Below are 273,734 nucleotides of genomic sequence, written 5' to 3' on the forward strand. Positions count from 1 at the left end.
GTTCCGAATGGTGGAGGGTATTCAAAGTTCGGCCCGGCCGAACTTACTGATTTTTTACTTGTTTGTCATTGGTTTTAGACCCATTAGAACCTTTTAATACGAAATTTAAAACAGTTCCCTTCAATAATGTCGCTAATATCATAAAAATACCGAAAAAACGAAGGTACGATTATATGTGGGGTATACGAAGACTTGGACCTGCATGGACAATAATTTCAAAATACCGAATATTGAGAGGTACGGTTGTATGGGACTATAAGAAAACTTGGACTGACATGACCCATTTACGAACTTGGCCTGCCTGCTGGGAAAATACGCATGTGTGCAAAATGCTAGCCTTCTATCGAGATTACAACAACCAGACAGGAGGAGTATGAGTATTTCGAAGAGTTACAAACGAAATGTCAAAGTTAATGTACCCTGCGTAGTATGTTTGAGGGTATAAAGAGGTCTAATACGAACTCTTTGATGGAATTTAAAATTTTTAGGCGGACTTTTCGTTAGATTCGGTTCGTTAAACTACATTTCCTCTAATTTTTAATGACAAGCTAAACCATCCTTTTTAAGGTTCCTTTCCTTTGAATACAAACACAGGGATCCGTCTTTGCAGTCATTTTATCCTTCAAAATCCTACAATGGAATATAACATAGACATTTCTTGTATTCTTAGAATCATGAACACAGAAGAGAAGAACAAACTACACAACATAAATTAGAGTGTAACTTAGTGATGGTATATCTTTTCTTTTTCCTTCACGGCAACCTGGACAATACCTTACGAAGGAAGATAAAACAATTCATATGGGTTTCTTAGAAAACCAAACACACTTCGAATATTGTTGTTTGTGGAAAGAAACTTAACCTCAGACGCATAAAAACAAGAACATATTTTGTACTTACAAAGTGAATGTACATCCATATTATTTATTGTATACTTCTGCGAATAGGACAGTCAGCGTTGGCTCTTATTAAACCTGAAAATTTACGAAAACTTGAAATTCGCCTTCTTTTCTTTTTTCCTTTTCCCTTTTCGTTTTTATACCCTCCATCATCATATGGAGGGTATATTAACTTTGTCATTCCATTTGTAACTCCTCGAAATACTCATGTCAGACCAAAAAAGTATATATATTCTTGATCAGCATAAAATTCTAAGTCGATTTAGCGATGTCCGTCTGTCAGCCCGTCTGTTGTAATCACGCTATCTTTCGAACGAATTGAGATAGAAGTCTAAAATTTTGCACACATGTTTATTTTGCCAGTAGGCAGGTTAAGTTCGTAAATGGGACATCTAGGTCTACGTTTTCATATAGTACCTCCCATTATTCGGTATTTTTTAGCGACATTTTTCACCGATATTGTTTCAAATTTGGTATTTAAAGTTCGAAATGGATACTACAGCCTAAGACAGAAAATTGTCTGTGCCGGTTCACGTCTTCGTATAGCCCCCATAATCCGTAACCTCCCTATATTCGGTATTATGATGATTTTATCGACATTGTTCTCCGCAATTGATTCAAATTTTGTATTTGAAGTTCGTAATAGATACTACAGCCTGTGGTATTTTAACGATTTTAGGTTTACTATTTACCGGAGTAGTTTCAAATTACGTATTTTTAATTCGTAATAGGAACTACAGTATGTGACAGAAAATTGTCTGTATACGTCCATGTCTTCGTATAGGCCTCATAAATCAGTACCTCCCTATATTCCGTATTTTGACTATTTTAGGTACAATACTCAACGAAATTCTTTGAGATGTCGTATTTGAAGTTCGTAATGGATGCTACAGCCTGTGACAGAAAATTGTCTATGCAGGTCCAGGTCTTCACATCGCTCCGATATAACGGTACCTCCCTATATACAGAATTTTGATGACTTTAGCTACATTATTCACCGTTTATTTCAAGTTTCGAATTTGCCTATATTAATGGCTTATGACAAACAAACCCTATGTACGCACGATGTATAGACCCCAATATAACGGCTATATTCGTTATTTTTAAAATTTTAACAGAATTTTTAACGGTTTTTTTTTTTTTTTTGAAAATTGCCGAATTCGTTCCAAATGGTGGGGGAAATTCAAAGTTCAGCCCGGCCGAACTTACTGCTTATTAACTTGTTTTTTTTTTTTTTAATACCCTACAACACTATGTGTTGGGGGTATTATAAGTTTGATTGGGCCAAAAATTATGTAACACCTCGAAATATTGGTTTCCCACATAGGAAAGTATATATGGATCTTCCTATCTCGCCGAGCTGAGTCGATCTAGCTATGTATGTCCGTCTATCCATGTTAATTTGTAACCACTCTACAGGTCGCAATTATGACCCGATCTTCACGAAATTAAAAATGGATGTGGGGATAGGGCCAGAATAGAAACCTATTTCTTTTGGAGATGATCGTATAATATCTAGGGGTTGAAATGGACCAAAAACTGAAAAGTTGTCCTGATTTTGCAGTTGCTCTACAGGATGCAATTATGGATCAATCGAAACGGAAGTTAGCATGGGGCTAGAGCTTCGGGCTGGGCAGAAGTCTTCCAATTTTGGTGGTCATCCGGTAATATTTAGTGGGTGAAATATACCATAACATTTCTGTTAAATAAAAGTCAAATTTTATATTAAACCGCGATTATTTTTAATAACGGAAAAATCACAAATAGGCGAACAGGGCAATTCTGACCGTAACGTAGATGCCGATAGTAAATATATCGGATATAAATAGCGAAATATATACAATGTATATATACAAAGGAAGGGGATGTTAGCTAGAATGCTTATATCTCAAGAATGGCTGGACCGATTTTGACAAATTTTGTCAATTCGGAATGCCCTCTTAGCGTGAAAGTATAAAATCTAAAAAAATCGCATAAAAATATGCCCATAACGATGTTAATATAGATTTTGTTGTATTTTGTAAAATTTTTTTATTTTTTCATATTTTTTATCGCATGCGATTTTTTCAATTTGACTTATAATATTGTAGTGTATATTTTGTAATATTTTTTCACCTTACAACACAGGTTGGGGTTATTATATACCGATTGCAATTATCATCCGATCCTCACGAAAATTTTCATAAGTGCAGGGTTAGACTCAGAATTGCTAGGCCTATTTTTTCAAAGATGTCCGTCATATATTTAGGGGTTGAACTGGACCAACAACTAAAAAGCAGCAGTTATAAAGGTCACAAATAGAAACTAATGGACACGAAATCTCGCATGAAGTTAGAGTTAAGGACAGCGGGTAGAATGGACCACTACTTTTGTGTGGAAAATTACCACCATTACACAAAAGACGAACTTCTGGCTTTTTATGCTGATTTCGTTGATATATCGTAGATAAGCATATCATATAGATGAGTCTACATTTGGAGATACAGAGGGGCTTCTTAATTTCGCAAAATATTAAGGGTTTCAAATGAACGTGATTGATTCGTGAATTGAAGCCAATCGACACGACTGAGAAGAGAGTAAAGGACAGAGAAGAATTCTAGCCTTTTGGATGACCATGGGATTATATTTAGCTGTAAAATGGACCACACATTGGGCACAATATTAGGCAAATGTCCCTGGTCAAAATGCTATGGGTAATATCTGGGCAGTGTTCCGTGACGTAATTTCAAAAGCGAAATTTTCCAAAATGGTTTTGAGCATTATAGCGCTTCTAACATATTGTAGTGTTGTAGGGTATCACATGGTCGGTCCTGCACGTCTATAGCCTTTGCTTACTTGTTTTTACTTTTTACTTTTTTTTTTTTTTGGATTTTGTAAAATTTAAATATAAAAAAATATTCCATGATGTTGCACTCTCTGTTTTGATCGTTAGTATATGTGGACATAGCGCGACCCATCTCTGCTGAATTGTGTTTCATTCTAATGGAATAAGGCCATATGTAAGTTGTAAGAAATAGATTATGTAATAGCAGTATTTATTAAAAAAATATTATAAAAATATGAATCGGTTTTGCCGAGAGATGCATACCCCCAGCCAATGTTCGATTATTAAAATATATTTTGAATTATTTAAATTGTTGAACCTATATGGAGTAGGTTCCAAAGTAATGGGCCAATATTGCCCATTTTGTATCAGACAAATATAATTATATATAAAAATATCATCTTCACAACAGATCTTTTGTTTGCAAAAATATTTACATGTGTGAAATTTGAAGCAGTTGGATGCTTATTCCGCTTTCTTCCAGGGATTTGTTTTTCAACATCTTGAACCCTATGTGGGGGTGGTAGCACAAAAAATAGTACGATCCCAATCATCTTGATAACATATCTTGTGTTGGTGGAAATATTGAGATGTACCAAGTCTAAATAGAATCGGGTGGTAATTTAACGTTTTATGAGATTTGTAGATATTCACAATTTTGACCCGTTGTGGAGGAGGTACAAGAAGGAGTGGACCAGTATATTCCCTTTTCACACCAGACCTTGTGTTAGTAGAAATAATGGGATTTGTGACATATGAAGAGATGCTTATTTCCGATGTTATAATAGTTTTGATTATTCAAAACATTGACGCTTCGTGGGAGAGGTACCAGAAGAAATGCTCCAATCTTGGTAATGGTACCAGATGAAATGCTCCAATCTTGGTAGCGATTGGAGCATTTCTTCTGGTACCTCTCCCTTTATAAAAGATCTAGTGTTGGTTTAAATGAGTTAAGTAAAAATTATTCAAAGTGTTTGTGGGGGGATACATAATGGAGTTAACCGATAATGTCCGTTCTCGCACCTGACTGATACAAGTATTAGGATTTGTAAAGTTTAAGCAAAATCGATAATCTGTGAGTAAAATATTTTTTTTAGCTAATTTCGACCTTTTGTGGGGGAGGTACCAGAAGGAGTGGGCCGATATTGCCCATCTCCGAACTCTATCTAAGTTTGCCAATAATATTACGATGAACCAAGTTTGGATCAAATCGGATACTCCATTGAGATTGACTCCAAATGTCCTGAAACGTATTTGTTCCAAAGAGACCTAGGGTCTAAAACCGTTATTTCGATGAGGCACGTTTTGACCGTATCAAGCTATGTGGTATGTGGCTAAGGGTATGAAAAATATGTGAATGTGAAGTATACGACAGAAGGGGCAACAATTTTCAACATCAGGGGTTCAATTATTTTTCCATGACAATTTTCCATATCACATGAAAAATTTTGTAAGAAAAATATTTTTCACATCATATTTTCAAAGAACAAGGATTTAGCATCAGTATCAAATATCAAGAGAAAACACGTCTCCAAAATAATCCACTCCGTTGTTACTTCGATTACATTGATCTGCCCTTCAATTGTTGTTTTTTTTTTCATATTCGTGCAAAAGTTGTTCATTTTCTTTGCGGTAACACATATACACGGGTGTCGAACTGGAAATTCTATAGAATTTCTCACCTCCGTCTTTCCAAACAAAATGCGACTGCAGCAGAAGAAAATATCCGGAAAAACTTTTTATTTTCTGCATACCAAATTTGTTTTCGTCGGAAAATCTTTTGGTTGATATTGACAACTATGGTTGTTGTTGCTTGAAGTGCAATGGCAGCAGCTGCAGGCAGGCCTTGTTTACCAGCCTATCAGAAATTACAGATTTCATTTTAAAAGGGTGCATAACAATATTTGAGAGAAGGTGTCAAAATAAGTATCGTCCTTGAAATGACAAATGCAAAGACGTACAAGAAGAGACTATTCAAAGATAGGCAATAAACAAAGTATTGATATTATAGAGTTTTATTGACTCTGCTGAAGTTTTAATATAAAATTTGTTTTTTTTTTTTTTTTTTTTGTTTTTCATTTGCCATTTTGTTTCTTCTTTTTATTACTTAATGAGGTCAGTGCTAAAGGAAAATGCAAATATTGCGAGAATGAGTTGATATAAACAAGTTGTGATTTGTTAATGAGTCCAATAACTCCATTTACTGATTTTGAGGAACGTCACAGGTATAAGGGTGTAGGGCAGAGATGGTCAGATTGAAAGTTTTTTTTAAGTTTTCGACTCTCGAAAAGTTACAACCTCATATACCTGCATAAAAGGTGGAAGAATAAAGAAACATCATAAATTTGTAAAATATTGTAATATTCCACATATTACATCCCAAGTTGGTTTAGGTCGTATTATTAAAACCTGATCTGATCATAATAATGACAGTTTTCTTGTGTAAATATTCCAAATCTGGCAAAGTTATTTAGATAATTTAAAACTTGAATTTTTGTTCCATGCATATATGAAATGAAAAGTATTTTTATGCAGCCAGCCATATGGCTAGAGGGTATATATCATTTGATAAGGCTAAACCGATCTTAGACCTTAGGTCTCTTTGGACTTTTGGACATTTGGTTTGGTTTCAGGACATTTGGAGTCGATCTAGCAATGTCCGTTCTTCCGATTATCTGTCTGGCTAGCTGGTGCGCAACTCTCAAATAGAGTGTATCTGATTTTGTCCAAACTTGGTACATCGTAATATTATTATGAAACCTAGATCGAGGTCGGAGATGGGCAATATCGGTTCACTCCTTCTGCTAGCTCCCCCACAAAATATCAAAATGTTGAAAGAAAACAATTTACTGCCCAAAAAGAGATAGGATAATTCGATTTTGCTCCAACTTTGTTAATCCTAATATTTTCATCAGTAAGGTGCGAAAATGGACAATATCGAATCACACCATAGATGTACCTTTCCCACAAAGGGTCAACATTCTGAATAATTACAACTCTTATAAAATGTGATGTAATCGTCTGTTTGTCTTCAAATTACACCCATCTCAATATTTCCATCAACACAAGATCGATTATAAAGATGGTAGTGATCGGACCAGATCTGGTACTTCCCCTACATAGGGTTCAAGATTTTGAAAAACAAAACGCTCAAAGAAAGCAAAATAAGCATCTTCTTCACATTTCACTCATGCATACATTCTAGCTAACACAAGATCTGTTGTGAAGATGATGTATATCTGCGAACCCCTCCTGGTACCTCAACCACGAAGCGAAACAATTTTCAATACATTCATCGGTCATAACTTGCGAAAAAATAAAAATACAAGAATTGCAAGAAAATTCCCAATATGAGCAATTTGCCAATTACTTTCCTCTTACCCCTCTCCTACAAATTAACGGGTTTCTGTCAAAAACTCCTATTGTATGCCTAGGTTTACGATTTTCTCGACGTATGTATGATACCTCAAAGAAGTATGTCATATACGTCACAAATTTTCGGCAGGCCATTTATGGTGTAGGGTATCGAAAAGGAGGCTCATTTAAATTGTTTCAAAAACAATTCCCCATTTTTAATTTTTACACCCTACACCACATAGTGGTAGACGTATAATGTCTTTGTGCATTTGTTTGTAACATCTATGAAAGTTACTTTTAAGAATATTCATAGAATCACTTTCTGAGTGGATTTACGCATGCCAGTCGGTCCGTCTGTCCATGTATTCTGGTGAACAAAATGCAGGTCTCATTTATTATCCGATTGAGATGAAATATTGTAAACAATATTTGTTTGGCCCAAGGACGAACCCTATTGAAATGATAATCGGATCAGATTTAGATATGGCTCCGATATATATCTTCAACCGATTGTGAACTAAATGGCAAATCTGAGTCCAAATGACCTGTATTTTGGTACACCCGACTGAATTCAGTCTAGAAGCTAGTAATTCAAATTTGTAGAAAATCGGTTCAGATATAGCTATAGCTCCCATATATATTTTTTATCCGATTTGGGATTTAAAGTCTCTCACAAGCGTAATATGCATTCCACAAAAATGATCATTTTTAGTACCAGATATCAGATACAGCTCTGAAATAAGTGTTTCAAATTTTGTCAAGATCGGTTCAGATTTGAATATAGCTCCCATATATATCCTCAACCGATTTTGCGTTAATTGTGAGCCAAATATCCAACCGAATTCAGTCTAGAAGCAAGTTCAGATATATCTATAGCTTCAGATATAGCTATAGCTTCAGATATGTTTCATCCGATTTGGTGTTTAATTCCCTCAAATTCGTAATATGCATTCGACAACAATGATATTTGGTACCAGATATCTTAAAGGGCTCGGAAATACCTCTGCCAAATTTTATTAAGATTTGGATATAGCTCCCGTATATATCCTTAACCGGATTTCAGGTTTATTGTGCAAATAATGGCTAATATCAGCCCAAATTAAGTGAATTTCGGGATATAATTTTCCATTTTGTGCAACTCGGCTCCGATATATATTTATACCCTACAACACTATGTGTTGGGGGTATTATAAGTTTGATTGGGCCAAAAATTATGTAACACCACGAAATATTGGTTTCCCACATAGGAAAGTATATATGGATCTTCCTGCCTCGCCGAGCTGAGTCGATCTAGCTATGTATGTCCGTCCATCCGTTTGTCCGTCTGTCCATGTTAATTTGTAATCACTCTACAGGTCGCAATTATGGCCCGATCTTCACGAAATTTAGAATGTAGGTGGGGCTAGGGTCAGAATAGAACCCTATTTCTTTTGGAGATGATCGCATAATATTTAGGGGTTGAAATGGACCAAAAACTGAAAAAAATATGATGTTGCAGTTGCTCTACAGGTCTCAATTATAGACCAATCAAAGCGAAAGTTAGCATGAGGCTAGAGCTTGGGGCCGGGCAGAAGTCTTCCAATTTTGATGGTCATCGGATAATATTTAGTGGGTGAAATTGGCACAACATTTGTGTTAAAAAAAGTCAACTTTTCAATTAAACCGCGAATATTTTTAATCCCGGCGAAATCACAAATAGACGAACAGGTCAATTCTGACCGTTACGTATATGCCGATAGTAAATATATCGGTTATATATAGAGAAATATATACAATGTGTATATACAAAGGAAGGGGATGTTAGTTAGAATGTTTATATCTCAGGAATGGCTGGACCGATTTTGACAAATTTTGTCAGTGCAGAATGCCCTCTTGAGATAAAAGTATAAAATCTAAAAAAATCGCAGAAAAATATGCCAATAATGATGTATATTTATATATATATATATATATATATATATATATATATATATATATATATATATATATATATATATATATATATATATTTATTTATTTATTTTTTTATATATTTTATCGCATGCGTTTTTTTTTTTTTTTTAATTTGACTTTTAATATTTTGTAATATTTTTTCACCTTAAAACACAGGTTGAGGATATTATATAAGTATTGCAAATATCGTCCGATCCTCACGAAAATTTTCACAAGGGTAAGGTTGGGCTAAGAAGGGCTAGGCCTATTGTTTTCAAAGATGCCCGCAATATATTAGGGGGTTGAAATGGACCAACAACTAAAAATGGTCCTGATTTTGCAGCCGTTACAAAGGTCACAAATAGAAACCAAAGGATACGAAATCTCGCATAAAGTTAGAGTTTAGGACAGCGGGTACAATGGACCACTTTGTGTGAAAAAATACCAGCGTTACTTGCAGGCGATATCTGAAATACACAAAAGGCGAACTTTTGGCTTTTTATGATGATTTCGTTGACGAATATAGCCAAATATCGTAGACAAGCAAATCATATAGATGAGTCTAAATTTGGAGATACTAAGGGGCTTCTTGCCTTTGGAGATGATTGCAAAATATTTAGGGGTTCAATGAACCAAATACAGAAAAAAATTTCTTGATCACACAATTGAAGCCAATCGACACGCTTGAGAAGAGAGTTTAGGACAGGGAAGGATTCAAGCATTTTGGATGGAAAATGGACCACAACAACTAACTGCATGAAGGGCTGCTTAAATATTGAGCAAATGTTCCTGGTCAGATCAGTCATAATAATTATGTCAGTCGAGACATAATTTCAAAAGCAAAATCTTACAAAATGGATTTGGTCATAAGGGTGCTTCTAACATATTATAGTGTTGTAGGGTATAACATAGTCGGCCCCGCACGACTATAGCCTTTGCTTACTAGTTTTAATATAATCCTTCTCCAAGTGATATCATGCACTCTATAGCAAACTATAACTGCTCTAAAGCCAAATGTTGATGGGCGGTATGATCTACTTGAAATAAATTCTTTTGTTACGAGAGCTCTACTAAATATGCACAGTGGTCTAGGGTATCATATAGTCGGCCCCGCCCGACTTTGACTTTTCATTACTGGTTACAAGGTGCATTTGTCTAAATCTCATTTGTCATTTAAAATAACTTTAACAGTTCCGCACCTAATCTAAAAGTTTTTCATCAACACTCTTTTATGGAAATCAATCTCCGTGTAACAATAATAAAGCCCAATGTAAGAGTCTAACTTAACTCTTTTGTTAAACGTTCAGAGTAAAATGTTCCATTAAAATTACTCACATAATGTAACTTAAATTAATTTCCTACTTGAATTTCCATGTATTCGATATGTGTAATTGTGTGTGCGTGAGTGTGTGCGTACGTGCATGTGCGAGTGTGCTATATCCACAATTTGCTAATATACATTTTATGGAGCATAATTTTAGGTTAATTTCCTAATGAATTGTCAATGATGATGACGTTATTATTATTAGCCATAAACCTTGACAACGAAGGTAAACGTTTGGTGCGCTGTGCTATGCTATGCATACTCATACACTATTGTATGCAAGGGCTCAGTTCGGTTCGGACTGGCCTCACAACATGTCTTTATCCTAACAACGTAAATGAAATTTAAACCTGCTGTTGGTTGTATGTACTTCCAGTAGTACCCGGTAAGCCATGCTGCCGTACATCATTCGACATTATTATTAGCCCGAGTTCAACAAGCAAAAGCATTAAAATTAACATAAATCATATGAATTTCAATTTCCAAAAGCCAGACAACAAGTTGAGTTTAACAACAACAACAGTAGCAAGCGACGATGTCGAGGACGACGTCGAGAAGGGCGAAGTGAAATTGATGCTCGTCGTTAAGGACATTGCATGTTGCAATCCAGCTGATTTGTTGTAGGTCACACCGAGCTTTGGTAAAGATTTACTGTCTACTATGACAATGTTGGCCAGAAGAGGTGATACAGCATTTGGTCATTAATATGGGGGTTTCGAATAATAAAAGAAAAGTTTTGGAATTTCGATATTCAATACATTATATGTGAAAAAGGTAATTTAAAAAAAATTAAAATTTAAATTTAAAATTTAAGCTTATATCTGTTTTAAATGTCATCGATATTATTTCAATATTCCATGGCTGTAAATTAACTTTTGAAATGTGTTTCAACTATAAATGGTATTGGTATGTGCTAAGTATTAAAATGATAGTCATGTAAATTTTGGGACTCACACGTAGCTGTGTTCAAACTATGCCAAAACTAAATCATTACTAATATACGTAGTAAAATATAAAAATTAAAGGACTTTTTAAGTAATTTTCGCTCTACTCGTTCGGCTTCTGGTACCTTGGAAAAAATTTAAAAAATTATAAAAATTACATTTTACACAGAAAGTGAAGAACATATCCGATTACGTTCAAGAAAATCGAACATTTATATCCAATATTATGCGAATTCATAAATTCTATTTTCATCTCAGTTTTTTGGTTTAGAGAAATATTCAGATAATGCAAGTTGTAAAGAATCGCTGACATGTTTTGCAAGTTATGGCAGATAAAAGTATTGAAAATTGTGACCCTTTGTGGGGGAGGTACGAGAGAGGGTTTCGCAGATGTATCTCATCTTCGCAACAGATCTTGTGTTAGCAAAAATATTTGCATGTGTGAAATTTGAAGAGATTTGGATGCGTATTTCACTCTCTTTGGGCGTTATGTTTTTCAAAATCTTGAACCCTTTGTGGAGGAGGTACGAGCAGAAATAGTCAGATCTCTACCACCTTTATAACATATCTGGTCTTGATGGAAATATTGACATGTACCAAGCCTGAATGGAATTGGATGGTAATTTCGCGATTTATGAGCATCATGAGTATTCAAAATTTCGGCCCTTTATGGGAAAGGCACTAGAAGGAGTGGACCGATATATCCCATCTTCACAGCAGATCTTGTGTTAATGGAAATATTGGTATGTGTGAAATTTGAAAAGAATTTGATGTATTTATAATATGTTTACCCTTTGTCGGGGAGGTGCCAGAAGGAGTGGTCCGACATATTCCACCTTTAAAACAAATCTATTTTTAGTAGAAATACTGTTATGTGAGAAAATTTGAGAGAATCGGGCCTTAGTATGCTTTTTATAAGAGTTATAATTATTTCATATTTTGACCCTTTGTGTGGAGTAGACCGATATTGTCCATTTTCGCACCAGACCTAGAATTGATTCAAATATTGGAATTTGCAAAAGTTACACAAAGTTATACTTTCGAGTTCTATGCAATAAATGATTTTCTGTGAAGTTGTTGACCTTTTGTGAAGGAGGTACGAGAAGAAGTGGAGCGATATTGCCCACATATATTACAATGTACCAAGTATGGATCGAATCGGATACTCCATTCGAAAGTTATCGTGTGCACAAGCCAGCCAGACATCCATCAACTCCAAATATCCTGAAACGGATTTGGTTCAAAGAGGCCTAGGGTCTAAAACCGTTATTTCAATGAGGCACGTTTTGGTCGTATCAAATGATATATACCACCTGCTGAGGGTATTAAAAAGCTGTAAATTCAGCCGGACAGAAACTTTGAATACCCTCCACTATTTAGAACGAATTTGCAAATTTTCAAAAAATTCCGTCGAAAAATGCAAGGAGTTTTATTCATAGAATGTAATGAATTTCAAATTCGGTAGACCTGCATAGACAATTTTCTATCACAGGTTATAGCACCTATTATGAACTTACAATGCGAAATTTGAAACAATTCCGGTGGATAATGTCGCTAAAATCATCGAAATACAGAATATATCGTTAAACGAGACCTTGACCTACATTATCAATTTTACAAAATTGAAACTTTTCCCATAAAAAGTTTGACACAAATCATCAAAATACCGAATAGCTGGAGGTACAATACCAAAACTATACCAAAATGTAGGTCCACATATAGCCCATTCTCAATACCAAAAATCCTGCAGACATAACGCACATCTGAGTAAAATTATATCAATATAATACATTTCGTTCGGAAGCTTGACTGATTTCCACAGACTGGCAGGCAGACAGACGGAACGACATCGGTTAATTGGCATATAATTTTGGGAGGTCTAATGTATATTTCGATAATTATTCCAAATTTTGACCCTTTGTGTGGGAGGTACATTTTGGAGTTGACCGATATTTTCCATTTTCTCACCTGACCTAGAACTGACAAAAATATTGGGATTTGCAAAGTTTGCACAAAATTGGATCATCCTTTTAAGAAAAATAATTTTCTATGAAAATGTTGACCTTTTGTGGGGAAGGTACCAGATGGAGTGGACCGATATTGCCCATCTCCGAACTCGATCTAACTTTGACAATAATATTACGGTGTACCGAGTTTGGACCAAATCGGATACTCCCTCCCAAGAGTTATCATGCGCACCAGCCAATCAAACGGATATCGCTAGATCGATTCTAAATGTCCTGAAATGGATTTGGATCAAACACCGTTATTTCGACTAGGCACGTTTAGACCATATCAAATGATATATTACCTCTCTAGTCATATGATGGAGGGTATAAAAAAATATTCAGTCCGTCAAGAAAACTTTTAAAATTTCATAAGTTTGTCTCAAATTTTGCAAACGAACGGCATTGTTATCTATGTTACTGTGAAGAGATAAACTTACATTAAACCAGTAAAGAAAGACTTAAAGTCGGGCGGGGCCGACTTTATGATACCACTTTGCTAATTAAGTAGAGCTGCGCATAACAATTAAAAGTTTTTTATGGGAGAATTCAATCAGACACGCTATGATTATAATTTAAAGTTCAAAGGACTAAATATGCCGAAGCATTTGTATCTTTTAAATTCGGACTTGTATTGCCCATTTGGTGCACAATTAATTTGAAATCGGATAAAAATATATATGGGAGCTATATCCAAATCGGAACCGATCTCGATAAAATTTGGCAAAGATATTTCTGAGCTGTATTTGATATATTTTCCTGAATATCGTTGTTACGGAGTGCATATTACGGCTGTGGGTAACAAATATGACAAATCGGATAAACAGTATATATGAGAGCTATAGCTATATCTGAACCTATCTTCACCAAATTTGACATACTAGCTTCTAGACTAAATTCGGTCGTAAGTGCCAAATTTCATCCAATTTGGGCAAATATTAGACGTTTGGTGCACAATAAAAAGTAAATCGGACGAAGTTATATATGGGAGTTATATCCAAATCTGAACCGATCTCGATAAAATTTAGCAAAGGTATTTCTGAGCTGCATTTGATATATTTCCCCAAATATTGTTGTTACAGAGTGCATATTACGGCTGCGGAGGACAAAAATAACAAATCGGATGAACAATTTATATGGGAGCTATAGCTATATCTGAACCGATTTCGATCAAATTTGGGATACTTATTTTCAGGCCTAATCTGGTTGTATGTTCAAAATTCCATACTATTCGGACTGATATTACACGTTTGGTGCACAATAAAAGGCAAATCGGACGAAGATATATATGGGAGCTATATCTAAATTTTGACCGATTATATCCAATTTCAATAGAGTTCGTCCTTGGGCCAAAAAAATGATTTGTGCGAAATTTCATCTGGATAGGGCAATAAATGCGAACTGTACTTTGTTTACAAAAATACATGGACAGATGGACGGACGGACAGACGGACGGACGGACGGACGGACATGCATAAATCGACTAAGAATGTGATTCTATGCAGATCATCAAAAGGAACTATGGGTCTATATCGTTTCCTTTTGCCTGTTACAAACAAATGCACAAAGACATAATACCCTGACCACCTTGTGGTGTAGGGTATAATTACTTACTATCACCACTCATAATGTTAAGCTGGTCGTTATTACAAGCTTTCTCAATTTAGCAAAACATGATTTTAAACAATATGTTATTATCGTTTATTTGAAATGAATCCGCCACTTAAACAGAAATTAGCATTCGAATACATACACCGCACTTGCCATCATGACCCACATAAACGTATTCAAGGAAAGCACATCTTTCACGCTGTATTAGCTTCACTTAAATCACACATGTCATTTAATGACATGATACGCAAATCAAAATATTCTAATGACATCCTTGAGGAAACCAACGCACAACGCCAAGAACAAAGCGAAGGCAAACATTTCAAAAAGGAATCAAACGCACGCACACAAATCGAAGCAAACAGTAATCCAAGAAGTTGAAGAGAAATCCAAAAGAGATACTAAAGAAATACCAGAAAGGAAGACACATTGGCGGAAGATGTGTCAATCGTTATGTCAATGTCAAAGCTATAAATCGTTTTTGTTCTACACTCATAGCATCCGGAAACATTTGCCGTAAAGAAAGAAATCGGAAAACAAAAAGAAAAACAACACAAAAACGATTCATGGATGTCATCAATCACGAATACCATGCTCCGTTATGGTATTTGATGTGGAAAAAAGATTTTCTCGAAGTGATGATGGAAGTTCAATAATCAGAAGTAAAGAAGAATAATAACTATCTCTTGGAGTGGGAGTGGGAGCACCATGGCATTCGAAGTAAACGTCTGAGTCTGAAAGTAAGTGAGAGCAAGTGATTATAACCACTTTTTCTTGATTTCTTGTGTTTTACACAAAACGATGATACTTTCGTCTGGTAATCTAGTCGGCGATACTGATACAGAGAAATTGCTGAGTATTAAAATTTGAAAGTAAATATATTATGTACTTAAAATAAGTATGCTATAATCCATTGAAAATTAAAGTTTGCAAATGAACAATAACAAATGAAACTCTGGTGAATACTTTTACGTTAGACCACTTTTAAAGATACATAGCATGGACGGTATATTAAGTTTGTCATTCCGTTTGTAACTCATATTGTGTCGAAATAATCATTTCAGACCCAACAAAGTATATATATATATATATTCTTGATCAGAGTAAAATTTTAAGTCGAACCAACCAACCATATCCGTCCATCAGTCTGAACATCTGTTGTAATCAGGATAGAGTCCAAATGGCATGCGATAGGAACATTTTGCATTGAGTTGTATTTTGTAAGGTCAAGTTCAAAGATGAGCCTTATGGGGCAAACTTTTTTATGGCCCCTATATAGTTCGGAATTTGACGATTTTAGTCACACTTTCTAATGGAATAGTCTAAAAATTGGTATTTAAAGTTCGTAATATAACCTACCTTCTGTGGCAAAACTTTGTCTATATAGATCCACCCTTCCTTATAGCCCCTATATAATTGTACCTACCGATATTCAATATTTTGACGAGTTCAGACACACTTTCAAAAATTCTTTTTTTCAAAATGACTATATCGGTCCCGTATTCCTATATCCTCCATGTAAAAGTACCTCCGATATTTAATTGTTTAAAATTTAGCCATCATTTCTAAAGGAAATTTTTAAAATTCGGTATTTAGAGTTCATAATATGTTCTACCTTCTGTGACAAAACATTGCCTCTATAGGTCCACGTTTTTCTATGGGCCCATATAAATGCACTTCCACATTTTTTAATTGAGTTACTGAAAATTTAGCATTTGGATTCTTCTGTTGTATATTTTTCTATAGCCCCTTTGCTCCCGATATTCGGTGTTTTAATGATTGTAACCAACTTTTTAGAGAATTGTTTGAAATTTGTATTGGATTTTCCTTATAACAGAAGTGATACATGCCCACGAATACTGGAATTTCGGCATTTACAGACATATTTTTGCATGAGTTACTATCCGAATTGTAGAGGATATAAAAAGTTCACCCGGCCGAACTTAACTGCTTTTTTTAAAAATGGTTCGGATTCAATTTTATTCAAAGCTTCATACAGCGTAATAAATCTTCAGACTTTCAAAGTTTTATACATTTTTAAGTTTTTAATTTTTTTCGGAAAAGGTTATTGGAAAATGATTAACATTTAAACCAAAAAGTTTTCGATATATTTTATTTTGAAGTTACCCGAGGAGGATATTAGTAAAACCATTTCACAATGGACCCACATTCAATCTTTCTGTCCAAAACTATATCAACGTCTCCATATATAGACCCTAAAAAAACAAAATCAATATCAAATTTCTGAATTTCAGCACCATACATTCACCCAATACTAAATTTAGTTAAATAAAAAACGTTCTTGAAAAAGTTGGAAACAAGCCAACGAAACGTTGAGCAGAACATGAAATAAATTCGTTTATTTTCATTTAATTAACTTGACCATAAAAGCCCAATAAACCCATACTAAATTTAGTTAAGTTTAGTAGTTTTCGAACAAATCTAGTACACATTTCCAAAATCACACCATATCTTAACCACATATACCAACATTGACATCTTTATAAAATTTCAAAGTTTCAGCTCTATTCCTTTACCTAATTTAGTACTATTTGGTACTACGTAGTACTTTCCAAAAAATTATAGCACATCGGATAATATTTAGCGGGTGGTCATCGGATAATATTTAGCGGGTAAAATAGACCATATCTTTTGTATTGAAAAAATTCAAAATTTTTCATTAAACCGCGAATATTTTAAATCCCGGCGAATTCACAAAGCCATGACAAGGTTACTTCTGATCTTTACATTTATGTTAACATCTAACAAATCGGATATATAGCAAAATATGTACGATATATATGTATATCAAAGAGGATATGCTTGAAAGATCTCTTATATGTCGAGAACGGCTGAACTGATTTCGACAGTTCTCATTAATTCAGAATGGCCTCTTGGCAGGAAAGAAAAAACGTCTAAGAAAATCGCAAAAAAATTTCTCTCTAAAGCTGAAAATATTAATTTTGTAACATTTTCTCATATTTTTTCAATTTTGTCATATTTTTGTGCATATTTTCATTTTGAATTAAACATTTGCTAATATTTCTACAGCTAACAAAACTAAGTAGTTAGGATATCAGGATATCATATACATATCGCATTTATGGCCCGATCCTTACGAAATTTTGCATGGGGATAAGATGAGGGTCAGAATAGAAGCCTACTCTTTTTGGAGATGATCGTCATATATTTAGGGGTTGAAATGGACCAAAAAACTGCAAAATTGTCAGCAGGTCGTAATTATCGCCCGATCCTCACGCACATTTGAATGGGGGTTACCGCACATTGCAAAAGCCAAGCAGTTTCGGATGGCCATCCAAAAATATTCAATGTGTGGATAGTTTGCCAACTTTTGTAGACAAAATACGAAAATGTCCATTCCGGTGACTTTTTGGAGAATTCACAAATACAGAAAAGACGCACTTCTGACTATTTCGTTGAAGAATATTGTCAAATGTCTGTATCTCATATAGATGCGTTTCAGTCAAAAACCAATAATAAATGTTAATATTTGGCCACTTCTGAGAGATTATAGGTCTTTGGGAAATATTGGTTCCAGATCTAGGAAGACCATTTACGTGCAACATCTACCAATAAATTGGAAATAAGCAAATTAATATAAGTTGCTATTATTCGAAAATTAGAGAACGAAACCTGATGGTTTTCTTTTATTATTTGTCACAATATATTGTGGAATTCTTTCGAGTATCTCGCCTATATAATCTGTATCGTTTATTATAGTGTTGTAGGGTATTCAACGGTTGGCCCCGCTCGACTGTAGCCTTTGCTTACTTGTTTTTAATAAATTTTAATAATTTTGAAGCCTTGTTCTGGACTTAACATATACATGATGATTTGCCAAACAATACTGAGTCACTTTAAACTGTCAAACAACTGTCAGACCACAGTGTGATTCATATCAAAAACAAGTAAAACAAGTAAGCAAAGGCTACAGTCGAGCGGGGCCGACCGTTGAATACCCTACAACACTATAATAAGCCATACAGTTTATATATGCGAGATACTCAAAAGAATTCCACAAGATATTGTGACAAATAATAAAAGAAAACCATCAGGTTCCGTTCTCTAATTTTCGAATAATAGCAACTTAAACTAATTTGCTCATTTCCAATTTATTGGTAGATGTTGCACTTAAATGGTCTTCCTAGATCTGGAACCAATATTTCCCAAAGACCTATAATCTCTCAGAAGTGGCAAAAGATTAACATTTATTATTGGTTTTTGACTGAAACGCATCTATATGAGATACAGACATTTGACTATATTCTTCAACGATATCAGCCTTAACGAAATAGTCAGAAGTGCGTCTTTCCAGTATTTGTGTCCAAAAAGTCACTGGAATGGACATTTTCGTATTCTGTCTACAAAAGTTGGCAAACTATTTCAAACATTGAATATTTTTGGATGGCCATCCAAAACTGCTTGGCTTTTGTAATGTCCGGTAACCCCCATTCAAATGTGCGTGAGAATTGGGCGATAATTACGACCTGCAGACAATTTTGCAGTTTTTTGGTCCATTTCAACCCCTAAATATATGGCGATCATCTCCAAAAAGAGTAGGCTTCTATTCTGACCCTCATCTTATCTCCATGCAAAATTTCGTAAGGATCGGGTCATAAATGCGATCATTATATGATATACTGATCTCCTAACCACTTAGTTTTGTTAGCTGTAGAAATATTACCAAATGTTTAATTCAAAATGAAAATATGCCAAAAATATTACAAAATTGAAAAAATATGAGAAAATTTTACAAAATCAATATTTTCATCTTTAGAGAGATATTTTTATGCGATTTTTTAGACGTTTTTTCTTTCCTGCCAAGAGGCCATTCTGAATTAATGAGAACTGTCGAAATCAGTTCAGCCGTTCTCGACATATAAGAGATCTTTCAAGCATATCTTCTTTGATAAACATATATATCGCACATACTTTGCTACACATCCGTTTTGTTGGATAATAACATCAATGTAAAGATCAGAAGTAACCTTGTCATGGCTTAGTGATTTCGCTGGGATTTAAAATATTCGCGGTTTAATGAAAAATTTTGAATTTTTTCAACACAAAAGATATGGTCTATTTTACCCGCTAAATATATTCCGATGACCACCCAAATTGGTAGGCCTCTTCCCCGCCCTAAACTCTAGCTACATGCGAAATTCCGCGTCGATTGATCTATAATTGCGACCTGTATAGCTACTGCAAAATCCGACATTTTTTCAGTATTTGGTCCGTTTCAACCCCTAAACATTTGGCGATCATCTCCAAAAGAAATAGGGTTCTATTCTGACCCCAGACCCACCTCCATTCTAAATTTCGTGAAGATCGGGCCATAATTGCGACCTGTAGAGTGATTACAAATTAACATGGACAGACGGACAGACGGACAGACGGACAGACGGACGGACGGACATACATAGCTAGATCGACTCAGCTCGGCGAGCTAGGAAGATCCATATATACTTTCCTATATGGGAAATTAATATTTTGAGGTGTTACATAATTTTTGGGCCAATCAAACTTATAATACCCCCAACACATAGTGTTGTAGGGTATAAAAACATTAAGTTCGGCCGGGCCAAACTTTTAATACCCTCCACCTTAGGGTAAAAGAAACATTAGAAGAAATGTGGCAAAAACCATTAAATGCCGATTATGGGGAGGTACCGTTATATGGGGGCTATACCAAAACGTGGACCTATAATTACAATGTTTCGCCACCGGAGCTGGAACCCATTATGAACCACAAATACCAATTTTTAGACAAATCAGTGAAAAAATGTGGCAAAAACCATCAAAATACCGAATATCGGGAGGTACCGTTATATGGGGGCTATATCAAATCATGGACCCATGCATGCAATGTTTCGCCACCGAAGCTGGAACCAATTATGACCAACAAATACCAATTTTCGAACAAATCCCTGAAAAAATGTGGCAAAAATCATCAAATTACCGAATATCGGGAGGTACCGTTATATGGGGGCTATACCAAAACGTGGACCTATAATTACAATGTTCCGCCACCGGAGCTGGAAACCATTATGACCCACAAATACCAATTTTAGACAAATCGTTGAAAAAATGTGGTAAAAAAAAAACTAAAATACTAAATATCGGGAGGTACCTTTATATGGGGGCTATACCACAACGTGGACCTATACATGCAATGTTTTGCCACACGCTCAGGGACCCGCTATGACCTACAAATACCAATTTTAAGACAAATCCGTGAAAAAATGTGGCATAAATCATCAAAATACCGAATATCGGGAGGTACCGTTATATGGGGACTATACCAGAACGTGGACCGATATATCTCATTTTCAATACCAACCATCCTAGACACAATGCAAATAGCTCTGCTAAATTTTGGAGCTCTACGTCAAATAATGTGGGCTGTATCGTGATTTCAACAGACAGACAGACAGACGGACAGACAGACGGACAGACAGACAGACGGACATCGTTAAATCGAGTTAGAATTTTATGCTGATTATGAATATATATACTTTATGGGGTCTAAAACGAATATTTAGGGATGTTACAAACGGAATGACAAAGTTAATATACCCTCCTTTCCAAGGTGGAGGGTATAAAAAAAACTCAATACACTGTGTATAGATTATAGCTTTGATTGAAATGGATGTCCAAAAACATCGATTTTGACGAAATAGCAACTCTACTGCAAATGTATTTCTTGTATACAAAAATTTTCCTTTAAAGTTTTCCCAAAACTTTTCCTTATTTTCTTTTCTTATTGAAATTCTTATCTATAGATTACACCATATTATTGTCAATTTGAACACGCAACATTAATTTATATCATGGTACGCCATCCACGTCACATTCGACGCCTTTCGACTATGCTATGGCGTTATAGACGACACCGATGTCATAAAACGCCACCAGCATTGGCGGTAGACATGCAAAGACGATATCTTCATTAAATTGACTACTTTAATTTGCCCTGCAGAATAAAACAGAACAAATATTTATAAAGAGAGAGAGAGAGAGAGAGAGTGAGTCAAAAGAACATTCAGAATTTCGCTAGCTGATTGACTGATGATTATTTGGTAAAGGGTAAATAAATTGTTGGAATAATACGAAAAAGTGGAAATAAACATATTGTCCTTGATTGCGATTGTAATGTTGACTTATTAATTTAATAGCAATCAATATTATAAATCATCTTTATTTGGTGTTCGAAGGGAAGTGGGTTGAGAGAAATGATTGTGTTGCAGATTTAATGATAGGACTAAGAAGTGTTCTATATATAGCAAAAGTTTAGACCAGAGTATATTTCGACCATGAAAGAAAGACAAAAGTTAAGCGGGGCCGATTGCATGGTTCCCTACATCACTATTCATATTTAACAGTTTTTTTTTTGCAAATTTTAGACAACTTCAACAATTGTGACGTGTCACGTACATAGCGTACTACCTACAAGTATTACGTAGATTAACAGTATTTATTGTGCTCAACTAAAATAATTCTCATTCACTTCGTGTCACATGAGCCCCCTTTTTGGCCTCATATTTTTGGTGGCCGTTTACAACGGGTGATGTTAACGACTTTTGGAAAGGCGTCCCATAGTGGAAGCCATTTCAACCAACAGATAACACAGAGACTTCGGTTTCCTGTACCCCACGGAGGTTTCCGTTTCCCAAAGGGACTTCGGATTCCTGTACCCCACGAAGGCCTCGGATTTCCTCTCCACACAGAGTCCTCGAAGACTCAGAGACTTCGGTTTCCTGTACCACACGGTAGCTTCGGCTTTCCGTCACACACTTCGGTTGAATGTACCCCACATAGGCTCTGATTTTCTGTACATATAGTTACGGAGCACGTAGATGTAGTAGTAATAACCGCTTCACATTGCCGTTCCCGATCATCAACCGAATTCCCGAATATCATCACATCGATGTTTTTTACAATAGATAGTTTTTACAATAAGATAGTATCTGTTTTTTCGTGACTTTTAACCGATTTCAAAACTGTAATTATCCTTTTACAGTAATATGATCACGTTAAACTATTTCGACATCATCTATTCAGTTTCGCCACCACATAATTCGGTACAACACTTCAATGTTAAACGCCTACAATTTCCGCTCGCAAAAAATTGAGTCAATTCAATAAAGTTAATTAATTGATTTTATTATTTTTATTTATATCCTTTGTTATTATACCCTACAACACTATGTGTTGGGGGTATTATAAGTTTTATTGGGCCAAAAATTATGTAACACCACGAAATATTGATTTCCCACATAGGAAAGTATATATGGATCTTCCTATCTCGCCGAGCTGAGTCGATCTAGCTATGTATGTCCGTCCGTCCGTCTGTCCGTCTGTCCATGTTAATTTGTAATCACTCTACTCTTATGGCCCGATCTTCACGAAATTAAGAATGGAGGTGGGGATAGTGACAGAATAGAACCCTATTTCTTTTGGAGATGATCGCATAATATCTAGGGGTTGAAATGGACCAAAAACTGAAAAATTTCCTGATTTTGCAGCTGCTCTACAGGTCGCAATTATGGACAATCGAAGCGGAAGTTGGTATGGTTCTAGAGCTTAGGGCTGGGCAGAAGCCTTCCAATTTTGAAGGTCATCGGTTAATATTTAGTTGGTGAAATAGGCCATAACATTTGTGTTAAATAAAAGTCAAATTTCCATTAAACCGCGAATATTTTTAATCCCGGCAAAATCATAAAAAGACGAACAGGTCAATTCTGACCGTTACGTAGATACCGATAGTAAATATATCGGATATATATAGCGGAATATATACAAGAATGGCTGGACCGATTTTGACAAATTTAGTCAATTCAGAATGCCCTCTTGGCGTGAAAGAATAAAATCTAAAAAAATCGCATAAAAAGATGTCAATAATGATGTTAATATGGATTTTGTAGTATTTTGTGACATTTTTTTTATTTTTTCATATTTCTTATCGCATGCGATTTTTTTATTTTGACTTATAATATTGTGTGAAAAAATACCATACAAATATCGTAGACATGCAAATCATGTAGATGAGTCTAAATTTGGAGATACATAGGGGCCTCTTGCTTTTGGAGATGATCGCAAAATTGTTAGGGGTTCAAATGAACCAACAACATAAAAAAATTCCTGATTACACAATTGAAGCCAATCGAGATGCCTGTGAAGAATGTTAAGGACATCGAGGAAGTCTAGTATTTTGGTTGACCATTAGATTAAATTTATCCGTGTCATAATTTCAAAGGCGAAATCTTCCAAAATGGATTTAGTAATAAGGAGGCTTTAAACATATTGTAGTGTTGTAGTGTATCACATAGTCGGCCTCGCACGACTATAGCTTTTGCTATCTTGTTTTTATTTAAATTCGGACTTGTATTGCCCATTTGGTGCACAATTCATTTGAAGTCGGATAAAAATATATATGGAGCTGTACACAAATCGGAACCGATCTCGATAAAATTTGGCAAAGATATTTCGGAGCTGTATTTGATATATTTCCTTGAATATCGTTGTTACGGAGTGTATATTACGGCTGTGGGTAACAAATATGACAAATCGGATGACTAGTATATATAGAACTATAGCTATATCTGAACCGATCTTCACGAAATTTGACATACTAGCTTCTAGACTCAATTTGGTCGTAAGTGCCAAATTTCATTCAATTTGGGCAAATATTAGACGTTTGGTGCAGGAGGACAAAAATAACAAATCGGATGAACAATATATATGGGAGCTATAGCTATATCTGCACCGATTTCAATCAAATTTGGCATAGTTTTTTCAGGTCCAATCTGATCGTACGTGGAAAATTTCATACTATTCGGACTGATATTACACGTTTGGTGCACAATAAAAAGCAAATCGGACGAAGATATATATGGGAGCTATATCTAAATTTTTACCGATTATCTCCAATTTCAATAGGGTTCGTCCTTGGGCCAAACAAATGATTTGTGCAAAATTTCATCTGGATAGGGCAATAAATGCGAACTGTACTTTTTTTTACAAAAATACATGGACAGACGGACTGACGGACATGCATAAATCAACTCAGAATGTGATTCTATGCAGATCATCAAAAGGAACTATGGGTCTATCTCGTTTTCTTTTGCCTGTTACAAACAAATGCACAAAGACATAATACCCTGACCACCTTGTGGTGTAGGGTATAAAAATAATCTTAGGGATATAGGTCCATGATTCTATATTGAATCCATATACCAGATTTAAGGTATTTTCGGAATTCTTGTCACATTTTCTAACCAAATGTGCTGTAAATCCGAAGTTTGTACTCCCATTACCCCTCGATATGCACCATCCGGATCTTAATTACGCCAAAATAACTCGCGTTTGTCGGGGTACCTCTCGCTCTTCAGTTGCGAGGGGAGGAGGATGGTGTCCTACTACGGTATTCATTCTATATTCTCCTATGACTTTTGAGACCGAGTCAGAATAAATACCATCCAGTTCTGTTGTATCCTATCTTTTGATCTGGATTGAATATCTATGAATCAAATAAAACGCGAAATTAACACCCAATTCCATTCAGGCTTGATACATCTCAATATTTCAATCAGTACAAGATCTGTTATAAAGATGGTAGAGATCGGACCATTTCTTCTGGTACCTTCCACACACAGGGTTAAAGATTTTGAAAAACAAAACATTCAAAGAAATCGAAATAAGCATCCAACTCTCTTTAAATTCGACACATATGAGTACAGCTGTAAACAACTATTTTGAAGACCTTGAGGAAAACTATTTTAATCAAAATATAGAATTGCTAGAAAAGTGTTGGACTAAGTGTATTGAAGTTTCAGGAGATTATATTGAATGATAAAAATATTTTTTGAAAAACTAACCATTCTCTTTCATTGAGAGAAGTTTCCGAACCGTCCTCGTATAAAGTGATGGAAGCAGTCGATGTAGTCCAAACCTGGCACGACCATCACAATAGTCACGTTGCCTCTTTCAAAATATAACCAGATTTATTAACTAAATGTAGAAAATTCTCGTCTAACAGTTAAACAAACAAAAATAACCGTTTTTACACAAAATCGGACACAATTAAAGTTAGCCTTTCGCACAATGAGATTAAACGATGGCTTCTGACTCTTTTTCTTTACACAAAAGTTCGAATCGAATAATTCCACATTCGGTGATGTTTTCATAAAAGTTTAATGCATTTTTAGTTGTTTTTATCGAAACCATTAAAATTCTGTTTACCAAAATCCGCCATCATTCATTGACGATTGATGCCATGGTCGGTCGTTTGTCCACGGTGGTCTTCTGTGCTGCCATTAGTTGATGAGAAACCTTTTTTGGTTTTGTAAAAATACAAATTTTATGTTGTGAGTCAGTTTTTGATTGTTTTCATTTGGTTCGCCATTATCCTTCTTAGCGTAGATGAATGGGGGCGCCAGACGCTCGGCGCGTTGCACGTTTGATGGCTTTTTGTTGTACAAAGCATTTGTGTATGGATTCCCGTTTTGTGTATTTGATTTGGTTGGTTTTCTTTTTTGGCCAACGTAATTTTGGTGGAAATTATTCGCTTAATGACCACCAATAGACCTTTGTTGGGGTATTCAGAAGCAAAATGCCATAAAATGTTCTAAACAAGCCCAAAATTCTTTATTACACCATTAATACACCCGCAGACAAACTCACACACAGAAAGTGAAAAAGTTCGTTGGCACATAGAGATCTCTGCCTCATTGTCGGTACTTAAAATTTGTTCGCAAACATGCAATGAAATTTTGTGAATTGTATATCCACACATTTTTATGGAAATTCATGCAAGTTATTCGAAAGAATTAATTCATTGGTTGGCTTAGTTTGGTTGATTTCTGCTGAAAATTCCGATTAGCCACTAGCCACACCCAACAGTCATATATAAAAGTCTCCTATAAAGAGAAAGCCTTCCAATAATTTAGATAAATTACAAACAGAACACGTTGTTATATCTTCTATATCTATAAAAGAGGAAAATGTTTGCATGTTTGTAATTTATGGACTCGAAAACCGTGGACTCCAAGTATACTGCAACATCGCCTGAAAGTATCATAGCCTATATACATTTTTGAAATTCCACTTGGAACTGGGGATATAGCATCAGAAACGGAGGTACCTCCCAAAAATTTAGATTTTATATACTCATATCTATTGATCGATTGCAGATAGAGTCTCCAAATTTGGAATGCGTGACGGAATTAAAATTAAAATGTCTTGATACTAGTTTTTCCAGAAAAAATGAGTTCATATAAAATATGTTTTTTTTGCGCTTCAAATACAACAATGATAATTTTTTAAACATATTATTAACTCAAAAATCAACCACATTTGCATACATTTACATTTCTGCATATGCATTTGTCCAACCCGTATGGCATATTTGGGGTATTTCTTATTCTGCCTTTGTTTTTTATTTTTCAATTGATATCAGACATATAACTTGGGGTTTTAAAATGGTTCTGATTTGTTGGACATAAATTTTGTATTAAAGTACTGAAAAGATTTATTGTTCTCATTTGTGGGCCTGGTCGTAACAATTGCTGTAATTTGAAACAATTTAATGGTTGAATAGAAGTTTATATCTCTGGCTATCTTAATAAATTTTATTTTTTTGGTTATAACTCTGTAGCAATCGTCGGCTACATTTACGAAAACATAAATTACAGCAATAACATTAAGATCAATAAAAAATAATTTTCCACAAAAATTAAGAATTTAGATATTATTGTAAAAGCGAAATGGTTAAATTGTTTGTTTGTGACAAAACAGGAACCACGAGATTTTTGAACATAAGGCCAGAAGGTCTTCGTATAGAAGACCAGAATATCTAAGTTTAGAAGAGCAGATGGTATTCGTATAGAAGACCAAGGAGACCAGAAGGTCTTCGTATAGGTGACCAAAAGGTCTTCGTATAGGAGACCAAAAGGTCTTCGTATAATAGACCAAAAGGTCTTCGTAGAGAAGATCAGAAGGTCATCGGTCTTCGTATAGAAGACCATAAGATTTTCGCGATAGAAGACCAAAAGGTCTTTGCCATAGAAAACTAGAAGGTATTCGCAATATAAGACCAAAGGTATTCCCACCATAAGTGAGAAAACGTTAGTTCTAACACTTGAAAATCCCTTCGCAGATTTAGTCCCCTGACCTAATACCAACATCACTTCAGACCGTGTCTCTGAAATTTGTCAACAGTGTTATCAATTATTTATCTACTTTTTCAATTTTAAGCTATTTTCAAAATTATCATCCACTCTTATATTTTAACATGTGATCATATTTATTGCTATAAAATTGACCGTTGACTTTTGAAAATATTGAAACGATATAAAATAAAAAAAAACATTTTTATGAAAATTTCCCTAAAAATCCATAACATATTAAGTTTGCTTAACAATGAAATTTATTGCATATCATAATCCCCGTAACCTTAAAACTTGCAACATTATTATATTACAAAATGATTGATTTTCTTAGTTTGTGAATGCCACTCATCAAATTTCAGCTGAAAACGTTACATACTTTGTATCAAAATATCAGGGTCGTTCGAATTTAAAATTATAATATTTTAATACATTTCATATATATCGTTATAAATTATCGGTATATCAAAGACCAAGAATTGATCCCTATACCCAACTGTTAATCGGCCACTTTTTAGAAACCCAATTTTTTTAAATTAAAAATACATTATATTACTGGGATTAGAATTAGGGAATTAAGATTAGATTTAGTATAATAGTAATTTCGTACGTTCAGAAAATATGGGTAACTAAATTCTAGAAGATTATAACTTTAATTCACAATTTGCCGTATTGCGTATATCAGGTTGTGTGTGAAGATACGGAAGTAAAAATTTCATAACAAGCATGTTTTTCAAAAATGTTTCAAGTATTAGGTGAGTTTCTTTTATATTGACTTTCGAATTCGATTCATAACAAGTTCTTACGTAAACTTGGGATTTGATTAAAAAAAAAACAATTTATTTTCAATATTATAAAAATGTTTACGAGGATTATGCTTCAGAATTTATAAAATGCAAAAAATACGATATATCAAATAATAAACATTAACTCTGCCCCAAGTTCGCAAACATTTTCGTCACACCCTAATATTCCTTTTTCAGAATACACCACTTCAAGAAAAAAAGTTTACATCATAAATAATGAAACATTTAATATGTCATGTAAAACAATATTTTATGATTTTCTTTTTCATCTTCCAGCTATTGTACTTTAAACAATACATCATAAGGGAAAGTCTGGATAAAATGAGTTTAAGAATTTTCTTCGAGTAAAAAGGCAGAAATTGCATAATATTTCACACAATTCAATAATTTTCTTAAAAAAATCGTTGAAGTAGAAATAATTTTGTTTCAATTCATTCACAATATAAAGATAAAGTAATATGTAATACGTTTAGACACTTTGAGAGCAGCAATCGTGGAATGTAAAAAATATTGTAAAGAATTTGCCTCGCAATGCATTACGCAGTATTTTCGGAATGAAATTTCGGCAGAAAATATATATATTTATTTTTGTCAATTTTTTGATAAAAAACTGCAACAAAGTCAAACGCCATATTTTTTACATATATTTTTATACACTCCACCATACTCCGGAGGGTATATTAACTTTGTCATTCCGTTTGTAACTTCTCGAAATACTCATGTCAGACCCAAAAAAGTATATATATTCTTGACCAGCAATTCTAAGTCGATTTAGCGATGTCCGCGTGTCTGTCCGTCTGTTGTAATCACGCTATCTTTCGAATGAATTGAGAGAGGTGGCTAAAAATTTGCACACATGTTCATTTTTTCCAGTAGGCAGGTTAAGTTCGTAAATTGGCGGTACAACGGTACCTCACGACATTCGGTATTTTGATGATTTTAGCGACATTATTCACCGGAATTATTTCAAATTTGGTATTTGAAGTTCGAAATGGATAATACACCCTAAGACAGAAAATTGTCTGTGCAGGTCCACGTCTTCGTATAGCCCCTATACAACGGTACCTCCCTATATATTCGGAATTTTGATGACGACATTATTCACCAGAATTGTTTCAAATTTGGTATTTGAAGTTCGCAATGGATACTACACTCTAAGACAGAAAATTGTTTGGGCAGGTTCACGTCTTCGAATATGGGGGCTATTCCACGTTTTCATATAGCCCCCATACAACGGTACCTCACGACATTCGGTATTTTGATGATTTTAGCGACATTATTCACCGGAATTATTTCAAATTTGGTATTTGAAGTCCGAAATGGATAATACACCCTAAGACAGAAAATTGTCTGTGCAGGTCCACGTCTTCGTATAGCCCTTATACAACGGTACCTCCCAATATTCGGTATTTTGATGATTTTAGCGTCATTATTCACCAGAATTTTTTCAAATTATGTATTTAGAGTTCGTTTTGGGAACTACAGTCTGTGACAGAAAATTGTCTCTGCAGGTCCAGGTGTTCGTTTAGGCCCCATATATCAGTACCTCCCTATATGGGGTATTTTGACGATTTTAGGTACACTACCCACCAAAATTGAGATGTGGTATTTGAAGTTCGCTACGGCATGTGACAGAAAATTGTCTATGCAGGTCCAGGTCTTCGCACAGCTCCGCTTTGTCGGTACCTCCCAATATACGATATTTTGATGATTTTAGCTACATTAATCACCGTGTTTTTCAAGTTTCGAATTTGAATATGGTAATGGCTTATGACAAACAATGCTTATGTAGGCCCACGTCGTATAGACCCCAATATAACGGCTATATTTGGTATTTTTAAAATTTTAACAGAATGTTTTAAGGATTTAATTTTTTGAAAAATTCCAAATTCCTTCTAAATGGTGGAGGGTATTTAAAGTTCGGCCCGGCCTTACTGCTTTCTAACTTGTTTTTTTTAATTTTATTGGATAAAAGCAAAAACTGTAGAAATAGCATCAAATTCTAGAATAAATTTATAGTTGTTCGAATTGGTTACCTTTGGCACGAATTATGACCTTCAAATGGCCATTAAGACCGTCACACGCTGCCTAAATGTTGCCCTTCGGTATTTTGACCCATTTCCGGCGAAGGGCTTGCTTGAGGATAAACAACACTTTGTTATTTTTTGATGCAAACCTTGCTTTCCAAAATACTCCAGACACAATAGTCTAACGGGTAGGTACCCGGACATGTTGGTTGCCATTGTGCGCTGAAAATGAAGCACGGAACCTCATTTTGTAACCATTCTTGTGTGGGGCGTGCTGAGTGCGGTGGCGCTGAGTCCTGTTGGAATGTCCAAAGTCTGAGTCCTGTTGGAATGTCAAAGCCCAAAATGTTTGCGTGCCCAAGGCTTAAATACACCCTCCAAAATATTGGCGGCCCCTGCCATCACCATGGCCGGCGCTTGGGTTCTGGTGGCCAACTAAAGGTGCATATTTTCAGCTGACCTCTTTGACAAGTAAACACGATCATTTTGTTTGTCTGCTGGACAACGAATTTTTTCTCATCGGAGAAAACCAAATTCGGCAGTTCACCACTTTCGGCCAAGCGAAGCAACTCTTTAGCTCTTTTGACTCTATTTTCTTTCTGGTGTGGTGTAAGTTCTTGCATTTTTTGGAATTTAAATTTTTTTTTAAATTTGGTATTTAAGACTTGCAATAGATAACAATCCTTGTAGTATAAAGTGGTCTAAATGTGTACCCTTTTTTGGTATGGCTCCCCATATAACGGACTCACTTTATGTTTTTAACTGGTTTTTGTAGTTTAAAGTGGAACACGGTTAAATTAAGATACTTCTCAATAAAAATGTTTCGTTGGCGTTTGTTTATTAAAGAATTTTATTAAACCCTACAACACTATGTGTTGGGGGTATTATAAATTTGAGTGGGCCAAAAACTATGTAACACCTCGAAATATTGGTATCCCACTTAGGAAAGTATATATGGATCTTCCTATCTCGCCGAGCTGAGTTGATCTAGCTATGTATGTTCGTCCGTCCGTCCGTCCGTCTGTCCGTGTGAAATCACTCTATAGGTCGCAATTATGGCCCGATCTTCATGAAATTTAGAATGGAGGTGGGGATGGGGCCAGAATAGAACCCTATTTCTTTTGGAGTTAATCGCATAATATCTAAGGGTTGAAATGGACCAAATACTGAAAAATTTCCAGATTTTGCAGCTGCTCTACAGGTCGCAATTATAGACCAATCGAAGCGGAAGTTGGCATGGTTCTAGAGCTTAGGGCTGGGCAGAAGCCTTCCAATTTTGATGTTCATCGGGTAATATTAAGTGGGTGAAATAGGCCATAACATTTGTGTTAAATAAAAGTTAAATTTCCCATTAAACCGCGAATATTTTTAATCCCGGCGAAATCACAAATAGACGAACAGGTCAGTTCTGACCGTTACGTCGATGCCCATAGTAAATATATTGGATATATATATATATAGCGAAATATATACAATGTATATACACAAAGGAAGGGGATGTTAGCTAGAATGCTTATATCTCAAGAATGGCTGGACCGATTTTCACAAATTTTGTCAATTCAGAATGCTTTTGGCATAAAAGTATACAATTTAAAAAATGCCAATAATGATGTTAATATCGATTTTGTAATATTTTGTGACATTTATTTATTTTTTCATATTTTGATCGCATGCGATTTTTTCAATTTGACTTGTATTGTATATTTATATTTATTATGGTTATTATATACAGATTGCAATTATCGTCCGATCTTCACGAAAATTTTCACAAGGGTAGGGTTAGACTGAGAAGGGCTAAGACTTTTGTTTTCAAAGATGTCCGCAATATATTTAGGGGTTGAAATGAACCAACAACTAAAAATATTCCTAATTTTGCAGTCATTATAAATGTCACAAAGGATACGAAATCTCGCATGAAGTTTGAGTTTACGAAATCAAGTAGAATGGACCAATACTTTTGTGTAAAAGAATACCAGCATTATTTACAGGCGATATTCGAAATACACAAAATGCGGACTTCTGGCTTTTTATGCTGATTCCGTTGACGATATAGATGAGTCTAAATTTGGAGATACAGAGGGGCCTCTTGTTTTTGGAGATAATCGCAAAATATTTAGCGGTTCAAATGAACCAAAAACAGAAAAAAATTTCTGATCACATAATTGATGCCAATCGACACGCCTGAGAAAATTATTTTTAGCTGTAAAATGGACCACAACAACTAACAGCACAACGGAGTGCATAAATATTGGACAAATGTACCTGGCCGTGATATAATTTCAAAAGCGAAATCTTCCAAAATGGATTTGGACATAAGGGGACTTCTAACATATTGTAGTGATTGTAGGGTATCACATGGTCGGCCCTGTACGACTATAGCCTTTGCTTACTTGTTTTTTTTTTTTAATATATAGTTTGACATTTGACTCTCATCCTAAATATATAGCGTATTCATCCACAACTGTCCACAAAAATTAAACCCTAGTTGTACAGTCGCTGAAAAGTCTACAAAACTTATAGCGGCTTGAATATGAACTACACCCTACCGACTATCCAAGACACTTACCAGATATTTTAACTCATTCTTAAATAAAAGCGTTTTTTTTGGTCTTTGCGTCTTTCTCAGGTGAAAATCCATGCTACAATACCTGAAATATACGTTTAGTAATGACAAGAACTCCTCCAACTACTAGTAAAGACACACACACCAATGACTGTATCTCCCCAGTGACTATTGTGAATGGCCGCACACCAAAAAACACATGTTCTCTTTTGTATCTCACAGATGCATCTGAAATTCGAGCTAAATGACAAGCCCATAATTCGAAGAAATCACAATGAGAGAGAGAGGGAGAGAGAAATAAACAAATGGATTTGTATGTGATGTCTTCTTGCAGGTCAGTTGCAGAGTAGCGGTGTCTGAAAAAACAACTAAGCGGCACAGTGTAAAAAGCAATATACGAAAAAATAATAAGACAATAAATTAAAATTATGAAAAGATAACAAAGTGTGATTCATGTATTAAGAGAAATATGGAAAGCTGATTAAAAATGTAAAATTATCAGAACATATTTTGGATTTTCAATGTTTTGACTTGTCCCATGCCAAGTGGGTCTATCGGTGTATTTATTCATGTATATTGGAGTGCGTGCGTAAGTGTGTATGTGTAATGGTCAACCAAGTGCATCAAAGTATCTGAGAAATATCAAAACACAAAACAGCTGTCAGTGTCAAGTGTCTCTGTACATATACCAATCACAATAGCAAAGGGAAATGCAAAAATGTCATTTTGACATTTCTCTTTAGCAACACCCAACACCAACGACTAGGTGTCTCTTTCTAGCTCAGAGCAATCAAATGACCACCTTTGCAGAAACAATTTTCCCTCTCTCTGTGTGGGAATTCTTATCTGAGAAGTGCGTTCAAATGAGGCGGCTTTGTATCTGTGAGATAAACTCAACTGGATGGTAGACCTTTTGCTGGTGCCTACTACAGTTTGTCTGTATTGTAAAATGAACAAAGCACGAAAGTAGACGCATCAGCAAAACAACGACGGTACGCGTTCTTGATGAAGAAAATGAAGAGAAAATTTTGGAAATTATTGTGTGAAAAAATACCTAAATGAAAAATCTATTGGAAAATACTAAAGAAAATTCGAATAAAAAATCCGAATGAAAATCCCAAAAGATAGTAGGAAATGTTGTAATTTATTTTTATGAAGCCTCCTTGCGAAAGAAAATTTCCTATCATAATTCTGTGAGAGTGTGTGTGTGCGTGGTTTTTTTTAACATATACCCTCCTAACCGTGTTTGCAACTTCTTCCATTGCCTATCAACGTTGGGTTTTGTACTCGTTTCGTTTGGCTGGCTGCCTGGCTAGCTGATTCTTATGGAGGTCTTGTTAAGAGGCCCTTTACTTTGTCGCCGACCAGAGTTTGAGTGCGTGCCTACATATCTGTGAGTGCTAGTAGCATCTGTATGTGAGAGTGTGTGTATGTTTCTAAATTGTTGGTGTTGTTTTCATTTCTTGTTTCTTTGCATTCAATGCCAAATATCCTTGCGAAAATAAGATAGCCTTATCCGAAGAGAGCACAGTGCAAATGAAATGGCAACATTGTATGTGAAAGATGATTTCAGAAAGTGCACAAACACATACACTTACAAAACACACCAACAACATCGCTCTCACACGCAACAGCAAATAATGTAATTCTATAAAATTTATAGTGAAAATAAATAATAAAAATTGTTATTCTATGTGGCAAAAGAAAATAAAAGTGACGGAGAGAAGAAAGAAGAATCACAGAGAAAATAAAAAATGCAATTATAATTCAAATAAAAAATTCACAAAAAGGGGTGTTTTTTCTGTCATCTGTTCTTTTTAGTTGGCATTTGAAATCATTGATGCTTTAAAGTGTCTGCAGAAAACAGTGAGAATCCGTGCAATGCAGAAGTGAAATACGATAAAAATTAATGAAGAGAAAAAACAACCAACACACCAAATGAAAATATTAAAACAACAATCAGCCCTAACAAATTACCACCACCATTAACAAGGCACTTACAACAACAACAACAGCTTGTTAAGAGAATTAACAACAACAATAGCAACAGCAGTAAATGGTGTAACGTCATACCACTGCCAGACTTTACACCACAACTAATTAATTGCCAACATTAATAAATTACCATTCAACATCTGATTGAATTTCATTTGTGTGGCCCTAAAATTTATATGAAACAGAAATAAGTCGCCATCTTTCCGCAGAGATAAACAAAACAACAGCCACCCTACCACCCACCACCGCCGTCACCATCGACCTCAACACACCACTCAATAGCTGTGGGCGGCAGAGGAGCAGTAGCCACCAACATTGATCGCTTTCCGAACAACCCGAAATACTCTTTTGGTGTGGCAAGTTCACATAATCCCAGCCAGGTATGTTTATATAGCTTCTCTGTGTGTTTGTTTGTGTGTCTTTACCTCCTTCTTTTCTAGTTTGTTTTTTATTTCTGCTTCCATTCCACATTTCGTTTTTAAACTTAATTAACTTACAAACAACATCAATATAAATTTCTTTCAATATCAAAGCTCTTCAATGACCATTTTCGTTTTGTTTGGGATTTTCCAGTTTTAGTTTTTCCCCCCAAAAAGAAAAACCGCACCTTGTTTTCTCTGACTTTTCGTTTTACGCCATGTCCTGTGTAAATATGAATGATGTTTGCTTTTAGGTTCGTTCGTTCGTTCGCTGGCTTGTTTGGTTCACAACTTTTTGTATTATTTTAGTTTTTTGGCAATTCTTCTTTTTCCCAATTAGCGACCAGTCAGACAAACGGCCAGTTAGTCAAACGACCATCCATCGTTTCAGATTTTGTAATTTATTGAAATGTGAAATATAAATTGCAGGAGACGACTTCCAGGCACACCAACTAGATTTAAGGAATACACAAAGGGAAATCATTTTTCTTTTAATTATTTTTTTTTTGTGCTTAGGGTCACCTGGGGAAAACAAACTAATGTAATAAGATTAAATAAAAATACTGATAAAGTTGATTGTACATTTCCTTTGTACACACCACTTCGGAAATATCTAATATGTATTAACAAGTAAGCAAAGGCTACAGTCGAGCGGGGCCGACCGTTGAATACCCTACAACATTATAAAAAACCATACAGTTTACATAGGCGAAATACTCGACAGAATTCCACAATATATGGTTTTTGACTGAAACGCATCTATATGAGATACAGACATTTGACTATATTCTTCAACGAAATAGTCAGAAGTGCGTCTTTCCTGTATTTGTGAATTCTCCAAAAAGTCACTGGAATGGACATTTTCGTATTTTGTCTACAAAAGTTGTACAATAGTTTTTTTTTACATTTTAACTCTATGTGTTGGGGTAGGTCCACGTTTTGGCATAGTCCCGACTTCCGATATTCGGTACTTCCCGATATTCGGTATTGTGATAATTCTCACCAGGTTTTTTTCACGGATTTGTCTAAAAACTGATATTTGTAAGTCATAATAGGTTTTAGCTCGTTTGGCGAAAAATTGTATGTATAGGTCCACGTTTTGGTATATCCCCTATAACGGTACCTCCCGACATTTGGTATTTTGATGAGTTTTGCCACATTTTTCTCGGATTTGTTGTAACTCGTGTGGTGAAACATTGAAGGTATAGGTCCACGTTTTGGCATACAACGGTACCTCCCAACATTCGGCATTTTGATGATTTTTGCCACATTTTTTCGAGGATTAGACTAAAAATTGAAATTTGAATTTGTCATTGTATGTATATGACCACGTTTTGGTATATCCCCCAAAATAACGGTACTTTTCGATATTTGGATAACAATTGGTATTAGTAGTTCATAATGGGTTCTAGCCGGGGGCAGAGCATTGAATATTTAGTATCACGTTTTCCTATAGTGCACATATAACGATACCCTAAGGTGGAGGGTATTGAAAATCCAGCCCGACCGAACTTATTTTTATACCCTCCATCAAAAAAGGTATGGAGGGTATATTAAGTTCGTCATTCCGTTTGTAACTCATCGAAATAATCATTTTAGACCCAACAAAGTATATATATTCTTGACAGCGTAAAATTCTAAGACGATTTAGCCCTGTCCGTCCGTCTGTCCGCCTGTTGTAATCACGCTACAGTCTAAACGAATTAAGATAGGAAGCTAAAATTTTGCACAGATCTCTCTTTTGTCTGCAGGCAGGTCAAGTTCGAAGATGGGCTATATCGGTCCACGATATCGTATAGCCCCCATATAACGGCACCCCCCGATATTCAGTATTTTGATGATTTTACCCACATTTTTCAAGGGAATTGTCTGAAAATCCACACAAGGAGTTCCTTGTGGGTACTTTATACCTCGGCAGAGAATTGTCCATACAGGTCCACGATATCGTATAGCCCCCATGTAATGGTACCCCCGATATTCGGTATTTTGATGATTTTGGCCAAATTTTTCAATGGAATTGTCTGAAATTCCACAAAAGGAGTCCCTTGTGGGCATTTTACCTCCTCAAAAAGAATTGTCTATATAGGTCCACGATATCGTATATCCCCCATATAACGGTACCTCCCCATATTCGGTATTTTATGATTTGACCCACATTTTTCATCAGAATTGTCTGAAAATCCACACAAGGAGTTCCTTGTGGGTACTTTATACCTCGGCAGAGAATTATCTATATAGATCCACGATATTGTATAGCCCTCATATAACGGTACCCCCGATATTCGGTATTTTGATGTTTTTAGCCATATTTTTCAACGGAATTGTCTTAAAATCAACACAAGTAGTTCCTTGTGAGTACTTCACCCCCTGAGAGAGAATTGTCTATACAGGTCCACGATATCGTATATCCCCCATATAACGGTACCTCCCCATATTCGGTATTTTATGATTTGACCCACATTTTTCATCGGAATTGTCTGAAAATCCACACAAGGAGTTCCTTGTGGGTACTTTATACATCGGCAGAGAATTATCTATATAGATCCACGATATTGTATAGCCCTCATGTAACGGTACCCCCGATATTCGGTATTTTGATGTTTTTAGCCATATTTTTCAACGGAATGGTCAAAAGGGGTTCTTTGTACACAATGGGTTCTTTGTGAGCACTTTCCCCCCCCGACAGAGAATTCTCTATATAGGTTAACGATAACGTATAGCTCCCATATAACGGTACCCCGCGATATTCAGTATTTTGATGATTTTAGATACATTTTCCAATCGTATTGTCTGAAAATCCACGCGGACATAGATTTGTCTTTATAGGTCCACAATATCGTATATCCCCCCATATATCGGCACCTTCCTATATTAGATATTTTAAAGATTTTAAAATAATTTTTATTGGATTTTATTTTTTTGAAAATTTTCTAATTCGTTCCAAATGGTGGAGGGTATTCAAAGTTCGGCCCGGCCGAACTTACTGCTTTTTTACTTGTTTTTTTACATGTTTTAAAATTAAGGCTAGCTTACAAAGAATAACATTTGAAATTTCTCCAAACTACTGTGTATAGAAAGAACTGTTAAAAATTGTTTTCCATTTCCATTTCCATACATATCAGTGCTAATCAGATGCTGATAATGTCCCACAAATTTGACAGAATACAACTACTCTCTCGAACATTGAATGTCAATGATGCTATTTTCCAAGTATTTCTTTTGCAGATTACTTACTGTGGATTATTTATATAGCATAATTCTTCACATAATAGCAACATTGAGTACATATTTCCCAAAATTAGTCATTACCAATGATGCTCTATTACACAACCAAACAGACATACAGAACACATAAACCAAGGCAGCCAATTTATTACTTTTGCTAGTGCTTCAATTATTTTCCCTCAAGTTAATTTTCTAATTTATCTTCAATATTGTATCCATTTGGTTTCCCTTAAAATTTGTAATTATTCTTCCAATTAGACGCTCGCAATAAATTGACATTAAATGACACCCACATCAGATAAACAAAAACAAACAACAACAAAAAAAGAAGCAAAAACTTCAGTCTGAACATGCAAGTGCAATAAAATTAGCTTCAAGACTTTAATGTTAACTTGTTTCACTGTTGACTTCATAAAATCTCAGATTTAATATTGCATGGAAACACACACACGCAATTACAACAAATATCATCTGCAACAAAATAAACATTTATTTTTCATTCAACATCTACAAACATATACACATACATGTATATGTATGTATACATGAATAAAAAATCCCTTCAATATTAGTTTATACAAATATATCCGACTTTACAACTCTGGCTGGGTGTTATTAAATGAAATGTAAATACATATGTGCATAATGTACATACATATATATATGTATGTCATGTGTGTTTTTATCGCATAGTTGTAAGAAAGTACTTACGTTTATAAGTGTGTAGTTTATTCAAATATTATATTTGGTTGTCGTTGTTGTTGCTTTTTTCTGTTTTTTTTTTTTACTTTTATTCAAATGGTAGTTGCCTTTTTTAACGTTACTTCCCTTCCTCTACTCCATCTCTCTGAAGTAAATACCAAAACCCAGACACAATCATCAGCCAACAGAACCGGCATTTCGATGCTATGTTTACAACTCAGCAGTTTTATTTTTGTTGTTGATGGTATATGGGAAACTTCAATTTATATGGAAATGATGAGAGGTACAACAACAGGAGCAGCAGCAAAAACAACATGTCCTCAAACTTTTGCGCCGAGGATCCTAAACGTACACATATGAATAGAGAATTTGTGGAAAACGTAGAGGTGTATAGCGAAAAAAAAAATCAATAAAAACCTCCCTACCAAAAAAAAAAAAAAAACAAGGCCGACAGACAGTGCAGACAGTCAATTTTTTTTTTTTGGTAATTTATTTCTTATTATATATCTACCATTATTCTTTATTCCGATGGCGCAATTTGAAGTTACTTTTGGATTTGTTTAAAGCTGATTGGGTGCAGATGAAAAAATTAATGTTAGTAAAACATTAAACCGAATAAAGCATTAAAAGATAATGTAAACAAACTAACTTGTTCATTACCAGTGGATTGAAAATAACGGGCTTTAAAAAAAAACAAGTAAACGGCTGGGCCAAACTTTAAATACCCTCCAATTAATTGGAACGAATTTGCAAATTTTATTAAATTAAATAAAAACAAGTAAGCAAAGGCTATAGTCGTGCGGGGCCGACCATGTGATACCCTACAACACTCATAATGGTAGGAGTCCCCTTATGTCCAAATTCATTTTGGAAGATCTCGCTTTTGAGATTTTGTCATAGACCTTTTTGACTAGGGACATATGCCCAATACTTACGCAAACCGTCGTCCTGTTAGTTACAGTTAAATATAAGCCGATGGTCATCCCTGTCCTTTGCTCTCTTCTCATGCAAAATTTCGTGTAGATTGGTTTCAATTGTGTGATAAGGAAAATTTTTCTGTTTTTGGTACATTTGAACCCCTAAATATTTTTCGATCATCTCCAAAAGCAAAGGCCCCATAACATCTGTAAGTTATTTTCAACGTTTCGGTAAAATGTAAATTTTTGTTTTTTTTTTTTTTTTTTTTTTTTTCACAAAAGTAGTGGTCCTTTCTACCCCCTGTCCTAAACTCAAACTTCATGCGAGATTTCGTGACCTTTCGTTTCTATTTGTGACCTTTATAACGGCTGCAAAATCAGGAAAATTTTTAGTCATTGGTCCATTTAAACCCTAAATATATTGAGGGCATCTTTGAAAACAATAGGCCTAGCCATTCTGAGGCTAAAACTACCCTTATGACAATTTTCGTGAGGATCGGACGATAATTGCAATCTGTATATAACCCCAACCTGTGTTGTAAGGTGAAAAAATATTACAAAATGTACGCTTGAATATTATAAGTAAAATTGAAAAAATCGCATGCGATAAAAAATAGGAAAAAATGAAAAAAATGTCACAAAATACTACAAAATCTATATTAACATGATTTTTGGTATGTTTTTATGCGATTTTTTTTAGATTTTATACTTTTATGTCAAGGGGGCATTCTGAATTGACAAAATTTGTCAAAATCGCTCCATCATTTCTGGAGATATAAGCATTCTAACTAACATCCCCTTCCTTTGTATATAAACATTATATATATTTCGCTATATATAACCGATATATTTACTATCGGCACCTACGTAACGGTCAGAATTGACCTCTTCGTCTATTTGTGATTTCGCCGGCATTAAATATATTCGCGGTTTAATGGAAAATTTGATTTTTATTTATCACAAATGCTTTGGTCTATTTCAACCACTAAATGTTACCAGATGACCATAAAAATTGGAAGGCTTCTGCCCAGCCCAAAGCTCTAGCCCCATGCTAACTTTCGCTTTGATTGGTCTATAATTGCGACCTGAAGAGCAACTGCAAAATCCGACATTTTTTCAGTTTTTGGTCCATTTCAACCCCTAAATATTATGCGATAATCTCCAAAAAAAAATAGGGTTCTATTCTGACCTTAACCCCACCTACATTCTAAATTTCGTGAAGATCTGGCCATAATTGCGACCTGTAGAGTGATTACAAATTAGCATGGACAGACGGACGGACGGACGGACGGACATACATAGCTAGATCGACTCAGCTCGGCGAGCTAGGAAGATCCATATATACTTTCCTATATGGGAAACCAATATTTCGAGGTGTTACATAAATTCTGGCCCAATCAAACTTATAATACCCCAACACATAGTGTTGTAGGGTATAAAAATTAAATCCGTTAAAAATTCTTTTAAAATTTTAAAAATATCGAATGTAGCCGTTATGGTAGGGTATATTCCTCGACGTGGACCTGCATCATAAGCTACTATAATGTTCAAATGCGAGACTGGAAAAAAATCGGTGAATAATGTAGCTAAAATCATCAAAATATCGGGAGGTACCGCTATATGCGGGCCATACGAAAACCTACGTGGACCTGCAGAGACAGTTTTCTGCCATAGGCTGTAATATCCTTTACGCACTTCAAATACCAAATTCGAAACAATTCCGGTAAATAATGTCGCTAAAATCATCAAAATACCGAATATCGGGAGGTATTATTTTATGGGGGCTATACCAACACGTGGGCCTACATGGAAACTCGTGGATTCTTAGGGTTAGAGTAACTAGCTTCACTTAAGGCCCCTCACAGTGCAAATATCTTTAAACTTCAACATAAGAGGCAACATACTGACTCCCTTTGCATTACCTGCAGATGGTACGTTACAGGGTTAGATGAAAGAACTGCAACTAACTTCAGACTGCTGTCATTTCTAAGCCACTCGTCCGACAGCTGTTAAAATTATTCCATTGACAGCTCATTGTGTTGCTTACAAGCGTACAAAAGCATTTTGGTGAGAATTTTCAAAAAAAAAGTTATTCGTGATGGAATTCAAGCGTGATAGTGTGATTTCTTTATATTTGGCTGGAAAACCACAAGTGGTTATCGTTAGAGCACTTCAGCATTTAAATGTGAATAGATCTTTTGTGTTTCGTACCATCGCTCGTTATCGTGATACTGGTAGTGTAGCCCGACGTGAAGGAAGTGGACGGAATAAAACAGCAACATCAGCAGAAATGGTTCGAAAATTAAAAAAAGCGATTGATCGAAACCCGCGTCGCATTGGCCGAAAAAATGACTCGTGAGCTGAACATATCGCAATATTCCATTCGACAAATATTGAAAAATGAGCTTACCCTGATCTCATTGAAATTCCAAAAAGTGCAAGAACTTAAACCACAACAGAAGGAAAATAGACTCAAAACAGCTAAAGAGTTGCTTCGCTTGGCCGAAAGTGGTGAACTGCCGAATTTGGTTTTCTCCGATAAGAAAACATTCGTTGTCCCGCAATTTGTATACAAACAAAATGATAGTGTTTACTTGCCAAAGAGGTCAGCTGAAAATGTGCACCTTCGGTTGGCCACCAGAACTCAAGCGCCGGCCTTGGTGATGCTGTGTGCCACCATAACAGCCAATGGTCGCTCTCCGCTCGTATTAATCGACCGTGGTATCAGAATAAATGCCGAATATTATCTGGAGGGTGTATTAAAGCCTTGTGCACGCAAACATTTTGGCCGCAGACCTTGGACATTCCAACAGTATGCGCCACCCAAGAATGTTTACAAAATGAGGCGCACAATGGCCACCAAAATCTCCGGATACCAATCCCTTGAACTATTGTGTCTGGAGTATTTTGGAAAGCAAGGTTGGCACTAAAAAATATCAAAGTTTCGATCACCTCAAGCAAGCGCTTTGCCGGGTATGTGGTAATATGGAAAATACGCAGAGCAACTTTCGGGCAGCGTGTGACGGTTTCATTGGCCGTTTTAAGGCCATAAATCGTGCCAGAGGTGACCAATTCGAACAAATCTAAACTTATTCTAAAATTTGATGCTATTTCCGACATTTTTTGCTTTCATTCAATAACATTTAAAAAAGAGTAAAAATTATGGCGTTTGACTTTGTTGCAGTTTTCTATCTCACCCTGTGTTAGTTCCAGATTTACACTCATATGCCAGTGTAAAAGACTATACACTACCTAGTCCCAGGTATACAGTTCGTTTAACTTGTTTGTTGGTTGGTTTTTTGTCAATTGGTTCCCTTCGCATTACGTAGGGACCCATTTTGTAGTAGTACGTGTTGGGCTCCGTGTTGGTGGTAGGTTTAAGAATTAAAGTTTCTTTTGGAAATGTGTACATAATAACTAAATGGTACTCTATTTTCGGTATAATTCGGTATTGTGTGAACAGATAGTGCTTGAAATTTGAAATTTGGTATTAGCGTCGGTGTTCATGTGTAACTTGGACATATGGAGGTGGTTTCGCAAATGTATACTTGTACGAAAAGTACTAAATTTAATATTGAGTGAGGGGCAGAGGTACAATTCTGAAATATATTATTTAGATTACTGATAGTATCTGTGTTTAAAATTTGACGGTGGTTTGAAAATGGTCCCTAAAAGTACTAAATAGTACTAAACTTGACATTAAGTGAAGGAATAGGACTGGTTTCATTCTCAAATTTGATATTGAGGTCGCTGTTGGTATCTGGATTTGAGATATGAGAATAGTACCAAATAGTACTAAAATTGGTATTGGTAAAATTGGGTGAAGGAATACAGATGAAATCTTAAAATTTGATATTGAGCTTAATTTTTGAAATTCTAGGGTTTACATTAAGAGACGTTGAAATAGTTTTGGAAAGAAATATTGAATGTTGGTATATTGTCCAGTGGTTTTACTAATTCTTGGTGTAAAAGGTAAACATTTCCCTTTTATTCTTTCTTAAAAGGAAAATTTTGTATCATTTATGAAGTGCATTTTAAGTACTAACAAGTAAAAAACTGTAATTTCGGCCGGGCCGAACTTTTAATACCCTCCACCATTTGGTACAAATTTGACAATTTCTAAAAAAAAATCCGTTAAAATTTCTGTTAAAATCTTAAAAATACCAAATGCCTATACGACGACGTGGACCTGCATAGGCAACTTTTGTCATAAGTTATTACAATATTTAAATGCGAAACTTGAAGAAAACTCTGTTTATAATGTAGCTAAAATCATCAAAACACCGAATATAGGGGGTACGGTTATATGGGGGCTATACGAAGACGTGGACCTGCACAGACAATTTTCTGACATGGGCTGAAGTATCCATTACGAACTTCACATGCGAAATTTAAAACAATCCCGGTAAATAATGTCGCTAAAATCATCAAAATACCGAATATCGGGGGGTACCGTTATATGGGGGCTATATGAAGATGTGGACCTACATAGCTCATTTTTTGACTTAGAATGTAGTATCCATTACGAATTTCAAATACTAAATTTGGAACGATTCCGTTAAATAATGTCGCTAAAATCATCAAAAATACCGAATATCGGGGGGGTACCATTATATGGGGGCTATACGAAGACGTGGACCTACACAGATTATTTTCTGTCTTAGGCTGTAGTATTCATTACAAACTTCAAATGCCAAATTTGAAACAATTCCGGTGAATAATGTCGCAAAAATCATCAAAATACCGAATATCGGGAGGTACCGTTATATGGATGCTATATGATAACTTGGGCCTACATGGCCCATTTACGAACTTAACCTGCCTACTGGCAAAATATACATGTGTGCAAAATTTTAGCCTTCTATCTCAATTTGTTCGAAAGATAGCGTGATTACAACAGACAGACAGACAGACGGACTTGGCTAAATCGTCTTAGAATTTTACGCTGATCAAGAATATATATATTTTGTTGGGTCTGACATGAGTATTTCGAGGAGTTACAAACGGAATGACAAAATTAATATACCCTCCATAGTATGGTGGAGGGTATAAAAAAAGCACGAAATGTTGGAACAAATCTAAAATTTTAAGGTGGACTTTTCGCTAATGAAGTTGAAGTTTGATATTGCATTAAACCACTTTTAACACCCTTTTGAAACACTGTGCATCGCAATCATAATGTATAGGAATGCCTTAGCCTTAGGCGCAGTGGTAATGAAAAATATCAGATGTATAATAAAAAGAACTTTTTTCAATATGTTTTTTTTTTCTCCTTCTTCTTCATTGAATTACAAAAAAAAGAAGCTCACAGAATGGATATGAAAGGAGACCGAGATAAATGTCAAGGGTTAAGGGTACAACTTTGTTGCCGGCTGGCTGTTCTGGGAATACAACTGAGTCTTTCTCCTCTCAAAAATGTTCATAATTTAATTAAATGCATGAATGAACTACGATTTACCAAAGTTCAGATGTAATTTTCTCTCCTTTTTTCATCTTAAGGTTAATGGAAATCAGAAACAAAAAAAAACGAAAGGAAATATAATGATGGTGATGATATTATTTCAATTTTTAATATGTTTTCGTTGCTGCGGATTTTTCATTTTGCATTGAGCTTGGCATTTACTAGTGAATTTTGTCGTTGTTACTTTTTTACGTTTAACAACGGATTTCCTGCTCTTAAAGCTGGTCGTTTGGCACCAAGGCAAACCTGCCTGCAAATCAGCAACTGAGAGCCAGACATATAACAGCCTTGCCAGTCTGGCTTATGTTGGATTTTTTTTTTGTTGCTCTGTTGTTTACCAACGGCAATTCTCTACTGGCTGAACTATGTTTTGGCGATGATGAGGAGGACGGTGGTACTCCAGACGGCAACGGTGCGCCTGGGTCTCTAAAAGTGTATATATGTCTAAATATGGCAATTTGTAATATTTTTATGATTTTCAATGTTGGTTGTTTTTTTTTCTCCATATTTTGTTTTTCTTTCATGTTTTTTTTGCTATTCATTATAATATTTTATGATTTTTCATGTTTGTTGTTGCATTGTCTGATTTTCATTTTGTTTTATCATTTGTTTGTAAAGTTTGTGTTTGCTGCTTCCTTTTTTTTATTTTTTGTGTAACTCCCATTTTTTCACTGCAATTGGTTTTACATTACAATGTATTTTTTTCGTTTGGTTTATTTTTTTCATTGCCTGTCAGTCTGCCGTCTGAGTTTGTAGTATTTGCCACTCCACTATTTTGAGTGTCAACCGCGCAGGCAGTCAGTTAGTCTGCCCAGTCTGACACAAACTCCTCATACTCTTGCAAGCCGCCAATGTTTTTGCTTGGCTTTATAGTTTGTCTGTTAAGCCCGAGGAAGCTCCCTGGCATTGTTGATGATGCTGGTGACAATGCGATGATCTTCTTCTTCTCCGCCCTGGTTATGGTCGTGCATTCTTTGTTGTTGATATTAAAGTTATTTTGTTGTGGCGACACAACTCAACAACAATGAGCTTATGGCGAGCGGTGGTGTTCTTGTTATCATTAAACTGTGAAATTCCTAGAATTCATAATTAGTCAAAACGAGACAAAAACAAGAGCAGAAGCAAAAAACCTGGTAACTGCTTTCAGCGGTCTGAGAAAGTGTTGTTGTCATAACAATGGGGATGTGTTGGCACCCTACACACAAATAAAAAAAGATTTCAGACGTCTTTTTATACCTTCCACCAAAAAATTATGGAGGGTATATTGAGTTCGTCATTCCGTTTGTAACTCATCGAAATAGTCATTTTAGACCCAACAAAGTATATATATTCTTGATCAGCGTAAAATTCTAAGACGATTTAGCCCTGTCCGTCCGTCTGTCCGTCCGTCTGTTGTAATCACGCTACAGTCTAAACGAATTAAGATAGGAAGCTAAAATTTTGCACAGATCTCTCTTTTGTCTGAAGGCAGGTCAAGTTCGAAGATGGGGTATATCGGTCCACGATATCGTATAGCCCCCATGTAACGGTACCCCCGAAATTCGGTATTTTGATGATGTTAGCGACATTTTTTATCGGAATTGTCTGAAAATCCACACAAGGAGTTCCTTGTGTGTACTTTATATCTCGACGGAGAATTATCTATATCGGTCCACGATATCGTATAGCCCCCATGTAACGGTACCCCCGATATTTGGTATTTTGATGATTTTATCCACATTTTTCAATGGAATTGTTTGAAATTCCACAAAAGGAGTCCCTTGTGGGCATTTTACCCCCTCAAAAAGAATTGTCTATATAGGTCCACGATATCGTATATCCCCCATATAACTGTACCCCCCAATATTCGGTATTTTGATGATGTTAGCCACATTTTTCAACGGAATTGTCTGAAATTCCACACAAGGGGTTCTTTGTGAGCACTTTACCCCCTGATATAGAGTCCTCTATATAGGTTAACGATATCGTATAGCCCCCATATAACGGTACCTCCGTTATTCGGTATTTTGATGATTTTAGCTATATATTCCAATGGTATTCCCTGAAAATCCACACAAGGATTTCTTTGTGAGCACTTTAACCCCTGAAAGGTATTCATCTATATAGGTCCACGATAGCGTATATCCCCCATATAACCTTACCCCCGATATTCGGGATTTTGATGATTTTAGCCACATTTCCCAATGGAATTATCTGAAAATCCACACTAGGAATTCCTTGTGAGTACTTTACCCCCAGACATAGATTTGTCTATATAGGTCCACAATAGCGTATATCCCCCCATATATCGGCACCTTCCTATAGAAGACATCTAAACGGTCCTTTTAATTACTTCTCTTCTATAGAAGACCTCTAAACGGTCTCCTATTCCAATGAATACCTCAAAGCGGTCTTCGATTCTATAGAAGAGTTCCCACAGGATAAGACATTTTAAAGGTCTTCTATTCTGTATGATACGTTTTAAAGGACTTATATTCTATTGAAGACCTCTAAACGGTCTTCGATTCTATAGAAGACCTCCCAAAAGTCTTATATTATATAAAAGACCTCCCAAATGTTTTCTATTCTATAGAATACATTCCAAAGGTATTCTATTCTATAGGTTTTCCATTTTATAGGAGACCTCTCAAAGGCCTATAGAAGAACTCTAAACGGTTTTCTATTCTAAAAAGACCTCTAACAGTTCTTTTCCTTAAGAGAAGAAGCCACCTTAGGGGTCTGGTGAGTACCGGTGGAGTCAAAGTTCGCGTCTGCATCTATTGCTGGAATCTGTTGATTTGAGTGGCTAAAGTTAACACTTAATCCTTTTGCCGACTTTGCATTATTTAGAATCCGAAACCGCTGTTTCCGTCAATTTAAACTACTCAAATGCCCGTTAGAACTGTGCTATTGCTATCTGAAGGCCTCTTTGTGGTCTTACCTTGGCAATCAATAATCCCATAATTGGTCTGGCATCGAACGCATTGTCCTTCAGAACTGGTCACCCTTTTTATTTACAATTTCGCAATGTTTATATTTACATTACTTTCCCCTTTCATTTATTTCGGCACTTTATATGAAATCTTTGTTCCAGCGTTCATGTATGAATGATTCTGGGAACAGTGAGGGTTTGTTTGTTGTTGTGTGCTTGGTTGAATAAAAATCTGGATGGTTGACTGACTGGCAGGCTGGATAGGGTGATGATGTATCTGTTTCATACCGAAACTTGCAGATAATAATGATGATGGCGATGATGACACTTAAAACGTCTGTCTTTGTAATAAAATGCGGGAACAGCAAAAAACGTGAACAATAACAAAGAAATCAGAATACAGAAAGCTTTACTCCACTCCTCTCCTGTTTTTTTTTTTTTTTTTTTTTTTTTTTTTTGTGGCTGGCCTATGAAAGGAGATAGAGAGCAATGTGCTACTTTAATGGTTCCACTTCATTAAAAAACTAAGGACAAGTAAATATACTGCGTTTTTTGCATTATTAAAGCATCCATATTCAAAGCCTTTTTTAGTAAATTTAAAAAAACCAACGAAACACAATGGTCCGACGAAACAAAAGAATCCCGACCTTCATAGGGCCATAAGATAGATATCCTTTTGTGTATGTGAACGAATATGCAAAGTTGAACATGAAATGTTATCTCTGCATTTAACAAACTAGTTTGTGTATAGCTTCCATTTTTGGGCATTAAAGCTATTGTCTTATTTTGTTGTTGCTAATATTTGATAAGACCTGACATAATTGAGATTTTTTGGTATCAAGCAATATAACAAACATGAAACAATCTTAAATTTTATTAGGCCAATTTGATGCTATTGTCTCGCCATAAGTTACAGGAACTTGTTTTGGTAATGTTTCACCCAAAACAGCATATAGAGAGATAAAGGCTTAAAATTGGGCTTCAGTTAAGGGTAGTAAAATTTAATTTACATTGAACCCAGCTCTTATCGAGAAAATATTGTCTATTTTTTATACCCTCCACCTTAGTATGGAGGTTATATTAAATTTGTCATTCCGTTTGTAACACCTCGAAATATACATTTTATACCCCACAAAGTATATACATTCTTGATCAGCATAAAATTCTATGTCGATTTAGCGATGTCCGTTCGTCTGTGTGGAAATTACTCTAGCTTTCAATTTCACAATTGTACACTAACAGTGACTCTAATGCCAAATTTCAGATTTCAAGCAATATCAGTATTATTTAGTACCTTTATTACCCTTGCTGAACGAATTTGAAAACCCAACTCGTCATCTTAACCCCACCCAATAACAGAGACGCCAATACCAACATTTCAAATTACCAACTTCTTCCGATCACCCAAACGGAATTGTACCAAATTTAATACCATTTAGTACGGTTCTTACACTTAGTAAACATTTCCAAAACCACCTCCTTACACACCATATCCTAGAATTTACCTCTATCCGTTCATACAAATTCCAAATGGTGCCGAATTTTAGTTGCATTCTCAACCGGGTGCTGTGACCCGAAGAGCAGCGGAGGTGTAAGTTAGTCCTCATCTCTATTACCAAGATTGAAGTGAAGCCTATATATGTGATCTTCGAATTGGTTTCAGCGGAATAGTCCTTGAACTCTGTGAAAGGCTACCACTCCTAAGAGAATTCTGGGTAATTAGGTCTCTATTGGTGTCTGTGATTAAGATGTGGAGGTGGTTTTGGAAATGCGTCCTATAATTGTAAGAAAACTTCTTAATAATACTAGAATTGGTGTTGGGTGAAGGAATAAGGCTGGAATCCCGAAGTTTGTTATTTAGACCTCTGTTGGTGTCTGCGGTTAAGATATGGAAGTGGGTTTGGAAATGCGCCCTATATTTATAAAAAAACTTCTGTGGTTAAAATATGGAAGTGGTTTTGGAAATGCGCCCTATATTGCAAAAAAAAACTAGTTAATAATACTGAAATTGGTATTGGGTGAAGGAATAAGGCAGGATTTTTTTTACTTAGGCCTCTATTGGTGTCTTTGGTTATGATATGGAAGTGGTTTTGGAAATGCGCCCTATATTTGTAAGAAAACTACTTAATAATACTAAAATTGGTATTGGGTGAAGGAATAAGGCTGGAATCCCGAAATTTGTTATTTAGGTCTCTATTGGTGTCTGTGATTAAGATGTGGAGGTTGTTTTGGAAATGCGTCCTATATTTGTACAAAAAATACTATATGATACTAATTTTGGTATTGGGTGAAGGAATTAGAGTGGAATCCCAAAAATTGTCATTTAGTTCTCTGTTCGTGTCTGTGGTTAAGATATGGAAGTGGGTTTGGAAATGCGCCCTATATTTGTAAGAAAACTTCTTAATAATACTATAATTGCTATTGGGTGAAGAAATAAGGCAGCAATCCGGAAATTTTTTATTTAGGCACCTGATGTTGTCAGAATTTAAAATATAGAGGTAGTTTTGGAAAAGCGTCCTATATATGTACGAAAACTACTAAATAATACTAAGTTTGGTATTGGGTGAAGGAATAAGGCTGGAATCATGAAATTTGTTATACAGGTCTCTGTTGGTGTCTGAGGTTAAGATATGGAGGTGATTTTGCAAACGTGTCCTATATTTGTACAAAAAATACTATATGATACTAAATTTGGTATTGGGTGAAGGAATTAGGCTGGAATCCCGAAATTTGTTATTTAGGTCTCTGTTGGTGCCTGTGGTTAAGATATGGAAGTGGTTTTGGAAATGTGCCCTATATTTGTAAGAAAACTACTTAATAATACTAAAATTGGTTTTGGGTGAAGGAATTAGGCTGGAATCCCGAAATTTGTTATTTAGGTCTCTGTTGGCGTCTGTGGTTAATGGTTGGACCCTTCAAGGCAAGAAACCATTCAGTTGGTCGATCCTACACAACATTAAAGGCTCTCAAAGTTATTACTATTTAGTACTTTTAAGTTCGCACAACTCAATACCTTACCTAAATACCAAATTAGTAATTTTTAGTACGTATTTCCAAAACCACCACCAAAGCTCAACCCTACACACTAACAGTGACCTTAATGCCATATTTTTGATTTCAAGCAATATTCGTTTACGCAATACTAAATGTAGCACTTTTTGTACACTTGCTGAATGCATTTCCAAACCCAAGTCTTTATCTTAACCCTACCCACTAGCAGAGACCCCTATATCAACAGTTTAATCTACCTTATATCAGCAGTACTTTCCAAACTTGAATTGTTAAGATTTTACTTATATCCGTTGATAAAATACCAAAAGGTACGAAATCCAGTGCTTATTCCAAATTTTTAAAAACCCAGTCTTATCTCACCCCTGCACATCAATACGGGTCCTCATGCAAAATTTCAAGATTCAGCTTCAGCCGTTTCACTTGGGCGTCGAGGATTTATTTAGTCACTCTTTTTTACTGCTTTATTGTAGGTTTCGTTTTGAACATTACTCTTTCTAATTGAACCATAAAATCTCTATTACAAAATGGCGATTATTTTAAAATTTTGCCGCTCTTGTTGGTCTCCTATAGATGATCTCCCTGTAGCTAATAATGAAATAGAAGGAATGATTCAGGATCCCATTTTTCCCGATCCCGATTATTTTAAAATGTTGCCGCTCTTGTTGGTCTCCTATAGAAGATCTGCCTGTAGCTAATAATGAAATAGAAGGAATGGTTCAGGATCCCAAGTGTCTTTACTGAACAAATAAAAATCTTATCAGTATTATTCATTAAAACGATCCTTCAACAAAAAAATCTTCCAATGTTTTTTGCTTGATGGGGATGTTTCAATTGCGAAAATTTAAACAGTTATAAAACAAACGGTCCCTCGATTTTTGCTTAACTATGCTCATCAGGCTTCTTCCATTAATTTAATTCCTTCGTATACAGAAGTTTTTACACAATTTTCTGAATTTACATGCGAACATATTCTGTTGTTGTTGGCAACAACATTAACCAACATGTTAAATGTCATCCGTCCACACACGCACACATTCATATAATGGTTTATGTTACACCAGATACAGATACACAAAATACAAATTGACATTAATAAACGACATATTTAACAGACCATTAATTATTACTTTTACCCTGTATCCCCCCAAAAAAAAAAGTAACATGTCAGCTTGACAGGCCGAAGCAAGCTTTGAGGGAAGTTACAAAGTAGAAGTCCGCCCATACCAAAACCAAAATAAAAATATATTTATATACTCACATGCATGTCCAAGTTACGACAAAAAAAGAAAGATGAATGTAACAAACAACAATGTAAAAAAAATGGCAAACAAATGGAAAACTCCTGCCCCGGCTTGGCTTTCCTTGTAACTAAAATAGAAACTGCCAAGGAGAGAAAAATGAAACTGAGGAGCCTGAGGAACACAAACAACAACTACAACAAAAAAAAATCCATCAAAGTTACTGGTTTTATTATGGTAATTGTTGGCACTAACAAACCAGCGAGCGAGCATGGCAGCGGATCCTCGAGGGGAACCGGCACTATTTTTTGATGGATTTTGAAAATTGTATGGAAAATCCAGAAAATAAATGACAAAAAATCATAATATGGAAAACAATGAATAGCAACGATAGAAAGCCATTATGAAATATGGCGAAAAAAGTCCGTTTCTTGTAGGCCTTTTGCTATTTCATTTCTGCTATCTCAGACACTAGGGAGTCCAATGAACTCGTTGCTCTGACACTCGGCAGCAAATGGCATTAAAGAAGACGAAGAAAAAAATTGCATTATAATAAGAAAAGTATGAATTTCAGTTATGAAGTGTCTATCCAACATTATTTAGAGTTCGTAAGGAGTTGCTTATGGCATTGACTGTAACGTAATTATTTATGCAGACAAAATTTGATGGAAAGAAATGCCGAGGAAGAAAACAATTTAAAAAAAAAGTATTCGGAAGTTAATATCAACAATTCAGAGAAGAAACAAATAAAAAGTATTTTGTTACCAATGACAATCTATAAAGTCGGTATTTTATATTAGAGCAATAATCGTGGATTGTTCTTAATATTTTTTTCAAACGACGATATCCTACAAAAATTCTTCCAATTTTGGGATATATATATATAGAGTTATAAAACCCCAAAATTTGAAGAATTTTTCTAAGATATCGTCGTTTGAAAAAAAAATATGGCGAAACTGAATAGATGATGTCGATATAATTTAACGCGATCACACCAAAAAATCACAAAAAAAGAGACTATCTCATTTCAAAAATTGTAAAATCGGGAAAAAAAATTTTGATGGAATCTAATTTCAAAATAATAGTACTTTCTATTGACGAACATCGTAAGGACCTTTCAACATTTGTTGTCGAAGTTTTTTATACCCTCCACCAAAAAAAGTATGGAGGGTATATTAAGTTCGTCATTCCGTTTGTAACTCAAAATAAAATAAAATAATCATTTTAGACCCAACAAAGTATGTATATTGTTGATCAGCGTAAAATTCTAAGACGATTTGGCCCTGTCCGTCCGTCTGTCCGTCTGTTGTAATCACGCTACAGTCTAAACGAATTAAGATATGAAGCTAAAATTTTGCACAGATCTCTCTTTTGTCTGCAGGCAGGTCAATTTCGAATATGGGCTATATCGGCCCACGATATCGTATAGCCCCCATATAACGGTACCCCCACGGTATTCGGTATTTTGATGATTTTAGCCACATTTTTCAATGGAATTGTCTGAAAATCCACACAAGGAGTTCCTTGTGGGTACTTTATACCTCGGCAAAGAATTATCTATATAGGTCCACCATATCGTATAGCGCCCATATAACGATATCCCCGATATTTGGTATGTTGATGTTTTAGCCATATTTTTTAACGGAATGGTCACAAGGGGTTCTTTGTGAGCACCTTACCCCCCGACAGAGAATTCTCTATATAGGTTAACGATAACGTATAGCTCCCATATAACGATACCCCGCGATATTCGGTATTTTGAAAATCCACACAAGGAGTTCCTTGTGAGTTCTTAACACGCAGACATGGATTTGTCTTTATAGGTCAACAATATCGTATATCCCCACATATCGGCACCGATATATTACATATTTTAAAGATTTTAAAAGATTTATTTTATTTGGATTTATTTTTTTGAAAATTTTCTAATTCGTTCCAAATGGTGGAGGGTATTCAAAACTTACTGCTTTTTTACTTGTTCTTTTTTCAATTTGGTTTTCCTTTTTACCAATTTTATATAATGTACGTTTTTTCAATTTGGCTTATCATATGGAATTTAATCATTTTTGTGAACAAAATAAAGAGTTATTTTCACCATATATGCTGAGTGCGATGGTTCTAAGTCGTGTTAGAATGTCCAAGGTCTGCGGCCAAAATGTTTGCGTGTCCAAGACTTTAATACACCCTTCAGAATATTTTCGCGATAATATTCGGCATTTATTCTGATGCCACGGTCAAATAATACGAGCGGAGATCGACCATCGGCTGTTATAGCGGCCCACGCCATCACTATAGCCGGCGCTTGATTTCTGGTGGCCAACCGAAGGTGCACATTTGCACAATATAAAGAAATCACACTATCACGCTTGAATTACATCACGAATAACATTTTTTCTCGAAAATTCTCACCAAAATGCTTTTGTACGGTTGTAAACAATATATGAGCTATCACTGGAATAGTTTTAACAGCTGTCGGACGAGTTGCTCGAAAAAGAACGCAAGTCTGCAGTTGGCTGTAGTTTTTTCATCCCACCTCACGGTTTTAACAATTACATTTAAGTATATGGCTGAAGAATAAGATCAGGCTATTCAAATTCCTAAAACAGACGGAAGATGAACATCTATTCTAATTTTCGCCATGATTATTATTTCTGTTTCGAAATTACTGGGCCGGTTAAATAACTCAGATTTGTGATTTATTACGCTTTAAAATATTAGCCTTAAAGACTAAATATAAGCGCCGGCAACGCGGACGGACCAGCTAGTATTTTATAAATAAAGGCGTTTTTTGATAGATTTTTTACAATCGTAGATGTTTTCAACACACTTGTTAATCGTAATTTTGCAATACTAGTAACAATAATAATTGTAAGGCATATCAGGGCAATAGCCGCAAATGCCCAAAACGTATTTTCTAATTTTCGAATGTATTAACTTTTCCAAGAATTGCCAGTTCTATTCTATGGTTTGAAAAATGCCGATCCATTACAATAGATGTGCTTACATTTTTAAAAATATATCTCCTCGACATTTCTTTTTAATGCTTGTCCTAATAATCCTCCCCTGGCTGTTGGCATTTCGATAACATTATGTTTTTCTGTTTAAATCGAATTTAATTTAATTAAATGACAATGTCTGCGATTCTTTAGAAATGTAAATTGTAAGAATCTCTATTAATCGGATTATGTTTTAACAGGGGCTCAAAAAACCAGCTGTAATGCGCAATTTTATAAAAAAAAAACCAAAATCAAGGCGAAATCCCAAAGCATCATAACTGTTTAAATATAGGCCACTCATATTTGGTAGGCAATCACATTATTTTCTTTAATATTTTTCTATACTTCAGAACCCCAAAGAAGCAGAAAGAAAAGAAGAAAATTAAGTTTAAAAGCACGTTAAGCTGTTATGTGAATGCTCATAAGAAAAGTGAACCGCAATTATGGCCACAATTATTTTGAAGTGTTGGCATTTTAATCGACTCTAAGCTTTTTTGGCGCCCCACAACCAAAGAGATAATTTTCGTAAATAAAATTTTTGTTGCATCATTGTTAGCCCAATTTTGAGCAAAGTTGACACGCCGTAAATTAAAGGCTCTTAAAACGGGACAAAAGCCCAACAATTCCAAGATGAACCTTTGGGGGGCTTTCATGCATTTAATGTTAATTGTGTTCTTTACTTTTAATTTTGTTATTATTTCTTCTTCTTCTTTTTTGTCCATTAAATGAAATGCGAACTTAGGTAGATATGTGCTTTTCTGCTAAGCCTAATTTTTTGGCGGTCTACTCACATTAACTGTAAGGCAAAATTTTGTTTAGAGGTATTTAACGTAAGAAAATAATGTCCATTACGTTTTATTATTTATGGGCAAAGTTGCGAAGTGACTTTGGGCAATTAAGAAGGGCTCTTTTTTATATGTATTTTTATTACGAAGTACTGAAAATATTATTAAAAGAAGTTCTATTATTTTTGTCTTTAGAAATATAAATCCAATAAATTCGATGAGTTAAATTAGTTAGTTATTTCTTGTCTTCATACTTTACTGTTGTGCATACTTAAGCTTTATTGGCGATTTGCCTATACGTCCTAAATATTTAAATATGGGGTAGGCGTTTATGCCACTTTCAGTATTGCTGCTAATGACAACTCTATTACCAGTAAGCTAAGAAATAATGAGCTATATCTATAAATTTTTTATATGACCTACCTTTTTTTTGTATCTATGAACTTAAAGTGCCTGTGGTAAAGAAGGTTTCCAAACAGAAAATCCGTTGGAGGTCTTCTTCAGAATAGAACACCATTAATATAAAGTCCGTCTACAATATAAAGTCCGTCTAGAGGATAGAATGAAGGACCTATAAAATTGTCATGTATTCTATAGAAAGACAGACTATTGAGAGAAAGATCTTTAATAGGTATTATACACAGGGCGAGGTAAAAAAAAAAACTACAACAAAGTCAAACGCCATAATTTTTACAATTGTTTTTTTTTTTAATTTTATTGAATGAAAGCAAATAAGGTCGGAAATAGCACAAACTTTTAGTCAAATTGGTCACTTTGGTATTTTTTTTCCAAGATACTGCAGACAAATTGTCCAACGGATTGCTATCCGGAGATGGAATGCTGAGTGCGATAGTACAGAGTCCTGGTGGAATGCCCAACCATCGGCTGTTATGGCGACCCACAACTGATGGCCAACCGAAGGTGCAAATTTTCAGCAGACCTCTTTGGCAAGTAAACGCGATCATTTTGTTTGCATACAAACTGCTGGACAACGATTGTTTTCTCGTCGGAGAAAACCAAATTCGCAGTTCACCACTTTCGGCCAAGCGAAGCAATTCTTTAACTCTTTTGAGTCTATTTTCTTCCTGTTGTGGTGTAATTTCTTTCACTGTTTGGAATTTCAATGGCTTACCCCGAGCTCATTTTTCAATATTTGCTGAATGGAATATTGCGGTATGTTCAGCTCACGAGCCATTTTTCGGCCATTGCGAGGCGGGCTTTGATCAAATCGCTTCTTTAATTTTTGAACCATTTCTGATGATGTTGCTGTTTTCTTCCATCTACTTCCTTGACGTCGGGCTACGCAACCAGTTTTTTTTCCCTGAGAGGGCTTCCTAAAAATTGAAGATTTTCGAGAAGTTTGCTATAGAATATTCCATTTTCATAGAATATAAGTATTCTGTTAAATAAAATATCCATGAAAAGTCGTCTATAGAAAAATGACTTTTGAGAGGTCTTCTATAAAATACAATACCATTAAGGGGTCTGTTCTAGAATATAAGACTTTTGAGATTTCTTTTATAGAGTAGAAGAGCCTTTAGAGATTTTCTGTAGAATAGAATAACCTTGAAAGCACTTCTATAGAATTAAAGACCTTCGAGAGGTCTTCTATAGAATAGAATACCAATCGTCTCAAGAATAGAAGACTTTTGAGAGGTCTTTTATTTTGTATAATATATGAATATATTTAGAAGTCGTTTATAAAAGAGAGAGCCTTTATAAGGTCCTCTATAGAATACAGGTCCTTTATTCTAAAGAAGATTTCCTCTACTACTATAAGGATTTCTATAGAAAAGAAGAGCCTTGAAATGTCTTCTATACACAGAAGAGCTTTAAAAGATCTTCTATAAAAAGGATGACCTGTGAGAGGTCTTCTAGAGAAAAAGGAAACACGTGAGACGTCTTCTACAGAATTGAAGATTCTTCAGATGTAAAAATTCAAGACCTTTGAAATTGATTCTATAAAATAGAGGACTTTTGAGGGATATTTTACAAAACTGGCACCATTGAGATGCCTTCTATAGAATGAGAGACCTCTGAGAGGTCTTCTGTAGTGTTTTCTTTGTGCCTTAGATCAAAAAGACCTTGCAGGTCTTTTCAGGCCTTTGAGATGTCTTCCACAGCACAGTAACCTTTAGTAGATTATCCTTGTAAAGATATGAGTAGCGTTTTGGGGTCTTCTATAGATGAGAGAGCCTTGCGATGTCTCTGCCCAACAAAACTTATCAAAAACTTCATTTGTCTTGGTAACGTTTTTCTACTAAATTGTTTAGTAAAATATGTCAAGGAACTGCTAGGACAGTCAGCAAAAAATCATATAAATCTTTCTCTTGCAAATTCATCTGAAAGCAATACGACTTACTCAAATACTCACGAAAAAAGCAGCCACCTAAACAGACTGAAAATCCTGCAAAATAAATCCTACAGGACACTGTCGCTTTTCCAACACATTGTACAATTTTCACCATAAACCTTTCTTAAAATCCATTTCATTTCCCATTTCTTTAAGAAATCCCCTTTCGAAGTACCCACATTTTAAGATATTTCTCAAGTAGCCTGCTAATATTACTTTTTTCCATTATTTTAAGTCAGCCTTCTATGAATATGTCAACACAATGACCACCATCTTAGCCGCCTAAGTACCTGGCTATCTAAATAAGACCAGGTGTTATGAAAAGTTTGACGATGATGATATTTTCAACCACCATGACCTGGGGGTAGAACGCAGGTAGTCAGTGTTGAGTTATGCGGTTTCTTCTTGTTCTTATTTGTTATTTAAAATGCCACATGCCGCAACAATTTGAGACGGATGGAAGCGACCAAAGATAGCAAGAAATAAACACAACAGCCAGTTTATCCTTTATGAGTCAATACCATTGCCCTTTTGTTGACTTCATCTAAAGGAAGAGCTAACTCATGGCTATTGAAAAGAAAGTGTTTAACACCTTTGGGTTTTTGTTGTTATATGTACATCATAGATTGTTGTTGTTGTTGCCGTTGTTTATTGTCATCTTAAAACAATGACAACATCCGACAAGGAAAAACGTTGTATTAAATATTTTGCAGATAAAAGATTAGTTGCTATGGAGATTAAACAACCACGTTTGAACAAACAACGGAAGACTATGTCATTGAAACCTGGTTCTTATAATCTTTATCTTAAATTGTTTTCTCCACTGGCTTGGAATATATGCATTTTTTTTAATTTTTAGGTAAATTGCAAAATAGATTACAATACCGAACCATTTTGTATTTCTAAAACCTCTTCTCAGTGGAAAATGTGTGAAGTCTGTGTAAGTTTTTACAGCCCAATGACTTTGCATTGCTCACTTTTACTGGATTTGAAGAATTTGCAAACATTTTTTATACCCTTCACCAAAAAAGTATGGAGGGTATATTAAGTTCGTCATTCCGTTTGTAACTCATCGAAATAATCATTTTAGACCCAACAAAGTATATATATTCTTGATCAGCGTAAAATTCTAAGACGATTTAGCCCTGTCCGTCCGTCTGTTGTAATCACGCTACAGTCTAAACGAATTAAGATAGGAAGCTAAAATTTTGCACAGATCTCTCTTTTGTCTGCAGGCAGGTCAAGTTCGAAGATGGGCTATATCGGTCCACGATATCGTATAGCCCCCATATAACGGTACCCCCAATATTCCGTATTTTGATGATTTTACCGACATTTTCAACGAAATTGTCTGAAAATTCACACAAGGAGTTCCTTGTTGGTACTTTATACCTCGAAAGAGAATTGTCTATATAGGTCGACGATATCATAAAGCCCCCATATAACGGTACCCCCTCGATATTCGGTATTTTGATAGTTTTAGCCACATTTTTCAATTGAATTGTCTGAAATTCCACACAAGGAGTTCTTTGTGAGCACTTTACCCCCTGACATAGAATTCTCTATATAGGTTAAAGATATCGTATAGACCCCATATAACGGTACCCCCGATATTCGGTATTTTGATGATCTTAGCTATATTTTCCAATGGTATTGTGAGCACTTTAACCCCTGAAAGAGATTTTTCTATATAGGTCCACAATATGGTATATTCCCCATATAACTGTACTCCCGATATTCGGGATTTTGATGATTTTAGCCACATTTTCCAATGGAATTATCTGAAAATCCACACAAGGAGTTCCATGTAAGTACTTTACCCCCAGACATAGATCTGTCTATATACGTCCACAATATCGTATATTCCCCCATATATCGGCACCTTCCGATATTAGGTATTTTAAAGATTTTAACAAAAATTTTTTTCTTTAAATTTTCTAATTCTTTCAAAATGGTGGAGGGTATTCAAAGTTCGGCCGGCCGAAATTACTGCTTTTTTACTTGTTATTTTTGACTTTTCTATTTCACATCTATATTTTTTCGTCCATTTCTAACCTCTGAGATTTTCCATTAATCATCATAATAATTTATTTGTTTTTTTTTTTTTTTTCAAAAACATATATTCTCACTCTTTTATGCAAGTATAAGCTCTCCAATGACATAATAAATTAAATTAGTTCATTACGTACCTTCGACTGCAGTTCATTATTTGAAATTTAATACACGAAATGAAACACTTCTTGCTGCCAAATGAAAACCTCATTTTTCAATTAGTCCTGGAAAGCAGGAGGAAAGATAGGGAGAGGGAAAGTGAGAGTGAGTGCAAAAGCAACAACCATTGCTCTCTCTCTGCACGTTGAATTTATTTCGTTTTTTTTTTTTGTTTTTGTTATTGTGTTCTTCTGAAAACTAGTTTTAATTGGTTCAATTGTTGTAAAGAACCATATCCTATTGTATGATTTTAATTGTATTTTGAGCAACTCATTCCAACCGGTTTTCAATGGCGGTCACACATGTTAAATGTATGCCATCCTAGGATTCATTGAGGGCAGATTTAGTGAAACAGCCATCGTGTAAGCAAAGCTATATGTAAATGTTGTTGGCCAAGGGAAGAAGTTAAAAGTTCTAGCTAATTCCACAGAATGAGTTTAAACATATTCATTATTGTGGTGGGCTCACACGCAAAAAGGACTAAATGACAGAAATATTGGTTTGCCGGAAACATATTAGTGGCTGTCATATAGATTCATTTAAATGTGAATAGGAAAACGTCGAATATGGTTTTTGTATTCTTTTTTCATCTGAATTATTGTATTTACTTCAGAAAGAACGACATATTAATATATGGACTTGGTAAGTCACTCACATCAAACATGCACGATAGACCTCTTAACGAAAATTCTGGTTTTTTTCTTTTTAATGCAAGTTCCAAGACATAAAGATGAGAACACATAAAACGCTTTATCGGCTGGGTTAAGTCATCGGCTGGCTTATTCGTAAACGAAGAAAGGAGTTTTAGGTTGAAAAAGCGTTTTATGTATTCTCACCTTTAGCTTGAAAGAAGTGCCAACTTTTGTATTCTTTGAACTATTCCAATTTATCCTCTTTTGTATTTTATCGCCTTTTCGTTGGCTTGCTTTTGTACAACTTTTCGAAAACATTTTCGACATGTTTTCCGGGTTTTACTGCTTTTGTATGCAACTGTAGAAGTTCATGGAATATCTATTAGAGGAAATTTGAGAAATTGTGTAAACGAATTTAACAGAATGAACAATGTTTGGTAATTTTATAACAATGACAATACAAACCGAAAAAAAGAATAAAACTTTTGTTTTTTCCATAATTGGCTTTACAAGGATCCTATTTGGGTGTGTGTGTGTGTGTATGGTAAATAAATTGGACTTAAAATTTTAAAATAAATGTTTTTCATGGAACTAAACCGCATTTAAATAATAGCATTACTAAATGAAAATTGTTTAATACAAGGCCACAATAAAATTGAAATAAATATGTAATAAATATCCGGTAGCGTTATCTAATGCTTGGCTAGAAAATATAGAAAAAAATAGAAATGGTAAAATAAAACAAATAAAACGCAAACAATTAAAAGTTTTTAAGAGAGAATTCAATCATACACGCTATGATTATAATTAGAATTTAAAGTTCAAAGGACTAATTATGCCGAAGCATTTGTATCTTTTAAATTCGGACTTGTATTGCCCATTTGGTGCACAATTAATTTGAAATCGGATAAAAATATATATGGGGCCTATATCCAAATCGGAACCGATCTCGATAAAATTTGGCAACGATATTTCTGAGCTCTATTTGATATTTTTCCCTGAATATCGTTGTTACGGAGTGCATATTACGGCTGTGGGTAACAAATATGACAAATCGGATGAACAGTATATATGGGAGCTACAGGGAACCGATCTTCACCAAATTTGACATACTAAATTTCATCCATTTTGGGCAAATATTAGACGTTTGGTGCACAATCCAAGTTAAATCGGACGAAGTTATATATGGGAGCTATATCCAAATCTGATATGATCTCGATAAAATTTAGCAAATGTATTTCTGAGCTGTATTTGATATATTTCCCCAAATATTGTTGTTACATTGTTGTGCATATTACGGCTGCGGAGGACAAAAATAACAAATCGGATGAACAATATATATGGGAGCTATAGCTATATCTGAACCGATTTCGATCAAATTTGGCATACTTATTTTCAGGTCCAATCTGATCGTACGTGCAAAATTCCATACTATTCGGACTGAGGCAAATCGGACAAAAGGCAAATCGGAAAAAAGCAAATCGGAAAGATATATATGGGAGCTATATCTAAATTTTGACCGATTATCTCCAATTTCAATAGGGTTCGTCCTTGGGTCAAACAAATGATTTGTGCAAAATTTCATCTGGATAGGGCAATAAATGCGAACTGTACTTTGTTCACAAAAATACATGGACGGACGGACAGACAGACGGACGGACGGACATGCATAAATCGACTCAGAATGTGATTCTATGCAGATCATCAAAAGGAACTATGGGTCTATCTTGTTTCCTTTTGCCTGTTACAAACAAATGCACAAAGACATAATACCCTGACCACCTTGTGGTGTAGGGTATAAATATATAATTTCAAGAACAATGTGTTCATCCAATACTTAATTGTACCAAACATAGTACAATTTAGTAGTTTTCGTGCACTTTCAGTACACATTTCCAAGACCACTACATTATCACAAACCTACCAAATTCCAGCTTCATCCGTTCAAGCTAACCTAAACTGGAACCATCAAGTACAAATTTGGTATTAATTAGTACAATTCGCACACTTTGTATGCTTTTCCAAAACCACCTTCACATATCAAATGTGCTTTGCATCTTTATTCTCATCCCAAATTTCTCTATCCGTTCACATAATCCCAAATGGTACCATTTTAGAAGTTTAGTACTTTTCGTAACGTTAAAATTCTAAGTTCCCAAAAACGCTTTGGTACAGTTCGCCCATTAGGTACACATTTCCAAAATCAGCTCCATACATAATAATTTCTTTTTAACCTTGATTATGAGACCATCGACCTTATAATTGGTAGTCGGTCACACCATGAATTCAGCAGTTCACACGAACGTTTATTGTAGCTTACCATTTGTGCTTCGGTAAGCTTCGTATTTTCAACATTTTTATCTTTTTTGAATTTCTTCGCAATTCCACAGCCACAAATAACAATAAATCCCTGACATTGAAAACCTACATCAAATTCATTTATTAATTTATTCGCCTTCCATACATGCCCGTGAAGATAAATTGTAAAATATAAATGCAATGTGTTGGTGCGCAAGGGGTTAATTGAAAAATAGTTTTTTTTTAATATTAATGATTTTTACCATTTTTTTGGATAAATCAACGTATTTTTAAATTAATTTAAATTAAATTAACTAATTAAATTAATTTAACAGGAAAATGACACAATTTCCCGACGAGGACGAATAACCAGAGTGGTTTTTGGTGGTAGGGAAACTGCATGGAAAATGCTGAATTGCACAAAAACTATGCTAGCTGCGTCATTGAGGCGGGTCTTAAATGAAAGGTCTCGGGGAGTACTTTCTGGCTATATATGCCTTATATTCCCAACTGATTTCAGATAATCGAATTTTTTCGATTTTCTAACCAAAGTGGCGGTTTCGGTAGGGAAACTCCATGGAAAATGCTGAATTGCACAAAAACTATGCTAGCTGCGTCATTGAGGCGGGTCTTAAATGAAAGGTCTCGAGGAGTACTTTCTGGCTATATATGCCTTATATTCCCAACTGATTTCAGATAATCGAATTTTTTCGATTTTCTAACCAAAGTGGCGGTTTCGGTAGGGAAACTCCATGGAAAATGCTGAATTGCACAAAAACTATGCTAGCTGCGTCATTGAGGAGGGTCTTAAATGAAAGGTCTCGAGGAGTACTTTCTGGCATATATGCCTTATATTCCCAACTGATTTCAGATAATCGAATTTTTTCGATTTTCTAACCAAAGTGGCGGTTTCGGTAGGGAAACTGCATGGAAAATGCTGAATTGCACAAAAACTAGAAAATCGAAAAAATTCGATTATCTGAAATCAGTTGGGAATATAAGGCATATATGCCAGAAAGTACTCCTCGAGACCTTTCATTTAAGACCCTCCTCAATGACGCAGCTAGCATAGTTTTTGTGCAATTCAGCATTTTCCATGGAGTTTCCCTACCGAAACCGCCACTTTGGTTAGAAAATCGAAAAAATTCGATTATCTGAAATCAGTTGGGAATATAAGGCATATATAGCCAGAAAGTACTCCTCGAGACCTTTCATTTAAGACCCGCCTCAATGACGCAGCTAGCATAGTTTTTGTGCAATTCAGCATTTTCCATGGAGTTTCCCTACCGAAACCGCCACTTTGGTTAGAAAATCGAAAAAATTCGATTATCTGAAATCAGTTGGGAATATAAGGCATATATAGCCTGAAAGTACTCCTCGAGACCTTTCATTTAAGACCCGCCTCAATGACGCAGCTAGCATAGTTTTTGTGCAATTCAGCATTTTCCATGCAGTTTCCCTACCGAAACCGCCACTTTGGTTAGAAAATCAAAAAAATTCGACTATCTGAAATCAGTTGGGAATATAAGGCATATATAGCCAGAAAGTACTCCTCGAGACCTTTCATTTAAGACCCGCCTCAATGACGCAGCTAGCATAGTTTTTGTGCAATTCAGCATTTTCCATGCAGTTTCCCTACCGCCAACACCACTCTGGTTATTCGTCCTCGTCGGGAAATTGTGTCATTTTCCTGTTAAATTAATTTAATTAGTTAATTTAATTTAAATTAATTTAAAAATACGTTGATTTATCCAAAAAAAAAAATGGCAAAAATCATTAATATTAAAAAAAATATATTTTTCAATTAACCCCTTGCGCACCAACACATTGCATTTATATTTTACAATTTATCTTCACGGGCATCTTCCATACGATATTCATGTTTATTTTTAAATTCGATTAATGTAATTATTTCAACAATTGATAGATTCATAGAATTCTTTTCATTCATTGGCCATTCATAGACCAAAAAAATTCCGCGAAAAAACAACATTCCTTTGGAATATCGTTCCTCTGACGTCTTTCACTACCTACTTCAATTTCCATTTTGCAACCTCAAAGAAACTGTTCATTTTAATTTGCTCTCTTCCTTTCTCTCCTCTCATTCAAATTGAATTCGTCAATACCATTGTATGGAAATGAAAATAAATAAAGCAACTAAGAAATGGTCGGAAAAAAATCTATCTTTGAAATTAAATGAATTTCATTTTGCACAATGATCTCAATGATTTCGATTTTAATTGAATGGACTTTCTTTATTTGCACGAGTGGCTGGCCGTTTGCTGCTTGCCTGCTTGGTTGCCGGCTATTTAAATAGCTGGAATTTTTCTTCAAATTCTATGTGGCGCTGTTTGGCACCCATTCCAAAGATTGTTTTGTTTGGTTCTGCTGATTCTCTTTGTGGATTTGGACCGGCACAGAAATAGTAGCAACCGCCTTAATGGCTGAGCAGCAAGCAAACTATCATTACCCACTGTAATGCTGCCGCTATAATAAGTACGTTGCGGTCAATGGCTTTGGCATCATGTGTATGCATGGGGAGCGAAGAGCAGTTGTTTAATCCATTTCTTGTCTTCATTAGCTTCCTCTTGAAATTAAAATGGAAATTTTTGTTGTTGTTTTTAGTAAAATGTTGAAGATCTTACATTATTCGATGATATTAACGATAATGACGTTAATGATGGCAATGTTGATGGTATCAAGTGTTTTTATATTTTGGTTTTTGTTATTACTTCTGGTTTGTTTATTATTTATTGTTATTATTTTCTTTTGTTATTAATAGAAAATTTTCCAATTTTATCTATTATTTTCTTATTTTTTTTTTTTTTGCCAGGCTTTAAGACGTCGGCTCTATTTATTTTAGCCAATACTGGGTTGATTTAATTAATTTTTTCCTTGCGACATTTATTTCATATGTGAAACAAAATATTTGCATATACATAGCCAATGAAATGTTTGTATTATGGTAAAATATGCTATGAATAGTCATTTTTTCCCATGCATTACAAATATTTTTTAATGGGTTTAATATTTTTTCAATATTTGTATACAATAAAAAAATGTGTTTATAATGTATAATAAATTAATATTTTATTTATGTTTCAGGTATGAATACTTCAATGATTTAATTATGCCACTAGTACAACATATGTAGGTATGTATTATAGTTAAGAACAAGTAAGCAAAGGTTACAGTCGAGCGGGGCCGATCGTTGAATACCGCGAGATACTCGAAAGAATTCCACAAGATATTGTGACAAATAATAAAAGAAAACCATCAGGTTTCGTTCTCTAATTTTCGAATAATAGCAACATTAACTAAATTGCTCATTTCCAATTTATAGGTAGATGTTGCACTTAAATGGTCTTCCTAGATCTGGAACCAATATTTCCCAAAGACCTATAAGTGGCAAAAGATTAACATTTATTATTGGTTTTTGACTAAAACTCATATATATGAGTTACAGACATTTGACTATATTCTTCAACGAAATCAGCGTTAACGAAGTAGTCAAAAGTACGTCTTTCCTGTATTTGCGAATTCTCCAAAAAGTCACTGGAATGGATATTTTCGTATTTTGTCTACAAAAGTTGGCAAACTATTTCACACATTGAATATTTTTGGATGACCATCCAAAACTATTTGGCTTTTGCAATGTCCGGTAACCTCCATTCAAATGCGTGAGGATCGGGCGATAATTACGACTTGCTGACAATTTTGCAGTTTTTTTGTCCATTTCAACCCCTAAATAAATAAATTTTGCATGGGGATAAGATGAGGGTCAGAATAGAAGCCTACTCTTTTTGGAGATAATCGCCATATATATCTCCCAAAAGGGTAGGCTTCTATTCTGACCCACATCTTATCCCCATGCAAAATTTCATAAGGATCGGACCATAAATGCGATCTGTATATGATATCCTGATATCCTAACTACTTAGTTTTGTTAGCTGTAGAAATATTACCAAATGTTTAATTCAAAATGAAAATATGGCAAAAATATGACAAAATTGAAAAAATATGAGAAAATGTTAGAAAATCAATATTTTCACCTTTAGAGAGATATTTTTATGCTTTTTTTTAGACGTTTTTTCTTTCCTGCCAAGAGGCCATTTTGAATTAATGAGAACTTTCGAAATCAGTTCAGCCGTTCTCGACATATAAGAGATCTTTCAAGCATATCTTCTTTGATAGACATATATATCGCACATATTTTGCTATATATCCGATTTGATGGATGTTAAAATCAATGTAAAGATCAGAAGTAACCTTGTTATGGGTTTGTGATTTCGCCGGGATTTAAAATATTCGCGGTTTAATGAAAAATTTGGAATTTTTTCAACACAAAAGATATGGTCTATTTTACTTGCTAAATATTATCCGATGACCACCCAAATTGGTAGGCTTCCTCCCCGCCCTAAACTCTAGCTACATGCGAAATTCTGCGTCGATTGGTCTATAATTGCGACCTGTATAGCTACTGCAAAATCCGACATATTTTCTCCAAAAGAAATAGGCTCCTATTCTGACCCTAACCCCACCTTCGTACAAAATTTCGTAAGGATCGGACCATAATTGCGACCTGTAGCGTGATTACAAATTAACATGGACAGACGGACGGACAGACATACATAGCTAGATCGACTCAGCTCGGCGAGCTAGGAAGACCCATATATACTTTCCTATGTGGGAAACCAATTTTTCAGGTGTTACATAAATGCTGTCCCAATCAAACTTATAATACCCCAACACATAGTGTTGTAAGGTATAAAAATGTCGAAGGTTTTTAAAGGAATAACACAGTAATTTTTTAATATTGAACACAATATAAAAACAAGAAAAAAAGTAGCTAAGTTCGGCCGAGCCGATCTTTTTATACCCTCCCCCATGTGGAAGAAATTTGAAAATTTTCAAAAAAAAAAATCGTCAGAAAATGCCGTTCAAATGAAAACCGTTATATGGGGGCAATACGAAGACGTGATCCTCCATAAGTAATTTGTGTCATAGGCTGTAGTAACTGTTCCGAACTTTATATATGAAATTTGAAAGATTCCCGGTGAATAATGTCGCAAAAATTATGAAAATACCGAATATCTGGGGGTACCTATTTAGGTAATTCTCTTCTGATGGTAAAGTACTCATTCCATTAAAAAATTTGTCTGAAATCATCAAAATACCGAATATCGGGAGGAACCGTTATATAGGAGATATATGATATCACGGACCTATGAAAACAATTCTCTTCTTAATGTACTCACAAGGAATTCCTTAAAACGTACAAAAGCATTTTGTTTTCCTTATATTTGTCTGGAAAACCACAAGTGGCTATCGTTAGAGCACTCCAGCATTTAAATGTGAATAAATCTTTTGTGTCTCGTACCATCGCTCGTTACCGTGATACTGGTAGTGTAGCCCAATGTCAAGGTAGTGGACGGAAGAAAACACCAACATCAGCAGCGACTTAATCGAAACCCGCGTCGCAGTGGCCAAAATATGGCTCGTGAGCTGAACATATCGCAATATTCCATTCGGCAAATATTGAAAAATGAGCTCGGGATAAAGTCATTGAAATTCCAAAAAGTGCAAGAACTTCCACCGCAGCAAGAAAGAAAATAGACTCAAAAACGCTGAAGAGTTGATTCGCTTGTCCCAAAAGTGGTGAACTGCCGAATTTGGTTTTCTCCGATGAGAAAACATTCGTGGCCCAGCAGTTTGTAAACAAACAAAATGATCGCGTTTACTTACCAAAGAGGTCAGCTGAAAATGTGCACCTTCGGTTGGACAACAGAACTCATGCGCCGGCCATGGTAATGGTAAATGTGGGCGCCAAAACATCCGATGGTCGCTCTCCGCTCGAAATAATCGACCGTGGCATCAGAATAAATGTCGAATATTATCGCCAAAAATATTCTGGAGGGCGTATTAAAGCCTTGGGCACTCAAACATTTTGGCGCAGAGCTTAGACATTCCAACAGGACTCAGCACCATCGCGCACTCAGCACGCGCCACCTAAGAATGGTTACAAAATGAGGTCCCTCGCTTCATTTCCAGCGCATAATTGTTAACAAAATCTTCGGATACCAATCCGTTGGACCATTGTGTCTGGAGTATTTTGGAAAGCAAAGTTGGCACTAAAAAATACCAAAGTGTCCATCACCTCAAGTAAGCGCTTCGCCAGGAATGGGCCAAAATACCGCAGAGCAACATTCAGACAGCGTGTAACGGTTTCATTTACCGTTTGAAGGTCATAATTCGTATCAGAGTTGACCAATTCGAAGAAATCTAAACTTATTCTAAAATCTGATGCTATTTCCGACATTTTTTGCTTTCATTCAATAAAATTTAATTTTTATTCCACACATTACAATATCAAAGAGAGTACTTATTCCTTTTTTTGTGCATACTACTTATTGATGATGGCTTTCTTTCAATTGTAGAGCTATAAATGAAATGACATTAAAATATATAAAATTGTATATTACGCCCACAAATGGTATTCATTTATTACGTTTTATTATACCATGGTGCAGACACATATACATACACCGAGTGTGTATTTATATGAGTGTGACAAATTATGTCATTCGTGAAGTAATAAAGTGCCGGATTTCATTCACACCAAATCTATTGCATTTCCTTTGGGACTGGAAAGATTTACAGCCAAATTAAAATTCGTGGAAAATGATGGAAAACTTCCAAATGTTTATCTATTTCTCTTGAGTGGTATTTTCGTAAAGTATTCTCCACCCAAAAGTGCGCTGCACTATTAGCTATGTTTTTCCTCTCCAACTATTTTAAAATAGATTTTCTTCTATGGCATCACAAGGCAATGCCTTTTTTATGACACTGTCTTATTTGTTGATATTTTTATTTTGGTTAATTTTATGGTTTGATGCTGCGGCATGCATGATCATCCATCCGACCAAGAGTGAGTCTCTTTATGGTTTAGATGCTGTTGTCATCATCATCAGTTGGATTCCTGCACATAGCTTTGGCTTATGCAATTTCGTTGATTCTACTCCCCACTAGCATTACTAATGCCGGAGGAGGAGGAGGAGGCTCATTACATTGAAGTGGTTGTTGAATAACTGTGTGTGTGTGTGTGTGCGTTTCCATCACACCGACAATGCCCCCCCAAGCAATACAACTCAGCACAAGTTGCACTTGTTTGGTTTTTCCTCTATTTTAAGAAATACAAGACATTTTCTTTTTTCGTTTTATTTTTGTTTGTTTTGTTGTTAAGTTTCTTAGTCAAAGAAAAAAGCTTTGTGGTACCATCATGTCTAAACTGTTGTTTTGTATTTTTAAACAACAACAAAAAACATTTAATTCTTTTGGGGAGAATTTTTTTTTTAATATAAGCTTGCATAGAGAAACTCATTAAGAAATATGTTTCACAAAGTTTTTTTTATAGTTAATATTTCTTATTTTAATTACTCTTTGTTTTTATTCGTAAGTTTTTTTTTGTTTTTTTTTTTTTGAAACTTTGAGGAGGTAGAAATAAAAAAAAACTTTGAGAAAATATAAGCTAATAATATGCAGAATTTAAAATAGAAAATTATAGAAATTATTATGTGATATTTAAAATTGAAGATACGAGGAGACATTTTACGAAAGTGAATAGATAATTTAATTTTGGAAATCAAATCTAAAAAGAAGTTTAAAATAAGTGAATGGCAGGGAATATTATTAAAAAAACACTTTTCTTTGTAAGGAAGCCCTTGAAAAATAGTTTTGATAAAAAAGCCCACATTTTGGACAGGAAGTTTCTAAAAAGTCAGACTCACGATTTTCTTCTACAATTTAAGACAAAAAGTCCTCTTGAAAACGATTTCCCATGTTTTAAGGCAGAGAAAAGATTTTGAAAATATCCTCCATTTTCGGCCTGGGAATTTTATTCATCGAGACACGCTTAGAAAAATGTAACCCAAAAATATTGAAGTTTTATTTTAAAATTTCTAATTTTTGGTCAGAAGATTAGTCTGGAGGTTCTTCCTTTTGTTTCCAATCCACGATTTTGTATCAGGATGTCCTATATAAATTATTCTTTGAAATCCACAGTTTTTAATCTGGATGTCCTTTAGGAAAAATTAAAAAATTCTAATTGTCGGTGAGGAGTTTGTTGAAAATTTTTTCTTAAACACCCCATTTTTAGTCAGTAGATCGTTTCAATTTTTTCAACTCACTATTTTTAGTCAAGAGTTCCAGATTTTGGTCACGAAGTCCTTTTAAAACAATTAAAAATCATTGATTTTTAGATATACCCATTTTTGACTAAGGTACTCTTTCTTAAAAATCCACTTTTTTGGCCAGGAATAATATTTTCTTTTCAATTTTCGAGTCAAAAGGTCTTTTTTTTTTGGTAGAACATAAAAGCTTTAAAAATTTCGTTTTTTCGAGAGATCGGTACAACTTTGGGTTGTAACCACTATTATTGTTAAATTTTCTATTGATGTTTTTAAAATCCACGATTTTTGTCCATAAAATCGTTCAGAAATTGTCGATTCAGGGAATTTTCAAATACTCATAAAAAATACTAATATATTTTGGTTAGGAGCTTCTTTGAATTTTTTTATCCACGATTTTTGGCTTGGTCTACGGGAAAACCTTAAAAAAATAAAGTTGTTATTATCAGTAGATCATTTTATTATTTTTTTAATTCCACATATTTTGTTCCCGAGATCCTAGGGATAATTTATATCAATAACCCACTTGTTTAGCCATGAGCTTCTTGGAACCGTTTTGGTTCTTTAAAAATGATATTTTCTTCCACAATTTTTTGGTCAAGAGGTCCTTGTAAAACTCACAATTTAAAAAAAAATTAAAAAATCCACGATTTTTAATAGCCAGGTCCTTGAAAACCCCAAATTCCACAAATGTTGGAAAGATTTGCCCGAGAACGAAAAGATAGTTTTCATTCCTGCTTTTCGTTTTTTGATTAGAAAGTCCTTTGAAAATTGGAAATTTTGGTAATGAAGTCCTAAAAACTTACTCAATTTTTGGCCCAGGAAATGTTTTTCGTCAAAAAATGAACCATTACTTTAGTCTGAAGATCATATGAACATTTTTGGACAGGACGTACGTGGTGAGATAAAAAACTACAATATTCAAAATTTTTACATCTTTTTTTTTTAAATTTCATTGAATGAAAGCAAAAATGTCGGAAATAGCATCAAATTTTAAAATAAGTTTAGATTGTTTCGAATTGGTCACCTTTGGCACGAATTATGACCTTTAAACGGCCAATGAAAAAGTCACACACTGCCCGAATGTTGCTCTGCGTTATTTTGGCCCATTCCCGGCAAAGCGCTTGCTTGAGGTGATCGACATTTTGGTATTTTTTAGTGCCAACCTTGCTTTCCAAAATACTTTAGATACAATAGTCTGGATTGGTATCCGGAAATTTAGATGGCCACTGTGCGCTAGAAACGAAGCGAGGAACCTCATTGTGTAACCATTCCTGGGTGGCGCGTGCTGATTGCGATGGTGCTGAGTCCCGTTGGAATGTCCAAGGTCCGTGGCCAAAATGTTTGCGTGCCCAAGGCTTTAATACAACCTCCCGAATATTTCCGCGATAATATTCGGCATTTATTCTGATGCCACGGTCGATTAATACGAGATGAAAGCGACCTTCCGCTGTTATGGCGGCCCACACCATCACCATGGCCGACGCTTGAGTTCTGGTGGCCAACCGAAGGTGCACATTTTCAGCTGACCTCTTTGGCAAGTAAACACGATCATTTTGTTTATTTACAATCTGCTGGACAACGAATGTTTTCTCATCGCAGAAAACCAAATTCGACAGTTCACCACTTTCAGCAAAGCGAAGCAACTCTTTAACTGTTTTGAGTCTATTTTGTTTCTGTCGTGGTGTGAGTTCTTGCACTTTTTGGAATTTCAATGGCTTTACCCCGATCTCATTTTTCAATATTTACCGAATGGAATATTGGGTTATATTCAGTTCACAGGCCATTTTTCGGCCTCTGCGACGCAGGTTTCGATCAAATCGCTTCTTAACTTTTCGAACCATTTCTGTTCTTCCGTCTACTTTCTTGAACCGGGCTACGCGATGGTACGAGACAAAAGGTTTCACATTTAAATGCTTCTGGAAAATTCTCACTAAAATGCTTTTGTACGCTTGTAAACAATATAATGAATTGTCACTGGAATAAATTTAACAGCTGTCAAACATGTGGCTTAGAAATGATAGCAGCCTGAAATTGGTTGCAGTTTTTTTTCATATCACCCTGTATGTATGTATTTGCACAATTAGCATTTCACTGAATAAACATGTATATGAAACCAAAAAGAAAAACTATTAGTTTTCCAGGTAATGAATCAAAAAATCCAGGTAATGATTCAAAAAAATTTTTTTTAAATCCACAGCAAATTGCTTTATTTGAACTTCATTTAAATTTGGTACATTTGCGGCTCTTCGGAGCATACATATTTGGTTCAATATTTTTTTTTTTTTTTTTTTTTTTTTTTTTTTTTTTTGCAAAGAATAAATTGTCATTGTTGCATATTTTTGTGTTTTAACAATTTTTGCAAATAAATCCTTTATTCACATTCGATTGCTTGTTCAGCAAAAATCTGCTGGCAAAACAATAAAATAGAGAGACGAAAAGAAAAAGCCAAAGCAGCCATCAAAAATAATCCAAAATTCCACGAAAATTGACATTTTGACGAATTTATTTGCAAAAAGCGAGGAAAAGCTCAAACAAAAATATCCAACTTTGGGAGAGAAGGGGAAAACGCGAGCTCAGTGTGTGTGTGCAAGAATTGTAAATCGCCTGCTGTTTTGCAAACAAACCCTACACTCTTTTCCTTTTTTTTTTGTATTTCTCACAATGCAATGGATGAGGGAAAAAGTTCAAAACGGAGGGAGGGTGGCACTTTACAATATATAGCCAATATTCTGTAACAATGTTTTTTTCTCGTTTTGCAATGATGCTTATTTGTACGAGATCGGGAAAAAAAACTTATCAGTTAGCGAACACATTGAGTGTGTGATTTGTAGTTTTTCCCCACTTTGTGTGTGTGTGTGTGTACGTTTTTATGCTTTTGCTACTTCTCCAGCACACCTGACAGCTAGACACGTTTCCAGGTAAAATGTAAAAGTTTCTACTTCTACTACCGTTCTAATCGACAATAGCACCATTATGACATAGAAGGGTGTTTCCACTAAGTTGAATATTGGCTTTATGCTATGCAAAGTTTGTTAGTTAAATGGAAAAAAAGTTTACTTAGGAAAGAAAATATGATTATGATTATAATTTGACATTTGCCAAGGATGAAGTTGAGTTTATTTGGTTCAATGAGCGAGAAGATAGGCGGGGCAGAGGACCAAATGTTCCCTTTGCATGATTCGTGCTTCATATGTTGCAGACTAAGTGAATTAGGAGGTTTTTATATTTTTCTTTTACTTTACGGATTGAATCGAAGAATCGCCTTTTTGTCTAAGTGTGGATAACATGAAAATATACGCACATGCAAAAAAGAAAATATAGTATTTTAGTTTATGCATGGAGTCTACGATGTCGGAAAAATTTTCTGTAGCCGAGATATAGCAACCAAGTCGACTAGGATTTCGAATAAGAATTATTTTGTTTAAATTAAACTAAATAACACGAAAAAGTACCTAAATTAACCAAATATTGATATTGAACCAAATATTGATATTGAATTGGTCACTTTTGGCACGAATTATGGCCTTCAAACGGCCGAATGTTGCTCTGCCGTATTTTGGCCCATTCCGGGCCAAGCGCTTGCTTGATGTGATCGACACTTTGGTATTTTTTAGTGTCAACCTTGCTTTCCAAAATACTCCAGACACAATAGTCTGGATTCGTATCCGGAGATTTAGGTGGCCATTGTGCGCTGGAAATGAACCATTGCTGAGTCCTGTTGGAATGTTCAAGGTCTGCGGCCAAAATGTTTGCGTGCTCAAGGCTTTAATACAGGGTTGCCCATATTCGACGGACCCATCTGGCAACGCCATAACTTTTGACAGAGATGTCACATCGCTTAATGACATACCGCGTTTGAAGCGTCAGTCCAAGCAGATTTTTACCAATTGTGAAAACTCAACGTGCTTTTAAAACATTAAAAAATGTGAGAAGTGCGCCTTCTAAGAACACCATTAAGCGTTTATACGAAAAATTTTCGACTGGTAAGGCTCTTTCTAATCCGAAGAGGCCATATAAAAGTCGACCAAGGCGATCGGCCGAGAATATCACTGCCGTACGAGCCAGTGTTGAGAGGTCCCCAAGAACATCCCAAAAACGCCGTTCTCAGCAGTTGGGCATGGCTCGGTCCACTTTACAACGGATTATTCGCATTGATTTGCATTTTTTCCCATACAAAATTAAATTGACGCAAAGAATGTTGCCTGCGGACAAGCCTCGTCGATTGGAATGGGCCCAAAGAGTCATCGAAATGGCCGAAGATGACGAGCAATTTTGACACCAAATTATCATGTTCGATGAAGCCCATTTCACATTGAATGGGACCGTAAATAAGCAAAATTGCCGTTTTTACGCCACTGAAAATCCTCAGGAGATTCAAGAAGTACCTCTTCCTGACGAAAAAGTCACAGTTTGGTGCGGCGTTAGTGCGAAAACGGTCATTGGGCCGTTTTTCTTCCAAAATGAAAATGGCCATGCTGTTACCATCAATCAGGAGCGTTATCGCGACATGGTGACCAATTTTGTGATACCAATTTTGTGATACCAAGCGTATGAGGCAGTTCTGGTTTCAACAAGACGGCGCTCCACCGCATACAAGTCACATGACAAACGATTTTCTGAAGAATTTGTTTCCGGGCCGTTTGATGTCGAAAAGTGGTGATTTGGACTGGCCACCGCGTTTGCCCGATTTGACGCCGCCTGACTTCTTCTTGTGGGGATATTTGAAGTCAAAGGTTTACGTTAACAAACCAAGGACCGTAGAAGAGCTCAAGGACAACATTCGTGAAGAAATAGCCGCTATTCCTGCCGAAATTTTGGCAAAACGATGGAAAATGCAGCAAAAAGGGCACAATACGTCATCAACGCCAGAGGCGGCCATTTGAGAGATATCATATTCAAAAATTGATATAAACAAATCTACTTGGAACAAATTAAATGATTAACATTGCCAACCGCCAAATTTTTATTTTTTTCTTTGATTTAAAAAAAAAAAAAACATGGGTCCGTCGAATATGGACAACCTTGTACACACTCCAGAATATTTTCGCGATAACATTCGGCATTTATTCTGATGCCACGGTCGAATAAGAGCTACCATCGGCTGTTATGGGTGGGGGTTAAGTTTTTGCACTTTTTTGAAATTTCAATGGCTTTACCCCGAGCTCATTTTTTACTATTTATCGAAATATGTTCAGCTCACGAACCATTTTTCGGCAACTGCGACGTGGGTTTCGATCAAATCGCTTGTTAAATTTCGAACCATTTCTACTGATGTTGCTGTTTCTTCTTCCGTCGACTTCCTTAACGTCGGGCTGTGCTACCAGTATCACGGTAACGAGCGATGGTATGAGACACAAAAGATTTATTTACATTTAAATGCTGGAGTGCTCTAACGATAGCCGCTTGCGGCTTTCCAGCCAAATATAAAGAAATCACACTATCACGCTTGAATTCCATCACAAATAACCTTTTTTCTTGAAAATTCTCACCAAAATGCTTTTGTACGTTTGTAAACAATATAGTGAGCTGTCACTGGAATAATTTTAACAGTTGTTGGACGAGTAGCTTAGAAATGACAACAGTCTGAAGTTGGTTGCAGTTTTTCCATCTCACCCTGTATATAAAAGAGTTGTGAAAAAACTTGCCGATTGAGAATCAACTAGACGAAACGGCTGCAGCTAGAGTTAGGATTAATTTCGAGGATTCCGAAGTTTTGGTATATTGGTGATAGGTTTGTGATAAAGAGGTGGTTTAGTAAATATCTACTACAAGTGCACAAAAAGTACTAAATGGTACTATATTTGTTAAAATTTGGTATTGGGTGAACAGATAGTTATTGCAATTTGAAATTTTGTATTGAGGTCACTGTTCACGTGTAGCCTGGACATATGGTTTTGGATGTGTGTATTATAATTGTAAGAAAAGTACTAATTGGTACTATTTTTGGTACTTGGTGAAAAAATTAAGCTGTATTCCCGAAATTTGATACGGATGGTACTGTTGTTGTCTATGGTTAAGATATTGAAGTGGTTTGGAAAATTTGTAAAATAATTGTACGAAAAGTACGGAATGATTTTATATTTGGGTAAGAGATAAAATTTTGAAATTTAATATTTGGATTGCTGATGGAATTTGTTTGTGAGATTTGGCGGTTCCTTGGGAAATAAATTTACACTAAAGTACTAGATTCGTACTAAAAGTACGCAATTTGGTATTGAGTGAAGCTGGAACCCTGAAATTCGAAATAGATACCACAGTTGGTGTCTGTGGTTAAGATATAGATGTTGTTTTGGTAATGTGCGCTATAATTGTACGAAGAGTACTAAATAGTACCAAATTTGATATTGGGTGATGGAATGGTGTAGGAAATCCGTTTTGTTTTGGAAATGAGTGCTGTGCGAAAATCATTAAAGGGTACTGTATAAGTTCGATACGTTCCACCACAACTTTCCAATGCTCGATCAATCACGGATGCTGATTGGCGCACAGGCATCTCCTCTACAACTCCCCTGGCGGAGACCGTAGTGAGCGGATCGTCGCTGGGCATTGGTTGTTGTCGGTAGGCTCACCTTGCTCTCATTGGAAGTAGTTGTAGTTGTATTAGTAAACAGACATGGGACCCTCAGCGGTCACTCAGAACCATTGCGTTCACTTGTCTTTAGTCTTTGAAACGAAACGCAACACGGCCACTGTCGCCAACACCATATTTGAAAAGAGGTAATTTTGTTGTTTGAAAAGAAAGAAACCTAATAAAGCATAAATTATATTAAGAATTAATACTAATTTATCTTTGTTTTATTTCTTGTCATATTTCTTTCTTTACACCACACACGCGTATCACCCGCACCGCACCAAACCTCTCACCTACACATCACATCTCTCATCAAAATAACTCTGGGGAGTTTTGTTGTCATTGCCGCTCTCGAAGCCTTACCCCCACTCCCCTGAGTTAAACATTTGGTCGCATCGAGCCGGATAGAAGCCATCCCCTTGTCGTTGCTCCCTGTATTGCATGAAGAAATCACTGGATTCTCTTTCATCACTATAATCAACACTAAGAAACAGGTACGTAAATTCAGATTACCATTTGAAGTGAGCTCCCCGCGGTTTCTTAGTAAATATTTAAATTGTTTCGGTTTGGTCGAATCTCAATTGCTTTACGCGCGTGCTACATATGAAATACAGTCCACTCTCGTCTTTGCAAAAAATATTACTCGTTGTACTGATCATCCAACATCGCGGTGATCATACATTTGCTTTTCGTTTAAGAACAAGTCAGTTGGTCGACTCGTATTAACACTTCTTGTGTTAATTAAGGGCATTCCCCTACACCAAGTAGCTTTATTGTTGTGAAAATACTCGTAATTAGCTTCTCTTGTACTGATCATCCGTCGTCGCGTTGATCATACAAAAAATATTTGGTGTTCTTCTATTCTATTTCGTTTTGTAATCTCTTTGTTACGGACAGAGTTTTCTCAACAACCTCCTTCCATCGAGTTGTTGATGTTGCTTTATTCCCCCTCGTTCTTTCTCTATCCCCTCAATTTAGTTGGAGAAGAATTTTGCATCATCGCTTTGTCCATAACATAAATACATATTACACATTTGGTCGCTGTTGTTATCCCCCTTCACGTTTCAAAGGTTGAGCCCTTTAACGAGCAACACTCATTAGCAAAAACAACATCCAATAATCTCTTTTTGCTTCGCTCACAATTCAAGTGGATCTTTAAAGAGTTGTTGACAACAAGTGGATCTTTAAAGAGTTGTTGATGTTGTTTTATTCCCCTCGTTGTTTCTCTACTCCCTCGCCTTAGCTGAAGAAGAATTTGCATCACCACATTTGTTATTGCAGCACACATACATATTTCATCACTTTCGGTCGTTTTGCTTATTTGTTTTTGCAATCCTCACCAACCAAATTGTGCTGTAATTCTAACTCCAACATTTCTTTTCCCCTCTAAAGGCTGAGCCCTGTAATGAGAATTTGTTGTTCTACTTTTGCAAAAACAAAACACTTGTTATAACAGTCGTTGGTTATTTTGTCGTTCCACTTTGTTGTAAATCACCTTCGTTTTTCTAAACGTCGATCGATACTCAGTTTAGAATTTACATTGCAAAACATTACAACAACAGTAGCCCATCATTCCACGCGCCCTTTTTAAGCGTCGGTTTGATATTTAGTTAAAACACCAACAAATTGTTTTGATCTCCAACTCTCACTGTTGGATCGTTTGTAGCGTCGGTTCTTGTGTGGGTGCGTAGCTGCTTACGCATAGTAATTTCTCTGCCGACGTCGCTTGTGTTTTATTCCTCTTTGTGCGATATCCGTTGTTGGTTCGGCACAGTGGGATAAAACAGCACAAATTGTGAATTTTTTGTAATTAATTTTAGAAATAATTTTTAGATAATTTTCTGAAATATTTTTGATTAGTAGTAGGGTTTTTGGAATTTTTGGACAAATTCACCCTACATTCGGCATTCTCTGCAGAAACATTTGGCTACATATATTGGTGAAAATTAATCGATTTTTCTGGCTAGATTTGAAAAATTTGTAAATATTATTTAACATTTGGCTGAATAATTGCAACCTAATAGGATTTTTGAAAGTTTTGGACAAACTCACCCTATATTAGGCATTATTTGTAGATATTTTCAAAACAGACATTAGTTGAAAATATTCGTTTTTGTGACTATTTTCGTACATTTTGGTCAATTATTTAATTGTTGTTTGTAAAATTGGTGGCTCTTCGGGGGGTTTTGGTATTTTTGGAATAATACCCCCTACTTTTGGCATACACTAAAAATTCTTGTAAAAAAAAAATCTTTGTTTGTTAGCCTTTTGGAGCATATTTAGTCTTTTAAATTTCGTTTTTGTCACATAGGAAAAGTTTTTATTAAACTTTCTCCTATTTAACTTTGTTGTAGCATTTATCACATATTTTGAAGTATTTGGTTTTTTTATTTGTGGAAATTTCTTATTTCCTTTGGATCACAGAAACATTTGTTCGAATTTTATTTTCTTTGCATACTGCTTGTTTTTGTTATAAATTTAGTAACACAATGCCGATCACTCCTCTCACGCGTTTTACTAGAGCCGCTGACATTGTTCTGAGGAGTGTTGAATATTTCGAACAAATTGATGCCACACAGTTCACGATTTACAGCCTCGAAATTCGTCTTTCTGAAATTCGAGAATTATGGGAAAAGGTTCAGAACACTTACACTGAGTGTAAAAACTACCTCACGGCATCCGAGACTACACAGCCTGACCATTTTGATGTCGTTGAGGATAAATACAATAATGCATTTATTGCATACCATTGGTGTTTGACCACAATAAACAAGCAACTTGATCGCCTTAAATCTTCAATCAATGATAATGGTTCTCCTGTCGTGGCTCCTCAGTCCTCACCTGCTTCAAGCCCTAATGTAGAAAACCGAACTACGCCTGCTGTCTCTAAAGTTACATCCTTCCTTCCTTCCGAGCTGCTTTTGGACAGTCTCGTTGAACCGGTTTCTGTGCAGTCAGCTATTCCAACCGTTAATGCTTGCTCCAAATCTTCTGTCAATAAAAGTTGCTCCAATCCACCCTTCCATAGTCATTCTCTTGTATTGCCACTTATTGATATTGAAATCTTTGCTGGTGATTTTATGTCTTGGCCCACTTTTCGTGATCTGTTCACCACTCTGTATGTTAATAATGCCCGCCTTTCAAACATAGAACGTCTCTGCTATCTTAGGCAGAAGACTTCCGGTGAGGCTCGCGAAATCGTTTGCAGATTTCCACTCACAAATTGTAGTTTTACTTTGGCATGGAAAGCTTTGACGGATGCGTACGATAATAAGCGCATTCTAGTAAATAGCCACATCAAAACCTTGTTTGATATTCCTCCACTAAATATTGAAACTTGTTCGGGCTTAAAAAATATTCAAAGTGGTATAAATAGTTGTCTTGCTGCATTGGCCGTCTGTGACGTCGCCACGGATCAGTGGGATCCAATTATTGTATATATTTGTTTGCAGCGCTTGCCCTTAAATACCTTGACTTTGTGGGAGCAAAGTATCAAAAATAAGTCGTTGTTGCCTTCCTGGCCAGACTTAAATGCTTTCCTCACTGAAAGAATACAAACTTTGCAATATATTCAACATATACGTAGAAATCTGCCCAATAACATTGTTTCTCCTAGTTTCTTGCCTAAATCGTTGTCATCCAAGAGTGTTTCACCTCATCACTCCTCCACTATGTCGTTAGCATCCAAGCATGCTAGCACATCTAATGCCATCATTAAAAAGTCATTGGTACATGAGTCAAAATGTGTTACTCCTCCTCCTCCTCGGCCAAACGCTTATTGCTCAATTTGTCCTAACCAAAGTCATATTCTCCGACTTTGTCCACAGTTTATACAACTTTCGTTTGAGGACAAATTCTTAATTGTGAAAAAGAATAAGTGCTGTATAAATTGTCTTTCTCGTGGCCATGTAGTCAAACATTGTCGAAGTACCAATAGTTGCAAATCTTGCAATCAAAGGCATCACAGCCTCCTTCACCGGCCACAAATTAGTAGAGTTATTTCAACATCGCAAAAAGTAGTTTTGAAATCTAAGAAGGTACCTCCGGCTTTTACCAAAGTCAAAAGTCGAGGTCCAAATCCCCCTCCGACTTTTACGAAGGTCAAAAGTCGAGTTCCAAAGCCCTCTAAAACGCACCCTCTCTCTGCAAAAAATAATTCGAACAGCCAGTCTCCCAACACCATTGAAGATAATGTGCTCTTGGGAACTGCACTAGTTAATATGGTTCATAATGAAAAAAGTCATACTGCTCGTGCTATAGTAGACCCTTCTTCTAAGGTATCAATTGTTAGCAAGAAATTCAAGAATGCACTTGGCATTACAACTCGTGTTTTAGAAAAATCTAAAAAGGAAATTTGCTCTCTGAAGTTGTCCTCCCCTAAAAATGCATCTAAGACTGTAGAAACGAATGCATTAGTCTTACCAAACGTTAAGGGGAAGTTGTTTTCGTCACCATCTATTAGCAATTTGAAGACTCGGATTCCTAACTTAGATTTAGCGGATTCTTTCGATAATAGCTCAATAGATTTGCTACTTGGCGCTGACTTGTATCCCAAAATTCTAGAAGCTGAACCTCCAAAAATTGTTTTGGATTCGTTGCTGGCCCAAAAATCTATTTTCGGGTACATCCTTACCGGTTCAGTACCTCCCGCGACTGTAACCTAATCTTGCATCACGAATTGAAATCGTCCAATTTAGAAAAGAATCGTATCATATATAATCAAGAACTGTTGAAATAGTCACTTGCGCTAAACATGTAATAGTAAATCACATCTATTTATAATTCGTCATATCGCTTTGATAATTTGAAAATCTGCAACTATAGCTCACTTAGGAATCTGAATTTACGTTCTCTCGTAACTTATAACACTTGCTAAACTCTTAGTTCTAGCAAGGGGGCCGGAATGTATAAGTTCGATACGTTCCACCACAACTTTCCAATGCTCGATCAATCACGGATGCTGATTGGCGCACAGGCATCTCCTCTACAACTCCCCTGGCGGAGACCGTAGTGAGCGGATCGTCGCTGGGCATTGGTTGTTGTCGGTAGGCTCACCTTGCTCTCATTGGAAGTAGTTGTAGTTGTATTAGTAAACAGACATGGGACCCTCAGCGGTCACTCAGAACCATTGCGTTCACTTGTCTTTAGTCTTTGAAACGAAACGCAACACGGCCACTGTCGCCAACACCATATTTGAAAAGAGGTAATTTTGTTGTTTGAAAAGAAAGAAACCTAATAAAGCATAAATTATATTAAGAATTAATACTAATTTATCTTTGTTTTATTTCTTGTCATATTTCTTTCTTTACACCACACACGCGTATCACCCGCACCGCACCAAACCTCTCACCTACACATCACATCTCTCATCAAAATAACTCTGGGGAGTTTTGTTGTCATTGCCGCTCTCGAAGCCTTACCCCCACTCCCCTGAGTTAAACAGGTACTATTGGATGAAAGGACATGGCTGCAATCCTTACATTTAGTACTGTGGCCTCTGTTGGTATCTGAAATTGTGATATGGAGGGGGTTTTGGAAATGAGTACTATAATTGTACGAGAAGTACTAAATAGTACTAAATTTGGTATTGGGTGAAGGAATAAAGCTAAAATAATGAAATTTGATATAAATGTCACTGTTGGTGTCTGTGGTTAAAATATGGCGTTGGTATTACAAATTTGTACCATAATTGTTCGGAAAGTACTAAGTAGTACTAAATTAGATATTGGTAGAAATCTTAAACTTTTATATGGATGTCCCAATATTCGTTATTTTTATGATTTTATTTAAAATTTTTAACGGAATTGTTTCAAAGGTGGTGCTTAGAATTTGCAATTGGTTGCACCTCCTATGACAAAATGGTACCTCCAAATTTCCGATATTTTGATGATCTTAGCCGCCGAACTAATCCGAAGTTGGTATTTGGATTTCACAATAGATATGACAGAAAATTATCTACACATGAATTCATTTTTGTATAGACTCTAGAAGATAGTACTATAAATTTGGTGAAAATCGGTTCAGGTATACCTATAGCGCTGATATATATGTTATAATCGATTTGGTGTTTAAGTCCCTCAGATTCTAATATACTTATCTCATGTTTTACCAAGATTGTTTCAAATTTAGATATAGCTCCCAAATATATTTTTATCCAAATCTAGGTTTATTGAGCACCAAATTCTTGATTCAGCTTATAATCAAGTAATTCAAAACTGGTTCAGATATAGCGATAGTCCCGCGTATATCTTCTTCATGGTTAATGTGGATATGTAATATCAGCCCAATTTGAATGGATTTTTGCACGTTCAACTTGAAACATTTCAAAGAAAATCCGTAGAAAAATGCCTCTCAAATGAAACCCCTTATATGGAGGCTATTCGGAGATATGTTCCCTCATAAGTAATTTTTTGTCATAGGCTGTAGTTATATAATGTTACCTCCGAATATTAGGAGGTAACATTATATGGGGACTATACGAAGACGTGGACGTGCATAAACACTTTTTATACCCTACACCACAAGGTGGTCAGGGTATTATGTCTTTGTGCATTTGTTTGTAACAGGCAAAAGGAAACGATATTGACCCATAGTTACTTTTGAGGATCTCCATAGAATCACATTCTGAGTCGATTTATGCATGTCCGTCCGTCCGTCTGTCCATATATTTTTGTAAACAAAGTACAGTTCGCAATTATTGTCCTATCCAGATGAAATTTCGCACAAATCATTTGTTTGGCCCAAGGACGAACCCTATTGAAATTGGAGATAATCGGTTAATTTAGATATAGCTCCCATATATGTCTTCGTCCGATCTGCCCTTTATTGTGCACCAAACGTGTAATATTAGCCCGAATTGTATGAAATTTTGCACATACAACCAATTTAGGCCTGAAAATAAGTATGCCAAATATGATCGAAATCGGTTCAGATATAGCTATGGCTCCCATATATATTGTTCATCCGATTTGTTATTTTTGTCCTTCGCAGCCGTAATATGCACTCTGTTACAACAATATTTGGGGAAATATATCAAATACAGCTCAGAAATACACTTGCTAAATTTTATCGAGATCGATTCAGATTTGCATATATCTCCCATATATAACTTCGTCCGATCTACCTTTTATTGTGCACCAAACGTCTATTATTTGTCCAAATGGGATGGAATTTGGCACTTAGGACCGAATTTAGTCTAGAAGCTAGTATGTCAAATTTGGTAAAGATTGGTTTAGATATAGCTATAGCTCCCATAAATACTGTTCATCCGATTTGTTATATTTCTTACCCACAGCCGTAATATGCACTCCGTAACAACGATATTCAGGGAAATATATCAAATACAGCTCAGAAATATCTTTGCGAAATTTTATGGAGATCGGTTCCAATTTGGATATAGCTCCCATATATATCTTTTTCCGATTTCAAATTAATTGTGCACCAAATTGGCAATACAAGTCCGAATTTAAAAGATACAAATGCTTCGGCATATTTAGAGCTTTGAAATTTAAATTATAATTATAATCATAGCGTGTATGATTAAATTCTCCCATAAAAACTTTTAATTTTTATGCGGAGCTCTACTAAATTAGCAAAATGGTGTAGGGTATCATAAAGTCGGCCCGCCCGACTTTAAGACTTTCTTTACAGGTTTGTCATATATTGTAGTACCCATTACGAACTTCAACTACAAAATTTGAAACAATTCCGGTTAATAATGTAGCTAAAATCATCAAAATATCGAATATTGGGTTCCGTTATATGGTGGCTGTATGAAAACGTGGACCAACATAAACCATTTACGAACTTAACCTGCCCACTGGCAAAATACACGCAAAATTTTAGCATTCTATCTAATTTTGTTGGAAAGATAGCGTGATTATAACAGACAGATGGACAGACATACAAATCGACCTAGAATTGTACTCTTATCAAAAATATATTTACTTTACTGGGTCTGACATGAATATTCCGAGGAGTTACAAAACGAAAGACAAAGTTAATATACCCTCCACGGTGTAGCTACTCTTTGAAAACACTCTTACTTTTTTTTAAAAAAAAGCATACATAACAAAGTTGCATGCACTTAATATAACAACAGGCGCCGTATAATAAATGCTTATCAAAAGCATTTCAAATGACATAATAAATTTTAAAAATAATATGCAATCTGTCAGTTACACGAAAAAAAGGATTGATGTATATAACAAATTAACACATCAGCAGCCATCAATGTCCTTTTTTCGTACTTTTCTACAGGCTCTGTGTGATATCTTCTGACCATTAAACGAAAAGGGTTACATTTTTTTTTTTTTGGTTTTATTGCGCAATTCATACATTGATGGACATGTTGGGTAATTTGAAACCACATGTGGCACCCCCATGTTGTTCGAACATCAGCACATTGTATGAATGTGTTGTTGTACGTACAATCATCATAAAAATTTGTCTGGAAATGTGTGTCAATTTGCCGCGTCGAAAGTGACAATGAAAACAAAAACAACAAAAACTTGGTTTGTGAATTTGTTTTAAGTTTTCCGGGGTATTAATTAAACAAATTGCTATACGAATTTATTAAAAAAGCAAGTACTTGAAATTAAAAACGTTACATATTTTATTGACTGACATTTGTTATGCGCTACAATTAAGATTCTATGTTTGGCATATGTGGAAAGCAGGATGGTAGACTAATTTTGAGCGAATATGTTGAATATACCACTAATACTTTTTAATCGTGGATGGACATTTCGCAAAGAAATTCAAATTCCGAATCTCTTTGACACTTTTTTAATTGCTAAATATATACAGGGTGAGATAAAAAAATTGCAACAAATTCAAACTTCATAATTTTTACATTTTTTATACCCTCCACCATACTATGGAGGCTATATTAACTTTGTCATTCCGTTTGTAACTCCTCGAAATACTCATGTCAGACCCAACAAAGTATATATATTCTTGATCAGCGTAAAATTCTAAGTCGATTTAGCGATGTCCGTCTGTCTGTCTGTCCGTCTGTCTGTTGTAATCACGCTATCTTTCGAATGAATTGAGTAGATGGCTAAAATTTTGCACACATGTTTAGTTTTCCAGTAGGCAGGTTAAGTTCGTGAATGGGCCATGTAGGTCCACGTTTTCATATAGCCCCCATATAACGTTACCTCCCGATATTTGATTTTAGCGACATTATTCACCGGAATTGTTTCAAATTTGGTATTTGTAGTTCGAATTAGATACTACACCCTAAGACAGAAAATTGTCTGTGGAGGTCCACGTCTTCGTATATCCTCCATATAACGGTACCTCCCGATATTCGGCATTTTGATGATTTTAGCGACATTATTCACCGGAATTGTTTCAAGTTTGGTATTTGAAGTTCGTAATGGATACTACATCCTAAGACAAAAAATTATCTGTGCAAGTCCACGTCTTCGTATAGCCTCCATATAATGGTACCTCCCGATATTCGGTATTTTGATGATTTTAGCGGCATTATTCACCGGAATTGTTTCAAATTTGGTATATGAAGTTCGAATTGGATACTACACCCTAAGGCAAAAATTGTCTATGCTGGTCCAGGTCTTCGTATAGGCCCCATATATCAGTACATCCCTATATTTGGTATTTTGACGATTTTAGGTACAATACCCACCGAAATTGTTTGAGATGTGGTATTTTAAGTTCGTAATGGATGCTACAGCCTGTGACAGAAAATTGTCTATGCAGGTCCAGGTCTTCGCACAGCTCCGATATAACGGTACCTCCCGATATTCGGTATTTTGATGATATTAGCTACATTATTCACCATTTATTTCAAGTTTCGAATTTGAATATGGTAATGGCTTATGACAAACAATGCCTATGTAGGCCCACGTCGTAAACACCTCGGTATAACGGCTATATTTGGTATTTTTAAAATTTTAACAGAATGTTTTAATGATTTTATTTTCTGAAAATTTCCAAATTCGTTCCAAATGGTGGAGGGTATTCAAAGTTCGGCCCGGCCGAACTTATTACTTTTTAACTTGTTTAATTTTATTGAATGAAAGCAAAAAATGTCGGAAATAGTACCAAATTTTAGAATAAGTTTAGATATGTTGTAAAGGACTTGCTTAAGGTGATCGACACTTTGGTATTTTGTTTAAAAACTGCGGGACAACGAATGTTTTCTAAAAACCAAAAAAAAAAAAAAAAAACGGAGAAAACCAACTGTTCACTACTGTTTAGCTCTTTTGAGTCCATTTTCTTTCTGTTGCGGTGTAGGTTCTTGCACTTTTTGGAATTTCAATGGCTTTACCCCGAGGTCACTTTTCAATATTTGCCAAATGGAATTTAGCGATATCTTCAGCTTACGAGCCTTTTCCGGCCACTGCGACGATCAAGCTGCTGCTGATGTTGCTGTTTTCTTTCGTCCACTTCATTGACGTCGGGAAAATTCTCACCAAAATGCTTTTGTACGATTGTAAACAATATAATGAGCGGTTACGGGAATAATTTTAACAGCTTTCGGACGAGTTGGTTGCAGTTTTTTCATCTCACCCTGTATAGATAAAGATAAATAAATTGTATTGCTCTTAGGTGTAAATCTTGCTCATTAAACATAATTGCCCCCCAATTATGCTGCAATTGTTTCCATTATAAAATAATTGGTCTGATCATAAAACGTACCTTGTGGCAGTTATCGTTTTATTTTCCCAACAATTAAAAACATCATTGCGATAATGAAAAAAAAAAAACTTGAAAACTGTAATAAAAATGTCATAGCCCATAAAAATAGCTGCAACATGGTTTGCAAATAAAAGTATTATTGACATTTGATTGATGAATTCAAATTGCTTAACTTTACAGCATCACAAAAAGGATAATAAAATAATCATAAGATTTGATTATTCAGAGTTTATCAATGTTTATCTACATTTTGTATTTCAATCAAGAAGAAGTGGTCATAACAAGATTACCTACATACACATGTATGGATGTGGAAAATCTCGTATTATGTGCAAAAACCACAAAAGCCATTGCTAGCTTTAAAGATTCACTCAGAGGGAAAAATTAGAAGAAAACTACAAAAAGAAATAACAAGATTTATACATGCATAAACATATATGTTTGTTACTGACGTCCCCACCCATCTGTCTGACAGTAACAGAAGCAGAAGCAGCAGCAGCGGCAGCATAAAAACCAGATTAAAACATTTGACTGATTGTCTTGTCTTGGATGTGTGAATGTTGCAAATGCTATATGCATGTACATACATATCCATACGTCTGTCATTGTAAGTGTGTGAGTTTTTTTTTCTCCACATGAGGCGCTACGTCGTCATCGCCTTCATGAACGGTGGCGTAAGCCAGTCAGTCAGTCAGTCAAATGATATACAAATCTAAAGTGTAATGCCTCGTGCGGCCATTGACCATGAGTTGGAACATCATAACCGACACAAATGTTTGGCTGTGGCAGGGCAGAGACAACGGCACTAATGCCAAACCACTATGTTTTAATTCAAACTTACTCACATGCTATGAGCTTATGGCTCAGCATTAGTTTTTCCGGATTTTTTTTTCAACCAAGTTTTTCTTTTTTTCTTTTTTTTTTTTTGTTGAAAAAGAACAAAAGTTGAGTGGCATAACAAAGTAATTATGAAAGTAAAACAAGTTGAAACAATATTAAGTTCGGTCGAACTGAACTTGTTAGACCCTCCACAAAGGGAAAACTTAAAGCAACATGTGATAGTTATTAAATCTCTTAAATTTGAGATTCTTCTGATATTTGCCAAAATCGAATTATTTTGAAATTTGTTTGAGATTTTATAATTCACTCATGGAAAATGGTTGTAAAAGTAAACCCTTTAATCGGACCGCTCCGCTGAAGTTATGTCGAAATAGCATTCGATTTTATAAAAATTTTACCATAGCGATGTTTTATGCAATTTAACCCAAAATTCATACAGGCTTAGCAACGATTTTAGCTTATTCCAGGCTGAATTTTACCATAGACCTGTTGGTAACGAGGAACAACGAGGTTATCAGTCCGGTGACTATATTCGTCGATAGTCAAGCGGCACTGAAAGCCTTAAACTCCTCTACTATCAAGTCTAAGTTTGTTTTGGACTGCAGGAGATCCTTGGAAAACGCTGGGTTGTCTGCCCATCATGCTCTGTTGGGTTCCTAATCGACTACCACTGAAGTTGAAAACTCGGTTATGCCACTTGCCTTAGGTTGTTCATAATCACTACTCGGAGAGAACTCCACAAAAATGGCTGGACGAAAGGGGATGCAACATCTCCCAACATCTCAAATCTGGCCCACACTCTCGGAGAAGAGAACAAAGTCGCTATTGTCATTGTCTAAACCTGAGTTAAAACTTGTTGTGGGTATCACCACCGGTCACTGCAAGGTGAGGACAATGACCTCGAAGTGGGAAAGCGATGACATTGATTACGTGGAATATTTTCCGAATACATAGGAAAAATTAATGTTCCAAATTATCATAAAATGTATCGCTCAACTTCAGGGAAATGATCCCCACTGTACAGAAACTAAGAATGAAGTGGGGTTGAGACTGGGCTAAACTTAATGTTCTTGGGGAATACTTTCTGAATGCATGGAACTTAGAGGCAAAAACTGCATAGAAACTAGGAATGCAGTAGTTTGGAGCTCAAATAAAAGGTCTCTGGGAGTACTCTCTAACTACATGGTCCATATGTACAAACATTTTGGATTAAGTAATTTTCGACATTTCTAAACATTTTTTGCCGAACTTTACGTAAATTGCAGAAAAAAGCCCCAATGTTTAAAAACTAAGAATGAAGTGGGGTTAAGGAAGTGCTCAAATATGTAACCTTATATATAAACAAGTAAGCAAAGGCTACAGTCGAGCGGGGCCGACCGTTGAATACCCTACAACACTATAATAAACGATACAGTTTATATAGGCGAGATACTCGAAAGAATTCCACAAGATATTATGACAAATAATAAAAGAAAACCATCAGGTTTCATTCTCTAATTTTCGAATAATAGCAACTTCAACTAATTTGCTCATTTCCAGTTTATTGGAAGATGTTGCACGTAAATGGTCTTCCTAGATCTGGAACCAATACTTCCCAAAGACCTATAATCTCTCAGAAGTGGCAAAAGATTAACATTTATTATTGATTTTTGACTGAATTTGACTATATTCTTCAACGAAATCAGTGTTAACGAAATAGTCAGAAGTGCGTCTTTCCTGTACTTGTGAATTCTCCAAAAAGTCTCTGGAATGGACATTTTCGTATTTTGTCTACAAAAGTTGGCAAACTATTTCACACATTGAATATTTTTGGATAACCATCCAAAACTGCTTGGCTTTTGCAATGTCCGGTAACCCCCATTCAAATCGTGAGTATCCGGCGATAATTACGACCTGCTGATAATTTTGCAGTTTTTTGGTCCATTTCAACCCCTAAATATATGGCGATCATCTCCAAAAAGAGTAGGCTTCTATTCTGACCCTCATCTTATCCCCATGCAAAATTTCGTAAGGATCGGACCATAAATGCGACCTGTATATAATATCCTGAAATCCTAACTACTTAGTTTTGTTAGCTGTAGAAATAATACCAAATGTTTAATTCAAAATGAAAATATGCCAAAAATATTACAAAATTGAAAAAATATGAGAAAATGTTACAAAATAAATATTTTCATCTTTAGAGAGATATTTTTATGCGATTTTTTTAGACGTTTTTTCTTTCCTGCCAAGAGGCCATTCTGAATTAATGAGAACTGACGAAATCAGTTCAGCATATCTTCAATGATAGGCATATATATAGCACATATTTTGCTATATATCCGATTTGTTGGATGTTAACATTAATGTAAAGATCAGAAGTAACCTTGTCATGGCTTTGTGATTTCGACGGGATTTAAAATATTCACGTTTTAATGAAAAATTTTGAATTTTTTCAACACAAAAGATATGGTCTATTTTATCCGCTAAATATTATCCGATGACCACCCAAATTGGTAGGCTTCTTCCCCGCCCTAAACTCCAGCTACATTGCGACCTGTATAGCTAATGCAAAATCCGACAATTTTTCAGTTTTTGGTCCATTTCAACCCCTAAAAATTTGGCGATCATCTACAAAAGAAATAGGCTTCTATTCTGACCCTAACCCCACCTTCGTGCAAAATTTCGTAAGGATCGGGCCATTATTGCGACCTGTAGAGTGATTACAAATTAACATGGACAAACGAACGGACGGACATACATAGCTAGATCGACTCATCTCGGCGAGCTAGGAAGATCCATAAATACTTTCCTATATGGGAAACCAATATTTCGAGATGTTACATAAATTCTGGCCCAATCAAATTTATATTACCCCCAACACATAGTGTTGTAGGGTATAAAAATTTCGGACTAATTTTGGGATTAGGAATTAGGAAAATTAAAGATAACAGTTCACCATACAGAAACTATGATAGCGGGGCTAAGACGGTCTGTAGAAGAACTTTCTGAATATAAAGAGGATTTGAATAGCTCTTCTAGTTTTTGTAGTCCAATATGCAATGTTTGCCCCGTCATTGCTCATTACTTAGTAAGATCCGAGTAATTTATTTTTAATTCACTAACAATGGAAGAAATGTATTTATTTTTGCAACGCCATTTCTCATTATTTGGTAAGATAAAGATAAGTCATTTTTTTCTTTTGGGATAAGTCATTATATTTTGGCCTTCGGGTAATTAGGATGTTATATAGATGACTTTATTTTAAGTAAGTTTCAAAAATATCTTACAGAGTATTCCAGAGAATCGGTGGTCAACTTACAAATTAAGTTTATCAAAAGTTGGTGGGTGTAAAAGAATCGACTCCACCAAACTGAACACCCTGTTACCTGTTTTAATTGACTTGACAGTAAAAGCCTACTTTGTCTGAAATGGATACATTACGAAATTACGTTTTTTGTAAACTAAAGCTTTCTTCCTTTACAAGTTTTTCACTTTTTACAACTTTTTATTGGAAAACAATTCCCGTCCTCGAAAACACAATAAAATTTGTAACCAAATGTAAGAAAACTCAAACAAACATAGCGTTTTTTCTTGACAAATTTAGCAGAGACGAAAATATTTTTGCCACTGATTGTCAGTTATTTTGACTAAAAAGATTTTGACATTTTTACTAGTTGTCTGTTCCATTACTTCCTAAGTACAATAGTTCGCCAATACGCTCTTTTGCTACATTTTCGATTAAAAAAACCTGAAACAACAAAGATTACATTTTTCAACTGCCTTCCATTACCCTTCTTTTCTGAGAAAATTCTGAAACTCCCATCTTCCCGAGATTAGTCAGGGTAATATCTCTTCAAAACCGACTTATCTTTTTTGTAGTACGCTTGAAATCCCTCAATACAAAATATATAGTTAAGTTTCGATTTTTTATCTTTTAAATTTGCATAAAAATAAGAACAGACATTCAATTTTATTCAATTTCATTTCAAATAATGTTTGACATCGTAAGGCATTGTTAGCCCGAGAATTGAGTGTTGAGACTGCGAACATACGACGAGTACATAGTTGACTGGTTGGCTGGTTGTTGTCGGTGTTTCGTTTTATTCATTTTATTTTATTATTGTAAAAATGAATTTCAATAAAAAAAATATAATAAGAAGAGGAAATCTACATTTCATTGTGGTAGGTACTTTCATTGATGTGTTTTTTTATATTCAGTTGTGTTTTTTTTTTTTGCATTGTTATCAGCAACGATGACAACAGAAACTACAATCTTTTTGTTTTATAACAAACACATGTGAATGTTTTGTTGGATTTTTTTTTTTTTTTTTTTTTTTTGGAATGGCATACTTTTATGGCAATACACAGAGCAAAAAAGAAGAGAAATATTGAAATATATATATAAAATCGGTGCAGAGGAAACAATGCCCATACTAGATAAGTAAGGACTTCAATGTATTTTTTATACCCTCCACCATACAAAGTATGGAGGGTATATTAAGTTCGTCATTCCGTTTGTAACTCATCGAAATAATTATTTTAGACCCAACAAAGTGTATATATTCTTGTTCAGCGTAAAATTCGAAGACGATTTAGCCCTGTCCGTCTGTCCGTCTGTCCGTCTGTTGTAATCACGCTACAGTCTAAACGAATTAAGACAGGAAGCTAAAATTTTGCACAGATCTCTCTTTTGTCTGCAGGCAGGTCAAGTTCGAAGATGGGCTATATCGGTCCACGATCTCGTATAGCCCCCATATAACGGTACCCCCGATATTCGCTATTTTGATGTTTTTACCCACATTTTTCAACGGAATGGTCAAAAGGGGTTCTTTGTACACAAGGGGTTCTTTGTGAGCACTTTACCTCCCGACAGAGAATTCTCTATATAGGTTAACGATAACGTATAGCTCCCATTTAACGATACCCCGCGATATTCGGTATTTTAATGATTTTAGCCACATTTTCCAATCGTATTGTCTGAAAATCCACACACGGAGTTCTTTGTGAGAACTTTATCCCCTGAAACGGAATTGTCGATATAGGTCCACAATATCGTTTAGTTGAAAAATATATCGGTTAGTTGAAAAATTATCACTATTAATTTTCGGGACTCCAGTCCTATCTCTTCACCCACTACCACTTAGTACTTTTCAAACAATCATAGAGCACATTTCCGAAACCAACTTCTGTACTATAATTTCGATTCTAATCCATCAGCCAATATCAAATTGTATGCTATTTCATACTTTTCGTTTAATTATCCTATTTTCAAAATTCCCTCCATATCGTGATTCCATGTACCATACAAGACCATATACCATCAATTAAGATTCCAGCCAATTATTTACCAAAATAAATATCATTTAGTACATTTCGTACCAAAACCACAGCTAAATCTCAAACACAAATACCTTCTATAATCTAAATATAAAATTTAAGAATTTTATCTCTATTCCTTCACCCAATACCAAACAGGAACCCCAATGCAATAATTCAAAATTCCAGCTTCACCTGTTCACCCCAAACTATACCAAATTTAGCACCATTTAGTACAGTTCGCACACTTACTGGGTGAGATGAAAAAACTGCAACAAAGTCAAACCCCATAATTATACCCTCAGCCATATGGCTACAGAGGGTATATATCATTTGATACGGTCAAAACGTGCCTAGTCGAAATATCGGTTTTAGACCCTAGGTCTCTCAAATAATAATATTTGTGTCAGTCCTAGGACAGTTGCTAAAATAAACAGTATCGGTCCACTCCATCAAGTACCTCCACCACAAAGGGTCAACATTTTGAATAATTATAACTCTTATAAAATGTGATGTAAGGATCCGAACGTCTTCAAATTTCACACATTCCAATATTTTTATAAACCCAAGATCTGGTGTTGACATGGAATGTATCGGTCCAATCCTTCTGGTACCTCCCCCACAAAGTGTCGAAATTTTGAATATCCATGAAGCTCATAAAACGCTAAATTAACATCCGATTCCATTTAGACTTGGCACATCTCAATATTTCCATCAACACAAGATCTGTTATAAAGGTGGTATAGATCGAACCATTTCTTCTGGTACCTCCCCCATACATAGGGATCAAGATTTTGAAAAACAAACCACTCAAATAAAGCGAAATAAGCATCCAACTCATTTCAAATTTCACACATACAAATATTTTTGCCACCACAAGATCTGTTATGAAGTTGATATATAACTGCGAACCCCTTCCGGTACCTCACCCACAAAGGTGCCAAACGTTTGAATAATTGTAACACTAGTCAAATATATTTTGATATTTTGATAATCGAACATAGGCTGAGGGTATATATCTGTCGGCAATACCGACTGATACTTTTTAACTTGTTTTTACAATTTTTCAATATTTTATTGAATGAAAGCAAAAAATGTCAGAAATAGCATCAAATTTTAGAATAAGTTTAGATTTGTTCGAATTGGTCACCTTTGGCACGAATTATGGCCTTCAAACGTCCAATGAAACCGTTACACGCTGCCCGAATGTTGCTCTGCGGTATTTTGGCCCATTCCCGGCGAAGCGCTTGCTTGGGGTGATCGAAATTTTAGTATTTTTTAGTGCCAACTTTCCAAATTACTCCAGACACAATAGTCCAACGGTTTGGTATCCGGAGATTTTGGTGACCATTGTGCGCTGGAAATGAAGCGAAGAACCTTATTTTGTAGCCGTTCTTGGATAGCACGTGCTGAGTGCCATGGTGCTGAGTCCTATTGGAATGCCCGAGGTCTGCGGCCACAATGTTTGCGTGCCCAAGGCTTTAATACACCCTCCAGAATATTTTCGTGATAATATTCGGCATTTATTCCGATGCCACGGTCGATTAATACGAGCGGAGAGTGACCATCGGCTGTTATGGCGTTCCACACCATCACCATGGCCGGAGCTTGAGTTCTGGTGGCCAACCGAAGGTGCACATTTTCAGCTGAGCTCTTTGGCAAGTAAACACGATCATTTTGTTTGTTTACAAACTGCTGGACAACGAATGTTTTCTTATCGGAGAACACCAAATTCGCCAGTTCACCACTTATGGGCCAAGCGATGCAACTCTTCAGCTTTTTTGAGTCTATTTTCTTTCTGTTGCGGTGTAAGTTCTTGGACTTTTTGGAATTTTGCTGAATGGAATATTGCGATATATTCAGCTCACGAGCCATTTTTCGGCCACTTCGACGCGGGTTAGTATCAAGTCGCTTCTTTACTTTTCGAACCATTTCAGCTAATGTTGCTGTTTTTTTTCGTCCAGGATCAAATCGCTACTTTACTTTTCGAACCTTTTCTGCTGATGTAAAGAAATCACACTATCACGTTTGAATTCCATCACGAATAACTTTTTTCTGGAAAATTCTCACCAAAATGCTTTTGTACGCTTGTAAACAATATAATGAACATAGAAATGACAGCAGTCTGAGGTTTGTTGCAGTTTTTTATCTCACCCTGTATTGCACATGTCCTTCATATATCAAACTCGATTTTCCCTTTGCTACATCTATCCTGCACCTCATCAGTGACTGCCATTTCATATTACAGAATTCTGGTTCATTCCGTCTGTCCAATACAATCTATTCTATGTTATCCTGCACTCCATCAGTGACTCTCATTCTAAATTTCAGAATAATAGGTTATTCCGTTCGTCCACTACCAGTCATTAATTTTTTAATACTGTTTGTACCCTTTCAGTACGTATTTCCAAAAACGCTGCTGTAACACGTCTACGCACCAAGACCGACCCTCATGCCAAATTTTAACATTAGCCGTTTTGTCTGGGCGTTGATTCTGACTGACTGCTAGTTATTTCACTACACTTTTATGTATTGGTTCGTAAATGACTATTTTATTGGGCGAATTACAAACGGAATAACAAACTTATTATTGAAAGGTATAAAAATAAAAATAATGTACGATTGCCTTACATTGCCATACTCAAAAGTTCACATTTTTTACATTCATAGGAGGATTATTTTTTACCTTTGTTCTTCATAAAGTATTCTTTTAACCTAATTTCTTTAAGTGCAGAAGATTACCATAAATCCGTATAACAAATAATCCACACATACGTTTGTATGTTAGGCAAACACTTACGGGCTTATGAAAACACACATGAATATCCTCATGTCAGATATGATTGTAGTAGTATAGAAATCCACAAAAAAAAAGAACCTGGCATATATTGACCCATATAATTGAAGAGTTTTAGATATATATATGAAAATATACCCTATTCAATAACCTAATGTATGTGTATAGAATATTTCCAATATTCATAGAAAAAGAAAAACTTCCTTGTCTATAGCAGAAAAAAAAAGGATTTTTTTTTCTATAGAAAGAATGAATGAATGAGTGTAGAATTTCTCTTTACACGGAAGATCTATATTAATATCCCAAGTAGTGAAAAGTTTGGACCCTACTAAAAGGTTCATATATATTTATCATTTAAAGATTTATGGAGTATTCGTGAAAATAACATTTCAATGAACAATTTCTGTGAAGAAAACTCTGAAATTTCCTTAAAAACTTTGATACTTTCTCAGTTAAAAAATGCTAAAACAATGCAATTAGTTTTAAAAAGTTTTTTTTCGGTTATTTTCTCCTTTCGTTCCCCGAGTTAATTGCGTATAACAAAATAAAAAAAAAAATATTAAAAAGAAAAAAAAATCAACCAGAAATTCTAACAATTTCATTTGTACAGTTCGCTGAGCACCAAAGTTCACTCGCCAAATTGGCAACAGCAGCAGGCAGGCAGGCAGGGCAATGGAAAAGAGTTCATTGTATTAGTTTTTGTATGTGTGTTCTTCTAATTCCACGTTGCAAGAAATTGCGCATGGAAATGTGGAGCAAAGTGGCGGAGTAACTTACTTATGTCATCAAATGACTTTCCATAACGTAATATAACAACAACAACAATACAAACCTCAAAAGCAAACGACAATAACGTAGCGCTGGTGTGCTGTGTTTCGGATTTGGGGATAGGGTGCTTCATACGTCTATGATGGGGTGGGCGTTGGTTGTTGCGGTTCTCAGCCATATTTCCGCCCGATTGCATTTATGACGAATGTTGCTGTTTTCTTTTTCTTCTGCTTCTGGTCGTTTGCTGTGTTGCAGTATTTCTGCTGAATGCAGCAACAACCGCAATAACAATTCCAAAGCCTTTTTTTGTATTCGATGTGCTATTACACAATTGTTTTCTTTTCATTCTTTCTTGTTTTTTATATATTTGCACATTCATTCCAACCCAACATAAGCCTCCACCATCCGCCCACCTTTGTGGAGACTCGAAAAGACTTAAAGGTGGTACCATGAATGAAATGTTATCAGAAATGCCGGAGAAAAAACAACAAAAGCCCAAACAAATGATAGATAGTCTCAAACAGGATGTAGGTGTACTCTTTTTTAATTCCGCTTTCCAGGTTGGTTGGCATGTTTGCTAAAAAAAATCCTTTTTCAAATGTATGCACATGCGATTTGAGATGGTACGGTGGCGAACAATTTGTAATACTTGAATGTTTGAAGAATAGCTTCGCCAAAATTTTAATATCCATGGCATGAAGAAAAAGGCATTTCGAATTCACGAGGAATGCAAAAATATGTTTGAATCAAACTAAAACAAGCAACTAAATTTTCAGGTAAAACAGGGTGAGATGAAATAACTGCAACCAACTTTAGACTGCTGTCATTTGTAAGCCACTCGTCCGATAGCTGTTGAAATTATTCCAGTGACAGCTCAGCGACGAAGCGACTTGATCGACACCCGCGTCGCTGTGGCCGAAAAATGGGTCGTGAGCTGAACATATCGCCATATTCCATTCGGCAAATATTGAAAAATGAGCTCGGAGTAAAGCCATTGAAATTTCAAAAAGTGCAAGAACATACACCGCAACAGAAAGAAAATAGACTCAAAAGAGTTAAGGAGTTACTTCGCTTGCCCGAGAGTGGTGAACTGCCGAATTTGGTTTTCTTCGATGAGAAAACATTCGTTGTCCAGCAGTTTGTAAACAAACAAAATGATCGTGTTTACTTGCCAAAGAGGGCAACTGAAAATGTGCACCTTCGGTTGGCCACCAGAACTCAAGCGCCGGCCATGGTGATGATGTGGGCCCCCATAAAAGCCGATTGTCGCTCTTCGCTCGTATTAATCGACCGTGGCATCAGAATAAATGCCGAATATTATCGCGAAAATATTCTGAAGGCGCGCCACCCAAGAATGGTTACAAAATGAGGTACCTCCTCGCTTCATTTCCAGTGCACAACGGCCACCAAAATCTCCGGATACCAATCCGATGAGCTATTGTGTCTGGAGTATTTTGGGAAGCAAGGTTGGCAACAAAAAATACCGCAGTGTCGATCACCTCAAGCAAGCGCTTCGTCGGGAATGGGCCATAATACCGCAGAGCAACATTCGTGTAAAGGTTTCATTGGCCGTTTGAAGGTCATTTCTTAGTAATGGTTTCTTATGTCCGTCAAGATAAATTTAAATTTAATTAGCAAAGCCACAAACCAAGGTGATTTTTTCTCCGGGTTGCAAAGGGTTAATAAAGAGAGAGAGAGAGAGAGAAAGAGAGAGGGAGTAGTAATCTTTGAAACCCTTAACTCTACTTTTAAACCGAGAATAAAATGTTTAAAAATGAAGCGGTGTCAAGGCTGGGCACAAATGAAAGGTCTCGAGCAGTTTCCCTAAAATTGAGCGATAATTCTTCAGAAAATGCAAAAAATTCCTAAGTCTGAAATTCTTTTTGACTATAAGGTCCATATATTCGGAAAGTACTCCTCGAGACCTTTCATTTGTGCCCAGCCTTGACACCGCTTCATTTTTAAATATTTTATTCTCGGTTTAAATGTAAAGTTAAGGGTTTCAAAGTTTTTCAACGTAAATTTTATTTAGGTTTTTACTTATCGATTTCAGTGTAAATTTGAAATTTGTACGGAAATTATGAAATTTGATGAAAACTAATATAATTTAATTTACCTTTAATTTTTCTCTGGTTTACTACTCCCTCTCTCTATCTCTCCCTCTCTCTCTTTCTCTCTCTCTCTCTTTATTAACCCTTTGCGAACCGGAGAAAAAATCACATTGGTTTGTGTCTTTGCTAATTAAATTTAAATTTATCTTGACGGACATTGGTTTCTTCACTAATTTATGGAAATCATAACTTAATTACCCATCAGCTCATTTGTCAATGGTATGTCACATGTCAAAAATAGTTTTTTATTGGCCACTCAAAGTCAACCAAGTCAAGCTCACCTTGACCTTTGTAATATCCCTAGATATTCGTCGTAGACCCCATAAAGTATATATATTCATATTCAGTATAATTTTGTAAGTAGATTTAACCATGTCCGTCTGCCTGTCTGTTCAGCACAACAATGTGTTTTGGGTCTAGGATGGTTGGTATTGAAACTGAGATATATCGGTTCACGTTTTCGCATATCCCCCATATAACTGTACCTCCCGATGTTCGGTATTTTGATGATTTTTACCACATTTTTCAACGGATTTTTCTTAAAATTAGTATTTGTAGTTAGTTATGGCTTCCGGTAGCAGCAATATTGAATACCTAGGTCCACGTTTTCGTGTAGCCCCATATAACGGTACCTCCCGATTTTTAATATTTGGTTGATTTTTACTACCTTTTGCCACGGAGTAACATCAAAACTATTTTATCAAAAAGTATGTGTACAAATTTGTGAATTATTTCTTAGTGGGAGTGTGGTTCCCATGAACTCCCTATGTACGTTGCTGGGCCGGGATATACGTCAATCTGATAAATTGTTTATTTATTTATTTATTTTTTTTTTTTTTGTATGTTCTTTCTAATTTGACCTTGATTACCATGACCCTAATTTGAAATTTCATTTTAAGGCAATATCAATGCTGAATTTTGTAATTAATAAATATTACTAATTTTTAAAAAATTTCAAAGAATTTTTTTTCCACCAACCCTTCTAAAAATGGGTATACCACAATATTTTTAGAATATTTATTTGCAAACTGCTTTAAATTATACTATTTATTTAAGTAATTCTATAGCATGTTTAGCAAAATATAATCCTCTTAAAAATATCTTGGTAATTTAATAATAATTCGTGTTGTTTTCATTCTCAATATTTTTGTTTCTTTCTTTACAGCTCTTCGAGTAACAATAACAACAACGTTGATGATCTGCGAAGCACAAATGAGGAATATTGAATTTTGCATGTAAGTACTGACTGAATATTGAAATGAGGAATATTGAAATTTGCATCTAAGTACTGACTGAATGTGAGAGTGACTGATTGTTTCTAGATTACAGGTCTGTGTATGTCGATATGTAACTTTCATTCAACTCACATTCCAAAAAAAAAAACCCGAATCAATTGTCATCACCATCATCATCCTTTTGCTGACCAGACCCAGGCTCTTCAGCATGGCAAGCGTCAGTGGACGCCTTTGTTTTCTCTTTAAGCCGCTTAACATGACTTAAAGTGCTTCGACCAAAAAAAGTAACTGTTATTTTAATGTCAATGACGAGTGTTGGTCGGTCGATCGGTTGGTTGGAATGCTATGTCATCCCTGCATTAAATGCAGCCTTCCTCTTCATTATTTGATGTGGTTTTGTGGTGGGTTCAATGAGCTCCGATAATGTAGCAAAACTGGAGATATCCATAAAAAAAACCAAAGCCCAATACAAAAGAGTAAGTGAGAGAAATGAGAAATTTTCAAAAAGGCTTTTGGTATTTAAGCAAACACACACACACAATTAAAATAATAAAATCCTTATTCAGGGAATGGAAATGTTTTCCTGGAAATGGATGTGTGCTTTTCCCACTTCCAATATGAATTTTTCTGTAAAATGTTGTCTCTTATTTCGAAAATAAATGCAGAAATATTTCTACATTTAAACGACCAACCAATCTATCAACCTGGCGCCCCATATCAGTTGTTGTTAATTACAACTCATGTAATTATTTGTTGTTGTTGTTGTCGATACTGTTTTCTACTTTTGTTTTCTTTTGCGTAACGACAAACAATCAAAATAATAATCATACCTTTTTCAGTTCAATAATCCGCAATGCATTTACTTTAATTTAACCAAATTCGACATGCAGACAAACTGACAGACAACCAGACCAGCAGACGACCATATAAACCGCACACACTCTAGCTTGGCGAAGAGCTTTTCAAATATGGTTATGCCAACTGCCATAAAATAGTAAGCATTGCGCCAGGAAAGGCTTGTGGCAAAACTGCAACCAACCAACGAGCCAGCCAACCAACCAACAACGTCAACAATGACTAATTGAGTGTTGCAAAAAAAAAAAAATGTCGAAAAGAAAAAACAACAACTACTAAGGAGAGTTGCATTTAAAGTTAGGTTTAGGTGGCATATTTCATCAGAGGTGATGAATTACATCAGAGCTAAGTAAAGAAGATAGGTGTGTGAAGAGAGATTTTGCTTGTTCTTCGATATATTTGTTCACACATTATACGATAATGTGTGAGTACAATTAGTACTCACATATATTTTTTGGTCATAAAAATCAAATAGATGAGTACGTATTAATAGGGCTTTCGCGGCTAACAACTACTTATTTCGTGGGAAATGCTCATTTAAAAAAAGGGTTAGTAAAATTATCTGTAATGAGTGTTTGAGCTGGGTATCAGTAAAGCCAAAATGGGCTCCATCTAAATAATAAATTCTGATATATTAAATGTATTAAATTCGTCATTCCATTTCTAATACATCGAAATAATAATTTTAGACCTAACAAAGTATTTACAGGGTGAGATAAAAAAACTGCAACAAAGTCAAACGTCACAATTTTTATTTTGGGCCATTCCCGGCAATGCGCTTGCTTGCTTGAGGTGATCGACACTTTGGTATTTTTTAGTGCTAACCTTGCATTTTGTTTGTTTACAAACTGCTGGACAACGAATGTTTTCTCATCGGAGAAAACCAAATTCGGCAGTTCACCACTTTCGGCCAAGCGAAGCAACTCTTTAGCTCTTTCGAGTCTATTTTCTTTCTGTGGCAGTGTACGTTCTTGCACTTTTTTTTATACCCTCCACCATACTATGGAGGGTATATTAATTTTGTCATTCCGTTTGTTACTCCTCGAAATACTCATGTCAGACCCAACAAAGTATATATATTCTTGATCAGCGTAAAATTCTAAGACGATTTAGCCATGTCCGTCTGTCTGTCTGTTGTAATCACGCTATCTTTCGAACAAATTGAGATAGAAGGCTAAAATTTTGCTCACATGTATATTTTGCCAGTAGGCAGGTTAAGTTCGTAAATGGGCCATGTAGGTCTAAGTTATCATATAGCCCCCATATAACTGTACCTCCCGATATTCGGTATTTTGATGATTTTAGCGACATTATTCACCAGAATTGTTTCAAATTTGGCATTTGAAGTTCGTAATGGATACTACAGCCTAAGACAGGAAATAATCTGTGTAGGTCCACGTCTTCGTATAGCCCCCATATAACGGTACCCCCCGATATTCGGTATTTTGATGATTTTAGCGACATTATTTACCGGAATCGTTTCAAAGTTGGCATTTGAAGTTCGTAATAGATCCTGCACGTCTTCGTATAGCCCCCATATACCGTACCCCCCGATATTCGGTATTTTGATGATTTTAGCGACATTATTTACCAGGATTTTTTCAAATTTCGCATGTGAAGTTCGTAATGGATACTTCAGCCCATGCCAGAAAATTGTCTGTGCAGGTCCACGTCTTCGTATAGCCCCCATATAACGGTACCCCCTATATTCGGTGTTTTGATGATTTTAGCTACATTATAAACAGATTTTTCTTCAAGTTTCGCATTAAAATATTGTAATAACTTATGACAAAAGTTGCCTATGCAGGTCCACGTCGTCGTATAGGCATTCGGTATTTTTAAGATTTTACAGAATTTTTAACGGATTTTATGTTTTTTTTTTTTTTTTGGATATTTGTCAAATTTGTACCTAATGGTGGAGGGGTATTAAAAGTTCGGCCCGGCCGAACTTACAGCTTTTTTACTTGTTGTTTATTTGCCGAATGGAATATTGCGTTATGTTCAGCTCACGAGCCATTTTTCGGCCATTTCGATGCGGGTTTCGATCAAGTCTCTTCTTTATTTTTCAAACCATTTCTGCTGATGTTGCTGTTTTCTTCCGTCCACTTCCTTGACGTCGGGCTACGCTACCTGTATCACAGTAACGAGCGAACGAGCACAGATCAGTCTTTTGTCTGCAGGCAGGTCATGTTCGAAGAGTCATATCAGTCCACGATATAGCCCCCATATAACGGTACCTCCCCATATTCGGTATTTTGATCATTTTAGCCACATCTTTCAATGGTATTATATGAACTTCTACACAAGGAGCTCCTTCCGAGTAATTTACCTCCTGGAATATAAGTGTCTATATAGGTCCATGATATCAATATCCCTCATACAACGGTATTAGGTATCGGTATCACTATACCCATATTCGGTATTTTCAAATTTCATATTTGAAGTTCGTAAGGGGTACTTCAACCTATGACGGAAAATTCTCAATGCAGATCCACGTTTTCGTATAGCCACCATATAACGATATTCGGTATTTTGATGAATTTAGCGACATTCTGAATCGGAATTGTTTCAAATTTCGTATTTAAGAATCATAATGGGTACTACAAACTATGACGGAAAATTGTCTATGCAACCCACCAACAACGGTTTTCATTTGAATTTGGTTCAAACTTGGAAAACCCTAATATTTGTTTTAGTGCTAGGTCAGGTTCGAACATGGATAACATCAGCCTAATCCTTCTATTACAAAGCCAACAAAGGATTCACATTTTGAAGAGTCCGAATATTTTTATATTTGGCACACCCCAACGTTTCTATAAACCCTAGATCTGGTATGAAGATAGGCCGAAACGGACAACAACGTCTGGGGGTGAACATTTTAAAAACCTAACACGCATAAAATGCGATTCTTTTCACACTGGACACTTTCTAATATTTCAAACACAATATCTAGGCTCATTGGAAAAGCTAAGAAAACAAAAAAACAGAAAATATGAAAATACAACTAGCTTGCCGATGCACATATACTTTGTAAACGAAATTTGATGTTCGTAATAGCCCATCGAAAAAATCGAATTACTAAATAATGTGTGTATTGATAAGTACTTACCAAACTGCCGCCAAGACCTCACGTGTACTTTACACGAATTGTATGGGCAACCTGCGAAACCTAAACATTATATTCAGGGTTTCCGACGAAGTTACTGCGATGTCCACAAAAATACTTATGGACAATTGGAAATCCTCACAAAAACCTGGAAGTTGTATGAGCAGATGATGATGATGATTATGAGGAATGTAAAGAACCTACATTCTGCTCTATCTGTTGCTTAAAAATATTGATCTATTCCAAAAAAAAAAATTAAAAAATAACTTACACTTGTCATTACTATGTAATGAGTGACTTTGCCCAATAGAGAGAGACTAAAATAATTCTTTATATGTTTTATAATACATTATAAGGTTGAGAGTTCTGTCGCAATAGCGGTCAATAGAAAAAGAGTGGAAATTGTGGTTTCTAACAATAAAAGGAAGAAATATATTTTTCTACTTTTTCTACCAGTTATTTCGGGCCACAAGTCTTGGTATAAATAATGCGTTGGTATTTTTGAATCGTAGATAGCAACAATTGCCGAAAATTGGCTGGGTGACATATTATTCTGTAATGGAAGTTTTTGCTGGGTAGGAGTTCTGTATGAGGTTTATTGTCTATGGAAAATATATAGAAGGTTTATACTCATAGAAAACAAGAGAAGATTTTCTGTTCATATAAGATCTGTATAAGGTATTGTGCCCATGGAAGACTTGTTTAAGACATATTATTCATAGTAGTCCTGTGAAGGGATTGCTGAGCATATGTCTTTTGTCCATGCAAGATCTTTTCTTCTACCTATAGAAGGGTAAGCGGTTTTAAGGAAATATATTAGGTGGTAATGAACATTTTTACTAGGATTTTTGTTGATTCCAAGGAATAGAATCCATAAAGTGTGGTGAATATTCATAAAGGTGGTAAACGGCGAATAAATATACGAAACGATGACATTACACCTGGCACATCCCGATGTTTTCACCAACATAAGGTCTGGTGTGATATCGGCCCACTTCGTACTCTCTCCTAAATGGACAAATGTAAGTTCGAAACATATGAAAATGGAAATATCAGTAGTTTTCTTCTGACAGTTCCCTCCTAAGGGACCAAAAATTAAATATAGTCATAGCCCCCAGTTTTGACGATAGTGGTCATAAATTACGTTCCCACATAATGGAACGTAACGGATTTTCACTGATTAATAATTATAACTCACTCTTAAAATGCCAAATTATTGTCCGAGTTTCTACATCTGTATTAAACGTAGGCGAGGTTCCATAAAACGCCGTGTCGACCAACTCCTTTTGCATCTCTCCCAAAAAGAATGGGAATTTGAAATTATTCTGAATATCGAAGGCAAAATAGAATTTCGAGTCGTTGAACGTCGTATTGTTTGGTATATCGGTGTACTTCGTCTCAAAATATTTATAGAAAATCTTTATCTAATTGTTCTGGACGACCTTTAGATTTGCATAAGAAGTCGGTAGCACAATGGAAAATCCTTTTGTGGAATTTTTATAGATCTCCTTTTATATTATCCAATATAAATTAAATATTTAAATGTATGCCAACATTTTTGAAAATCAAACACGATGCAAACAACGCCGCAAAGAACCCAAACAAATTGATGACTACAATAACATTAAACATTATCATGCCCGCAGTACACTTTTTTGTTGTTCACAACAAATCAAGTGAGATATCACATTAATCAGTATGCGTGGCGTGGCAGCCGGCAACACTTTATTTTATAATTGGAGTTTTGTGTGCGCTAAATGTCTGTCCCATTGCCATTTGTTCGCCCAACGAACCAGCTATACATCCGTCTGTCCGTTTATCGTCCACAAACCTTTAATGGAGTCGGACTTCCATGAATGGAAGTACAATTCGCATAAACACATTTCGTATAAAAAGAATCCAGCCAACCAACCATCCATTCATCCATTCTTTTCATCTATTCATCCGCTCATTCATACGTCAGTTCAGAGACAGTATTACGTTGTAGAGCTTTTTTTTTCATTCAATGGATATTATATAATCATTGGGAAGGGAAACATAGGGTTTTTTTTTTTTGTTTGCCTGACGTAAGAATAATTTTTTGGATTATACAGGTGACTAAAAAAAGTGAAGTAAAATTTTGTGGAGATTTAAATATGTTTTCGACAACTTATGTTCATATTACTACAATACTTCTGTAACCTCTCATGATCTACTGTGGAAATATATTTTTCAGTCTCCTCTGTGGTAAAAATTCGGCAGATCTGTTAATCTTCTAAGGCCTTAATCCAATCTTCTTTCAATGGAAGAGCTCCAGGTTAAAGTTTTCTTCTATCTGCAAAAGACCTGCAAAAGATGTTTTACTGGCAAAAAAACATACAAAGGTCTTCCATCTACAGAAGAACAGTAAAAAGCCTTTCATGACTAGAAGACCTGTGTTTATATCCTCCATTATTTTATGAAGGGTATATTAGCTTTGTCATTCCTTTTGTGACTCCTCGAAATATTCATAATAGGCCCTACAAAGTATATATATTCTGGAGCATATTCTGGAGCAGCGCAAAGACGACCTAGCAATGTCCGTCTGTCTATCTATCTGTCCGTCCGTCCGTCTGTCTGTCCATCCGTCTGTTTTAATCATCCTATCTTTCAAACGAATTGAGATAGAAGGCTAAAGTTTTGTATACATTCAGAGTTTACTGGTTGGCAGGTTAAGTTCGCAAATGGGCCACGTCGGTCCACGTTTTCGTATAGCCCCCATATAACGGTACCTCCCGATATTCAGTATTTTTATGATTTTAGCGAAATTATTTACCGGGATTTATTTTAAATTTCATATTTATGGATTGAAAACCTCCCGCAGGTCTTTCAGAGATAAAAGACCTTCTACTGCCAGAAGACCTTTCCCAAGTCGTATATGGACAAAAGATCTTCCACTAGGTTCATATGCGTAAAAGATCAAGATAACTTATATATACGGAAGGATAGATTACTTTGATTTTTTCTTAATAGATCTTCAAAGGACAGAAGGCCTTCAACAGGTCTTGGTGGACTTTCCAAAGATTTTCTACGTAGAAAAGACTTTTGACGGGATCTTCAAAGGACAGAAAGAATTCAACAGGTTTTGTTGGACTTTCCATAGATTTTCAGCGTAGAAAAGACTTTAGACGGGTTTTCTATGGCCAGAAAAACTTTCATAGGTATTCTATGGATATAAGACCTTTCAAAGGCATTTCATCGATTGTATGTCTCCGCAGGACCTCATATACCTTACTCCAGCCTTTCATGAACAAGGAACCTTAAATATATTTTGTATGAACAGAATACCTTCACCGATCTTCTGTTTATAAAAAACCCTTTAATTGAATAAGGTCCTTCCAATGGTCTCCTTTTCCATGGACAATAGGCCTTAAACGGTGGAAATATTTTACAGGAAGATAACTGAGATGTCCACTTTAAGTCCATTTTTAACCGACCTGGCTTAGCTAACATTTTCTAGTGGCATTTTGTGAAATTAATTAATTAGAGTTTGTAAAAAGTACTACTCATAATCCTACTTCCCGATATTCAGTAGTTTAATAATTTATACGACATTTTTCATTGAAATTGTTTAAAATTTGCTATTGCAAGTTCGCAACCCTCAAGCGAGTCACTAAAGGAGTCTTATTTATCCTTTTTTTTATATTATAGCTAAAGATTCCCTTTTACGAAATCCTAGCTAGTCAAAATGTTCTACAAAATTATTTGTAGAAATTTCTTAGGCATTTATATAGACTTTAGCAACATTCTTACTTTCAGTACAGTTTGGTTTAAAAAAAATTTATGTCTCTCCACTTTTTCGTATAGTCCTTATCCCCATGAGTCTTATTCCAAACATTTCAAGAAGTGTGGAAAATAGGGGACTTGCAACTCGATTTAGGTGCCTTTGCAATGTAAAATTTCCAAACGACGATACACGTGTCATATATTTTATACCCTCCACCATAGTATGGAGGGTATATTAAGTTTGTCATTCCGTTTGTAACACCTCCAAATATACATTTTAGACGCCACAAAGTATATATATTCTTGATCAACATAAAATTCTCTAGCTTCCGAACGAAATGAAGTAGGTTGATAAAATTTTACTCAAATGTGTATCGTGTCTGCAGTACTCTTGGTACTGAAAATGGGTATTTTGGTGATTTAAGCGACATTATTCATCGGAAATTTGAAGTTCGTAATTGGTACTACAGCCTATGAAAATTGTCCCCTATAACGGTACCTCCCTATATTCGGTATTTTGATCAATTTAGCGACATTATTCACCGACATTTTTTAAAATTTGGTATTTTAAGTTCGTAATGGATGCTACAGCTTTTGACAGAAAATTGTCTGTGCAAGTCCACGTCTTTATATAGCCCCCATATAACGGTACCTTCCGATATTCAGTATTTTGATGATTTTAGCTACATTATTCCAGTTATTCAAGTTTTTTTCATGTCCAGCATTAGAATATTGTAATGGTTTATGACATTCGGTATTTTTAAGATTTTAACAGAATTTAAACGTATTTTTTTTTTTTAATTGCCAAAATCGTTGCAAATGGTGGAGGGTATCGGCCCGGCCACACTTACAGCTTTTTTACCTGTTTTTGTTTCACTTTCATAATCTGTTAAAAGCACCAGATAGTGGTAAAGGTGTTATGTATTTGTAAATTTGTTTGTAAAATGGAGAAGGAAGCGGGATAGACCCATAGTTATTTTTGAGGATCTTCATAGAATCGTTTTCTGAGTCGATTTGTCAGTCCGTCTGTCCATCCGTCCGTCCATGTATTCAGAATCCATGTTCATGTGAATAGAATGCAGGCCCCATTTATTATCCGATTGAGATGAAATTTTGCAAACGATAATTATATATACCTAATACTATAAAAATTGGTGATTTAGTTATAGCTCCCATATATCTTCAAACCTATTTCAGATTAATTGTGCACGAAATATTAGTCCAAATTACCTGTATTTTGGTACATCACACCGAATTCAGTGTAGAAGAAGTAAGCAAATTCGTTTCAGATATAGCTATATATATATATATATATATATATATATATATATATATATATATATATATATATATATATATATATATATATATATATATATATATATATATATATATATATATATATATATATATATATATATATATATATATATATATATATATATATATATATATATATATATATTGGGACTTAAAACCCCAAATCGGATGAAACATATATATATATATATATATTAAATCGATATGGATATATATAAAGATACAGCTCTGAAATAAATGTATAAAATGTTGCTAAGATCGGTTCAAATTTTAATATAGCTCTCATATATAGATATATATATATTTAACCGATTTCCGGTTAATAGTGCACCAAATTGCCAATTTCAGTTCTGAATTTTGGTACATCCGACCGAATTCACTCTAGAAGCAAGTACATCGAATTCGGAGAAAATATATATTTCATCCGATTTAGTGTTTAAGTCCCTCACAATCGTAATGTGCATTCGATAACAATAATATTTGGTACCAGATATCTTGTAAAACTCGGAAATACCTTTGCCAAATTTTTCGAGAACGGCTAAGATTTCAATATAGCTCCCATATATATCCTAAATCCGATTTTAGATTCATTGCGCAAATAATGGCTAATATCAGCACGAATAGAGTGAATTTCGGGACGTTCGTTTCCATTTTGTGCAACTCGGCTCCGATATATATTTTTATATAGTCGGCCCCGCCCGTCCTTTGGACTTATTCTACTACGTTTCATTTCCACCTTTGAAAACAACATTATTCTATAATCCACAACATTTATTATACCACCCTCGTAATGACATTACAATAATTTGCATACTAACAAATAATACTGATGATGATTATGTCGCTTTAGATATGGATACATATATCTGACTAATTTGTCAGCAGAACGCAGAACGCTTATAGAAAAAACAAAAGCAAAGAACGTGATGTTGTTGTTTATTGTGCCCAAATTGTTTATGAAAAAATACGTTTATTTGCATTGCACACACACACACACACACACACATTTATACAAAGAATGAAAATAAATTTAGAAAATTTTGTGTGCCACGAGTTCTACATGAAAATTTAATTATTTATGCGGTAATCCGAATCCAAAACTAGGCACTCATTCATTCATTCATAAAAGGTAGGTAGGCCCGAATTGAAATTGTGGCAAGGTGCGCTGTTTCTTTTTTTTGTTGTTGTTGGTTATTAATGTCATGGTTGTTGACTGTTCCCATTTGAATTTGTTTTCTGTTTGCCTTTTTTGGGCTAAGATTTTTTTTATTTGTTTGTTGTCTAAAAATGCGGAAATGCATTGAATGCAATTTGGTTGGCCGTGGTGGCGACAATTAGACAAACAGATAACCTAATACACACCTTTTCCGTGTGACATGATTTTTTTTTTTTTGGCATTTTCACCTTCAAGGAATTACTGAACAGAATGGAAACACGCCTTTTGGTATGTCTTTTATTAATACCAAATTTACCAAAAAAATAAAACTCCATTAAACTTATGGTTATAAAAGAGAGTTGTTTCTGGTCTCTTTGTTGCTCATTAAATATACATAAATTTCCAAATAAAAACACAGTTGGAACAATAATGGCAGAGTTATAATGGTATTTTCCTTCATGCTCAAGATTTTCATTTCGCCATAATTTTTTTCTTTATAAAATAAATAATTGATGTTCCGCCGTAAATTTCCTGAGTCTGCCTTTCACTTCAACCTTGATGGAATATTTCGCATCATGGTTCTCTTCATCTCATATCTTTCCCTGTCTGTTTACAATCATTCGCATGTACCACCATTCTTCTCTTGGCCATGTTTGTAATTTGTTAACATTAAATGTTATTACGACCGTTACGGTTTGTTTGTAGTCTCAATCAAAAAGAAAAAATACAGACACAAAATTACACCCAGAACAGGAGCACAGTGTCTAGACATGAATTGGGGTATTCTTTAGACATTTAATAATGATAGCTACTCCACATCGTCTTTAAATGTAGAGAAGAATTGTTGAAAAATCCAAAGATGCTAGGTTGGTCCGAGAAAACGAGAAGTTTGTTTTTTTTTTTTTTTAAACCACTGTGTAACTTTTGTCGTCATGTTGACATTTTTAATAATTTTAATGGACAACTTTTGTTTACAATACAAGGATAAACGGAATAAACAAATATTATGGCATACAGAATATTGCAAATGTTTTAAGTCAAGTGCAAAAGAGTCTAACTAATAGCAATAAAATATTTGAAAATAACTTTTTACCTAAGGGGGGCTTGTAGTAGAGAGAAGAGCACTCAGAGATTATTATAGATAGAAGACTGTTCAAAATCTTGGATAGAAAGGGACCGTTTTTATACATTCCCCCATACATAGTATGTAGGGTATATTAAGTTCGTCATTCCGTTTGTAACTCATCGAAATAATAATTTAAGACCCAAAAATATTTAATATATTTTTGTTCAGCGTAAAATTCTAAGATGATTTAGCCCTGTCCGTCTGTTGTAATCACGCTACAGTCAAAACGAATAAAGATAGGAAGCTAAAATTTTGCACAGATCTATCTTTTGTCTGCAGGCAGGTCAAGTTCGAAGATGGACTATATTGGTCCTTATAAAATGTGAAGTAAGAGTCCAATTGTCTTAAAATTACACACATTCCAACATTTTTATTAAACCAAGGTCTGGTGTTAAGATGGAATATATAGGCCCACTCGTTCTGGTACTTCACAAAGGATCAAAATTGTGAATATCCATGAAGCTCATAAAACGGGAAATTAACATCCGATTCCATTCAGACTTGGCACATTTGAATATTTCTATCAACACAGTATCTGTTATAAAGATGGTAGAGATCGAACACTCCTTCTGGTACCTTCGCCGCAAAGGGTCAAAGTTTTGAGTAACCAAAAATAAGCATCGGGTCTTCTTCATATTTCACATAACCCATTATTTACACTAACTAAAGATTTGCTAATCTGATCACTTATAAATATGGTAGAGACCGGACCATTTCTTCTAATACCTCCCCCACATAAGGTTCAAGATATTGGAAAACAAAACGCTGAAATTTCACAAATACAATAACTTTTGCTTACGCAAGGGCTGTTGTGAAGGTGATATATATCTGCGAACCCCTTCTGGTACCTCACCACAAAGGGTCACAATTTTCAAGACATTTATCTGTCATAACTTGCGAAACAAACCAGCGATTGTTTACAACGTGCTATATTTAAATATTTCTCTCAACCAGAATCCTGAGATCAATATGGAATTTATGATTTCGTATAAAATTGGTTATAAGTGCCCCCATTTTGTTGTAATTTGGCCCATACCAATATTTTTATTTGTATTAGATGAAGTATGAATAGTTGATCGAACTATATCTCATATAAAATGAAGAAAGTAGTAGATATAGTCCAAACCTGGAACGTCGCAATATTTATATTATATTGATTTAGGTACGATACGAAATGGACAATATGACCAAGATTTGGAACCTATTCCATAGAGGGTCAACAATTTGAATACTCGTAATAGAATTTAAGATAAATTTGAATAATCGAACATTGGCTGAGGGTATACATCTCTCGGCAAAACCGACTAATACTTTTTAACTTCTTTACTTTGATACCTTTCTAAATATGCAGTATTATTAGAGCATTTTGACTTAGAATGGAAATTGTTGTTGTTGAAATTGGAAGGGTATACATCTCTCGGCAAAACGACTGACATTTTTTAACTTCTTTACTTTGATACCTTTCTAATGCCATGTTTACGTTAGAACTTTTTGTAGGGTTAACCTACTTTGAGAGGATTTATTTGAAGTAAAAGTAATGGATATGACAATTTAAATCCTAATCCAGTGGGTTAACCCTCATATATATAAACGTACTTTAAATATACAGTATTATTAGAGCATTTTGACATAGAATGGAAATTGTTAAATCAACAGTAAAAATCGTAAACACAACAATTTTACTTGTTTTATAAAAAAAACAAATATTCAATTTTATAAAAATACTAGCTGGCCCGGTCCGCGTTGCCGGCCCGTACTTTTAGTCTTTAATGCATATTTTTTAAAGCATAATAAATCACACATCTGACTTATGTAATCGACACAATTTTGATTATAAGTAATGACTCCATTATAATGGCTCCAATTTTGATTATAAGTAATGACTACATGACTAAATAGAAATTAATATTCATGGCAAAAATTATAATTGCCATCGGTTTTAGATATTTTGAATAGCCTGATTTTTAGCCATAGGCTTCAATTTCAGTGAATACCTATATAATAAAGAAGATCTATAATAGCCCAATGTGAAAATTCAGCTCAATTTTTGGTATTGTAAAAAGCTTAATATTTCCATTCAAATGAGCTATAATTTGGAATTTGTATTTCCAACGTTTAAAATCCCGTACTGCGTGGTATTTAGTTTTGTCCACCTCATACTTGAAGGCAGAATGTTGTCAGAATAGCCAAAAAAAAAATTACTCTTTTGCTCCCATTACCATAAGATTGGCATTAATTTTTTGTCATTTAAATTGTGCGGTGGAGCTCCAATAAAGTCCACATTTTTCATCATAGTATAATTCAATGACGATTAAACAAATATTCGGTCCCGTGTTACTTTCTAATATATTTTCATGTTTCTGCCACAATTTCCGACTGAATCAGTCCCAGATTGACATTTTGGAGTTTATTTCATGTAGACGTACATCCCCAATCTACATTCCCAAACAATATTCTCTTGGGGGTTACAAATTCAATAGAATACCAAATTTTCTTTTTATACCCTCCACCATTCTATGGAGGGTAGTTAATATACCCTTGTCATTCCGTTTGTAACTCCTCGACATACTCATGTCAGACCCAACAAAGTATATACATTCTTGATCAGCGTAAAATTCTAAGACGATTTAACCATGCCCGTCTGTCTGTCCGTCTGTCTGTCTGTCTGTCCGTCTGTCTGTCTGTCTGTTGTAATCACGCTATCTTTCGAATGAATTGAGATAGATGGCTAAAATTTTGCACACATGTTTAGTTTTTCAGTAGGCAGGTTAAGTTTGTAAATGGGCCATGTAGGTCCACGTTTTCATATAGCCCCCATATAACGGTACCTCCCGATTTTCGGTATTTTAATGATTTTAACGACATTATTCACCGGAATTGTTTCAAATTTGGTATTTAAAGTTCGAAATGGATACTACACCCTAAGACAGAAAATTGTCTGTGCAAGTCCACGTCTTCAAATAGCCTCCAAATAACGGTACCTCCCGATATTCAGTATTTTAATGAATTTAGCGACATTATTCACCGGAATTGTTTCAAATTTTGTATGTGAAGTTCGAATTGGATACTTTACCCTAAGACAGAAAATTGTCTGCGCAGGTCCACATCTTCGTATAGCCCCTATATAACGGTACCCCCCTATATTCGGTATTTTGATGATTTTTGCGACATTATTCACCGGAATTGTTTCAAATTTGGTATTTGAAGTTCGAATTGAATACTACACCCTAAGACAGAAAATTATCTATGCTGGTTCAGGTCTTCGTATAGGGCCCATATATTAGTACATCCCTATATTCGGTATTTTGACGATTATAGGTACAATACCCACCGAAATTATTTGAGGTATGGTATTTGAAGTTCGTAATGGATGCTACAGCCTGTGACAGAAAATTGTCTATGCAGGTCCAGGTCTTCGTACAGCTCCGATATAACGGTACCTCCCTATATACGATATTTTGATGATTTTAGCAACATTATTAACCGTTTATTTCAAGTTACGAATTTGAATATGGTAATAGCTTATGACAAACAATGCCTATGTAGGCCTACATCGTATACACCTCAATATAATGCCTATATTTGGTATTTTTAAAATTTTAACAGAATGTTTTAATGATTTTATTTTCTGAAAATTTCCAAATTCGTTCCGAATAGTGGAGGGTATTCAAAGTTCGGCCCGGCCGAACTTACTACTTCTTGACTTGTTTGACCATACATTGGTTGGGAAAGTGGACTTGGGGGTATACTAATGTGAGGACTTTAAGATGGTTTTTTTATCCCAGGTAGCCTCAAGACTAAGATGGGTCCTTTTTCGAAAAAAAAAAAAAATTATGAGAAGAGGTTTTCTTCCCCCTTAGAAACAAATATGTTTGTACCTTAAATCATATGATGGTGATACCAAAACGTGATCATTTTTTGCAAGTATGGTTTCTTTTTAAATTATCAACATAAGCCAAAATTAGTACGAAAAATATGTTTAATATTTGAAATATACTTGAAATGTTCCGTTATCGGGGGTTATGACCCATATCATGACCTGCCAAGGCGATTAAAGGTATCTTGAATGTTTAGGAAGAATTTCTGGAAGGAATTCCATCTACTATTTTGCGTCCTTTATAGTCGGTATTTCACTGATTGCATTTTGAGTTCTCATTGGACGAGTTATTGTCATATGAAGGAAGCATATGATTTTAGAATTTTCATATCTTATTCTCTTCTGAAATTATATTATTCGGATTACTAAATAAATACATAAAGTCTATAAATAACAATTTTATCCATTGTCGTTTTATACTACCAAAAAAAACTACAAATCATATTAGAATTCCAAAAAAAAAAAAAAAAAACTACAAATGTACATTCGAAAATAGTAAGTCAAAATGGAAACAAATCATGCAAAATAAAACATTACTATTGTACATTTTAAAAGTCAAAATGAAAATGTCCAAATTTCACATTTTTAAGCGATTTTTTGGATTTTATTCTTTTCTGCCAAGAGGCAATACCGAATTTGTTTGAATCGTTAAAATCAGACCAGCGGTCTTTAACATATAGAGAGGTAGATTTAAAAGAAGGCGCGTTCCTCAGCCCCTAAAAAAATGCTTAGGGTTGGATGGAAAGCCAACAGTATCTCGTGTAATAATTCTCAAACCGATATCTTCATTATTTTGGCAAATATATGGATTTTAGATGAATCGAAATAGTGGGCGTAAAAGTAGGCGTGGTAAATATTTTTTTCTTTAAAAACCTAACTCGGGGTATGACGAATGTTTTTATAAAAAAATTATTCAAATCGGTCCACCCGTTCTATTATATATATAGAAGAAGATTTTAAACTGGATATGTTGTTTATTCCAATTTTAAAGGAACATTGTATATAGGATATTTCTCCGTTTGGCACTTTTTGCATAAAATGAAATGTTATATTTTTTCATTAATCAAGTCGAAAAAAAGCAAAGAGAAATTTTATTATAAAATTTCAACATGTATTTCACATTTTTCGGTAAGATTGATGTAAATATATTTAGGTACATAAGAAAAAATTGAATTTTCTTTTCTTTGGAAACTTATAATGAAATTTGTTAAGAATTATTTTGTCTTTGACGTCAACCTTATAAAATGGTGCTTGGTTGGGACATTTTTTATAATCTTTAGAGAAGTACGCCTATGCCCTAAAATGTTTTTTTATTTATGAATAAACTGTATTCTGGGGCCTATAGTAAAATTTTATGAAAACACATTTTGAGGAATATGTTGACTTACTACGATCTCGGTTAACAAGGGTTTATAATTTTTTTATCGGTGCAAAAAGTCGCTCTAGATGACTACTTGATTGATAACCAGTAATATTGTCAAAGACATTATGTACCAAAAATTAATGGATTCCAAGGAATCTTAATCGAAAAATTTCAATTGATTTCAATATTAATAAAAACAAACTTTCCAAACGCCAACAAGTGTCTTCTATTTTATCTCAACTTTCATAATATGATAAGGTTTCCTGTAATTATTTAAAAAATCCATATTGTAGTTATTCGGTTTTAATAGTTATGTCATTTTACTTTTCACTTGATTATTTAAAAATTCTTATTTTGCTATTTACTTATGCTTTATATGAACGTCATTTTTTTCTTTTGTTTTGACTTTTATTTTCGTCATAGTCATAAAGTTAATTCTGGTTTACGGGTTAGCATTGTGTGTGTCCGTTTTTTTTTTTTTTTTTTTTTTTTTTTTTTTTTTGTGTAATGTCTTAAAGTTAACTGTTGTAGTTGTCGACTATTTGTTTCCCGTTTCTGTTGGGTATGAAACGTGACGAAGTCAAACAGCTTGACTGAGAGTGTATGACAAACTGACAATATGAGCCCTCTCGCCCCCAAATTGCTGGGAGGAGAATGGGAAATGTGTGGCAAAGGCAATGAAGAAAACAAGAAAACATTGTTGGGATTATAAGGCCGGCCTTAAGCCAACCCAGACGCCCACGCTCACATACAAACGAAAATGGACAGATTCTGTTGTAACAAATGGATTACATTGTCAGTCTCGAAATGTTGACAAAAAGAAAATTAAGAAACAAAAGTGCTGGTGGTGGAGGCGGTGTTAGTCTCCACTCTAAAGCTTTTCTGCGCAAAATGTTTAAATAAATGACACTTTGGTGTAGAGTGCTGTTTTTGTTACTGCTGGTAGTGACCTAGGTCGAAATTTGGGCTATACACAATTTGCATTCCCCCAGACGAGAGGCCAAGTGCGAACAGAGGTCACATTCAAATTATAATAATTGCATGTAATTTACAAAACAAATTATTTTTCCATAATCATTTTGATGTAATGACGACTCGTGGAAAAAATGAGAACATTTATGTTGGATTTAATTGAATTGGACATCTGTTTTTTTTTTCATAAGCAATTTTCGACTGCATTACCATTACCGATGATATGTTACCAATCATTTACATTGGCGATCTTAATTATGATTAATTAATTGAATTAAATAAGTTGTGATTAATTAAAATGGGTCAAATTGGGTCACTTTCGTACGAGCTGTCAGCATTCAGTCAATCAACTGGACAGTGCTACACGGCTTTTAATAGATTACAAAACGCACAAAAATCGTTCTTTTGAGCTTTTGGAATGGTCTCAATAATTGCTGGTACAAATGGACTGGCGCTCGAACAACAAAGACATAAATAATTAAAATAAATACAAGCAATTGATTGTACAACCCAAACATGTTGATAACATTTCCATGGAAACCACCACCATGGAATGAACATGAAAAGGCCTTTCAATCACTTGTATTGGAATTCCAATGAAATATATTTGCAAAAAAATATGGGGCGTAAAAAGTGTTGTTTTATAAAATTAATTATATGTATTTATAATTAGTTCATGTCCATAACCAAAGAGAGTGCTTACATACATAAATTATTATTCGATATTGATGTGATGATGGAGCAAAACAAGAAAAGAATATGTTAACTTCTGGCACGCTCATGGATTATCCTCAAAATCTCTAAAATGTGAGAGTGCTGCTTTAGAGGAATTAAACCTATATTGGCTATTTTATGAGTGAAGTTAAACTACCTACAAATTCAAATTTTAGAAATGGACAAAAGGGCATCTTTACTACGACTTAGAATTTTAGCTGTTCACGAATATATAGTTCACTTATTGAAAGAGTATAATATTTAGTTTCTGAATTGGAATCTAACTTCCCGACATAAATAAAAATTATAACTCAAAAATTAATATGAATATATAGACAATAATTAGGAAAGAGATCACGTTACATTAGGGATACATTTTTGTGCAAGATTAAGTGTCGTTTAAAATAATCATGTTTTGTATCTTTATGTCAAACTGAAAGTAAAAAAAGCAGTAACTACTTAAGTTACACAGATATTAAATGGAAATATAACTATAACAAAAACAATTCTTTAAAGCTTTTTAAAACATAAATAGGACCAACATGGTTCCAAAAACTGGACCGACCACTGATTTTTGGAGTAATTCAAAGCTCTCTATAAAGTTGTAAAGCCCTATATTATATGTTGTGAAACATAGGGTTAACCTTCGTTATGAAGATTTATTTGTGAAACATAGGGTTAACCTTCGTTATGAAGATTTATTTGGGGTATATACAATAAAATTGCATTTTAAACTTACTGGGTTTTCTAAATCCTGTACAACCTAAACGTACTATTAGACTATATCTGGTACCTTACGCACAATTTTAACAATTTCTAAAAAAATCTCATATAAAGTGAAGGAAAGATTCGATATAGTCCATACCTGGCACTTCACAATATTTATATCATATAATAATCGAACATAGACTGAGGGTATACATCTGTTGGCAAAACCGACTGATACTTTTTAACTTGTAAATATAAAAGTTATGGTATTTTTCAAACTCTAAATATTGTTCGATGTCCATCCAATTTGGTGGACTTCTGCCAAACTTATGCCAGATACAAAATTCCAAATCGTATAGATCAACTGCAAAATCAAGAAATTTTCTTGTTTTTGGTCCATTTCAAGACCTAAGTATTTTTCGATCATTAGCTTAAATTCTGACCCTAGCCCCAACGCCATGGAAAATTTCATGAGAATCTTGGTATAATTGTGACCTGTGGCTTGATTACAATTTAAAATTAACAGACGGACGGAGATCCATAGCTAGATCAGCTCGGCGAGATACGAAGATCCATATATAACATCCTAAACCTTGAACCAATATTCCGAGGTGTTATATAATGTTTAGCCCAATCAAACTTACAATACCTCCACCATATGGTGTTGTAAGGTATAAATAAAATAAATGTTTTTTTACTATGGAGGGTATATTTATTTTGTCATTCCGTTTGTAACACCTCGAAATACTCATGTCAGACCCAACAAAGTATATATATTCTTGATCAGCGTGAAATTCTAAGACGATTTAGCCATGTCCGTCTGTCTGTCCGTCTGTCTGTTGTAATCACGCTATCTTTCGAACGAATTGAGATATAAGGCTAAAATTTTGCACACACGTATATTTTGCCAGTAGGCAAAATTTAAGTCCTACATGGTCCATTTAAGTTCGTAAATATATAGCCTCCATATAGCGGTAATTCCCGATATTCGGTATTTTGATGATTTTAGCAACATTATTTACCGGAATTGTTTCAAATTTGGCATTTGAAGCTCGAAATGGATACTACAGCCTAAGACAGAAAATTATCTGTGCAGGTCCACGTCTTCGTATAGCCCCCATATAACGGTACCCCCCCGATATTCGGTATTTTCATGATTTTAGCGACATTATTTACCGGAATTGTTTCAAATTTCGCATGTGAAGTTCGTAATGGATACTTCAGCCCACGTCTTCGTGTGCAGGTCCACGTCTTCGTATAGCCCCCATATAACGGTACCCCCCCGATATTCGGTATTTTCATGATTTTAGCGACATTATTTACCGGAATTGTTTCAAATTTCGCATGTGAAGTTCGTAATGGATACTTCAGCCCACGTCTTCGTATAGCCCCCATATAACGGTACCCCCCGATATTCGGTATTTTGATGATTTTAGCGACATTATTTACCGGAATTGTTTCAAATTTGGTATTTGAAGTTCGTAATGGATACTACATCCTAAGTCAAAAAATGAGCCATGTAGGTCCACGTCTTCATATAGCCCCCAAATAACGGTACCCCCCGATATTCGGTATTTTGATGATTTTAGCGACATTATTTAACGGAATCGTTCCAAATGTGGTATTTTAAGTTCGTAATAGATACTGCAGCATAAAACAGAAAATGGGTCATGTAGGTCCATGTTTTCGTAAAGCCCCCATATACCGTACCCCCCGGTATTCGGTATTTTGATGATTTTTGCGAATTATTTTCCGGGATTGTTTCAAATTTCGCATGTGAAGTTCGTAATGGATACTTCAGCCTATGTCAGAAAATTGTCTGTGCAGGTCCACGTCTTCGTATAGCCCCAAATATAACGGTACCCCCTATATTCGTTATTTTGATGATTTTACTTACATTATAAACAGATTTTTTTCAAGTTTCGCATTTAAATATTGTAATAACTTATGACAAAAGTTGCCTATGCAGGTCCAGGTCGTCGTATAGGCATTCGGTGTTTTTAAGATTTTAACGGATATTTAACGGATTTTATTATTATTATTATTATTTTTTTATTTTTTTTTTTTTTTTTTTTTTTTTGAAAATTGCCAAATTTGTACCAAATGGTCCGGCCGAACTTACAACTTTTTTGGCAACTTGAACTAATCTCCTTTGCGCATATGGACTGAATCGATGCAATCGTCTGATACCTCCAGTTTAAGACCAATATTCTAAGAATAATAACAAGATTATGATGTCAAATGTATTTCGACAAGTCGGCTAGTTTTTCTTGAATTTCTTTCAAATAATATAAAATTTCCATTCGGGCCAAAACCTAAGGTCGATTTCTAATATGTACTTGATTTTCCCCAGCTAAATAGTACCGCAAGCCATTAATAATGTTATCGATTTGAAATATATATTTTTCTGACTCATCTACTCACTTCTAGTTCTAATCACGATAAAGAAGAAATAGTTTCCTATCAGTAATGATTTCCTACAAATGATTGTGCAATTTTCACTCAAATATTATTCATTTCTGAAAGAACTGCTTATTTACTATCTATCGTATATATTCTAAAAATTTCTATATATTATTTTATGACTAATATTTGATTTCTTTTCCTTTTTTCCAGGTATGTATCACCAACTCAGACAAAATTTAATATGGATTTGGGATAAAAATTTATTTTGTGTCGTTGACAAAAATTCTTAAAAATCACTATTGTCTATCTTTCCCTATCAAAAAACGTAAATAGTGCCTTCTAGTATTTCACTGACTAAAATACCTATTAAGAAAATTGAAATTCAAATTATTCTAAAACTGAATAATTAATCTTAATCTTGATAACATTTTTGGAGACTGTAAAAAATGTATTTAAAATTAAGTAGAAATTTTACCTACATTATTCGCTCTTTAATTCAAATTAAAAACAAAATCCCCCGTTTTTTGCAATGCAGCAAATACCTATTGTCCATATTTTTAGCATCGACATTACCCAGCTTTGCAAACCTAATTAAAGATAAAAATGTATAATTTCGAAACTTAATGGCCTTACAGAATCCACTTGGGCTTATTATCATAATTATAAATAAATTGTGCCACAAAGGAATACGCCAAATACAAACATAATAAACGCCAACGTCAGACCAAGCTTTGCTGCTAACTTTTATATGCAAATACGTCTGTCTCTTTCCTTCTCTTACAGTATTTCTAATTAATTTACAAAAAATGAACTGAGTTCAAAGGATTTTTTTTTTTTTTTGTAATTTACAAAAAGTCAGTCAGTTAGTTGGTTCTTTATTTCCTGCAGTAACTGATATAATCCATTGTGGATAAGAGAGAAGGTTGTGGCAAAGAGTAAAATAATTGAATGCAGTGCTTGAACATTCAATTATTTTGAGTTTATTTTGTGTTCTTTATTAGGGTTGGTATGACGTATTAAAGTAAATTTTCTACAAAGGATTTATATCAAATGATTAAAAAAATCTTCAAAAAATTGGTGATGTACTTAAATATTGATTTCAGAGAATATGTGGTAATTGCCTCTATGATCATCTACAGTAGAATATAAGACCCCCATGGTCACAATATGTAGAGTAGATGACCTTTGTGGTCATATACTAGAAAGTAGGTAGAACTTGCTCCGCAACAAAAAGAAAATAGACTCCAAAAAGCTAAAGAGTTGCTTCGCTTAGCCGAAAGTGATGAACTGCCGAATTTTGATTTCTCCGATGAGAAAACAAACAAAATGATCGTGTTTACTTGCCAAAGAGGTCAACTGAAAATGTGCACCTTCGGTTGGCCACCAGAACTCAAGCGCCGGCCATGGTGATGGTGTGGGCCGCCATAACAGCCGATGATCGCTCTCCGCTCGTATTAATAGACCGTGGCATCAGAATAAATGTCGAAAATATTCTAGAGGGTGTATTGAAGCCTTGGGCACGCAAACATTGTGGCTGCAGACCTTGGACATTCCAACAGGACTCAGCACCATCGCACTCAGCCCGTGCCACCCAAGAATGATTACAAAATGAGGTTCCTCGCTTTATTTACAGTGCACAATTTCCACCAAAATATGCGGATACCAATCCGTTGGATTATTGTGTCTGGAGTATTTTGAAAAAAAAAAAAAAAATACCAATGTGTCGATCACTTCAAGCAAGCGCTTCGCCGGGAATGGGCCAAAATACCGCAGATCAACATTCGGGCAGCGTGTAACGGTTTCATTGGCCGTTTAAAGACCATAATTCGTGCCAATGGTGACCAATTCGAACAAATCTAAATTTATTCTAAAATTTGATGCTATTTCCGACATTTTTTGCTTTCATTTAATAAAATTTAAAAAAAAAATAAAAATTATGGCGTTTGACTTTGTTGCAGTTTTTTATCTCACCCTGTACTATAGAGTAGACATCCTGCATGGTCAGCTAAAAACACACCACCTTCTACGGTTGTGCCTCATGGTAATCTTCTATAAAGTAAATGACCTCCATAGTGGTCCACTGTGGAATATATGGTTCCCTTGATTATCTCCTGTGGAGTAGGTGGTCCCATGGTTATCAAGTGTAGAGTATATGACCTCCAGGGACAACTACTGTAGAGTAGTTGTCCTTCACGTTCATTTTATATAGAGAATATTTCCTCCATGTACATATGGACACGGTCATCTACAGTAAAGTAGGTGACATCCATTGCCGTCTACCGGGGTGTAGATGACCTCCTTTGTCATGAACTCTAGTGTTAATGATCCCCTTGGTCATCAACTGCAGACTACATGACCTTCATCTATTGTGAATTACCTATATGAGCATCCATCTACTCTAGAGAGACAATAAATAATATTTTTCATACAAAATGTTCTGAGCACATCTAAGTATTGCCCTTTTCGGATGGGACCCGGTTCGCACCCCTTGCTACGTCACGGTGATTTCTTATAAAGGATGTGACTTCCATTGTTATTTCTTATAAAGTAGATGCCTTTTATTGTAATCTACTATAAATTAGAAGCCCTTCATAATGTCTGTACTGTGGAATAGATGGTCCCATGGTGTCCCATGGTTATCAAGTGTAGTTTAGATGACCTCCATGTTCATCTACTGTGGAGTAGATGACATCCATTGTCATCTACTGTTGAGTAGATTACCTGCATGGTCATCCTCCATGGTCATCGACTTTAGAATGGATGACCTCCATGATCATCTTCTCTGTAGACGCTAAAACATCTTCTAAAGAATAAATTCCAATAAAAAAACCTATGTCAATTTTTTCACCACAACCCATTAAATTCTACTACAGCAATATGAAAACATATACCCAGGATGCCCTAAGCCTTTGATGACACATCCTTGTAATGTCGTCTACTATTATAGATGCTGACAACTTTTCGGAAAGAAATAATTGGTAAAATAGCAACGGCAAAAACTCACAACGGATGACCTCAGGTAACACGCTGGCCTGTTACTGTTCGTCCAAAATGCCAACTCACCCATATTGAACCGTAATCGAATACTCTAACCCATACCCAGGGATTACACATATGTTTGTCATATTGAAGGGTATTACGTTTGTATGGACAACAGGAAGAGACAAAAGACATGCAATACAGCAAAAACAACACACAGATACGCGTCGACACAAAACACCGAGAAACACAAGAATCCATATAAAAACACTCTACTTTTCAATTTCAATTTGACAAAAAAAAAACCAAAAATAACCGGCAACAAAACCAACAAGCCGGTAGCGAGTGACAAACTAAGAAATAAATGCAATTTCAATTTTTTGTCATCGCCATTGTTGTTGTTGTTCTCATTTCATTTCAATTCGTTTGACAATAATGCATTGTTGACATGATTAAACATTTTAAGTGACATCTGTGTGAAAATGAGAAATGACACAAAAAAGAAAAAAACAAACTAAACAGAAAAACGATCAAATTGAATGCGAATTCGATGATAACAGCTGGGATGCTGGTGTTTGAATGGAATGGAATATTGTCCATTTCCCGCAACACCCACTGCAGCCTTTGGATTGTTAAGCCATCGACACTTCTGTCAAAGTGCTGTCTAAATTTATTGCTCGGCGAGTGAAGTGTTTTCTATTTTGGTCAAACGTTTTCAAATGCAACTCGAACAACGCCATCAATTGAAATTGGTGATAATTTGCATTTTAAATTTATCAGTTTTTTTTTTTTTTTTTGGTATAAAATGCAAATGTGTGAAGTTTTTTTTTTTTAGTTTTGTGTGATAAATATTTAAAATTTTATTCAATTCCGCAACAATAATCTGAGTTTTTCTGATGGGTGAATAGAAAAAAGACGGCAAATGGTGTAGATTAGATTTTTATGATTCTATGAATAATGAATTAAGCTTTGTTTTAATTACACTTTGCGGCAGAAATCATTTTTTCAATAATTTCAGGAAAAATCCGCTAGATTTTTGAAACAGAACTAAACATAGAAAACACGTGTATCGGTGTTCTGAAAATTTTAGACCCTCTGGAGTATCAGATCAGCATTAAATTCTATGTCGATCTAGCGATGTCCGTCCGTCTGTGGAAGTCACTCTGACTGCGAACGAAATGAAGTAGTTTGATAAAATTTTACTCAGATACGTTTAAGGTCTGCAAGACTTTTGGTATTTGGAAAATAGTCTATATAGGAGCATGTTTTGGTATAGCTCCCATAAAACTGTACTTCCAGATCTATAGTCCTTTGGTCTATTAAGTCATAATTTTAAGCCGACAATTGACAGTTTCTATCCAAGTTTTGGTACAGGTCTAAGTCCAAGTTTGGTATAATCCCGATGTTTCGATATTTTGATGATCTGGACCAAACTTATCAACGGTATTATTCACAATTTGGTACTTGGAGTTTGTAATGGGTACTACCTCCTATGACAGAAAACTGCCTTACAGATCCAAGTTTTCGTACAGCTTCCATATGTTACCTCCCAACAGATTTAATGATTTTACCTACATATTTTTCGCCGAATTATCTCAGACTTGGTATTTAGAGATCGTAATAAGTGCCGCTTTCTTTGACAGATAACTGGCTATAGGGGTCCAGGTTTTTGTATACTCCCCATAAACAGTATCTTCCTATATTCGGTATTTTTATAATCTTAGCTGGACTTTTTATCGAACCCCAATTCCTTCAACCATTTTATTTCTTTACAGTTGGGAACTCCGATGTACGTTACCTAATTATCCTTTAATTGTGTACGTTTGTGCATATAGTATTGTGATGTGATTTTCTTCAACAAAAAACATTTTTTTCCAAAACATGTTTATTTTCCCATAAAAGAGCACAGGAAACAATAACCTGCCTCGCTTTCCAATCACACACACTTAAATTCCAGTCTATATTTTTACAAAATTGCTCCAATTGTGTGCTTCTGTACTTGGACCCCAACATTTACTTATTACTCATAACATGATTGAAGATTTATTATCTATGTTATTAAACCATTTATTTAAATTAATTGAAAAGCAAAATTGAACATTTGTCGTTTCCATGATTAGTATTAATTATAGACATCTTAAGAGTAGCCATGGTAGATCTGTGTCCACTTGCCTATGACTATATGATATTGGCTCCCAATGGCAAGAAATAGTAAAAGAAAAGAAAACGAAAAGAAAAATTAGATTTAATTGAACGGGCGGTCAATAATCGAGTGCACTACAACAATATCCACTTATTGTTGTTGTTGTTGCTGCTCTTAAGATTCGATGTTTGGTTGGTATGGGTGTTGGAGACACAACTTACTTACTACAGTTATTATTAGGTTGCACATAACGAACTATGAAATATACTTTCTGCAGCTCTATAATTTGAATAAAGCTCCATGGTTGTGCCAATGACAACAATAACAACAGACGAATAGTAAACAAGAAATTAATGACAATCAATGGAAAATTGTCTCCACGTTTGTTATATGACTAATAAACTCTGATTATTATTACAAACTTTAGCTACTACTATGTATTATTACTTTTTAATTTTGAATATAATACCCACTCTTTGGTTTACATGAATGAATAGAGATTTATATATTTTCGTGTGTGTGTGGCCATGCCAGGGAGACAATTTATTGTATTACGTCATTTGTTACTATCGCTTTTTCCACTATTTAATAATTGTTATTATTTATTAATACTTTCAACGGTAATTTGCTTTCAAGAAACAATAATTAGTATTTGGAAATGCATTTGTTGACAGTAGACTACGTTTTGAGAATATTACAATTGTTTATATTAGTAAAAAAACAAGTAAGCAAATACTATAGTCGTGCGGGGCCTACCATGTGATACCCTACAACACTACAATATGTTAGAAGCTCCCTTATATCCCATTGATTTTGGAAGATTTAGCTTTTGAAATTATGTCAAAGGGCACTGACCTGACCAGGAACATTTGCCCAATATTTAAGCACTCCGTCATGCTGTTAGTTGTTGTGGTACACTTTCCATCCAAAATGCTTGAATTCTTCCTTGTCCTTAACTCTGTCCTCAGGCGTGTCGATTGGCTTCAATTGTGTGATCAGGAATTTTATTTCTGTTTTTGGTTCATTTGAACTCCTATTATATTATGATAATATTTTGCGATCATCTCCAAAAGCAAGAGGCCCCTCCGTATCTCCAAATTTAGACTCATCTATATGATTTGCTTGTCTACGATATTTGGCTATATTCGTCAACGAAATCACCATAAAAAACGGAAGTTCGGCTTTTGTGTATTTCGGATATCATCTGTAAGTAATGTTGGTATTTTTTCACACAAAAGTAGCGGCTCATTCTACTGAAAATATCGCATGCGATAAAAAATATGAAAAAATAAAAATATGTCACAAAATACTACAAAACCTATATTAACACCATTATTGACATCTTTTTATGAGATTTTTTTAGACTTTATACTTTTATGACAAGAGGGCATTCTGAATTGACAAAATTTGTCAAAATCGGTCCAGCCATTCTTGAGATATAAGCATTCTAACTAACATACCCTTCCTTTGTATATACATATTGTATATAGTTCGCTATATAACCGATATATTTACTATCGGCATCTACGTAACGGTCAGAATTGACCTTTTCGTCTATTTGTGATTTCGCCGGGATTAAAAATATTCGCTGTTTAATGGAAATTTTGACTTTTATTTAAAACAAATGTTAAATATTACCCGATGACCATCAAAATCGGAAGGCTTCTGCCCAGCCCGAAGCCTTAGTTCCATGCTAATTTCCGCGTCGATTGGTCCATAATTGCGACCTGAAAAGCAACTGCAAAATCAGGATTTTTTTCAGTTTTTGGTCCATTTCGACCCCTAAATATTGTGCGATCATCTCCAGAAGAAATAGGCTTCTATTCTGATCCTAACCCCACCTTCGTGCAAAATTTCGTTAGGATCGGGCCATAATTGCGACCTGTAGCGTGATTACAAATTAACATGGACAGACGGACGGACGGACATACATAGCTAGATCGACTCAGCTCGGCGAGATAGGAAGATCCATATATACTTTACTAAGTGGGAAATGAATATTTCGTGGTGTTACATAATTTTTGGCCCAATCAAACTTATAATACCCCCAACACAAAGTGTTGTAGGGTATAAAAAGTACAAAATTTAGACAAAAGCGGATACGCCTCTGCTTTCTACAAGGTAATCTATTTTCATAACAGTTTTAACAATTCCAATATCCAATTTTTATAGAAAACACCTTCTCCCAAAAGATAATTCTAATAATAAATGTCAAAGTGTTCACGTAAAACGAAATTAGGTGTTTTTAGTACTTTTAGTACACTTTTAGCTCTAATTAAAAAAAAAAACTTGATATATGCTATCCTCATTCCAAATCTCTATTAATTTCTTGGCTATCCCTTCACCAAATACACTTACCAGTTTTCAAATCAAATACAAATATCATATATCAACCGCAGTGAACAAAAAGTGATTCTAATACCAACTTTTAAATGTTCAACTCCACTCTTTCCCCCAATACCAAATATAATACTATTTAGTATTTTTCATACTATTTTATTATGTATTTGCAAAACCACCTCTTTATTTCAACCCCATCCACCACCAGACCAACATTTCAAGATTCCAGCTTTACAACCTTACCCAACCCTACTTCCCAAACTTATTTTTTATTCAAAATGTAAAGATTTTAGCTCAACCCGTTCACACAATAACAAATGTTACATATTTTATTGTTTTACTTTTAGTAAACTTTTAGTAAACCTTATCTCACCCCTTCACATCACTTTATCTGTTTCACCTGGGCGTTCAATTATTTATCACTAACTGAAATATTTTCATATTTCGAAATGAATGCAGTGTTCCCTAAAATAGCTCTAGCGCTCACAATTATTCACACAGGTAGTAATACATAAATATAAGCCTTAGTATTGACGTCACCTTTTATATTATGTTTGCAGAAACAAAATCGATTCACTCATTCCAGAGAATATCAACTCAATGCAACTTTATTATATATAGAGGTATTTTATTGTAAATAAAAAGGCTTAATAATAATTACAAATGTTAAGAAGAAAAAAAAATACCCCCAGTACCATCACCATATCCGACAAGATTCTTCGGGTGGACTCATCTTCGATTTAGGCGAACAATTAAAGGCCAACGAAAATTCCCCATATTTTGACCAGTTCTGTTGCACCCTCTTGTCGTGCATGTCATGCGCCAAATCTGAGGTAGTATTCAAACCCAATGCTGCAATTTTATATATATCAGCGCAGAGAAATTGCACAGAGTTAACAAAGAAATATTGTTCTTTGGTGAGGCGGAGAAAAGGAAAAGCAATCTCATCTTTAGAATCGTCCATTATTGTTTGATAGTAGTTAAAGGCCACTCGCAGACCTGAGACATCGGCTATGTTTTCCGAGGCAATATCTGAACGGGCACTGTGCGAATAGCATTTTAGATGGGGTGTAAAATGATGGGCCACCTTAGATCCAAGATAATCGTAATTACTCTCATGATCATAGATAATGTGAAATAAGTCGTAGGCGTGGATTATTTCATGGGCCATGATGAAGCCCAGCAGGGAATATTGATGAAGTTGATGGAGGCGAGTATCATAGAGTGGCAACTGCAGATAGCCATGTGGCACTAATATGGCATTTTCAAATATTTTCACTGGCGATGAGGAGCTTAACGAGGCGGTGTCCAAGTGATAGACTTTATCGGCAATGGTTGTGGGCTTTGCTTCTAAGTTGCGGTAATGCAGCTCATTCATAAATCTCAAAACATTCAAATGGGTCTGAATAAAATCACTGCTATTTACGTTTAATTTTTCATAGAACTTTTCAACAAATTCCTCGCTACAATTACGTGGTAGGTTACCAATTTTCAACTGCATATGGTGCAGTTCTTTTAGGATGAAATTTTGTTCTTGTGTATTTAATTTTAAATGGTTATCCTTGACCAGGGATTCAAACGACTTCTTAAGATTATCGAACATTCGACCCAGACTTTTTTCCACTTCCAAACGTTTGCTTTTGAAAAATTGTTCTTCGTATAGGTAATTCATAAAAACGGGCATATAGCTTCGTATATATTTCACACAATTCCTTTGCCGGCCATAGGGTAAATTATCATTTATATAATACATAAATTTCAGCATTATATAATAGGCAATGGTCTCGTTGGAATAGCCCTCCAGCAACTCCTTGAGGTTGGAGAAAAATTCAGGAGTTAAAGCAAATGTTTGTATTGTTAAATTGCTCAAATCCTCCGGCTTGGTGGTGGTGGTGGTGTTCAAAACAATTTGGAAATATTTCATCCAATCAATTTCGGGTATGCTCTCTTGCAGCTCTTTCAGATGCATTTGTTGGAAATTATCAGCATAGTTTCTGCTCTCAGTTTCATTGACAAACACAATTTTCGACAAATTACTGAGAGTCGTTTCGAATTCAATTATCTCCTTGGTCAGACTATGACTTGCATTGTGATCCATTCCGAAATTTATGAAAATGTTCTCAACATCGTCGGGCTCCAGCACAGAAGCGCCCTCATAATGTTGGGAAATTTCCAAAAAGTATTGAGAACTATTACGTGGATTAACATTTACATTTTGGGTTAGAAATATGCCATTCAAGCCATATCTTCTCAATACCGCCAAAACTCGCTGCCAATCAAAATTACTGGCATTTAGCCATTTATCTTCATTGTCCAGAGTAAATATGGGCCATTCCATTTCCACTTCGCTTTCCACTGCAGCCAGAAATTGATTCAACACCAATTGCTCCACATTTTCACAACCTTCATATAAATGCTTGGCTTTTTGATACACTCCAGTTTTCCATTTCATATCATTTCCCCCGGCCATTAGCTCCTTAAATTGTTGATTCACCTTATAATCCATATAGCCCGGCATATCAATATATTCCGCTTTACCACCATCATAATTGCGATACCAATTTCCACAGGCATATTCATAGAAATTTTCACATGGATCCACCGATTCATTCAGATTTGCCTTGATTAATTTCTCATAGAATTTATTCACATTTATGGCGGAACCCGTAGCAAAATCCACCGCCAAAAGTTTAATTAAAAACACTATTAAAATCCAATGACAAACCATATTTATGTGTTCTTTTTTTCTGTGTCCAGAAGATGACACTCCCAATGCCGTACTAATCTGAAAATAGTTCTGTAAGAGAAATCTACTTCATTTCATCTTCATGGGCTGTGGATTTTATGTTCGCTCGTTATTAATCTTTTTTCATTTTGAGTTTATCAAAATTCTCTTTGTTGTTGTTATTGTGTTTGTCTGTTTCGTGTTTGTTTTAATTTGTATTTACTACAAATGTCCATTGTTGTTATTATTGTACTTTCATTTCATTATTATCATCAACTCATTTATAGTTCTTCTTCCGTATCTCTAAAAATTGAAATTGAAACAAAGATCTATCTCGAGCTCGAGTGCTGGCAGTGAAACTATGGCACAAATCAATGTTGACCCTTGTAAAACGCATAAACAAATGATAATTCAAACAAATATGAAACAGAAATACAGTGGGTATGGTATGCACTGTGCAAAATTACAATTTAATAAAAAGTATCAGTCGGTTTTGCCGACAGATGTATACCCACAGTCAATGTTCGATTATTTTAACATATTTTTGACTACTGTTTTGTTTATTCAAATTGGCCAATATGGTCCATTTCTTATTGGACCTAAATAAATATGATGATAAATATATGCGACGTGTCGGGTTTGGAGTATATTGGTTACTTCCTTCACTTTATGTATATATCAAAATATTTAGAGCTTTTAAAGAAAGCTTTAGTTAACTTTAAGAAAAAACGCTTTAAAACTGGGTCGTGAGCGTCATTATTTTTTTACGTTTGATTTCTAGTATTTTTTACAATTTTTCATATTTTCATGAATAAAGGAATAATACATCCCTAAGATTGGCTAAATTCTTTTTTTTTTCTTTATATAAAAAGTCCTCGCCAAAAATCCTAGACTCGCGTTTAGTAAGGTATAGAAAATATGAAAAATAATATTTTTGTCTCTGACGTCATCCGTATAAAATGATATTTTGTAGGAGAATTTTGCACAAACTCACATGAGGTACGGCTTCAACTCTAAAATGTGTTTTTAATAAAGGGTATTTTTTTTAAGCTCAATAGAACTTGAAATTATAAAAACTAGTACAAAAAATTAAATTTTAATCAATCTTTTTTTATTCGAACGATTAACACGTGACATTAACATTTGAAAATGATTTCGTGCATATGGGCACCGCGGCTGTTTTTGACGAAGTGCATTCTGTTCAATTTTTTTTCGAGCACTGCTGGCCGTATGTCACGAATAACACGAAGAATGCTGGCCTCCAAGGAGTCAATTGTTGCTGGTTTATCAGCATAAACAAGGGACTTCACGTAGACCCACAGGGTCAATTAATATTGCTATAGAAAGCATGATATAACTTCGAGAAGGTTTAAATTAAACAAGTAAAAAAGCTTTAAGCTGAATACCCTCCACCATTTGGAACGAATTTGCCAATTTTCGAAAAAATAAAAATTCTGTTAAAATCTTAAAAATTCTGAATGTAGCCATTGTATTAGGGACTATACGACGAGGTGAAACTGCATAGGAAACTTTTTGTCAAAAGCCACTGCAATATTCAAATGCAAAACTTGAAAAAACACACCCTTGAATAATGTAGCTAAAATCATCAAAATACCGAATATAGGGAGGTACTGATATATGGGGGCTATACCAAAAACGTGAACCTCCGGTGAATAATGTAGCTAAAATCATCAAAATACTGAATATAGGAAAGAACCATTATATAGGAGCTACACCAAAACGTGAGCCTGCACAGACAATACTCTAGCCTAGGCTGTAGTATCCATTACGAACTTCAAATACTAAATTTGAAACAATTTTGGTGAATAATATCGCTAAAATCATCAAAACACCGACTATCGGGAGGTACCATTATATGAGAGCTATACGAAGACGTGGACCTGCACAGACAATTTTCTGTCTTAGGCTGTAGTATATATTACGAACTTCAAATACCAAATTTAAAACATTTCCGGTGAATAATGTCGCTTAAATCAACAAAATACGGCAAATAGGTGCTATAGGCAAGAGGTACCATTATATGGGGGCTATACCAAAACGTGGCCCATTTTCAATACCAAAAGTCCTGCAGACATGATATACAGTTGAGTAAAATTTTATTAACCTACTTCATTTCGTTTGGAAGCTAGAGTGATTTCCATAACCGATCAGACGGCGACATCGGTCGACATAGAATTTCATGCTGATCAGGAATATATATACTTTGTGGGGTCTAAAAAGTATATTTCGAGGTGTTACAAACAGAATGACAAACTTAATATACCCCCATACTATGGTGGAAGGTATAAAAATATACATCGGAGCTATAGATGTATGACAACCGAGTTTAACCAAATGTCTTACTTGTTTCCAGGATAGATTTTTTCCAAACTTGAAGTACTTGCTTTAGGCTGAACACGGTCAGATGTGTTTATACCCTACACCACAAGGTGGTCAGGGTATTATGTCTTTGTGCATTTGTTTGTAACAGGCAGAAGGAAACGAGATAGACCCATAGTTCCTTTTGATGATCTGCATAGAATCACATTCTGAGTCGATTTATGCATGTCCGTCCGTCCGTCTGTCCATGTATTTTTGTAAACAAAGTACAGGTCGCATTTATTGCCCGATCCAGATGAAATTTTGCAAAGATCTTTTGTTTGGCCCAAGGACGAACCCCATTGAAATTGGGGATAATCGGTAAAAATTTAGATATAGCTCCCATATATATCTTCGTCCTATTTTCCTTTTATTGTGCACCAAACGTGTAATATCAGCCCGAATTGTATGGAATTTTGCATATACACCCAAATTAGGCCTGATGTATGCCAAATTTGATCGAAATCGGTTCAGATATAGCTATAGCTCCCATATATATTGTTCATCCGATTTGTTATTTTTGTATGCAACAACAATATTTGGGGAAATATATCAAATACAGCTCAGAAATACCTTTGCTAAATTTTATCGAGATCGGTTCAGATTTGGATATAGCTCCCATATATAACTTCGTCCGATTTACATTTTATTGTGCACCAAGCGTCTAATATTTGTCCAAATGGGATGGAATTTGGCACTTACGACCGAATTGAGTCTAGAAGCTAGTATGTCAAATTTGGTGAAGATCGGTTCAGATATAGCTATAGCTTCCATATATATTATTCATCCGATTTGTTATATTTGTTACCCCCAACCGTAATATGCACTCCGTAACAACGATATTCAGGGAAATATATCAAATACAGCTCAGAAATATATTTGCCAAATTTTATCGAGATCGGTTCAGATTTGGATAAAGCTCCCATATATATCTTTATCCGATTTCAAATTAATTGTGCACCAAATGGGCAATACAATTCCGAATTTAAAAGATACAAATGCTTCGGCATATTTAGTCCTTTGAACTTTAAATTATAATTATAATCATATCGTGTATGATTGAATTCTCCCATAAAAACTTTTAATTGTTATATGGAGCTCTACTAAATTAGCAAAGTGGTGTTACTGGTTTTCAGATGTCCTTGAGCCAAAAAAATGATTTGTGAAAAAATTCAATTGGACAATAAAGGTGGCCCTACATGAACAGGCGGACATGCATAAGTCGACCCGGAATATGATTTATGGAGATCAACAAAATGAACTATGGGTATATTTCGAGTCCTTCTGCATGTTACAAACAAATCCACAAAGCCATAATTCCATCCCAATTTCCAACTACATTTACATTAGTAAGAATATTTTTAAAGTTAGTGCAATATGAAATTATGAATACTATAATTGCCATTGCAGAACATTTTTGAATATTCTAGCTATTCAGTTTGATCCTCATCAACATTCCTTCACACCAAGATCCTGTTTAAAAATCATTGAAATTCTTAAACTTATTAAAAATAACTTTGTAGGCCTCCATAGCTCCTGCAATCGAATTTCTATGTATTCGGTAAATGTACATACCAATGTCCCAAATTTCACTTAAACTAACTTTACTATGTCAGCTTAAAATATATCTGTCACTCTTTTATTAACCATAAAATCTTCATTTTCTTTTTCCCCCTTTACAGAAACTCGAAACAAACGATGTGAAGCCGCAGCCAACTAAACCAAGTGCTCAGGTAAATTTATGCAAATTTCAGTTAATTTGACATATAAATTAGAACAATTTCACAGCGACCCACTAAAAAGCTCGTAGCCTAAAAAAGAACTACAAAACACACATAAAGTAGACTATCCTACTAGAACTAGGTTTAACAATTGCGTTAGTGGCCTCATAAAGTATTCTACGTTACTATGTTACAGCTCCAGCTGGGTATTCAACTGGACCAACTGCTGTTCGTTTGGTTGGTTACAAATCCCAAAGAAGCAACAACAAAAACGACGACGGCAACATTACAAAACAACTTTTAGCCACTTTAGCTCTAATTAAGGGCATTCAGATCATAATTACCCCTCCTACTCTAGACTTATTCTCTTGTCTCTCAATTTAAAAAAAAAAAACGAAAATAACGAGAAAGTGCTAATAAACAAATGCCGATGCTGTACTTAGTTCACCACGAACGGGTATTCGGTTGGGTTTCTTGTTTCCAATTTTTTGTCTAATAGATATTTTGAGACTAGTAAATTTGGTGGGAAGTTGTCTAGGCAATTATTGAAAATAACACTATGTAACACAAAAAATAATTACAGGAAAATTTAGTAGTTAAGTTAAGTAGAGCTTATGTAGCAAATATCGCAAAGAAACCTAAAAATTAGTGTCTCCGGTATTATTACAAGATACAATCCCAGGATCATTTTGGCAGAAAATTTTAACGCTCATGCGACTGAAGTGGTCTTTCTGGTTCTTTTTTAAATTATGATTAAAATCGGCCCTTAAACGAGATATTAGTATGCGTTAAAACCGTATCTTATGTATTTTTATACAAAATACTCCTACAAAGCATCATTTGAAATTTGAGCGAAAAATTAGAAAAGATTTTCTTGTTTTTTTTTTTTTTTTTTTTTTTTTTTGCAACCTGATGCATATTTTTTCCTCATACATAATGGAAATAGAGATTTCTGTTCTATGATGACTTGAAGTGAAATTTAATGAAGAAAATGTTTGCCTTTGACATAATTTTTTTAAAATTATGTTTTGTGGAACAATAAAATAACCCAAATGAAGATGAAAGGATAAATTAGAAATAGCAAGTTATGAATCGGATGTTAATTCCAAGTTTTATAAGCTACAAAGTTATTCAAAATTTTGATCCATTGTGGGGAAGGTACCAGAAGGAGTGGACCGGTATATTCCATATTCACAGCAGATCTTGTGTTAGTAGAAATAATGAGATGTATAAAGAGAATTAGTACCAATTTCTTTAATCGTTTTGGTTATTAGAAAACGTTGACCTTTTGTGGGGAAGGTACCAGAAGGAATAGTTCGATCTCTACCAAGTCTGAATGATGTTGGATATTAATTTCGCGTTTTGTAAGCTTCATGGATATTGAAAATGTTAAAACTTTTGTGGGGGAAGTACCAGAAAGAGTGGACCGATATTGCCCATTTCCGAACTCAATGTAAGTTTGATAATAATTTTACGATGTACCAAGTTTGCACAAAATCGGATAACCCCTTCAAGAGTTATAGTACCAGCCAAACAGACAGACGGACGGACACTGCTAGAAGAAAATGTTTGCCTTTGACATAATTTTTTTAAAATTATGTTTTGTGGAACAATAAAATAACCCAAATGAAGATGAAAGGATAAATTAGAGATAGCAAGTTATGAATCGGATGTTAATTCCAAGTTTTATAAGCTACAAAGTTATTCAAAATTTTGATCCATTGTGGGGAAGGTACCAGAAGGAGTGGACCGGTATATTCCATATTCACAGCAGATCTTGTGTTAGTAGAAATAATGAGATGTATAAAGAGAATTAGTACCAATTTCTTTAATCGTTTTGGTTATTAGAAAACGTTGACCTTTTGTGGGGAAGGTACCAGAAGGAATAGTTCGATCTCTACCAAGTCTGAATGATGTTGGATATTAATTTCGCGTTTTGTAAGCTTCATGGATATTGAAAATGTTAAAACTTTTGTGGGGGAAGTACCAGAAAGAGTGGACCGATATTGCCCATTTCCGAACTCAATGTAAGTTTGATAATAATTTTACGATGTACCAAGTTTGCACAAAATCGGATAACCCCTTCAAGAGTTATAGTACCAGCCAAACAGACAGACGGACGGACACTGCTAGATCGACTCAAAATGTCCTGAAACGGATTTGGTACAGATCGTTATTCCGATGAGGCACGTTTTGGCCGTATCAAATGATATTATATCCTCTCTAGCCATATGACTGATGGTATACAAATGTGGAAGAGGTAGGGCCTTATCCACTTTATTTTGATTACTTTGTTACTGATGTAAATTTTTTTCCGACACACATACCGTCTATTTTTTGCTCTTTTACTTGCATAAAAAACTGAGCTGCTCCTCGGACTGTTGAAAAAAATGCATGTTGTCGCACAATGTAATTTTTTAACCGCCTAGTTGGGAATTTTTATACCCTACCATTATAAGTTTGATTGGGCCAAAAATTATGTAACATCTCGAAATATTGGTTTCCCACATAGGAAAGTATATATATATATATCTTCCCATCTCGTCGAGCTGAGTCGATCTAGCTATGTATGTCCGTCCGTCTGTCCATGTTAATTTGTAATCACTCTACAGGTCGAAATTATGGCCCGATGCTTACGAATTTGAATAGAAGCCTATTGTTTTTAGGAATGATCGTACACTATTTAGGGGTTGAAATGGACCAAAAACAGAAAAATTTCCGGATTTTACAGTTGCTCTACAGATATGCAATTATAGACCAATCGACGCGAAATTCAGCATGGGGCTAGAGTATAAGGTTGGTCAGAGGCCTACCGTTTTGTTCGGTCATAGTAAAAATATGAAGATTTCCACCATACCGTGAATATTTTTAAATCTGGCGAAATCACTAATTCATGAAAATGTCACTTCTGACCGTTACATTGATACTCATATCCAAGAGATCGCATATATAGGAAAATATGTACAATCTCCTATATCAATGATGGGGAATGTAGTTAGAACGTTTATAACTCAAGAACGGCTTGACGGATTTTTTTTTTAATTTATTGTCATATTTTTTATCGCATACCATTTTTTTATATTTGTCTTACAATATCGAATTTTGTCTTTAATAATATTTTTTCACCTTGCAACACTATGTTTTGGGAGTATTATGTTGAAGTCACAATTATCATCCGATTCTCAAGAAATTTTGCATTGCAGAATTAAAGCCTATTGGTTTTCAAGATGTATATGTATAGGTTCAAATGGACAATGAATTTAAACTTCCCTGATCTTGCAGTGGCTCTACAGGCTACAATTAAAAACCAATCCACACATAATTTTGTATGAGGTTAGGGTTTAGGACAGCGCAAAAGTCTAGCATTTTGGAAGACACTTGAATTACATTTAGCGGGACCTCAACTTTTGAATTACATTTAGCGGGTAAAATGGACCTCAACTTTTGTGTGAAATTGTTTTGGATACCTATCAGCACGACATAGAGTATAAATATAAGGAAAATAAACCCGGTAAAAACCCGAAGGTAACATTTGTGCAGGACAGTATGGCATTATTTCAAATAATCGACTAAAATGTGCTTGGACCTAAGGAGGTTTTCCAATATATTATAGTGTTGTCGGGTATCACGTTGTCCTATCTATTAAATCTTAACTTTGGATTAAAATAAAAAACTCCTGCAAAGTATTGGGACATAGTTTAATTCTCTCATGGTGCAGGGAATCAAAACGTTTTTATATTACCTAGTTCATGTTGTTATTTTTCTTTGTCCAGTTATTTGTTATTCTTTTCCCCCATTTATCTTCATTACTCAAATTCAATAAATATGTACTTATACATACTCGTAAATTTTGTTAAGTATCCGTCCGGTAGTAATAAACATTATTGTCATAATGAGACCTTATTTATATTCGAACATAAACGTGAGTTCTGCGAGTCACACTTAACGTTAGTAATCAGTGGTACGTAGAAGTAGGTGCTGATGACGAGACAAAACTTACTTAAAACCCATTTGTGCTGGTCTGTAAGTGGTGGTATTAACTCTTATGTGTATGAGAGTGCGTTTGCGGTCTACAGCAAAAATACCCAATGAATAGAATGGTAACGAATTATAATTTTCATTCTATTCATTGTTTAAATGACAAACATCGATTATGGCCATCACATAGTTTGTTGGGTTATGCACCAATTGCAATCGACAATTAAGTGCTCACTTCAACTATGTTTAAGTGCTTGACATAATGGCAAAGAGCAAAAAAACAAACTATAAACGACAATTTGAATACCTTTGGGCCAAATATGCAAACGCAATACCAAGAGTACTTAATGAAAATAAAATTGACCTCAAATTGGATCCCGTTTTGACTTGTACCCAACATTGCTTTGTGCATTACAGGGGGTTAGTGATCTTAAAGAGGGAAGGGTAAATTAGTTGGATTTACAATGTAACCCGTCTTTATTATACACTGTTACACTAAATTTTCGCGTATTCCATTCGGGCGTCATGTAAATATTAAACAAGTAAATAAAAGCTATAGTCGTGCGGGGCCGACCATGTGATACCCTACAACACTGCAATAAGTTAGAAGGCCTCCTTATGTCGTTATCTGCCTATATTTATCAACGAAATCAGCATAAAAAACCCGAAGTTCGCCTTTTGTATATTTCGGATATCGCCTTTAAGTAATATTGGCTGCACAATCAGGAACATTTTTAATTGCTGTTCCATTTCAACCCCTAAATATATTGCGGATATCTTTGAAAATAATAGGTCTCGCCCTTCTGAGCCTAACCCTACCCTTGCGAAAATTTTCTTGAGGATCGGACTATAATTGCAATCTGTATATAATAACCCCAACCTGTGTTGTAAGGTGAAAAATATTACAAAATATACACTTCAATATTATAAGTCAAATTGAAAAAATCGCATGCTATAAAAAATATGAAAAAATAAAAAATGTCACCAAATACTTCAAAATTAATCTATATATATAAAAATCAATTGTTGTTTGTTGGTAACGGAATCAGTTGAAGACGGCTGGACCGATTTGCATAATTTTTTGTACAAACGTTCGTCATACCCCGAGTTAGGTTTTTAAAGAAAAAAATATTGAACACGCCTCCTTTTACGCCCACTATTACGATTTATCTAAAATCTTTATATTTGCGAAAATAGTGAAGATATCGGTTTAAGAATTATTACACGAGATGCTGTTGACTTTCCAACCAATCCTAATTATTTAGGGGCTGAGGAACGCGCCTACTTTTAAATCTATCTCTCTATATGTGAAAGAAAGCTGTTTTAGTTACTACTCTTATAACATAAAGACCGCCGGTCTGATTTTAACGATTTAGACAAATTCGGAATTGCCTCTTGGCAGAAAAGAATAAAGTCCAAAAAAATCGCGTAAAAATTTGAACATTTTCATTTTGACTTTTGAAATATACAATAGTAATGTTTTATATAGCATATTTTTTCCATTTTGACTTACTATTTTCGAATATACATTTGTAGTGTTTTTTTTTTTTTTTTTTTTTTTTTTTTTTTTTTTGGATTCTTATATGATGTGTAGGTTTTTTGGGTAATATAAAGCCACAACGGATAAAACTGTTATTTATAGATTTTATGTATTTATTCGTAATACCCAATAAATACATAAAATCTATAAATAACAATTTTATCCGTTGTCGCTTTATATGAAAATTCTAGAATCGGGAAAATCGAAAATTTTTCAATGGAATCGAATTTTAAAATAATAGTACATTCTACCGACAAACTTCGTAATCACCTTTAAAAATTTGCCGCAAAAAAATCAGCGAACCAGTTGAAGATTCTTTTTCTTTTTTTCTATATTGAAGTGTACATTTTTTTATTGGTTTGAATTCTGAATGAATAATATTAAAAATGAAATGGGGGCGTAATACGATGTTAAATGCTTTCTACTCCAGGACCTACATTGTGCTTCAGCTGGAAGATGCGAACACTTTTAAACAAACAAAAATGACCGAAGAAGCGTTATGGGGTTAATTTCAAAAAGTGGACCTGCTTCTTTCATATGACAATAGATTGTCAAATGAGAACACAAAATGCAAAATACATTGGGACTGCAATCAGTCAAATACCGACTATAAAGAACGCAAAATAGAAATTCTACCTAAACATTCAAGATACCTTTAATCGCTTTGGCAGGTCATAATATGAATCATAACCCCTGATAACGGAACAACCCGATTTCAAGTATATTCTACATTTGAACCATATTTTTCGTACTAATTTTAGCTTATGTTGATAATTCAAGAAGAAACCATCTTTACAAAAAATTATCACGTTTTGATATCGCCATCATATGATTTAAGGTATTTTCGGGGTCTTGGCCACTTTTTTCATTTTTTGGCCCTTATTTGACATCTCTGTTTCTAAGAGGGAAGAAAACCTCTCTATTCTAAAATTTTTTATTTTTCGGAAAAGTGCGCATCTTAGTCTTGAGGCTACCTGGGGTAAAAAACCCTGGAGTAGAAAATCATCTTACAGATAATTATCCTCACAGGAATTTATTTAAGTATAGTCTCCACATTAGTATACCCCAAGTCCACTTTCCTAACCAATATGTGGTCAAAAAAGAAAATTTGGTATTCTATTGAATTTGTAACCCCCAAGAGAATATTGGTTGGGAACGTAGATTTGGGATGTACGTCTATATGAAATAAACTCCGAAATGTAAATCTGGGACTCATTCAGTCGGAAATTGTGGCAGAAACATGACAAAAATACGAAATTATAAAGTAACTTTATTGGATCTCCGCCGCACAATTTAAATGACAAACAATTAATGCCCATCTTACGGTAATCGGAGCAAAAGAGTAATTCTTTTGGCTATTCTGACAACATTCTGTCTTCAAGTATGAGGTGAACAAAACTGAATACCACGCGGTACGGGATGTTAAACGTTGGAAATACAAATTTCAAATTATAGCTCATTTGAAGGCTTTTTACAATATCAAAAATTGAGCTGAATTTTCACATGGGGCTATTATAGATGTTCTTTATCATATAGGTATTTAACACTCAAATTAAAGCCTATAGCTGAAAAATAAGATCAGGCTATTCAAAATATCTAAAACCGACGGTAATTATAATTTTTGTCATGAATATTAATTTATATTTAGTCATGGAGTCATTACTCATAATCAAGTCATTACTTATAATCAAAATTGTGCCGCCTACATAAGTCAGATCTGTGATTTATTATGCTTTAAAGACTAAAAGTACGGGCCGGCAACGCGGACTGGGCCATGTAGTACTAACATATTTTTATGTGATTTTTTTTTTAGATTTTATTCTTTTATGCTAAGAGGGCATTCTGAATTGACAAAATCTGTCAAAATGGAACATGTGACTTTTATTTAACACAAATGTTATGGTCTATTTCACCTACTAAATAGTACCCGATGGCCATCAAAATTGCAAGGCTTCTGCCCAGTCCTAAGCTCAAGCCCCATGCTCCGCTTCGATTGGTCTATTATTGCGACCTGTAGCGCTACTGCAAAATCAGGAAATTTGTCAGTTTTTGGTCCACTTCAACCCCTAAATATTATGCGACCATCTCCAAAAGCAATAGGCTTCTATTCTGACCATAACCCCACCTCCATTTTCAATTTCATGAGAATCGGGCCATAATTTCGACCAGTAGATTGATTACAAATTAACATGGACAGACGGACGGACGGACATACATAGCTAGATCGACTCAGCTCGGCGAGATAGGAAGATCCATACATACTTTCCTATGTGGGAAACCAATATTGTTGATATTGTTTCGTTTGTAGCTGTGGAACGAGAAAATATACATGTTTTATAAAACATCGGTAAAAAATATTTTAAAGTGCTTTCAGCAAGAGTATGATCTGCTCGATTTTGAGCAAGTAGGTCCGTTTGAAAACGAGCAAGGCCTACTCTCTCTTATTTGACTGGAATTGAAAAATACAGTAAACTTGATTCATCTTTTACTCAGAGGATTACTTCCGCTCGAATTCAAGCGAATTTTGATCCTGGCACCATAGACCTGGCTAAATGGTCGAATCCCTCACGTAGATGGTAAATGTTTTTGGTGGATACTTGGTAGTTCTACTCTCTACTAACGGACTCTTCAATGAGATATCTTATTTAGTACTCACTTGAGGCTACAAAAGGATTCTATTTCTAAATATATAATTTAATACTCAAACAAGGATACGAAGGGACTCTACTGTAAGAGGGGAATTTATAAATACCTAAGAATTCTAGGGTGGGAGACTTTCGAAGTGGAAATAACGATTTTACGTCGAGAGGCCTGTTCAAGCAAGGTCATGCAAGAATTCTGCCCCGAGAAACCTTAAAAAATATACTGGCTTCTAAGGAGAAATACCTCAATAAGATATACCATGCAGGCATATACAAGGATTGTAAGGCGAACCAGCCTTACCAGAAGATATAACAAATACTCAAGCAAGGATACGGGAGAAACCTAAGGATATAAAAGTATTACTCAACAAGATGTTATAATAAATGCTCAAGCCCTGATTTTGATAGTAGAATAGAGAGAATTCTAAATGGATTCCAATGCGAGATCATATAGTAACCTTAAACAAGGATATTCCAAGATCCTACTGTGACACCCCTTATTAAAAACTGAAGCGTTCATATTCAAGGATTTTAATTTAGGATTTCACTGTAAGAGATACCTTAAGAAGCACTCACGCCAGAATACACAAGATTATATTGTGAGCTCCTTTAATGAATATTCAAGCCAGGATACGGGAAAATACTAAAGATATAAAAGGATTCTACTTATAAGGAAAATTTTACGCCAATATACCTAGAAAAGTAACCACCCAGGATATGCAATGATTTAGCGTCGAGAGAATTTTAAAAGTGTACAGAAGTATTGTAAGGATAAATCAGGATTTTACTGCGAGAGAACTTATTGATTACTGAAACTGGGATATGCAAGGATCTAAGCTAAGGGTAAGTTAATTATTTTACTGCAAGAGACACCCACAAGTATTACAGTCAGGACACTCAAGCATTCTACCCTGAAAGGTCTTAAAAAGCTTTCAAATCAGCATAGAAAGTATTCTAAAGATAAGTCAGGATTCTACTGCGAGATTCTACCGATAGAGCTGGATAAGTACTCAAAGATAGGATGCTTCAAGCTAATATAAATTGATTACGTTCAGGCTCTTGCATTGACTGTTCCATTTCTACAGATTTCCATCCTTTTATACTGATTCCAACCATGTGTTTTGTAGTGAGGATTCCAAGGATATTAATAGACACTTCAAACAGGATACGTAAAATTTCTGCGAGGAGCAAGGACTTAAAGATATGTATAAATACTAACCAATTAAAGCCCTGAATAAGTACTGTAAGACAGAATTATTATAAATATAAATTATTAACTTACCCTAGGAGATGTTAGGTCATTCCTGGTTTTATACTGGCTGTTTCATTCGAAAAGTGTTCCAACTCTATAAGTGTTCGTAATTTTATATTGGCTCCACTGCCAAAGATTTTGGAACTAATCATGGAAGGATTTACACGAATTTTATGTCACGGTAAGTACTTAGCCCAGGACACGAAAGAATTTTTGGATATATACGAAGATTTTGGTTTTATATAAAAAGATCTAGGACATAGAGATTTGGATAAGGACATGAACTTTTGGGATTCTAAATATACGGTTTATTTTTTCTGAGATAATTTGTTGATTTACTGTGGAAATGGTAACACCTCGCTTGCGACCTTACGTTGATTATCCATTTTCAAAAGGTATTCGTTCTTTTATATTGCAACCAATAACGTGTTTTGAAATGAGGTAGCGGAAACTCATTTGCTTATATGCATCACTTGTGGTTATCACTACCAATGGTAGAGCTGTGTTGATGCTGTTTTGTTGGGAAGTGACGCACATCTAATGTGTATTTATCCCCAGCAGGACAGGGTACATTCATTGAAGTAAACAGTGAAATTTTACGTAGGCGCAGTACTAAAACGCATTCGCTTCCTTCCAAAATGCTCTATTCCCTTGTTTCAAAATATATTCCATAGTTAGTTTATATACATATTATATACATATCATTATATACATATAAACCCCTTTCGAAATGATTAAAATCAATAATGTTTATTTTTATCTATCATTATTTTTTCTTCCATCTAACCAACCTGAGTTAAAAACGGCGGATCGCCTACGTGTTTTTCATAATTTGAATGCCACCGCATTGAAACTAAAAATGACGCCACAAATTCAGAATATGGACCTACACACAAACACGCAATCAAACCCATATTCTAAACGTGGTTTCTGCGGTACAACCCATTGCGGTTGGTATGCATTTCACAAAGCTTTTACATCAATTAACCCCAATGTGAAATGCTTTGAAAAACTTAAATGTGGCAATTTTCATGGGAAACTTTAAAAAGGGCTACACCCACATACGTGCATGCATGTGTAGGTATTTGTGTGATATTGGCATAGAAAATTATCATCAAAATGTGGTTGCGGCGGACTCAATTAGAAATATGGCAAAAACATTTTAGAATTTTTATTTTTAAAGATTTTCTATTAAGAAATTAATAGACAGGTAAATTTTCTCAAACTTGAGGCCAACAGCAGCAGCAACAGCTTCAATATCCATTTGCATTTGTCAACAGTTTTAATATGTAATCAAAACTACAAGGTCATAACACGTGAATGTGTGTGTGCTCTGCTCTGCTCTTGTACTCAAATCACTAAAGGATAAGAGTATCTTTTTTGTACAGAGCGTTGTCATCAAATGTCGATAGAATAGCGACGACAACAAACTAACGGTGAAACCATTTGTAGGTAAATGGGTACTTCGGGTGCACCATAAAAACCCAACAAATTTTCCTTGCGTATGAAAATTCCTCCACTCCTCCCCTCAAAACCCTAAAGAGCTAAAGAGAATAAACACCTTGTGCTAAATTTTATATCAAGTTTTCTTGTAGTCTGCTCTGTTGCATTGCTCTATCTCGCATTTTCACAAAAGCCCAGCAGGTAAATAACATAGAACGTAATACGATACAAACAAGTACATAAGGTTGTATATAAATTTGTACACTAAGCACCATTAGTTTAGGTGAGTGTAGTGTTTATAGTAACAGATAAGATGAGTTGAAAGCAGTCTCTCAAATGTTATTATTTTGGACTTAGTGAGTCCTTCTGGACTCCCTTGAGATGCCGCCTTAACGAAAGACTATATAGCCGTATTTAAGGGAATCTCTATGAAACCGAAACCTTTTATATACATATCCTGAAAGGTGTCTCTAACGAAGTATCTATAGACGACTTGCAAATTTCTTAAAAATTGGCCTTCACATTGTATTTTTTCGAAGAGAGTCTCCTTAATGAGTGATTATAGACTCCCTTAAGAGAATCTTTATGAAAGGATGATTAATGTCTGCATATGCTATCTGGAACGAGTCCCTCTATAGATGGACAGAAGTGAGTTTATACAGACGAAACGCAGGTAGTCTCTATAGACAGGCGGAATCGTTTCCCTTTAGATGAGGCGAAATGAGTGTGCATAGACTAGTGGTCTCAGAGCCTTTTTTATTGGTATACTAGCAACTTCGGTGTTTTGTTATTTCGTCAGCGAAAAGTCCACTTTATAATTTATATTCATTCCACCAGTTCCTTTTAATACTCAAAATGAACAATGTACATTTCCCTTTACCCAATAAAAACTTTAGTAGCATTTAACTCTTTACATACAATTAAAATACGCATTTTCAAAACCAAATATCCAAATCTCAACCCCAGATACCAACAGTGGCCGTTATATCAAATTTCACGATTTCAGCTCTGTAATTTCCCCCATTGCTAAATTTAGTTCCATTTAGTACAATTTTAGTTCCCATATCCAAAACCAACTCATTTCACAACTACAGACGCCAACAGTGGCATCTATATCAAATTTCAGCTGTCCCTTCACTCAATACCAAATTAAGTACTACTTTCGTACTTTTCGAACAATTTTCGTACACATTTTCAAAACCACCTCCATATGTGAATTCCAGAAACCAACAGAGACGCCAATATTACATTTGAGGATTTCAAACCTACCCCTTCACCTAATATTAAATCTAGTACTATTTCGTACTTTTCTGACAAATATAGGACGCACTTTCAAACCACCGCTAAATTTCAAACACAGATACCATCAGTAATCTAGATGCCAAATTTCAAACACAGATACCATTAGTAATCTAGATGTCAAATTTCAATTTTTTATCTCTATCCCAATACTAGATGTAGTACCATTCAGTACTTTTCGTACAATTAAAGTTAATGTTTCCGTGTTATCGTATGCTAAGGCTATATACCACATTTTAGATTTCAAACACAATCTGTTCCGCCAATATCTAATTGTACCAAATTTAATATTATTTAGTGCAACACACATTTTCAACACCTGTTTATTAAAAAACTACCACCAACAGGGACTCCAATACAAAATTTCATAATTCCGGCTTCATCCGTTCACCCTAAACCAAACTCTTCTAAATTTAGTATCATTTAGTACTGTTTGCACACTTATTTTCCAACCTTGCTTCTCATACCAAATTTAATTTTCACCAAGATTGGCCCTTGTGGAAAAGATTCTATATATATAAAGATTGGTTGTATTATATATATATATATATATATATATATATATATATATATATATATATATATATATATATATATATATATATATATATATATATATATATATATATATAACAGATTGGTTCTTGAAAATATTTTTTTTTTCATTGACGTTTAATGCTCTGTTGGTTCTCAAAGGGTCTGTTAATTGCTGTTTATTACATCCATTTAATCCTTCGATTCGCCTCTTTTGATCCTTTGATAATTCTGTTGAAATTTTTAAATCCACGCTTGTTGGTCTGCTAGCCCGTGAAAAATATTCTTTAAAAACCAAAGTTTATTCTTCTGTAATTTCTCAAAAAAAAAACTTTCTTAAAAAATTCATATCTTTTACCAAAAAACCATATTCAGACAACAGTCTTAGTCTTTGATTTATAATGTCCTGATATTGATTTCTGCGAAACGACACATTCTAAAGAAATTATGTACCTATTAATTCCACTAACACTGTATTAAAAGATACACCGTTTCTGTATTTTTCTTCTTCATTTTTTCCAATTTGCCATCAAATATTGCATTCTTTATATAGTATATTACTCAAGGACCTGAAAGCAATTTTGGGGAAAAAATATGAACAAAACTTTTCTTTTCATTTTTTCATCAAGGGTTCAACAACAACAGCAACAAGAAAATTGCAAATAATTTGATTTCCGACAGTTATATTCTGTACTTTTGCAGAGTGCTGGAGCCTGAGGAGGTAACTATAACAGGTTTGTGTACTTGAAATCAGTTTATTTCTTAAAGGCATTTCTTTAAATTAGATGAGAATTGGGTAATGCAAAATGATAAATGTTTTAAAGGCGTATCACAAGGATTTTTAATATACAAAAGGGTTCAATCAGTGCTTTCAAACTAAAAAAAAATAAGCGGCAACTGCTTGTGGGTTTTGACAAGTTTTTTTTTTATTTTTGAAATTTTTAAATATATTTTCTTCTTGACTTCTTCGAACAGTTTTCTGTAACGAATTTCTTAAACCACATAGCATTACATAAATATGTAAATAGTAGCAGTGACATAAATATGTAATGTCAAATATAAATCCTTTTTGTTACGTATATTTTGGCTCCTGATTTGGATTATTTGAGACGGTACTATGACCAAAGATTAAATGTTATCAAATATTTAAATAGGTCTTTTTTGGTGTAGGTAAATAAATAAACTTGTAATCCTTCAAATAAGAGTCCTTACATTTGCATAGTTCAGTGCAAGGGGTCATGTGCACACACCCAAATATGCTATGTATGTGTGCACATTATAGTCGAATATCAAATTGTTATTGTAACCAAGATAAATATGCTTATGTGTGTGTGTGTGTGTGCGTATTTTTGAGTGCGGTTTATATATTCTATAAATGTGATGTAAAATTCTTTTAACCGCAACGTATCACACACACGCACATTTATGTATTTTAAGTTGTGTAACATTCACTTAGCATTGGGCGGAACTATAAAGGCCATTAACAGAGGGTTCTCATTCATTTGTAATAACAATTTCCGCCAGAAACCCCATTACGGATTTGGTTTAATGTAACATAGATGTAACAGGTCTTACGAGGGTAGTATGTAAATTGGAAATAGAATTACTATGGAATATTTGCAAATAAGCGCTAATGTATTGAAGGCACTTATCGAATCTTCCAGCCAAAGTGACTGCAATTGAATATTTCGAAAACTTTGTGTACGCATAGCCCACGTTTTCATGGGGTTAACATTGACAGAGATTTTCAATGTTTGTCCTCCTTTTGTAGTATCCCCGGATTAGCCAACGGTTTAATATTTGGGGTTCTTATTTGTTCAAACAAACTGAAATTAGTTAATAATGGGTCCAAATTTTGAACACTCCTCCCTAAATATTCGTCGTACACCCCATTAAGTATACTCCCACTAACATTCATATCAGCATTAAAGTCTATGTCAATTTAACAAAGTTCGTCTGTCTGTCCGTCTGTGTGTTGAAATCATGATACAGTCCACATTATTTGACGTAGAGCTTCAACATTTGGAACATTTGTGTCTAGGATGGTATTGAAAATTAGACCTTTTGGTATAGTCGGCATATAACGGTACCTCCCGATATTCAGCATTTTGATGATTTTTGCCATATTTTTCCATGGATTGTTCAATGGCATTTGTAGTTCGTAATAGTTTGTAGCTCCGATGGCGAATCATAGTATATATAGGTCCACGTTTTGGTATAGCCGCCATATAACCGTTTCTCCCGACATTCGGTATCTTGATGGTTGCAATTTTTTTACAGATTCGTACAAAACATGGCATTTGTAATGCGTGATGGGTTCTAGCTCCGGTGGCGTAACATTGTACATATATGTCCACGTTTTCGTATAGCCCACATATAACGGCACCTCCCGATTATTAGCATTTTGATGATTTTCGCCACATTTTTTCATAGATTTGTCAAAAAATGGTATTTGTAGTTGGTTATGGATTCTAGCTCCGGTGGTGGAACACTGTATATATAGGTTGACGTTTTCGTATAGCCCCCATATATCGGTACCTACCGATATTCAGCATTTTGATGATTTTTGCCATATTTTTCCATGGATTTTTCAATGGCATTTGTCGTTCGTTATAGTTTGTAGCTCCGGTTGCGAATCATAGTATATATAGGTCCACGTTTTGGTGGCGTAACATTGTACATATATGTCCACGTTTTCGTATAGCCCCCATATAACGGTACCTCCCAAAATTCGATTTTTTGATGATTATCCCCACATTTTTCCACGGAATTGTACATATAAGTCCACGTTTTTGTCCAGCCCCATATAACGGTATCTCCCGATATTCGATATTTGGATGATTTTTGCCACATGGATACTAGCTTCGTTGACAGAACATTGATATTCGGTATTTTTATGGTTTTACTGACATTATTCACAGGAATTGTTTTACATTTGGTATTTCAAGTTCGTAATAGTTACTACAGCCTATGACAGGAAATTGTCTGTGCAGGTCCACGTCTTCGTATAGCCCCCATATAACGGTATCTCCCTATATTCGGTATTTTGATATTATTAGCGACATTATTCAAGGGAATTGTTTCAAATTTGGTATTCGAAGTTCGTAATGAATACTACAGCATATGACAGAAAATTGTCTGTACAGGTCCACGTCTTCGTATATTCCTGTATTCGGTATTATTACCTTCCTATATTCGGTATTAAGATGATTTTATCGACATTATTCATCGGAAATATTTGAAATTTGGTATTTGAATTTCGTAATGAATACTGCAGCCTAAGGCAGAGAATTGTCTGTGCAGCTCCACATTTTGGTATAGCCCCCATAAATTATTCACCGATTTTTTTCAAGTTTCACATTTGAATATTTTAATGGCTTATGACAAAAATGTTAAATTCCTGGTTCCCCCTAAACACATTGTCATTTCTCAATGTTCGAGTTTCAACAACTTAGTTCTCTCATTAACACTCTATACAATATTACCAAGTATATCACATAATTTCTCTATTAAATATTTTAATTAATGAATGTATGTTATTGTCTAATTTGTCAAAATTATCATTTTACGGAAAATTAATATTTCACTAAATCCCTCAATAACCATATAGGTGTGTAATTTATGTCAAGAGAATATCCATTTCTCAAACATAAATGACAACAGATGCAAATTGTAGACCAAATGCAAATATCTAATGAAATAATATGCCCATACAGACGCACACAAGGCCAATAAAGCCACAAATGTCCTTTGCAAATTACACATTCGAAATGCCTAAGATGCCATTCATTGTCCATCTATTTTAGATTCTGTGAAATATGAAATTTATTCAAAGCTCCCCATCCATTATTGACAACACCTTAAGAGGTCAATAATCGATTGATTTCCTGATGGTATCCTTCTCATTTTCAACTTTGACAGAAAAGTAACAATCACATTCAACATGAAAAGAAAATCGAGATTTATGGAGATAGGAAAACAATTTAAAATGTCATTACGGTTACAAATTGATACAATGTGACAACAAAAGTGAAAGTCGGAAAACTCATTATACCCTATAACACATAGTGGTAAGGGTATTATGTCTTTGTGCATTGGTTATAACTTTTGAGGATCTTCATAGAATCTCTTCTGAGTCAATTCCCTGAGTCCCTCCATGTATTCTTGTGAACGAAATGCAGGTCGCATTTATTATCCGATTGAGATGAAATTATGCAAACTATATTTGTTTGGCCCAAGGACGAACTCTATTAGATTAAGATATAGCTCTCATATATCTTCAACCGATTTCGGGTTAATTGGGCACCATTCGTTTCAGATTTGGATATAGCTCCCACATATATCTTGAAGAGATTTCGGGTTATTTGTGCACCAAATAGCCAATATCAGTTCAAAAATCCTGAATTATGGTACATTCGACCGAATTCAGTCCATTTGCAAGTACATCGAATTCGGAGAATATGGGTTCAGATATAGCTATAGCTTCCATTATGTTTCATCCGATTTGGTGTTTAAGTCTCTCAAATTCTTAATATGCATTCGACAACAATGATTTTGGTACCAGATATTTGGTACCAGATATCTTATAAAGCTTGGAAATTCCTTGTTTTAATATAATCCTTGTTTTAATATAATCCTTCTCCAAGTGATATATATTTGGCTGGAACACCGCAAGTGGCTATCGTAAGAGCACTACAGTATTTAAATGTGAATAAATCTTTTATGTCTCGTACCATCGTTACGATACCGTGATACTGGTAGCGAAGTCCGACGTCAAGGAAGTGGACGGAAGAAATGGTTCGAAAAGTAAAGAAGCGACTTGATCCAGACCCGCGTCGCAGTGACCGAAAAATAGCTCGTAAGCTGAACATATCGCAATCTACCATTCGGCAAATATTGAAAAATGAGCTCGGGGTAAAGCCACTGAAATTTCAAAAATTGCAAGAACTTACACCGCAACAGAAAGAAAATAGACTCAAAAAAGCTGAAGAGTTGCTTCGCTTGGCCCATAAGTGGTGAACTGCCGAATTTGCTTTTCTCCGATAAAAAAAACATTCTATTCTAAAATTTGATGCTATTTCCGACATTTTTTACTTTCATTCAATAAAATATAAAAAAAAATGTAAAAATTATGGCGTTTGACTTCGTTGCATTTTTTTATCTCACCCTGTACACATTTAAATCCATAATATCTTATATTTATTTGACTGAAAAAAAAAAACTTTTATACCTCTTTGGGTATGTATACACCAACTTAACTTTTCCAATTATATATGCATGGATACTTTATATATTTTATTATAAAATAAATTCATTTTATTGGTATGTTTTTTTCCTGTTTCGACTTCTGGCTAATAAATTCAAAATATATACTTTTACAAAAATACCCATTCACACGTCACTGATTCAAATGAATTGATTTCAGCCACAATTTTTAATATTTCCATTTCTCAATTTAAGTGGTGGTGTATATCATAATTTCTGCCAATATATATTTCAATTGGCATGCTTTTAAATACAAACCACTTATTGAAAAGAGTTTCCCTTCAACCACACATCGATATTTCGATAAAAGCCATAAAATAATTTTATTCTCAACTCACAGTAAAAATGCGGTGGTTGGGACATAATTGAATTATTGGTTAGGTGAAAAGCTATGAGGGAGTTTGTAGAAAAATTCAAAATAATTTTATTCATCATATACTTAATTGTATTGTGAGTTTTAAATTCAGAGTAATTCAATCAAATTGAATTGCGAGTTTTAAATATTTTAATTACGACACATTGTTCACTTACTCAAAAAGTTTTTTAGAGGAACATGTTGAAGTTTTTAGTTAATAAAGCATCTTATGATATGTTCAGGCATTCGGTTTTCCTAAATTGGGCCATATTTGAAGAGTTTTAAAAACTTTTTTCTCAAAATTCTCGATATGAAAAAAATGAAATAATGACTTGCATTATTTCATATTTGATTTATTTATTTTTATTTTATTTATTTATTTCATATTTAATTATTTTCTTCTCAAAATTCGCAAAAAGACAGAAAATGAACCCCTACGAACCATCTGGGAGAAATTTAATATACAGTTTTTAATTTACTTTTTGAAAAAAAAAAAAAAAACAATTTGAATATTTGTCTTTCTACCTTTACAACTTTCTCCAAGTCGCTATATTTTTCAGACTCTATTATAGATTTCTCCAATACATCTCTCACATTCCAATAGATTGTTAAATAAATTGGTAACCCAAACAATTGGAAATTGCACTCCATCAAATTCAAATGCCATATTTAATTCCCTGATCACTCAACACATACCCAAACACACACACACGCCCACTTTTAAACACACACACACCTTCTAAACGAGCATTAATTATATAATCCGATTTAAATGCCCACAAGAGAATATCGCATAACATCCGTATCAAACAAATCGCTTAAGATTATTCTGTTAACTAATATTTACCGTTGTGTGCCATTTAAGTTTACATAATGCTGATGATATAAGCCTCATGTATTTACCTACCAATTTAAATATAAATGAATAATTCCTTTTATCAATTATTAAAGTCAATCTAGAAATTGTGCTCAGTTTTGTAATTTGGCAAATCACAAAAAGAGAAATTTTAAGGGAAAATATTGCCAACCAGTACGACGCTAGACTAATAATCCACATTATTCTAAAAAGATTACGTCGAAGACAAATATGTTCTTCATAAAACTTCACTATAGGTCAATAGAGAAATGAAATCACTTTTTATACCCTCCGCCATAGTATGGAGGGTATATTAGGTTTGTCATTCCGTTTGTAACACGTCGAAATATACATTTTAGATATAATTCTATGTCGACATAGCGATGTCCGCCCGTCTGTCAGTCTGTGGAAATCCCTCTAGCTTCCAAAAGAAATGGAGTGGGTTGATAAATTTTACTCAAATGTACTGGGTGAGATGAAAAAACTGCAACCAACTTCAGACTGCTGTCATTTCCCAGGCACTCGTCCTACAGTTACAGCTCATTATATTGTTTACAAGCGTACAAAAGCATTTTGGTGAGAATTTTCCAGAAAAAAGTTATTCGTGATGGAATTCAAGCGTGATAGTGTGATTTCTTTATATTTGGATGGAAAACCACAAGTGGCTATCGTTAGAGTACTCCAGGATTTAAATGTGAATAAATCTTTTGTATCTCGTACTATTGCTCGTTATCATGGTACTGATAGCGTAGCCCGACGTCATGGAAGTAGACGGAAGAAAACAGAAACATTAGCAGACATTGTTCGACAAGTAAAGAAGCGACTTGATCGAAACCCGCGTCGCAGTGGCGAAAAAATAGATAGTGAACTGAACATAGACTTAGATTTTGGACATTCCAACAGGACTCAGTACCATCGCATTCAGCGTGCGCCGCCCAAGAATGGTTACAAAATGAGGTTTCCCGCTTCATTTTCAGCGTACAATGGGCAGCAAAATCTCCGGATACCAATCCGTTGATCTATTATGTCTGGAGTATTTTGGAAAGCAAGGTTGGCACAAAAACATACCAAAGTGTCGATCACCTCACAGCAATATTCGGGCAGCCTGTGACGCTTTCATTTGCCGTTTGAAGGCCGTAATTCGTGCCAAAGGTGACCAATTCGAACAAATCTAAACTTATTCTACAATTTGTAGCTATTCTCAATATTTTTTGCTTGCATTCAAGAACATTTAAAAAAAATTTAAAAGTATAGCGTTTGACTTTGTTGCAGTTTTTTTATCTCACCCTGTATATTATTTCTGCAGTACTTTTGGTATTGAAACTGGGCCACGTTGTTCAATAGCCCCCATATAATGGGTAATACCTATTTTCGATATTTTGGTGATTTAAACGACATTATTCACCCGAAATGTTTCGAATTTGGTATTTGTAGTTCGTAAATGATACTTCAGTCTATGACAGAAAATTGTCTGTGCAGGTTCACGTTTTCGTATATACCCCATGTAAAGGTTTTTATTTAAGGATATGCACATTTTGGACATTTCAACAGGACTCAGCACCATCGCACTCAGCGTGCGCCGCCCAAGTATGGTTACAAAATGAGGTTTTTCGCTTCATTTTTAGCGCCCAATGGCCACCAAAATCTCCGGAATGGTAGGACCCTTGTGTTTGGAGTATTTTGGAAAGCAAGGTTGGTACTAAAAAATACCAAAGTTTCGATCACCTCAACCGCTTCGCAGGGAATGGGTCTAAATACCGCAGAGCAACATTCGGGCAGAGTGTGACGGTTTCATTGGCCGTTTGAAGGCCATAATTCGTGCCAAAGGTGACCAATTCGAACAAATCTAAACTTTTTCCAAAATCTGATGCTATTTCCAAAATTTTTGCTTTCATTCAATAAAATTTAAAAAAATGTAAAAAGGGTTGCGTTTGACTTTGTTGCAGTTTTTTATCTCACCCTATATGGACAATTTTCTGTCGAACTTCAAACACCTGTTATATGCGTATATAATAATACCTGGACCTATATGTAAAGTTTTCTGCAAGGACCTTCCCTACCTACTGGGAACACAAACTGCAAATTTATAGTAAAAGTGTGACTTAAACACTAAAAATACATTAAATGTGCCAGTATAGTTATATGGGGGCTATACCAAAACGTGGATATATTAAACCCATTTTTAATTTTGTCCACATACTTCAGTCCGTCCGGCCTCTAGACTGATTTCCACATGGACGGACATGGCTAAATTGAAATGGAATCTTATGCTGATCAAGAATATATATAATGGCAAACTTAACATATTCTTAATATTATGTATGGTGAAGGATATAAAAATATATGGCCATTCGATGTTCTGTTGTTCTAACAAGTAAGAAAGCCGACTTTGGACAACAGATACACCAAATATCAAACTTCAGTATATGACAATTTGTATACCATCCACCATTGTGCTGAGGACATTTTAGGTTAGTAATTCCTCGAAATATCTCTTTTAGTTCAACATAAAATGTAGCCATTTCCGCTTGCCTGTCTGTACGTCTGTGGATATCAATCTAGCTTCAGAACAAAATAAATAAGGTTAATAAAATTTCGTTCAGATGTATTCTAAATCGGCCAAATGTTTGGCAAAAAAATTTGGTAATATAGGTCCATGTTTTGATATAGCCTCATATAACGGTACAGCCAAATGTCGTATTTCGGTGTTTTAGTCATAGTAGTAGTATTTTCCATAAACTCACATAATCCCTGGCGTTTAGGTAAGGTTAAGACTTATGATGTCTCATAGTAGAATTTTAATGACAAGTAAATGTGTACGAAATATTGACTTGTTACTATACCGTTAAAAATAGTTTTGAACCATGTTTTTTTTTAGAATCGGCATCGTGGGGAAAAGGAGAAAAATTATTGAAAAAAAATTTTACATTGGAATTGATGCGATCAGGATCAGGAAGTTTAGGTACTTATCCCCCAATTTCTTTAGCATATGATTATACCCAATAACACTATGTGTTGGGGGTATTATAAGTTTGATTGGGCCAAAAATTATGTAACACCTCGAAATATTGGTTTCCCATATAGGAAAGTATATATGGATCTTCCTATCTCGCCGAACTGAGTCGATCTAGCTATGTATGTCCGTCCGTCCGTCCGTCTGACCATGTTAATTTGTAATCACTCTACAGGTCGCAATTATGGCCCGATCTTCACGAAATTTAGAATGGAGGTGGGGCTAGGGTCAGAATAGAACCCTATTTCTTTTCGCATAATATTTAGTTGAAATGGACCAAAAACTGAAAAAATTCATGATTTTGCAGTTGCTCTACAGGTCGCAATTATAGACCAATCAAAGCGGAAGTTACCATGGGGCTTGGGCTTAGAGCTGGGCCTGAGCCTTCCAATTTTGATGGTAATCGGGTAATATTTAGTGGGTGAAATAGGCCGCAACATTTGTGTTAAATAAAAGTCAATTTTTCCATTAAATCGCGAATATTTTTAATCCTGGCGAAATCACAAATAGACGAACAGGTCAATTCTGACCGTTACGTTGATGCCGACAGTAAGTATATCGGTTATATATAGCAAAATATATACAATGTATATATAGAAGGAAGGGGATGTTAGCTACAATGCTTATATCTCAAGAATGGCTAGACCGATTTTGACAAATTTTGTCAATTCAGAATGCCCTCTTGACATAAAAGTATAAAATCTAAAAAAAATCGCATAAAAATATGCCAATAAAGATGTTAAATAAATTTTGTAGTATTTGTGACATTTTTTTATTTTTTCATATTTTTTATCGCATGCGATTTTTTTCAATTTGACTTATAATATTTTGTAATATTTTTTCAGCTTACAACACAGGTGGGGGTTATTATATATAGATTGCAAATATCGTCCGATACTCACGAAAATTTTCACATGATTCGGGTTGGGCTCAGAATTGTTTTCAAAGACGTCCGCAATATATTAGGAGGTTGAAATGGACCAAAAACTAAAAATGTTCCTGATTTTACAGCCATTATAAAGGTCACAAATAGAAACCAAAGGACACGAAATCTCGCATAAAGTTAGAGTTTAGGACAGCGAGTAGAATGGAAATAGAATGAAATACACAAAAGGCGAACTTCTGGCTTTTTATGCTGATTTCGTTGACAAATGTAGCAAAATATCGTAGACAAGCAAAACATATAGATGAGTCTAAATTTAGAGATATAGAGGGGCCTCTTGCTTTTGAAGATGATCGCAAAATATTTAGGGGTTCAAATGAACCAAAAACAGAAAAAAAATCCTGATCACACATATGAAGCCAATCAACACGCCTGAGAAGAGAGTTAAGGACAGGGAAGGATTCTAGTATTTTGGATGGAAAATGGACCACAACAACTAACAGTATGACGGAGTGGTTAAATATTGGGCAAATGTCCCTGGTCAATGTCTCTTGACATAATTTCAAAAGCGAAATCTTCCAAAATCGATCTGGATATAAGGGGTCTTCTAACATGTTGTAGTGTTGTAGGGTATCACATGGTCGGCCCCGCACGACTTTAGCCTTTGCTTACTTGTTTTTTTATAAATAAGTTTAAATATTTAGTATTAATTAAAATTCATAGCTATTTGGTTTGTTATTGACTCTATTCTTGCCTTTCTTGTTTGCATTCGCATACGACTATAAGCTCAAGGATATGCACAATATGGATGTGTTTTTGCTAAAACACCACAAAGATGTGGGATTGTTAATTTACATACTATTTTTTACCTTGATTCCAGACTCTCGAAATAAAACCTTTAGTATAAATAACAACTATTACAGTCTTCAGAAGACATTACATAAAATCGTTTTGAACCTCGAAGACCTCAAACAGTCTAAGCTATTTTCGAAATCATGAAAGTCTTTATTTTAATTGTATTCTTCGCTGTCGTCCATGAGATAAATTCTTTAAACATACGTGCATGTGGTTCGGGATTAACAGAAATTTTGAATGCGGTCTGTGTTGATGGCTTTAATGGAATGAATCTTACCAAAAAGTCGATTAGAAAACAATGTAAGTTACTTACTGCCTAAATAACAACTAATTAGATTAATTAATGAATTAATTGATTTATTTGACTTCCATTTTGACTTCCACTTTTTGATATTATAGATATTTTCGAAGAAGACGATTCGAACTCTTTGCTAGGAGATATATTGTATGGCGAGCATATAAACGATTTGGGTAAAATTCGTAAACAACGACACCGAGTGGGCATTTATGATGAATGCTGCCTAAAATCTTGTCGGACAGAAGAAATGATGGGCTATTGCTTGTAGAGCTTATTAGCGGACTAAGGTGTTTCATAATATTTAAGAAAAAACATATTGTGTTTATGTATTTTATACAATTATAAAAAATCATAAATAAATATATTTTATCAATTTATGGAAGCTATACCTACCTAGAAAGCCACCTACTGACTCATTAGTATAAGGACATATCACAAGAAATGAGAAGTTTTTCTTCGGTCACTCAAATTTGCCAAATACGTAGAATATACAATTTGTTAAATACAACAGTTTGTGTATTATCCATTACTGGTATTTAACTAGCTTTCCTCTGATATGAGTATAGAAGGTTGTTCAAAGTCTAGAATCTGCATCGACAACTCATATTAGGCTTTTCTTCATTTGGCTGCAAGTCCCCCATCTGTTGGGTTGTTTATTTCCATTACCATGTAATGTGTTATTCTGCATAATTGACTTCAAAAATTGTGCTGTGCATCATCATCATGTGATAGTCCAAAATATGCCTTGTAGACACTAAATCTCTTTTGTCCAAATACTTATCAGAAAATTCGCAATGGATCAAGCGATATCTCTGCGTCCGTCTGTGTGGTTGGGCGCACAATAAATCACGAAGGGAGTATCCAATTTCATCCAAGTAAAGGTACGACTCTTTGTATTTTTTATACCCTCCACCAAAAAAGGTATGGAGGGTATATTAAGTTCGTAATTCCGTTTGTAACTCATCGAAATAATCATTTTAGACCCAACAAAGTATATATATTCTTGATCAGCGTAAAATTTTAAGACGATTTAGCCCTGTCCGTCCATCTGTACGTCTGTTGTAATCACGCTACAGTTTAAACGAATTAAGATAGGAAGCTAAAATTTTGCACAGATCTCTCTTTTGTCTGCAGGCAGGTCAAGTTCGAAGATGGGGTATATCGGTCCACGATATCGTATAGCCCCCATATAACGGTACCCCCGATATTCGGTATTTTGATGATTTTAGTCACATTTTTCAACGGAATTGTCTGATAATCCACACAAGGAGTTCTTTGTGAGTACTTTACTCCCTGAAAGAGAGTTGTCTGTATAGGTCCCCGATATCGTATATCCCCCATATATCGGTACCCCTGATATTTGGTATTTTGATTATTTTAACCACTTTTTTCAATGAAATTGTCTGAAATTCCACAAAAGGAGTCCCTTGTAGGCATTTTACCCCCTCTAAAAGAATTGTCTATATAGGTCCACGATATCGTATATCCACGGTCCACGATATCGGTATTTTGATGATTTTACCCACATTTTTCAACGGAATTGTCTGATAATCCACACAAGGAGTTCTTTGTGAGTACTTTACTCCCTGAAAGAGAGTTGTCTGTATAGGTCCCCGATATCGTATATCCCCCATATATCGGTACCCTCTGATATTCGGTATTTTGATGATTTCATCCACATTTTTCAACGGAATTGTCTGAAATTCCACACAAGGCGTTTTTGAATATTTTCTAATTCGTTCCAAATAGTGGAGGGCACTCAAAGTTCGGCCCGGCCGAACTTACTGCTTTTTTACTTGTTTGAAACATAGATCGAGTGTGGCAAATCCAACCACTTCTTCTGTTAGCTCCTCCACATAGGGAAGGTGCAATCTTTATGACATAACAAAAATGGTTGAACATAAATAAATGCTTGAAGCCTTCTAATATCGTTTTTTTTTTTGCTTGTTTACGGTTTTAGAGTCGACATGGTATAATCCTTGTAAGAATATCTCATTATTGGTCAACCCACTGGTAATGCTAAACTATGTTTGTTTATATTACATTGTAATGAGTTATTTTCCCCTGTGGCTAATTTCTAGCAAGCATTTTGTAACAACACGCCATTGCTTAATGCAATATGAAACAAGTAAAAAAGCAGCTATGCTCTCCACCATTGGAAGGAACTTGAAAATTTTCAAATAAAATTCCGAAAACTACCACTTAAATAAAAACCTTTACATGGGGGATATACGAAAACGTCAACCTACATACGAAATCCATTACGAACTTTAAATACCAAATTTGAAACAATTCTGGTGAATAATGTAGCTAAAATCATCAAAATACCGAATATAGGGAGGTACTGATATACGGGGGCTATACCAAAAACGTGAACCTGCACAGACAATTTTCTGTCATAGACTGAAGTATCCTTTACGAACTACAAATACCAAATTTGAAACATTTCGAGTGAATAATGTCGCTTAAATCACCAAAATATCGAAAATAGGTAGGTACCATTATATGGGGGCTATGGAACAACGTGGCCCATTTTCAATACCAAAAGTACTGCAGAAATAATATACAGGTTGAGATAAAAAAAAACTGCAACAAAGTCAAACGCCATACTTTTTACATTTTTTTTAAATTTTCTTGAATGAAAGCAAAAAATACTGGGAATAACTACAAATTGTAGAATAAGTTTAGATTTGTTCGAATTGGTCACCTTTGGCACGAATTACGGCCTTCAAACGGCCAATGAAAGCGTCACAGGCTGCCCGAATGTTGCTGTGAGGTGATCGACACTTTGGTATTTTTTGTGCCAACCTTGCTTTCCAAAATATTCCAGACATAATAGATCAACGGATTGGTGTCCGGAGATTTTGCTGGCCATTGGGCGCTGGAAATGAAGCGAGGAACCTCATTTTGTAACCATGCTTGGCTGGCGCGTGCTGAGTCCTGTTGGAATGTCCAAGGTCTGCGGCCAAAATGTTTGAGTACCCAAGGCTTTAATACACCCTCCAGACTATTTTCACGATAATATTCGGCATTTATTCTGATGCCACGGTCGATTAATACGAGCGGAGAACGACTATCGGCTGTTATGGCGGCCCACCGAAGGTGCACATTTTTAGCTGATCTCTTTGGCAAGTAAACACGATCATTTTGATTGTTTACAAACTGCTGGACAACGAATGCTTTCCCATCGGAGAAAACCAAATTCTGCAGTTCACCACTTTCGGCCAAGCGAAGTAACTCTTTAGCTCTTTTGAGTCTATTTTGTTTCTGTTGCGGTGTAAGTTCTAGCACTTTTTGAAATTTCAATGGCTTTACTCCGAGCTCTTTTTTCAAAATTTGCCGAATTGAATATTGCGATATGTTCAGCACACGAGTCATTTTTCGGCCACTGCGACGCGGGTTTCGATCAAGTCGCTTCTTTACTTTTAGATGATGTTGCTGTTTTCTTCCGTCCACTTCCTTGACGCCGAGCTACGCTACCAGTATCACGGTAACGAACGATGGTGCGAGACACAAAAGATTTATTCACATTTAAATGCTGGAGTGCTCTAACGAGCACTTGTGGTTTTTCAGCCAAATATAAGGAAATCACACTTGAAATCCATCACGAATAACGCTTGAAATCAATCACGCTTGAAACCCATCACGAATAACTTTTTTCTGGAAAATTCTCACCAAAACGGTTCCAGTTTTTTCATCTCATCTTGTATACCCATATAACTGTAAATCACAATCTTCGTCACACTTTTTGTTTAAAATTTGATTTTTGAAGATAGATAGAAAATTGCCCAAACAGGCCCATGCTCTTGTATGGCCCCATATAACGGTTCTTCCCGATATTCGGTATTTGACAATTTTAGCGAGTTATTTTATGTTGGTATTTGGTGTTGCCTTTGCAATTTCTTAAAAAAAATATTAATTAAAATTTGATTATTTTTATTATCTTGCAGAAACTTCACACAATGAATAATAGAAAAACATTCGCTACAGATTAAGGTAAGAACAGATTAAAAGATCATTGAAATATTATTATTTTTGTCGCTATATACATATGGCGACATCTATTGATATTGATATAAATACTGGACTACTGTTGTTTAAATGAATTTCTTAAGCTAAAATTTACGCTTTTGATATTGTACTATGTATATCGACTATATAGCGATGTCTATTGACAAATGGATAGGCAATTGAAACTATAACATTTATAATCATTTTTTCGGAGAAATATTTGAATTGTAAAAAATAGCTGACCTATTCTATTTAGCAAATTTCCCCAAGCTAAGGCTTGCGCTCCATGATCTTGGAAAATGTACGACTATGTGTATGATTATGGACAAATGAATAAATTATGGAAACATTTAACAGTTTTTTTTACATATTTTTAGGATGATTATTTGGATTGTAATATATATGGGACTACCACTATATAGCATAACTTCCTTACCTGAAATTGGTGGAATTGGGTACATGGGAATTGGGTACATGGGAATAGGGTACCTGGGAATTGGGTACATGAATAGGCGATTCAATTGAATATTTTTCGAATGATTACAGAGATTTAGATATATGGGAATACATTGATCAAAACGTTTTAAACGAAGATTTTTGTTCCTTGATTCAAGTTATAGTTCTATATACAAGGGGCACAAAAGTAAACTTCCGATGGTTCTTGGCTGTAATTAAAAAAAAGAAAAACGTTGGTTCTTCTTGTGGATTATTTTTATTTGGCCTTTTAGTTTTATTTTTTACATTATGTCGAGAACATGATGTCATGTAAATGGCCTAGACACACTTTGTTGGCATTTGAACCCTTCTTGTGGCATTTTCCATCACTTAGGCCAAAACTTCCGGCGATAGGTCCTCACATTCTTGACGGATATTGTCTTTAAGAGAAGTCTGGAGCGGTCGAATCAGGCGATCTTGCTGGCCAGTCTAAATCGCCAAGAGATTAGCCTGGGAAATGCATACTTCAGCATATCGAATGTGGCACGTGTAGTGTGTGCCGTTGCACCGTCCTGTTGGATCCACATGTTTTCTAATCCCAACTCATCAAGTTGCGGCAAAAAGAAGTGGTTGACCATTGCTTTGTAGCGCTAACTATTCATAGGAACCGTATGACCCACATCATTTTCGAAGGAAAAAGGTTCGATAACTACTCTAGCGAAAACATTACACCATACACTGACTTTGAGAGGGTGCAATGGCTCTTCGTGGGTCACACGCGGATTTTCAGTACACCAGAAGCACAAATTTTGATATATTTTCCAATTTTTTCCATGAAAAATCATCATCTTCTTCATCGATATAGACGACATCTGCTGATCCGATTTTTTCGAAGATAAACGGTGAGAGCATTTCGTTGTCTATATCTTCATTTGTGTATTGCTACAGCGCCAATATTCTATGCAGAAAGAGTATGCCACGCCGAGCAGCATCTTTTTTGTGCCAGTCTCTTCGGGACGAGCGGCTAAACGACGCAGTGTAGGCGTTGGACGGCCAGGAAATCTGCGACGAAATAACACAAATAAATAGTCACCAATATACCACGTTCTGGAGCAATGTAGCGTAACATTGTTTATTAACGTGTATTTTGCATGTGTTTACCACAAAAATTTCAAAACAGAACTCACATTAAGGGCCAATCGTAAAATTTATAGCATTTTCTGATAGGATTACTTTTGCGCCACGATGTTGTACCATTTTGTGTTGACTATATATAGGACCATTGATATAGGGCAAATGGAGGTAGTTGCTACAGTTTCATTTTGGGATTATTACTCGAATATTAAGAAATATGGGACTACATATCTTCGACTAAGTTTTACCCTTTTTGATCCCGATATTAGACTACTTACATATGGACCCATCTTTTGATTTTTTTGTAAGAAATACATAGAACTATTAACGCCTTAGTTCTTAAAAGGGACTAAATAATAAGGACGTTTCACAAACTAAGCATTTCTGATGCGTTAATAGCAAAAATTGCGTTCTACCTAAATATTTGTGCCAATTCGAAATACAAACCAAATATTAAAATTGACATAAACCCTATTACATGGAGAAAACTATACAATTTCCCATATTTAATATTACTCCTATGTTTCCCTATCATTATAAAGCCATTAACATACATATTTTGTTTTGCATGTTTTTTTCTTCTGGCGTTATGCACAGCAATTTGACGTCATTATTATTCAAAATGATCCTAAGTGCTATCCTGGTGTGACAATGTTTGATTATCTAAATGTCATTTGCAACGATTTTCTATTTTGAACATTTATAAATCGACCCGAATATAACCTCTAACCCTCTTTACCGACCTGCATTCACACACACATAAATCCTATGGTATTCATATACGCACACATACACACATTTCCAAGAGGCATTTAAGGCACCCATCTAGACTAAAATGTGTGTCAATACTGTTGTTAGATAAACGTCAGTATTGTTTGAAAATGTTCTACATGTTTAGATTTTCATCGAACTCGCACCCAACACAAACACATGTTTGGTATGTGTATTTGTTATACATAGATATGTATATTTGTATAAACATAGAACTTTTGAACTCATCGTCAACATCAGCCTCATCAATGTTTTGGCATATTTGACCAGTGTCTCTACATCGGCCAGGCTAGAGCTCTAAGCTTTTGGCAAACCATTATGCAAAACATCATAAAGAGCTATAAATGGGACAGATGCAAACAGATACGGATAGAGAAAGCCCAATAGACAGACATAGCCACATACGTACGTATATGTAAATGTCGAAAAGATGTGAAAGCTTTGTCACCTAAGGCTGATGTCATGGACATGCATGTATAATTTCTCCTTTATACACGCTGGAAAAAGATTATTCAACTAGTCGCTGTTGCTGTCTCCGTATTTTTGCAACCATATTTAAATACGAACTATTAAGTCCAATATTAGTCGATTATAAATATTACCTCGTGGTCTATAAATATTACCTCCGTGTCTTTGAAGATGACCTCCGTGTCGTCTATAAGGACGAACTCCGAATCGTCTATAAGGACGACCTCCGTATCTTCTATATCTATAAAAGAGGAAAATGTTTGTATGTTTGTTTTTATGGACTCGAAAACCGCTGAACAGATTTTCCTGAAAATTTGCATGTATACTGCAACATCGCCTGAAAGTAACATAGGCTATATACATTTTTGAAATTACACTTGGAAGTGGATATATAGCATCAGAATCGGTGGTACCTCCCAAAAATTTAGATTTTGTAGGCACATATCTTTTGATCGATTACAGATACAGTCTCCAAATTCGGAATGCGTAACGGAATTTGGAACAAAAATAAATTTGACAAATTATATTGAAATCGGTTCAGATTTGGATATAGCTCCCATATATATTTTCGACCGATTTCAAGCATTTGATGCACCAAAAAGGTGAAACGTGTGATGGATTTTATCTAAAAAATAAATTTGCCAAATTATCTTGAAATCGGTTCAGATTTGGATATAGCTCCAATATATATTTTCGACCGATTTCAAGCATTTGATGCACCAAACACGTTATGTATACCAAATTTCAATGAAATTTGAAACGTGTGATGGATTTTATCTAAAAAATAAATTTGCCAAATTATATTGAAATCGGTTCAGATGGGGATATAGCTTCCATATATATTTTCGACCGATTTCATGTATTTGATGCACCAAAAACGCTATGTATCTCTAATTTCCATGAAATTTGGAATGTGTAACGGAAATTAAAACGAATATACATTTGCCAAATTATATTAAAATCGGTTCAGATTTGGATATAGCTCCCATATATATCTTCAGCCGATTTCTCTCATACATATTTTCGACCGATTTCATGTATTTTATGCACCATACACGATATGTATGTTCGATTCCAAAAAAATGTGGAATATGTGACGGGATTTTGATTAGAAATTAAATTAGTAAAATTATATTAAAATCGTTTCACATTTGGATATAGCTCACATATTTGACGCACCAATTTCAATGAAATATGAAAGTTGTGGCGGAATTTAGTGTAAAAGTAAATTTTTTAAAATTATATTTAAATCGGATCAGATTGGAATATGATTTTAATAAGAACCATTAACCCACAACGCCTTCGGCTAACACTAAAAAACAACACAACAATTTATTTGAAATACGCTTATTACGGGGAAGTATGTTGCTACCTCGAATTCACTAATTGGAATAGAAATGCCACTCAACTTCAAAAAATTGCAGTTTCCTGCACGCTTGGTATTTGCTATGAAATAAATAAATCCAAAGGACAAAACCTTCGTGTATGCATGCCATGTTACTGCTTTTCTAATGGGTTTGTACATTAACGCATTAAAGTAGTGCAATATTTTTTTTTTCATTTTTATATTTGTTTTTTTTTTTATCCAACATTTATTCTTAAATAAAATTTTGAATGCATATAAAATCAAAAGGGATAGCGAAGCGCAGCTAGTCGTCTATAAAAACGACCTCCGTGTCATCTATAAAAACGAACTTCGTGTCGTCAATAAGGACAACCCCCTCGTTGTCCAAAAATATGACCGTGTCCGTGTCGTTTATTAAAAATTTCAGTTGTTTTTTTTTTAGACGAAATTGTCCGTCTTTTCAATTTTTCTCAGTGTTTTCCAAAGCAAACATTCAAAACACCCAATAGAAAGACGCCACTATGACATGTCACAGTAGTATTACGTCGTACATTTGTGACGCCTCTTTTCTGTGTGTGTCTATATGTCGTCCTATGTGCGATTGTATGTTTTTATGACAGCTTTAGGCCTTTTGCCTGGTAGTATGTATACGTCATGCTGGTACGGAAGCCCAACACAAAAGTCCTGTTTGACAATACAACAACAGACATCAACAATGAAAATGAAACGTTTTAATGTATATTTGGGGAAATACCAATGACAGACAACGACTACGACTACAGTGGCTGGCTGGTTAGTTGTCGGTTCGAAGGACCTGTATGGCGACATAAACATGAATGAGTGAAGGAAACATGTTGGCAGGTACAATATAACACCGACACCACATTGATGTAGGTCCTGTAATGAAAATATTGAAATAAGAATTGTTGGAGAACCAGAACAAAAAATTGAGAATAGGAATATAATTTTATTATGTTTACCATTTAATTTAAACGTATAAATTTACATGAAGAATGGGGATCAAGATAACAACATTTTTGGAACATAAAAATAAATTATCGATACTTCCGCGTAGTTGGAACTATGGAGTCTGTACCAAAATATTTTAGTATCATCCTTTCAAAATTAAATGTTAGGTTAAATTTTCAAAATCTTTGCTTTGCCTTGATTATCATATATGAAGAATGGGGATCAGGATAATCAAATTTTTGGAACATAAAAATAAATTGTCGATCTTGGATCTTTGGGAACTTTACCAAAACATTTTAGCATTACTTATCAAAATTAAATGTTAACTTAAATTTTCAAAATCCTTGTATTGGACAGCAGTGAAAGACTAACATACATGACCAATATTTACACATTCAACAAGAAAAACGCTTGCATTACCCAAATGGTATAAAATTCAAAAGCCATATGACTGACTAACTTTCTATCATAATCTTACAATCTTACATACATGCATATATTCATTATGGCCTACCTAATTCAACAAAGGCCAGTAGCTGAACAAAGCAAGGCAAAAAAAGAGATGAAAAACGTAAAACCATAAAACGGAAGCCATCAATGAACAAATAATCCTTGTATGTCACAGACAGAAAGACAAACTTTGGCTAAGCTAACAGCCTCTTGAGAGTCCAAACACACACACACACAAATGAACTGGTCTAAAGGCATGCCACATAAAACGGATGTCTGCTACAAAAGCTCGGCAACTAGGTAGACAAAGAGCCAGAAAAAGTGTTGTAACATTATGACATAACAAGCGCATTCATGTAAGTGTGAGTATGTGTGTGAGTATATATGTCGTTAGGATAACCCATTATGGCCGCCAAATAAAAGCCCATCATAAAGAACAAATTTTCGTAATGTGTTGTTGTTTGAACGTGATATCTTTCTAATTTTGTTCTTTGTTTACCTTTCGATGCTGACGTAGCTCGCTTGAAAATGGAAATGGCCGCAGAGGCACATGAGAAGAAGAAAAGAGACTCAAAGATCCTAATTTTGGAAATATAAAATGTTCTTAGCAGCTATACAATTAGGGGAGATTTTTTGAAGAAGAATAGAAAAAAAGGAAAATCTGGTTCAGAATTTATTGAGCTTTTATTCTTTATCAATATACTTTCAAGCTTATATTTCAATAGCACACTCTTAAATTTGTCAATCTGAAACAGCTAAATAGGTTCCAACAATTAACCTGTCTTAAAAATTACCAGCTACTTCGATAAAGTTAAGTCATCAAGGAAATAGAAAACTTCTACTTGATTCATCAAAATATAGATCCTAGACCCACCTGTACGAATCTGTAACTTTGAGGTATACCGTATTCCTGTTTTCGAAATTGGGATATAAGCAAGGACACGTACAAAAATCAGAACTCAGGATCTTGCCAATAACATTGGTAAAACGTTTGGCACCTTTTGGTACTTTATGCCCTTTTTTGTTCCAGTTTTCCGAAAACGGCTTCTTTTCAAAAAACATTTTGCACCAAAAGCGACTCTAGCTCCTAATTCCAGATTACCTAACTTTTTTTGTGGATCACCTCTCACTTCCAAATACTTTCTACGATTTGCTTTACAAACTTAACATAAATTAAAATAAATCGTAGTCCGTACTTATCATCAACATTATCAGCCTTCTAGTCCTCACATTGTTGAGGCTTCACTCTACAAAAGGGACATTTTTGTGAAGTGTTATACACCATCTCATTTTATGAGCTTGTCATGTCACCTGCTCACCCCTTCTCCCTCCCTCTATCTCTCTCTCTCTCTCTGACAATATTAAAAACCTGTTTAAGGACAAGAAAAAAATGAACACATTTCCTCTTCCATTAACGCCTTCGGAACAGGTGTAGTTGGCAATTTTTTTTAGTTGATTCATTTAATGGACGATTTTTTTTATTTTTATGATGACGATGTTAATGTTAAAAAAACTGTAATCGAGATGGGCTGCTACCAATGGAGAACTTTATATGTATATGTAAACATATTTTATTTAATACAGGAAATTTGTTTTTGACCTTTAATAGATAGCAGACATTCTACAGGTCCTGGAAGACATATTAAAGTTCATCTTTAAAGTGAACACTTTGTACAGGTCTTTTATAGCAAGTAGAAGTTCTCAAAGTCTTTGGTAGCAAGTAGGAGACCTCAAGGTCTTCTATAGCAAATAAAGAACCTCAAGCTCTTGTATAGCAAGTATAAGACCTGAAGGCATTTTATAACAAGTATAAGACCTCAAGGTCTTCTATAAGCAAGTAGAAGACCACAAGGTATTTTATAGCAAGTGGAGATCTCTAGGTCTTCTATTGCAAGTAGGTGACCTCTAGGTGTTCTATAGCAACTAGAAGGTCTTCTATAGCAAGTAGGTGAACTCTAGGGGTTCTATAGCAAGTTAAAGGTCGTCTACAGAAAGTAGAAGACCTGAAGGTCTTCTATAGCAAGTAGGCGACCTCTAGGTCTTCTATAGCTAGTAGAAAACCTGAAGGTTTTCTTTAGCAAGTAGAAGCCTTGTTTCATATAGCAAGTAGAAGACCTAAAGGTATTTTATAACAAATGTAAGATCTCAAGGTAGCAAGTGGAAGACCTCAATGTATTTTATAACAAGTAGAAGACCTCAAGGTCTTCTATAGCGAATAGAATACCTCTTGATATCCTACTGCAAAAGGCTTGATTAGATATCACTTCCGAAACATTCAAAATATTTTAAATCGGAGGATCCTGTTAAATGTGGGAGGAAATGGATGAATTTATCTAGTCTCTTCTGTTTTTTAGCGGAATGTATTGAAAGTCCACTTTTCACCCAATACCCTTTTTTATTATTTTGTACACAATTTTATGTTCACAACTGTTAACCAAGTAATTTCCCAAAGCCTCCCCTCGCTATTTAACTCTGGCTATAATCAAAAACTTTATCAACTAAACTTGAAACGGAGGATAACACTAACTAACACAAACACTTGTGACCCACTTATTATGTTCATTTTTCACAATTTTGTAAATTGTTTACTTTTATTGAAGAAGATTCTTTTTTTTGTTATCCTCATTGCTCTGCCTCTGGTGTTGTCGTCGTCCTCATAAATCCAATAATAATACAATCTATATATTTTTTATGTCACACATCCTTCACAACAACTGGGTGAACGGATAAAATACGACAACAACAACTAAACTCTAATAAGATTCCAGTTGGGAAAAATGATTTATAGCCATAATTTTTAGTTGAACACCCGGTGTGTCATAAAAACCTCCACTCATTTCTTCTTCTTTCGTGTGATATATTATAGGTGTGGGTGGTTTAGGTATGTTTGTTGTTGTTGTTTTTTGTAACAAATGTGTGGGTCCACAATTTTAAGGGATACAACATAAATTGTTGTGACATGGATAGAAGAAGAAGAAAAAAAAGAAAAATAATGAAAACACTCTCATATATGTCGTTTAGCATGAATGATGATATTCGAAATTATGCTATGCATTATAATATGGTCGCAGAGTGTTTCATATATCAATATGTTTATGGTGTGGAATTTGAAAACGTTTGAGGTCTGAATAGGATTTTACTAAAAATATTTGTTATTTTAAAATTTCGTGGTGAATTTCTTGGTAAACATTTACTGCGCACTTGTCGATCATGTCATTGGTTAGATACCATTTAATATGCCATATATCCCATTTTTAGGAAATGTTGCATATAATCAATGGTTTAAATGAACAATAACTTTTTTAAAGAAAAATATATTTGGTCAGTTTCTTTACGACGAGACAAAAGTCAAATATATTACCAAATTTTTGATTTAACTTAAAAAATTTTAAAATTTAAAAAATAATTTGGAATCGAGCATTTACTTCGTATCATCATAGAAACCCCAGCTTATTGTTCTTTATTTGAAAAAAATAACAATTTCAAATCTTTACGGATGACAAGCAATGTTTTGCATTCCAAACTTTCAATTGCCAAGGCTTGTGTGCATATAAATTCAAATTTCATCTCTTCATATGCAGCAACATAATCTTCTTAAAAATAGGCGAGTATAGGAGTATAGTATAATAGGAATGCATTATAAAGATCAGAATGTAAAATATGTATAATGCAAGAACAAAACTAGTTCATATCTTTTAAACTTTAATGCTCGTGTATATATATGAGTTATTCGATAATATATTCGAACTTTCGAATATAAGAAGTCATTCTAAATTTCGTGAATATCGGACCATAATTGCGACCTGTAGAGTGATTACAAATTAACATGGACAGACGGACAGACGGACGGACGGACATACATAGCTAGATCGACTCAGCTCGGCGAGATAGGAAGATCCATATATATTTTCCTATGTGGGAAACCAATATTTCGAGGTGTTACATAATTTTTGGCCCAATCAAACTTATAATACCCCCAACACATAGTGTTGTAGGGTATAAAAATGAAAATGAGAAATCGGGCAGAAGCTCCTCCACGTGACAAATAAAGGAAAACATTTTAACTATGAATTAAAAATGATAAAAAAAATACTACAAACTTAAATATATTTTCAATTGAAGGTCTTTCACATTCGAACTACACAAAAATTTGAGCCTATTAATTAATCGGTTTGCGTCTATAAGGATCCAAACTGAGATATATAAACCTAGGCTGTTTGAAAGTATTTTTTCCGAAAATTTTCGAAACAAACACACGAAATTAGACCATATATTATGTAAGACGAATCGACTGAACTTAGAATCTTACACTTTGAGATTATTAAAAACTCATAATTTGAGGGTATTAAAAGTACTAAAGACTACACAATGGCATTGGACGATTTGTTAAAATATCACGCTTCGAACAGAAGAAAGAGATTACGCGGATGTTTTTTAATTAAAATTACTAAAACGTACATAATGGTATGGCTTTTTTAATAAGAAAGCGTCAAGAGTTGGAATTTGAAAATATCGCATATAGGTTACCCGTCGTATTGAGTTTTTTTGGAACTTCGTAGTACTAAGAGTAATAGAAGGTACAAAATGGTACAGCTGGCCAGCAAGAAATCAAATTACCAAATATTGGGTTTCTTGAGTACATTTTGACATAAGTAACTACTTACAAAACAGTATCCTACCCCTTACTTTAACATGGAAATGTCATACGAAGTATATACCTACCAAGTTGACACCAATAGTCTATAAACAAGTAAAAAAGCAGTAAGTTCGGCCGGGCCGAACGGATTGGAACGAATTAGAAAATTTTCAAAAAAAATAAAATCCATTAAAAGTTCTGTTAAAATCTTTAAAATACTTAATATCTGATGGTGCCGATATATGGGGGATATACGATATTGTGGACCTATATAGACAAATCTATGTCTGTGGGTAGAGTACTCACAAGGAACTCCTTGTGTGGATTTTCAGACCACTCCATTAGAAAATGTGGGTAAAATAATCAAAATACCGAATATCGGGGGGTACCGTTATATAGGGGATATACGATATCGTGGACCTATATAGACAATTCTCTCTCAGGGGTAAAGTACTCACAAGGGACTCCTATGGTGGAATTTCAGATAATTCCATTGAAAATGTGGCTAAAATCATCAAAATACCGGATATCGGTGGGTACCGTTATATGGGGGCTATACGATATCGTGGACCGATATAGCCCATCTCGAACTTGACCTGCCCGCAGATAAAAGAGAGATCTGTGCAAAATTTTAGCCTTCTATCTTTATTCGTTTAGACTGTAGCGTAATTACAACAGACGGACGGACAGGGCTAAATCGTCTTAGAATTTTACGCTGATCATTAATATATACTTTGTTGGGTCTTAAATGATTATTTCGATGAGTTACAAACGGAATTACGTACTTAATATACCCTCCATACTATGTATGGTGAATTGGATTCAAATGAATGTTGTTCCGCGGTATTTTGGCCCATTCCCGGCGAAGCGCATGCTTGAGAGGATCGGCACTTTGGTATTTTTTAGTGCCAACCTTGCTTTCCAAAATACTCCAAATACAATAGTCCAACGGATTGGTATCCAGAGATTTTTGTTGGCCATTGGGCGCTGGAAATGAAGCGAGCAACCTCATTTTGTAACCATTCTTGGATGGGGCGTGCGGAGTTTTTCTACCTATGTTTTCTCCGTGAAATATTTTTTCCTTGTGTCGCCATTAATTTTCTTCATCCTTATCAATGTGCTTTATCAAGGCTTTTTTTACTAAATTATATTAATATTCTACGTCCGGCTTCTAGCAAGTACAAAATATTCTGCCGATACCAAAATTCACATGAAGTAACTCATACAAGCGTTGCGACTATATATGCCGACTGAGAAGCCGATTTGAAATGTTTTTGCCCTCAGTTCTTATTTGCATTTTTGCCTTGAAAATACCTACATGCACATTTTTAAATATTGAAATATTAGAAAAAATATTTAGAAACCTTCCGTCTAAAAAAACATACAAATAAAAAACAAAACTTTGCCCAGTTGCCAAATTGATATTTATTTGGTTCCAATGGAAATTGAAAACAAATCGATTGTCGAGTCTTAACTTGTCAACCGAATTGAATTTATTTTGGTATTTTGCACTGCATGCACACAAAAACAACAGGAACAACAAGAACAATTGATATAGCTGATACTATACGCTATCCACATTTCTTTTTTTAGTTTGTTTTCATGTCATTCTTGTTCGGTTCCCATATTCATCTCCGGGCAGAATGGTCTATTTTGAACATCCTGTGTTTCCATATTCTATTTAACGTTTATTGACATTTTCTTTTCTATGTTTTTGTTGCTGTGGCGACAAACAAGAGACACGCGTCATGTTTGTCATTATTATATAAGTTTTTCAGACCCCATGTACCCGCTTCACTGAAGCGCCAGCCAACCAGAGGAATGTTGTCACTTGCGAATTGTTGTGGTGTAATTTTGTGGAAGGATAGTCCTTTTTTGTTTGTTTCTCTTCTTTCTTGCTACAGTTTGGCAGTCAGTTAGTCAGCCGGCTCTCTCTCTCTGTGTGTGTTGTTGTGACAGGTTGTGTTCCATTCCATTATTGATTATTTTTTAAAGTATGATGGACAGTGAAAAATATTCGCTCGTTTTATTTTACTTTGCATTAAGGAATCGAGGAAATGCCGCTCAATCAACCCAATACATAACCATTTGGAATGTCAACGCCAGCATTATTGATATTGACGTTCGAAACCATTTTTTGTTCATTTTAATGGAAAAATAAGCAAATTGTTAGCAAACGGTTTGATTCCGGAAATAGTATGAAAAATGTTATGGGTAACTTTATGGGTTCACTCTGCGGAACTGAGACTATTATTAAATTTTTTTCTTGTTTCAGCTACTAAGGCCTGATTTATTTCTAAACAAAAAATGACTCAGCAAATAAACCAGATTTTTTTCGATAAAAAAATACCTCAGCCAACTGAGACCTGATTTTTTTCTACAGAAAAAATGCCTCAGCCAGTTGAGACCTGATTTTTTTCTACAGAAAAAAATGCCTCAGCCAGTTGAGGCCTGATTTTTTTCTACAGAAAAAAATGCCTCAGCCAACTGAGGCCTGATTTTTTTTTTCTACAGAAAAAAATGCCTCAGCCAACTGAGGCCTGATTTTTTTTCTATAGAAAAATCTCAGCAACTTTTATAGAAAAAAAATTATCATGAGATGATCAGAGACTCAGGCTGGGCTTTTTCTATAGATAAATGACTCATTGGGACCCAATAGTTATCCTCCATGAAAAGATCCAACATATTTTAAAAACATACTTATTTTCAGGAAAACCACCTCTAAGCTTTTAAAAGTAATGCATTCTCCACTTTCCGCTAAACTCCATTTGAAAATATAATTACATTTAATGTGCCACAAATCACTGCATCATTTACTATCTACGCTAGGTGGGGGACGGTAGAAGAGGCTGTGCATCATCGATGCTCAAAACCTGAATCATGATGTCTCCCTTAACGACAAAACATCGTCCTGCTGTTTTCCACAAGAATTTGCAGTGAAATAAAAATCCTTGCAGTCATAAACTTTAGCACGTTCCTCGAACGTGTTCTATCTTTACTTACAACAGAATGAAACGTGTTGTATGTTGCAGCAACATTAACGTCTTCTTCAAAATCTTTTCACAACGAAATTGCGACGAAATCCCCCATAAATTTCCCAGAATTGGGGGGAATATGGTGAGCAAGTAAAATAGGTTAAAATATTAGAAACTTAAAGGAAAAAAGCTTGAGAAAGAACAGCCAAAAACGTAAAGTTTTGACAAATTGAGAGAATTTTCGTTTGAAGTTGCATCAAAACATGTCATGACTTAAACGAGAGTTTGCTGAGTAAAACTTTGTTAAAGAATCGTTATCTATTGCATATTGGCTGTTAGCATTGGTTGGCAACGATTGCCCTGGATTTAGATTTTTTCTCGTGGAGAATTTAAAGAACATCCTGCCATATATCCTTCCACGTAAACATTGTAATTAACAATTCCTCGGAAATTACACACTCTCACATATGTGGTTACATTGTTTGCTTACACCCCCTACGTCACAGCTACCAACTGAATTTTCCATTTTACCCCCATATCAACATCTACAATTTTCTTAATGTTGACTTTGCAATTTTTCCCACTTCTCCTGCCTTTCTTTTCTTCCATCATCATCCTTGTGTATAGAAGGAATTAAATAGTTTTTTCATGAATGTGAAATGAGGATTCATGAATCATAACTACGTCATGGTTGTTTGCATCCCCAGCCGTTTGCTTGATTTCCTTTTCTACCCAGCTTATAAAATCATAAGAAGGAGTAACAAAAAAATCTGACGTTTGAATTAAGTAAACTGGCATGTTGATGACTAAGACTATATTTCTGACACGGCAGGCGGAGAGAGCATTGCACCAAGGCGTGTAAATTACATAACTTTTTACTTAACAACAAGTAGTGTTACAATCAACCTGCAATCAACCAAGCAGGTAAATATGATGAAAAAATTAGAAAATGTGAAAAAGAGTAAAAAGAAAGAAGAATGTTGTTTAAAGGATAACCTAAGTCCAGGTGAGATTGCAGAAGCTAAGGTCTTAAGTGTTACATTGACAAGTGATCAAATTGAAAAAAGGATCTCTCAAATTTAAATAAAAATGGTTGCACATGTTGTAATCAGTCAATCCCTCATAGGGGAACTTCAGCTAAACATGGGCAAAAATATTTCCGAATGCCAAATCCTCCGTCTAGACATGCTGGTAGGATCTTCGAAACTACTAATTACTAAGTACATTTTGGCACCAGTAACTACTTACAAAACAGAATCATATCCCCTTATTGAAACATACAGGGTGAGATAAAAAACTGCAAAAAAAGTCAAACGCCATAATGTTTACATTTTTTTACATTTTATTGAATGAAAGCAAAAAATGTCGGAAATAGCATCAAATTTTGGAATAAGGTTAGATTTGTTCGAAGTGGTTACCTTTGGCACGAATTATGGCTTTCAAACAGCCAATGAAACCGTCATACGCTACCCGAATGTTGCTTTGCGGTATTTTGGCCCATTACCGGCGAAGCGCTTGCTTGCGATGATCGAAACTTTGGTATTTTTTGGTTCCAACCTTGCTTTCCAAAATACTCCAGACACAATAGTCCAACGGATTGGTATCCGGATATTTTGATGGCCATTGTGCGTTGGAAATTAAGCGAGGAACCTCATATGAAACCATAATTGGGCGTGCTTAGTACAAGGTCTGCGGTCAAAATGTTTGCCTGCCCAAGGCTTTAATACACCCTCAAGAATGTTTTCGCGATAATATTCGGCATTTATTCTGATGCCACGGTCGTTTAATACGAGCGGAGAGCGACCATCGGCTGTTATGGCGGTCCACACCATCACCATGGCCGGCGCTTGAGTTCTGGTGGCCAACCGAAGGTGCACATTTTCAGCTGACCTCTTTGGCAAGTAAACACCATCATTTGGTTTGTTTACCATCTGCTGGACAACGAATGTTTTCTCATCGGAGAAAACCACTTTCGGCCAAGCGAAGCAACTCTTTAGCTTTTTCTATAGCGGTGTAAGTTCTTGCACTTTTTTGGAATTGCAATGGCTTTACTCCGAGCCTTATTATTCAATATTTGCCGAATGGAATATTGCGTTATGTTCAGTTCACGTCCTTTTTCGGCCACTGCGACGCGGGTTTCGGTCAAGTCGCTTGTTTACTTTTCAAATCACAATATCACGCTTGAATTCCACCAGTAATAACTTTTTTTTTCTGGAAAAATCTCACCAAAATGCTTTTGTAGGCTTGTTGTTTTTTCGCTTGCTGTTTTCTTCCGTCCACTTCCTTAACGTTGGGCTACGCTACCAGTATCACGGTAACGAGCGATGGTATGAGACACAAAAGATTTATTCACATTTAAATGCTGGAGTGCTCTAACGATTGTGGTTTTCCAGACAAATATAAAGAAATCACACTATCACGCTTGAATTCCATCACGAATAACTTTCTTTCTGGAAAAATCTCACCAAAATACTTTTGTACGTTTGTAAAAAATATAATGAGCTGTCACTGGAATAATTTTAACAGATGTCGGACAAGTGGCTTAGAAATGACAGAAGTCTGTAGTTTGCTGCAGTTTTTTCATCTCGCCCTGTAGGTATGATATAGGAAGTAAGTACTTACCTAACAGCTATCAAGAACCAATAAATATAGCTCATTTTGTCAAAGCGTATGTGGTAGTCACTACTAGCAATGCTTAAAGTGGCACAAAAGGTTACCAATATTGTTGGATGTAAATATGATATTTTCATCTTCAATTAATTCATCCAAAAATATTTTTTACTCACCTATGTGGAAATAAATTTTCCTTTGAAACAAATCTTCTCAAGAAATAAATCTCACTACTTCCAGTACAAATAAAGACATTTTATAATAAAATGTACATACTTTATTATTTTCATAAAAAAACAACTTGTAATAATATTTATAATATACATAAATAAATAGTCCAAGGGCATATTTTCGACATTGTTAGTATTCTTGGAAAACATCAACACACACAAGCTAACTTACCTTCATTTATTATTCCAATACAAATATTAACATCAGCAGGAGAAGGAACATCGTTATCATCACCTGAGTATACACTCGTGTATATGTGTATGTAGAAGACTGTGATTTAAATCTTTTCTCTGATTGCCTGATTCCAACCGACGACACGCATACACGCCAACTGTATCTGGGGGCGACGAACATAATTTCAAACAAATAAACACCAAATCAAACATTGTTATATGTTCTCGATGATGGTTATGGTGTTCTTGGTGGTGGTCATGATGATACTCACCATCTTGATGAGCAGCTTTTGCCCTGAATGCAGCAGCATTGTTTTTGCTCTTGGCCCCACTTTTGTTTCCAATTGCGCACCCTATCTTGGTCAGGATATTGCCATTGAAAAACAAAACACACACACACGCAGAAACAATGGAATTCATGTGATATTTAAAGATGAACATCTATCCGACGTACGTGAAAAATGTGAAATTTTGCTTTTCTATATAGAAATAAAAAAAAGGTTTTATTCACATAGCCAGCAGACACAACAAATGAACATTGTAAAGTTTTGTTTTCCCTTTTTTATTTAATATAAAAAGAAATGTATCAAGTTTCAAACAAAAAAGAAGCACACTCTAAATTTAAAGGAATAAATTTCTTTCAATGAAATTACTCATGAATGGATAGATTGTGAGAGTAGTATGGATGATGTAGCTTCACGCTTTACACACATACCAATTTTTATATACTCACCCACATACATTCATACTTTTTGTCGATGGCTGCGTGTATGCGTTTTATTTCACATGAACCACACAGAGATTGATGCTGGCATTTTAAATTGCCCTGAAATGAAACGACGTCTGTTAAGAATCGTTGCTGAATTGTGTTCGAGTTGCCGGAAACGGATGTTGCCAATAAAATATTAAATTCCAATGATCATTAATGGGGCTTTTGGTTTGCAATATCCGCCATATATATTGTCGAAGGACAGCAAGGAGTGGTTCACGCGTTGAACACACATGAGATGCCTAGGGAATGTGATGTATGGCTATAAGTAAATGTAGTAGTAGAGTCCAGGGACTATTTCTCACTGAGTTGATGTGACAAGGCTTCCATAAAACAGATAAAACAATGGGTCACCTACCACTGATAAGATTAACCCAGGTATCACCGGTACTATAGAGGGTGAGATGAAAAAACTGCAACCAACCAACTGCTGTCATTTCTAAGCAACTCGTCCGACAACTGTTAAAATTATTCCAGTGACAGCTCACTATGTTGTTTACAAACGTACAAAAGCATTTTGGTGAGAATTTTCCCAGAAAAAAAGTTATTCGTGATGGAATTCAAGCGTGATAGTGTGACAATTGGGTATCTCTAGAGCACTCCAGCATTTAAATATGAATAAATCTTTTGTGGCTCGTACCATCGCTCGTTACCGTGTACTGGTAGCATAGCCCGACGTCAAGGAAGTGGACGGAGGAAAACCGCAACATCAGCAGAAATGGTTCAAAATGTAAAGAAGCGACTTTATCGAATCCCTTGTCGCAGTGGCTGAAAAATGGCTTGTGCGCTGAGCATATCGCAATATTCCATTCGGCAAATATTGAGAAATGAGCTCGGGGTAAAGCCATTGAAATTCCAACTAGTACAAGAACTTACACCGCAACAGAAAGAAAATAGACTCCAAATAGCTAAAAAGTTGCTTCGCTTGGCCGAAAGTGGTGAACTGCCGAATTTGGTTTTCTCCGATGAAAAAACATTCGTTTTCTAGCAGTTTGTAAATAAACAAAATAATCGTGTTTACTTGCCAAAGAAGTCATCTGACAATGTGCACCTTCGGTTGGCCACCAGAACTCAAGCGCCGGCCATGATAATGGTGTGGGCCGCCATAACAGCCGATGGTCGCTCTCCGCTCTTATTAATCGACCGTGGCATCAGAATAAATGCCGAATATTATCGCGAAAATATTCTGGAGGGTGTATTAAAGCCTTGGTCACGCAAACATTTTGGCCGCAAACCTTGGACATCAGCACGCGCCACCAAAGTGTCGATCACCTCAAGCAAGCGCTTCGCCGAGAATGGGCCAAAATACCACAGGCCAATTCGTGCCAAAGGTGACCAATTCGAACAAATCTAAATTTTGATGCTATTTCCGACATTTTTTGCTTTCATTCAATAAAATTAAAAAAAATGTAAAAATTATTTTATCTCAGATGGCCTCAGAAATCATCTTCAGTAGACTAGGTTAGCTGAGGAACTATCTATTGTAGAGTAGATGAGATAGGTGATCTTCTTCTACTGAGCTCCTTTGTAAAGTAAATAAACCCATGGATTATCTACTTCAGAGTTCATGAGTTTAAGGACCATCTACTGAAGAGTAAATATGCTCGGGAATCATCAATTAGATGAGCTTAGGAATCCTCTACTATCAAGTAGATGAACTCTAGAATTATGTGCTATTGAATAACTTAGCTCTGGGTTCATTTACTACAGAGTACATGAGCTCAAAAATCATCTACTGTAGAGTAGGGCCCAGGGATCATCTGCATAAATCATTCTGCACAATATATGAACCTTAGACTCCTCTACAATTAACGCTGGTCACATTTTTAATTTTTAAAGTTTTCTTTCCACGATATCTAATATTATCCGAAACATTCTCCTCTGTTAGCTTTTCAGCCACCTGTTCACTTGCAGTAAATGGATACCATCAATCTGGCTTGGATAATACTTTACTAACCCTGTAATTCATTTAATTAAAACTCCTTAAGAAACACGATGGAAGCATACGAGCAAAAACATTGCTCTTTCAAATGTGAACGTTCGTCCGTACTCTTCTATACTCATCAACAGCATCCTTGTTTCCAATGTGTGGAAAATGGGAAAATATAAATGAAGAATCATCTAATATTAAATGTACTTTTGGCTTCTCTCGTTCAGTCAGTCATTGTGTTCAGTCAGTCATTCAGTCAGGTCGATAATTACGTTAATATCCGACAACTGGCACTTACACAACTCTTTGCAGTTGTGTGCAATTGTGTTTGAGTTTTGATTTTACATATGTTGGCGAAAGCTTTACTTACGAATGTGTGAAGGATTTTTTCTTTCGCAATAAAAAATGAAGACTTTTTCAAATACTTTGAAAGCTGTAAGTTTTTTACCCTACACCACATAGTGGTAGGGGTATTATATATTTGTGCATTTGTTTGTAACAGGTAGAAATAAGCGAGACAGACCCATAGTTACTTTTGAGGATCTTCATAGAATTACTTTTTTAGTCGATTTATGCATCTAATCAATCCATCCGTTCGTTCATGTATTCTTGTGAACAAAATGCAGGTCGCATTTATTATTCGTTTGAAATGAAATTTTGCAAACAATGTTTGTTTGGCCCAAGGACGAATGGGATCAGATTTAGATATAACTCCCATATATCTTCAACAGATTTCGGGTATATAGCAAAGCTAATGGTATATTAGCCATCCAAATGACCTGTATTTTAGATCCCATATATATGTTTCAATCGATTTGAGGTTTTCAGTCCCTCATATGCGTAATATGCACTGCAGAAGAATGATATTTGGTACCGGGTATCAGATACTACTTAAAAATACCTCTGTCAAATTTTATTGTGATCGGTTCAGATTAGAATATAGCTCCCATATATATCTTTATCCGATATTGTGCACCAAATGGATAATATCAGCCCAAATAGGCCGAGTTTTGGCAATTACTACTGAATTCATTCTATAAACCAGTATTTCAAATTTGGTGTAAATCGATTCAAATATAGCTATAGCTCCCATATCTATGTTTCATCCGAATTGGGGTTTGAGTCCCACACAAGCGTAATATGCATTCCACGACAATGATCTTTGGTACCAAATATCAGATACAGCTCCGAAATAAGTGTATCAAATTTTGTAAAGATCGGTTCAGATTTGGATATAGCTCCCATATATATGCCCAACCGATTTCGGGTTAATTGTGGACCAAATGGCCAATATTAGTCCTAATGACTGAATTTTGGTGTATCCGAACGAATTCAGACTAGAAGCAAGTACATTAGAACATCGGTTCAGATAAATCTATGCTCCCATATATATGTTTCATCCGATTTAGTGTTTAAGTCCCTCATATCTGTAATATGCATTCGACTACAATGATATTTGGTTCCAGATATCTTATTAAGCTCGGAAATACCTTTGCCAAATTTTATCGAGAACGGCAAAGATGTAGATATATCTTCCATATATATCCTTAATCCGATTTCAGGTTTATTGTGCAAATAATGGCTAATATCAGCCCAATTGGAGTAAATTTCGGAACGTACTTTCCCATTTTGTTCAACTCGGATCCGTTATATATATATTTTTTAATATAATCCTCCTCCAAGTGATATCATGCACTATGTAGCATACTATAACTTCTCTAAAGCTAATTGTTGATAGATGGTATGATCTACCTGAAATAATGATTTTGTTACGGGAGCTGTACTAAATTTGCATAATGGTGTAGGGTACCATATAGTCGGCCTCGTCCGATTTTTGACTTTTCCTTACTGGTTTTCTTTGTGTAACCTATCAAACTCATCCAGTTAGCACATAAGGGTTACAAAACAATTTTTTCATGCAAGTTATAGTTTACAAAACCATTGCATCCAGATATCTGGACAAAATAGATTTCATATTGACGAGGTCACAATGAATCCAAAGAGACTGATATACATTTTTTAAGGTGATACGATCTATTCTTTGTTATACTGTGATCGCATTAAGAGTTTGCCTACATCCCACGACAAAGCTAAAACAAAATTGTATTTTCCCATAGTTCTCCATAATATATGAAGTTTCAAATAAAAAATTCCAATGTTTTTTTCAAAAAAAAAAAAAAAAACAAATATTTACAAGCACTTTGCAACTGTTTTTAAACATGTTTATATGTAGTCACATATGTATGTATGTATGTATGTATGCATCTTGCTTGTGTGGTTTGCAGAAGAGCTTTTTTTGCATTACTTAAAACCATTGATTGCTCTCCAGATGCTTGACAGCTGATAGTGTAACTTCCTCCCTATAGACGAAATCGATTGTGGCAAGTACCGTAACATAGTTACCTATGGCAATCGTTAAAAATCTTGTTGCACATTCTCATGTATGTGTTGAGGTTCATACGTGTGTATGCAAGTAACATCGTATGTATGGAGGTGGTTTTTGGTTAATGTAAATGATGTCGCTCGTTGTCTTGTCAATTGTAGTTTGCTGCAATCTTCTGGGGTACGAATGGTCGTTTTTCGTTTCGTTTTTAATGTTTGTGGTTAGTCGAATTGCTATCGTAATGATGTCTTCTTGGTTTACGATTTCATTTCTTTCAGATTTTTGATGGTTTTATTTTGTCGTCCATTTTCGCATCGTTTATTTATTATTGTTTGTCTTTTTTTGGAACATTTTAACTAACCAAAGCAATTTACATGTGACTTGTGTTTTTTTGAAAGTGCTTGGAATTTAATGGATTATTAATGGGAAATAATATTTTATTACCCTACACCACTTTAAGCATATTTTGAGTTTGATTGAGCCAAAAATGTTGTGACATCTCAAAATATTTATATGTGACTGGAACGTAAAAAATCTTGAAATCGGGTTTTATCCTTATATGGGAACTAAAGCAACAAGTGGCCTGACATAACCCATTTTTATACCCTCCACCTTGAAAGGAAGGGTATATTAACTTTGTCATTCCGTTTGTAACATCCTTAAATATTCGTCGTAGCAGCATAAAATTCTAAGTCGATTCAACGATGTCCATCTGTCTGTTGAAATCACGATACAGCCCACATTATTTGACGTAGAGCGCAAAAATTTAGCAGAGCAATTTGCATTGTGTCTAGGATGGTTGGTATTGAAAATGAGATATATCGGTCCACGTTCTGGTATAGTTGCCATATAACAGTTCCTTCTGATATTCGGTATTTTGATGATTTATGCCACATTTTTTCACGGATTTGTCTAAAAATTGGTATTTGTTGGTCATAATGGGTTCCAGCTCCGGTGGCGAAACATTGCATGTATAGGTCCACGTTTTGGTATAGCCCCCATATAAAAGTACCTCCCGATATTCGGTATTTTGATGGTTTTTGCCACATTTTTTCACTGATTTGTCTAAAAATTGGTATTTGTGGGTCATAATTGGTCCTAGTTCGTATGGCGAAACATTGTATGTGTAGGTCCACGATTTGGTATAGCCCCCATATAACGGTACCACCCGATATATGGCATTTTAATGGTTTTTACCACATTGCTTCTAATGTTTTCTTTACCCTAAGGTGGAGGATATTAAAAGTTTGGCCCGGCCGAACTTAATGTTTTTTACTTGTTTCAATAAATAATGTTCTACGTAATCCAAAGCTCCCTATAAATTTTTAAAGTTGAATATTAAATGTTGCGCAATATTTTTCATAATATTGAGATCCTTTTGTAAGTTTTGCCTAAGGGCCCGAATCTCTTCTGGGGTTTTGATCTACAAGCCGAGTGGTGTCAAAGGTGGTAAATTTTGCGAAAAATATAAACTAAAATTTATTATATATTTTCACCTTACATATTTCTTTTGTTCGGGGACTAATAATGAGATTTGATGTAAAATACTACCCCCAAAACAAGAAGAATTGTGTATAGATTTGGACTTAATCTGACAAAGTGTTAAATTATCAGAAGAAACGTCAAAACATAATTTTCTTTTTATGCCCTACAACACTATGTGTTGGTGGTATTATTAGTTTGATTGGGCCAAAAATTATGTAACCCCTCGAAATATTGGTTTTCCACATAGGAAAGTATATATGGATCTTCCTAACTCGCCGAGCTGAGTCAATCTAGCTATGTATGTCCGTCCGTCTGTCCATGTTAATTTGAAGTCACTCTACTGGTCGCCATTACGTCCCGATCTTCACGAAATTTAGAATGAATTTGGGGCTAGGGCCAGAATGGAAGCCTATTGCTTTTGAAGATAATCGCATAATATTTAGGTGTTGAAATGGACCAAAAACTGAAAAATTTCCTAATTTTGCATTTGCTCTGCAATTTGCAATTATAGACCAATAGAAGAGGAAGTTAGCATGGGGCTAGACTTAGGGCTGTGCAGAAACCTTCGTATTTTGATGATAACATTTGTGTTAAATAAAAGTCAATTAATCCGCGAATATTTTTAATCCCGACGAAATCATAAATAGACGAACAGGTCAATCCTTACCGTTACGTAGATACCGATAGTAAATATATCGGATATATATAGCGAAATATATACAATGTATATATACAAAGGAATGGGATGTTAGCTAGAATGTTTACAACCCAAGAATGGCTGGACAAAATTCACAAATTTTGTCAATTTAGAATGCTCTCTTGCCATAAAAGTATAAAATCTAAAAAAAATCGCATAAAAAGATGCCAATAATGATGTTAATATAGATTTTGTAGTATTTTGTGATTTTTTTTTTTTCATATTTTTTATCGCATGCGATTTTTTCAATATGTCTTAAAATATGGAAGTGTATATTTTGTAATATTTTTTCACCTTACAACACAGGTTGGGATTATTATATACAGATTGCAATTATCGTCCAATTCCCACGAAAATTTTCGCAAGGGTAGGGTTAGGCTTACAAGGTCTAGGCCTATTGTTTTCAAAGATGTCCGCAATATATTAGGGGTTGAAGTAGACCAACTACTAAAAATGTTCCTGTTTTTGTAGCCGTAATAAAGATCACAAATAGAAACCAAAGGACACAAAATCTCGCATGAAGTCAGAGTTTGGGACAGCGGGTACAATGGACCACTAATTATATGTGTTTTATGCTGATTTCGTTGACGAATATAGCCAAATATCGTAGACAAGCAAATCATATAGATGAGTCTACATTTTGAGATTAAGAGAGGCTTCTTGCTTTTGGAGACGCCTGTGAAAAGAGTTAAGGACAGGGAGGAATTCTAGCAGTTTGGATGATCATTGGATTATATATAGCTGTAAGATGGACTACAACAACTAACAGCCCGACGGAGTGAAGAAATGTCCCTAGTCAAAATCCTAATTTCAAAAGCGAAATCTTCCAAAATGGATTTGGGCATAAGGGGGCTTCTAACATATTATAGTATTGTAGGGTATCACATGGTCGGCCCCGCACGTCTATAGCCTTTGCTTACTTGTTTAAAATATAAATTTCAAATGTAATTTTCTTAAGATGACGAATATAACTAGACATATGGTTTATTTCGAGATTTATAGTGAAATTTTGTGTAGAATATATCTTTGTTTGACACTTTCTGCCCAAAACCGGCATTTTATGTTACTTTTATGCATCAACTCGATAAAAGAAGAATGATAAAATTATAGAAAAATTAGGAAATTGATACAAATATTTTCTTAATATATAATGAAAATAGAGTTTTATTTTCTTTGGTGACTTATGATGAAATATTTATTAAAAATATTTTGTCTTCTTTTGGCATAAATTCACATGAAAAGTTTTTATACCCTCCATACTATGGTAGACTCTTTGGTGGCGTATGATGAAATTTTATTAAAAAAGATTTTATCTTTTTTTGGCATAAATTCACATGAAGTGTTTTTATACCCTCCACCATAGTATGGAGGGTATATTAATAGGTCCACGTCTTCGTATAACCCCATATAACGGTATCTCAATATATTCGGTGTTTTGATGATTTAAGGTTCATTTTTCAAACGGAATTGTATCAAACTTGGTACTTGAAGTTCGTAATAAGCACCACCCTCGCTGGCAGATAATTTGATGTGAAGGCCCACGTTTTTGTATAGCCCTGTATTGCTGAAATTGAGAATTACTATATATACAGGGTGAAATGAAAAAACTGCAACCAACTTCAAACTGCTGTCATTTTAAGCCACTCGTCCGACATTTTGGTGAGAATTTTCAAAAAAAAAAAAGTTATTCGTGATGGAATTCAAACGTGATAGTGTGATTTCTTTATATTTGGCTGGAAATCCAAAGTTGGCTATCGTTAAAGCACTCCAGAATTCAAATGTGAATAAATCTTTTGTGTCTCGTACCATCTCGTATTGTACATTTCATACGTTTCTAATCTGAGTCAAAATCATCTAGAAGATTTTCCGGGGAAATTTAAATAAAAATATCATCTATTTTGGTTTATAAAAGAAATAAGGTACATTTTCCCAATTCACTTCAAACATGATTCTTTCACAGTGCAACATTTCCCTGATGCATTTCTTATGCATATGGCCTCGGTTTTAGATGGATTGATTTTAATGCCCCAGCTATCATAAAAACGGGAAACCTTATCTAAGTGATGCTTAACTTTGCACATTGCCATAAGTGGTGATTCGTCATGAGCATATAGTAGGGCAAAGGAGCTAAAGAGTTGCTTCTCATGGCCAAAAGTGGTGAACTGCCGAATTTGGTTTTCTCCGATGAGAAAACATTCGTTGTCCAGCAGTTTGTAAGCAAAAAAAATGATCGTGTTTACTTGCCAAAGAGGTCAGCCGATAATGTGCACCTTCCGTTGGCCACCAGAACTCAAGCAACGGCCATGGTGATGGTGTGGGCCGCCGATGGTCGCTCTCCGCTCGTATTAATCGACCGTGGCATCAGAATAAATGCCGAATATTATCGCGAAAATATTCTGGAGAGGGTATTAAAGCCTTGGGCATGCAAACATTTTGGCCGCAGACCTTGGACATTCCAACAGGCACTCAGCACTCGCCACCCATGGTTACAAAATGAGGTTCTTAGCTTCATTTCCAGTACATAATGGCCACCAAAATCTCCAGATACCAATTCGTTGGACTATTGGGTCTGGAAAGCAAGGATTTGGAAAGCAAGGTTGGCACTAAAAATACCAAAGTGTCGATCACCTCAAGCAAGCGCTTCGCCGTGTGACGGTTTCATTGTCCGTTTGAAAGGTGGCCAATTCGAACAAATCTGAACTTCTAAAATTTTCCAAAATTTTAAAATTTGATGCTATTTCCGACATTTTTTGATTTCATTCAATATAATTTAAAAAAATGTAAAAATTATGGCTTTTGACTTTGTTGCAGATTTTTATCTACACCATATGTCTCATGGATGTGCGACAAATCCCCATAAAATATCTTTGGATATTAAATTTATTACCTGCCTTTTGAAAGTAACCCTAGTCACTGTACTCTATAGGTCTTTACATAAACTCTATGGCTTAATTTTAATATTAACATCAAGTATATATTAAATTGTTACATCAACCAGTGATATTTATCTGATATTCTTAAATTACAAAAGTGCAACTTCACACACGTAAGGTTTAACTTAAAAAAAATAATAATGATAGAACTAAAGAACAGAATAGTTGCAATATAAAATATAAAAATATATAAAAGAAAATAGAGGAAAAGGAGAAGCTAAAGCAAACAAATATGGTTAAAAATATAACACATGTACATTAGGGAATGTTTTATTTAAAAGAAAACAAGATGAACTCGTTGTATTATGGTATTATCAACTTATTTGAGTTAACTTATTTAAAATAAAATAAAGAATTTTCCGTAGAACTAAACAAAATCTCATGTTCATGTGGGCGTATAAGTAACGACAATACCAATATCGACAACACCAATGTAAATGATTAAAAAATGATTTTGGAAATAGAATAAAGTGTGTACAATTATTTCAAAAATATTTGTTGTTGGATTTTGCACCTAATAAACATGCCCCTTGTTTTAAGATAACTGTAGTTAAACTGAAGTTTATATAGGGTTTACGTTGTTGTTGTTTAAAAAACAACTAGCAAAGGAGGCCAGGGCTGAGGCAAACATAGCCAGGGGATATTAAATATATTAGCCATGGAACGGGGCAACGTTATTGCAATCGTGTAGTTTTTACGCTAAAAAATTAAAAATAAGAAGGTTATTTTGGAACAAGCCAAACTCCTTAGAAGATTTCTATATTTAGAAAATCCTTAAAAGGTTGTCTATCCATAGAAGCTCCATAAAAATTATCCTATCCACAGAAGGCCTTTAGAGGACCTTCTATCTCCTTTTCTTCTATCCATAAAAGTCCTTTAGGTGGACTTCAGTCCATAGAAGATCTTATGGAGGTGTTCTATCCATGGAACACCTTTAGGTGGTCTTCTTTCTACAAGGTATTTTTTGATAACTTTCTGCTCATAGAATACTCTTTAAAGGCTGATCTATCCATCGAAGACCTTTATAAGAAGGTCAAAAACTATCAGAAGATTTCCTATCTGTAGAAGAATATTAGAATACACGTAGCAGATATTTTATCCATAGAATATCCACAGCAGATCTTCTATACATAGAACCCCCCGTATGAGTTCTTCTATCCATAGAAGGCCTTAAGGGGGTTTTCTGTAGAAGTTTTTTTTTTTTTTCTGCAAATAAAAAAAAACAAGTAAGCAAAGGCTACAGTCGAGCGGGGCCGACCGTTGAATACCCTACAACACTTTAATAAACGATACAGTTTATATAGGCGAGATACTCGAAAGAATTCCACAAGATATTGTGACAAATAATAAAAGAAAACCATCAGGTTTCGTTCTCTAATTTTCGAATAATTTGCTCATTTCCAATTTGTTGGAAGATGTTGCACGTAAATGGTCTTCCTAGATCTGGAACCAATATTTCCCAAAGACCTATAATCTCTCAGAAGTGGCAAAAGATTAACATTTATTATTGGTTTTTGACTGAAACGCATCTATATGAGATACAGACATTTGACTATATTCTTTAACGAAACCAGCGTTAACGAAATAGTCAGAAGTGTGTCTTTCCTGTATTTGCGAATTCTCCAAAAAGTCACTGGAATGGACCTTTTCGTATTTTGTCTACAAAAGTTGGCAAACTATTTCACACATTGAATATTTTTGGATGGCCATCCAAAACTGCTTGGCTTTTTGCAATGCCCATAACCCCCATTCAAATGTGCGTGAGGATCGGGCAATGATTACGACCTGCTGAAAATGTTGCAGTTTTTTTGGTCCATTTCAACCCCTAAATATATGGCGATCATCTCCAAAAAGAGTAGGGTTCTATTCTGACCCTCATCTGATCCCCATGCAAAATTTCGTTAGGATCGGGCCATAAATGCGATATGTATATGATATCCTAACTACTTAGTTTTGTTAGCTTTAGAAATATTACCAAATGTTTAATTCAAAATGAAAATATGCCAAAAATGTGACAAAATCGAAAAAATATGAGAAAATGTTACAATATCAATATTTTCACCTTTAGAGAGATATTTTTATGCGATTTTTTAGACGTTTTTTCTTTCCTGCCAAGAGGCCATTCTCGACATATAAGAGATCTTTCAAGCATATCTCCTTTGATAGACATATATATCGCATATATTTTGCTATATATCCGTTTTGTTGGATGTTAACATCAATGTAAAGATCAGGAGTAACCTTGTCATGGTTTAATGAAAAATTTTGAATTTTTTCAACACAAAAGATATGGTCTATTTTACCCGCTAAATATTATCCGATGACCACCCAAATTGGTAGGCTTCTTCCCCGCTCTAAACTCTAACTACATGGGAAGTTCCGCGTCGATTGGTCTATAATAGCGACCTGTATAGCTACTGCAAAATCCGACATTTTTTCAGTTTTTGGTCCATTTCGACCCCTAAATATTATGCGATCATCTCCAAAAAAAAATGGGTTCTATTCTGACCCTAGCTCCACCTCCATTCTAAATTTCGTGAAGATCGGGTCATAATTGCGACCTGTAGAGTGATTACAAACTAACATGGATAGACGGATAGACGGACAGACGAACGGACGGACATACATAGCTAGATCGAGTCAACTCGGCGAGATAGGAAGATCCATATATACTTTCCTATGTGGGAAATCAATATTTCGAGGTGTTACATAAATGCTGTCCCAATCAAACTTATAATACCCCCAACACATAGTGTTGTAGGGTATAAATATTCTCAATGTTCCTATTTTTTAGAAGACATGTAAAATTGGTTTTCACAATTTTTCTAACCTTAAGACATGTAAAAGGTCTTTATGTTCCATTAACACATTGAACTCGAGTAATTTAATTGAAATAAATTAATATATATGTAAAAGAGACTAGTACGGACAAGAACAAAAGAGCATGACGAGGATGCTTTGAACTGCCATCCTGTAAAATTTGTTGTTTTGACTTTGGATATGTTTACTATCAAATCCCATCATCAATAGAGGTTTAAACAAAAATTTCAATCACGGTACTTTGTATATTTGTAATTTATAATTGAGATTGAAAATATTAAAATAATATCATCCATTAAACTTGTTGTCTTTATTAATAACATTTCTCTATTTGCCTTATCTTTTCAGATCTACTCTCTTCACATGACTGACTGTTTAATGTGAAATCCAGAGGAATTATTATGTAAAAATCGACTCAAAACTGAACTTGGCAGCAAAACTGCAAAGAATAAACTAACTCATAAGAAATCCGCAAGACTAGTTGAAACTGAAGAGATTGTAACAATTCAACAAACTTACTCACTCACCTACACACACACACACAAACCAAAGATTTACTTAACGCTAAGACTTCGAAATAGAACAAAAAACAACTCCTTTACAATGTCCAAACATACGGATAATGAACATTTGCGTAATGACATTTACGAAAATCTACCCTGCCAGGCCATGTTCAATGAGTCTGTGCGAAAGATACAACAACAAAAATCGGCTCAGGCCGCCGCGCACAGTCCCAATAACATCAATCTGAATAAGGCTTTGTCACAGCAATTACTATTGAACAATATTAGCAATCAGGGTTCACATTTGGTCAATGTTAATTTAGCTAATTCGAATTCGAATTCGGCGCCCAATAACAAGCATCAAAGTTCGGTGGGTCGGCATAATTTGGTTGCCGGCACCAGCAGTCCAGGACAAATGCCAAAAGAAATGATTTATGCCACGCCGCTGCGTAAATCAGATCGTTATAAAAGTGGTGATCGTAGTCGTTTAACTTCAGCTGCCGTAGGCAATGCAACGGCTGGTATTCCACGCCCCCTAAATGCAAAAGAGGTGACCAACACAGATGTAAAATTAACCAATATTATTGATTATAAACAACTGAATGCGCCACGTGATAGCAACCGGGTAAATACTTCAGCGGCAGCTGCTGCGGTGGCGGCTACTAATCGCAATGGTAACACGGTGGTACCTGTTACAGATCTGGATGATGAACCCGATTCGGGTTGTACTTCAAGTAATATGTATGCAAATCGTGGAGTGCCCTTAAATTGTGGTAATAACGGAGGAGGTAGTTCCACACCCAATCATCAACTGGAAGATCGCCGTATTTTGAATTTCCTCAAGGACACGACCCAACTGCAAAAGAAAATGGAAATTTCCGGAAAAGATTGTCCCAACTCAAGTTTTTCCAATTTGGCCCGCGAGGAACACTTCGCCAATTTGGTGCAACAAAATTTCCCCCTGGAGGTGGCACGTAAAAGTTTTGATCCAGAAAATGAAATGGAAGCTGCCTTAGAGGGGGCTGCAAATGGTGGCGGTGGTGACATAGAAGAAACTTCTGATAATTTAGAAGTTCTTATGCAGAAAAAACTGTCGCCGGACAAGGAGGTGAATGGGTTTGGTGGCGCCCAACGCGAATATGGCCATCAGCACCATCACCATCAGCATCGTTATGGTTCTAAGGTGTACATAAATCGTGAATGGGTCTTAAAGAAAATAGCCATGTGTTTGGAGCAGAGAACCGCCGGAAAAAAAACCATGCCGGGTCTGCTGGGACCAACCCCATCAAATGGAGCAAAGAATGAAGCCTTTGCTGGCAGCTCTTCTGCAGCTGGCTTTATGTCATCGCGGGCCAAGGCAGCTGCCATTTCGGCTTCCACCTATAATGGTTGTTTGGTTTTGGGCTCAAACGGTTCAGGCAAGACAAGCATTTGTCAGGCCATAATGAATGGCAATTCCGGTACACGAGGATTGCTGAATCGCAAACTATTGGCCTCGTACCTCATCGAATCACAAAATCCCGAGTGCCATAGCCTATCACTGTTCATACGGAAAATGGTATTACAAATCCTAAGCCATTCGTCACTAATAGCCAAAGATGAAAGCCAGCGTATCATCGATGAAGGCTTCTCGTTTCTGCATGATGAGGTCCAACAGCAAGAATCCAAATTGGATGAGGCCATGAACAATATATCTTTGGACGAAAATGCCGAAGATATTCTGATAGCCGAACTCAAACGTGGCGCCAAAGAATGTGATATTGCCGAATTGGAAAATTTCCATGAACGACGTACTTCCACATCCAAGAAAGCGGAAAACTTACAGTTGATGAGACAAAAATCTGAACCGGTGCCTCCACAACAAATGGGCGGAGAGGATGAAGAGCAAGAAAAAAAATGCTATGGTACCCATCCACCAAAGGGCCAGAAGAAAAAACCAAATAAAGATTATGATGAGAATAAGGATAACGATACGGAAAAGGTTAAGCGGCGGGAAGAATCCGATAGGGATTTACCCTCATCGAGTAAAACTAGTCCCGGACGCAAATCGAAGATTCCAGTGAAATTAACACGACCCAGTAACGTGGCATCCCCGGTCAAACATATTAACAGCAATTTGAGTTTGCCCAGCAACAATAACAACCATGCACCTCAACAGGGTGGGGGAGAAGACATTGCAGCGGTGGGTAATGAGGATTTAAAGCAAGAAATTCAAGCAGCTATACGCGAGGAGCAGGACAGGGATAGTAACAACGATGAGAAACAAAACAACGAAGACAGGCCTGAGGCTGATAAAGATATGGAGCAATTTCTAAAGGAAAACAAGGATAAAGAGGAAGAAGAAGAAGACGAACGAAAATTACGGGAAGAAAGCGCAGAACTGCGGGATGAAAATGATCTTATCGATTTTGAAACAAAATCCAAAAACAAAACCGATGAGCAGGAAGACGATATGGAGGAGAAACAAACCAGTTGCTTCAATACTCTACCTCCTCCCTTGCCCAAGACTAAAAGTTGCCGAACCATCATTGCCGATGGCTACTATGAAATGCTACTTACCAATCCGGAAATTTTTGAATGCCTAACTGTGGACAATATTGAGAAGAACCCCGATGAGTGTTTCAAGAAGGCCATATTGTTTCCGCTGCTGGAGCTAACTCCACCCAAGACAGCTTTGCTGTTGCTTATCGATTCCATCGATGAGAATTACATTAATGAGGGAAATCTAATTTCTACACTTAAGGGTGGCCGTGGCGGCGGTACCACCCACAAAAGTCGCAATGTCGCCGAACTGCTTTCCAATCACATTCACCTCTTCCCAAAATGGCTGTTCCTGGTGTGTACAACGAAGAAACAAACCAAACAGATTACACGCATGTTCTCTGGTTTCAAGAAGATCACCTTGGATGACTTGCGTAAGTCGCATGTGGTCAAAGATGTCCAGGAGTATATCATCAATCGATTGAACTCAGATTTCAAGGATAGCATAATGTTGACAAAGGAAATCATAGAATCTCTGCATCAGCTCTACATCAAATCCAATGGTTGTATTCTTTACCTGGAAAAAGTTCTGAATGGTATCAAGGAGAATTTCTTCAGTTTTCGTGAAATAAAACTTATACCCTGTACCCTGAATGGCTTGTATTTGTATATATGTCAGAAGTCGTTCAACAAGAAGCAATACATGAAAATAAGGCCAGTGCTGAATGTGCTGCTGGCCTCCTCAGGCTATGTCGACAAATTGTTCCTGTTCAATTGCCTCAGGACCCACAACTATACCATCGACAACGAGGAGTTTGAAAAACGTCTACACCTGATGAAGAACATACTGCTATACGACAGCGATCAGAGGCGTTTAAAAATTTTCCATAATTCCTTTTCGGATTGGTTGGTGGATGTGAAATTTGCCACTAAGAAATTCATATGTGATGTCAATGAGGGCCATGTCATGATTTCGCTGTACTACTTGTTGGTGGCCGAGACTCTGTGTGCCAACACGGTGCGGAAATTCATCTACCATCTAATCAAGTCCGGAGAATATCTAACCAATCGTAACATCGACTTGGACATGATTCTAATGCTGCTCGAGTCACGGGTGAATTTAAATGATTGCTTCTACACCAACCACCTAAACTGCTGTTCCATGTGCGAACTGGACTTTAAAAATGACCCGAATTTTCTACCCAAAACCCGTAACATGATTGAAAAGTTTTTGAACAACGAATTGTGTGATGAGTTCTCGCAATTGCTATGCGATTTCTTCAAGCCCAGTTTACCCACAGATGCAAAAATACTGAAACTACTCATTGAGACGGGCATTAATAATGCCGACAATCAAACGTCTTGTGAGTCATCGCTAATGTCGCCCGAGCTGTCAGAAAAATCTCAAAATATTGATTTTGAATTGGCCGATTTGTTAATATCCAGTGAGCGTTCGTGCATTCTGGAAACCCAGAGGCCATCGAGTCCTTCGGAAAAAAGTGAGCCACATCATGAGAGTCAGGATGACAACGCCTCATCTACGCTACATCAACTTTCCGACTCCAATCGCATAGAACTACACAAAGGCAAGGCTTTGATACACATTCTGGCCAATGATGGCAATCATTTGTTGCTCGAGAGGGCTCTCAATGCCTGCAAAGGACCCATTGATCTGGAAATTGAAGATTACAATGGGCAGACTGCCCTCAACATTGCGGCACGCAATGGCCACTTGGAGGTGGTAAAGCTGCTGTTGAATTTTGCACAACCCTGCAACGATGGCACGGGACGCATGAAACGTGTCGATGTCAACCATGCCGATCGGGATGGTTGGACACCATTACGTTCCGCCTCCTGGGGTGGTCACACTGAAGTTGTCAAATTGCTCATAGCCCACCCGGCTTGTAAAATTGATTTAGCCGACAAGGAAGGGCGTACAGCTCTCCGGGCCGCCGCCTGGAGTGGCCACGAAGATATACTCAAGATACTCATAGAACATGGAGCAGATGTTAATTCTGTAGATCGTCAGGGGCGCACCTCCCTCATAGCTGCCTCCTATATGGGACATTATGATATTGTGGAAATTCTCTTGGAAAACGGAGCCAATGTCAATCATTTAGATCTGGACGGACGCAGTGCTCTGTGTGTTGCTGCGCTTTGTGGCTCTTCGGGTTATAGCAAAGTTATTTCCACACTATTGGAACATGGTGCCAACACAGATCAATTGGACAATGACGGCATGTCACCTTTGCTGGTTAGCTCGTTTGAAGGCAATGCCGAGGTCTGTGAACTTTTGCTGGAAAATGGTGCTGATCCCGACTTGGCCGATTTTATGGGTCGTACCCCGCTATGGGCCGCCTGTACTGCCGGTCATGCAAATGTTGTCAAACTTCTACTATTCTGGGGCTGTGGCATTGATTGCATGGATTCCGAGGGCCGAACTGTCCTCAGCATAGCTGCTGCTCAGGGAAATATTGAAACGGTACGTCAACTATTGGATCGTGGTTTAGATGAGACCCATCGTGATAATGCCGGCTGGACACCATTACACTACGCGGCCTTCGAGGGTTTCCATGAAGTTTGCCTTCAGCTATTAGAGTCGGGCGCCAAAATTGACGAGTGTGATAATGAGGGTAAGACCGCTTTACACTTGGCGGCCCAGGAAGGACGCACCCAGTGTGTACAGGTACTGCTCGAGTGCCTCTCAACGTTTGTGGATCAAAAAGCCCATGATGGCAAGACCGCTTTTCGTCTAGCCTGCATTGAGGGTCACTTGGAGACGGTGCAATATCTCTTAAAATACAACTGCGATGTCAATTCCAAAGATGCCGATTCACGGACCACGCTATACATATTGGCATTGGAGAATAAATTGGAGATGGTTAAATATTTGTTGGAATTCACTGATGTCGACGTGAATATCTCCGATAGTGAGGGTCGAACTGCTTTGCATGTGGCTGCCTGGCAAGGGCATGCGGAAATGGTGAAAATGCTAATCACTTTGGGTAAGTAGGAGAGAAGAAAGAAGAAAACATAAAGAAATCCTTTTTGGTCGAGACGAACCTATTTTTAAAAACTATTATGCCTATATACAATTTAGTGTAGATTGTGCCTCTTTAAACACTTTCTTCCTAAAAAGAAGTTTTACAGTTTAGAAATATTGTCTCGTTTTTACGACCAAATTTTTGGATGAAATCAGTTTCAAGACATTTAGACACGATAACTCTCTAGGAGGGGTACCTGATTGGGTCCGAACTGAGTACATCGTATACACATAGAAGAAGTTCGGAAGTGGGCAATATGGATCTGTTTTTCCTTTTTATGAAATAGGATTACTCTATCATTGTCTGGTCATTCTTTCAAAATATCATAATTTCAACAAACGTTTCGTGTGTCCTCTATCTTATTACATATAAGAGATGGAGAAAGAGGGAAAGTGTTCTCATTATTTTTGTGCTTACAGGTAATGCTGATGTCAATGCCATGGATTTGGAGGCTCGTACACCGCTACATTCCTGTGCCTGGCAGGGCAATCACGATGTCATGAATATCCTTTTATATTTTGGTGCTTTGGCCGATCATGCCTGCAAACAGGGAGCTACAGCCTTGGGTATTTCGGCCCAGGAGGGACATGAGAAATGTGTTGTGGCTTTGCTAAAGTATGGTGCTAATCCCTACAAATTCGACCACTGTGGTCGTACACCCATCAAATTGGCCGCTAAATCAAATCGCACAAATATTCTCAAAATCTTTGACAACTATACCAAAAGTGAGTAATTGCTTAATTCTCTTATTCATATTTTGAATAAGAATAATGCTATTTTTTTTTTTTTTTTTGGGAATTTTCTTGCAGATGAAGCGAATCAAGCCATGGATGCTGCTGCTAAATTTCATCATGGCAACATGTTACGTTCACCTGATCAACAAGCACCCTCAATTCCGGCTCATGCCAATTTGGGTATGAACATTTTACCTTCAACCTCGCCCTATCCACCACATGCCTCAGCCTCATCAGTTTGTTCGGCAGCCACCACGGCTACCGTTAATAATAATATGGCAGCACCCAGTATTCTAAATGCCTCCAGCTCAACACACAGTTCGAATAATTTCTATCAGAATACAATGCAATCGGATACCAGTAGCTTGCACAAACGTAAAAGTGTTATATCTAGTCAATCAACCGGTAGCAGTAATGATGTAAGTACATATTTGTACATTGATCTTGAAAGGCGAATCTAATCAACATATGTTTTTATGCCTTTTTAGCAGGCACCTCTCACATTTACCCAACAATTACAACGACAAACCAAGCTTAGCTCACGCAATAATCCATTTATGCAAAATGCTCCAATTGTTAATTCCAAGCACAGCAATTCAGCTTCATCATCATCGTTGGGTCACAAAGCCGGTGGAGGTGGTGGCGGTGGTCATCATCGTCATTCCCAAATATTACCCGATCTCAGTGAACATCAAATGGGTAAGTGGCGGAAAGCAATTTTACATTTGACTTTTTTAACTTGCGTCACTATTTTTTTATGATTTCAGCTACCCACATGGCCAGCAATGAGGCTGATCTGTACGACATGGAGTGTATGTCGCCGTTGTATGCAACACCACCCCATTCGCCAAGCAGCGAACTAAGTTCACCGGGACAATTGCCTTCGATCAATAACATTGATGATTGTGCTGGCGGTGCATCTGCATTGAATGGCGGCTGCGGCAATGGACCGAGCAGCAGCAGCTCTGGTGGTAAATCTGTTTTGCCAGACAATCATTTTGCCCGTGATACCCATATGCGTATCATATTGGGAAATTTAAAAGAAAATCAAGCCAGTTCGTCTAGGTGAGTTAAAAATTGAATAATTTTTAGTTAGTTGTAAGGGATATGTGTGGCATTTAGGGAATTGTTAAGGAAATTATACCATTTTCAACTACTACTATTGGTGTATTTCGGCTGTTTGAAATTATCTAGAAATAACAATCATCTTTCATGGCATTAATTCTTGGCACCAGAGAGGTGCACTGAAATGAATTTCGAAACCATTTTGAGTCGGCCAAACTAGCAATAATTAACTTTTCTATTTAAGATTTATAACAAATGTCAGAAAAAATACCAAATCGGTATAAATCGACAAAATAACGTAGCCAAATAGTATGTCGATTTCATCCTGCAACGGCGATAAGCAAAACAATTAATCTTGTTGTTTTGTTCTCATTTTAGAATTGAACTTTTCCCACAATAGCTACATAAGAGATTTTGGGAAAAAAGTCTCTACATCCAATGTATACACATGTTTTCATATTGCCTTAGGAAAGTGATATGATTGCGTTAAAACTAGTTGGTTGCACACTTGAAGTTTCTGGTCAAATTCCGGCCGTTTGGTTTTAGTAAAAGATATTTAGTCATTACATTTTTTTTAATTTTATTTAATAAAAGCAAAAAAATGTAGGAAATAACATCAAAGTTTAGATTTGTTTAAGTTGGTCACCTTTGACACGAGTTATGGCCTCCACTTCCTTGACGTCCGGCTACGCTACCAGTATCATGGTAACCATCGATGGTACGAGATACAAATATTTATTCACATTTAAATGCTTGCCTTAGGAAAGTAATATGATTGCGTTAAAACAAACTTCTGGTTGGTTGCACACTTGAATTTTCAGGTCAAATTCCGGCCGTTTGGTTTCAGTCAGAGTTGCGAAATGCAAATTCGAGTTGGGCAAAATTAAACTGGCTCGATCAATTATCAGTACTCCTGCGAATTAAAAAAAAAAGAAATCGAGTATACTCTATTTTTCATTACATTTTTTTTTAAATTTTATTGAATAAAAGCAAAAAATGTCGGAAATAACATCAAATTTTAGAATAAGTTTAGTTTTATTCAAGTTGGTCACCTTTGACACGAATTATGGTCTCCACTTCCTTGACGTCTGGCTACGCTACCAGTATCACGGTACCGAGCGATGGTACGAGATACAAAAGATTTATTCACATTTAAATGCTGGAGTGCTCTAGAGGTGGAAACTTGTGGTTTTCCAGCCAAATATAAAGAAATCACACTATCACGCTTGAATTCCATCACGAATAACTTTTTTTCTGGAAAATTCTCACCAAAATGCTTTTGTACGCTTGTGAACAATATAATGAGCTGATACTGAAATAATTTAACAGCTGTCAGAATAGTGGCTTTGAAATGACAGGAGTCTGATGTTGGTTGCAGTTTTTTCATCTCACCCTGTACTTGTTCAACAGGGTTTAATTATCAAAATTATCATTCCAAGCGCTCTCGGGACTTGAGGACTGTCTAAAATTTATTTGATTTCATTGTATATATTGTGTCGCATTAATTTTTAACAAATAAAACATTTTTTATTTTATATTACAGCAAAAGTAAACGCAGTGGTATCACAACAAACCCCGCAATGCGTCTCATACGCAGCCGTTTCGATTCGGCAGCCCAGCTAATACGGAGAACCAACAATATACTATCGAGCAATAGCCAAGGATCCTCAAGTATTGGTGTTAAATCGGGAACTTTCCAATGGCGTAAAGAAAGTCAAATGTAAATGTTCACAAACAGAACAAGAACAACAACATCGTTAAAAATAAATAAAGTAAAATAGAAACCTTTTCCGTTTGTTGATATGTTTATTATTTGTTTATTATTCTCTTTTAAGTATTTGATTTGTGATAGTTTAACGAATAAGTTATAGCGATATTTATTTAATACATATTTTATTATCAACAAGGTGTCCGTGAAAATTAAAAACTCCCACTTTCTTAACATTAAGCGAAACTAAATTACATGTAGATGAAAATTTAGAAACAAAGACATAAATAAAAATTAATAAAAAATCGAAAAATAAATATAAAATTACGAAACAACTGTAATCAGACAATTTCGAACATAAAAATTAGTAATGATGAAAAAATAAATTTATGATATATATAGATACCTTACATGAAATTAGTAATAACCCTGACTCAAACAAAACACACAATTCCAATGCAAAAATCCGACATGCAGTGAGGGTTTATAGAATATAGAATTCATTACAAAACATCAGGGGTTCTCTAAATCCAACAAAAAAATATTTAAATTGAATAAAAATATGTGTGTATGTTTTTTTTTTTTTTGAAACTTAAATGTTTTCGAGATGTTTATATCTGCATTTTATTCATATTTTTGGAAACAAGTTGCGTGAACTGTGTAAAAGATCTTGTAATAAATACTCTATGTATATTCATCGCACTGCATTTAATATAAAACATATAATTACTTACATACATATATTGCAAATTTTACAAAATAAAACATTAAGCAATATTTGCCATTATTTACAATACATATATTGTAAATTTAAGTTAACATATTATATTAATTTGGAAATAATTTAGTAGACATTTTAATTATTTAAATAATTTTCACAATCTCCAGATACATATATTTATTAGAAAATACTGATATATTGAGGAAAAAAAAACAATTAATGAAGCGAAATTAAACAAAACAAACCAGCAAAACAATGATGTTATTCTACATATTAATGAAAAAGAGCAACCACAAGAAACACATTAAATATACATATATTGTTTTTAGTTTAACGAAAAAACAAATGTACTGACACTAATTATAATTAGTTTACACAATGAAACAAATAAAAAAAATAAAATTTATTTAATTATAAATACAACAAGAAAATAAAATACACGAAGTCAAAATGCGAATGCGTGCATAATACCATACATATATACTTAAATAATTTAGTCATTAAACAAAACGAAAAACACCCTTAAATAAATTATTTTCAAACTAAAAACACCCTGTTTATTATATTCATACAAACAAACTTTTGTTGTTTTTGTTAATCTTTTTTCTCCTTTTTTTATTAAAAAAGAAGAGTGGCAGGGTCGAACTTCATAGAAGGAAATGAATTTATATCGATAATTTTAATGTAACAAATAGATCAAACTGACGACCGACCCGGTCTCATTAAAATTAAACTATTTAAGGCTAACGTCAGGCGAACCATAAGCAAATTTCCATGCACCAACGCAATGTTTCTAAACATATGTAAAGTATGCTTAAACCTAGGTAACTACACTTTTTCCAGATGTAATTCGGAACATTTTAATTTTTTATTCCTTTGGAAATTTGTAATATTTAAATTGTAATTTCAGATTTCGTTATTCGTATGATTTCTATTTTTTGTTTGTAGCACTCCATGATATAATTATTACATGTAACAGCAAGTCCCAGCTGATTTGACTCTATAGTAATACTAGTGTCAAACTCGATATTACGTTTTGTCATTTAATTCCATTTCTTCATATACAATAGGTATACCCTTTTTTGGTATGAAATTTCACTGCAGGGCAATATGAATATAGTTTTTGCCTAATAATAGAAAAAATCGTCGTTATACTTAATAAAACGCCAAAGGCGATGGTTCGGATTTTTTTTTTTTTTGGTTAAGGAACAGCGACACCACGTTCGATAATATATTCGTATATTTCATGTTTCCTAAAATTGCAAAATGTAGTATACTTTATGTATGTATGCTGTTTAGTTTCAACTTGAAAGGGATGTTGCCTTTTCCACGATTTTCTGACGATTGCTCGAAGTATTGAGAGATTAGGACCAACAGCTAACATCTATACATTCAGAGGAATGATGTGAACGCATTAAAATTTGAAAATTATTGAATTTTTGAAAATTATTTACTGAAAATTAATTATTTTGTTTACATTTTTGGGCACAGAACTCTGACACTTGTATTACGTACAACAACAAATTTGTATGTGGTTGTTGTTACGATTGTTGTACTTCAACACTTGCTGTTACCTGTATTTTTCTACCATGATAGCACTCCATTTAATTTCAAATTATTTCGTTTGAAATTCGAATTCCGAATTAAATAATTAGAATAAAAAATCGAATTACAAATGAAAAGTTTCGAATTTCAAATGGAAATGAAATTCTCAAATTACAATTGAAATATTCAAATTACAAATGGAATTCTCGAAGGTAATTCAAATATTCTCATAAAGAAAAAAGACTACACATTTTAGGCTAAATGATAATTTAAAAGGATTGTTTTTTTTTTTAATTTATTGTTACCGTGTTTTATGGACGATTAAAAAAGAACGGCAACTCAACAAAATATTAAACATAACAAGTAAGGAAAGAAAGTAGGACATTGCCGACTTTATGATACCCAACATCACTATGAATATTTAGTAGTCATCTGTAAGAAATAAAATTAAATGAAATTTAAATCAGTTGCAATTAACCTCAAAGCTATATCTCACAAAGGAGTTTCTAGCATGTATCTGATATCTTGTGCAGAGAATCTTTATCGTGGAGAGTGTATTACAGTTTAGTATGTCAAAATGCTTTTTATTTGGGTCAATATTACACATTCGGTGAAAAATAGACACAGATGAAAAAAAATAAAAAATGTAAGATACAAAATTTTAAACGCAATCGAACAATAAAATCGACCTGTAATTTGGGTAAAAGTATATTGACAGTCGGACGAAAGTATAAATCGAGTCAGAATCTGCTTCTACGAAGATCATCAAAAGGAACAATGGGTTTATCTCGTTTCTTTTTGCATGTTACAAACAAATGCCCAAAAGTATTAATACCCTGTAGCACAGTGTGGTATCGGGTATACCATTACAGTCAAACGCGCTACCCTCAGCCAAAGATTTAAACTCTTAAATGAGAGGAATTCAGAAACCAGAAAAAGAAGAACTATACTGAAACAGAAAGTTTCCCTTTTAAATTTTACGGACCTGATTAATTTCTACATTTATGTTAATATCGACACATTGCGTACATCAGATACCTTCAATAAGATTGGAAGTGGGAACAGTCTCTTGTCTCTTGTCATCTTGGAGGTGAGCTCTGTGACACCATTGTAATCTGCCAACACAAGTGCTGCACAATTCAGAAATATACATCTTCATGGGAAGTCAAAGGTCTTATTAATGCATCATCACAAGAATATTTACAAACACCCTAAAATTTCCTGCTTAAAGAAACTCTATTATAGTGAGAAGGAAGGGTCTATATAACAGAGGATCTATCATATAGGACTGAATAGCATTTACACTAATCCACCATCACCTGCCATCCATCGATTGGCTGGAATTATTGATGGATGGGTAGATGTCCTGATCTTAGTAAATCAATAATTGATCAGAGTAAGAGCAATGATATAGGAAACATTTCTTCATGTCTTTTGAAGTTTATGCAATACAAATACATTTTGGATGACGCTCAACGAAAAAATGTCGGAAATTAGTTTAGACGAAATAACACAATGACAGCTTTCAAGTGCTCCAAACACATGTTATTTGGGCCAGATCAGCGTCTAGGTGCCGCTCCGTTATCAATTATATTACAACACCCAGGATTGGCCGATTAGCACACATCCAGATCGTTTCTGCATTTCAAAACTGCCATAGGTCTCCAATGCTTTTAGAGTCGCTTGACTATCAACGTAGAAAGTCACCTGATTTTCATGGAATATGATTCTATAAGACGAAAGGGCACCGTCATTACAATCATTGTTTAGCTTCAATGGTTATGGGTATATTATTAAAAATATTGAGTACTCCTAATTGTACATTGGATCAAAATTGGAACAGCGTTTTGAACTCCATTTTATCTTGTACCAGTAAGCCTATCTGACGTCTAAGTTTCCAGTCAAAAGATTTATTGTGACTTAAAATTTAAAGAGAGTCAAATAAACACATTGCAAAATGCACTACGTTTATTGTTAAATTGATGTCAAAATTAGTCTTCATGTTGGACCATATTTGGTATAAGTATACTTCATTGTACATTGTTGCTTCCAAACAATTACATTCTTTTCCAAAACAGTCAGAAAAATATTTTTAAATGACTAACAAAACTACAACTTGATTTTATTAGAAATTTAAAAAGATTAAAAATTAGTTTTTATGCATTCTTAATAGGTAGTATGGTATATCAAAATTTTTCTGTTGACATTTCTTTTTTGGCTTACAATACAACATAGTCAGGTCACATAAAAATGTTTATTAGCCACTTCGCTTGTAAAACTGCAGAACACATACTGACAACTCTCAAAGTATTTATATTATTTTCGACCAACATTACAACAAACTAAGGTATAAAATACTCATACAATTTAAACAGACAAAATTATATTTTGTGAAGCACTTTTATATGATAAAGATATTATTTTTCTTTTATAAGAACCATCCAACAGACTCATTATTAATACCAAACATAATAGAATTATTTTATAGAATATTTCTTCTTATTCTATAGCATGAACAAAACAAATATATATTTATGTGGATAACTGAACACACAAACAAATCTCAAATAAATATTTAAAAAAATACGTAAAGAGATGAGTGAAATTTATCACATCATTTCTGTTCCAAAAAGTAGATTGAAATTAAAAAAATGTATAAATTGAATATTATTATTGTTAAAAACTACAACAATTAAAGATATATATTGAAATTTAATTATGTTTACCTGTGAATCAGTGACAACACGAAAATAAAGTTAAATAAATTTGGTATTATTCATTGAATAGTAACGTATGTATATTTAACAGCAAAAGAACAGAGCATAATTTAGTTATATTCATTAATTATTAAAAATGACTACATATAATGAACGAATGAAATTTACAGGAATTTTTGATTGTGAATGTGTTGAAAAGTGTTTACTTCTTTTTGAAGGATTAAACATAATATTTGATGACAAAAGCAAGATGCTATAAAAACCTAAACGAAATATAAACACCCATATATATATAAACATTTTCGAGTTTAAATAAACGAACATTAAAAAATTACAATTTTCTTGATTTATTTGGAATTATCAACTAGTATTTTAGGATTCGCCACGCGAAATACATTGGGAACCATACTTGCTAATGTGTTGAATAGCTCTTCGGATATATCGTGAGGCAATAACAACTGGAGGGTGCTGAAAAAAGGAATTGTTAACCATGAGTAGTTTTTATTAACAAGTAATATTTTGCGTCTGGTTTTGATGCTAATTTAAAAAGACAGCAAAAAGTTGTGGGGCATTCCATATTTTGGGATAAACCAAATACTTTAAAAATACAGTCACAAAAATTTAAACAAAACAATGATGCCGCATTTTTTCAAGAGGTTGCAGACAACAGGTGCGCTGCTCGGATGAGCATAAACACTTCTGAGGTAGCCTTCGATGGAGAAAACCCACAGATAATAACCGTTATATACTAGGTGACAGTAGCGATGCTGCTGATACTTAAAATACATTCGCAAAATATATAATATACGAATAGACAGTCTTATTAGAACAAATAAACCGTAATTAGGGGGAATTGTGAGAGCAAGACGTTCCATATGGTTTAATATCTGTGGTTTTTTTCTCCCCTTTTCCTCTCCACACTTTTGAGAAAACTTTACCGAATACACGGAAACATTGTTTTTTATCTTGGTACCAGCGTTCTAAAATAAACAGTACACAAACATAGTGTACTGTACCGGTACAGTATCCCTAAAAATATTTTTAGCGGTAGTATACCGATACACTACCACTAAAAAATATTTTAGTGATACTGTACCGGAACACAACGATGATCGTAGTGTACCGCAGTCGGAACACTAAAAAATCGTAGTGTTCCGGAGTTGCACCACTAAAAAGCGTAGTCTTCCGGAATCGGAGCATTAAAATAGTAGTGTACCACATGCACAACATTAAAAAAATCGAAATCATAAAACTGATTTTAAACACTCAGCCATGCTTTTATTATTTTGTTTTTACACCTATATTCATTGACTTTTCGGTACCATAAAATAACAGGTAAATTATTTGCAAAATAACCCATTACAACGGAACCACTAAAATAAACTTTTTCGCGGAAAATTAAAATTTTCAATGTACAAATTATACAAAATATTATCCCTTCAGATTTGCTCCTTTTTTATTCTTTCTACCTGTTCCCATATTTTTCTACTTTCTTCAATGTCGCAACTAATCTAAACATATATGACGAAAAAAGTAAATACAGCTTTTATTTTCATAATATTGAATTGTATTAGTAAGTTTTGCACTATCAAGAACATCAAACATCAAATTTTTCTCGCAAATCATAAACGACAAATATGTGGTACACTACCGGTACATAATTTTTTTAATGTTCCCCCATGTGATACACAACGATTTTACGATTTCGTAGTGCTACGACTGCGGTACACTACGTTTTTCAGTGCTCCGACTGCGGTACAGTACGATTCTCGTTGTGCTCCGGTACAGTATCACTAAAATATTTTTTAAGGGTTGTGCTCCGGTACGGGACATTATCTTAGTGTAACACTCCACCTCGGAACGGTACAGAACACTACGGTACAATACCATACTGTTTATTTTCGAACGCTGCTTGCTACAAGGCCCAAAAGTGTAGGAAGGCGATTTCAATATGGATTTTGGTGTCGTTTTAGATATTTTTTAGCAGAACTAAACATACCAGCTGCAGCTTAACTCGCCGAGCCTACAGCGTTTTCTACCCCAAAGTACCAAAAGCTATATGTATATTTGTAAATCAAATAAGAAAAACTGATTTAATTAGGGCATCTAGAGGATGTGATTCTCCACAAAAACTAATAAAACAGGATGCTTTCATGCAAAGATTTCCCTCAGTCTTAGTCGTTAAATAAAAATAAAATGTCAAGATATATCATATCACGTGGCCACCGAGCAACGTCCCTAATCAACCTATTAACTGTCAGTAGATTTAACGCTGTATGTCGCCGAATTGATAGAAATGGGTTTAAGTGACCTTAAAAATTTTCTCAAAATATCCGAAGGCTAAAAAAATTCCTGCCTTTATGCTATAGTGAGTATTTATAGCTAAAGGTCTATCAAAAAATGCATCGGTTTTCAGCTACTGATACCCCCCCAACACCCAAAAAATGTGTACTAAATACGCTGTAGTTTAATATATATTTACTATCATATGCATATGATTACTTACCTCAGTTCAGCGCCACCCCAAGATGCCGATTCTATCATAAAACCCTTAGCACATTTAAATACCAATTCAGCACGACGCATGCACCATTGCACCGTCATATCTTCAGACATTTCATGTCGCAATAAAGCCGGTATTGTTAGAGTTGTAACATCATGGCGACTTGCTGTCTTGAGGATGTTGCGTAAACCCAATATCACAGGATGTCTTGAGTTAATTTCACTTGGAGAATTTATTGGTTCATCTGAGATTAAGTGGAAGATAACATGCGACTGCGATAGATTGGAATGTTTAGTAATGAAAAAGTCGCCAGTTTTTAATTTTGCACTAGTCTTAACGGGTGAGTTAGTAGCACTACTTTGAACCGATGGATTTATGACACCAGAGACGATGCCATCATTCTCACCACCCTCTGTACTGCCTATACTAACATCAGTACTAACTGTACTTAAACTTTTAGTACTGGGAGTAGATGAAGAGTTGAGGAGATTCAATTGGCGAATTTGCTGTTCAATTTTTTCAAGTTGGTCATCAATCTAAAAAAATAAAATAAGTTTTAGTTTTTTAGTTATTTTTAAGAAAGTTATTGATTTTCCATATTACCTGATTAAAATGAAATTCTGTTGACATATTAGCATTTTTTATTATGTCTTTATTAGCTTGTGCCTGCACTGATGGCGTTAAAACAACAACACCGCATAGGGAACTAGAGTAGAGACCCAAAGCCATATTGAGGCCATTTAAACTGAAATGGATTAGTTAATATTTTAATTTAAATAAAATTGATAGTGTAACCTGCATCGTAATCAAGCAGGAAATGCGTATATATTCATATAATATATATTCATATTCAATAAATAGTTTTTTCCTGTTGAAGCTTCAATATATACGAGAAATACATCTGAACATTAACAGATCTTATAAAGAAGATAAAGCAAAAAGGGTTAATTCATTTGAATTTATTTTCATAATCCTGCACATTGGCCATAATAGTTATAATCAATGTCCCTATTTACTGGTCAATTTACCTTTCATCTGCATGCAATGGACTACACAAATCATTGACGTTAGCACTCAATATACGAATATTATGCATATGCTTCAGTTGGGATCCCAAATGTATGGTAAAACTTTCCTCCATTGATGGTTGTTGGGAAATGAACATAGACGAACGATTGCCCAGTGGCGTTGAAACTGGACTGGATTGAAATAATTCACTAACTTGACTTGTAATCCACTGACGATATTCATTCTTTTGATGCCCAATTTTCGCCTCCAATTCTGATTCATAGCGTTTACGAACAAAATTCTGTGTAGAATATTGTTGGGCCAATAGATTGTTTATGTCCTCCGGCGTGGTGGTTATATCTAGTTGATTAATTTTCGATTCCATTTCTTCTTGTTGTGAATTGTTCAGCGTTTCAACCTCTTTATCCATTTCTTTGGTGATACTTGCAATAACTTTAGCATATGCTCGCTCTTTCTTCAGGATCTCTTCCAGTTGGGAAGAGTGTACCAGACGATGAAAACTTTGGGCAAATATATCTTCATCTGTTGGCCCAATACGGTCTGCAAATTGTATGAGCTCCTCCTTGTAGTGACGTTCGGTATCCCGTATGATTTCCTCAACATCGATGTCATTATTTCGAACTTTTTCCAGTAGCTCATCAGCATATTCATCCCGAAATTTTTGGTTTTCAACATCAATAAACTCCTTCAGACCGCGTTTAATGGCTTTAATTTTGATTGTGCAAAATTATTTACTTAAATAAAATTATTTAAATGATTAAAAAAATTATTTATACTAACCAGCATTTTCGTCCAAGAACCTCATCATCGGATCCATTTTGGACAAGACCTGAGTCACCAATTCATCCAAACAATCATCGTATGGTATACGAATATCTAACGACACATTCTTGCAAGAACCTTCTTGGTCCTTGTAATTATAAATGAATGGCTTGGTTGTCGACTTTCCAATATCCAACATATTTTTCAATACGCCCCCAAAAAATTGAGCGATGTCTGTCCGTCTAGTTCAAAAGAACTGCAGCGTGAAAGGAACAACCAGAACTATCCTTTAGTTTACATTGAACTTTCAGTAAATCTTCTTCTTTCGCCTGCTTTGAGATTTCTCCCTTTTGTCATTTTTTAGTAAATAAAAGAAAAAATGTTTCTATTGGCATGAAGAAAAAAATAAATATTTCCAAATTACAAATGCCAATGAATATAAAGTTTTATTGTTTATAATTGAATAATATTTATTATTGATATGAACGCCAAAACCGAAACGGACGATTGAACTCGATGGAACTGAACTAAAACGATCCGTTTTGAGAACTAGATTGTTCAACTAATGGTAAAAGAACTCAGGTAGATCCATCAAACTTGTTAAAAAGTTTTGTAAAAACTAAGTAGATTTTTTAATATTTTCTTATACGACGTCAGTCGCTAATTTTTCATTCAATTTTTCAATCCCAAATTTGGTTTGACAGTTCACTGTCACAGAAGCTGTGTCGATGCGGTAGAAGAATACAGGCTGTCGCATCGACGCAGCTGCTGGAGACTACCAAACCAATTTTGGAATTGACATTTTTGAATGAAAAACTATTAAAATTTCCTAATTTTTTTAATGCATATCATTACAACCTCCAATAGGAAAACATATACAAATCTACTTATTTTTGAAGAAACATTTAAAAAGTTTTGACATATCAATGTTTCCAAGTGTTGATGCATCTACCTGCATCCCTCAATCATTGACTACCTGCTTTTACCACGATTTTCTAGCATTTGGGTGAGGTGTTTAGAGATTTGGACCTACAGCTAACAACTTTACATACAGGGGTATGATATGAAAGCGTTAAAATCAAATATTTTAAGAGCTATTCTTCTGCATTTTAAATTTAATAATCCGAATTAAAAATTGAAATTTTTTAAATAAAAATAATTTATTGAAAATTAATTGTTTTGTTTACATTTTTGGAAATATTACTCTGACACTTGTATTACATAAAAAACAACAACACTTGCTGTTACCTGAATTAATCTACCGTAGTGTACATGGTACTGTACCGTAGTGTTCTGCACCGTTCCGAGGTGAAGTGGTACACTAAGATAATGTAGCGTACCGGAGCACAACCCTTAAAAAAATATTTTAGTGATACTGTACCGGAGCATAACGAGAATCGTACTGTACCGTAGTCGGAGCACTACAAAATCGTTGTGTTCCAGATGGCGGAACATTAAAAAAATAATGTACCGGTAGCATGGTAGAAGAATATAGGTAGACGCGTCGACACAGCTGCTGGTACAATGAACTGTCAAACAACTTTTGAAATTGAAAATGTTGAATGAAAAATTATTTAAATTTGTTAAAATTGTTAAAAAAAACGCGCTCCCAAGCGTTGATGCATCTACCTGTATTCTTCTGCCATGACCGGTAGTGTACCACACATGGTAGAAGAATATAGGTAGACGCGTCGACACAGCTGCTTGGACAATGAACTGTCAAACCAATTTTGGAATTGAAAATGTTGAATGAAAAATTATTTAAATTTGTAAATAATGTTGAAAAACGCTAATTATAAAAGCTTCCGAATGACGTAGTATAAGAAAGTATATAAAAATCTACTTATATTTGAAAAACCATTTAAATTTTTTTTGACATATCAATGCTCCCTAGCATTGACGCATCTACCTGTATTCTTCTGCCATGGTACCACACATGGTACAATGAATTCAAGGTAGGGCAGAACTACCATATGATTTAATTTTTTTATTTTTCTGGCTTAATATGTCAACTTCATTTGTTTATGTATGTGTTTTCTTTTCAATAACAAAAAAAATGGTCAGAAAATATTCAAATTCGGGTGTTTTCAAAATGCTTATTGCAACGAATGCATCGACAAAATCTACAATTTTTGTCGCGAAATAAACCATAAGAGATATATAGAACATGATTTTGAAATGAAACTTTGACCATTCATTCAGTTTTCGCGGTTTTAAATTATTTATTCAAAATCAATGCAACAAGTTGTTTGCTTTTTTATTTTTTTGATAGTAATTCTGACATTACAAACCAAACAGGTAGACCTCTATACTTGCAATTTTTTCAAAGTTGACCTACCTTCTCTTCATTGTACCATGGTACCACATATGTGTCGTTTACGATTTGTGAGAAAAATTAGATGTTTAATGTTTCTTTGATAATGCAAAAACTACTTATAAAATTCAATATTATGAAAATAAAAGCAGAATTTATTTTATTTGCCATGTGTGTTTAGATTGGTTGCGAAATTGAAGAAAGTAGAAAAATATGGAAATAGGTAGAAAGAATAAAAAAGGAGCAAATCTGAAGTGATAATATTTTGTATTTAACCAATGAAAATTGTAATGTTTAGTTTTCTACGAAAATAATTTACCTGTTATTTTGTGGTACCAAAAAAAATCAATGAATGTAGGCGTAAAAAACTAAATATCTTACAAAGTATGGCTGAGTGTTTTAAATCAGTTTTATGATTTCGATTTTTTAATGTGGTGCATGTGGTACACTACGATTTTTTAATGCTCCGATTGCGAAACACTACGGTACAATACGATTTTTTAGTGTCCCGACTACGATTTTTAGCGCTCCGACTGTGGTACACTACGATCATCGTTGTGTTGCGGTACAGTATCACTAAAATATTTTTTAGTGGTAGTGTACCGGTCATGATAGAAGAATATAGGTAGATGCATCAACGCTTGGGAACATGTATTTTTCTACGACGGTGCCGGTACACTGCCGCTAAAATTTTTTTAATGATACTGTACCGGTACAGTACACTATGTGTACTGTTTTTTTTTCGATCACTGATGTATTGTTTTAAACAAGGTGTATTAAATGTTGTAAGGTGTTAAATGTAAATGGACCATGACGGTCCACGTTTTCGTATAGCCCCCATGTAACGGCATCTCTCGATATTCGGTATTTTCATGATTTTAGCAACATTATTTACCGAAATTATTTAAAATTTCTTACAGCCTATGACAAAAATTGTTGTATGCAGGTCCATGTCTTCGTATAGCCCCCATTTAACGGTACCTCCCGATACTCGATACCGGAATTGTAACATATTTCGTATTTAAATATCGTACTGGATACTACAGCCTATGACAAAAAATTTGTATGTAGGTTTACGTTTTCGTATATCCCTCATATAACAGTATATCTCGATATTCGGTATTTTTATGGTTTTAGCGGCATTATTCACCGGAATTGTTTCAAATTTGGTATTTGAAGTTCGTGATAGGTACTACAGCCTATGACCAAAACTTTCGTAAGCAGGGCCACGTGTTCGTATAGTCTCCATATAACAGTTTTCATTTAAGTGGTACTTTTTTTAAATTTTGTTCACCAAATGGTGGAGGGTATTAGAAGTTCGGCCGGGCGAACTTAGCTGCTTTTTTATTTGTCCATGTTTGTTTGTGAGTAAATTTGGGGTTTGAGAGTAAACTTTTTTTATCACAAAATTGTGCAATTTGTTACACATTTCATTTATTTTGAAACCAAATTTGAAATAATTTCAAATTATTGTATTTTTTATTCAAAACAATACACACATATACACAAAATGTGTTTATGTTTTGACAGAATAAGGACACAAAAAGAAAAAAATTGTATTTAGGGAGTACCTTCTGTAATTATGCCATGGAGATACCGTTTTTGGCGGTAATATGATCTAAGTTAAAATCGGGCTAAAGGCTATTTCTTCACATTGATGTCAAAAGATAATGGCTGAGTATTGCTACTGCCGATGCCGCCAGTCGGAACTTAAGGACTTTTTGCCTGATGTCGCTGCTGTTGTGTTCACAGCAGCCTGTTTTCATAGAAAGGGGAAATTACCAGAAAGAGGACCAACATATCACATATTCATTGGAGACGTAAAGTTGGTAGAAAATATTGAATGCTCGAAGTTTGAAGAATATCGAACATTGATTTCACACCTTCCCAGAGATATTATTCAAAATGGTGACCATTCGTGAGGAAGATACGCTGACGAGTGAGCCAATAATGTCCACAGTCGCACATGACCTAAGTTCTTTATATATTAAAATGTGTAAAGTTTGAACTACTTAGGGCATTTTTATTTAGCAACATTTTGAATGTTAATTTTTTTTGAAGGGGGGAGATAGCAGAAGAAGTAGACAATAACGGCCACCTCCCAACTTCATCTAATTTTGACATAAATATTACGATGTTCCAAATCGTACTCTTTTTTCTCGAGAACTATCGTGTGGACCAGCCGGACGAATATTTCTAGATCGACTCTAAATGTTCATGTGTGGTACAACAAAATCAAGATAGGACTACGATACTCATGGTAAAATTAATGAAGTCAAGTCATTTCAATTAATAATTATACCCATCTCTGCGTTTTCTGTAAATTATCTTGTCAAATTTCACTGAATACAATAAAATGTTACCATCTTCGATTTGTGTATATACAATGGATTTAAAAATATGCATTTTGACAATGAGATGTTGTCAAATTAATAATTTTGAAAAAATTGCAAACATATTAGAGCACGATACCATATGATTTTCATTTTTTATTTTCTTGGCTAAATAAAAAATGGATAACTAAAAAACGTTAATTTTATATTGAAGAACTTAATTGAAGTTTTATTTTACAATTGTAGAAGGTTTAAAAGTATATTTGACACTATAAAACTCGGGCGCAGAGTTGCATTTTCCTAGTATATTTGAAGTTCTTCAACCTTTCTTATTGTACCGTGGATGCCACTGTGAAAATAAATGCAATGACTACCAGTTTCACCTCTGAAAAAATGAATTTATTCTAAAGAAAGATGTAATAGATGGTAATGCGAAAATATAGCACCATTTTCGGCTGGTTATTCTGGTTTTGTAATCTATAAAGACAGGCATTTTATTTTAATGAAATGTCATTCCTTGACATCACAAGAACAACAGCACCGATAAAGATTAATTTAAAATGAATGGTATAAAATGTCCATTTAATAGATTTATGCCCAAAAAAAGATAAATAAAATGTTTCTCCCTGTTTTTAGGTGCCAAAGAAGACGGAAATAATACATTTGTGAGTTATCGTTACTATTATTTTTTCATAAAACAACAAATCGCGCAAAATTAATGAGGGCCTAGCAACATTTTGGGCTGGATTCTTGTCTTATGAGAATATGAAACGAAAATTTTTTTCTTATAAAACGTTTATTTGACATTTCTTTCCTTTATAAAAGAATTCATTATTTTTCCGCTGTTCCAGAACTTTTTTCTGCGACAGCGGCTTTTTTCCTCTATAACATTGAAAAAAATTGCAAAATTTTTTAATTGCAAAAATGACAGTTTGTACCGTCAGTTGTGTTGTTGCGGCTACCTGCATTACCATATAACTGTTACATTAAGGTAGCAGCAAAAGCAAGCTGGTTTGATTGTACTATTTGTAACAGGAAACAATTGGTTATCGTAGGAACTTGTTTTTATTTTAGTACAAGCTTTCAGCTTTCTACTAAATTTAATGTCAAAATACATTATTGTGATTGAAATCATAAAACGAAAAATAAACTTGTAAAAAAGTAGCATAGGTGGAAATACATAAGGCGCTTTTTTTGGCTGGCTTATGTCATCGGCTGGCTTCTTCGTAGAATAAAAATCGTGTTAATAATGTAGCTAATGTAGGCAACATTATATCGGGGCTATACAAAGACCTGGACTTGAATGGACAATTTTCTGTCACAGGCTGTAGCATGGTACAATGAAGAGAAGGTAGGCCAACTTGTAATGTCAGAATTAGTATCAAAACAATAAAAAATCAAACAACTTGTTGCATTTATTTTGAATAAATAATTGAAATCCGCGATAACTGAATGAAAGGTCAACACTTCTTTTCAAAATCATGTACTATATATCTCTAAAGTATTATTTCGCTACAAAAACTCTGGATTTTGTCGATGCATACGTTGAAATAAACATTTTGAAAACACCCGAATTTGAATGTTTTCTGAACAATTTTATTGTCATTGAAAAGAAAACACACACATAAACAAATAAAGATGACATATTAAGCCAAGAAAATAAAAAAACTAAAACCATATGGTTTCATAGCCCTACCTTGATATCATTGTACCATGGGCTGCAGTACCTATTACGAATTTCAAATACGAAATTTCAGACAATTTCGGTGAATATTGTACCTAAAATCGTAAAAATACCGCATACAGGGAGGTACTGATATATGGGGCCCTTATGCGACGTAAATCGGTGGTTGTTAAAATATGAATTTTTCAACAATGTTTACAAATTTCAATAATTTTTCATTCAACTTTTTCAATTCCAAAATCGATTTGACAGTTCATTGTCCCAGCAGCTGTGAGACTATACCATGATTTGAGACTATAAGACTCCAACACAGAGCTGAATTTCTCTAGTTTCTTTGAAGTTGAGCAACAGTTCTTATTAAACCATGCTCCATACTAGGTATAGTGGAGGGTATAAAAATCAGTTTTGTTTTTTTAACGTTAAATCCTATTTTTTTTTTTTATATGATGATAGTTATAGCTGACAGTTATACATAAGCAGCTTGCCGTTATGGCTAGGCATTCTAATGTCAAATTTTAAAGAACAACGACGAAGACTAGGAATTTTTCATGGTACAATGAAATAAAGGTAACCTCATTTCAAATTAGCATTCCCAACTCAGCATTTTCTGTAATTTACCTTGTCAAAATTTATGGCATAAAAAACAGTTCCCATCTCCAATTTTGTGTGTATACAATGGATTTATGAAAACAGATTTTGATAATGAGATGTCAAATGTTTAAATTTAAAAAAATAGTAAATATATGACTACATGACTTTACCTTCCTAATTCTTCCATGGAATTTTTATTCAATTTAATAATTGAAATAGCAATCGACACTAGCATTACGTTGTTCAATTGTACTTGTTGTAGATTCAGGTAGTCGCAGCGACACAGCTGCTGGAACAATGAAGTGAAAGCTGTTAATATGAATTAAGTTTCAACAAAATTTGAAAATTTTCAAAGTTATTTTCTTTTTTACTCAAAATAATATGTATACATACAAAATGTGTACATATGTATATGCCTTTACATTACAAGACTACCGAAAGAAACAATTTTATTCAGGCAATTAAATGCCAGAACCTGCAAGAATCTACTAGTTTTGCAATTTTTTCCGATATCATAAAGAGAAATCGGTTATTTTTGTTAAAACTTTTACATTTTTGCAGCTCTAAAACAGATGAATTAATTCAACTAAACCAAAAAGATGTTTTTAATAAAAATGAAGGTAAAAAATAAATCTACCTATATTCTTCTACCATGGTACTCTCCTTATTTTCAGTTAGCAATCCTCGTGGATGGTGTTCTTGTTAATTTCAACAAAATTTAAAACAGGCGCGCTTCAATATAGCTGTCAGCAAAAACAGCTGAAGGCCACCTAATCAAAAGTGTTTTGCACTAAATGGTTGCGTCTGTTTAGTCTTGCGTGCACACTTATACAAAAACATTAAACAGATTTATCGTACAACACATAAAACACAACACATTAATCACAAATATATTTTAAAACCATAAGGTATCCTTTTACATGTGATAGGTTTAATTGTCATATGTTTCTGGCTTAATATTTTAAAGAATCGGTGGAGAATTTGGAATACGAAATTTGAAATAGTTTGATATCTTATGCTACATTTAAATTGTCTATACTTGACAATTATTTATTTATTCCCACTATTAAGTTGACAGTGCAATTCGTTGTTATCCAGTTTTCTCACACGTTCGTCGGATTGCAGGTTTTCCATGTTATTGTTTGTTAGCATGTTGATGTTTTTTTCTGCTGCTGCTATCGTGCAAATACAATACACAAGAGAAATTCCGAACCCTGCCACATAGAAAAAATCAAGAACCCCAACAAACGCTGGCTGCATCAAGTTCTGAAAAACGCAAAGAAAAACTAAATACCTAACTTAAAAAGTGAAAAAGAGGAAAATTGCGTGACGGATATTATAAAACGGACGAAAAACTGAGCACTATACAAATGGAAGTTAACTTAGAGGCAGTCAAAGATGATGGGAATACACAGAAAGGTAGCAAAAACGAAGTGGATAAATCATTGGCCGAAATGCAAGTTTTACCAACTAGTGCTGCGGTGACGGCAATAAATCAAGGCGATTCAACGGCAACGACAGTTACAACTGTGCTATCTTCAAAAGCTCTCAAGAGATGTTTAAGCGTACCAATACCGCGATCGCAACCCCCTTCTAGGGAAGTTTCACCTGTTCCAGTATTCAATATATTTGCTCCTCGAGGACGAAGGTATTCAGCAAGTTACAGCCCAGCCAGATGTGCTGGATCTGGAGGAGCAGCAACAAGCGCTGGCAACAATAATGGAGGTGGACAATCAACACGATGTGTTACACCTCGCATATCACAACTGAGACAGGAAGAATGCGTGGATGGCTTGAATTCAAGGGAAGTTAATCATGAACGAGAGGTACATAGTGCCATACAAATATCACAAAGCTGGGAAGATCTTTCTTTGGTTGCGGAGAACTGGTCATGCAAGTCATCAGATGAGTTAACCAATTCTTTACAAGTTGTTGTTGGGGGTACATTACCTAATAACGGCAGTGGAGGTTGCTCCAGCCCAAGTCCTACAAACAATCGTGCCAATTTACGTCTTCCATATGGCTTATCGCCATCTCCAACTCGACGTAGTACCTTTGCCACACGACGCTCAATGTCTCCCATAGCTATCAGACCATCACAGTTAGGTCCAGTCAAACGAAAATTTGAATTGGATGAACAGCCATCATCCATTGGTAGTACTTGGAATTCCCTTTACTCTCAGCCTCCAAGCAAGAAAATGTTTTGCGAAAGTCGGGGGTCGTCTCCAATATGCCAATCGCCTTCAAGTTCGGTGTGCCCAAGTCCTGACTCGGGCACTGGTACATATGATGGACGCATCACACCGAAATTATTGATTTCAAAATTATATACACACAATCAAAATTCCTGCATGAACCAAAACAACTCTGCCTGTTCGTCGCCAATGTCGTCTTCATCGTTCGGTGGAGATGTAATCGAATCCGGCTCGACATTAGCTAGCAATTCATGCTCTTCGTCATCATCCTCTTCATCGAATGCCCTATCAGGAGCATCTAATAACAGTGAACCCATGTCTGTGGGTAACAGCAACAGTTTAGACGAAGGCATTTCTATTAATGAAAAACTTCTACGCGAATCCTTGCCACCCGTCATACAGGATGAATCTACCCTAATGGATATTATAAAACCACATGCAACTGCATTAGATGAATGTTGCAACAAAATGATAATTGAAACCACAACAAATGCATTGGAAGATAAAATGTAAGCTTTCTCCCTGTGGATCGTACCTACCAACCAACATGGAATATTTGAAATGACACAAAATCAGAAATACTAGATATTAGTTAGTTATTTACTTATTAAACCATTTTTTGAAATGCTTTTTAGGAAATATTCAAGTGAAACTTTACCGTATAAGCAGTAGTAACCATGCTTAAACGTCCCCTTACACGTGTCTGTCTGTAGAAACTTGTTAACAAAATTGTCTTTAACATGGTAAATTTATTATTTGTTTACGGACGGATGTTTGAAACCAAGGTTCAAACTATTGCGCTATAAGCCTTACTTAATCCCTTTTCTGCTTATCTACAGATTTGCAAAATTCACCATACATTAAAGAATGTTCGAATAACTTTTTGATTTGAAATTTCAGTCTGTGTACATTACTCTAGTATTCTATAAAAAATTGTACCTATTTGAAATTTGTTCGAAATTTTCAGCAGATTGCATTCTTTATTTGTACAACATCAAATCAAAGATGATTCATTTAATATTCCGTTGCCATTATTCATCCGTATTTAAATAAAAAATATATATATATATATATATATATATATATATATATATATATATATATATATATATATATATATATCATATGTATAAATTATGTATAACTCTTTTTAGTTGTATTTAACCATATGTTTAAAATTTGATGTAGTTTTCAGATGTATTAAACGCGAATACGCATCGTTCTCATCTCATCCCTCCTTTCCTTCCTATCATCAAATTATTATAATTATTTTTGCACATCAAGCTTATGTTTTGTGTAACGTTTGTTCTAATCGATAAATTTTACTCTTATCTAAGATAATTAAAAAAAACAATTTGTTTTTCTTTGTATAATAATGCCTATTATTTAGATGTTTTAATGTCCCCCGTGCGCTTTAATAATATTGATAATGGTTAAGTTTATGGTCCCTATATTTAGAAACTATTTCGAATTAGTAAAAAAATAAAATTTGTGAAAATATTCAAAACAATAAAACGATGTTGGTTTATGTTTGATATTTTAAGATATTGTATTTAAATTATCCTAGGTCTTACATTTTCGCAGTAAATGATATGGGTAAATTAAAGTGTACGCAAAAGTAAGTCCGCAACAGACTTTGACCCATGGTACAATGAAGAGAAGGTAGGTCAACTTTGAAAAAATTGCAAGTATAGAGGTCTACCTGTTTGGCTTGTAATGTCAGAATTGCTATGAAAACAATAAAAAAGCAAACAACTTGTTGCATTGATTTTGAATAAATAATTTAAAACCGCGAAAACTGAATAAAAGGTCAACATTTCTTTTCAAAATCATGTTCTATATATCTCTTATGGTTTATTTCGCGACAAAAACTGTAGACTTTGTCGATGCATACGTTGCAATAAGCATTTTAAAAACACCCGAATTTAAATATTTTGTGAACAATTTTTTTATTATTGAAAAGAAGACACACACATAAGCAAATGAAGTTGACATATTAAGCCAGAAAAATAAAAAAATTGAAATCATATGGTAGTTCTGCCCTACCTTGAAATCATTGTACCATGCTTTGACCATTAGACCTATCCGGGACTTACATCGACCGGGAACTTTTATTAGAAATTTTTTACAGATTCAATCAGTAATAAAGAAGCCTTGGATACCAATAATACATTACAAAGTTCTCTAGTTTATTAAATACTAGCTGGCCCGGTCCGCGTTGCCGGCCCGTACTTTTAGTCAATAATGCTAATTTTTTAAAGCCAAATTGAACACAGATCTGAATTATGTAAGCGGCACATTTTTTTCTTATAAGTAATTTCTAAATAGAAATAAACATTCATTGCAAAAATTATAATAGATAATCAACCACCATAGGTTTTAGATATTTTGAATAGGCTGATCTTATTTTTCAGCCTATTAAAAACCTATATGATACAGAACATCTATAATAGCCCCATGTGGAAACTCGGCTCAATTTGTGGTATTGTAAAGAGCCTAGCAACATTTTCCATTCAAATGAGATGTGATTTGGGATTTGTTTTTACAACGTTTAGAATATCGAGAAATTAATAATCGTAATTTTTTCATGTTTCTGCCACAATTTCCGACTGAAAGCGTTTGAGATTTCCGAGTTTATGTCATATAGACGTACATACCAAATCTACGTTCCCAACCAATATTCTCATGGGTGTTACAAATTGAATAGAATACAAAATTTTATATTCTGACAACACATTGTTTGGGAAAGTGGACTTGGAGGTACACTAATATTGGAACTATACTCAAAAAAAAAAAAAATGCCTATAAGGACATTTATCTGTAAGATGATTCTCCACCCTAGAGTAGCCTAAATACAATTTTTTTAGCCAAATCAATTGATGAATGTGGTCAAGACCAAGATGGACCCTACTCCTTAGAAACAAACATGCCAAATAAAAATGAAAAAAATGTCCAAGACCCCGAAAATTGCTTAAATCATTTGATGGTTATACCAAAACGTGATCATTTTTGCGAGGATGGTTTCTTCTCAAATTACCAACCTTTATTGAAATGAGCATGCAAAATATGGTTAAAATGTAAACTATACTTAACCTATGATCCTCGGTTAAGTATTACATTATTATCATTACCTGCAAAAGCGATTTAAGATATCCTGAAAGTTTAGGAAAAATTTCTGGAAGGATATAAATCATTTTTTTACTAAATGTTCCACTCGCTCTACCATTTTGCGCCCTTCATATACGATATTTCACTGATTGCAGTCCCAATGAATTGCATTTTTTGTGTTCTCATTGGACGGTTTATTGTCATATGAAATAAGCAGGATGTACGTAGGTCACTCGTTTCATTATTAATATTATTCATTCAGAAGCCAAAATAATAAAAAATGTTCGCTTCAATATAGTATGTCAAATTTGAAAAAAAACCACATCAAAGAGATTTTTTTCATTCGCACTTTTTTGGCATATTTTACTGCGATTTTTTTGCCAGGATACCATTCCAAAATTGTATGAATTGTCAAAATCCGTCAAGCCGTTCCTTAGTTATAAGCGTAGTACCAAACATAACTTTCTTTTACATTGTGAAAATAATTCCTTATTTTGTTTACAAAAAATCGAATTGACAAAAATAAAATTGACAATGATGTAACACACCTTCAATTTCAGTTCTCAAGAAGTCAAGTCAATTAAATAAATTGGTATTAGTATTCCAATTCAAAAATAAAATATAAAAAACACTACAAATGTACATTAGAAAAAAATAAGTCAAAATGGAAAAAAAGTCATGCAAAATATTGCTATTGTACATTTCAAAAGTCAAAATGAAAATATATCACATTTTTACGCGATTTTTTCGGATTTTGTCCTTTTTGGCCAAAAATTCTGAATTTGTATGAATCGTTAAAATCGGTCCAGCGGTTCTTATGTGGCGTTTCCACTGCACTTGATTCGCTCTCTATTCGTTGTTTGACCCTTAACTATGAAAAAACTACTTAATTCTTCACACAAAATTTCCTGAGCGAACACTCATATTTGTACATTGTTCAAATCGAATCATTCTCAGAACAACGAAAAAATATGTTCCATCCCTAACAAATGAGAGCATTTATCGAAAAAATAAATTTTGAAAAATTTTGGGAAGACTGAAAATTATGAATGAAAACTACAATGTTGAATAGCGTATTTACATTCAAACGAAAGTAAATTTTGTTTTCTCTCTCATCCGAGGTACGCATTTTGTCCACGAGTTGAAATTTTCACAGAAAACTGCAAACAAAAGAGGCAATATTTTCAAAATGTTTGTATTGACAGAAAAAATGTTTGACAAGTGTCTCTCCAGCTGAATTTAAAAATAGAAAAATACAAAAATATATTCAAAATGTCAACATTTACACAAAAAGTTGAAAACGTGAATGAAAATTATAAAATTATTGATATAATAAATCTTTGGGAGAAAAACAATCATTTATTCTATTCATATTATTGAGAATTTAATGTAATTTATTAAAATTCCCATTAAAATCAACAAACAAAATTTTTGAAAAAAGGAATTATTTTACTATGAATTATGAATCGTGCCGTATGAACGGGTTAATTCGTGTACCTAATTCTGAGAGTGAACAACGTTGTTCGGTTTCCAATGGAAACATACTATAGCACACCTTTCTTTTATATATATAGATAATTGCATATAACTTGACATAAAATAGTCATGGCGGTGGTAATAATCACATACCTTTACATATATTATTATTGCTACAACATGCCTTTAAATTAAAACTATCGTTAGTACAATGTAAGTCCAATAAGTTTTTTTTTTTTCATATCCTTTTTTTGTATATTGTGATATGCGAATTCTTCTTAGGTTTTCGACTAATAGCGATAGTAATAGATAGTATGTCTATTGATATTGACGAGATGTCTTTCACGTACGTACAAAAAAACCTTATTGGTGACTTATGGAGTTAGGACGTGGAAAGGACTATGAAAAGAAATAATATAGAAAAAGAAAGACGCCCCCTTTTATGCGTAGCAAATCATTCCTTAAGCGAATTTACAGAACAGTGGCATAATAATCCTTACTCTATTTTTCGATATCGGCGTTTGTTGCGAATCGGTGTTTTTTTGTATTCTGTAAGAAAATGTGACGACGACGTAGGCTTGTATTGGCTCTGATTTTGTCGTTATAATTTTGGATGTCGACTTGTATTTGTTTAGTGTTTTTATTTTACAATATAAAATAAATATGGAAAATCCCAAAATAAAAATAACAAATCCAAATCAATTTAATAAAATAGTTAGAGTTGCAAAAAACTTAATAAACAGTCGCCGCAGTTACGGAATACAAAATTAGGGTTGACGCCGACAAGTGGTATAATCCTTGCAGTCTCCTATCTGCCTATCGCCCTGACTGCAGTAGTCAACCTAATGACTACTCTTATGAATTTTTAATTGTGGATAACTTTAAAAGCCTCTTTTCACAAAGATAGTCATTGGACGAGCGATCTCAATCTTGAAAGTTTTATTCAATTCCATCATGTATGTTTTCCAACATAAAGATTCAATTCCATTCCATAAGTTTTAATGAGTTCCAACATGCAGGTTTTAGTTGTGCTTTATTTAGTCTTTTCTGAACAATTAAAGAGCTCGAAATATTACAATGAAGAACTTAAAACTTGTACTATCGCAATTACAAAATTTTCAGTTAACTATAATCTACTCGCTGCAGTGCATTCTTCCATTTTGGATCCTTCTAAAAATATATAGACCAACAGCAGATTGACTTCAGTATTCATTTTGAAAAAGCTTAATGCCAGCATATAGTCCGGGACGACTTTGTGAGCCCACACTTTATAATTTATAATGCAAAAGTCAGGAAATACTAGTTAACCATTTTATCATCGTTTAATTTTGAAAAATTGTTATCACGAGTAAGATCACGAGGAGATTTTTTATTTTTTTCTAATAAGTCTAGAACTTAAAGGGTAACCATCGGTAATATTGATTTGCAGGTGTTGTTCGTTTGTAAGACGATTCACGGTTAAATAAACCTGTGTTGATTAAAAGATAATAGCAAAAAGACAACCTTTAATAAAGTAGAAATATACTAGGGGCAAGGGAATACCGCAGTTTTTGAAAGAGCCATAACTCCCCATAATTCTAGCTGGATTTTTCCTGTGAATATTCTACCAAAGAGTTATTGAAAAACAACTCCTATAAAGAATAAAAATAGCGTCTATGGGTCTTTCAGCAATATATCATTTTGTCTATTACAAATAACACATTTGATATAGTTATTATCAAGATAAAACAGATAATTTAAGGAATAACATTAAACATTTCAAAAGACTTAAATCAAGGTAAATTTTCATTATACAGTAAGAAAAACGGATTCATGAAATTTTTTTCAAAACGCCGAAAATAGTTTCTTATATATTAAATACATTCGTATAAGAAAAATAAAAAAATGGCAGTATTTAATGGCTTGCCTAAATACGTGGTCCACTGTTTTAGAATTATAGCCATTCTACGATTGGCGTTGACGTATTGAAATCGGCATGCGCTGAATTAATGTGATAAACCAAGCCACCATTTAGAATGGCGTTACACTTTGAGAAAATGTTGTTTTAGATTTTTTTAACGAAAATGTACTACAATCTATTAAAACATGTTGTTAAATGCTGTAGTGGGATAAAGTACAATGATACCAAAAAACACTAACTACGGCAACATCAATCGTTATAATAGTTATGTCCGTGTACTTTTATATGTAGTAACATGCAAGGGAATATATAGAGACCGCAAGGGAATATATAGAGACCGATAGTTCACTTCATGACATTTTGAGTGGGTTCGCCTATGTACGTCAGTCTATAAATCTTTCCCAGCATTCTTAAAAAATAAAGATCACATTTTATTTAGATGTATATGAAATTTTACAAAGTCAATTTGTTTGGCGTAGAATGAATATTGCCCAATGTTCAGAATATATTGGCACTTTGAATGGGTTTGCCTATGTCCGTTAATTCAATAATGTTTCTATGCATTTAAAAAAAATATTGGTCACATTTTATGTCGTAGTGATATGAAATGAATGTTGCAGTCAATTTTTTTGGTGCAAGGACGAACCATGAACTCAGCTCTGTTTCAGGTCAATATTTTCGACGCATATAGAATTTATGTATTCTTGGGCCCTTGTGTTTCATCATTCCAAATAAAGAAAACACATTAATTTTGTATAGTTTTTGGTGGTCTTTGTTATCAATTTAGAACCTTTTATTAATCTTCAATATTTTCTTACGTTTGTATAACTTCTTTTTTGTTCAAAGTTTGCTTGTTCTATTACATTATATAAAGTGTTGTGAATATTACAATACATTTCTTAAAAGTAATAAAAAAATAGTATAAATTGTATATCATCAAGGGTACTTAATATTGCCAAAGGAAAATAAAGTGGAAAAAATGAGAACAACTTATATAAAAATCAAAGTCTGGTTGATTTAGTAATGAAGAAAAAAAATATTTATTAAGTATTATGTGGTAAATAGATACGATGATGTAAAGGTAGGTTTGTATGATGGATCAATATATATATAAATATATATTTAGAGAAAACGTGGTAAGAAATGAATAAACCCATAAATGAAGTAAAGTTTTGGTTTTATTTTTGTTTGTTTTGTTATATATGTATCTATGTTTTATATAGTATATGTATATATGAGGTGGGTTCCTTCAATACGTTTTTAAAAATAAAAAAAACTTATTTTGAAGCACACTCTGCAATAGTAATAGAGAATTAGTAAACCGAGAAACTGGCTTTATAATTAGGGTATTGTTTTGTTTTATTAAATTTAATATTACAAACATTTTTAAACTAGACTGTAGCAAAAAAAATAAAATAGTAATGTTGTGAAAAAGGAAATTAAGCCTGAATATATAGATGTGTGTTTGCGGGGTAATATGATGAAAAACAGTGTGTGGTTGAAAATGAAGTCTGTGGCTTGATGTACGTACTGCTGCTTTTAAAGTAAACGCAATGAGTTTGTTTTCTGGAATGGTAGTTGTTGTGTCTGTTGTTATTTGTCAATTTCAGAATATATAGACTACGGCGATAGAGCGGGATTTCCATAAAAAACTATATGAAATCCACGTATTTTGATAGTTCAATATATTAGTTTTATACATTTAGAATTTCCCTGTGTCTTTGAAGAACTATATTTTACATATGGATTTAATAGAGATGTATGAATGACTGATCTTTTGTTTAAGAATATATGATTGAATAACTTGTAGAAAAAAGAACGCTGAAAAAGAAAAGAAAATGGGTTAAAATAGCTGTAAATAAAATTTCTAACATAATGAATACAATTCTGTTTCAATTGACACAAGCGATGCTTTTTATAAATAGAAATTTGGAAGCTATTGATTGTTACTTATATACCACAGCTTTGAGAGAGTTGGTTATAATTTCATACGGATTGATTACAAAAACTGTATTGTGAATCCATGTCAGCATATTTTAAATCGATGTGTCAGTAGCAAAGTAAAATTAGAAATACACCATTACATTGGAACATAACTATTGATGTTGACCCATAAAAATAAAATTACTTGAGAGAAAAATCATGCAGTTCTCATAATCAAACAAAATGACTTGATTTAGTAATTTTGAAAAATTATAATTTTACTTTGTTCTAAAAAGCTGTGTCTGATTTGTCCAAATTGTCCAGACTCTGCCCAATAATTTTTTTCAGTCACAATAAATGTCGATTTGGAATATACGGTCCACTAGTTATCGCACAATAGCCAGAAAGGGTCATCACTTCAAAAAATCTCTACTATCATGATACAGAACCAAATTTTCCGATCCACAGATCACATCATAAATCAGGAAACCCTTATTTGGACATTATAATAGATAAATTTTTTTCTTAAGAAATTCGGTTTTATCAAATCAAACGTCGCCGAGATCGTAATGAACAAAAGCTATTATTTCAGCCCTTTAAGCACTAAAGAAGTCTTCATGCTCCAGACTTAGACCGCTAGAAGATGTGTCACCTCGTCAATGTTTCGCAAAGGACATTCTATTGAAAAATCATATATATTTATTAATGTTTTTAAATATTTAGACTTACCACAACGAACTAAACTATGATATCTTTTGCTTTAATTATTATGCTGCTCAATAGCATAATGCCGTTTATAATTCTAGAAAGACTTTCGGTTGCTTAGGTTTGTTGTTTGTGTTTTGTTTATAATTAAAAAATATTTTTTAATCTTTGCTTATGTTTTGTAGTTATGGAGTAAGGAAGTTGAATTAAAATTAATATGGTTGATGTCTGGGCTGACGTCCTGTCCCTCTTTGTTTGCCCGATTGATAACCGCCGCCGACACCTATAATTTAAAGATAAAAAAAATGAAATAGAAAAAATACATAATTAAGTTATGGGTACATATACAAACAATATATTATTAAACTAAATTTACACACATACATATTCCTAACAGAAGTGCACAGATATTCACAATTTTGAACCAAAAATATATTACTAATTTTTGTTTTTAATTTTGACCGTTTTTTGTTAGAGTTTATTCTTTGCCAATTGAATTCAATTGTTACATTATTTTTATATTGATTTTAATTGTTTATACTACCTCCTTTGGGACCTCCTCTAGGTCCACCGGTACCACGACCACCACCACCTCCTGCACCATAACCGCCGCTACCACCATAGCCATCATAACCTCCAGCATAGCCATAGTCTTTTATTTGATTGTTTTTTATGTGGAAGGTGTTGTAAATAATTGTAATTACATTTTTTTGCAATTCGTTTATATATTATTTGTTTTTTTTTTTTAACAGTTATGTTTGGTATATATTTTTAATCGTTCATTTGCGTATTTTTGGTGAAATGACACAAGAAAAAAGCAAGAATAAAACAAATCATAAATAACTTGTGTATAGAATAAACACTCAACTACTTTATGGATTAAAATCTACATTCATCTGTTAATGTATGTATGTTTTTGTGTAAACAGTGTGTGCAAATAAATTCGGTCAAAATTATTGTTTATTTAATATTATATATTCTATGCGCCTGTATATATGGTGAATGGTGAGATATCATTAAAACACAAATTTGTTGTTTAAAACCAATTACAGGAAATAAGTTTACGTATTGTATATAATTTATTTTTAAGCTAGAAAGAAGTGCATTTTGATACTCCAAATTATAAATAATTAGCTGCAAACTTTGTAACACCATAACCGTTTGTTTACTTACCGATTAATAATTTCAAATTATTAAAAAATATTTTTTTTAATTAGTATACAGAATTCTAGGCAAAAATCATATGCAATTCAAGAGTTTATCATTTTTAGCATATAAAGTTTTATAATTTTAAGTTAAGCGCTGTTATTTGTATGTAACAAATAAATACAGGGCGAAGAAATTGAATGAGAAAGTATACACTTGATTGTGTTTTCCAAAACAGTTATACAAAATGTATTTTTGGGCAGTATGAAAGAAAAATTGCCAATAGTTTTCAAACGCCACACACTATGCGTCGGGATTTTCTGAAATCTTTGCAGTCATAAAAATTTTGAATTTGGTGAATGGCGAATAACGGAATAAAAGTCATAATGGGTAGGAAAGAAGTAACTTTTGACAGGTGAAACCACACCTTAAGAAATTATTCAAGACGGTTTCTTGGGTCTAGTATGACATTCATATAATGACACCTTCTTATTTTCTGTGTTTTGAAGATTTAAGCAATACTTAATTGCAATTGATATGCGCAGCTGTTGTTTTTTGTTTTTTTATCAATATTTATTTTTTTTCTTCCAGTGGATGCCTTTTAATTTTTTGATAACACTTTGAAAGACCGTCAATCAAATTGGTATAACTATCAATTATTTTTCACATATGCATTTGTAAGTTATTTAACACACATATATTGTTATGAGGAAAATAAAGATGAAAATCGCCGCCAAGTATCGTTTTTTTTTTCTCTAAAGAAAACACATGAGAAACCAGAGATAATGGTGTTTTAAAAATGTTTTTTTTTACTTTTATTTGCTCTTTTAGTTTGTAAATACATACATATATATGACTAATTATAATAATTATAAAGGCATAGTTGTTTTGATGCGGTATAATATAAAAAACAATAAAAGATGGAAGTTAAAAAAACCTGTTGGTCTTGATATAATTTTCTCTGTAGTTTTTTTTTTAACATTTGTAGTGTCAAATTTAAACAATGTTTAAAATGGGGGGGCGCAAAGCGACGCTGCTCTTCAAGAAAAACTAGTGTTGTTTCCTTCTGTTATAATAATTGCATATCTCTCTCTCTTTTAAAATTTTATTTAAAGAATATTATGTTGCAATTAATTGTTCTCATGCTTTCTCAATGTATTCAACAAAATTAACTTGTGATTTTTTACCTTATTTTCCCACACAACAATTTTAGCGTATTGTCTTTCACAATTTTGATTTTCATGGAAAACAATGTATAGCCCTTTAATGGTAGGACTCAATTATTTTCCATTGACATGCTAATTCTTTGTGTGTTTTAATGTCTCACCTCACCATATATATGTGTAATAATTTATTGATTCATTCAACAAAGAGTAGTTTTGGATATATTTGAATACAATTCAGAATTGCATATTATGATTATTCAGATTTCCGATTTTGTTATAAAATTAAAGGTGTGTATTATTATTAAAAATCTTCATTTATTTGATTTCAGAAAAACAAAAACAAATTACCTTTAAAAGTTGAATAGAGTATTAAAAATTAAAATTAGAAATTTCTTGTATTATGATTTGTTCGCAAAATTCGGAAAAACAACTAAATCTAGTTTGGGTTTTAATAAAAAAAAAGAGAAAAATAGTTCAAGACAAAAATTAATTTTTAAAACTACAACATAACAAAGTAAAACTAAAAATTACTATTAAAAATTAATTACCAAAAAAAATTAACCACAAAACCAGGTTAAATGTATTAAAAATTTAAAAAAATTGAACTTATTTTTATATAAAAACAAAACGTTGTGGATATTGTCCAAGGGGAAATATATAATAAAATGGTGTATTGTGAGGCGAAACATTTGAAAATTCGGCATTACAATATTTTTTATATTTTTTTAAATAAAGGTATGATAAAATGTTACAATATATTATTAAAATAAAGCAAAAAACAAAAACTACGACAGAATATCCAACTGTTTTTCTTTTCTGCGAAACTATCAAGTTTTTGCTTAAAACTTTTAACTTAAATTTAAAAAAAGGATTAATTTTTTGAATAGTAAAACAGTGAGAGAAACATGCAAGAGGGATTATGGTTAAAATGACTTTACTTTTTTCAAATATATAATATAAAATAGTGTTACATAATAATATAAACATAAAATTTTAAAATTTAATTAAAACAAATTGTTATTATCAAATCATTCTATGTGATCAAATATATAAAAAGAACAATTTTTTATGAAAAATTACACATATTTATGTTATGCTACAAAAACAACAATCCATAAACACAAAAGTATAAATGTTTTTTTATATTGCTTCATTGTTTTTTTTTTTTTTTCCTGTTTTGTGTTTTTGGACTGTTAGCAAAAAAAATGTAATTTTTATAAAAAAAGTTTATTAAATATATTTGTTAAAAATATGTTTCAAATCTTATTAAAATGTATTTAATAAATAAATATTTTATTGGTGTTTGTTTCAAAATTGACGAAGTGTGTATTTTTAGCTTTAAACAATAGAAAACGTAAACGCCGCATTTACGCATATTAAAAAAGGTATTATTTGCTGGACCATAAAAATATTTGCTTTAATTGAATTTATATGTTTAGTGGAAAAAGTTCTCATAATATATGTGTTTTTTCGTATAATTTTCGTCCTTTAGCAAATAAAAGGTTACTATTTACTATGTTTTTCCTTTAGAAACTCCTGTCTGTTAATTCCCTATGGTAGAGACCTGAAAGACTTTTGTTAGAAAAAAATGTAGGATATTTGTTGAGATCGTAATGCTATAACAATAATTATACACACGTATTGCACTAAAAAGCGGTAACATCATACAATAGATCCTTGCACTTTCTAAACAAACGTTTATTTATTATATAGCAGCCTCAAAACGGGAATGAAAAACTCTGGTGTCTTCTATGGAAAATGATAAAAATGTATAATTGTGTGTGTGTGTAAAGTGGAATTGGGGAAATATTCACCTAATCTTGTGGAAGTTGTAATGCTTGGCCTAGATGCACTCAGAGGCCTTCAAAATGCTAAAAACAATTTTGCAAAAAGCCAATCCCACGTTACAATGATAATGGTAAAACGACAACGCTTCTCATGTGTATAAATTTCCTCTCTGAATGCATATTAAAAACATATGCATCATTTATCCAATCAATCATCTACTAAGATTATAAATATGTCCTATTAAAAATAGAAATTGTTATAAAAAATTATAACACTTTTTCTATACAATATATAATAGTGACCACAAAAAGTGATACACAAAAAGGCTTGATTTTTGATTTGGCTTAAAGCCAAACATATGTTGTTAATAAATATATATTCATAAAAATAAATAAACTCTATGTATATTAGGGGTTTTTTGGGTAGATACATATGTTAGAACTTTCAAGAGACATAATTATTGAATACAAAAATATATTCAAATGGAATTCAAATTCACCACAAAACTAATAGTGGTCGACACTGTAATCTACCCATCTAATTTTTGCAGTAGCCATGGTCTGATTGAGACACCGCATCGGTCTATGCATCTCTTGAGTGTCGAAAAATCATCATAACTTTTATGTTCAGTGGTTTTTGATATAATTCCAAATTTTCCCTCAATACAAAATATTTACGGAAGAAAATATGCGAAACGTAGAATAAAAATGCATTTATTTAGAGACCTGTTACAAATTTGTCCTTTGCTTGTCTTTTCTATGTGTAGCCATAACGAGAAACAGGCCTATAATACATTTGTCATTCCCACCTATCACAAATGCACATTCTATTTGTATGTATCGGTTTGGTATTTTCGTCCAACATAAAAAGAACCCGGCGTTATTGTTTCCTTGTAATTTTGGCTTGGCCCTGAAAAATCAGTTCATTATTTATGAAGCCCTATTCATAGTATCTAACAAATTTGTAATGTTTCATATATCTAGGTGAGTGTATGTTGTATATATACATATATACTTAATAAAAAGGCAACATATAAGCATCTACGGAAATATGTTTGGCACTATGAGGTATATGATGTTTATAATCTTTTGTACACCACCATAAAGTGTAAATACATTATGAATGTTTGATCAAAATTTCTATTTATATCCTTTTTCTCTCTGCCATTCCGACAATTGGCCTTCTCATTACTTTCTTGGGCATGTGGATGTAGGATATATCCCATCCTCAATCGATTTTCTTAATTTAGGATATGGTATTTCTTTTTTGCGTTTGTGTTTATTTTTAAGTTATATTCTTTGTTGATTAATACATCCGTTTGGTTCGTATAAATCAACATTAATGGTAAGTTTTTCTTTATTATTATGTAACACACTATCTTCGTCAGTTTTTGGTTGATGTTCAAATTTTCTTGTTTATCTTTTACGTTAATGTTGGAAATTACGTTCAAGTGATTAGAATTTTTACCAATATTGAAACAAATTTGTTATTTTAAATATTTAAAACAATCAAAAAAAAAAAAAAATAATTAAAAAATATAAGAAGTAAAAAGTATATAGGTAGTACGAATATTTATTATATGAAAAAAATGTGTTAAAAATTTTATAATTGCAAAAATAATAATTACGTTTAACTTGTCTAAGATTTGTTTTTGTTTTTCTTGTAAAATCAAACAAATTGTATTAAGAATATAATATTTTATATATAAGGCTTTTATATATATATATATGTATATATATAGATGAACTGTCCTAATCAAATATCAATGAAAATAATAGTAATCATCAGTAGTAGTTCACATAATTTGAACCAGTTCGTATGTAACTATTTCTTAAAAATGTCATATTTTTTTTGCTTTTGTGTGTTTTTTTCTTCGGCTTGTCCATTACTATTTTGTGTATTGTTTGAATTTGTGTTAAATTTTTCTTTGTAGGTGGCATGGTTTGGATAATATTAAAATTTGCTTTTAGGGTTGACGTTTTTATTCTTCATTCATTTCTTGTTTATTCTGTACACACTCTCTTTCTTCGTTTTGTTTGTTGATATTATATGCCTAATTTACTTGAATTGCTGATAATTACTATTATTTTTATGATAAGAGGCATTGGGATTGTTATTGTAATAATTAGGATTGGTCTGTGTGTTACTATTATAAGGTGTTTGGTATTTACCGTAGCCATAATCGCTGCCATAGCCATTGTAATAGTAATCGGGATAACCGGCATCATAGCCGTAGTTACCATAAGAAGGGTATGCACCAGGACCACCGGACCATTGGTGGGTATAACCTTTTATGAAAAAAAGAAAAAAATCAAGATTCGTTTGTTAAAATTTAAAATGAGAAAGAGTTGATAAAAATAAATAAAAACCAAATTGATTTTTTAAATATTAGAAGTGAAAATTTTAGAAAGGCATTGTTTAAAGTTAGACAACTAAGATTTCCCCGCAAGATTGCAACGCCTTATTAAATTTTCAGAAAAATGTTTTCATGCAGCGAGTTTCTTTCGTTTACTTCGATAACTTCCACGAACTTTTATCTTCTTTTTAATGTGATATTTCCCAATAATATTTCTTAATAAGAATAATAACTTATTTTTATATAAATTATTTGATATTTGAAATTGTCATGAATAAAGGCATTTAAAAACAGGATATTGAGAAAATGACAAAATATATATCAAATTTGTCTTAAAAACTTCTCATAAAAGTTCTCCTGTTGTAAAACAGTTAGAATAGTCATATTGCTTAACAAAACTGTCGTTTATAGGTACATAGCAGTTACAAATATCTATGTTGGTAATAAGTAACAAGTGCAAAGAGAAATCTCGTGATTCAAAATGATTTGAACAAATTAAAATGATTTAACAAATTAGGGCCTTTGAGCTATTAAGATTCTGATATACCCATATACAATGTTCGATGTTTACTCACCTCCACGTCCATAACCGCCGCGTCCACCACGGATGCCACCTCGACCGCCACGACCTCCCATCATGATCATTTGATTCTCTGGTTTGGGTGTAGCACGTTTAACATCAACTTCCTTGCCGGAAATTTTTTGTTTTGGTGTCTTCAACAATTCAGTAACAACTTGTTCCGAATCAAAAGTAATAAAACAAAATCCTTTACGTTGTGACTTTTGCTTGTCGAATGGCATCTCAACGTCCACAATCTGCAAAAAAATCACATATAATGATAAGAAAAATTTAATACATGTAAGGCCAATATGATAAAATACTTACATTGCCAAACTGACTGAAGTATGTTTTAATTTCATCGTCACTGATTTCGGTCGTCAAACCACCAACAAAGATTTTGCCATGACGAGCCTTAGCCTTTTTAGGATCAACCTTTTTGTTGTTAATAACATGTTCACCGGCTTCATTAACCTTGTCAATGGCATCGGTAGATGCAAAGACAATGAAAGCAAAACCACGAGAACGACCAGTTTGTGGATCGGTCTTAACGTTAATACTTTCAATTTCACCAAATTTGCTGAAATGTTCACGTAGTTCCTCTGTGAAAATTAAAAAGTAAAATCTGAGAATGAAAATTGATGAATAGATTGATGATTTTCACTTACTTTCTGATGTCTCCCAGCTCAAACCGCCAACAAACAATTTTCTGAAAATTAAAAGTAAAACAGGAAACAAATTTATTAAACACATATGAAAAAGCAAGAATGTAAAATGGATATAATTTAATAATGTGTATAAAAATCACATGTTTTTTCAAAATGTATTTTTTGAAAAATTTACGTTATAACATATTTTTGTATTTAAATTTGTTTACAAAGCACGACAAATTTTCAGCAGAAAACTTACAAAGTTATGAAATTTTAATTAAAATTCATCATTACCAAAAATGTTTTATTTTCAAATAATTTTATTGTTTTACAAGGCGATCAAGAGGAAGAATTGTGACGAGTAACAATTAAATTTATATCAATAATTAATGAGAGATATAATACGAGATTTCTTACGTTATTTTTTATTTACACTAGACGCAAACGGGAGAGAAAGTGAGAAGGCCAAAATTTGATAAAATCAATATCTAAGATATTCAGTATTTATTGTGTGACGACAAATTACTTGAAATCGTTAAAACACCGCTAATTTATGATTTGTAGATGACTTAATTTTTTGTGTAGAGTTGTTGGTTGAGAGACAAGGCAAGACGACTTTGCGATCAATCGATTCTAATAGAATTTAAGTATCGGCAAAACAACAAGAACATGAAAAATATACAATATTTTTATTTTAGATAAAACTTTAATCCAATCTTTTATGCATTTCGACAAAATAGAGTTTTGGTGTATTTTATGTATGCTTTACTATGATAAATACCATCGTCTTTCGTGAAGTGGCGTATGATGAAAGCAAGCATTCGTTCGTTGTACCGTTGTTTGTATCCTCTCGCATTGTTGTGCACGCAACTGCCTTCCAGGTATTACTTTTCGATTGTTGGCACACTATCATCAACATCTCTCATTCTCTTATCTTCATCAAAGTCCACTTGTTGCTGTAAGTTTTAAACAAGTCTCCTCACTTAGAAGCTAGAGTAGGTTTGTTATTGGCATATAGTACCTGCCGGAGAGGAACAAGATTAGTTCGCTCAAACAACAGGAAAATAATTTAGTAGTTTATAAATGAGTGTCTGTGTGTGTAATTATAATTGTTGATATAGGTATGGGGGTGGTAGGTAGGATAAGTACTGAGTATTGGGGATAAAGAACCAGGCTGTGTCAATTTTGTGTATTTTAAATAAATCCTTCTTTTTTGATCGACAAAACGTCTCCTCTGAACAAAATTAATTTTTTTCTGTTCTAATTTTTTTTTTAATTATTGCTTATCTTAATTCTAAACAATGATTGGACATCTTTCTTAAATAGTAACTTTATATGCTTCAAGAAATAGGTAAATTTTATGTTTTGGAAACTACAAAATAAAAAAAACAACAATAATGTTTTGAAAATATTGCTTTATTTGTTAGCATTTTTAATTGCACAGTCAATAAATTAAATACGTAGTTTTATATGCTTAATTACGTTTTATAATAATTTTTATATGCTTATACTGTAAGAATCCATCCAATCACGTATACTTTATTTGAAAAGGGAAAGCTGAACTCAGTATTATAAAATAATATAGAATAAATTAGATTTAAAATTGTAATATAACATTGAGGTGTGGATAAAGGGAAGTGAATATAATACATAGGGCAACAATACAGATAGGCATTTTAGGCAAACCTAGTCGTGTAAACAAAACCATGTTAAGTAATGAATTCCAAATCGACAATACGACAAGGGGTCAATAAATGTCTGGTAATATTGTATATTGCATTTCAAATGCAAATATTTGTTAACAAAAGACTATCTGAGAAATATTTTGGGGTTTATATCAAACATAAAAATATTATGCCTATGAGGAAACCAAACATGTTTTGAATTTCGACATAATATAATTTTTGGTAATTGTAAATATACTTCGTATAATAATTCGAAATTAAAAAAGCATTGCAGATAATAAATATTTCTCTCTGTACTGATTTAGACTAGACAAGTTTAATTGCGGCTATTTCTATTTTCCCTTTTGAACTTGACTCTCGCATTTGTGCAAGGCAATTTGTTTTCAGAAATTTAGCTTTTTCTGTAGTTGCTGATTACATATTTTATTAAAAAATTACTACAAAAAGGATTTGCCAGTACAAGCTATTTTTTACATTTCCTCTCTGCTAAGCTTGCCTAATGTAAAATCGGAATTGGCATTGAACATAGCAACGTTTCGAATTTGTTCAAGGTTAGGCCACTATTTCAATTATTGTCATACCCACATTTCATACGGCCGAGTTACCAATGTACCCAAGGACCCTAGGTATATCTATTATAAACATTTTTTATTATGTGCAGATGTGTTAACTTTTTTTCGGCACAACTTAGTTTCGCATTTGAGTTTTAAGGCGATTTAAGGGAATACAGTATTTTGCTTAACTTTTACACCCCAATCTCATCCTAACGTCAGCACAAGTTCTGAATACACATTTTTATCCAAATGCTACCCCGAAATGCATCGAACGTTTAAATTTTAAAAGTTGAACAAATTCAAAATAAACAGTACTACTTTATGTCAAATTTGTATGTTAACAACAAACAATAATAAAAATGTGAAGGTGTGCAATTGAAAAAATAACATTTGAAAGATTTTTTTATTTTGCTGTGGTTTTATTGGTTTCCTTGAAGATATGGACCTTGCATATTTGGGTAATAGGAAGTACAAAACATTTTACCCTAGTGGAGAAGGTGAGTACATTGTATGTCACGTCGGGTATTAGATAGGCGTGTTGCGGTAATTTTTAAATGTGTGTTCACTTATCTTTACAGCAATGTCCATTGACTTAATTGGTAGACCTTGACTAAATGTTGCATGATAAATCTTCAAGTTTATATATTCTCCTTTTCACATCTTTTGTACTTTTCTTTATATCTTTTGATATTAACACACAGACCTATGTCTCGGAGTGAAATAGCCGCTCCCTCAACAATAACTAGCTGCATCGCCCACTAAAACTAAGGGATAAGCTAAAGTAGAGTTGTCGGAAATAAAATCATAAAAATAACAAAATAAATTAAAATTTACGGAGATGATTGTTAGATTGATTCAATATCAGTGTATCGAACATTCAGGATGTTAACTATTGAAATCAAGTTGGGATGCAATGCGTAATGGAACCACAGTATCACATGTTTGAGTAAATGTGCTTGAAAATTAAACCAAAATTTCATAGTAAATTATCTATGCTGATTAATTGAATCTACTGACAACAATTTTAATATTATAGCTTGTTGAAAAAATCGATACTTGTAAACAAAAAAAAAAAAAAAACTAAATCATTGGCTGTCCTCGTTTTATTATATAAATTGTTCTTTATTTCATAACCATTTTCTAACTCTCTATCAATTTGCTAAAACGAACTATTGTTTAGAAAATATGTCTTTAATATTTTGTTGTCCTTGCTAAATTATATAAATTGTGTTTTATTAAATAAACATTCTCTAATTCGCTATCAATTTGCTAAAACACTGGGAAAATATGTATCTTTAATATTTTTGGTAACAAAACATGAACGCTGTAAAACAATGTTATTTGGTGTATTTTTATATTGACACCACATACATACAAAACAAAAAAGTACAGGGGCCGGTGAAAATTAATACACAAACGAAAATGAACACAAAACAAAATTTATGATGGCAAAAGTAAATAACAACAGCAGTGCAAACTAACGAACCGCCATTTTGAGAATCGAACAAATGAATAAAAAAATATACGAAAGAGCGTAGAAAAGGGAATAACACAAAAAAATTGCCAAGAAACCAAAGCACGCGTTTCAAAATGAAAGGAATTCTTAACCTCACTTTCTCTATAACACAAACAGCAGCTTTCAGCTAAAAATTCTCTCAAGATAAAAAAAAGGAAAATACAAAACAATATTCATTAATATTAGACTATTTTTCGACGTCAGAAAATGGCGCGATTCCTTTCCATGTTATTCTATTTCTCCCAATTTTTGAAGTACAGTTGTACATTCACGCGCCCACTAAGGGACTGACTCTTCGCTAGAAAAATCACATGAAACCGCAAGTATACATCTATCGAGAGTTCGTACAAATAATGTAATACGACCCTCAATTTTCCATTGTTCTTCTGCGTGGTATCATGTGTACCAATCAAAAAAAATTACTGCTAAAAGCTCCCACCGATATTTCTTTACGTAACATATTCGTTTTGGAAGAAAATCAGAAACGCTTTATTACTCAGCGGTATAAACCCGATATATTAGACGTTTTAGTAAATACCTGTCGTCATCGCGTGTAGTATTAGTTGATTCCGTGTTTCCATTAGTGGTACCGGCAGTACCTCCATTTTCTTTTTCGTTATTTGAAGCGCTGACGTCTTGAGAAAAATCTTCGCCATTCATTTCACAATCTTGATTCTTGTTGTCGGCCATTTTTTGTGTGGTACGTGAAAGGTTAATTTAATTTAAAAACAATTTCACTTTATTCTTTAAAAAAAAAAAAACAATATTTCTCTTCCCCAGATTACTTTTTCTTTTACCAACGACACTAGCTAGCCGTATAGCTGATAATTACAATATGGCCGGAAAAGACAGAATAGGAATGCGTAGGTCGACTCTACGCTAATCGTCTTTTATCGATTTTTAAAGAAATCCAAACTATGCCTAGAGTACATACTATCGTTAAGCTGAATGCTTAACAAGCGTTTACACTTGAAAGTTCGAAAAACAATACATTCACACAAGCTACTTGAAAAAAACTAACTTACTTCACAAAAATATTATGGTAGAAGAATACAGGCGGTCGCATCAACACAACTGCTGGGACAATGAACTGGCAAACCAATTTTGAAAATGAAAAAATAAAAATAAAAAAAATGAAATTAAAAAATATGTCAAAATCGTTAAAATTTTTGAAAAATACATATCATAACAATCTCTGATTAGGGTCGTATAACAAAACTTATAAAAATCTACTTGTTTCTCAAAAAAAAAAAAAAAAAAAAAAAAAAAACATTTTAAAAATATTGACATAGCGTCGATGCAACTTCCTGTATTTTTCTACCATGAACTTATGTTCCAGAACTGCAAGTACCTGCAAGAATCTACTATGTTTTTGTGTTTTTCTTTTTATAGTTATTTCTAAAAGTAAATATTACCAATTTTGGCACAGACTACAAAAGTACATTTTTAGGAGCAAAAGGCATTGTTTTAATGCAAAATATTTCGATTAAACATTTGATTTAAAACAAAACCAAGTTTTGAGTTCATTTAGAATCAAGCAGATAAATCAAGACAATATCCTTGAACATCGTATAAGGGAATAGTATAAATGGGCTTTTAGAAAGTAGAAGCAAAATAACAACAAATACACAATTCAACAACAACATAAAAAATTGTTATTGTAAGTAATCCTAATTTCAGAGTTTTGCAACGAAAAAAGGTAAATTGAAAGTTTTTTGGAATTTGGATTTTTAAATATTCCTAAAATTTTTAATTTTAATGCTTTCATATTCTTATTCTTCATGTTTTCTTGTGAGCTGCTAATCAGCTGCTCCAGCTCTTGCACACATCTACTAGTTTTGCAATTTTCTTTAATATCATAATGGGAAAATCGGTTATCTAGTAAAGACTTTTAAATTCTTGCAGTTCTGGGGCTATATTCTTGTTCTATGAAAATGTGAAATGAAAAATAACATTTATAACATTTTTCATTTGACATTTCTTTCCTTTATAAAAGTTTTCATTTCACATTTTCATAGAACAAGAATTGAGGCCCTGGGGCAGACCAAATTTTAAATCAAAATTTACAATTTCACGAGGTATACTAAATTTTGCAGTTTTAGAAAAGAAAACATGAAAAACACGACTATTTTAACAAATGCGATGTCGCTTTTTCTTTGGCGGTAAAAAATTCTGCTTTTTAATACATAACAACTTTATTTTCTATCATCAGCCAAAAATTCTGAACACTGCAATGACGTAAAATTTTATATTAAAAATGTATATACCTGATATACTTATATCAAAATGAAATAATAATAATAATTTGACACTAACATTACAGTCGAGTCGAATCACTTAGGTTTTGCTGCTTCCTTCTAACAATCACCATGAACATTCACATAAATGAATGTGCTTTTGATTCGATAACATAAGACGAATTTTATGTCACGATGTTATATTCCTTTTTTCCCTTTGAAGTTTGCTTCAAAAATTGAGATATTGCCATGTCTTTAAATGTTTTGTCTCGCAGCTAACATCATTAATTTCCGCCCCGTCAATACGCTTCTCTCATTCGATTTAATATATTCATCCTTTTCTAACAACATCAAAGAAAAAGAAAAAGAGAAAAAGAGTTCATTTTCAACACTTCAATTTCAACGCTAAACTTGCAATTATTTTTCGCATATAAAAACAAAAAAGCACTGCACTTACACATAAAATAATAAAAAAAATTGAACAAAACTGTGATTTCCAAAAGAATAGCATAAATTGTGTATAAACACAATTCCTAGAAGACAAAATTGAAATTGAACAGCCGACAGAGGAGTACATAAATACAAAGCGCGAATAAAATTCTTTTCTTTTGCCACAAAGAGAAAAAACGTAGAATTGCAAAAAATACACAAAAAAGAAGAAGAGTAGTAGCAGAAGCAGCAGACGAAGGCGAAACCACACTACATTGGATGGACGCAAAGAAGTGAAGGGGAAATAAAAGAAAAAAGTAACGCCAAAAATAAAAATAATTTCTATTTTTTTAATAAGATTACAAAATTCGTTTGAAAACAATTAACGAAACTAAAACATAGCTTTTAAATTATCTTGCAAAAGAAACAAAATCAAGTAAACGACGGGGGCATTTATCATCACTTTGGTTAGCTAGCTGTGTGTGTCGAAAGGGCGAAATAAAAAGCAACTGGAAAAATCTTTGGACACAACATCCTTTAACTATCTACCATCCAAATATAAAAAATTGCAGCCTTAGCATTTCTCCCCCAACAAAACGAAGAATCTTAAAAAAACAAGCAATAATACAACAAAGTGCTTTATTTAACTGGATATTGGTAAGAAAGTATTTTGTGTGTTTCTTTTTCCACCATATGTATTTACGGGACTGGCCGCTTAAGAAAGCCATGCGGCACTTGTTTCCTTTGTTGTAATTGTGTGATTTTCATACATTTTGCAGAAATTTAAAGTAAATTTTTTCCGGCTAAACCTAACCTAAAATCGGTAATTCAACTGTTTGTTGTAGTTAACAAAAACGTATTTTGGATTTCTCTTTGTCTTCATTCGTTATATTTTTATCTTATATTCCCTTTAACTTATAAAAGTTTAAAAAAAAACTACAAAAAATTTGGTGGGAGCCATTTGCGTGATTTTTCTTTCTGTTTTTTTGGCTTGTCTTTTGTTGTTGTTTCATATGTGTGTTTCAATTTCAATTTTTGTAGCCAATTATATCAACCGGTGCGCCGTCGCCTTTTGAGGTTGAACAGTGACCTTCTAAGGCGTGCTTTTGAAACTAGAAATTTGTTTAAAAGTTGGATCTATTACATCTCTTTTGGATTTGTTATGTATGGGAAAATCAAGAGTCCGTCCCTGGTAATTTTGTGAAGTTTACCAGAAATGGTAAAGGACCATACTTGCCATCATAAATTAATTTGAAATTAGATAGGAATATTTTTTCTCAGTTTTTTAGCACAAAGAAAAGCAATATCAGTATAATATCGAATCCCTTGAGAAAGGCTTATTCTTTCTCGTACAACGTAAACATGAGTTTAAGTTTGATTTAGGCAGAAATGTCTTTCCCTCTTGAATAAACAAACTTATCTGTTTATTGCATACCTTAATTGCCCAAATATGTATATACGAACTTTCCTGAAATCACTTTTTTTTTCTCAGTTTTTTAGCACAAAGAAAAGCAATATCAGTATAATATCGAATCCCTTGAGAAAGGCTTATTCTTTCTCGTACAACGTAAACATGAGTTTAAGTTTGATTTAGGCAGAAATGTCTTTCCCTCTTGAATAAACAAACTTATCTGTTTATTGCATACCTTAATTGCCCAAATATGTATATACGATCTTTCCTGAAATCACTTTTTCTTTGATTTCTTTCTACTTTTGATGACCACAGCGAAAATATAATAAAGTGAACGACTCTGGTATGTTCTGAATAAAATAAGATTTATTATTGCATTATCCCTTTGGAACTATACATTGGGCTGCAATAATATATTCCTTATTAATAATGTAAAGTGAGGTTAAATATTACTTTTACCCTTGTTTGGACAAGGAAATTGTAGAATCAAACAAAACCATAAATTGGTTTTCTCAGCATTTTTTTATGTTCGTACCAATAAGGTATGCAATAAACTGATTAGTTTGTTTGTAGGATTAAAGTACAGTGAATTCTGACTGAATTCTCCCTATTTCACAAAATTAAATTGAGTGTGAAATGCTCTGAAAAATATTAAGTTACACATTACTAAGTGTTATAATCAATAAAGTATTTTTTAAAATCCAGTCAAAATCCATTTCCTTTTTTATTAATGATCCATACCATACCAAACCTTTTTTTTTTTTTGAAGAACTAAATATGTATTACATGTCTTATTTTATATTTTCAGTATAGCTTATGATCCCAATATAATAGGGGAAAAACATTAATCTCTTTCATATACTTATTCGCTTTACAATAATATTACTTTTTTACTTTTTTAGTGTCAAAAAATTGAATCGTCAACGGATGATCAAGTAATTTTTAAACAATTGTAATAGAAAAAGTACACGTTATCACCAAGTTCTTCATTGAAAAGTTGCTATTTGGCGCTATTTTTTAATCAATTTTCACAATAAGCAAAAACAAAAATACACTTACTACCACCAAAAATTAAGACTGTAGTACAAGTCTGTGTAAGCGAGAAACAACAAAACGAAATGGTAATGGATGCAACTCAACCCCAACAACCATCGCCACAATCGGTTGGACGTGAATTTGTCCGTCAGTACTATACATTGTTGAATAAGGCTCCAAATCATTTACACCGTTTCTACACTAACAATTCTTCGTTTATACATGGAGAATCAACTCTTGTTGTTGGTCAGAAGAATATTCACAATCGAATCCAACAATTAAACTTTCACGATTGTCATGCTAAAATCAGTCAAGTAGATGCTCAGGCTACGCTGGGCAATGGTGTTGTTGTTCAAGTTACCGGAGAATTGTCTAATGATGGCCAGCCAATGCGTCGTTTCACCCAAACTTTTGTTTTGGCAGCCCAGTCACCTAAGAATTATTATGTGCACAACGATATCTTCCGTTATCAAGACATGTACTCGGATGAAGAGGCCGATGGTGAATCTCGTTCTGAAAATGACGAAGAACATGACCAACAGCAACAGTTGCCCCCGCAAGTGCAAACCGTTGTTGCAACAAACGCTACTAACGACCAGTCTGGTCAAGCTGTGAATACTACAAACGAACAGCAACCACTGGCGGGCCAGGTTTTGTCTGGCGGCACTGGAGGAGGCGTATTGCCACAGCAACCAACACCTCCTGTTTACTACTCGTTGCCAACTGCAAGTGGTCGCCCTATTACAGTTTTGCAACCTGCTACCGGTGTAGCTCCTGTTCCAATGGCTGCGACAAATTTCACTAATGCTACCGGCGTTCCACCACAACAACAGACTGTGCAAACTAATGCTGGTGGAGTTGCTCAGCAGTTAAATGGAGTTGTTTCCCATGATGAAATAATATCAACCATGCCACAGGCAGTTGCTGCAGCCCAGCCGCAATTAGCCAATCAAACACCTTCGCCTGTTGTACCACAAGCTACAGGTGTAGTTTCAGTGGGAAATACACCCGTTCTTAATGCTCAAACTCCTGTTGGTGTCGCTGGTGTGCCTGTAGCAAGTGGTACAACTACTACCGCTTTGCAACAAACAACTGGAAGTGCCGCTATGCAAAACTACCAACAGTCACCTATCATTCAATCACATATCCTTCCGCAACAACAGCAATCACAACCGCCACAACAGCAACAGCAGATACCAACACCAATGCAACAACAGACTCCACTACAAAACACACCCTCTCAACCTCCACAACAGCAATCTATACAACATCAGCAACAGCAAACTCAAACGCCTCTTTCCTCTGTTACAAATCTAACTGATGCGGACGAATCATTGACAGCTAATCAAGCAAACACTGTTTCTGCTTCGCCTGCGACGGTGTCTGAGCTACAAACTCGCCCTAACACGGCCGCTAATGTTGTTGCCAGTGGCCAAACTGTTTCATCATCACCAAACACAGTGCTTGAACCTCCCACACCAGCTCCAGTAGTTGAAGACTTTAAGACTATCAACGAACAGCAGCAACAAGAGAAATATGAAGCTGCTAAACAACAACAGCAACAGCAAAACGAACCCAAAACGTATGCCAATCTATTTAAATCGTCATCTTCCTCGCCCAGTAGTTTTGTTAATGCTGCCATGCAACAGCAACAGCAAATTCAACAGCAGCAACAACAATCTGTTGGTGGCAGTAGTATGTATGGAAATAATGCGTCATCCATTAATTCTAGTTCATATTCTCAGTCGGCTAATTCCACCACTTCGATGTCAGTTTACAGCAATCGCAATAGTGATAATGGACCTTCTATTCGCCAAGATAATAATAATGGACAAATTGCTGGACCATTGCCCCAACGAGGAAATACAAAAGGATTCAATAAAGGTAGATAAAATATATAACCTGGATCACATTTTCCAAACCTAATTCTATTACAGTTTGATTCCAATATAAAATTTTTAAGTATTTAGTTATGGTAAAATATGTATTTTTTCCCCAGATTTTGATCAACGTCGTACTAGCAATTCCCAACAATTTGGCGATAACCAACAACTGTTCTTGGGCAACATTCCCCATCACGCATCCGAGGAAGAACTGAAGTCTTTATTCAGTCAGTTTGGTTCTGTAGTTGATCTAAGAATTTTGTCTAAGAGTAGCGGCAAAATCCTCCCTGGTGGTAGAAATCCATTAAATTATGGTTTTATTACATACAGCGATCCCGAAGCGGTACAAAATTGCCTGGCTAATTGTGTAAGTAAATAAATATATATTCATATGTATATATATTAATCAACTTTCACACTATTGAAGCAACTTACAATGAGGAATTAGAGGGTACCAGTTGTACAACATATAATCGAAGCCTAGTATTCATGTTTAAACCTATATTTATTAAAATCTTAATGTTGTTATAGATAAGCATTCAATCTAGTGTCGGTATATTGATATTATTAATATTATATTTTTAACATATTTATAGTAAAAATAAGCTTGATCATTGGATTTTAACTTGTTCAACCGAATCATTTTCTTTTTAAATTGAAATATGGTTTTGGTTTGGTTTAAAAGATTTTTTTAGACAATGATTTGGTTCACGGTTTGGTTCATATAGCAAATTACGGGTCGGTTCGACTCCGATTCGTTTAGGAACCGGTTTGCAGACCTGGTATTGACAATTCCTTTCTTAAATTTCTAACATCCAAAAGTCCGCGTTTAATTGCCCATTAAAATTTAGAATTGTTTTTAAATATATGTTAATTCCACCATATTAATATCCATGGACTATTTCATAAATAATATAGGTGCTTAAAATACAAATAAAATGATCATGATGATTTGCTTTTTGAACTCAAAACGGTATGTTGTCGCACTAATGAAGCAAATTACCATTACGAATGGTGTTCCAATACGAGAAAAGGTCGTTGTAAATTTTGTGAAAACGATTTTTTTATTTAAAACCACTTTTGATTTTGCAAGTTATGTTTTTAGGAAAACTTATAATTTTTAAACACTTTTAAAATACTTTCAAGTAATAAAAAAGTTGTGTAAATAACAAATTCGCTTTAAATTTACATTTCTTATCTTTATATTTGAAATATTTAGAAAAATTTTCATTGTTTCTCAATTGACGAAAAAGTGTTGCCACATAATTTTTCTTGAAAACCAGTTTTTTTCTCCCATCCAAAATTATCTAAACTCCCAGCATTGGGCTTTACAGAATTAACTCTCTTTTCGCACAAAAAAAAAAAAAAAACTCTTTAAACAGAATATTTTTCGGAATTTCCACTACTATTCAAACGTTCCGATTCGATTTTGAGACATACCTGATAATTATAATTGAACTATAATTCTTCATAAGATTAACCCATTAACGCCGACCAAAAATAGAGGTGTTTTTTAGCATGCATAGAAAGGGTTTCATATTTGATATCGCTTTTCTGTTTCTTGGTATAGATATTAGATGGATTACCCATCCATATTTGACTTTGGCTGTTATTTCATCAGACGTCACCTACATGATGATAAACGCATCGCCAAGTACAGGTTTTCCCACAAAATAACCAAGCAAAAAATAACCCTATTATACAAAGAAAACACATAGAAAAATAATATATTTTAAATATGCATTGGTATGGATCGGTAGCCCTTTGCCCTTTATTTAACTCATAACATTTTCAAAATTGTGCATATAAACGTCTTTGCGTATATACGTGTTGTGCGTTTTCGCACCCGTCGGCGCTAATGGGTACTTTTTTTTACTAAGAAAAGTATTTTCGGTTAACCATATGTGCGAACGCTAATGAAGCGCTCCCAATCAAAATAGCCGTCACACCGTCTGCTCTCTGTCACGATCTCTTTAATGTATCATTTCGCTTAAAAAATAAAGAGATTGTATATATATATATATATATATATATATATATATATATATATATATATATATATATATATATATATATATATATATATATATATATATATATATATATATATATATATATATATATATATATATATATATATATATATATATATATATATATATATATATATACAGATATACTTCTAGACTGAACCTGGCTGCATGTACCTGCACTACTTACACTGGTGGCCAAAACTAAAGCAACTTAAATCGCAAAGACAATAAATGTCCTGTAACTTTTACAAAAATAAACAAATCGTAATTATTTTTCCAGTTTTAAATCAGGGGTTTAATTCACTTTTAAGAAACTAAAAATAAAAATACAAAAATGATTTTGAACGAAAAATAATATGTGGAAAACTAAAATGACCTAGTTTTTGCTTGGTCAAAACTAAAGCAACTTTTGATTTTTATTTTAAAATAATTAAATTTTGGCTAGTAGTCGATAGCATAACCATTATTTTTGATAGCAGCTGCACACCGAATTCTTTAGAAAATGTTGTGCTTATTTATTTCCGAATCTCTCTTGATCTTCCTATCTACGATACTCCAAAGGTTTTCTAAGGAGTTTAGGTCAGGTGATTGTGCAGGCCATAACAAAACATGTATTTTTGACTCCCGCAACCAATATTTGACAAGTTTTGATACAAGTTTGGGATCCTTGTCATGCTGAAACACCCAAATCAGCCGAATATTTTACTCAGCGTAAGGGAACAACGTGATGTCCAACACATCTTTGTAAACAAACCGATCCACAACTTCCTTTATTTTATGGATAGGCCCAAGTCCATAGAAAGAAAAACAGCGCCACGCCATTTTTGACCCTCCCTCATGCTTCACTGTACCTTTGCAATACTGCGGCTTGAGTCCTTCATTTTTTGGCCTTCTCACCGTAAAATTTTTCACGTCTGAGCCTTTAATATTAAACGTAGACTCATCCCAGAAATAATGTTTTTTTCCATTGAGCTTGATTCCACTTTATATTATCGTTTCCGAAAGCCTTTTTGATTTTTCAGATATAAATGGTTTTTTGATGTCTTACGGGCATGCAGACCAGCTGGCACTACTCGTCTACCCACTGATCTCGAGCTTATATCCAATGATTGCTCTGTCACCAATTCAGTTGAACTCTTAAATAGTTGTTTTTTATTTCTCTCACAATTTGTGGATCAGTACGGGCTGAAGTTTTTCACGGCCTTCATCCGTTATAGACTGTTACTACTGATCCAGTTTCAAGAAACTGACATAGTATACAGAAATAATTATGAAATCACATAAATATTTATGAAATATTTCTCGGAAATCATTTTCTGTGATATGTTGTTTTGATAGTCACTGATAATTTGCTGTTTTATTCAGGTAATGTATTTGCTTCTAGCCATTTTAAATTTTTTTTGGGCTGTACTTAAAAAACGAAAAGAAAAACACATACTGTTGTAAAAACTTCTCAAAAAGGATTTATGACAAGCGAAATTGTCGAAGGAAGCAAAAAGCGATAAATATCACAGTAAAAACAACTGAAATTGCAGCGGTTATATGAATGCACAACAGAGTTGCTTTTGTTTTGTCCAAGCCAAAATCGGTTTAATTGACTTTACCAAACATTATTTTTTATATAAAAATGAATTTTGGTTTTATGTTTTAGGTTTTTAAAAAGTGAATAAGTACCTAATTTTAAACTAGAAAAACTTTCTCATTTTCTTAATTGTTGAAAAAGTTACAGGGCATTCATTCTCATTGTAATTTCAGTTGCTTTAGTTTTGGCCACCAGTGTATGTATTGTGCACTACTTATGAAATCGGACGACACTATGTATTGGAGCTATATTCAAATCTGATCCGTTAAATACAATTTCCATAGATTTGCAATAGGATAATATTCTCTTTTTATAAGGTAAAATATTTTCTTTGTATCAAATGACATTACCCTCTTAGTCATAAGACTGACGTTGCAGAAAAGCGAAAAAGAGACATAAATAATTGGTCGTTTAGGTCGTTTATAAATAATTTTATGTTACTCTTCAGACTTATCAACATCCAGCACGTATATTCGAATCCCTATATTGTAAAGTATAGTATAATAATTAAAAGTATAGTATAATAATAAAAAATAGGGTGCAAAAGGCACGTGAAATCCCATTAGTGTTGCTATATTATCAAACAAATTTTCTCCAATATTCATAATTAGAAAAATTAAAGAAGCAGTAAGTTCGGCCGGACCGAACTTTGAATACCCTCCACCATAGGAAACGAATTAGGAAATTTTCAAAAAAATAAAAATACCGAATATCGAGAGGTGCCGATATATTTGGCGATATACGATATTGTGTACCTATAAAGACAATTCTCTTTCAGAGGGTACTCACAAGGAACTCCTTGTGTTGAATTTCAGACAATTCCATCGGAATTCCATCAAAATACCCAATATCGGCGGGTACCGTTGTATGGGGACTATATCAAAACGTGGACGGATATATATCATTTTCAATACCAACCATCCTAGACACAATACAAATTGTTCTGCTAAATTTTGATGCTCTACGTCAATAATGGGGCAGATAGACAGACGGATGGACATCGTTAATTCGACTTAGAATTTTGTGCTAATTATGAATATATATACTTTATGGGGTCTTCAACGAATATTTAGGGATGTTACAAACGAAATGTCAAAGTTAATATACCCTATAATATTATCGTCTAATTTTTGAGTAATTTTATAAAAATTCCAACTTAATTCATGTATTTTCCTTTACAATGCTATTAATTTATTAAAACATTTTCTAGTACTAAAATTGTACTCAGTTACGCCCACGGGTGCGAAAACGCACCACACCCTGCACGAGCAAGGGGTAGAGATAGGGGGCTGAATTTTTGTGCGCGGAATATGAGTGACATTATGGCATTCTCCACTAAGTTTCAACATTTTTTCCCACAAATAAGGGAGCCGGCGTTAATGGGTTAAGGAAACAATATTTAACAATGGAGTCCTATTGATAAATGTTTCGTGAGCTATGTCGCCCAACGACGACGTCAAACGTAATAATAATAGAATACTATTTCATTTCATACAAATTACAGCCACTTTATTTGTAAGACGCATTTTTTTCTTGTGCTATTTATTTATTTTTTGTATTTTTAATGTGCCAATAAAATATTTTTTTTATTATAAAATTACAGCCCCTATACTTTCCGGACAACTCTCCGGATGGACAAAAATTGAACGTTGAAGAGAAAAAACCTAGAGCGCGTACCAACGATATGCCACCACGCCAAAATATGGGTGGCAGTGGAATGAATAACATGAACAATAACCAGCGTAATATGTCTAGTGGTGGACCCCCATCACGTTCTCTTTCGAATTCCGGTAGTGGAGGTGGTAGCATGATGCGTGGCAATAGTGTTGGTAACAACAGCAGCATGTCACGTGGTGGATCTAGCGGTGGCGGCGGTGCCGGTCCTCGCATGGGTGGTGCTTTTAATCGCAACGATAATCGTACTTCAAATGGTGGAAGCGGATCACAAATGCGTGGTGGAAATAATTCACAGACACAAGGAAACAGTTATGGTGTAAGACGCTAACCATTAATATTCTTTTATCATCCACAAAATCCAGCTCCACCACCACCATCATTACAACCACCTCCACCACCAACAGTTGCAGTACCCACAGCAGCTACAAACACAACGACACCTCGTCCAATGAATTGTTATGCTCCAACCGGTACAGCAATTGTAACATCGTCAACAGCAGCAGCTCCTCCGCCTCATTAGAAATCACAGTATCTGCAAACTTTTTGTGGGCATTCTTCTTTATGATCAACGAACGCAACGGAGGGATAGTACAGCTTTTATTAAACGTAATCTTTATAAGATATACGCGTAAGCGACTTTTAGCGTTCCTTTTTATTTAAATATTTTACATTAGTATTTTAAGAATTTTATTTAAAATTAATAATACAAAGTATTTTCTTGTGTATTCTTTGTTTTGATTTGCCCAAGCTGCCTTTTGTATGCACGCTGTCCCTCCGCCAAATTGTTGGTTTTATAAGAAACTCTGCAACGAAAAGATAAACTAAAAATCTCTAAAATTAAATTGTCAACACAAAATGCGCAAATTATTAAGTAATATTGAAATAATTTTTTGTTATTACTTAAATATTGGCGAAAATGAAGTAGTTTACCCTTTCAAAAAATAATTGCCCATTGGTTCATTGTCTATGCGGCATTTCTATCTAAAGAAAAGATAATTTGTGTATTTTGTACACCGTATGTATTGAGTTTTTAGTTTATTGTATGTTTCAAAAATAGAAATTACGTAGGCCAAAGAGGTGTTCACGAAAAGATGTTCTTGCAAAAAAGTAATTTTTTTCGGATATAAGATTTTTTGTTTTAAGACAAAAAACTATAGAAAAACCTGTTGTTTAATGATTTATCGTTTCATTCCGCCATCCATTTAAAACCTCTAAACAAAAATTTCATAAAACGCTAAAACACACAATCATTTCTTTATTTTTTGTATCTAAAAAGAAGAAAATCGAAAATGAAATATTTTATATTTTTTTGTTTAAGTACATAATTTTAAATTATTGTTAAACTTATTTTGTTTTCTAAATTCAATATCTTTCTCATTTTTTTTTTTCGAAACAACAACACACTCAAAGACTAAGAGCTTTTTTAAAGCTATTTATTAAGAGTACGAGAGAAAACCTCGGCGGCGCCTTAAATTAAAAATAAAATTGTATTGTCCTTCTCATTCGTACACTCTCCTCTACTCTTATACAAAATATATAACTAATATTTCAATCAAGCTCTCATTTTTTAAAGGAAACAAAATGTAGTATCATTAATTTAATGAAAACCTGTTTAAATTTATCTTCTTTTTTTATAAAATGATATTGAAATGAAATTATTTTTATTTAATAATAACATTTTTAATTTATAAATTTTTATTTTTTACTTTTAAAGAAAGAAAAAAAAAACAACAAATACACAAAAACATGATGTAATTAAAATATAATTTATATATTTTTTCACTAACTAAAAGGGAAGATGAGAAAATAGATTTTGGGAACTCAAAGACCGTTTAAATTTAAAAACATATATTTAAAAACTTACTGCTACAAAATTTGGAAGCAGTAGTACAAAAAAAAAACTACTTACAATATAAAGGTAGTTTTGAAATATGCCATCGCCAGAGTTGCTTTGTTAAAAGCAAAATTCATTAAACAATTAATTATACGCCGCCTAAGACGAGTGACAAACACTTCATAATGCCAAAATGTAATGATATACAGACTGATCTAGAGAAATAAAGGGAACTATAATTTTGGCCCAAAACTAATGTCTTACAATTAATTGGCTTGGCTATAGCCAAGTGTAATTTAACGTAAAATGGTTTGACATTGCACTTTGCCTTGGTCATATTTCTAATTCTTCTATTTTAGATATTTGTAATTTTTCTGAATACTCCTAGAGCTTTTTCTCTTATGGGAGAATGAAACATATAGCCTGTTCAGCAAACTTATTTTTCTTCCAATTGCTCGGCAAATGGCAGACGATTAGAATTTTTGGTTTTTGTATGTAAGTAAACAAAAAGAGCTTTTTTCAATAGGCAATTTTTGGTTCACCAAACTCCAACACAAACAAAACGAAATGTCAAAGTAGGCAATCAAAAAATACCAATCGTCTATTCACAAAAGTTTTAAAAATTGAAGATATTGGGTGTAAAATGGATATTTATACTAAAAAAATTTAAGTATTTCCAAGTTATTACATTATAAACATTAATTTATAAGGAAATTTCAATCTTTTAGAATTAAAAAAACAACTCCTGGTCAGTTTCGGATCTTGGTGGAATCTATTGACGAATTTCCAGAGCTAGCAACTTCAAGCCCGATATTTGGGAAGTCGAAAGTCGAAATTGAATCCAAATGGGATGTTGTGGCACAAAAAATAAATTCGGTTGGACCTCCAATGCGAAGTGGATCTGATTGGAAAAGGGTACACTAACAGCCATTTGTTTTACAACAGTATTTAAAACGCTTAGGTTTTAGATATGGGCAGATATGAAATGTAGAACGAAGGCCAAAATAACTGAGAATATAAAGCAAATGAAAGGCACAGGCGGAGGACCTTCCTATCAAAATTCGTTGACAGATATCGAAAGGGATATCGATAGGATATGCCAGCTATCAAAAGCCGCATCACCTGATGGAATAACCTTCGGTACAAATAGGAAAGAGCCTCTTGTTTTGGAACTTACGCCACCCAGACCTTCAACTATCGTTGCTGTTGTTACTCCCACAACTTCAGACCAATATTCAAATACAGCACAAGCGACATCAACCCCTATCAAAGTTATGCCGAAAGCAAACCTTTGCAAAAACCAACAGAAACGAAAGATCGCAGAAAAAGAACAAGGGGCAGAAATAAAACTTTTAAAATTACAATTGGAGCAGAATAATGCTTTGGTAGAAGAGATGAAGGTGCAAACAAAAACACTCAACTCGCTGGCCAATTCTCTCCAAGGCATTCAACATGTCTTGCAAGAAATGTTAACATTTTTAAAAACTGAATGAAAATAATTGTGTTAAGACATTTTTTAATCAACTAATCAATTTTATTGTTTCCCTATTAATTTAATTTTAATAAAAAAGAGCTTAATTACATTTTTATTATTTATGTTTATTTATTTAATTATTTTTAACTATTTAATTTAACAGATTTAAAGCTATTTCGTCTCTAATTGTAATAGCTGCCGTTTCATCGCCAGAGGAAAAACTACCTAAATCTTCATTTTCATTTTGGAACATAGCATCACTTGGTAACAAATGGTTCTTATAAAATATACATATATTGTGCAAAGCACAACACGTGTTTATAATTTGTGTTGCTTTGGCGGGACTGTAATGCAACCCTCTCGATCCTATGATGCACCTAAACCTATTCTTTAGAACACTAAAACACCGTTCTACAACATTTCGAGTTTTTGAATGTTTCTTGTTGTAGTTCCTTTCGGTGGCATTTGAAGGATTCCGGTATGGCGTCATCATATAGGGCTGAAGTTTGTATCCAGAGTCCCCTTCAAGTGAATTTTAGGAAAGAATATATTTTGGTGTATGTGTGTATTAAAAAAGGCAACTATAAATACCTAACAGCCATGTATTCCTCTTGCCTCGAATAAAATTATTTTTAAAATGATCATGTGCATCGCTCTGGTCCCACACAAATGCATCGTGATGTGCACCTGGATGTCTAGCATCTACGTAATTTATTACCATATTATGATCGCATATCTGTAATGAATAATACAAATTAATAGCATATTTTCATTACATAGCTTTGAAAAAAACTTACCACCATTACATTTATGCTGTAGTAACCTTTACGGTTATAATATAAATGCTGTTGTTGTTGCCCAGGGGACTTTATTCGAACATGGGAGCCGTCTATGCATCCTACAACTCCTGGTACACCAGCGCTGTTGAAGAAGCTTTGTTTACATTCGTCTTCCTCACCTAATGTTTTTTGTAAACGAATCCATTTAGCACATATGTGCTGCTCCACAATGTTCAAGCATTCGCTTATCACCTCCGAAACTTTGGCCTTTGACATATACTCTCATTTCCAACACAAAATTGGTAGCCACCACTTGCCAAAAATTTTAAAAATGTTGAAACTTTTACGATTGGTGGAACACTGCTGCTCCTGGTATTCCGTTTCATTTGTGGCTCCATTTCACCCAACAGCATCAAAAACACATCCTTACTTACTCAAAAATTGGCAATAAATCTGAAACAAAAAACAAAAGTTATGGTCCATTTCATCCGCTGTCCTGGATCCATCCAAACACTTTCCTTTCTTCTGGAAGTTCCAATACGTTTGTGGCATCGCGCAATTGACGAAAAAGATTGATATTTCCGTCACCCCTATTCATACTTTTATTTAAAAGGGAAAGTCCAAAACCAACGGAGGCAATCATTTTTAAAAAATATAAACAAATTTTCTTTTTGGAAACATAAACAAATTTTTGACAGAAGGGCAATAAGTAAAAAGAGCTTTTTTCCCAGACGAAAAAAGTAAATAAACTAAAATAAAAACTTGATTGTCTGGGTAGCAATTGTTTGTCTGCCTTACACAAAAGTTCTGTGAACAGGCTAATAATGAATTTGTTAACTTTCGAAATTTGGTTGTGAAAAAAGCTCGAGTTGCCTTGCCACCCCGCCAAGTAATTTGGGTATGCTTTTGTGGCTCCATTTTAAGGCACAGTTTTCTTTTCTTACAATAACGATTGTTTACTGTGCACCGTTAGACAGTTTGCAATCGCATCTGTTTCCGAGATGTTCCAGCCCAATAAACATCGTCCAAAAATTATTTGAAGAAGCACCATGTATAATTAAATAACTAAAGTGACTAATCATAAACACTTTTTTATACCATGTTAATACACTTTTCCACCATGTAATACTGGCGCAATTCTTAACCAAAATATGAAAATCTAGTATTTACCTATGTTGTTTGCAATCGGTGTCCTGCTCAATTCCCTTGGTCATCGTCGTACTTTGGGAAGAATATGCATCTATCCCAGCATCAGTCACAGAACATTCGACTTCGTTTTGTATAATTCAGTCGTTTTTTTTTTTTTTTTTTTTTTTTTTGTTTATTCTTTTTTCGAGACGAGCTCATGATCTTAAATTTGCAGTGAAAAGGAAAGTCAGATATATGCTATCACACACTCACCACTATGCGACGCGTTTCGCCGATGGCTAAGCGGCTCATCAGGCATATTTGGTGAAAATATTGATAGGTACTTTGCTGCGTAACATCAAACATTCCATTTTTATATTTTGTCCGCTATCGGCAATCAACTTGCAACCTTCAGATTTGTAGTCGGACACGTACACGTTTTTAAACGTTGCAAATCAATAAAAAAATGGCGAATATACTCAATATTTGTTATGGAGGAAAGTAATTTTACTCGCATTCTAGATTCTACGTAATGACTAATTATTTCCAATATGTTGATAATGCAAAAGGTAGTTTGTTAACATTATTCGCAGTTATTCCGCTCATGTTGCTTGTGAATTGGTTTCCAGGTTGCAAATCAATAAATAACTAATGCTATACAGGTGTTCTTACTTTGTGTTAATTTCGATTTCCGATAATTTTCATTTTCCGAAAATATTGTTTCAATGGAAAAAATATTAAAAATCCACATATACTTAGTAAATACAAAAATATATAAATGATTTATGAATGCATATACAAACATGGACACATGGGAAACAATGAATACAAGTGGCAGAAGTAAGGATGATAGTCGAGAAAAACAAAGGAAGTTGTCATAACACCAGTCAGATTCTTTTTCAATATACGGACATGAAAAATTCATGTAGACTTGTCTAAATAGGATAATGATAATGAATATTTTCTCAGAACTTCGCCTATCTACCGCTTTTTCGATTTTCTTTTAAGTCTAAGATAAATGAAAAATCGACTTGACTCAACATTTTGGTGTAGCATTTGTTTTTTCATAATTTATTCTTTTTTAATGGAACCCATGCCCATGCGCACAAGACTGCTTCAAGAAATGACAACTCATGTAATAAACGATAGTGACTATTTTATGAACCAGCATTGTAATGTTAAATTCTGTCAATTCAGTGCAATCATAAAAAACATGAACATAATAGAAACAAATCTTTCTTTTTTTGTAACTACTTACTGAATCACACTAACAGGGAAGGAATCCGCCAATAATGGGGTGAAGCGAGGAACTAGATTTGTGAGTTACAAATCTACCGAACGCAAATAAATTGAATACACGGTATGCTTTTAAATATTTACTACCAAGAAAAAGATTCATAAGGAGGAGAAATGATCATATCGATTGAGAGCAAATACATTGAGTACAAAAAATTCTAAACTTACGAAGGCGATGCGGTTTTTTACTCAGCTGGTGCAAGAAAATATACAACTCTTAATGCACTATATGCCGCTTAAAGCAAATCAATGTCAGGTAGATGTAAACCAAAACTGTTGTCATATATTCTATCAGTTATATGCTATTAAGAAATGAGGCATGGGTACCATAAAGCAATTGCAGTTTTAATTAGTTCGCCAAATACTTATAGTCCACCTAGTCAAATTTCCTGTCAGGGTGAACACAATGGACATGCAGGTCTTCGAGTGGAGCGGTTACGAAGAACCTAACCTATAGTCCACCTTATTCTGAATTAATAGTTACTTACATACGTGGCCCAATACGGAAGGTTTGTTTAATAAGCCAATTTGAACTTTTTTTCTCCAATAATAATAATAGTTACTTATTTCTGTCTTATGAGTCATATCTACCAGTGGCAATGCATGATTACAGCCTTTTTGGTATTTCATAATCACAGCGATACAAAAATATAATAACCAAAATAAGGTTAAAGTGCATGTTATAACATTTGTATGATTCAGTGTCATTTCTCTCAAGGTATAATCACAACATTTCACAATTTTTTAAAATTTATTCATATTTTCTTTTTTCAATACACACTTCGTTATCCCCTAAATTTTGAAACAGTTATTTTGTTTCGCCCGTGTAACTTTTTAATGAAACTGGTGAATTTTCTTAAATGTTTAATTACGATTTCCATCATAAGTTTTAAATCATGTTTTACAGAAAAATCCTGCTCATGCGTTACAAGAAATTATAAAACCCAAAACATTAATTTTATAAAAACACAGTCAAGTTCTTAAAACTTAGACATTGTTTCTCAATATTTTTTTGTTCAATTTTAAAGTCTGTTTTTTCAAGCTACCACCACTCAAGAATGTAGTTCATTTAATAAAAAAATGAAAATTTAAAACAACAATGATAAAAAATAATATTTAATGTAAGCTTAAGAAAATCTACTATATATAAAAGAAATATTTAAGAAATAAAATCCCAATTCACTAAATAAAAACATATTTTTTTTTATTTAAATCAATGAAAAAAAAAAATAAGAGTACGACAAATTCTTAGATTTACTTTAAATAATAAAAAAATGAAATGAAAAACACAGCAGGTTGGTAACAGAAAAAAACAATTTTTAATAAAAACTAAAACACAAGAATTTAAAGTTCAAAACTGAAATAATAAAAAAAACATTACCTTAGAATTTAATTTTTAAAACTAATCTATCTGGAAAACTCTTCTGTTTTAAAAAGTACTCCATACTTCGTTTCTGTATAGTTTGTCATAATTTTAATAAATTTACTTTAAATAATATATCTGCATTCGTATTTTTTAAAATTACAGATGGAGTAAGATTGAAATATTCTAAAAAAAAAATAATTCATGAAAAGCGAAACGAATAAAAACAATAAGCCAAATTGTAAACGCGTTTTCTTTTATTTGAGCGGGGATTATGAAATACTAGTTAAGGCGGGGGCAACAAAAGGGTGACGGCTTTGTCCGCAGACTTAGCCTTTCCCAGTCAGTTTATCGGCTTTCTAATTAATTTTATACCACATAGACACAGTAGTGACTTTTGCAATTTAGAACGACGTCGGTCTTGATTTTATATTCTTTCCGGTTAAGTGATCTCTGCACCCAGGCTTGAACTAGTTCTCCAGTCTTTATGATAGCTAAAAACCCTGACGCCAAAACGATACACCAACTTGTAAAAATCAGATCAGCCAGAGGCGAAATTACTCTGTTAGAAATAACGATCCTCGTGTTATCAAATTTTCGTGTTGCAAAAGCAATGGGTTGAGACCAGGGAGTTTTCCACTATACGTAGCTTCGCATGGTCTGACATGCGATGGCGAGTTCCGCCGGCGTCACGTTCAAAACTGCTGGAGAAGTGTTTTCTTAACCCTTATTATGATAACTAAGTTGTCACATTCGTAGGTTTTCACTTCCGGTTTTTAGGCATGCCTCCATCGAAAACATAGTTCTTACATGTGTAGTTTTTGCAGATAATGAGTACATTAAGCCCGCTTTTATATGTTTTTCTTCAGGAATTCTTAGCATTAATAAGTGTCAATCAAAAAAAAATGAAATCAATTGACTTAACTTCTCTTTTTATGTTAGGCTGTTTCCCATTGCAGCACCGAAATGCGCTAAAGAATTCCCTTAACGTATTTTAGAAAATCATACATGTTGAAGTTTTGCTCTGTCCTACTCTCTTTGTTATAAGATGATTTAGTGGTTTTATGAAGCGACTGCAAAGGGTGCTGACAAAGTCACTAACACCCTTATCAATGTTGTCTTCTATGTTCAGGGATTTCATGACTCAGTTCTTGGATTCTTGTTAGGTTTTTAGAATGTTCCCTTAATAGAGAGGTAAAAAAGTCTCTTCCTTTCGATATTTTCTAGTTTATAAATCACTTCTGATTTCGAAATCCATAAAAAAACGTTCTTTGCAGATTTATATACAACACGCGTAGGGCTTGACAAAATTTAGATTTCTCCCACATAACCAAACATTTTCTTTTCCTCTGCAGATATACAATACAATATCTCTATCAAATTTACAGTGCCTTACAACGTTATAAGTGAAGGGGTTTCATTTTCATTTTTTGCTGCTTTTTATTTCAATCTCCCTCTTCTTTGTAAATTATGTTTTCAGATCTCGTGATAATCATTTTTTACAGAACCTCTAACCTCTGGAGTCGAAACAGGACCTCATATTGCTCAATTATGTCACCCTTTTCGCAATGAAAACAACTCATAATTTTCTTTTTATAATTATGGAGTATTTTTATTAGAAATGTTGCTGTAAAATATAAAAAACAAATAATGTAACGTTACTTACATCGATACAGTACTCCATTATCACAGATATTTATATCACATATATATTTAGCCTTCACATGTATTTAGAATGCATGAAAGCATTTCCACAATCAATCATATGTTTGAGCTTAAAAAGAATATTGAAAAAATAAATCTTCAAAATATATTTAATGAGGTCTTAACTACATAGATATGGAAAAACAAAATTAATACCTTTTAAAAAAGGTATCATAAAACAACAGTTTACAAAACTTTACCATACTATTGCTAAACTATCATGCATTTATTATAAATGTGTCGGTATAAAAGCCGAAGTTTATTAAAAGAGGAAATTGTTTGTGGGTTAATATTTTAAAAAAATATTTTGCGTTCAATCAGCTCTGTAAAAAACAAACACATTACTTTTTTGCAAAGTATTGAAAGGTGCCCTCTTAATTATCAATTAAAGAACGCGTGCTGTGCTATGCACAAGCTATTCACTACGAAATTAGTAAAAAGCTGAAATAATTAGTTTAAAAATGCAAATTTTTTGATTGTGTTGCAAAAACATTAAAGTTTTTTCATAGTACATAGAACGTTAAGATAAGTAATGGTATACTATACAAAATTTAATGTTGAAAGACAATTATGTAATATTCTAAATGTTCTTCATGTTTATACGAATATATTCGTATACCAGTGACATAAACATGAAGAACAATGAAGGTATACCTATTAATTTAAATACAATCAAGCATAACATTAAAATAAAAGTGTCATATATTATTTTTTGTTTTAATATAATATAAATTTATATATTTAATAATCTTATTTAGATACAAGAAACTGTTCAAAAATGATTTTTTTTCTCTTAAAGATAGTTAATGTTGGCATCCAATTGCTTAAGAATTTTGATAAACACGTCTTGGCGCGTAGAACGATCTCTCGAGGTAATAATATTCATTAATTTTAACGCCAACTGTTGTCATCAAGGGTGGCTGCTGCTTGTTGTTAGGGTTAACATCACATGTTTTCATTAGAACTTCATTACATACTCTTAATTAGGTTGTACATAAGGAAAATACATATTAAAGATATCTGAGAAAGGACTTCCTATACGAAATAAAGAGAAGTGTAAATAGTAAATACTTATTGTATATAATCCTTCTTTATAGTTCGTAGAGTTATGTGTTGATACCAAAATATATAATAGCATACATTTTCTGTTAACAATGTAATGAACTAAACACTGGGGGAAATTAGCCTAGACCCCACTTCTGCTGTTTTTGGTACTTGTATTTAAAAACGCATATTATAGGCATAAAGTAAGACTACATAGTGTTTCTTGTGAAGAAAACTTAATTGACTATTTGGAGCAGTAAGAAATGAAGTACAAAACATTTTTTTAAATAAATGTCGGTAAAATTGCGGAAAAGAATATAATTAAACACTTTGAAATGCCTAAACACTACTTATTTTGAGGAAAAGATGTGTATTTTAGAAGAGTTGTTATTTATATTTCGGGTGAAGCTTTAAAAAAAAAATAAAAAAAATATTTTTTTTTCTTGATAGAAATTTTTAAATAATAAATATTGGCCCAAATTCTTTCTGATTGAACTGAAAACCAAAATACAAATAGCAACATGAATCATAGGAATTAAATATTAATCTTTAATACTAGCTTAAAGCAGATTTTAAACAAGGAAAAACATAAATTAATGGGATAGACACAAAAATTAAGCCAGCAGTTTAGTTTAAAAAAATTATCTAAAATGGTAAACACAGCAAACGAACGAACCACATTTAAAAAATAATAAATATTCAACACTTACCATGATTTAAACAGTATACGGATTCATACGATTCCCTTGCAAACTATTGTTTTTTTGGGGGCCACCATTATAGGATTGCTGATAATTGCCAAATTGTTGTGTAGTAGGAGGTATTGCTGCCGGTGTTGCTGAATTCCAGCCATTTGTGGCGGGCGGTGTATTATAGTTTATTGGGGCGGGTGGTGCTGGAGTACCATTCCACGTATTAGTAGTTGGAGCACTGTAGTTTCCTTGACTCCACGAAGTAGGAGCAGTAGCATATCCGTTCCATGACTGTTGTGGGGCAGCTGCTTGTACTGGAGGAGGCGCATAGGCACCATATCCTGCAGGTGGTTGAGTATATGAACTGTTTGCCGTTGGTGCAGGAGGATAGCCCCAATTTGCATACGTTTGTGGTGGAGGCGGATAACTATAAGCTGTTTGAGGATAGGTTGAGGGGGGATATGTTCCGACAGCTGCAGGATCTCCAACTGGAGCTGGAACTGTTCCATTGCCGTTTTGTTGTTGCTGTTGAAGTGCCAATCTTCTTGCCTGTACCTGTTTATAGTTTGATTTCTTCACATCTACCAACATGTACTTAATAGTATGGGTTTTCCTTACTAACATAATAAAAATTGGTTACCGACTATGGGCTTTTGACAATAGTTATAGTACTTACGCACAACCTTATCCACAGCATCATAATCATCAAATTCTACGAAAGCGAACCCCCTCTTACGCCCGGTGTTTTTGTCGACAAGAATGTTTATTGATACAACTTTACCAAATTGTTGGAAATACTCTCGAAGAGCTTCTTCGTCATGGTAATCTTTTAGACCTCCAACAAAGACTTTTCTTACAGAACCATTAGCCTCATTTTTTGCAGCTTCTGCGGAACGTGGTAGTGCCCGTTTTGTATCAATCGTTCTAGAATATGTAAATGGGGAACAATAAAACAAAACAATAAATTATATCCTAAATATACAATTTTCCACTTTAGAGGATGTTACAAAATTAGTTCTTTTGCACTCACCTTCCATCAACAACATGTGGCCTAGCTGCTTGGGCCTTATCAACACTTTCAGAAGATTTGAACGTTATAAATCCAAAACCTCTTGAGCGCTTTGTCGCTGTATCCCGCATAATAATTATATCTTCTATTTCACCAAACTGATAGAAAAAGTTTCGAATCATATCTTCATTTGTATTAGGCGTTAAGCCACCTAGAAACATTTTACGTAGGTGATCATCCGTTTGGACAGCAGAAGAATTAGTCTGAAAAAAGGCAAAAAAAAAATATTTGCAACATTGGCAACCACTCTAGTAAAAACTCTCGGATTTTTTTTTTAAATTTTTCGATTGGTAGGTATTTGCACCGGGAAAGCATTTTTTTCTTGGGGGCCGGACCCGAATATGTGTGATCCAAGCGGTCTTTGACCCGGACCTACTGAACAAATATGGACAATACAGGTATCATTTGAAAGCTAATGAAAATACTTATTGTCCTATATTGTCTATTATCGCTTTAGTATGTCCGGATTTAACCCGGGGCTTGGACCCGGACTTTTGGGTCAGATATCCGGGCCCGTTCCCCAAGAAAAAATCCTTTCTCGGAATCAGGGAACAAAGACCATTGAATTACTCAACTCAAAGGGACTCCCATATTATGGTACCGTTTAACAGTTCGACGAATTGTGGGCGTAAAGTAAGGAACTCTAATTCTTGCTCTCTTTGAAAGATTTAATGGAGAAATGGTCCAAACGATGTGGACACAGTTTTCTCCAATTCTATTCTACATTTTCACGAACGTATGACACCTTTCTTATTGGAAATCCAAACCGCGTTCACCTTTGTGTGTACCGATGTAAAAGTTGTATCTTTGCATAGACTAGACGTGTACACACAAGGTACGTATGTATGCAGTTTGACTATTTTACAGCCAGTTTCTTTCTAAACAACAACCAATTTCTTTCTAACATGCTTTCGTCATCAAGTTTCTTATTTTTTTAAACAGTTGTTTACATGAAATACCTGATTTTTTTCCTGACTTTCATAAGACATATTTATAGTTGATTTTTTTAACTTTTTATAATAGAAAAATTGAACTTAATTATGTCCGAGATAATAAAACCAGTAGAAAATGGTCAAATAACTTTGTAAGATACACCAACTTAAATTAGAGACAGGTGGGTCGACTTCCAATTAATCGAATAATCGACTTCTAGTAGGGATAGGTAGGTCAACTTCCGATTAATTTTCAAACTTGCTAAAGTCGATTGCATGGTAGAATTAAGAAGTTAAAGAAGGACCATCGCACTCAGCACGCGCCACCCAAGAATGGTTACAAAATGAGATCCTTCTCTTCATTTCCAGCGCACAATGGCCACCAAAATCTCCGGATACTAATCCGTTTGACTATTGTGTCTGGAGTATTTTGGAAAGAATGGTTGGCACCATGGTAGAAGAATTACATAATAAAGGCCTTTTCGACACACTGACTTTGTCGATTCAATCATGCACTATGTATTTGATAGGCAATGACAACCAACAACATCCACCATTTTGATTCATATGTGCCATTGTCTAAGGCATGGTAGAAGAATATAGTTAGACGCGTCGACACAGCTGCTGGGACAATGAACTGTCAAACCAATTTTGGAATTGAAAATGTTGAATGAAAAATTATTTAAATTTGTAAAAATTGTTGAAAAACACGAATTATAATAGCCTCCGACTGACGTAGCATAAGAAAACATATAAAAATCTACTTATATTTGAAAAAACATTTTAATCTTTTTGGCATATCAATGCGTTGATGCATCTACCTGTATTCTTCTGCCATGGTTTAAGGTTCGATCGTGGCATGGCTGACTCGAATATTTGCATGGTGTTCTCCGTAAATGCAGGGTGTCGGCGATGACATCGAATCATGTCATCGTCAAATTATGTGTCATTTGTGTACGTGTGGTTAAATTGAGATAGTGTGTGTGTGTGTGTGTTACTTTAGACGGTGAGGATGTGTTTTTGTGTGTGCTGTAATTTTGAAGTAACAAACACAGCGTAAATATAAAATGGAATACCAAACCAATGATTAAAAAATATTCTTATTATTAGATGAGGGCAGATATGACTCTCATTCAATATCGAAATATGAATGGACATCAACAAAAAAATGGAAAATATACTGGACAATCCCAGTTTATTGGTGTCTATCATAAATGTTTGGTCATAAAATAATAAGAAAGTATTGTTTGCCTATTTTTTACCTACATATAGTAGTTCTGTTCCAGAACCTGCAAATTAGTACTAATTAGCAGTAATTCTGCTACAACGCGTTCCCGCACTCCAAAAACTAGCAAAACTTGCAGCTCTCTCGAGAAAAAAATGGCGCTGAGTGGTGCACATTTCTGCTTGTTTTAGCTACATGAATTTGGCCGAGCAGAAATGTGCATATTGTAAATTTGACATTTAATTGGCAGGGCTAACAAGGTTGAAAAATGTATTGATACATTTCAATAAAGAAAATGATCAACTTGAAAACTAAAGGAAAAACTAATATTTGTCGTGCAAAAAACAAAAAGAGAAAATATGGAGCAACTGATGTATTTACTTTTGGATGATTCCAGCAGTGAAGAGGACTGGCTGAATGAGGAACCAGATTATTAATTATTATTATAAATTATTAATTTTAACTTATCGTCTTCAATACTCATTTTTTAAATGTTGGCGCTCTTTTCAGTAAGGTTTCACCAGTTCGATTTAGGCTGTTTACTTTTGGAATTTTGAATTTTGACATTTTATGGCATTTCTGCTAATTTTCCGTTCCCTTATTTTTTGAGCAAACCTAAATGAGAATGACATTCCGAAATGTTCTCTCTTCTGCTAGTTTTACTACTAAAAAAGTACTGGAACACAACTAGTGTTCTCTTAAAATTGCAGTATGTGGGCAGAGATATGACTTTCATTCAATAACAGAATTTTTACGGAATAGAACAGTGGAAGTATATAGTGTATATATAAATTAAAGTAACACTCATTTTCAATTACACCTCAGTACTGGAGGCAAAAACCGTGTTTTTATTTATAAAAATTTGTAAGGGTTTTTTTTTTAATAAGGAATAACAATTTGGATTGTTTCGTCATTAACCGCGATGTGTGAACATTTTGGGTGAACCATTACCATTACTGTTGGCAATTGTTTCTTTTTTGTTGTTATTTTTTTGGTAGAACATTTTTGAATGACACACTATTCAACATCCCCTTTTATTGGTCTGACCGACATGACGGACATAGAGCATTTGGTTGGATGTCACGTACTGTTATGCGTTTGATCCAACAGGGCATAACATGACGAGCGTTTTCTCTCCATGGCATAAATAAAGAAAATTATCACATTTGCAGCCCTTTAATACGTAGATACATCAACGCTTATGCTAGGAACACAATTGGAGCGAACGACGAATTTTTTCGCGGCGTATGTTCGTCGTCAAAAATAAAACACATATGTGTATATGGAAGTGCACACAATCACGGCACCGGCGAAAATTTCGTCGGTCGCCGCGAACTCAATTAGCTTTATTTCTATTTCATACGCCGGCGACCGGCGAACAAAACAGTACAAGGTGGCCATACTTGTACGAATTTTATGTGTTTTAGTAAATAAAGTTACTTTTTACTTTAAAATTTGTTATGGTCACTATACTATCTGTTACTCGTATAAAAAAAACATAATTAATTTGTTTATTTATTTGTGTACTTGCGCCTGAGTGAAGATGGATATCAGTGAATTTATAATAGAGAAGATGGACATAAGTGAAATTATAATAGAGAACGTAAAGAATTATGTGTTCTTGTATAATTCATTGTAGTCAACAAATGAGCAAAAAGTAAACAACTTCATCAGCTGTTATATAATTTCGTCGGTATTGTGTTCCATACGACGAATTTTCGCGGCTCATTTTGTCGCCGCGTAGGGCGAAATTCGTCGTTCGCTCCAATTGTGTTCCTAGCATTAGGAACATTGATATGTCAAAATTTTTGAAATGTTTTTAAAAGATAAGTGGCTTTTTCTATGTTTTCTTAAAATGCGAAAGTCGTTGTTGTAATGATATTTATTTTTCAAAAAATTGTACAAATTTCAATAATTTGTCATTCATTATTTTCAATTCCAAAATTGTTTTGACTGTTCATTGTCCCAGCAGCTGTGTCGATGCGACCACCTGTATTCTTCTACCATGGTTGGCACTGAAAAAAAACCAAAGTGTCCATCACCTCATCTTCTTCATTTTACCATGTTTTAACTCCTAGATATTGGAAATTTTACATTACATAATGTATAGCTTCTTTAAGCTACTTGATTACCAAACATACATTTTGACAACCAAACAAAGGCAATGGAAATATAAGTTTTCGAGAGAAAGATATTGAGAAGGTGTTTGGAAAAAACACGATAATCCCACAAAAATGCACTCCAACAGTTTCATATATGAAATCT

The 273,734-nt window shown here is 34.4% G+C and overlaps 8 protein-coding genes across 15 annotated transcripts; 3 read left to right on the top strand and 5 right to left on the bottom strand.

Annotated features, from left to right (window-relative positions):
* Positions 1–33,836: 33,836 nt before the first annotated feature.
* Positions 33,837–209,669, top strand: LOC131806795 (uncharacterized). 2 transcript variants are annotated; one of them, XM_059131478.1, is made up of 10 exons: positions 33,837–35,852; positions 103,040–103,109; positions 138,705–138,755; positions 166,907–166,952; positions 196,530–202,170; positions 202,629–202,934; positions 203,019–203,362; positions 203,435–203,642; positions 203,711–204,008; positions 205,552–209,669. In XM_059131478.1, exons 5-10 carry the CDS (start codon positions 196,785–196,787, stop codon positions 205,730–205,732), a joined length of 6,723 nt encoding a protein of 2,240 aa, XP_058987461.1. In that variant the 5' UTR covers positions 33,837–35,852; positions 103,040–103,109; positions 138,705–138,755; positions 166,907–166,952; positions 196,530–196,784; the 3' UTR covers positions 205,733–209,669. The 2 variants fall into 2 exon arrangements, with proteins under 2 accessions (XP_058987461.1, XP_058987460.1); XM_059131477.1 differs by having other exon boundaries at positions 33,838–35,852; positions 203,432–203,642.
* Positions 132,550–134,646, bottom strand: LOC101891478 (phosphate-regulating neutral endopeptidase PHEX-like). The gene has a single exon (XM_005186819.4). The coding sequence runs from the start codon at positions 134,644–134,646 to the stop codon at positions 132,616–132,618; it is 2,031 nt and encodes a 676-aa protein (XP_005186876.2). The 3' UTR covers positions 132,550–132,615.
* A 1,361-nt stretch (positions 209,670–211,030) lies between the features above and the next one.
* Positions 211,031–215,507, bottom strand: LOC101891068 (protein C12orf4 homolog). The gene is made up of 5 exons (XM_005186817.4): positions 215,012–215,507; positions 214,231–214,936; positions 213,806–213,947; positions 213,206–213,738; positions 211,031–211,167 (listed from the first exon to the last, which is right to left on the bottom strand). Exons 1-5 carry the CDS (start codon positions 215,190–215,192, stop codon positions 211,047–211,049), a joined length of 1,683 nt encoding a protein of 560 aa, XP_005186874.2. The 5' UTR covers positions 215,193–215,507; the 3' UTR covers positions 211,031–211,046.
* Positions 215,508–222,896: 7,389 nt separating this feature from the next.
* LOC131806789 (P2R1A-PPP2R2A-interacting phosphatase regulator 1-like) lies at positions 222,897–225,172 on the top strand. The gene has a single exon (XM_059131459.1). The coding sequence runs from the start codon at positions 223,286–223,288 to the stop codon at positions 224,621–224,623; it is 1,338 nt and encodes a 445-aa protein (XP_058987442.1). The 5' UTR covers positions 222,897–223,285; the 3' UTR covers positions 224,624–225,172.
* A 6,171-nt stretch (positions 225,173–231,343) lies between these two features.
* Positions 231,344–245,478, bottom strand: LOC101895574 (RNA-binding protein squid). Of its 2 annotated transcripts, XM_059131430.1 has the most exons (8): positions 245,181–245,478; positions 240,906–240,946; positions 240,565–240,839; positions 240,254–240,494; positions 239,494–239,610; positions 233,767–233,874; positions 233,247–233,505; positions 231,344–232,415 (listed from the first exon to the last, which is right to left on the bottom strand). In XM_059131430.1, exons 1-7 carry the CDS (start codon positions 245,330–245,332, stop codon positions 233,435–233,437), a joined length of 1,005 nt encoding a protein of 334 aa, XP_058987413.1. In that variant the 5' UTR covers positions 245,333–245,478; the 3' UTR covers positions 231,344–232,415; positions 233,247–233,434. The 2 variants fall into 2 exon arrangements, with proteins under 2 accessions (XP_058987413.1, XP_058987414.1); XM_059131431.1 differs by lacking the exon at positions 233,767–233,874 and having other exon boundaries at positions 245,181–245,476.
* Positions 245,479–247,230: 1,752 nt separating this feature from the next.
* On the top strand, positions 247,231–258,695 carry LOC101895279 (ras GTPase-activating protein-binding protein 2). 4 transcript variants are annotated; one of them, XM_059131426.1, is made up of 5 exons: positions 247,231–247,625; positions 247,711–247,965; positions 249,622–251,638; positions 251,754–252,004; positions 256,856–258,695. In XM_059131426.1, exons 3-5 carry the CDS (start codon positions 249,838–249,840, stop codon positions 257,255–257,257), a joined length of 2,454 nt encoding a protein of 817 aa, XP_058987409.1. In that variant the 5' UTR covers positions 247,231–247,625; positions 247,711–247,965; positions 249,622–249,837; the 3' UTR covers positions 257,258–258,695. The 4 variants fall into 4 exon arrangements, with proteins under 4 accessions (XP_058987409.1, XP_005190459.1, XP_011295341.1 ...); XM_005190402.4 differs by having other exon boundaries at positions 247,733–247,965; XM_011297039.3 differs by having other exon boundaries at positions 247,231–247,965.
* A 1,646-nt stretch (positions 258,696–260,341) lies between these two features.
* On the bottom strand, positions 260,342–262,176 carry LOC131806777 (putative nuclease HARBI1). The gene is made up of 3 exons (XM_059131432.1): positions 261,035–262,176; positions 260,829–260,973; positions 260,342–260,759 (listed from the first exon to the last, which is right to left on the bottom strand). Exons 1-3 carry the CDS (start codon positions 261,290–261,292, stop codon positions 260,389–260,391), a joined length of 774 nt encoding a protein of 257 aa, XP_058987415.1. The 5' UTR covers positions 261,293–262,176; the 3' UTR covers positions 260,342–260,388.
* A 133-nt stretch (positions 262,177–262,309) lies between these two features.
* Positions 262,310–270,428, bottom strand: LOC131806776 (ribonucleoprotein RB97D-like). Of its 3 annotated transcripts, none has more exons than XM_059131428.1 (5): positions 270,272–270,428; positions 269,274–269,515; positions 268,920–269,167; positions 268,262–268,860; positions 262,310–266,577 (listed from the first exon to the last, which is right to left on the bottom strand). In XM_059131428.1, the coding sequence occupies exons 1-4, from the start codon at positions 270,299–270,301 to the stop codon at positions 268,268–268,270; spliced, it is 1,113 nt and encodes a 370-aa protein (XP_058987411.1). In that variant the 5' UTR covers positions 270,302–270,428; the 3' UTR covers positions 262,310–266,577; positions 268,262–268,267. The 3 variants fall into 3 exon arrangements, with proteins under 3 accessions (XP_058987411.1, XP_058987410.1, XP_058987412.1); XM_059131427.1 differs by lacking the exon at positions 262,310–266,577 and adding an exon at positions 266,958–267,542; XM_059131429.1 differs by lacking the exons at positions 262,310–266,577; positions 270,272–270,428 and adding exons at positions 266,958–267,542; positions 269,888–270,226.
* Between the last annotated feature and the right edge of the window lie 3,306 nt (positions 270,429–273,734).

This window comes from Musca domestica, unplaced genomic scaffold (genome assembly GCF_030504385.1).
Source record: "Musca domestica strain aabys unplaced genomic scaffold, Musca_domestica.polishedcontigs.V.1.1 89, whole genome shotgun sequence".
Taxonomy (NCBI): Eukaryota; Metazoa; Arthropoda; class Insecta; order Diptera; family Muscidae; genus Musca; species Musca domestica.

Excerpts from the sequence above, each read along its gene's own strand:
- LOC101895574 (XM_059131430.1), bottom strand. The coding sequence starts at position 245,332 with ATGGCCGACAACAAGAATCAAGATTGTGAAATGAATGGCGAAGATTTT. Across the intron at positions 240,840-240,905 it reads GAGCTGGGAGACATCAGAAA|AGGAACTACGTGAACATTTC; the intron begins GTAAGTGAAAAT and ends TAATTTTCACAG. Across the intron at positions 233,506-233,766 it reads TAGAGGAGGTCCCAAAGGAG|GTGTCGGCGGCGGTTATCAA; the intron begins GTAGTATAAACA and ends TTTAAATTATAG.
- LOC101891478 (XM_005186819.4), bottom strand. The coding sequence starts at position 134,646 with ATGGTTTGTCATTGGATTTTAATAGTGTTTTTAATTAAACTTTTGGCG.
- LOC101895279 (XM_011297039.3), top strand. The coding sequence starts at position 249,838 with ATGGTAATGGATGCAACTCAACCCCAACAACCATCGCCACAATCGGTT. Across the intron at positions 251,639-251,753 it reads TACAAAAGGATTCAATAAAG|ATTTTGATCAACGTCGTACT; the intron begins GTAGATAAAATA and ends TTTTTTCCCCAG. Across the intron at positions 252,005-256,855 it reads AAAATTGCCTGGCTAATTGT|CCCCTATACTTTCCGGACAA; the intron begins GTAAGTAAATAA and ends ATAAAATTACAG.
- LOC131806776 (XM_059131428.1), bottom strand. The coding sequence starts at position 270,301 with ATGTCTTATGAAAGTCAGGAAAAAAATCAG. Across the intron at positions 269,168-269,273 it reads CCACATGTTGTTGATGGAAG|AACGATTGATACAAAACGGG; the intron begins GTGAGTGCAAAA and ends TACATATTCTAG. Across the intron at positions 268,861-268,919 it reads TGCTGTGGATAAGGTTGTGC|TAAGGAAAACCCATACTATT; the intron begins GTAAGTACTATA and ends TTATTATGTTAG.
- LOC131806789 (XM_059131459.1), top strand. The coding sequence starts at position 223,286 with ATGGAAGTTAACTTAGAGGCAGTCAAAGATGATGGGAATACACAGAAA.
- LOC131806777 (XM_059131432.1), bottom strand. The coding sequence starts at position 261,292 with ATGTCAAAGGCCAAAGTTTCGGAGGTGATAAGCGAATGCTTGAACATT. Across the intron at positions 260,974-261,034 it reads ACAGCATAAATGTAATGGTG|ATATGCGATCATAATATGGT; the intron begins GTAAGTTTTTTT and ends TATTCATTACAG. Across the intron at positions 260,760-260,828 it reads GAGGAATACATGGCTGTTAG|GGGACTCTGGATACAAACTT; the intron begins GTATTTATAGTT and ends ATTCACTTGAAG.
- LOC101891068 (XM_005186817.4), bottom strand. The coding sequence starts at position 215,192 with ATGTTGGATATTGGAAAGTCGACAACCAAGCCATTCATTTATAATTAC. Across the intron at positions 213,948-214,230 it reads CCATTGCATGCAGATGAAAG|TTTAAATGGCCTCAATATGG; the intron begins GTAAATTGACCA and ends AATCCATTTCAG. Across the intron at positions 213,739-213,805 it reads CAGAATTTCATTTTAATCAG|ATTGATGACCAACTTGAAAA; the intron begins GTAATATGGAAA and ends TTATTTTTTTAG.
- LOC131806795 (XM_059131477.1), top strand. The coding sequence starts at position 196,785 with ATGTCCAAACATACGGATAATGAACATTTGCGTAATGACATTTACGAA. Across the intron at positions 202,171-202,628 it reads GAAAATGCTAATCACTTTGG|GTAATGCTGATGTCAATGCC; the intron begins GTAAGTAGGAGA and ends TTGTGCTTACAG. Across the intron at positions 203,643-203,710 it reads TCTCAGTGAACATCAAATGG|CTACCCACATGGCCAGCAAT; the intron begins GTAAGTGGCGGA and ends TTATGATTTCAG.